Here is a 248,591-nt window from a genome sequence, read left to right as displayed (position 1 = left end):
TAGAACTCCAAATGAAACAAACCATGGACATGTATCATGCAGCTTGCAGAGAAGCTCTCACTGCCAAACAAAATGTATTTTGATGAAAGCTCATTCTTGAGTGCATGGTTAGTACAACCAATCACATGGGACTTGAGTGCATGGTTACAAGAATCACATGAAATGGAAAGATAGAAAATCAACCCAACATAAAGTGACTAAAGTAGCACTCAACGCAGCTAAAACAGCTTATAAGAAAGCCGAGAAAGAGGCACCGAAGAGGATACATGCAGAAATCAAAGCATTTAGATGACTTATTTTTACTTAAATTAGCTTAGCTTAATTATTATGGTTGTCTTTTCGTATTTTTTATTGTTATATATCTTTGTACAGTCCCACACAACGGATGATTGAAGTTCGTTAGATGGCACTAGTGATTTTCATCCCCTTTTTAGCTTTATTAATGCCTAGCAGAATGAGCAATCATTCTGATCAAATGAATGGACAAAGTCAAATGAGATGGGTGGAAACTTGAAGACTTCGATCAAAAGTCAAATTAAACCTCGAAGACTTCTAATATTCGCCTCTCACATCTGTCTAATTCCAGTGCCTTACACTGAAGCTATTCTTTCCTCACAAATAACATAATCAGTCAAATTACCTACTCTCTAATTTGCCGTAACTTGTTCGCAAGGACAGCAACCAAAAAAACTGCGTACTTAATCAACAAACATGGAAGGCAAGTCGCAAAATATACACAAAAGATACAACACTAAAAAATGTGGTAGCATACAAATCTATTCCGCCAAAAAGTTCCATTGAAGTTGGATGTTGATAACTTGATGCTGAATGATCTACAGTTAAACGAAACTTAACCTTGTATCCTAATCAGTTGGGATCATCTACATGAATCCTTTCGGAGTCATAATGTGATCCTTGACATAATTTTGGTTAATGTTCCTACTGCAGCTTGCAACATGTGGTTCTGGTGTTTTTATTGTAGAAATAGAAATCACCTTATGTACAGAACTTTATAATTTCTTGGTGATAATCACTCGTTACTTCAGTATTGTCACATGTGGTTGACCAATCTACTTACACACACATCAATTTCCTTTCAATTATCCTGCAATATGGTGTATGATCGTGTTCAACATGTATTTGGCGCTTCTTGGATAATCACGAAAAGGGACCACTGGCCCAGTTTTACAGTTACTTTTTTTTTTGGGAAACCCACATCTTCTTTGGTTCAATTTCAACAGGATTGTGCGCTTCTTTTTAATAAAGGTGGGCTTAGGGTGTGCATTTCAACTGCATTTAGCAAACACTGGATGGTGTGAACCAGTTAGGTTATGGCCCATGGAAGTGGTTTTTACATTTTTCCAAACTGGCCCTACTTCCCTTCTTAGGCAAGCTTGATCTTGTATAAAGCATCAAGAAGTCAATAGATTTATTTGTGCTATTACTCAAACATCGAAACCTTTTTCCACCTCACAAATGGAATATAGTTATCAAGATTCTACGTTAATTCCTATTTTCCACTCAAAATCCAAATTTCTAACCCAAACACCTTCAAAACCCTATTTCAGGCCTTAAATTCACCAAACTACAACACAAAAGAAATTCCCTCGTTGAAAGCCAAGCCAACTAGCTTCTCCTTTCACTCAAAAAAACTGCAGAAAAAAAAAATATAACCTTTCACTCAAAAAAACCAAAAACACATCTCTGAATTTTTTAGACCGAAGCCCTCTTAGTCTAGGTTCAAGAAAAAACTGCAGAAAATTATATATCTTTTACATGTCCAGACCCATTGAATGGAGAACACAAAATCGTAGGTAAAAGAGAAAACCCACACATGATTGTACTCGAAAATCAACAAAAAATTAATCACACAACAAATCGAGGCTAAAATCAGTTAATAGAACCTCATACCTCAGTTAATCGAGGCTAAAATCAGTTGCACTCACCAAATCGCCACTGCTCTCGAACGAAATCGCAAAAGGTGGGCGGCAGAAATGGAAGCTGGAGGTGAGAGAAGGGGGATATGGAGGGGTGAAATCGTCCAGTTTGAAGGGGGATTAGGGGGGATAACTCATGGACACCTCAAACCCTAGCCGAATTTAAGACCGCCGATGCCCCCTTTCTCAGGTCTTAGTGTGGGCACGCGCCCCCGGAAATTTTATTCGTAAAATCGGGTGCGGCCCTCTTTTGTTGTTGGAAAAGCGCGGCGAAACGCCTCGATTCAGAGTCGCCACTCGGGTTTTAGCGGTAAGAATACCCAAGGAACCGAACTCGAAAACGTTTGCCACGTTTGTTTGAGTTTGAAAAAGGCATGGACCGGTCCGTCGTCACCTTCGATATCTGAGGTTCGGGAGCCAGGTTACGAGAGGGGAAGGGTTTTATGGCACCCCTCTCGCCCAATCTGGAGATCGGTCTCTACTCGGGCATTTTGTAAAAGCGCTTGCATTTTTCTCTCATTTGATCATTCTTTAGCCAGTTAGTGCGGGGGAGCAGTTAATGGGGGGGGGGGGGTTAAAACTTTAACAAGTTGTGATTTATGTGATAAAAATGCTTATGGATGGCTTGATTGCAATGCTAAAATATAGATTGAGAACAAGCACTGAGCAAACTGGACAAATTGCAGGACGCTGCCCCGCAAGGGCGTGAGCAAGTTCTACCAGCATGCACTGACGGAGCCACTGCATGTTGATACGACCTGCGCACGCCACAGGGTTACTGGCGTACTCCACTCATCTGGTTTCACAGTCCTTGTTTGCAACCCTCTGGGCTCTGGAAAAGGACCAGCGCACACCCAGGACAAACCATGCAGTTAAATAAGCAGGATATATACATTTACAGACAGATGAGACGGCTTGAAGCCAAGAACATAGACAAGAAACCCCCTAAACAGAGTGGGGACAGAAAAGAGGCCAAGACTGAACTAAGATACAAGAGCCAGCCACTGGATCCTGGCTTTAACTGCCGTACGCCAGTCATGGACTGCCGTACGCAGGTTTGATCCTGATCCAGTGCTTGACTTTTACATCATCTGGGCTCTGGAACGTGACCAGAAGGATCCCAGAGGCCTTCCAAACAGATATAGAATAAGCAATAACCTTTATATCTAAACAGTTCTAAACATACAGAAAGCAATAAACTGGTTATTTAGCATGCAGGGGTGATTGACAGAAAGATAAAACAACAGGAACGACGATCCATGATCCCCACACCAGTTGTGCTCGTACTGCCATGACTGGCGTACGGCATAGAATTACTGGCGTGCGCCATGTTCCATCTGATACGATTGTTATATTTTTACCAGTTCAAGGCTAGGACTAGTATTGTTTACTAGCCTGGGCCTTGCTGGTTCCCCTCAGGGGCCGAAAACAGAAAGGGATGCAAAGGTGGTATACCTTTTTGAGTGTTGAAGTTTGAAAGTGGTTTAGAATCTAGAGGTTGAAGATGAATGTTGTATGGTGACTGGATATCAGTGGAGGTATATGGAAGTGGGCTTCCTTTCTTTCTCTTTCAATGGAAGAATAAGAAGAGAAGCAAGAAGAAAGGAGAGGGGAGCTTTTTTTTTTGCTTCTTAATGATGCTAACCCCCTGCAAATGAATGCAAGGGGGGTATTTATAGGGAAAAAAGACTGAGATCAGTCTGGGACCAAGGCCTTGTTTGGCTGGTTGGAAGAGGAAGGGAGCCTTCCATGCATTAAATGCATGGGACTTGGCTTGATGGGGGGTGTAGGAGAGAGGGGGAGCGGGCCTGGCCGATATAATCATCAGGGGCCACTGTGGCCGACGTCAGGGTGGCACAAAAGTCCCGCCCAAGTGGCTGAATAAAGTTGATTTGACTGGGTTTGACTGGCGTGCGCCAGTATTAACTGGCGTGCGCCAGTAAAAGATGGGCCACTGGTCGATGACTGACACGTGGCAGATGACTGGCGTACGCCTTTAGGACGCTGGCGTATGCCAATTGGGTTTTGCTGGGGCTGTTTGCCTCTGGTTTGAAGGGTTTGAAAGGGGTTTTGAGGGAGGTTCTGGACGCTCAAAGCTCAACCACACCTTTGTCCTTAAACTGTTTTCGACTAAGATCATCATTGGGGAAATAAACGATCGACAAATAACGTTATCTGGACAGTCCAGAATGGGGTGTCTACAGAAGCCCCCCTTTGACGGCACTTGATGCACCATTGACTGGAGATAAGTAACGTCAAAGTTTTTCTAGACACCCTCTTTCAAGGCTATCCAGAATGCAAGAATTTTGAAGAACCTGTTTGATTCGACGCAGGGGCGGATAGACCGTTGTTTCGCTGTCTTTGACAGCCAGATCACGGAATGTGGACTCCCCTGGGGAATGATCCCTTTTTGCAAAAGCATCGACTCTGCTCGGGAAAGCAGATGGTAGGACGGATAGATCGTCTTTGACTTGAAATTGGACGGATAGATCGCCATTGATTTGAAGTTGGACGAGTGGATCGTCGTTGACTTGAAATTGGACGAGTGGATCGTCGTTGACTTGAATTTGGACGAGTGGATCGTCGTTGATTTGAAATTGGACGGATAGACGGATAGATCGTCGTTGATTTGAATTTGGACGGATAGATCGTCGTTGATTTGAAATTGGACGAGTGGATCGTCGTTGATTTGAAATTGGACGGATAGATCGTCGTTGATTTGAATTTGGACGAGTGGACGGATAGATCGTCGTTGATTTGAAATTGGACGAGTGGATCGTCGTTGATTTGAAATTGGACGGATAGATCGTCGTTGATTTGAATTTGGACGGATAGATCGTCGTTGATTTGAAATTGGACGAGCCTCTGCCTGGGGATGGGTCCAGAGCTTCCCAGAACAAGTCGGGCTTTCACTTGAGGACGAATTTTCAGTATTGGATATGGATTGGGCCTGAGGCCCACAAATCACTGGCGTACGGTACACACAACTGGCGTACGCCATCTATCACAGAGATCCGAGCCCAGACCCGAGTCCAGACCCGGCCCAAACGTCCCATACGTCGTATAAACTTCTGCAGATGGCAAAGAACCGCCATTCCTTCGGTTTTCGAAACTCCAAACACCAAAAGCTCTCTCAAAATCCCAATCTCCCTCAATCTTTCATCCTCCTTGCAAAAACACTTACCCATACTCATCCATGGCAGAAACCGGAGGCGGCAATGGGGGCAATGGCGGTGATAGAGGCGGTGGTGACGAAGTTCGACCAAGGGGCGAGCCCGAGAGCCCTCAAATCGACGATCAAACGCCAGGCGAAGCCCCGTCGGCGACTGGTGCAGGGGTTTCTGGCGGCTCGAGCGGCGGCAACGGCCATGCAGAGGAGGTGGTTGGTGGCGAGGAGGGGCGTACGCCAGGAGGGATAAGGCGTACGCCAAGTTCCGTTGTTATAGTGGGTCCTCAGGTTCGGCGACTGGATCCAAGCAGTGGGGTAGAGGGTGTGGTGATCACGGGTACAGGCTCGGTTGGGGCCGGCAGTAGCAGTAGGGGTAGTGGCGATGATGGTGAGCGGCCGGAGACGCCGGTGAGAGATCCGGCAAGGGGCAAAGGTCCTGTGGTCGAGGAGGGAGTGTCCGGAGAGGTACCCATGGGGGAGGTGGAGTTTAGGCCTGCAGCAGGGTCCTCGGTGCATGTACCCATCACTCGGGGGGACTTTGCCGAGTTTGTGTCCGAGGAAGAACTCGGCCGGTTGCTCCGTCAGAACCCGGGGGTAGTGGCTGCAGTGCTGGCAGCACGAGAGGATAGGGCCCGGCAAGTGGAGAGAGCGCAGGAGGAGGAGCGCCTGAGGGAGGAGGCCGAGAGGGCCAGGGCCGAAGAGGAGGCCTTTGTGAGCGAGACCGGGGCAGCAGAGGAGGCTCAGGGGGAGGTGTGGTCCTTTGAGCGAGCAGTGACGCTTGCAGAGTCTGTACGGCTGGCACCCCGCGCTAGGTTTGACGCGGCCATGTTCGTTCTGCCCGAGCCACACGTGTTTATCCCGTCCGAGGTCGAGAGCCTCGCACCTTTGAGGGAGAGCTACGACGCAGAGCTTGTTTTGAGAGACCCTCAGAGACACCTGTCCGTGAACTGGGCGCAGGTATTCCTTTGAACTTTTCCTTTGATATGCATGTCTTGTCATTTGAATCCAAAGGTAGTTTTGAACTGTCGTAGCTTAGTTCGTAATGCATGTTGACTATAACCCTGAACTGTAACTTGATGGAGAAAGCAGAACCTCGAATAGCGTACCTCGACTTTTAAAACTTAACTTGAATGATAAAACACTTGAAGTAGTTGAATCGACTTGTAGGATGCCCAATAACTTTGAGGAAATGGTTAGTGCCAAACTAGAATCGACCATAAGTGGCTTTGATCAATAAGACTGTCCTTTGAACTTGAATTCGACTAAGTAGATTGCCATGACATGACGGACGCCCGGATGGCGTGCCCAATAGCTTGAATCGACCATATTGATAAACTGAAAACTCGTGCAATCGACTAAGAGATGTACCTTGAGAAAAGAGAGGCCCCGTAGCTCGGAACCTGACTAAGAAATACCTTGGAACTGATTCGACTGATAGCAGAACTGGACAGGCGAATACAATTGCTCGGTAGTTTTGTTCGACCTTGATGATACCTGTTTCGCCTGTAGAGTTACTTTTGAAATTCCGAATTCGACTAACTGTGTGGTTTGCAATTTATTGATGAAATTCTTTCTGCTGTCTGTCTTTGTTGTGCAGAGGGGGGCGGCCAGCACTCGGGGCCACGGAGGTCCGGCGAGTTCGCTTGAGTTGTACAGGAGCTTGCCCGAGCGTGTCAGGGCCTTGGTTGACGCTGCAGGGTTCCGGCCGTTTATCCTCACTCTGACGGCCGTGAAGAGCGACCACGCTCTGCTGACAGCGTTGGCCGAGAGGTGGTGGGATTCGTCAAATACCTTCCACTTGCCGATTGGGGAGATGACAGTGACCCCGTCTGACTTTGCTGCGCTCACAGGCTTGAGGGTAGGTGGAGAGCCTATCCCGTTTGACTTAGAGATTTACAGGGATCCCGAGGCTCTGACGTGGTTTTTGGGGCAGGCGCCGGCGGGTGAGGCGGAGACCGTCCATTATGACCAGTTTAAGCGGTATTTACATGGGAGGGAGCCGGAGTCAAGCTTGGAGGCGGAACAGATGGCGAGGGCCTACTTGCTGTACTTGTTCGGGGCCACTTTGTACCCGAACAAGCGATCCACGGTGCACCTATCCTACCTGCCGGCTCTCTATGACCTGAGCACAGCCTCGAGGTTTGACTGGGGAGGAGCAGCCCTGGGCACCTGCTATGGCTTTATGGGGGCGTTCTCTCGTGGGAAGAAGGCGACAGCCGGCTACTGGAGAGTGTGGGAGGTAAGAAATAAAACCCGTCATTTACTTCCCGCTTTTCCGTTTCTTGCACTCGTATTTGATTTGCATATGAACTGTATTCTGATGCTTTGATTGTTTGACCATTTGCAGCTGTGGGCCTATGAAGTGCTGAAGATGTACCCACCGGAGAACAAGTGCCCGAACCTGAGGATGCTCCCTCGTGCCATGATCTGGGGTCCCATGTACAGCGGCAAGAAGAAGTCGAGAGGGAGCCTCCTAGCCTTCCGGTCGTACCTGGACGAGCTGTCGGGTACTCAGGTACATAACATGCCAAACTGATTATCCTGCCCTTTGGAATTGCTTTAATGCTGTCGCTGATGTTTTGAAATCTGTGCCATTGTCCTGCAGGTGGATTGGAACCCGTGGAGTAGCGCCGAGCCTGAGCCTGAGTACCTAGCACAAAGCAGGGTGGTGACAGCAAGCCGGGTGTTGTTGGAGTCTGCTTTCGGGTGGCGGTGGTACCTGGGTGATCGGGTGACACGGCAGTCACTGGACTCTCTTGAGTATCAGGTGCCCGGGCCACTGCCTCCTCACACTTCTCACACAGACAAGTACACGCTGGCCGAGCTGAGGCGTTTCACTGTTCCGGCCGGGCTCGCTGCCTTTCTGAGGCCTGGGCGTGACTATGCTGTCTATCGGAGGCAGCGCTTGGCTAGGCCGCTTGGAGTGCTGGAGCATGTTGCCGTGCAGAGCGAGGCGCTTGAGGCTGGTGAGGAGAGGCGGAGCCGGGAGAGCAGGACAGCCCAGCCGAGAGAGAGGAGCGACTATGCCACAGCGACGGGGCTGCCTCGGCTTTCTTGGACCCTAGCTGTGCAGGACACGGCAGGAGAGGAGGCTATAGTTCGGTTCGAGCCCGCCAGGACAGACCCAGCAGAGATCACAGGGCCGGTAAGACATTCCTTTGCCCTTTTGTAGTTCCCGTATTTGTTTTCAGTATGTATACTTGGCTTGCATTCTGATTCTGTCCCGAAATCTGTCACAGGCTCCGATAGAATGGGTACGGGAGGCAGCTCGACTGATGAAGACCATGGAGAAAGAGTTCCACAGGATAGCCGGCGGCGCCTCTTTGCAGTTGGAGTACCCACCACCAGTTTCAGCTCCCGTTGAGCAGCCTCAGGTATAACTTTTCCTTTTACTTTTGATCAGGATTGCTTTTGACATTTCCTGCACTCAGCATTTCAATATATACAATATGCATAATGTATGTTAACTGAATTGAATGACTATGCAGGGACATGCTAGGGCGGCTCCTAGGAGGAAAAGCGTGCGGCCTCCCCCAGCAAAGAAAGCAGCTTCGAGCTCTTCCCGGCCAGCGGCAAGGGTGGATCGGGGAGTGCAAATTACTCCGGCCAGCGAGGAGCTCTAGTTCCGTCGGGAGCTGAGGAAGAGGCCTGCAGAGAAAAAGCCTGCCGAGGGACCCTCGCAGAAGAGGAGGAGAGAAGAAGAAGAGGCAGAGGAAGAAGAGGAAGAGGGGACGTCCCTTAGCAGCGGCTCTGACTCAGCGAGCGACCCCAGGTTCCGGATAGACCCTCGGGAGGTAGAGGACAGCGAGGACGACGACGACGAGGAAGACCTTTTTGATGACTGAGGGCTGTCACCGAGCCTTAGTTTGTTTTGCCAGTACTTGCCACTTTTGGATAGATACTTTGATACTTCGACATTTTGGATGGGGCCTGCGTGCCTCTTGATTTTGTGGGCGAGTGTGCCCTGATACATTTAGCTCTGCCTGGGCCGTTGTGCCGTTTGATACTTGATACATTTCCACCGTTAGTTTTGACACAGTAGTATATAACATATGCATTTTCTGTTTTATCGCTTTCCCATTACTTTGGTGAGACTTGGTAAAGGAAAAGAACAAAACATCCGCTAATATCTAACATGCATTGATGAATACTTTGAGTCGACAACAAACACTTGCATACGCACATAACTGACTTTGCTCGAAGAGAAGATGGATAGAAAAGTCCCAGGATACGACACGTATCTCAGACACGCGGGGGATACGGGAGTTTTGGGCGCCGGTAGGCCAAACTCCAAGGTTCTCCCCGGGGAAAGAAACTGACCCTTTTGAAAGGTAGCATAGACATACAATGACTTGCACGAGCCATCAAAGCCGGTGAACTTGCCCCGGTGCAAGAGAAATACTAAGAAAAAGCTAAAAATGTCGCAAAAATGGACATAAGATGCCAAAAATGACTCGATATGGTCCCGGACCGAAACCAACACCCCCACACAGTCACACAAGGCCTATGTAACATGTATGGTATGACAAAACTTGGCAAAAGCCTCAGAAACGAGTTTTGACCATCCGTATCCTTGATTTTAGCTTGATACGGCTTGATACGGGCCACCGGGGGTCCAAAATCTTCATCGGGCGTGGCTTTTAAGATCCGACGCGCTGCCATAGCCTTAAATGATGTTTGTGACCTGTATGAATCCTCAAACGGCAAAAACCAACCCCGGAATCAAAAACGAACATGCGGAGGCAGTAGCTGCTGCAAACTGGTTTCTGGTGAAACCTACTGGCGTACGCCAAGAGTTGAGGGCCGTACGCCAGTAAGTGGGGGACACGGACACACCAGTTATAAACTGGCGTACGCCAGGTTCTTGAACGCCAGATCCACTTGACTGACCCACTGTCCTTTTTCAGGGGCCACCTTGTTTTTACTCCCACACGGTTTGCACACGGTTTCTAGGTTCTCAGGGGGCAGTGTCCTTTGCAGAGGGTAGGTTTGGAAGCTAGCATGAAGCTTTGGTGGCTTATTGGTGATGAAAGGCCAAGGCCAAGGCCTATAAAGCAGAGGCATAAGTATTGTAGTCATCAGGACTGCACTGGCTCCCTTTTTCCCCAGTATACTTCAACATTTGCCATGAATAACCCCCTCCCGACTTTACTTAGGCCCTGGTTAGCGCAATTTCTAAGCGTTGACTGGCTCAATTTTCAATACCACGGCCTCGCCTCGTTCCGCTTTCTTCGACATGTGCCACTCCGCCCAGCGCTCTTGCAGGCTGCTCTCAGATTCTGGGACCCGGACGTCCATGTCTTTCGCTTTGGCGACGACGAGATGTGCCCGACTGTCGAGGAATTTCAGGCGTACCTTCGGACATTCTCGTCCCCTACGCTTGTTGTCCCGCCTTACCAAGCGAGCATGCCTAAACTGTTGGCCAGTTCACTCAACATTTCCCGGGGCTTGGCGAATACTATCCTCGAGGGCGGCCACATGAATACCCTGCGGTTGATCGAAATGTACAGCCCGGATGGCGACTTGGATAATGATGACGCCCAGGCGCGCCGCCGCTTTGCCTTGGTAATTTGCTTGCTGGCCGCCTATTTGCTCGTGCCGGCCGACGGGCAGGTCAGCCCTTCCCTGGTGAGCGTTGCTGCACAGATGGGGGCGCGAAGGAATGTGGTCCCTTTGGTCCTGGCCGAAACTCTCTTGGGTTTGGATTTGGTGTATACGGGTCAGTCCGCCGTTTTCAGCGGCAGCCCGCTTTTGCTTCAGGTAATCTCATTCAGCTCACCTTTTTTCGATTTTTCTCACGTTCTCATTTTACCTCGACGCTCGGCTTAGGCTGCTCCCTAGCTCCTTACTTGTCTTTTCGCTCAGGTTTTATCTGGCTTCTTACTTGTCTTTTCCTCTCATGCAGTTGTGGCTATCGGACAAATTGAATCTACTGCACCCTCCGGTGGCGGGTTGGAATCTCTTTCCGAAGAGGATTCATCAGAGGGAGATGCGCTACCCTGACATGGACACAGAAGGCTGGTACGAGTTCATGCGGCAAATGCAGCCCGACGAGATTGCCTGGAGGTGCCCCTGGTTGGATCTCCCGGACATGGCCATTCGCTCCGATGGGTTCGACAGGGTGGTGATCGCGGGCCTGTCGAGCTTTACTTTCTACATTCCCGGCCGTGTTCTTCGACAGTTGGGCGCTTCTCAAGAGAACCACCGCATCAGCATTGGGGATTTCCGTGTCCCGAACTTTAATGCTCAAACACTCCATGGTTACCAACGGCGCTGGGGCCTTAGAGCCTTTCAGGCTGAGATGCCAGATTTTTCAACAGGGCTAAGGAGCCGCTACAGACAGTGGCTGAGGGCAGATGTGAATGCAAGGGAAAATATTGACTGACTCCGGGCCGCTTTGCTATGCTTAGAATAAACTGCGAGCCGTTAGGCTTCTTAAGCATTTTGTTCTGTTTTTCATGCTTCAACTGTTTTTAAGGCTTTTATGCTCAGCTTATGTATTAGAAGTAGTAATTTGCAATAAAGTTGAAAGACAACGGGTTTCCCCTTTCTGATTCGCTTCAGTGCAGCCTTTGACTTGTGCTCGACCTCCTCAAACTGCGATGTGGACCAAAAATGTCGAACCTGGATCGAAATTTTGATGGAATGTGACCGAATCTCAAGGTGAGATTGCCTACGTATCCCTTTTTCAGGGAATCAGGTCAGAACGTAGTTCAGGCTAAGGTTCACTCGTGTATTTTACCTCTCCTTTTACGCTCTAACTTTTGCCTAGCACCGCCTTTTCAGGTTTTCGGTCTAGCGAGCTTTCGACTTTTGCCTATTTATTTTTGCCTAGAACCGCCTCCTTAGGTTTCCGGTCTAGCAGGCTGCTCTAACTTTTGCTTGGAATCGCCCACCCTTGTGGTTTTCGATCCAACGAGCATCTCTCAGGGAAAATAACGCTTGAGCTGATCCAGGTTGACCAGGGTGTTGAATTCATTGCCATCGAGGTCGATGAGCTTAGCAGCACCCCCGGATAGGATGGTCTTGATGATGTACGGCCCGGATCGCTTCGGCCTGAATTTCCCGCGGGGATCAAACACTGGAGCCCGGATCTCCTTTGTGACCATGTCTCCCTCGACCAAGCCCCTGGACTTCACCTTTTTGTTGAATGCACGGGCAATTCGACGTTGATACCCCTGAACATGATACAAAGCCCGGAGTCTTCTCTCATCAAACAACATCAACTCGATAAATCTTCCGCTTAACCAGTCGGATTCCTCAAGACCGCTTTCGACCATGATTCTCAGCGACGGTACCTCGAGCTCGATGGGAAGTACTGCCTCCATCCCATAGACTAAAGAGAAAGGAGTTGCACCAGTTGAAGTGCAAATAGATGTTCGGTACCCCCAAAGGGCGAGAGGCAGCTGCTCGTGCCAATCCCTGGCAGACTCGGCAGTCTTCTTGATGATCATCTCGACTTTCTTGTTTGAAGCTTCGACCGCTCCATTTGTCTGTGGGCGATAGGTCGTTGAATGGTGGATCTCGATGCCAAATTCCTCGAAGAGCTCCAGAACCCTCCCCTTGAAATGACTTCCGTTATCTGATACGAATGCCTGAGGAACCCCGTACCGGTAAATGATGTTCTTTCGAATGAACTGAGCAACCTGAACCGTTGTCAGTGTCTTGTAAGACTCAGCCTCGACCCATTTGGTAAAATAGTCTATCGCCACTAGTATGAACTTGTGGCCGTTTGAAGCAGACGGTCTGATCATCCCGATTACATCGATGCCCCAAACAGAGAACGGCCATGGAGAAGTCATGCCATATAACTTAGACGGAGGGACATGCTGCAAGTTCGCGTGGATTTGACATTTGTAACAGCGCCGGACATAGTCGATGCACTGCGTCTCCATTGTAGACCAGTAATAACCCTGCCTGAGGATTTTCCTAGCGAGCATGACGCCGCTCATGTGAGGTCCGCAGACTCCTTCGTGGACCTCCTCCATTATCTTTGTTGCCTCGACGCCGTTGACACAGAGCTTGTGCATTCCGCAGTGCGACCTTCGATACAGCTTCCCCCCACAGATGATGTACTGAGAAGCCAACCTCTGCAAAGCAATCCGATCCTTTTTCGTGGCCTCAGTAGGAAACTCCCCACGCTCCACAAAGTTCCAAATGTCATGGTACCATGGTAGGCCATCATCGACATCATCAATGGCGTTGATATACTCGTAAGCGGGCAAGTCCCTCTGTTCAATCACGATTGGCCGCAGTTTAACTCCTATTGGAAGTTCGATCATTGAAGCCAAAGTCGCCAAGGCATCGGCGAACTGATTCTTCAAGCGTGGGACATGGGTAAAAGTCACCTTATTGAAGCGAGGAATCAGTTCTTCCAAATCTTGGTGATAAGGCTTCAGCTTTTCCTCACGAACCTTCCAATCTCCATTGGCTTGGGAAACCACCAAGTTCGAATCGCCAATTACTTCCAACTTCTCGACCCCTAAAGCGATAGCAGCTTCCATTCCGACGATGCAGGCCTCATACTCGGCTTGATTGTTGGTGACATCGAAATTCAGTTTGAAAGCGAGCGAAATGTGAGCACCGGCGGGTGTGACCAACAACACTCCGATCCCGAATCCCCTTTGGTTAGCAGCCCCATCAAAATAGAGCGTCCATACTTCCTCGACCACTGTTAGAACCTCTTCGTCGGGGAATGTGAAATCCACATCTTCCGGGCCGTCGATCGGGTGATCGGCTAGAAACTCGGCCACAGCGCGCCCCTTTACAGATTTCCTCGTGACATGTTGGAGTTCGAACTCAGCCAGCAGAAGCAACCAACGTGCTAGCTTATGGGTGAGTGCAGGCTTCTCGAACAGATACTTGATAGGATCCATCCGAGAAATCAGTCTCACCGAATAGGCTAGCATGTAGTGTCTAAGCTTTCTTGTAGCCCAAACTAACGCCCAACACGTCTTTTCGAGAGGGGTATAGCGCTCCTCAGATCCGACCATCTTCTTGCTCAGATAGTACACAGCCTTCTCGACCCCATTGCTTCCTTCTTGTGCTAGCAGACACCCCATAGCTGTTGAAGAGACGGACAGATAGAGAATCAAAGGCCGACCCGGCGCTGGGGCATCAGCACCGATGGGTTCTGCAAATACCTCTGAATAGACTCGAAAGCGGCCTGGCATTTCTCCGTCCATTCGAATGGGACCCCCTTCTTGAGCAAATGGAATAACGGCCCGCAGGTTAGAGTTAGCTTGGAGATAAATCTGCTGATGAACTGGACCTTCCCTAGAAAACTTCGCACACCTTTTTCAGACTTGGGCGGCTCCATCTCAAGAATTGCTTTGATTTTGGAAGGATCCACTTCAATTCCCCTTGCGGTGATCAGAAACCCCAACATTTTGCCTGACGTGACCCCAAACATGCACTTTTGCGGGTTCAGGCGCACGTTGTACTTGCGGAGCCTTTCGAGAAATTGCCTGAGTGTCGGGAGATAGTCTTTTTCCTCCTTTGCCTTCACAATCATGTCATCGACGTAGATCTCGATGGTCTTATGGATAAAATCGTGAAACAAGGTCGTTTGAGCCCGTTGGAAAGTGCACCCGGCGTTCTTCAGCCCAAACGGCATCTTTACATAGCAGTAAGTCCCCCATTCCGTGACAAATGTTGTTTTCTCTTGGTCCTCGGGTGCCACAGAGATCTGGTTGTATCCGGAGAATCTGTCGACAAAAGAGAGCAAGGCATGCCCCGCCGTGTTGTCCACAAGCACGTCAATGTGTGGCAAGGGAAAACTGTCTTTGGGGCTTGCCTTGTTTAAGTCCCGGAAGTCGACGCAGACTCGGATCTTTCCATCCTTCTTAGGAACGGGCACAATGTTGGCCACCCATTTGGGGTATTCTGTAACCCTTATGAATCCTGCATCAATCTGCTTTGTAACCTCTTCCTTGATCTTCTGAACCCAATCCGGCCTCATCCTGCGGAGCTTCTGTTTGACGGGGACAGCCCCAGGCTCCAACGGGATCCGATGCTGCACTATTTCGGGATCGATGCCGGGCATATCCCTGTGAGACCACGCGAAAACCTCGGGAAATTCCTTGAGGAGCTCGATCGTTCCGGCATGATTTTTCGGGGACAGATTTGCACCGATTTGCATCATGCGGGGGTCACCCTCGTCTTTCAAATTTACAAAAATTACTTCTTCTTTTAGAGGCTGAGCACGCCTTTCGTCTTCCTTTTCGATGAGGGAACACAACTCAGCCGGGATGTCCCCGTCGAAGTCTGTTCCTTCATCGTCAGGGTCGACACAGTTTATATAGAAGCTAGCAAAGTAGTCAGAAGTAGGATCATGCATTTCATAAAACCCCACAGGGTTGCCAAGTACAACAGACTCGAACTCGAAGTAAAAGCTACGACGTGGAGGGCCAAGAGGCACAATCTCCGACTCTGAGCTAGACTTAGACTTGACAGACTCTGTGTCAGACTCAGACTCATCGTCAATGCATGTTAGACGCGGAGTGAAAATGCAGTTATTGAGACTTCCCTGTGCCTTCACGATGAGAGAAGTAGGATCCTCAAAAGCATCTGAGGAGTCGGGCCCGAGCATCAGCACTTCAGCTTCTTCGCCCTTGCCAACCAAACCTACCTGGGAAAACAGCATCTCCAAATCCCCTTGATCAAAAGCCTTCAGCCAGTCAAAATCTCCCTTGGTCTGATCCAGCTGCTTCTTGAACTCCTGTTTGGCCAGTTTGTCTTCGGCCGTCTCCTCATCGGACCAGGTGTCCGTAGCAAATATTTCAAATCCTGGCAGCCAAGTGGAAGTTTCCGGATCCCAAAACGGCTCTATCTGTCCCAAATAAGCAGAGCCTCCTCCCTCTCGCACAAAGTAGCTGTCGGGGTTACCAAAAGGGTTCGAGGTTTTCCCGTGTCTTTCCTCCTTTCGGCGTCTTTGGCCAGTGGAGTGTAACCAAGACCAAAGCGACCGTTGTTGGAAGGAAAGACAGGGAACTCAGCGATCCCTTGTTGGTTGACCCCGAGTCCTAGGCCCGGCATGAATGACATCTTCCTCATCATTTCGAGGACAGTTGAGCTTATGGTGAAGTCGTCATCCATGGCAATGGCGAGGACGGAGCCAGATGTGTCGAAAGAGAAACCCCCGAAGTCTGAGTCTTCCTCCCCGTGCATAATGCCCAAAACAGGTGTGCCGTCATCCGTGAGCGGGCGGATCCCAGAGTCCGCGCAGATTGTTAAGGTTCCGGTAGGAAGCCCCAGCATGACCTTCTGGTGCAGGGTTGAAGGTACAGCCATAATGTCGGCCCTATGAAGCCAAGGCCTGCCCAGCAGCAGGTTAAAGGTGGCGGGGACGTCGACCACGTGGAACTCTACATCCATTTCGAAACCCTCAGCATCCAGTTTCAGCATCAGAGTTCCTTCCACCATGCGGCGAGTGCTGTCGTATGCCTTGACGGCCAGATTGGAGGGCGTTAGGTCACTCTTTGAGAATCCCAAACGGTAGGCAACCCTCATCGGGCAAACGTTGATAGCCGAGCCGTTGTCAATTAGCACGGTTGGCACCCAATGTCCCCGGCACTTGACGGTGATGTGCAGCGGGCGGTTGTGAGCAGTTCCTTCAACGGGCAGATCCCTCTCGGTGAAAGTGACGGAGTGTTTAGAGAGAAGTGGCAGCACGAGAGCAATCATGGCCTCGGGGGTGATGTCGATCGGTACAGTGAGCCGGGCCAACGCGGAGGAGAGCTTCTCACGATGCTCCTTTGATGACGATATCAGACCCCAGATAGAGACGGCGGCAGGAATCCGTTCGAGCTGTTTCAAAATGGCGTCTTCTTCTGGAACCCCATTCGGAAAGAGCGGATCAGTTCTCTGAGCAGCGGGAACAGTGGCTTTCTGACCGGGCGGATTGGACGAGCTCCCAGCCTGGAGGTTGGATGGCTGAAACACTCGGCCGCTCCTAGTGACATTGGCCACGTCCCACCAAGATGATGAGTCAATAGAATCCCACAGATCGGCCGGTACTTCTTCCAGCTTGCGCTTCCCTCTGTCCGTTGATGCCACCGTTGTAGCCGAGTCTGTCCCCAGGGCGGTGTCCCATTCCAAGTCTTCCATCACTAGACCTTCCCAAAAGGCGGGATCCTGTGCAGCCTCTTCTTCAAATGGCGCTCCCGGGTTAGTGACGAATGGAACGTCCCAAAATCCTCCATCAACGAGAGCAGCATTGACGGTCCACACTTCGTTCCCCATGTTTAGGTCGACAATGTTGTCGACGTCCCAAATATCAGCTGGCGGTGAGGTCTTAACGGTTTCTTCCGCGTCCCAGAGGTCGGCCGGAAGCGCATCTAGAACCATGATTGAGCAGTCGTCCCCGGGAGCCGAAACAATAGGGCAAGGCTGTTCCACAGAGACGATGTCGAGGGTAGGATCGAATTCATGGACGCGACGGTCGATCGTGTCAGCAATAACATTTACCAAGGGTAACATGGCGCCTAGTGGGCGACGAACATCGGGCACAACCTCCCCCTCTTGGAACTGGTCCCAGTACTTCTCATCGAAGTCGTTTTGGTCCACATCAGCCTCGAGACCTTGACCCAGTTGCCATCCACCAGGCTGTGGATCCCACACGTATTCCTCGGCTTCCACTTCGACGGGGTTTACTTCGGGCTGGTAAAAGAGCGCGAACAAAGAGAGACCATCCAGAGGATCAGCCTGTGCCGCGTTCCATTCTACCTGCCACTGGTCTAGCCACATTTGATTGACCTGAGGGTGCGCGGGGAATCCCATGTTATATTGTTCAGTCCAATCACTGCAAAGCTCTTCCCATTCCTTGGCTCTGTCTTCCATGGCCCAACAGGCCGCCATCATGTTAATGCTTGGTTCGGAGGGAAAGGGTACAATTGGTCTTGGGTTGAAGGTTGAGGTAATATGGTCGGTGGGGTTGAATATGGTGGAGCTGAGGTTTATCTGGTTTACTTGAGGGTTAGGGTCATGTTTGGGTAAGGAATTGGAGATGACGTTGGGCTTTGTGGGTGGAGTTGGAAGGGTGCCATTGTCCACCAAATCCTGTATCGCATGACGGAGGCGATAGCATGAGTCGGTGTAATGGCCGGGCATTTGGTGATACGCACAGAAAGCGTTGGGGTTATGGCTAGGGGGTGGATTTTGAGGAAGTGGAGTTGGGGCTAGAGGCCTGAGGTGCCCGGTTTTGATTAGCTTTTCCAACACCGAGGAGAGAGGCGCCTCGAAGTTGGCGAAGTTACGGGGTTGATTGCGATTTCGGGGTCTTTGAGGGGTTTGAACTTGGTTAATGTCGGCAATGTGGTTTTGGGCAGAGGGGCTGTTAGCAGAGTTCGCATTGGCGTAACTGTTGCCACCGAACAAAGCAGTGCTGTTCCCGGTGTATGCACGGGGCTTTGATTTTGAGGCTGAGGTGGAGGAGGAATTGTCACTCCTAGGCAGAACGCCGGTTTGAAAGGCTTCTTCGATGGCCAGCCCGGAGTCATAGAAGGTTTCGAAGTTTGCACCCTGAACCAACACGAGGTTTTTGGCGAAGTCGGGCTGCAGATTACGGGAGATGATGCGGATCTGATCCTTCTCGCTTGGGCGATCGGGCATGAGAGCGGCCATGGCTCTCCATCTTTGGATAAAGTCTGCAAAGGACTCCTTTGCAGTCATCTTGGTGGATTCCAACTCCCGAGTGGTCATTTTGAGTTGGGCGTTGTAGCTATACTGAGCATTGAAGGCCGTGCCAATGTCCTCCCATGTCCGCCTCTTGGAGATGTCGAGCGACAAGAACCATTGGAAGGCTGGACCGGCAAGAGTTTGCGGAAATAGCTGAGCCATGGCATCCTCCTCGACGCCATGCAGCTTCATGGCTCCATGATAGGCCAACAAGTGAGTTTTCGGGTCCCCAGTACCATCGAACTTTGCAAAGTCGGGCATTTTGAACCGATCGGGCTGCCGGGCATTCGGAAATGGGCAGAGGCGGTCCATGTCTAGTACTCCCGACCCTTTTCTTTCGGATTTGGCTACGGTTTCTTCCAACTTGGCCATTTTGGCGACCAAAGCGGCCATTTCCGGGCTTGGAGCGGGATTCTCAATCAGTGGTTCCTCTTGGCCAGCGGCTTCCTGTTCACGCCTTTCACCTCCTTCCCCTCCTGCTACCAGGGGAAGTCGCTCCTCGATTAGGGTTTGGAGATTGGCCATAGAGGCGTCAGCCTGGTCGGCTCTCTGTTGCATGATGGCCAGGTTGCGCTGTAGGTCGGCTAGGACGGTTGCAAGATTCGGAGGTGGGATATCCGCCATGACTAGTACTTCTTTTTTAACAAGCTTGGGAGATGCTTGCGGAGATGGAGTAGACGGAGGGGACTCGTACGGAGTAGTCGGTGGCGAGTCCTCTCGTGACACAGTGCAGGCCAGAGCTTCCGTCGCGGTCGACTGAAAGACGAACCCCAAATCAGATCCTCAAACAGACTCGACGGACGGTCCCAAGTAGGTTTGGCTCTTGATTCCGGAATTCTGCTTTGACATCAGCATGACTAGACGGCAAAGTATAAGAGCTCAGTGACAGCCTGCAGGTCATTTTATTTGAATAGAATCGACAAGAATGGAAAAATGATCATGCCAACGTCGTCGGTGTCCTCCTAGACTCTACAACTAGGGGGAGTCTGCTTCACGCCACTAGAACAATTGCCATGGAATCCTCGGACTTTCTTTTCGACGGTGTATCCTTGATTGAATCGAATGTTACTAAGGGATGCCAAGACGGCCTAAGTCTTTGACTTCCTCCCCTCTCGAGGTTTCAAAGTTGGATTTTGGAACACCTCGGCGTAGATGGCATGATACTATAACCGAAATGGCGTAAGCAGCACTGTGCCGGAGCCTGGTGTAAGTGATTAGCACTTTTAACCCGAGTGGTGTAAGCACCATGCCATTCTCTCCGTTGTTCCTAGTTTTCGGTTTGAAACCTCGATGGGGTTTAAGACAAGGACTTAGGAAGTATCGATTTTCCGAAGTCTCATGGATTAAGGATTTGAAAATTCTGGTAACGTGCAACATCGAGATGCACGACTCGTCATCGGTCCAAGGCAAACGCCGAGTGGGCGCAAGACAGACTCGACAAAAGACATCCTAAAAGCCGCCCTAGCATGCTCCTACGCAAAACGATCATGAATGTATGTACAAGCATGCGATAGGGAAAGCAGTAACACATATGGGGTTAGAAACAAGTAATCCTACCCTGCGGGTTCCTGTCTTATGTTGAAAGGTTCTAATGCATTGTACGCGCTGTAGAAGCCGGTTTTGGCTTAAAGGGGTTCCTCTGACTAGAGCCGCGATATACCTCCCATTGCAACGCGTGGAGCAAAGCAACGGTCGAACGGTAGTACGACTCATCATCGTCCAAGGTTGTTGGGCGTTCGAGGACCCCGGGCTCCAGTAAACTGTGCCGGTTACCCAAAACACCTCAACGGGGCTGACCAACCATTGATACGAACGGAGAACGCCGAAGAATGATTAAATGAGAGAGAGATGCAACGCTTTTTGAAAACAAATGCCTTTTGAAGCTTGGCTCACTTTTGTTAATTGATACTTGTAGAAAACTACACAAGAGAACAATAGTAAAAGCCCCAGTTCGGATTGGTCGGATGCTGAGATCCTGTTACGTTACCATTCTGTTCTTCAGTAGCGCGGAGCGTACTGTTTTGACAAGCTTTTTGAGAATTGTTCAATTATGTATTAATCGCCAAATATCAATCAACGCAATAGTTCCCCAGCAGAGTCGCCACTGTGGGCACGCGCCCCCGGAAATTTTATTCGTAAAATCGGGTGCGGCCCCCTTTTGTTGTTGGAAAAGCGCGGCGAAACGCCTCGATTCAGAGTCGCCACTCGGGTTTTAGCGGTAAGAATACCCAAGGAACCGAACTCGAAAACGTTTGCCACGTTTGTTTGAGTTTGAAAAAGGCATGGACCGGTCCGTCGTCACCTTCGATATCTGAGGTTCGGGAGCCAGGTTACGAGAGGGGAAGGGTTTTATGGCACCCCTCTCGCCCAATCCGGAGATCGGTCTCTACTCGGGCATTTTGTAAAAGCGCTTGCATTTTTCTCTCATTTGATCATTCTTTAGCCAGTTAGTGCGGGGGAGCAGTTAATGGGGGGGGGGGGGGGGGTTAAAACTTTAACAAGTTGTGATTTATGTGATAAAAATGCTTATGGATGGCTTGATTGCAATGCTAAAATATAGATTGAGAACAAGCACTGAGCAAACTGGACAAATTGCAGGACGCTACCCCGCAAGGGCGTGAGCAAGTTCTACCAGCATGCACTGACGGAGCCACTGCATGTTGATACGACCTGCGCACGCCACAGGGTTACTGGCGTACTCCACTCATCTGGTTTCACAGTCCTTGTTTGCAACCCTCTGGGCTCTGGAAAAGGACCAGCGCACACCCAGGACAAACCATGCAGTTAAATAAGCAGGATATATACATTTACAGACAGATGAGACGGCTTGAAGCCAAGAACATAGACAAAAAACCCCCTAAACAGAGTGGGGACAGAAAAGAGGCCAAGACTGAACTAAGATACAAGAGCCAGCCACTGGATCCTGGCTTTAACTGCCGTACGCCAGTCATGGACTGCCGTACGCAGGTTTGATCCTGATCCAGTGCTTGACTTTTACATCATCTGGGCTCTGGAACGTGACCAGAAGGATCCCAAAGGCCTTCCAAACAGATATAGAATAAGCAATAACCTTTATATCTAAACAGTTCTAAACATACAGAAAGCAATAAACTGGTTATTTAGCATGCAGGGGTGATTGACAGAAAGATAAAACAACAGGAACGACGATCCATGATCCCCACACCAGTTGTGCTCGTACTGCCATGACTGGCGTACGGCATAGAATTACTGGCGTGCTCCATGTTCCATCTGATACGATTGTTATATTTTTACCAGTTCAAGGCCAGGACTAGTATTGTTTACTAGCCTGGGCCTTGCTGGTTCCCCTCAGGGGCCGAAAACAGAAAGGGATGCAAAGGTGGTATACCTTTTTGAGTGTTAAAGTTTGAAGGTGGTTTAGAACCTAGAGGTTGAAGATGAATGTTGTATGGTGACTGGATATCAGTGGAGGTATATGGAAGTGGGCTTCCTTTCTTTCTCTTTCAATGGAAGAATAAGAAGAGAAGCAAGAAGAAAGGAGAGGGGAGCTTTTTTTTTTGCTTCTTAATGATGCTAACCCCTTGCAAATGAATGCAAGGGGGTATTTATAGGGGAAAAAGACTGAGATCAGTCTGGGACCAAGGCCTTGTTTGGCTGGTTGGAAGAGGAAGGGAGCCTTCCATGCATTAAATGCATGGGACTTGGCTTGATGGGGGGTGTAGGAGAGAGGGGGAGCGGGCCTGGCCGATATAATCATCAGGGGCCACTGTGGCCGACGTCAGGGTGGCACAAAAGTCCCGCCCAAGTGGCTGAATAAAGTTGATTTGACTGGGTTTGACTGGCGTGCGCCAGTATTAACTGGCGTGCGCCAGTAAAAGATGGGCCACTGGTCGATGACTGACACGTGGCAGATGACTGGCGTACGCCTTTAGGACGCTGGCGTATGCCAATTGGGTTTTGCTGGGGCTGTTTGGCTCTGGTTTGAAGGGTTTGAAAGGGGTTTTGAGGGAGGTTCTGGACGCTCAAAGCTCAACCACACCTTTGTCCTTAAACTGTTTTCGACTAAGATCATCATTGGGGAAATAAACGATCGACAAATAACGTTATCTGGACAGTCCAGAATGGGGTGTCTACACTTAGGCAAGAAACGGTGTTGTGGAAGACCCCAAACTTTGTGGCTCCCAAACGGGGGCAACGCGTGGGCCCCCGGTCTTGTAAAGGGGGGAAAAATAATCCCTGGGCCGATAGCAGCATCCAAATGGGCCGTTATGTTCATAAAAACCTTAAGACCTTATGTTCATAAAAATAGGCTTGTTTAGCATCTTCTAATCATGTTTTTATTGCCTAATTGTTTTAGGAAGCTCGGGTGGTTCATAGAGCCGAGGTGAGTGATTTAATACCTAAACACATGGTTTTGAACTTGTTTTCCCTATCGAGCTTAATTGAACATGTTTTATAAATTATGTACTCTATGGATAACAATGAAAGGTGGACCTATTTGTGAAATATTTGCGAATTTATTTAATGGCATTCCCAACGTCCGGTCTTGCTAGGGGACGGCTTAATGGCTAGCAAGGGTGTTTGAGGTTGGTGTGTGTTTTGGGATAATGCATAGACGTCTGGCTTATCCACTACTGGAGACGCCCGGTAGCTTTTAAATTTTGAATAGCGGAATGTGTATTATATTTGGCTTATGGTTTTGAGTTCTTTGTTTTGAAATATTATCAAATTATTTTGCATTATCCATAGAAGGCATGTGAGTTAAGTATTAATCATTCACACGAGCTTTGGCTTATGGATTTTCTTTTGCACCTTTCAGGAAACGAAGTGTAGTGTGGTGGTGTGTTTACTTTTGGGACGTGTTGTATTTTTTGTTGGAAACTTGTAGAAATGAAGTTTTGCTTGTAGACACTTAGCTTTGTATATGGTTTGCTAGCTTTTGGGTTTGTAAGTAAGCACAACTCTGAGAAGTTTACCTTTTGGTTTGTAAAACCTAAGTAAGACTTTGGTTCGTTATCAATAAAAGTCGACTTTTGCTTCTGCTGTTATGTTTAGTCCCTTTTGATTATCGTTTGCTTAGATGATATTTGATTTGTGATTTGGCCTTAGTGAGAAATCACTGGCATTTGTCATGATTAAGATCTCAAGGGGCGGGCCAGGGTCGTGACAGACTGTTACCCACCTTCAGTTTGTTGATGATACAATCATTTTCTGTAATAATGATGTAGGGGAGATGGCCAATAAAAGGATCCCTTCGGTGCTTTCAGCTAATGTCAGGGCTGAAGATTAATTTCTCTAAGAGCTCACTGTGCGGTGTGAAGGTCCCGGATCAGGATGTGGGATCAGGATGTGGAAGCTCTTGCTTAGGTGATGGGGTGTAAGATTGAATTCTTGCCAATCAAGTATTTAGGATTGCCTCTTGGGGCTAATCCAAGAAGAATTAAGACATGGGAGCCTGTTATTGATAGCTTTTAGAGGGCTCTAAGCATTTGGAGAAGGAGATGTATCTCTTCAGGGGGCAGACTCTCATTAATCAATTCCAACACTCGTAACCTTCTTGTTTACTATATGTCTTTTATTCAGAATGCCCATTGGCATTGTCATAAATTAGAGAAACTACAGAGGTAGTTTTTTTGGGGGGATACAGCTGATAATAGGAAGATGCACCTTGTCAAGTGGGATCTTATCTCCAGGAGTAAGGAGGATGGAGGTCTGGGGGTGAAGAAAATGATGCAACAGAACTTGGCTCTGCTGGCCAAGTGGTGGTGGAGGTTTCATGAGGATAAGGACTCTCTGGGTGAATGTTATAAAAGGAAAATACAAATTGGGTCATGGAACTTGGCTACCACAACTACCGGAAACAGGTCATGTAACAAATATTTGGAGGGACATATGTTGTATTGGAAATCTTAATTCTTGTATTGGACCTTTAATCCAGGAGGGTTTCAGAATCCAAGTCCAATCCGGTCAAGACGTTATGTTCTGGAACCACACCTGGCTGGGGGATCAAGCCTTGCGTGAAGCTCACCCTAGACTCTACCTTCTCTCCTCTCAAAAACATGATATGGTCAATGTCGTGAGGGATGGAAATGGTCATGGCAGCTAGGATCTACAATTTAGGAGAACATTACGCCCTCGAGAGGAAGACGAAAGGAAGGAATTAATCCAGAGCCTCCAAAATGTGTCGTTGGACCCTTCAAGACCAGATTATTTGTATTGGAAGTGGAAGGACAGTAGGCGGTTTTCAGTGAAATCCGCTTATGACCAATGGGAACGGCAGTGCTTTTCAAGAGACCCCGTTCTTGGGTCGGTTTGGAGGAGTCTCAGCCCTCCTAAAGTGGAGATATTCTCATGGTTGGCAATTCAAAGTAGGGTGGCTACAAGATCAATGCTTCACAACCGAAATCTGATTTTGGATCCTCGCCTAGTACGCTGTCCTTTCTCCTCTAAGCAAGATGAAACTCCCCAACATTTGTTTCTGTTTTGTAATGTCACTTGGAGTGTATGGTCAATTATTACGGAATGGTGGCATACGAATTGGGTATGCCCGTCTTCTTTGGCAGACCTTGCTGTCTGGTGGTTTGACAACGGGTTTTGTAACTTAGAGAAGCACATTTGGGAAGCTTGTTTCTTTGCTACCATTTGGTCTTTATGGCTAGCAAGGAATAAGTTAGTTTTGAACAATGTTGAGCCAGTGATTAGGGAGGTTGGGGATATTATTAAAACTAAAGTGGCAATGTAGATGATAACCAAATTCAATATCAAGATCTATACAGTAGAGGAATTTAAGGGCTTCTTAGATGGTATTCAAAAGCTGAAATTATAGTCGACTGCTTGAGGAGTGACTTTCCTCCAACTCTCGGTTGGATGTCTTCTATTGTATTTTTCTTTCTTTTGGCAGTATAACATTTTTGTGCTCTTTGCCTCCCCCTCGATGTAACCCGGTCGAGTTTTATAAAAATTTGCTTTGCTGATCAAAAAACAAAAATGGGGAGGAGAGCAAATGAGATTCAAGGTATGTCACCAAATCCGGCCAACTATTTCAATGAAAAAGTGGCCTCCTTTCATCAGAATGGTTACAACCAACCCATTTTGTTTTGGAGTCTCAAACCCATAGGCATGGTCAAGTATAAATTTTATCTATCTATCTATCTAATCTATATCTCTCCACTTATTATTCTCAAAAACCAAACTAAAAAGGGCAGTTTCGCTAACAAGTGTTTTTTAAAGCACCACAACATTTCCAACAAAATGTTTCTGAAACTAGAGAACTTCTGACTACTTAAAAAATGCTACTACGAAGAAAGTTCAAAAACCACATTTACCTTAAAGTTAATACTACAAAAACACGACATGATAATTAACAAGAGGAACATCGGCTGAAACGGTCTCGAGTCAATATTAATTGGATACCATCTAAATGGATACCACAAGAAGTACACTAATTAAGATGATAATACAATGTCCAATAATTAGCGACACGATTCCAGAAATATAATAGGGCAATCATGGTCTTCAAAGATCAGAGGAGCGACGGCGAGATATCCATTGGGAAGGGGTTGCCCAGAACATTCTCCATGTAGTAGTGAGGATGAGCTGAGGCATCCATGACGACAAACTGCATATCTTCCGAAGGCTTCCAGTGTCTTTTCCTTTGGTTGATGAACCAGTTGTTTATTTGCTTTTGATCCAAACCAGTTGATTCAGCAAGCGCCAGTTTCTGCGACTCCTGTTAATCAGGACATCAAGTTGAACCACTTCAAAGCTATGTTACATTCACTCTTTAAACAAAGGGTGAGTTTTGAAACTTGTGCAGGGGATAGGAAAAGGAAGAGAAAGTAGTTAATTGGAGGGAAATTCAGCAAAAATATTTTCTGTATGACTTTGCAAAGATGAAGAAAGTATAAATTAGGAGAAAATTTGTGTTTGAAGAAAAGACATACCGTAGTAGATAATATGCACCGAGAGTAACAGAGAAAACACCATTTCACTCCTCAAGTTAGATGTAACCATCTATCTATATTTAGCATATCTACTTACCCAAAAAAAAAAAATCAAATATGTTCATGATTAAGTGATTTGGACTACAATTTGAGGTTTGATGAGACCAACCTCTTGATAGCAACTACACGTCGTACACCTATCAACCGTACCCCATGTACAGGTCACGCGAGTATCAAGTACCTAAGACCGTCTATTTGGTTTGGAATCGGAGCACACAGAACAAGTGAAGAAAATAAAAACAAGAGGAGATGATTAGAAGGATTTTTCCAAGAAAAGAGGTTTTGAAGTTAAGCTTATATGCAAAATAAATAGAGCTTAATTGTAAAATTGTAGGGTCATACACTAAAGAGTTCTCTTTTTTGGATCATGTATAGGTGAAAGGGAAGGAAAATAGAAAATAAGTTATCCTCAAAATTGCACATCATTTTCTTTTCCTTTAATGGCAATAACTACCAACATATAAACCATCGCGGCGTATGGAACTGGGACTCTCAACGGCTCGCTAATTGCATCCAAATAGAGTAAACTGAAATTAAAAAAAAAAAATTAGTAACTACAATAACAGACAATAAAGTGAAAAAAAAGAGATACCGAGGGGTATGGCCATTTGTAATGTCTACTCCACCAGTCAAGCAACTGCTGCCTGGCTTCTTTCGGCAACTTCCCTTTCTTTCGCTTCTTCATAAACTCCTGTTTCAGACTCCCTAAATATCCACTGTACTTGCGCAACAACTGGCCTTTCAATTCCCTGTCTTCTGCTTGAGGATCTATCAAATTGTTTTGCAAATCAGCCTCTTCTTCAGATGATCCATTTCTCTCCAAACCTTCTCCACTAGCTAAAAACACAACCACATTATAAACACTTCCAGTTAATTCCAGTAGAAGAGTTTTAGTCCGCCACCCCCCAAAAAAAAAAAACAAAACAAAACAAAAAAAGGACAAAATAAATTCCAGCAAAATTAAAGCTCAAACAATTAATTGGAGCCGTCTTGTGATAAAAATAGACCATTACAAAACAGATTAGGATACTAATCCGTCAGACTCGAAAATAAAGCGTTCTACTGTTCTGCGATATTGCCAAAAGAATACCAACAAAATGCACAAAACAAGTGTCACTGTCATTCAAGTTAGCACAGCAAAAGCTAGAATATTCACATCCTTCTGACTTAAGGCGTACTGGGAGATATTTTAGCATATACAACCAGGATAGACATGAATAAGAATTTACCCCTACGCCAATGCAGAAGGTATCTCTCTTGGAAGCCGGTCCATGTAACTACGTATACTAAAACATCTATTTGGGGCCAACTAAACACTGCTATAGTCAAACTAAATTCACAAACATACTACGAAATCATTTTCCAGACAAGAAAATAGCTGTGGTATTTTCTGAAAATCATGGAAACCAACCAAAACTTAACAACAAAAAAGAAGCCTTTAGATAAAAACATAGGCCGTGCTTCAATTCCAACTATGACATTTATTTTTAGCACCCCTCAAATCTTAGAGATGTTACTCGAGACAAATAGTTTGCTTTTCCACTGCGAAGAATTAATTGTTTTTCCCCTAAGATCACCAATGCGGTAATAAAGAAGGCATTACCAGCTCAAATGTACACATAATGCTTCGCAATAGGTACCAATCACAAAATGGAAATCTTGCGGAAGAAGAGATCCTCATGCTTTGAGGCAAGTTCTGTTGACCTTTTTTCAATCATTGTATTCAGAAGAATGCTCAACTGTTTTTAAATTTGAAATCAGTACCAATTACAAAAGAACACGCGTAAGAGGAGTCAATATTTACTTGCCAGTAAAGAAAAGCTAGCAGTTAAAAAAAGGGGGAAAGCTTAGACGTTAGAATATTGCTTTTCTTGATTTAGATGACATGGGGAAAGAGTGCATTATATTAGAGAGAACAAACAAAACAATCCTCAAAATTTAGTGTCATGTAAATGACTTAAAGGAAGGAGCAATACCAAACAACTGAATAAGGTGCCTTTCGAGTTTTCAAAAGAAGTTCCAGTTCAAAAGGCACGATTCATGTCTACTAGAGGGGCTCTTTATAGACCAATAGACTCCCTTTCGCCAAGCCCGACAAGGTAGTAATTATTTTCCGAGAGATATATAGATAAACTTACTTCCCTACAGATGTAGATAAACTGACTGGATCAAACCTTTAAGCCCATTTGAATTTGTATGCATGCATGTCATGCCCTCGTTACTATGTCAAACACCCATATGATCAGCTTATAATATGGTGATAACAGAATTATAGTTTACGATTTCTGACTTTTCGATGAGGAAATCTACCTTGGGATCTGATCATTACTTTCTCAAAGAAAGCCGAAAGCTGGATTATGGAGTTGGGAATAGGAAATTTGGCTTTCTAGTGCCAAAACAATCAACTAAGCAAGGCAAATTAAAGAGAAAACGCATTTCGCAAACAATAAAATTAAATTAAAGCAATGGTGTTCAAGCTGTGCAGTAGTTGACATATCTATTTTATCGACTTACACAAATCGAAATAGTTTCATAGATTGAACAATTTCAGAAACTTTAACACTAACTTATACAGAAATGGAAAAAAACACGAAACAAAAACAGGAAAAAATAACTTACAAGCGTACGCAACAAAAGGACAAGAAAATATATTACCATTTTCAAATTTCCACAATTTGATACTTAAATTATATAAATATTTCTGAACTGCATAAACTGCTTCTTCAACAACATAATTAATTAGCAAACACCTATCATCGCGTCCTGAAAACCTACCAAACACTTACGGATTTGTGGTTATTCTACAATAATATTGGCTTAGTGGTGTGAACAAGACAATATATTGTTCCCTGATCCTCGATGTTCAAGGCATCATAGTCCTCTTATCTTCTTTACTACGGAGGTGAAGGTAACAAACTGTCAAATACAAGAAATGATGTATTATTGATTGTGTTCAAACCATAACCTAGCACGCCTTTATATAGGATACAGGACGCATAACAAGGAAATACGCATAATAAGAAAACCTAGACTAAATAGGAAACATAAATAATAATATGCCTAAACTGGAAACATAATAATAAAGCTTAGAAAATATGGCAACATAATATTAGGAAATATTATGTTGACATCCCCCATCAAACTCAAGTAGTTCTACCAACATGAATTTGAAAAAGCCAAGAGAAACCAGGCGTAGCCATGCCATGTCAAGCCAAGAGAAACCGAAAGAAGCTAGGAAAGACAAACGACCAAGAGAGCCAAAAACAGCCATGAGCGAGAGAAGCCATGACAGTAAAGATTTGAGGTGAAATCCAAGTGAACGAGCTAGTTACATATTACTACGAGTTCCCGGTGAACAGCGACAAAGTTTAGGCTGCCGGCCGATCAAGATCAAAAATTCCCCAGGGCCTAGACCTTGTAGCTCTGATACCATGTTAAATATGAGAAATGATGCATTATTGATTGTGTTCAAACCATAACCTAGCACGCCTTTATATAGGCTACAGGACGCATAACAAGGAAATACGCATAATAAGGAAACCTAGACTAACTAGGAAACATAAATAATAATCTGCCTAAACTGGAAATATAATAATAAAGCTTCGAAAATATGGCAACATAATATTAGGAAATATTATGTTGACACAAACTAACAAATGTTCTAGAACTATTTTTAAGGCTACTCAATTCCTTTTTTATTGGTACATTGGAAACAAAGGATAATCAATTCAAACTTAGAAAACCAAAAAAATCCATTTAAAGGTTACTACATGTGCAAGTCGCAAAAAGAAAAGAGCAAACATCACACGACTGTTAAAGGTGTGAGCATGATGCTAGGTCGAGGGGTCCTTGATAGCTAATCAAAACCGTGAAAATGAAAAGATCATCAAACCCTAAATCTTCCTTTAAAAAAGGGCATGAGTTGAGTCGATATCATTCCAGTCACATTAAGTTAAGACGCACATTAAGTTAAGACGCAGAGATTCTATAGCTTATATCACTTGTTCATTTACTCTAGCTACCCAACTCTCCATCCACTTGACTACACCTCACAATTGATCCATTCCGACTAAAGATGGTGAGTGTACATTCATAGACATGAATATGCTTATACTATCACACGACCGTTACAAGATACATATACCAAAACACATTGCCTGCACTCAAGGTTGTACGTATAATTATCGCATATGGAATATACATATATGTTAATGCATATTTCCCGAATGTACATTTGCATGTTTATTCATATGGAATTATACCGAGCTCTCCAATTGCGACTAAAATTTCCTAGTTCAGAACGGCAAAATGCATTCCTAAGCTGGTCCGGATAATCCAGCATCCTAACCAAAAAAGGGAAAACCTCCGGTCGCTTCATACTGAAAATAAACATCAAAACAAAAAAGATAGGGATGAATAATAAAATCCTTATTTACCTTATAATACAAGAAGTACATGAATGAGGAGAAGAATAATGTCGATTATGGTAATACTATAAATGTTATCAGCTCAGCTCAACTTAAGACCCCACAGGTAGAAGAGAATCAAAACAAAAGAGATCTAGTACGTAGTAGAAGTAGTAGTAGTACATTACTCTACAAACCCTACCCGGCTACCCTCCACCCAAGTCCCATCTACAACCTATCACCGACATACATCCTCGATCTAGTCCATCAAACACAGTTTTGTACATCCAAGAAAATAATAGAGATACATAAAATAAAATAAAATGAAATAAACTAGCACAACTTCACAGCCCTATAAAAAAAAAATTTGAAGAAAGAGAGAGGTTTTCAAGACTTAAAAATAAGCCAGATCCTTCGGGGAAGGACCAGTAGATTGGTTGATAATTGGTTGATAAGTATTTATTTTCCTTAGCAGGACTAGACCTTAATAGAGTATATCTCTCCATCTTCTTCTCGGAAGCATACGCATGCACAACTGGATGTCATAATAAAAAAACTAACTAACTCGGGCATTAAAAAAAAACAAAAACAAAGACCCACAAAGATTTATCTATTACTAAATCAGATGTGGGGAAGAGGATCAAGGGTGATGGATATAAATATATACATATATATATATATATATGTGTGTGTGTGTGTGTGCGTATACCAGAATCAGATGAGGCGAAGGAGAGGGATTTGAACTGGGACTCGATCCTTGAGAGGAAAATCATGGCTTCTTTGAAAGGTTTGGAGAGTTCTTGCTCGTACTTGGTCAGCATCTCACAGTAAGCTTCCATAAACTGATCCAGCCCCGGATCCTCCCCTATGTTCCCCGTTCCGGTTCGCCCGGTTGCCGCCACCGCTGCTGCGCATGCTTCCTCTAGCCTCCCTACCACTTCCGCCGGTGCTCCTATCTGCACATGCATACCATGTGTACATACATTGTACTTATTGGTATTGCCCTCTCATTAGTATATAAACACACAAAGAATTATTCCACTGTATATGATGTAAGGGAAAGAGGAAGGATATCGCAAAGTAAAATCATGGTTATATATTATCACAAGTATGTTATATATAACTAGTATTAGAGGAGGCAAACGAGAGGGATTCGAACTGGAACTCGTTTCTATAGAGGAAAATCATGGCTTCCTCGAAGAGTACAATCCATGATCTTCGTCTCCAGGATTGAGAGTCCCAGTTCAAATCCCTCTAGTTTACCTCCTCGGATTCTGGTACATATATTATACTCATGACCTTTCCTCTTCCCCTGACATCTTATTTAGGCTAATTCTCTGTTTTTATAAAGCCTATCATTTCAGTGGTAAAGGTTTCTAGTTCCCTCTGGCAGAGAGAGAGAGAGAGAGAGAGATTTTTTACAGTTAAGCCAAAAAAAAATTCAGTTGCTCATTTTGTCGGAAATTTCCATCTTTCACTTGGAATAGGGAGAGATTATGGTTCTTTTAGACCTTTTTTCTTAAAAAAAAAATTCTTCCAGACCTTATGGCTTGTATAAATGCAAACACAAGCACCCATGGAGAGAGAGAGAGAGAGAGAGAGAGAGAGAGAGAGAGAGGGAGAGATGGTTTTAGGGCATGTGGGTATGTAACATTGAAGTGAAAAAACAGTAAATATCGGGGGGTTAGTTCTCTTACCTTTTGGCAATTAACGTACGACGCCAGGAGGCGGTGGTAGTGGGGATGAGCCATGATCTTGGCCCTGACAGAAGCAGAAGATGAAGAGGCGCCGCCGCCGCCGTTGCTGGTGTTGTTCTCCATGAAATATAACCCAGTGGTTGTGCCGCTGATGTTGTGATTGTTCGGAGGAGGTGGCGGTGGTTGCGGCAGTGGGAGAAATAGGGTATTGTTGTGGTTATTGTGGTTATGGTTGTGGTCTAAATTAATTGAGTGAGAAGCGTTAGTCATCATCATCATCATTGGACACAGTCCAACTCCTCCATTACTGTGGCCCTCTTCATATCCCCCCATCATACTTGAACCTCCTCCTCCTTCCATTCTCTCTCTCTCTCTCTCTCTCTGAAATGGTCTCCTTAAGTTTTACTACTATAAAACCCTAAACCACACCCATGTAGTATATATCTGAGTTCCTCTTTTTCCCTTTTGGTATGGTAGTGTGTGTGCAGAGGACTCTCCCGGGATTTATGCACTCTTTCTCTGCCTTTTTACAGGAATTCCTAAATTATTGTGGTGTGTGGTAGCAGTCAGTATTCCTACTGTTTATATTTTCGCTTCTTCTTTTCTTAAATTTGGAATTATTTGGGGTGTTTGGATGGGAGGAGTCGAGAAAGCCTGTCCAGATCTTTCAAGCTTGTAATTATCAACAGACAGACCATTAAACTCCTTAAATTTTCACTATAGAGAGAGAGGGAGGGAGGGAGGGAGAGGGAGAGAGGAGAGGGGGATTTTCAGAGCGCACGCGGTAATTGCAGGTAGAGAGAGAGAGAGAGAGAGAGAGAGAGAGATTAGAAGAGGGAAGAGATTGTTGAAAATCTTGGAAGCTAGTTGTTCGTGAAGAGGAGAGGAGAGGAGAGGAAAGCAAAAGGGTTTGCTTTACCTTCCCGATGAAAACTCACTACCCCTTTTCTTGCACTGGCACTGGTGCACTGCCATAACTGGCAAGCTAGAGAGAGAAAAGAGAAAGGAGGAGAGAGAGAAATGAACGATCAAATCGAGGTCCAGTTGGAGTTGTAGTCTAGTACTCCATAGTAGTAGTAGTAGTGATGTGATGATGGAAGGAGGGTAGAAAAAGGGTTAATCTGTGTTTTTGGGGGCACGGATCACAACCTGGATAAAGACCACATTTGCGCAGATTATTACTACATGACTCATTCTCTTTGTATACATCAATTAACTTGATTATGATTACTCCATTAGTTTATAATCTACTACTAATAATATTACGATAATGCATCAAGTCACCTTAAAATGAGTTCAAGTTCTATATGTTCCCTTAAAATTTTTACATGATCCAAGGGGCAAAAAAAACACACCGGAAAGTAGGTATACCGGATTTTCCTAGGGGGTGTTTCCACTATCTTTTTTCTCTACAACTTTTCGCCAAATGTTAGTAAATTGTTTCCACTAAATTAAAATATTTTTAACCTAACCATTTTAAAAAAAATTTAGGAGTGTTTTTCGGTAATGAAAATTTTGTAAATTTTTATTTGTGGTTGAAAAGTTGTTACGTGTTTTCTGTAGTGAATGTTGTTGATAGGTCTATGAATAGAGTTACTGTAACAAAAATAGTTTTTGTTGACAACTTTTTTGATGCTAGAAACGATATGGTAAAATACTAAAACTTTTTTATTAGTAAAAACGAGATGGTAAAATGCGTAAGTTTTTAATGTTTTTTGTTAATGAAAACGAAGCCTAAGGCTTGTTTCTACTATACCATCTTTAACTCAGACAATATTAACTAATAGTTTAGTAAAAATAACTTGACTATACAATATTAACAAATAATTGTTCACAATTTCTAGCTTAGCGGTAACACCACATCAGTAAAGAGAATTTGATGGGCCTTAAAATGTACCAGTTGTACGTTGTACTTGGGGTTAAGTCACCTTAAATTTCTTTCACAGAACTTTTCAATCTCGTTTTTACCTTCTAGTATATATATCTTCCTTCTACTATTAAAAACCTCCTTTCTTGCGAATTACTGTAGTTAGAGATATTTTTGACACAATTTCACGATTGCAATGCTATTTTGCAAAAAAATGCATTATGTATGTTTCCACTAAACTAAATGGATTAAAACACATATTTAATAGATTTTTACACATTTCATTCTCCCCGCATACATCAATGAAAATATCATAAAGCGAAAATAATTTGACTATCGTCGGAACAAAAAATATATAGTAAAAACGCATCTAAAACTGAAAGCACTCTCCTTAGTTATTAGAGAGGGAGATTAATTTTCCACTCATTTATTAATTTCTCATCATTTTCGCTTCTTCTTTCTTCCTCTCAAATTGAAACAATCAATTATGGGACCAACGAGGTAAATTTACTTGTAATTTAAAATTAGAAGGAATTAAATTAATAAAATCAAAAATAATAATTTTCCAAAATTATTAAGCCAAAACAAGCCTAAATACATTTGCTTGTATCATCAGAGGGTTGGATCTTCAAGGGCCAATTTGGCAAATAAGCCAAATGGTTTCTTTTTTATTTATTCAATTTTTTTTTTAAATTTTTTAGGTTTGTGTCAAACTTTTTTGGACAATTAGTTTGTCTTAGAGAGAAAAATCGTAAAATTAAAAAAACATGATCGGAACTCAAATTTTTTAATGTCAAAATTTGATCCGGAACCAATAAATACTCCCCTTTTCTTGGGTTTCAATCTCCTCCCGGGCCCCTGTTGTGAGTTTGGAGGCTTTGTGGTCACGTCAAAAGGCATGTCGCCATGCCTGATCGTCCCCTCCATTCCCTTTTGTCTAAAAAAAAACATATTAGTAGGGGTTGTTTGGGAGCCGAATTTTGCATTTTGATTATCTATTTTTCAAGTTTTTCCGTTTGGGAGCTCAATTGTGAGAATGAATTCTCTCACAATGCATTTTAAGAACTACACTTTAGAGGCACAATTGAGAACCAGCCATTGAGGAGCTTTTCTATTCTCATTTTGGATTATCTTCCCAAATTAGTAATCCATTATGAGCATTATTCTCAAAATATCCATTCATAATTTATTTTGAACATTATCCTCCCAAACACTACTTTTGCAAAATCTATTCTGCATATATCTCTCAAACGCTCTACTAGATTCATAATCTATATTGGTCACAATCCAAAATCAATTACTCATAATCTAAACAACAAAATGCAAAAAAAATTAGGCTCCCAAACAAGCCGTAGTAGTTCGTGGTAGATATGAAAGCTTTGAACGAAAGATCAACCAAACCAGCGAAACAAATTATTTTATAGCTTTAGGCCATGTTTCTACTAACAATTTTTGGTTCACAAGTTATGGCATTTTAGCTTATTGTTCACACTGAGCAACAAGTTTTGTATCTCATCTATAACTTATTGGTTTGTGAAAACAACTTGACGTTTTTCAACAACTTTCTCTAAACAAACTTAAAATTTTCAACAACTTATTGATCAGTGAAATAACTTAACATTTTCAACAACTAACAAATGATCCGTAAGTTCTATTTTCAGTTGTCATTGTTGGATTCTTTGTAACAAATTTTTCTTTTGGGTTTCGAAATTGCGTTTTATGGTAAAATAGGCACAGTCTTGGCTGACCCCTTCTTCTTCTTCTTTTTACATTTTCTTGGCTTTTTTTTTTAAATGTCATAATTTTTCACTTTGATTTCTCTCGTTGATACAGATCAATAACGCATAAAAATTTGATGCAAAACTAACAAAAGTTATATTTTTTTGAATAAAAACAAAATCAAACTTTCTCCTAAATTTTTTAGATTAGTGGAAACATCCCTAAGTAGAGTGATACAGCAATTTGAATCGTAGAGATGTTTATCTTATGGGTAGGGCTGCAAACGAGCCGAGCCGAGCCGAGTTTTAGAGTGTTCGAGCTCGGCTCGTCAAAAATTTAGTTGGCTCGAGCTCGTGACGAGCTGCAGGACTCGAGCTCGAGCTCGGCTCGAGATGTATTTACGGAGCTCGAGCTCGGCTCGTTTATGAAACAAATATATATAAAAATATATATAAATATATATAAATAAGTAAAAATATATGTATAAATATATATAATATAATCAAGCTCGCGAGCCAATTCGAGCCGAGTTTCGACTAGCTCGAGCTCGGCTCGTTTATGAAACGAGCCCAGGACTCGAGCTCGAGCTCGTTCGTTTGTGTCTCGAACCGAGCAGAGCCGAGCCGTTATCGAGCCGAGCTCCGAACCGCTCGCGAGTGGCTCGGATCGTTTGCAGCCCTACTTATGGGTTATCTTATTAGGGACTAAAAAGTTAGAGAAGTTGAGCCTAAGGATATTTGACTGTACCGCAATGGCATCATTCACTTGGACACGATGCAAGTTTACAATTTTTTGTTTGTTCACTTCTCTACAAATTGTCCCAACTGAAACTTCTTTTCAAACGGGAGCGGTTCCCTTTACACAAAAGTTGACACAAATTTTGACACAAATTTTTTATATGACTTATTTTGGAATCCAATGCAAATGATTAAAACCGTTCAATTTGTTTAAAACTTATTTTTAAGGATTTCCGTAAAATATCAACTCATTCAGATATCGGTAAGTACTTAATCGGTTCATTCAATTGATTCTCGTTAAATGTTGCATGATAAAATCGAATGAACTGATGAAGCTCTTATCCATATCGGAATTAGTTAATTGTTAATGAATACTCTTAAAAATCTATTCTAAACGAATTGAACGGTTTTGATCATTTACGTGAAACTCCAGTTAGTTTTGTGTCAAAATTTATGTCAACTTGGAGGACCGGCCCCCTTTTCAAAGATGCCATTTTTGTTGAATTATCTTTTGTTTATGCGTTTATATTTGGAGGATACGAAATTTTTATCGTTTTGGGATATTTTTTACTAGCTAGTACTAGTATTAATTTTAGGATGATACAGGAAATTGAATTATACAATTCCTTTTTTGACATCTACACTCTTTTTTTGGATTTTAGTATTGAAAGTGTATGTAATTTATTTGCTAAAAGACAAAAAAAAGAGTGTAGATATCAAAAAAAATGAGTGTAGAATTTAATTTCCAACACTATTTCGCTTAAAAAATTAGCGGCCTTGTTCGTTTCTAAATTTTACTTTGTTTTAATTTTATTTTTCAATCATTATCCTATATCTTTCTCCAATCATTATCCTATTTCTCCAATTATTAATTTCATTTCTCTCTCTATCTCACCCCAATTATTAACCTATTTCTTTCTCTATTCACTGCCAAAAACTAAAATACTCAACGTTGATTTGAATCAAAGTAGCCCAGCAATTCTTGTATCAGCAGTGCTACAGTCACCGACCGCGTGTGGGGTCCACTCCGGGCCCTACACGAATGATCCGAGCCGCTCAATAATTTAAAAAAAACAAACCGAGTGGGGCCATGTGTGAAATAAGCTCAATCCGATGTATGCACGTGCTCGTTCCAAACTTCATTTTTGAACGGTTCGGATCATCTGATTTTGGAACAGCTCGGATCGAGCACATACACACATCGGATTGAGCTTATTTCACACATGGCCTCACTCGGTTTTTTTTTTAAAATTATTGAGCGGCTCGGATCTTTTGTGTGGGGCCCGGAATGGACCCCACACAGGGTCGGTGACCGTAGTGTTTTCGTTCTTGTATTTACGTGATATTTTTAATTTTTTTTCACAATTTACGTGATCTATTGGAGCCCCATCTACCTGCAGTCACATCTAATCAGTAATATTAGTCTGCGTCAGTTAATAAATACTACTACTACTACTCCAAAGAAAAAGCTGGTAAAGCTAGTGGGACAGTCCGAATGTCTCTTCCCATCTCTCTCTGCATAAATAAAATATGTACTGCTTATATGTCTCTCTATAGCTTTCTTTCACTCTTCTCCCCCCCCTAATCATCCTTTTTGTTTACTACGCCTACCTGGCTCTCATACATACTGCAAGTTTACTCATTGGCTTGCCTTTCGGGAAGAAGAAAAAATGTCGATGTTGTTTTGTAATGGAGTAGTGACCCCGTTGTAATATTGAAGTAGTGAGCTCGTTTGTTTAAGGGTTTTAGATTTTGAATATATTATAGTTATTATCCTATTTTTTTTAATGATTACTCTTATTTATCTCTCTATCTATCTCTAATTATTATTTTTATTTTTAATCATTATTCTATTTCAGTATTTTTCTCTAGATTTATTATCTACAAATTTAAATCTAAAATTCCAAAACGAACGGGGTACTAATGGTAAGTGGAGAGAGAAAGAGAGATAAGAGTCACAAGTGGAGAAACACAAAAGCTGCGCTGGGTTCATTATGGGTTCCAAACAAAAAATTCTAGCCGTCTAGTAATTTAAAAAAAAATTTTAATGGACGTCACAAAAAATCAGATCAATCGATATGTATAGATCCAATCTTTTCATTTTCGCCCACTCGATTTTTTATAAAAACTATTGGACAGCTCAAATTTTTTGTATGGGATTCTCAGTAGCAATACTCATGGAGAAAATACTTATTGAAAACTGTTGTGAGAGAAAATGAATGGTTCAAGGAACCCCAGGTGTAATTAATACTCTCTCCGTCTCATTTTATTAGTCTTTTTTTTAGAATTTTGTCACCTTCTTATATCTAGTTAACTTATAAAATTTATGTGATTTTGAAAATTTTATTTTTTACTGTGAAACTTATTGGAATTTACATCAAAGATCTATATTACTCCCAACGGGTATTATCAATTGAAAGATTTAATTAAATATCTATCCGATTAGAACAAAACGAGAACGAACAGAATGAAATAGGGTGGGTAGACAATTGACAAAATTCAAGACCATCACTTGTATTTTCCTGGAAAAAAATAGCAATGTCAAATTTGACACTAACTTAAATTTTTTCAAAATTTTCACATCTTATAATTTGGTTGACATATATTGAAAGTGTACGAAATTTCGTTCAATATTGTACTAAATAACACTAAATTGGTGCAATTGAATTACTATTTCATGACTCCTGGGCCTAGCTCAAGCGCTTGTGTAGTTTCCCTTTGGAGGTGGGAGGTTACGAGTTCGACTTCTATGGAGAGAAGGTCACCACTTGTAGTAATAATTAACAGCGGAGTAATTAACTACAAACAATGGGTGGTGATGCCTACGGTGTTTTGTGTGGCAACAGTTAGGAAGCGGGTTAGGATTTTGTGGGGTTAGGTCAGTTGGGCGGGTCCCTTTGGGCCTATTTGTTTATTTGGGCATTGTTGTTTATCTGGGTAACGGATATGGTTGATTGTTTTATTTTAGGCTCCCGTTTTAGACTTTTGGGGCTGGGTTTCAACCCATGTGATGTACTGTTTTCAACTTTTTGTTGGATTTTTCTTTTTCCTCCCCCTGTTTTTAATAAATTTTTGCCCATCAAAAAAAAAAAACCTCTACTGATGTATATTATATGACCCAAAAAAAAAAGAATTACTACATGAATTTTGACATTTCAACAAATTGGATAGTGCTAAAGCATCCAACTCAAAATCAATTGACCGACCGCCTAAGCTCATATACTTGTTTTCGAGGTGATAATTAACCGACGTGGAACAAATTCAAACACTCTCTCGCACGTGCGACTCTTGACTTGCACATGTAGAGGTCAACAAAGAACCTGAAATACAGGGATCGATCACAACGAAACAAATTGGAACTATGATACAAAGAAAGGGAAAAAATCTCAAAAAACCTAGCTCTGATACCTTGTTAAAATATCTAACTCAAAACTAATTGACAATAAGTGAAAAGACTGCTCAGGCTTATATGCAAATTTTGAAGGTTATAATTAATTAACATGGGACAAATTCCCCAAATTCCCACAAATAATAGTCACTATAATAGTATAATTTGACACCGACAAGTAAAATTGTTGTGAGCTAGAAGTTGTTATTTGAATGCCCGGAGAAGATAGAAATGTATGGAGAGATCTTCGCTTCGGTTTCGGTATTTGTGTGGTGGATTCCCTTTAAATCAGGTGTAATTCAGGTGGAAAGCCTAGTGCAATTGTCATTGTGTACAGAAAATTAGAGATGGAGAGAGAGAGAGAGAGCGCGCGCGCGCAACAGCGTGAGCAAGATGCATTTACAATATTTTACAACTCAGACATAAAACAAGTGTGAAATTCAGATCTCTAAGTTAGAAATTTCGTGTGAATTCTTTAGCCTCGACGTAGATGACCTGCATTGGCCGGACTGGAGGGAGGAATGATCAAGGTTCGCGTAAACCGACCGGATTATCTTGACCTCGAAAAAAAGAGAGGAGGAATCTTTTATATATGTCACGATAGTGTTTTAACTGTCGGATCGAGCTTTCCTGTAAGTATCGCATTTGTCTTGTCTGCAACTATACTTTCCTGTATACTACATACGTATGTAACTAGTCTTGATGATATACCCACCACGGAACTTCTATCCCATTTCATTCTTTTCATTTTTCATCTCACATGAAAAAAATGTACTAGTCGTGCATGTTTCCAAGGAATACTACACTATATATAGTAGTACTACTATTACGCAAAAATCCAAAGGATATTTCTTCAATTAGGATGCTTCCGAACAAAAAACGAGAAATGTTCGGATCAACTTGCACACAACATTGACTAATTATGGGGAACAATTCACTACGGAATGCCTCAATTAAAATCATAACAAAACTCTGTATTAACAGACCTTAAAGTAGTTTAATAACACCTCAAAAATTTTGAACCAGAAACTTTAAAAAAATATAAATCCTTAAAATCTCCGGACTTAGACCATTAGGCAAACCTCTTTAAATTTTGTGAACTTATCATCTTACAAATAAAAATGTATTGTATTAAACATTGAACATTATTGCCGAAGCTATCGTCGAGATAGAGGTGTCAAACGAGCCGGATCGACACAGGCACAGTTTAGGCCCCATTTCAGTTTTTTAGAAAACGAACTTTTAGAAAATGAATGTAATTTCAAACTTAAAAATCATGTGTTTACACAAATAATTTTCCTACCAATATGGATCTTGTTTGATAGATCTCATTGAGATCTTTTAAACGGTGCAAAAAAAAATTGAAATATTATTTTTAATTTTCGTTATATTTGAATTTGAAATTACCATCTTTTTCAAAAAAAAGGTTTTAAAAAGAAAGCGGAACAGGACCTTAATCCTGCCACGACACATCACTGTCTTAGTGGGCACGCGGCACGGCACGAGTACAGAAGTGAGAGGGAACGACACGGGCATAGCACGAAAGTTGGCTTGGCACGGCACGGGCACGACATAGAAGTGAGATGGGGCACGAGTCACGACTCGGTTCTAACCAGGCACAGCATGGCACGAGCACGGAAGTAGGACGGGCATGGCACGTTACAACACGGTTCTGGTCGGGCACGGCACAGCATAGGCACGACAATCTCACTCAAATTACAACACGATTCTTATCGGGCGCAGCAAGGCACGGCATGAGGCATGGAAAAACAAAAAAAAATGTTATTAAATAAACAAGGGATTTCATATTATACTTTACTTTATTTCTATGTATTTTTTTGATAATCCAATAATTTATTAATCTTTTTCTTTTATTTAACTAAAATAAACTTTTAAAATATTTTATATGATTAAGAAAATTTTAATCAAAATTCAAATATGATAATATACCAATTACCACACATATACTGAGATACATTGCGTTTTTAAAAAAATGCATAGAAAATAAATAAGAAAAAAACTAATTTAAAAAAAAAATCTCCATGTGAAACCCAAGTCCTATAGAACTTGTCACACATTACAAACCACTAAGGCCATTAACCATGTTATGTTTTTACTTGAAACAACTAATAATAAATAAGAAAAAAATTTGATTTTAAAAAAATAGTCTCTTTGTGAATCGAACCAAGTCCTTGAGGACTTGTCACACATCTCAAACCACCAAGGCCAACAATTTTTTTGTGCTTATAATTGGAATAAGTAATATATATTATATAATTCTATTCTATAAAAACGGGGCCTCTTGTACGGTAGCCACACGATTGCAACACAGTTATGACGATCCATACTTTTTCATTTTGTTGTTCTTGGTGTTTTAATCACTCTCGCAAATTTTTGGGTTTTGGAAGCCCTTTCATCGGGACGTATATTTATTAATAAGAAATTTTTTGTTATGTGCGATCAAGTATATAACAATAACCAATTTACTTTATTTTTTGCACGAATGATATAATCACTCCCACATAAAAAGGTTGACGGTTCCAATTTTCAAAAAACAGCTCAGGCGGCCCTCAAGTGGTGCATTATAGGACTTTTAACGCCTTTGGAAGCACCGAATGCGTTTTGATCACGTGGTTTCTGACATTCGATTATCACCTATTTAGAGGAGAATGATAAATTTGATAAGATCTTAAATCGTAACGGTTTAGATCAAATATTCGAAAAAATGAGTCTGCAGCTACCTTTCAAATCTATACATCCAACTTATCTGATTCTAAACCAATGTACGCTAGCCACACGATTGCGACACAATTAGAACGATCCATACCGTTCATTTTGTTGTTCTTGGTGTTTTAATCACTCTTACAAATTTTCGGGTCTATCGAGTGTTCATTTTGACGGCACGCCACAAGCACTATTTAATCCTGACAGGGCACGACACGACACACGATTAAGTAAACGGGCCGGCACAGTACCATTCGAAAAAGCATGGCATGACATGACACGATAAAAAAGGCACGGCACGACACGACAAAAAAAGGCACGGCATTACACGTCATGATTAATTAATCGGCCACGGAACGACACGACACGATTTAAAAAAGACAAGGCCCGACATGGTACGATAAAGTAAAATGGCCCAGCACAGAACGCTTAAAGCACAACACGATGAAGTAAACAGGCACGGCACGGTACGAAGCACGGTTGGCACGGAAGTTGAATGGCATGACAGGCACATTTGACACCTCTACGTCGAGACGTGGACTAGGCTTTAAGTGGGATGGGAATAATTATATACATGCACATTAGGTCTCTTTATTTAGTAGTTTAATCTTATGGATAATAATAATATGCACAGTTTTTTCTATCATATAACCACTTCTTTTTTTTTAACAGCAAAGAAGAATTTTATTAAAACAAGTCAAGTTAAGCTAGGTTATAAGTCGTATTATATTATCACTATGCAATTAAAAAATTAACGACATTTAAGATGCAATGAAGCTTTGTTTATCAATTTAGCAGCTCATAAATTACGTTTATTTGAGCCGATCTAAAGCTCAAGTTTATTTATTCTAACAACACAAGCTTATCGAGTCAAGTCATAGGTTCTTCAAGTTTGATTTGAAACTCGACAATCTCTTGAAAAAAAGTACTTCTTCCGTCCTTAAATAAGTGTTCAGAGCGCAAAACTAGACCTTACAAAATATGCATATTTGTCATTAAAAAATTTAATTTTTTTTCACAATCAAATAGAACTCATTGCTATCTATTGATTTTTAAATTTTTTTTGATTCTTTTAACGAAACAAATGCATCTTTTTGAAGGTTTAAGTTTGCGCGTCGGACATTTATTTAGGAATGGAGGGAGTATTAATTTGTTTTCAGTAACAAATCAATTTGAAACGAGCTTGTAATAAGCCGAACACAAGTTGAGAAGTAGGTTGGTTCAATAGTATTTTTGTTCAAAGGTTTGCACTGAAGGAGACAGTCCATATCTCGACCGTTCAATGACTGTTTGAAAGAATTTTACAACAAATCTCAACTATTCATTACAAAAATAAACGATCAATACATAGACTCTCTCTTGATCCAGTCCAAACCTTTGGACCAGAGAGGATCATTTCCATTTACAACAGCAATTGCACCCCTTAAGTTCTAACTCACACCTCGCGATGGCGGGTCCAAAAAAAGACGTTGAATAATTCGGAAAGAGGTTACATTTCTGAAAAAGGGGTTGGACATTTATCATTGGGCTGGTAAAGAATCCAACATTTAAAAAAAATAAAAAGAAAAAGAATCCGACATCAAAGGTTTGCAGTGGCGGGTCTCGCGAAGTAGTGATGGACAAATATTTTCCCCCCGGCTGGGTCAACTATAACTCAAATCTGGACATTTCAGGGCGAGTGTTTTCTCCTATCGTCACACTCAAGGAGAGTCACTATGGGTCCTCGGGTGTTTTGGATCCCCCTCCCCTCTTCCTCCAACTTGATGTATGTACTCATTATCAAATTTTTCCTAATACTATATTTTGCTGTTTTGAAAAAGAGAAGGAAAGGAAAGTCATTATGCCAATCGCCTCAGCCCACTTTTTCCTCTCCATGCTTATGATGTCGAATGACATGCTTGGGTATCTATCCTAACTTGTTCGCCATTCATAACCAAGACAAAGACGATGGAACCATTTTATAATCGACCAATCTTGCTATCAATCAGCAAAATGAAATTTCCATTTTTTTTTTTTTGGATCGAATGAAAATAACCATATATTAAACTAGAAAAACCGAGTCATAAGAACAGAGTAGCATAGCACAAACAACTCTAAAAGGGAAAACAAGAACCATAACTAGGTTCTAATATGGCCTACACCCATGGCATTTGCTAGGACAAATTTCCTAGCTGCAAATGGAACATTACTACTCGTTACAATCAGCTCCTCCTCTTGTTGGGAACCCAGGCGAGCTAAACAATGAGCTGCTTGGTTAGCTTGGCGAAATATGTGGGTAATGGTTGAGTTGGTCCTGCCCGAAAAAATGAAATTTCACCCGTAAATCTTCCTTATCATTCGTTATCATCTCTAAAAATACAATAAATACATCAAAATTTTAAATATGCTACATTATAATTATTGCCGTGTCATGCCTTGCCTAGCCGGCAACATGCCATTGTCGTGCTATGCCATGCCATTCTTTGCCCAGTGACAAGCAATCAGCTTGCCATGCCATGGTTAGACTGGTCAAAAGAGCATGCCGTTTTTCATCCTTTTTTTGAGCATTACTGACAAGAAGTGAAAGCACGAGCAAGTGAAGGTAAACGACCGAGGAAATCTAATTTTTGCTCGGTAGAGTCATGTTGTGCCTTGCCTTGTCCGGTGACAAGCAATCAGTTGTGTGTGTGGATTTTATTTGGGCGTGTGTGGATTTTATTTGGATGTGTGAGGGTGTTTTGCTGGGAAAGGTTAGTGGTGTTTCTTTTAGAGAGGTGTATAGTGTTCTGGTATTTGTTTTGGTGTTTTTTTGAGGTCTTGGGGTCGGGTCTTTGGTGACTCTTTTTTTGTTGTTTTTGTGAGTCCTGTTCGAGTGGGGGCAGACGAGGTTGTGGGGTGTATTTTTGAGGTTTTGCAGTTCCTTGGTAGTCTTGGGTTTGTTTCATATGGTGTTTTTCAGACTCTGTCCCTCGGGTGTTTCGGGTTTTCGCCATTTTGATGTTCCGTCCAATCAAACAATTAAAACAACATAACTAAGTTTAATATTTTCATTGTATATCAGAACCATTTCATAGAAGAGGATCCTTATTACACTCAACTAAAATTAATACCCATCCCTTGCCTACCGTAGTACTACTGCATGGATCTGTATGATGCTACCTTGCGATCTTTTATGTGAATTGTAATTCTCATCCCTTGTCTTTATCTTAACTAGCATGAATTCGTGCCATGCACAGCAATTTAAAGAAATAAAGGAAATTCAAGAACATAATTTCTTACCGTAATACTATATGTTAATCGAGATAGATAGGTAAATAGGTTTGAGTGCGCTCCCTAACTAATATGGTGTTTTCAAATTTTAAGATGTATTATTATTATTATTTGGACCAATTGGATTTTAACGGAGTTGAAATACAAATGTGTGAAGAGAATTTGAATTGATCACTTGTCACATTCGGAGGGCTTCTCAGGAAAATACCCTGTACAGTACCCCATATTGTACAGATCTTAAGGTCCTGTTTGGTTATTCCATCTTAGTAGTTTAGTTTGAGTTTCGATCTAAGGTTTTCAAATCTAAAGATTTTTAGTTTTATTAATTTTCCCGAGAAAAATTAAAAACAGAAAAGGCTTACTAACCACAAAATCAAATCGCTGACAAAAATTTATTGCAAACTCCTACTTAGCGATGAACACCGTTATGGGTGTCCAAATACCCTCAACATGCGAATGTACCATGAGCAGCGCTACAGCCACTACGCCAAAAATACGGTGGCCGGCCACCGCGTGTCGTGCGGGGCTTATTCCGGGCTCTACACGGATGATTCGAGCCGTTCAATAATTTTTTTTTAAAAAACCAAGTGGCATCGCGAAACATCAGTTCGATCCGATATGTGTAGGTGCTCGGATCAAGCTTCTCATCTTTGGAAAATCGGAAAAAATGGAAAGATTGGTTTTCTGGTGTACAGAAAGATGAGAAGCTTGATCCGAGCACCTACACATATCGGATCGAGCTGATGTTTCACAATATGCACTCGGTTTTTTTTTAATTATTGAATGGCTCGGATCATCCATACAGAATTCAGAGTGGGCCCCACACAGCATGCGGTGCTGTAGACTTTGTGATGTACAATTACCACCCAATAATTGTAATTTTACCCTCAATAGGCTATAACAGTAATTACGACGGGTGGGTTCAAGCTATATTTTCATTTTCAGATGAACACATAAATATCATACGTTTTCACTAAAAATACCAAAAGCAGCATTTAGACAACAAAGTTAAGAGAAAAGGGTGGGTTTATGCTATATTTTTTATTTTCAAATGAACGCCTAAATATCATATATTTTCACTAAAAATACCATTTAGACAACGAAGTTAAGAGAAATGAACTATTTTGAATAATGGATAATTTTGAACTAAAATACCGAAACACCACCTAAAGAAAGTTACCATCAAGCATGAGACTTAGAATAACATCTCATGCTAAGGCATAAGATTTGCTTACGCCTTAGCATGAGACTTTAAAAAACATCTCACGCCTTAGCATGAGGTTTGCTCACGTCTTAGCATGAGACTTTAAACAATATCTCATGCCTTAGTATGAAGTTTGCTCAAGCCTTAGCATGAGACTTAAAATAATATCTCATGCCTTAACATGAGACTTTAAACATCATCTCATGCCTTATTGACTTGCATGCTGGCAGAGCCATGCATGCAAGTTGGCTGCTGCTCGTGTCTTATTCACATCAACGCGCTGTTTTAATGCTCGGAACAGTGTTGGGTTTTATTTCGTTCATTTTTCGAGCATGCCATCCATTCGTATTATCTTTGATCACATGTTGCAAGGTGTTACGATTTTTAATTCCCGATTAATTGTTCCCCACCCTAATTGGCTAAAAATTGATTGATAAAAGAAGAATTGCAAACTTTCCCACAAAATGTTTAAGTAAAGACCAAGCTCCGGATTGGGCAAGAGGGGTACCTTAAAACTCTTCCCCTCTCGTAACCTGGCTCCCGAACCCAGATATGGTTATGACGGACTGGTGCCTTCACCTTCTTCAAATCAAACAGCGCAACGAGCGTTTTCAAGTGCGGTTCTTTGGGTGTCGGACCTTCAAACCCAAGTGGCGACTCTGCATTGAGCGTTTGTTTGCCAAAAAGCGCGTTCATCCATCCGCCTTGCATTTTCTTAGGGCATGCTGCCCACAGTGGCAACTCTGCTAGGAATCGAACCAATATTAACCCATACTTAAAAGTTTAAATACACTTATGAACCATCCCTCAAAAGTCTGCCAAAACGGCGAGTTTCACGCTGCTGAAGGTTGGAATGGTGATTTAACAGGACCTCGTGTCCGGCCAATCCAATCTGGGATTTTTCCGATTGATCATTTGTGTATTTTTCCTTTTAAAATGGACTAAATAAAGTGAGCCAATTCAAGAAGTGAGAACAGCCGGACTACGGTCACCGCATACAATGCGCGGTGACCGTCCACTGCACACCTTTTGAGGCCCATTCCGGGCTCCAAAAAAATACAAAAAAATATTCATAAATTTTAAAATAATATTTCACGGGACCCTGTAGAAAATCAGCTCCAACTGATATCGGTAGGTATGTTTTTCGGAATTCATAGGAACGAAACTGTTTAATTTTATAGTTTCGTCCTACAAATTCAAAAAATATATCTACCAATATCTTTTGAAGCTAATTTTTTATAGAGTCCCGTAAAATATTATTTTAAAATTTATGAATATTTTTCTGTATTTTTTTGAAATCCGAAATGAATCTCAAAAGACGTGCGGTGGACCGGTCACCGCATTCCATGCGGTGACCCTAGACTTTCCGAAGAAGTGATGAGAAGTACTACTCCAGCGCAGTCTAGGATTAACCAGTAGGAAAGGCTGGGGTTAGGGTATCGTAAGAGGGACACAAAGAACTTGGACAGTGTTTATTAGGGGGGTAGGGGGGCTTAGGGTTGGACCTTTTGTAAGGGATCGACAGAAATAAAAAGGGTAGTGGAGGGGGGGCATAGTACGCAGAATCCTTTCGTAACAGCTAGCGTAAGAATATTGAATGCAGAAACAACAACAACAACAACAACATAAAGTTGAGAGACGTCATTGATTCTATTGAAAAAACTGAAGGCATACCTAAGTTCCATAATTTGCGTATGAGTGCGAGGTTAGGTTCCATAATTTGCGTACGAGTGCGCGAGGTTAGGTCTGAAAGTACATTCAAAACACGTTCTGAACTATCGTCGATCAGAAAAAAGAAAAAAACAAACGTTCTGAATTGTTAAAAACCACAAGAACGCTGAATGCGCAAGAGCAATGCAGGAATTGAGAGTACTTGAGAGAGTACATAACATTTTGTAGAATTATCAGATAAAGGGTATGAGGCATACATATCACATGTTTCTAGGGAGAAATTTTTTAGTGCCAAGTGGGTATATACCATGTGGTCCTCGGTTGACACTCCCGAGCCGTCTAATATACTTTTGGACAGTTTAGATTAAAATCTTCTATCTCCTCTCACCCTCCTTTTTCTCTCTCCAAATTTGAGCTGTCCAAAATCGAATAAGACAGTTCGAATGTGCTAAGCGACACCACATGGTACCCATCCGGCATTGAAAAATTTCTCGTTTCTAGGAGTATTATGGACCAATAGTAGTATTTTAAATTAGAAAATTCTACAATCAGTCCAATGGGCTGACAATACTAAGTGTGTAAATGTGTATTAAAGGGAATAAAATGTATAAAAAAAAAATATATTTTTTATCTTCTAATGTGTTTATCGTCAGCCTAATAGACTGACAATACCAAGATTGATTTAATTTTGCATATAGATCCCTAGGGTTATCAGACTAGAAGGAAGCTAGACCCCCTCTCCCCTCCCTCTTTCCCATTCCAAGAAAGCTTTTGTAATTAGCTTTACGTCATGTCCAATGACCAGTAACTTGCCATGATAATTTCAAGTTGGAAGAAAGAAAGAAAGAACCAACACATTGTCAGTGTGGGTTGGGATCAATGCTGTGTTTAGATGAGTTTTTGAAATTTTTTTTAAAAAAGAAATAATTGAAAGTATGAGTAATGAGTGAAAAGAGAGAAATGAGAATAATAATTAGAGATAGAAGTAATGAGTGATGAGTAATAATTGAAAGTAGAAAGTATTTTTTGAAAAAACCTTTTCAAAATGTGAAACAAACAAGGCACGAGGCTTGGAAATGGAATTGAGGTAGCAAGCTCATGGAATGCCAATTTTTTGCCGTAGTGATGTCGTTTATGCTCGTGTTTCCTTTATTCGTTTTATTTATTCCAATATTTAATAAATTTCTTCATTACCTGCGATGTCATTTTCATAAAAAAGAAGAAGAAGAAGGTGTAGTGTTGTTGCTCCATTAGAGCAATTCCGTTTCGAAATGACCACATTTATCTTTACTTAGCAACAATCTGTTTCACACTTCCAACTTTCCAAGTTGATGTGGCAGGTTTGGTGAAACCAAAGTTAAGAGTCAAATTTGAGTACCAAATATGACATTGCCATATTTTTGCAACAAAAGATAGCAATGGATGAACTTGGATTTAGCCGAAAATCTGTTAAACTATAGCTTTAATGTATTGAATGACTCAGGAGTGAAGTTAGTCTAACGAAAGAAAACTTATTAATTGCTCTTGAACGGTGAAAATTTACATTACGAGGGGCACATATTAATTATAATAGCAAAAAAAATTCTCAAAACAATTATAGTATATTTCATTCATATTTTTCTGTTGATGAATGAAACTTACAATAATATATATTGAGGTGACCATATTTCTTATATTTTTAGGAAAAAGAGGGTGAGTAATTTCAGGAGAATAAATCTAATGAATGCCTATCGTCATTTTATGATCATCAGTATTACTCTCTTTGTCCCAATTTAGAAAATGCAACTAAACATAATGATTACACTAAAAAATTCTCACTTGCCAACATTTCCCTTCTACTCTTTTCGAAAGTTACTTTATTTCAAAAAAGAAAGGGCAAAAATGAAATTTGATTTATTACTTTGTTCAAATGGACATATATTTTGGGGCATCAAAAAGTCTAATCGCGGACACATGAATTGTGACAGATGGAGCATAATATAACTATGTAGTTTAGCAAATATAATTTCTAAAATTTGAGTGGGGCCTGTGACCTGCATGCCATTTTCCTCCCCCTGCTCATATAGCCACTCGTCCTAGTGCTCCAAAGCCTTCTCTACCAATATTGGAATGGGCTCTATCACCAAGTGTGTGTCACCCACAACAATGTGTGTGGTGAGGTTCCTGAAATATCATGTAGTTAGCGGTGCTCCAAGAATATTGAATAATTCCTCCTAACAAGACGTATTAAATTAGGCACAAGTCAAAGTAGTTACTGACAATAATTTGATGAGATCGAAGTTTGAAGAGCCATTTTTCACTATTCAAACTTGAAAAGAAAGAGAGCGCTACAACAAATGGCATAACAAGGATTTTTTTTCTTCAGTGAAACGGAGATAATATAAAAACTTAGCAGAGCAAGTTATTGGATATTTAATTCCTACAGTATCATCCTGAAGTTGGCCAACATAAACACAAGGGCATAAACTAAAGTACTTAAGTTCAACCTACTTAAATTGAAATCTTCTTTCGCTAATAGAAGCTGATTTTTTTTTGTATTTTTTCTGAGATATTTTTAAAAATATTTTGTTTAAAGTCATAATTTTTTTTTCTGATTCCTTTCATCAAGACGAACAAATAATTCACAAAACTAACAAATGCGAAGTTTTTTTTTTTTTTTTTTTAAATAAAGACAAAACAAAAGGCCAAGATATTTTTTTTGGGGGACAACTAGGCCTAAATCTGCTACTCTTTCCGTCCACACTTGGCAAATCTCCGGCACATTACATTGGGTCACCAATGTCCTGCAATCACAAATCAAAGCGCTCATTAATTAATGTCAATAATATAACAAGTTTGCTAATTCATGTAGGGTGTCTTTTGTTTTCAAATATATATACCTAGTTTAGGTTTGGTTTTGGTACATCGATCTCTTGGAGATATTATATATAGCACTTCATTAGTTTAAGAAAAAACAATAATACTACCTCCTTTTGGTTTACATGCATCTCTTGGTTCCAATCATATGGCCAGCGTTACATAATTAATTAAAGTAGTACTATATTAAGAAACCAGCTAGCTCCCTTTTCGTCTTTTTTGGTCTCCAAAAACCTGGAAAATTAGATCTCAAATGTCCTAATCATTACATGCATTAAAAGAAGCTTTCTCTGGATCTATGATGATTAGGGTCTTGTCTAAACTCATTTACTGGTAATTAAGTAATGTTTATCAAGCAGGTTAAGCCTCATCCTCTTTTCCAGCTTAAGGTCAACTGATATCGGATTTTGTTTTGTTTTTTTGCCTATTTTTGATTGGCTAACCACCCAATCCCCTGTCCCTTTCTTGCCCAACTTTTATTGGATTATTTTGTTGCTCTTAGCAAAATTTTAAACAGGCAAAAGTGAATGTATGTGGGGCACCTTTTAAAATTTCCCATTTTTTGCTGATATTGTTTTGGATCACATTGCTTATTAATTTGCTTCTTAATTTCTATAAATAAGTGAGAAGTAAGATAAAAATAAACAAGATCGTTTGATGTTGTTTTTTTCCAAAAGTTTTTACACCAATTTAAATATCTCATTGAGAAGAAATAATTGGGGTAATTTTTTTTAAAAATGAAGCTCATAAATACAACATTTTTTGTGTGCAAAATGTACAATTTCCCAACAAGGGCGAGTAATTTGGACGGAGGGAGTAGCATATTATTGAACAAGTAAATGCTTCGCCGACTAAACAAGCTCAAGTGTTTACGTTTAGTTTAGTTTAGTTTAGTTTGCTATGTTTTTGATCTTATAAATTATTTCTAATGAAGAACCTCACTGAAAACATTACTTTATGGAAAAAAATTATGTTGATTGTTTGAATGTTCTTGAAACGCATCTATGTTGCAAAAAATAGATTCCGATTCACTATTTTAGACTTATTTTCTACCATTATTATCAATAAATTCGCGTTTTGTAAATACTAGCTATCACATAATATCCTAATCGGTATATTCATTAAATTAATGAATATAGTAGTAATTAACACTTCCTCTTCTGCACGCGTGCGCACCCGCTGCCCACTGGGAGTGACGACGACCCCATTACAATTGCCCCCATTTAAATATTCAGAAACTCTATCCTACCGCTCTGTTATCTCACTATTTAAAAGTGTTTTAAGCGATCCGAATTTTAAAAGAACTTATACGGGGAAGAATTTGATTCTTCCCTGAAAGAGTTCTTTTAAAATCTGCACCACTGTTTGCCGAGACAGACGATAAAATTGAGCAGTACGGTGGAGCAACGGTAAAACAGCGGTGGGCGTCTATATATTTGAAAGAGATTTTAGCAACCCTCTCATCCATAAAAACATGCAAGGACAAAGGATGAAAGAACTTCGACTCCATGAAAGTGGCGTTCATGAGATAAGATCAGATCAGATCATTACCCTCTCCTGTCATCACTAGAATATCTTCACACTTATTATTAATTCCCAGAAGATACTAAATTATAGAGTAGTACCCAAACATGTCAAGATACTACTGTATATAGAAGAGTATGATGCTTTGTTGACTTGTGGTACGTTGCAGGGGTGGGCATCGTGTCGTGTTCGTGTGTCAATTCATGTTTCATATCTTTTTGGATTCGTGTGAAAACACCTGTTAACATAAACGTGTCAAAATATCTTGACACTAACTCAATCTGCTTAAAATCGTAGTGTTCGGGTCGATACTATTAAGATTCTTTTATTTTTTTTAATATTTACATAGAATTATATACTTTTCAATCTTTTGAACGAACTGCTTATTTGATTCAATAACAAACTGAAGACATTTTCATTACCATCATAATCATAGAAATGATAAAACCGGCCAAATCATGACATTGAAAAATGCCTCAAGTCGCAATTAGACATAGGTCTCAAAATTAAATAGTTTTTTACAGTACGATTTTCAACTAAAATAATAATAAAAACACCAACAATTATAGAACAAGTCTATACAAATTTTAAATTAAAAGAATAGGCCTAAATAATGAAAAATAATAATTCCAATAAACCTAAATAAATTTGGACTCTTTAACATGGAAACTCAAGTGAATAAGTGATTAAGAAATTAGATATTCAATTAGTTTTAATTTAAAAAATCTCTAATGGGTTCTAATAGTATAAATGTCTTATCTTTCCATAATTATATTAATATGTTTCTATACACATTAACCAAGCTTTTGAAAAATCAAATCTCCAACTAATTAGGAAACTCAAAAGAATCAAACCTAATCGTGTCATGTCGTGTTTTAGTTGTGTTATTTCGGGTTAACGCGTCGACACGAAAAATTAAACAGTTATCCGTATCCTTATCGAGTTACGTGAGTCAAATTTGTGTTTGACTCATTTAATTATCGTGTTGGCGGGTTGTGTCATACTTGTGTTCGTGTCAAAAATGGTCTATCCAAACCCTCTAACTTCGTGTCGTGTCCAAAATTCCCACTCCTAATATGTTGTACGTATATTCAAGATTAATACTTGAAGAGAGAAACTTATTCACGGTACAGTCGTCAACAAGTTCTTTATAGCAGCAATCAATCGCGACTCTCCAAAAGTGTTTTGGACAGTTGTAGACACCTCCCCGAAGGGGCATCACCATGCAGATATTTTTGCTACATGCATGTTTCATCCATATGAACCCAAAATCATGAATATTCCCATGGTTAGAAACATCGCCACACGATAATGGTTACCAACAAATAGAGTCGTAACTTAGTTTATTGAAACTAAGAAAACAAGTAAAGATTCCCGGGTACGGAAGCCAAAAATATGATAAGGGGAATGTGTTAGGCACCCTCTTCGTCCGATCGCAAGACCGGCCCATAATCATTCAACACAAGACTAATATTTGCTTTATTTAACTTCACAATTAAACCAATTATTTAAGCCTTTAAACAATCTCTAAGTGATCTAGGACAGCAAGTAAATCGCATGCGTCAAAATAACAGAGAAATGTAGTTTGTCCCATTAGATGGATTTCTCGGCCAACAAATGGATTTTGCGGCTGAAGAATCCCATTGGATTATTATTTTGGCCAGCTAAATGAACTATCGGCCGATGTTCTTCCTCACATCAGAACACAAATCTACAAATTAAAACATGTAAATAATTCGAACTGTAAAGTCTCGCAATTTGGTTGCTAGGGTTTGAGTTTGGATCAAACTGTAATAGAACGTTCCAGAATTCTAGGCAAAACAATCTAGCGGCCGCCCAATGGATGTAGCGGCTGAGGAATTCATCTTGCGGGCGAGGAAATAATCTCTCTGGGAGATTTGAAGTGACAAGATTCCATGGGAGAAAGAAGGAAGTAGCGGTCAGCACATCAATCTGGCGGCCAACAAATCAATTCCACCTAAAAATTGTATTTCTATCTAAAAAGGCTTTTTTGGCTCTGGATTGGGTCATCTAAGAGCATACACAGTGGAATAACCAAAATTATAGAGTTGCTAAAGTTAGCAATGTTTTCTCAAAAAAATGCTCACAGTGACATAACCAAACTTAACAACTTCTTAGTAACTCATCAAATTTTGGCCATTAGATAATCAAAACTAGCAACCTTTTGCCAATAACCAAACCTTCTCTCTCTTACATCTCTCTCTCTCTCTCTCTCTCTCTCTCTCTCTCTCTCTCTCTCTCATTTTTAAAAGAAGTTTATGTTTTTTTTTTGCAAAAACAGTAAAACTATTTTTTGTTAATTTTTTTTAAAACTGTCTTTTTTTTAAAAACTGTTATTTTAATAAAATGTATTTTTTTCCAAAACTTTTTTTTACAACTTTTTCAGAAAATTGTTTAATATGGTGACAATTTTTAGATTTTTATAGGTTGAAAGGTTGATGTGGCAAATTTTGATTATGCCATTGTGAATATCTACATTACTAACCTTAGCAACCTCTTAAATGGATAACCAAAAGATGATGTGGCAACTTTTGATTATTCATTTTTGATTATTCCACTGTGGATGCTCTAAGTGACTAAAAGTACTCACAAGGTCCCTCGGGCTCACTAGAAGTCAATCAAAAATCACTTATTCTATTCATCATCGGAATGGTTCCCAAGGTGGGACCCGAAATACTTGTTTAGTCAAATTGGGGTGTCTACAACTGTCACGATTGGTTCCATAAACAATTATTCACGGCTCCGCCGTTAAAAATATTTTTTCATACTTGAAATGGTGTAGGGAAGCAATAGCTGCAATATTTTTAATTTAAGGTTGACCAACTTGACTATTAGAAATTTACCCGCCGATCAACTAATCATAAGCATGCTAATAAATTGTAGGACAAATTGTGTATAGAAATTTATGATTTAGCAATTGCCTAGTTGAGTTGGTACGTGGAATTATCCTCCTACCCTCCTTCAAAACCGAAATTTATGATTGTGATGAAAGAAGTTTGAATGTATGCGCCGATTGTGGAGGTCTTCTACTCTCTTCGATCTCTTGCTTTTACATTTGCTAAGTTCAAGTGGAAACTAAAAAATCATCGAGCGGGAGAGTAGGGACCTACCCTTTTTTTTTTTGGTAGCCCACAAATTAAGTGCATTTTGTTTGGTAAGTTACTTTTATTTTATTTTTTCTCTTTTTGATAATGTGGAACCGAAACTAGCATTTACTTCAGTGGTAGTGAACGTGTATACTTAAAAAAATGAAAAGACGGACTACATTATGGATATTTATCGACTTTCGAATAAAATCAAGTAACATATTGAGAATTATAATAAATGATATTTTTCATATGTAAGTAGAGTACAAATTAAAAAAGAGTAATTTTAATTTATTCTCTACTAAAGTGAGGTATATCATGAAACATGATTTTTTCAAGTGCTTTTCTTTCTTCGATTTGATGTAAGTGCCATAATTTAAACAAACTTTCGATAAAAGACAAAGTTTGAAGTTTGATTTTTGCTAGTATACTTAATTATGTTCCCGAATATTTCACTTGACCCATTAGATTTGGGTTTGGAATATTTTTTTTGACCTCTTTTATTAAAGAAAAACTAGAGTACTAAACACTCCTCTACAAAAGAATGATTTTTTAGTAGTGGTGGGCCTATATAATTTAGGAAAAAAAAGTTATTTTTAATACGACAATAGCACTTTCGCAAACTATTGGCGTTGCGACAGCCACCACTTGTTTCCATTGACTCCATCCTTGACTATAACCTTACGTAACGTGACCGCACCATAAACTTAAACTTTCTTCCCCATCTGTTTCACACAAACTTTTCACCGTGATAATTGTGGCACATAATGATTCATTTGTCTAATGGAAATCAAACGAGACATTTGATACCTGTAAGACAGGTTTGCTATTTCTTGAATCCATAAGTACTGATTTAGTTCTTGATTTACCACAAAACAGAACTAATCCGATCCAAACTCATCCCTAGTTTGCTAGTGAAGCCAACAAATTCAATTCTTATGAATACAGTTGTGAAGAGATATGCTTTGTGTCATGTCCACAAAATGATTGCTATTATCTGTGGCTATCGCAGGCAGTAGCTACCACCCATTAAATAGCACCCTTCTTCTATTAAAAATATTCATATTTTTTTTTCATCAGGAACCATATGATATGGCCCACACAATGATGTTAAACTTGGGAGAATGGCCATTAGAGGAAGGTCAAAACTAAAATCATGGAGACAACTTCTAAATTCAGCCACTGGGTGTGTATATTTTTGCACTCATGTCTTTAACATTAACAAATTAGCTTTGATTTTGGTGGATTTGTCTGTTCACCGCATAAGAGTAAAATACCTCACATCCACGCAAACCCTAATTTGCAAGTAATTGCTAAGTCAATGGGGGAAGCAAAGTGTAAACTAGAGCGTGCGACGGTCTCCCTAAACTATTAAAAACTCTTTTGGTACTGTAACATTAGTTGTGAATATGTTCTTCAAATTATAAGATTCATGTTTCAAATTAACATAGAAGCTATTTCGTAATTATTGTTAGTCATTGTCGTGTCATGTATATTTGCCACCTCCAACTTAAATTTGAGTCAAATCTTGAAACCCTTCAATAAATTGTTTGAATGATTAAATGCTCACTCGTGAATTGTTGGATCACACTACACCAAATAAAGCGTGGAGGTGGGGTGTGAAATAATTGCTGTTTCTCAAATGGGCTCAATAACAAGAAATTAGCCTCTTTTCACAAGCATGCACAATACGGTAGTTAATGCCATGAGTAGGAAAAAATCACTCTACATGCATCACGTGTCATTTCTCCACGCCCGTTACCTTAATCGCGACGCGCATTTTGCAGACCACGACTCTGTTCTCTGCGTAAGCGTTGGCTCCGGAGGACATTTCTTCGAGTCGCGCGGTGCTCCAAGAACGCCGAATAATACCCGAGTGAGTGGCTGGCTCTTTTGCTTTGATTTTATGGTGACATGACTCCTTGATATATACTCCATTGATATTGAGATTGGGATTGATATTGTTCCTTAAGGTATATATATATATATATCTATAAAGTTGGGTAAAGCCTAAACCCTATATATGTCTCTCTCTCTCTCTCTCTGAGTAGTGATTTGTGTGGTTAACACTAGGTCTAAACTTGTGTATGCTTTGTGGGTTGCACATGAGATGGGATGAGGGGGGAATGACTAATGAGGGACCCTTCATGGGCCGAAGCCTTAGATTGGCAAAAAGTTGTTTGGATTATTGCACAAATTTTGTGCTTTTGGCCGACAAACATCTCCCATCTTTTTTACTTGTCTAATCCAAGCCACTATTACTGGATGTAAACTAACTGTTGAACGGAGTAGTGTCAAGGAACTTGTCCTTATTCTAGCTAGCACCACTAAAGCCCCCTACGTTGCTATCCTTTATTAGAGCATCTAAAATAAATCTATATAACGACTTAGATATATTAATACGAAAATAAAGTACCAACGAAACAAAATACTACTACTATAGCAATTACAAAAAAAATAAAGAAAAATCCCGTGAAATCAGACGCCGGACCTGGACCCAGCAGTCACGCTCGTGAAAGTGGGTGGAGTGGCCAAGCAAGACCCGCACCAACCTAGACTTGCAACCAACTTGAGTTAGACCCGCAACCAACTTGAATTTGTTCTCGGCTGAAGGATTATTACTGAATCCGCTGCCTACAATATAACGGTCGTTATTTGAAACCCTAATAGGAGCACAAAGTAAGCGTTACTGTGCTGCTCGATATTATACAGTGAGAAGCCGTTTTGGCTTTTATCGCTAGATGATAGACTCAAAATATCCGGAGTCAAGAGCAAGATGTTGCGTTGCGCAGATCAACATAACAAATCCCAGGAGCAATATTTTGCGTGTTCAAGTCATCGCCAATATTACAGTTTATTATGAGGGTAATGCTACATACACACGTACAGAGTCTTTACAAAATTTTGAAAAGGAAAGATCTGGCTAGCTATCTGTAAATTACAGAACTCTTCATTTCAAGATGAAAATATCCACCAGTGTGCTTCCTTCTTTGGACTACTTTTGTGCCAAAAGTTTTAGGAGCATAACATTTTCGGATTTTCCTCATATTGTTGTCAAGTGTAGCGCAAATTCTGTTCAGAGACTTGAACTAGAGTTCCTTTTTTCTGAACAGCTCTTGAACTAGAGTTCAACCAACTACCCTGAGTTGATGGATTTGCATAGACGTATCTTTTCCCTCAATAATTTTCTCCTAATGCCGGCCGCCTGTGTTATTTTTTTTGTATGGGAAAATGTTGATGAAAAAAATGAAATGGACAACGAGCCGTGGGTACAGAATTATTCAAATTTGGCTAGCGAATTTGATGAGATTTAAAAATGCGTTTAAATATACATCATTAATCATCAAATCGATCTCCAATAAATTTAACTCTCAGTTAATCGCAAAACAAATTGATTAGAGTAACTTGGTCTTTTTCTGTTGTTTTACAAGCTTATCCAAACGAGGTTTACCCAAAAAAAGGTTATCCGAATGAGTATCTAGTAATTCAATTTTGCTTTAAAACTTAATTGGATATATATCTTCGAGCTTTGACTTATTTAGCATTTGAATCAATCTCAAACAAACTTTTAACGGTCTGAATGTAAAATCAAGCTTTGAGTAGATAATTAGTTTATTTAACAGCTTTATTTGACAAAAGAAAACGAGAAGAAAAAAGTTGACACGTGTGAAAACTATTTTTTGTCGATTATTAGTCGACAAAGAAAATACCAAAATACAACCATTTTTTTTTTCTTTTTTTGTAGATTGTTGGCTTCTAATATATGTTTGGAGGATCTAACAAGAACGATTATAATTGTGCAGTTCTTTCAGGAATCTGATGCATTCAGGAATCTAATTCCAATACGTACCAAACACCTAGAGAATCTCTTCTGGTGTGGAAATGAAGACAACAGTTTCAAACGATCCCTGCCCACTTGTTTTCTGTCAACCAAAATATGGATTTCTCCAATTATATTGTACGTACTTCTACTTTTCACTGCAAATACATTATGGTTTCAACAAATCGAATCAACCATACCAAGTCTTGTGCAACAATCGATTGGGGTAGGCTACATGAAAGAAAAAGCAAAACAAACAGTTCACTATGAAAAATCTTGATATGAAAATTAAGAAACAAAGCAATCGCATACGTTGTGATAATGTAGAGGTCCGGCCTCAAAAGCCAACTTCCACTGGCAAAAAATGGAATCAGTATCCAAAAAAGGAGAAGACAACGAACCCTCTAGATTCAAAATCCCTTGAGCTCCCAAAGAAACCATTTTACATAGAGTACCCCAGAATAACATGGAACGAAAAGACCCACTACAAGTGAACAAGCCGGATATGAGCAAATCACGAACAGATTATTAAGATTAATTGTCTAACTTGAGACACCTATAACAACATATTAAAAGGGCACAAATACGTCCAACAATATGACATTATGGCATTTCTCACTTGTTCTCATGTGAAGAACCATCACCCTCAAAGATCATGTGTCAACCCTGGCTCCCTGGCATATCTTACCTGTCACCCATTTGCCAGTCCAAAGTTGCAAATTATTGAGGAATAAAAACTGGAAGCACATAGCTGTAATTTCGGTAACTTAGCAACACAACAAAAACTGTGAATACAACACATAAAACCAAACAAGGATCAAATCATTCGGGGAAACAGGAAGAACATAAAAGAAATTGTCATCATCAATTGTAATAAGAGAGACAAGAATCAAATCATTTGGGAAAACAGGCAAGCACAAAAAGAATTTGTCTATGATATTTCTCATAGACAATCTTAGCCTTTGTCGTCAACAATAAAACCGCAACCCATCTAAAAGTATCGCATAGCACTTGACCTGCAAGCTCTTGGAGGTATAGACAACAAGCTTCTAAACCCATAACGAGTTGTCAAGGGATACACAAGGTTTAACCCAGAAAAGTAAGTAGATGACAAAAGGACCCCAGAGCGAGTAGCTGGCTTAAAACTTTTGGATAACCACCGAATTCGCAAGACCAGCTTGCTCTATCGTTTGAGATGGATCAGTGAGGGGCTTGGGAGGGAATCCGACAGCCTGCAGCTGATAATTCCTGGTTCCAACAGACCTCGATGCATCAATGAAGGCACGGATATCACCTATCGTATGGTGGTAGTTGAAATTTGTAACCATGCGGGTCCCATCGGCCAACCTGAGTTGAATTGATGTTGATGGCAGAGTTTGATCCACTACTAGGCCCATGGAAGGGGTTGGAGCAGAATTGAGAAGGGTTGGCTCGGGTGCCACTGGTGTTGTGCTTCCACCCAGAGTTCTTCCCACTCCCTGAAACGGAGTCTGATGCTTCTCAGGTTCCTGCGAAAGAATTCAAAAAGAAAAAGAAACTTGTGATTGAAAGAGGCCAATGGACGTAGAAAGACCATATAGGAAGGTAATAGCCAGGGTGACCCACTTAGGCTATGTTCACATAGATGTGGATCTATGCATTTATGACCTCCAGGCTGTTCTAGTTCTCATTTAGTGTTTCTTTTGTTGCTTTGGCAGTTTGGACATGCCATTAGTATTGTGATATACTAGTTTTTTTGCTAGAGTCAAGGGAAGGTTTTTGCTGGAGTCAAGTAAGGGAAGGCTACCAAGACTCGTTTCTGTTTGAACAGATATTAAGGCTCATTGGCTAACATCTTATTAAAGGGCTTGAATTGTCTTATCCCACCATTTTCTCCAACAAATTTCATACAAAGAAAGTACTCAGCCAACTTCTTAATTCCTATTTATATGAAATAATCAATGACTAATAACTGTGTACCCTTTCCAAATTGGATCCATATCTGCATAGCCTCAATTATAGGTTTGACCGGTCTGACCCTGAGATATACATCCATGTGCGTGGGTCCGAACGTAACATAGCTATTAGGAAGCTAATAGTGTCATTTGACACCACCAAAGTTTAAAACCTAAATATGATAATTTTAACTGAAATGGGATATTGAATTAATTTTGATCCTATAATTTGATTAAATATATAAACGAAACAAGGGTTAGGGGCCAAATAAGATATTGTCAACATCTGGTACTGGTAGTATATAAAGTATAAACTTACGAGGGGTAAGGAAGGTGAAACCAAAATAAACAAAAAATACAGTACTACATTCAGCCTTAGTTTCACAAAACATGGTTTAGACTTCTGAAAAAGGAGAAAAAAATTGAATGATTTGAAGTTAATCATTGATTCATTTCCATTAACAATTTCCCTAAATGAAATTGATTTGACACAAGTTAGCCCGCGGAAAAAGAAAAAAGAAAAAGAAAAGAAACATTTTGGATGGCCCATTGATAAAACTTCCAGGTGTTGCCACCCAGTGATAATATGCATTTACAAATTTAGAGTGCAATTTTGTTCACCTTCCTTAAAAGAGGGTGAACATTACCCTCTCTCCCATTGGTTGAAATGGTGTGGACCACACCACAAAGTGATGTTATGCTTATCATGCAATACACTTTTGTGTAAGCATGACATCACTTTATGGTAGGGTCCATATCATTTCAACCAATAGGAATGAGGGTAATGTTCACCCTCTTAAGTGGAGGGTGAACAAAACTCAACTCATTTACAAACCCTTTCCATAAAAAACTACATCAACAAGAAAAGGCTGCCCAAGTAGTTTGTATGGTCCATTTGTTGGATGCCTAGCCCACCTTGCAATTTTGTTTTCAAACAAGGAGCATATTGTATGGCATGACCCAACATCTATAAAATAAGATGTCAGAAACATACGTCCCAATTAAGAAGTTAGAGTAGAAATAAGGACTCACCGGACAATTCTCATCCCTTCTAATAAGATTAACGTGAACTGAGGACCTCTTATCAGCAGGCTCAAGCTCTTTTGGACACTCTGACTTTCTAATGCTCTGCAGTGAAAAAAACACAAACTCATTAACAGAAAAGACCATCAATACTAACACCACAATGAATAATTCAGGCGATGGAAGTTATCAAAACTAAGAACCACAACCGTATATTTTCAAGCAACAGATTCTGATCAAAGCTACAAAGTACAAACGCTGCATTCAGCAAATACGGTGGCTCAACATCCTTATTGAGACTATCCGCAGTGAGTTCATCTCATTATTGAGACTATAATTCTTGGTTTGGCTCTGGAGCACTTCACCCATACATTTTAAGATAGCTACTTTGCCACCATGTGGTTTGACTAAAAGCACAATGCTATGTGAGCACACTGCGAAATGGCCTTACTAATCTCTCTGATTTTGTTTCCATCTTCTACCTTTTCTTCCTCTGTCCACTGATAGACATATCATGCCCTCATTACTGCAGTCATTACTAAGTATGCGAACAAGTGTGCTACATTGCATTATTCTAACGTGTATGCATATACATAATATGATGGATTTACAACACATATAAACACAATTAGTTTGAATTGATTACATACTTGAATGGAACAGCAATCCCAGTGTGTTCGTTTCAAGGATGAAGTGGGACATGTTTCAAACTAGTGCATTCTACTCCCTTCTTCAAAACTCGTAGTCTTAAATGTCTACAAATGAGACCTAAGTCACAAAGCCCAGCAGCCCACTGATATTTTCCCACATCAAGTAGCTATGGGCCTATGGCTTTTCCAGGGAGGTCATTGTGAGCACACTACTGCTGAAGTGTCAGGTTGGCAAGCAAGGGGAAGGGAGGGTGAGACGCAGGGGGCTGGTGTTAGGGTTGTTCGGTTCAGATTGATTAGAGAGAAGAAGTGTTATTATATTTTTGTGTGGGTGGTTACTTAAAGCGTTTTCTTTATTATCTTGCTTACTCTTACCTCCAGGAAAGGTGCATTTTCAGGATCATCCAACCTCCTCAAAGGGCCATCATTTATTGTAAAGCCATTCCTCCAGAAAACTATGTTGTGAATGACAGCCTCAGGCTGCTGTGGAGCAGATGGTACTGATTCCCCTGAGAGTAATCTTCCTGTTCCAGTAAAACTTCTTGAACTTGAAGAGGGATTAAGGTTCTCAAGGGGCCCTTCTACTGCACCGAGCTGTCTTGCTTGATTGAAAATTGCATCCACGTCATTACCCTTTGATGGATCTTGGACAAGCATACCACTGCGAATGTTGCGAAAATAACCATAGAGTAAAATCAATGAATAGTCAGAAACATGCTGTCAACAACTGGAGGCTTTTTGGCAATGATCAAATACACAAGTCCCACAATCCACAGAGAAATGACTACAATTCTTTTTACACCATGCTCATAACATTTCCAAACAAAAGGTTTCCAATTATTGAAGTTCCACAGAAGCAGGAGGAAGACGAAGGACGTGACATCAAGTTTCAGGACAAACTAAATGAAGGCCAATGGCAGCAGGGACTAAAACAGCTGCCAAAAAGATGACCCAATCTGGTCACCATAGCACAAGAAGACTGGTATGAGAGAGAGAGAGAGAGAGAGAGAGAGAGAGAGAGAGAGAGAGAGAGATAGAGATAAACAACCAAATCGAAAAGCGAATTTTGGAAGGCATCAGCAAAAGCGAATTTACTATTTGGGTTGTCTGACTGTTTTCATAAGGGAGCAATTTATTTAAAATTTTTGTATTTAAATGACCACAACTGCCTAACAGGATATCCAAAAATAAACAAATTAAAAAACCCCTTAACATCTCACGAAGCATTGTGCTACTAATGCATCACCCTGTCCGGATACGAGTTTTTCTCAGATATGGAGAAACGATGGAAATAGAAAGAAATTGGACGAAGACCTTGAAGAATCAAAAGTTTTGTTCTACAAGGAATCAAAGTCTTAAATACTGCAGCTTTTCGGTTTTGGCAGCTTTAATTAAGATTTCGCCAGATGAATATCACAACATTAGTACTTTAATGTACTGCATTGCAGGAAGTAGAAGCTGCTTCTACATCTCAACTCACTATCAACCCCAAATACTTTGACCATTTAATGTACTGCATTGCAGGAAGTAGAAGCTGCTTCTACATCTCAACTCACTATCAACCCCAAATACTTTGACCATTAAAAGTACTCCCTCTGTCCCATAAAATTGGTCCCCTACGAAACTACATGCAATTTTCAAACTTAAAAATAATTTATTTATTAAAATTTTGTTTTTTTTTTTGGCACTGTTCAAAAGATCTCATCAAGATATAGATCAAACAAGATCCATATTGCATAAAACATTATTTTTAAGATTAAAAATTGCACGTAGTTTAGTACGGGACCAACTTTATGGGACGGAGGGAATAGAAGCTACCTCAACATCTCACCTCACAACTGATCCCAAATATATTTGACCTTTTCAAGAATAAGATTTAAGTAATGTCAACTCGTCAAGAAAAATATTAAAATGACAATACCCAACACTCAATGCTACAAGTGCCACTGAACACATACTCCTTAAATGGCAGGAAGTTCAAAATTCAAATATTGTGTGGACATAAGAATCCTATTTTGCATGAGATACGGAGCAACAAAATATCCAAGCCCAACCTCAAAATGAAACGTGCTCATGAAATTTTGTAAGGCTTCTAACAGATCAAACGGAGGAAAAACTAAAATACCAGGGGGAAGAATAATCGACCATTAGTAGGATTTTCAACGGAGCTATTTCGTCATTCACTCTTTTTTTGGGGGGGTTAGTAATTTCTTATATAAACAACACCAGACAAAGATGGCTCTGGAAACCCCAAGAACAGACATCACAGAACACAAAAACAACTGAAACCACAAGAAAAAACTACACCATCACAACACAAAACCATAACACCATTAGACCAAGCAAGAGGCTATACAGACCACACCTCCATCACTTTTTTTCCATTCAGGAGTACTTTTAATATTATTCCAGGAACTTAAAACAAGCGCTGATATCCCCTCTTATATTTCTCAGCACAACATGCCTATCCCCCCTCTTAGCTGGGAAAATCCTAGCATTTCCTTCCCCCTTGTTTGGTAAATAGATGCAGAGAAAATCAACTTGATATAGGAGAGTTCAAGAAAGAGTCATTGCTACCCCTCTGGATCATCCATTCCATCACCTGCTCAAAAGCCATAGGCCTCCTTACAAACCCACGTTGCTCCAACAAGTTCTGCCACACCCATCCAGAAAAAGGGCACACGCAAAAAATTCTCATTCATAGTATTCCACGAATTCTTCCATTATCTCCACCAAAACAGCCACAAGCAAGCTCACAACTGGACTTTGTTTTGGCACCTATTAGTCAACTACCCTACTCTCCTCACTCAATCAGGGGGCCCCGAATTCAGGCAGAAACCATGGCATCCAACATTTAAGTTAATAATCGTCTTCACTGCCTCCCTTGATATGTCCACACACACCATCCACCTACAATCATACTTCAAACCACCTTATTATTGGGAAAACTGTCGAACCTCAAAGCCCACGAAGTTTTTTTTTTTTGATAAGTAAATAATTTTATAAAAGAAGACATTAAGGGAATGTCACCACCCATATACAATCAAAGCCACGAAGTTAACTCATCTCCTTTGACAGACAATCCCAAAAACATGGAGATGGATGGTTCCTTCAAGTCTCCCAATCTGCCTAATTCATCTAGCCTTCTTAAATGAGGTTAACTCTTCGTGACCTGTTTAACACTTTCATAAGACAAAGGGCAAGAAATTCTCCACAAGTAGGCTGTGTGACCCGTTTAACACTTTTATAAGACAAAGGGCAAGAACCTCCCCGCAAGTGGGCCATGGGATTGGGCCCCCACGTTAGTCGAGGTGCGTGTAAGCTAGCCCGAACACCTGAGTTATAAAAAAGACAAAAGAAAGAAAGGGCAAGAACCTAGCCTATCTACAAAAAAAAAAAAACCGAAGAGCACACCCAGTTGCCTAATCTAAGAATGACCACGACAGCACATTACAAGATCCAATGCGAATCTTCAAACGCATAAAGATCCAATACACGTTGCTAAACAGAAAACAAACTACAGCATAACGATCACATTTTCCCTCAACAAATCACCTAAACAAGCTCAATTTTCAACTCAAACGCAACCTGTAACACTACAATCCTCATATACAGACAACAATTCTTAGCAGTTAGCAAACAAACAAGGGCAACTAGTCAAATGAGTATTTTAAACTCGCCAAAGGACAAGAATGGACCAAATTGAAAGGAACTAGGGTTAGAGATGTGAACCTTTTCTCACCACCGGTGTAGTACTCTTGAGGGGCATCGTCGTCGCTGTCTGAGTCGTGACCGGAGGGCCGGTTCAAATCGGAGAGGGTCCGGATGCCGCCGGTTCGACTGGTGGAGGGTTTCGCGGGTTTCTTGTCCCGAGATGCCATCTCCGCCCTGCCCAATTGAATTGCTAGAGAGAGAGAGAGAGAGAGAGAGAGAGAGAGAGTGGAGGTTTTACCCAAGAGGAGAGAGAGTACGATCCTTGGCTTCGCGCTATGGCTGTTGGCTATTCCTAACCCTTCTAGTCTAGGCATGTGGGCCAGGAGTTCTAATTGTTTTAGTAATTTCTTTTCAAGTTATTCCTCCAAGCTCCTTTTTTATTCCTTTACTCTGATTAATCAAAATCAACTGATGGAGAAAAAAAAAAGGAAGAAAAAGAATCATATCAGTATGTATGACCCAGCCAATGAGATGTTCTCGACATGACGATTCTATTTTTATATTTACGATAAAAAAAAGCATGAAGTTAGTTTTCACCGTCATTTGCAGAATTCAAAAAAGGTTAAATCTCATGAATAGTTAATCAAATTTTGATCGTGTAGATGTAATATTTAAAATGCTTAATAGCATTAAGGAAATAGATTTTGTGGAATCGACAACAATAAGTAACACTCATAGAATATTATATAACATCATCATCTGTGCACTTAAAAAAATTTAATTCCGATTAATTGTTAGTTGATTCTTGACCGCGTAAATAGAGTGTCTCGACACAAGAAAGGGATATGGCAAATGGGTTCCCAGGAATCCACGATAGTGAATAATGCTACAAAATAGTTCATAGAACACGTTCTTAAAATCTAACTAATATTTAAAGAAAATATAACCAACTTTTAAAGAATAGAGGCGCATGGGGCTCAAGATATCAAAGTAATAATAATGTATTTCATAAAACAATATTGGCAGTATCAATATATTTCGTTTTAGGATCATAACTAATGAATCGAATGAATTTTAAAAATATAGTGATAAAACTTAGATACCATTAATGGAGGTAACTGGCATTTATGATTAAATAGAAATTGAACGAACTCAAATACTTTACAAGGTTATAAGGAAATAAAATATGACAAATATTGTAAAGGCAACCACTGAATGAAATGGACAGCGCTTACAAGCTAATACTACTACACAATATAACTAAACATGCAAATCCATTTTGATAAAAACTAGTAATAAAATATGATCGTGGAGGCGACTAAGGATGGTAGTTTGTTGTAAATCTTATCTTTTCCTCTTAATATTATCAGAAAGTCTACAGCCACCGCACACTGTGTGGGGCCCACTCCGGGCCTTGCACGGATGATCAGAGCCGTTCAATAATTTAAAAAAAAATTGAGTGGACATTGCGGAACATCAGCTCGATCCGATTCCGATATATATAGATGCTCGGATCAAGCTTTTCATCTTTGGAAAATCGGAAAAAATGGAAAGATTAATTTTCTGATGTACAGAAAGATGAGAAGGTTGATCCGAGCACTTACACATATCGGATCGAGCTGATGTTTCTCGATACCCACTTGGTTTTTTTTTTTTAAATTATTAAACGGCATGGATCATCCGTGCGAGGCCCGGAGTGAGCCCCACACGGCGTGCAGTGTCCGGCCACTGCTCTAATATTATACTTAATTATTATAAAGCCACTGATAGAGATGAAAAGGAAACTTACATTTTATAATTCGTTGCGATATTAGTTTAAAAAGTTCTACCAATTGTGTAGGCACCACACTTGTCGTTATCATTATTGTTTTTTTTTGGAAAGTTTAGATCTTATTACCAACCAAAGAAGGAACAACCTTGGACCCAACCAACCAATACAATCAGGAAACTAACCTTCCTATCAACAAGGAAAGAAATAAGGGAACTATACAATCATTCTACAACCACAAACACATTTACATTGGGATCCACACATTCCATCTTCAATGTGTGTGAACCCCACCAAAAGATGTGAGTGTGTGTAAAGTGTGTGCATAAGTGTTTGTTGTTGTATAATTTTTGACAACCATATAGTTCTTAAAGCAAAACTGGAAATTCTCCACACGCCTCCAAATCCTAAGGTTGCTCACTGAAAGCTCCATCATGTTCCAGCCACAAAGACAAAGCTCGAACATTCTCCATAATCTGATCACGGACCACCTGCCAAGACACTCCTTTCTGGTTGAAAATTCTGCAGTTTTTCTTTCACTCCATAAATGGTAGATGGTAGCCGCAAGAATCAGCTTGAAAATTGTACTATCAACAGATTTCTTTCTGTAAAAATGTACAGACCAAGGAATCTCTTCCTTCATCATCAAGGGAGGCCTATCAATAGTTGGCTCCAGATTCCAGCAGCAGGAGGACAACTGAAAAATAAGTGGTCATGGGATTCTTCTCCAATTCCACATAGCACACAACTGGAATCCGATACAACTCTCCAAGCCGCAAGCCTGTCCCTAGTAGCCATCCGCCCTTGAAACGCCAACCATTGGATCAGGGCCCATCTAGGGATGCGGTGTTTAAACCAAACCAGACCATGCCAACCATTGGATCAGGGCCCATCTAGGGATGTAGTGTTTAAACAAAACCAGACCATACCAACTCACCTCCTCCCTAGGAATCCGCAAAGCTTCCCAAGCAGATTTTTAAGTGTAAATTCCATTCTGGGTTAAGGGTCCAAACCACCCTATCAGCTTGATTAGGAGAAGGGGAAAGAAAAGTTCAATGGAGTGTACCAGATGATCTCCTCAATAATGGGATGCCTCTGCCTAGGCCATTTCCAACTGTTATTACAGACAATAGAGCTCACCTCGGCAGCCAGGGATTGCCACATATTGCACACAATATTGTTACCCTATTTGACATAAAGGGGCCCTAAAGGATGCCAATTGTCTAGACACACGAAAGTAGATTCCCCATTTCCCACAATGTGTCAATGAAAGAGAATGCTACAGATCTTAGGCCCAAAAGCTTTCTAGAAGTCCAAGAGCAATCCACGGGAACACCCATATGCCAGAAACATTGATTTTTGATCATATAGATGTGAATCCGTCCGACCCACAAGGTGTCCTCTTTCATACTTGGAGCCCATAAATGCTTGAGCATTGTGGCTCTGTTCCAATCCTTGGGAAGTCTGAAACCAAGACCGCCTTCATATTTAGGACAACAAATATCTTTCCAACTGATTTTGGCCCCTATGGACTTCAACTCAACACCTTTTCAGAAGAAAAAAAAGATCTAAGAACAGACTCAATTCCTTTCAGAAGTTGTTGTGGAAGAGTAAAGGTAGAGCACCAGTAATATTGAATACCATACATAACAGAGCTAATCAGTTGATATCTATCACCAGAGGACAATAATTTGTTAGCCCATGGCAAGATCCTAACCACCAATTTCTCCTTAAGGACCACACAATCACAATATTTCAATCGAGCAGATGTTAGAGGGACTCCCAGGTAATTAACAGGAAGAGATGCCTCAGGAATAGCCAAGATTTCCCTCAACTCTGCCTTCCTAATAGTTGGAACTACAACATAGAAAACAACACTAGTCTATAGATTTGGTTGAAGCCTACAATACTTATAAAATTCAGTTAAAGCCTGGGCCACCAAGCTAAAAGCTTGAGTCTGAGCTCTACACAAAATAAACATCTCTCTGCAAAAATGAGATGAGAAAGGTTCAAGAGATTGCATCTAGGATGGTACATGAATCCTTCAGCTTCTATCTTCCTCTGAAAGAGCATGGAGAATGCTTCCATAACAAATAGAAATTGGTAGGGGGAGAGAGGATCCCCTGCTTAACCCCCTCTTACCTTGAAAAATAGCCCTTGAGCTCCCCATTAATAAGAACAGAACTTGGTAGAAGTAACACAAGTCTTGACCCATTGGATAAACAACTCTGGAAATTCCATTAGTCATGACATCAAAAAGAAAAGCCCACTCAACTGAATCATAGGCTTTCATTAAATCAAGCTTAATAGCACACCTGGGCATCCTAACATCCTTGTGTTATCCCCTGACTAGCTCTTGCATAAGCAAGATATTTTCCTTCCCCTTTACAAAAGCAGACTGATTAGGACTAATAATCAGGGGAAGAATGGATTGAAGTTTATTAGATAGCATTTTTGTGGCATATTTATACACAATGTTACATAATGCAATTGGTTTCTAGTCTTTGATAGAAAAAGGAGCAGCGTTCTTGGGAACTAAAGTGATAGCTGTAGCATTCCAAGAACCTGACATGTGACCACTATAGAAAAATACCTGATAGCTTCCCTTAAATCTGGGCAAACAATGTCCCAGTTCTGCTTGAAGAAAGCTGAATTCAAACCATCAGGCCCCGGGGCCTATCACTCTTGAAAAACTTCAAGGCTGCCACAATTTTAACATTACCAATAGGAGCAACCAGAGCCTCCCTCATATCCAATGGAACTGTTCTGAAATTTGCCAGGCTAAGAACTTTTAGCATCAACTCTAGAAACAAATTCAGCACCCAAAAGCTTGATATAATAACCCAAAATCTCCTGTTGCACCTCTTTAGGATCCTCCAGCCTGACTCCCTCATTTCTTTCCAAACTCAGGATTGTGTTCCTCATTCCATGGGTTATCATTTTTTGATAAAAGAAACTTCATATTTTGATCCCCTAAAGCAAGGCAAGACACCCTTGATTTCTGTTTCTTATAAGATTCCTCAGCCCTAGACAAGTCAAGGAACTGCGTCACTAAGTATTTCTCCAAATCAGAGAGAATTACTGAAAGGATGCTCCAAACAAAGCTTTTGAATCTTAGCCAAGTTCATCCTATCTTGATCAACTTTACCACTCAGGTTAGAATAATGCTCTTTGCTAAAAAGCCTCAGGGCCACCTTCAGTATTTTGAGTTTCAAATTCGGTTTAATCATGGGAGAAGCCATAACAGGCTCATTCCAAGGAGCTCTCACAACAGATTTGAACAGCGTATGCCCCATCCAAAAGTTATAGAATCTGAAAGGCCTATGTCTTATAACACTAGGCAACATAGTAACCAACAAAGGACAGTGGTCTCAGATCCCAGGAGCAAACACCACAGCCTCAGCATCTTTAAAGGTATCCAGCCACTCACCATTGACAAGGAAACGATCTAATTTAATTTTGTTATCCCTTTGACCACCCCTTTTATTGGACCAAGTGAACCAAAGACCTTCAGTAGCCAATTCATCCATACTAATATCACTGAGACACTAATTGAAACCCTGAGCAGCTCTCCAATCACATGCCACAAGCCTCTCATTAGCATTTCTGACCACATTGAAATCCCCCATTAAAAGCCACGGCTGCCCAGTGAGAGAAGAATGCATCAGTAGTCCTGCCACAGTCTCTCTCTATCACAAGCTAAGTTGAAACCATATATGACTCAGGTAAAAAAAGAGAGGTGAGCTGCCATTACTTCAACCTTCAAGGTGATTTCCTAAGGAGAAGAAGACTAGCACATTAACTGAAAGAGCTTGGGGATCCAATCCCACTAAAATTCTAGCCACAGTTTGACTACCCAGATTATGACAAGAGTTCAACCTTTAGGAAAACAATGAGAGATACAATCATCCATGTTCTCTAATCTAGCTTTGGCTTCTACAACACCAAACAAAAAAAAGCTTGTGAAGCAAAGGAGAGGACCTCCTTTTGTTTCAAGGGGTCATTGAGTCCCCTGATATTCCATGCATCAATCTTATTCATTTAGAGGGACCCTGTTTTCCCCTTCCCGCTCCACCCCTTCCCCTACCCTTTCCTTTCTTACCACCAGGAACATGGGGAAACACCTTTCCCATCAGCCAAGGACCCACTCTCAATCATAGAAGCAGTATGCTTAGGAGAGGGAACATCAACATCCAGGTTAGAGCATCCACAATGAGTTTGGTATTTAGTGTATTAATTGTGTGTATTAAGAACTAGCAAATAAAAATGTATTTTTTGTGCCACAATGCTTGTATTAGTTTGTGTGCTAGAGTGTGGTAAATCTCAACAGTGTGCTAGCATGTGTGCCAAGTTTGGCAATAGAGCTAGCAAACAATAGTGGGTCCCATATCTATTAATTCAAACTCCAACCATAAAACATATATGCCAATGTCTTACCACACACTTGTGGGACCCACTTTTTCTCCTAATACACACCTTAACGAACATTTTAACACAAAAATATACCAAACCCATTGAGGTACTCATGTATATACTAAGTTAGCAATGTCTTAGCACAGACTTGTGGGCATAGGTGGAAACACTAATGGACAAGTGGGGTCTAGCGACCCCACTCACTTTGATTTTCCACAATAACATTTGATAGTTTGCAACCAAATTTTGTTATGTTGACCCCACAAACAATCTCTAAATTGCCCCCAACTTATTTTAAATGTATAGAAATCCCCAAGCATTTTCTTCTTTTCGAGAATTGATAGTGCTAGAGATGAGACTATCATGCATTATTTTTCAAATATAACAAGTCTTTTGAGGCCAATTATGAGGCAAAATGGATTATTAGTACATATAGATCTTATAATTAACCTCTTAATTTAGTTATTTTTGGACTTGCGCGTAGAAAAATTGTATTGCATATGAATCTAATTTTTGACCCCACTAACCAAAATTCCTAGGTCCGCCCCTGCTTGTGGGACCCACTTTTTATCCTAATACACATTTTAACAAACATTTTAACACACACACATATACCAAACCCATTGTGGATGCTGTTAGAAGATTGGTTTAGAGAACTACCAACAGGTTCAGCTTCCATCAAAAGGGAAAATTTGTTCGTGCCTAAAGCTGGGCTACCATCCTTGCTTGGAATTGAATTAGAGGGAGGCACAACAACCTCTACATCAGCCATATACTCCACTGTAGGCAAATTAGAATCAAAAGCTGCAACTACTTTATCTATGGTGGCAGAATCACACACATTAATGGTAGACACATCCTTAATTCTAGCAGAAAGCAATTCAGAACCAAGAGGAATATTATGAGGCATCTCAGAAGTGCAGCAATTAAACCTGTGGCAGGCACATACCCATCTCCAGTACCATCTACAGCAGGTTTATCTACAATAGGAACTGCAACAGCAGCTGCAGCTGCAGGAATAGGTTTAGGTAAAGTGGGGCAATGCTCTGTAGAGTGCTGAAACACCTTGCACTGCTTACAGCTCAAAGGGAGCCAAGGGTACTTGACTAAAACAGTGCCCTGGTCCCCATGAACGTAGCAAACATCAACAGAATCAGGAAAAATAGAGTCAAGACTCACCTCCACACAGATTTTTGCAAAGCTTAACTGCTTACCTTCCTCAGTGAGTTTATCAGCATTGAGTGGCTTACCAACACAGCTAGCTATGTAGCTAAGACCTTCATGATCTGATGTCCAAAACTCCAGAGGAACATTATGAAAGTGAACCCAAAGCGGGATAGACTTTAAACTTTCTTTTTGAAGCTTCAGATGAGGCTGCCATCTCTTAAGAACTAGCATCTTGCCACCCAAACACCAAGGACCCGCCTCCAAAAGTTTCTCAAAACCCCATCATGAGAGAAGAGGAAGAAAAAGAAGCCATGATCGTTTGCCATAACATCCTTCAGACAAACTTAGCCCAAATTTTCAAAATTATATTCCTAACAGCAGAAAAGGGTAACTTCTTATCCAGAAAGTAACCCACAAGACAGTTCTTCCACTTCCCACATCGTTATTGTTCTATTCCCTCAAAAAGGAAAGGCGGGAAGAACAAATAGTCTGCTGCTAAGCTATCTTCCCTTCGTTCCAGGAAGAGATGATGGTAGGGCCAACCCTGAATTTCCACCTCCGAGGGAGGACACACCTGAACTCTATCCTCCATGATTGTAGGGGAGAAGATTTGCAAATGCATCCTCCTCTAACCACCTTCCTCCCCAACCACGACATCCTTCCAAGGCAAGCTACTGTCCTTACCCCCACCTGTAGGAGAAGGAACTTTCCCTTCCAATTCAGCATGCAGCTTTGAATTCGCTGCTTGCAAATCCTGAAGTTGCTTAGACAAAGCTTGGCTTTCACAGACTCAGATGATCCTTATTAAGCACAGAAATCTATTCCAAGAGATTGGGCTTTACAAACCAAATTATCAGAAATAGAATCCTTATGCATAGAAGAGGCACCACAAGTACTCGAAACCAATGGAGAAGAAACCCTAACAGCCAAACCACTAGACGTAGAACATGGTAAGAGTGGTGGAAAGTAACCTTAATCCATTATTAGAATACCAGCGAAAGAAACAAAAAACAGCTAAAGTAGAGCGAAAACGAAATCAAGCCGGAGATGCAGAGGTGATACGAGCTATCCCCAAATCGACATCTGGAATTGAGCCTCCAAACACTTTGAATCTCAAAGCATGTGATTAGTGTTTCGCACATGCCCGAGGATAGTTTTGACAAGATCCGTACTATTATGGAGTATATCTTACGGACAAACAAACTGTTTATAATCTTTTAAAATGTAATAATAGTCGTACTTCAAACTTAATCAAGCAAGACACAATTGTAACAATCTTTTTTCAGGTAACACAAACTTGCTATTTTTTGAAAAATTAAACAACGTTAGAATTACGTACTAAAAGTCATCATGAATTGTTGCCTAATCATATCTTATAGCTATAAAAAAGAAAACCATAAATGCCTGTGAACTTATTAAACTGGAGAAGTGCATGAAATATATTAGTACTTAATGAGTATTCATCATAGCGGTTTGTGGCTACATTGTTTTCGTTTAGCAAATCATTGCGTTTAAAACAAGGAAAAAATAAATTTGCAATAAGCTAAATTTTCAAGATCTTGTTTTACTATCTTAGCAAATTGCGAACCAATGAATAGGAAAAAGCCATTAAAAAAATGCAAGACTGTATAAATGAGCACTGATAATGCATTAATTTTTTTTTTTAAAAAGTTAGCCTTTCATCAGAATTCTTTTTAATATTTAATCATGATTATTAGCAAGTTTCTGGGAAAATTAGGACTAGCTCAACTCAGCTAAGGGAACTTTTGTTCGTAATGAGATGAATCCATTTTCACCACTGGAGTCAATCAAGGACCATTATGCCTGTAAAGCAAAAATGCCAGATTAGCCTTGTAGGCAAGAGCATATCTAGCAGCACCAAATCTTCCCATTGTATCCAGCCAAGTTGTGATGCCAAGGCACCTCCTGGATCTGCAGCACCTAAATCTTCATCCAATATCATCTATCACATCTACAATTGCATTATTTACATTACTATACTACTGATTCGAAGAGACCCAACTGAAGTCAATGAAACGTTAATCTGTTGAGCATAATCTCCCCCCCAACCACAAGCATCTCTCCTCTTTCAGACCTTCCAAAAGTACCTATTAACATATAAATCTGCCAATAAAAATGGGGAGAAAAAAAGGAAAAGGTAAGCAGAATTCAGGCACAAAAGACACGGCCTTCTGACGTTTCAATGTGGTGATGATAAGTTATACAACGATCAAAACTTCACCTTGGTATGTTGTTACCATTAGCATGGAAAAGGGCACTTTCGGGAAACATTTCTTAACCACTTGAGAAACATTTCTTAAACACTTAAGAAACATTTCTTAAACACTTGAGAAACATTTCCAAACGTAGCCGGAACCCAATTCAAATATCGGAAGAATACAGGAATGTAAGGAAATGTCCGTCAAAACAACTCAATGTTGTATAATAGCTCCTAGGACTTTGACATGTTTCGGCACGTTTCGGTATGCGTCAGCAGAAACATTGGAATTTCGAGACTCCACTGCTTGCTTTCAGTCTCCTTGGGACATATTGGTTTGATGAAAAAGAAAACGAATTTTGTTCCTTGATGTTATAGCTAATAAACAGTGAAGCAATTCGAGAATACCTTATGCCAAGTCCAGCTGGGGTTTCTTCACCACAGGTTTCCGGTCACTTTGGTCTGAAAGCCCACTAAGTAGAGCTCTCCGCCTGTCCATAGCACTCTCGGTGTATTCCTGGAGAGGTGGAAGTGACCCATTTTCTCCATCTTTATCTGCTTGGCCTCGAATGATCTATCAGTCATTGGGATTTGTTAACAAGATGACAAGAAACAATTATCAGGAGTTCTGTTTACTGTTGTTACCTTAGAAGCCCATCTTCGCTCTGCTTGCTGACAAACATCCCTGATATCCCTTCCAGACATTCTGAATGTAGCAAGTCCAGAAAACAGAGTGAGAAACAACCCACCCACCAAAAAGTTAGAAACAATTACACGGCAAAAAAAGAATCAGATATAAATTGAATAGAAACTAAAACAAAATGCAATATTAATAGTTGGCTGTCGTCAATGACAATACCAGTCGATTGGACATTCCCAAAATGGATACCGATCGTATACATTTTTCATACCAAAAGGTAAAATAAAATGAAAAAAAAAGATAGAAAACCTCAACGGTAGTGCCATTAGAACATGAATCCTGATTATCCAGTATTTCATTTTTAGCCAAGTAATAGCAGAATTGGGTAATACAAATGGAGCAGGGCAAACTTACTCTTCAGTAACTTTAGCAAATTCAGCTAATTCAGATTTTGTCAAGTGCTTCGCATACTGAGCTACTATTTCCTGACGGGTCTGCTGATCAGGTAGGCCAAAGAAGATCATAGAATCAAATCGACTGCCCGAAAATCAAAGGAACATATGTTAGTAAACCATAAATCAGTTCTTCATATTACTGTCACACAAGGAAAGGTTCACCTGTGTACCTAATCAAAGCAGGATCAAGATCTTGCTTTCTATTGGTTGCAGCAATTACCACCACTTTTTTCTCCTGCTCAAATCCATCTATCTGCACCAGAAGAGCATTAATTTACCAAGTCCACCAGGAAAACAGCCTAATTCTGTTACCGTCTATTGAGATTGACTCCTTACAAAGAGTGGGACTCTATGATATGTCATTTCTAAGAAAATCCCGAGCACACAAAAAACAGAGAAATGTGAGCTCATCAAATCAAACCCGAGAATAACATTAAGTGCAAAAAGGGCAGACAGCCGTTTGTTGGTAAGGCCATCAAATCACTGCAGGAGTACAGGTTATTTAACTATTAGGATTTACGAAAAGCCAGAACAGTTTTTAGTGCAAAACTGAACAAGCAGCATGCGATCTTCACGACTGGAGGATTTAAAAGGGAAAAAAACAGCCATCCTGAAAAATTGTGAGTAGTGGGTACTTAGTGCATCAATTTCCTTTCTTTGAATTAACATGAGGATTTAAAAGGGAAAAAAACAGCCATTCTGAAAGATTGTGAGTAATGGGTACTTGGTGCATCAATTTCCTTTCTTTGAATTCAAAAATAATCAATTTGGATGTATCTTATGTTCAGCATACCATACATGCACTCATTTTCCGTTGCATGGAAAGCGATGAGGCTATACCTGCCGCAATAACACTGATAAAATTCTACGTGTAGCTTCATGCATCTCGTTATCACGAGTAACAGCAAAAGAATCAACCTGTAAATCAGAACAAAAGATTAAAAGAACAGATGAAATCTGGAGATATATTTGCAGGTGTACGCATTCGCAAAGAAGTGAAAGACTTATTTGAATCGATTACCTCATCTAGGAAAATAATGGCACCATTAGGGATCTCATTTGCAAGGGAAAAAACTTTTCCCAACAATCGTTCACTTTCACCATAATACTTAGACATTACAACCTCCAATGGCACATAAAGCAATGGAACACCCTGCCCAAAATCAGATGCATGTTATTCTTAACGGATATAAATGATTTAAGCAGTGCCATCCCTATAATTTTGTTGAGTACAAAAATATATACCACACCCAAATGTCCAAGTACTAATTTGACATGTGTGTCAAAGATATCAACAAGAAAGGAGATACCAAAATATTTATCCTGTGTATTAAAAACAATTGCTCCCAGAACCAAAGCTTTTACAGGTAATGACCTTGAAAGCTTAGGCTGGCACAGACATATCAAGCTTAGTTCTTGGAGCAATCGCTTTCTAGTCTCTCCGCACATCCCTTCTCGTAAGTCATATCTATAATCCTTCATGTGTGTTCTATTGTGTTCGTGGTTGCTCTCTAGTCTCTGCCAAAGCTTGATATCGCTTGGCTCATTCCTAATGGCTTCACCTTTATTCCTAATTGTTGGGCAAAGTGCGAGGCATTCGAAGATATGAAGAAACTAGCTGCCCGTCCCAGTACAAATCTGCACTCGCATTATGACAACTCCCCCAACGCGTCAAAATATCATATGAAGAGCACAAAATTGATAATGTTCAAAGAACCAGATTGACATCCAAGATGTAATCTACTGAACGCGTGTTAAGAAGAAGAGAAAGAAAAAACTTCATATTGGAGTATATCCAGCCTTTACATGAAATTTTCAAATTTGAGTAAAAGCTATATTTGGTATGAAGCAATGGGCAAACCCAAATCCTAGCATAAACTTGAGAGAATGGTAATGGCATAGTTGTAAATTTCAGAGGGTATGGCCTCTCAAAAATCTGAGTGAGAATTTGCTTCTCCCTTGATTTGGGTAAAAATTTGAGAAGTACTCAATTTGATAATGAGTTTGAGTCAAAGACTGAAGTGGGTTTTAGCCTTTTAGGAGGTTATACTCAGATTTTGGTTCTGAGTCAAGATAAAGAATAAGGGCTGGAGATGCTCTACCAAATGATTGGCTCTGGTTTTCTTTTTACACCTTTTTACCAACTGGTTCTAGAGTAGCAAATAATATTTCTTCCTAAAACTGCTTTGAGCATACAAAAGGATACTACAAATGACAATTACAGAAAACAAGCTAACTGAAAGTATTCACCATGCATACAAGGCAAGAGACAAATAATGATAGTGAGACTAATTTGACTAGCATACCGCTTGATTAGCTATTACACGAGCACATGATGTCTTCCCAGTACCTGAAATTGAAAATGCATTATGAGGAAGAAAAATAGCGATGAAGAAGTTGTGAGCAGAAACACCAGCTGCACTGGCTGACTTCACATTCTTATGATTTAATTCAAGATAATGCTGGTAATCTCAGACATTGATTAGGTGTCTTAAACCATTTGCTGACAGGTTCAAAGCTAATAAACTAATAAACCTTACTTTGAGCATAATTATAAGGTTTAAACAAGGACTCAGCACCTAAGGTATCTGTCGGAGTTTGTCCCACGTCGATTAATTATCTCCTCCAAAACTAGTATATGAGCCTGGGCTCTCTCCACTCGTTGCCAATTGGTATTGAGTTGGATGCTTTAACATGGTATAAGAGCTAGGTTTTTGGAGGCTTTTCTCCTTTGTTTGTGCCATAGTTGCACTTTATTTCGTTATGATCCGTGAGTTCTGGTTCCTTTGTTGACCCCTCCACGTGCGAGTCGGGGGTCGCACGTGAGGGGGAGTGTTGGGAATTGTCCCACATCAGTTAATTATCTCCTCCAAAACTAGTACATGAGCCTGGGCAGCCTCTCCACTTATAGCCAATTGGTATTGAGTTGGATGCTTTAACATGATATCAGAGCTTGGGTTTCGGAGAATTTATTCCCCCTTATTTGTGCCTTAAGTACACCATTGTTTGTTGTAATCCAAGTGTTATGGATTGTTTGTTTACCTCTCCACGTGTGAGTCGGGGGTCGCACGTGCAGGGGTGCAGGGGAGTGTTAGAGTTTGTCCCACATCGATTAATTATCTCCTCTAAAACTAGTATATGAGCCTGGGTAGCCTCTCCACTCATTGCCAATTGGTATTGAGTTGGATGCTTTAACAATATCAAATGAAACACAAATCCAATACTTATTCAGAAACCATGAACAGATGGCACACAATGTGTACAGTGGCACAGCCTGTCTTGGTTGCTACATACAAGTATATGAAGCCTGGAGACAGAATAGGACAGAACATGGCACAGACACACTTAATGACAAACTCCAGAAAATTAGATCTCATAGATCAAAACATGGAAGCATACTTGTTTGTGTAGCATACAAAAAAACTAAGAACAATTCTGTCAGGATCCTTCAGAGAGAAACTATCATTGTATGCAAATCTTCCAACTGTCCTAAACTTTGAACTAAATCCCCAAATAAAACTTACGAAAAAGTTATATGGACTTGGACCAAATTCGCTGCAATTAAATCTCACTATATCTCCATCCTCATTCTTTACAATGAAATCGAATAATTTCAGAGCTGTATGTTCCACAAAAATTATGCTCTAATTCCGTGCTGAGGATACCGCATTTCAATGTTCAAGGTGCATAGACAATGTTATCAATGAGTCAATACGTTAACATAAAAATGTTTTGGTGAAACAGTAATTCAGTATCTGTATGCCTTCCTCGAACAGGTATTTGGGCCCCAAGATATAATGCCTAGTCATCCATTCCATTAATTCATCTGAATAGGCAATTATCAATTCTGTATGTTTTGCTTTAATTTTCCATTATGCCAAAGCTAAACCGAAAAATACAGGATCGCCAGACCATATTTTTGTCATGTCGTTATGACATTCCATTCTCCTTTCAACATCATGACAAAGAAGCAATAGGTAACATGCGTCTGCAAACTATTTTTTAGAGTCTTGTTCTGAACTGGATGCAAACCTGGTGGGCCTTCAAAAAGCACTGCTCGGGGTCTGTTTGACTCGAACTTAGAACGTGTCCCACGAGCAATGTCATCATACACACCAGGACTTTGAAGAGCCAACAATATTGTGTCTTCAATGTCCCTACACATCAAGCAATAAAAAACAGGCACATGTGAACACTTCCTCAAAAACTAACAGCGTCCTGCGTACTCAAGGATTATCGCAAACAACTTAATTTACTATGAATATAATAAGATCCTAGAGCCATATTGAAGGGTTAACACAAGCCACAAACTGATAAAGCCATGATAAATGCTAGCAAGATGCTAGGACTTCATAAATTTAACCGACAACAAACCAATTATTATATACTTAACAACCAAGATTGTGCATACCGTTTCTGCTGATTATAACCAGCAATATTGTCCCATGATATCTCAGCCTTCGAATCACCAAGATTCGGCTCACTAAGTCCATAAATTCTCACTCCCATGGCCTCTAGACTAGCAACCGACTTTTCTACAGAAGGCTTCAGCGTATTATCACCCCGAGATTTTCTTTCAACAGTTCTATTTTGTCCTGCTAATTGCAACGCAGATGCCAAAGCATCAAGCTCATTGGAGCTAAAGCTACCCCTCTTTATGAACTCAATTTCCTGCACACATTACACCAACGGATCGGGAAATTACTTACAATGTTGTCCTCCAATTCTAAACCTAAAAAAGTGAAAGCCTAAATCCGAAAGAAAATGATGCCATAAGCTGTAAGAAAATAAGAATAACTGGCTTATCAGAGCTGATGAGTGAACGAAACAAGAGAACACATAAATCTCCCTCATCTGGCTGCCCCGGACTCCCACCAGATTCCTTTGGATTTTCTGGACGACTAAGTGTTAGTTGCCAAGCAACTGCACTGAAATAGGACATCAAGCAATTACAACAGTTATTTCAATAGAACATATGGTGAATCCAATGCATGTGTGACATGCTTCGCCAGTGACCAGTATTAAGGCAAAGAAAATTATTAAGGGGCTGTTCAATTAATTTTTTAATATACATTAAGATAAACATCACTCGAGAATGACTAAAAAACAACCTTTAAGTAAGCATATTCAGCATCTAGATTCTAGTGATACAAGTCTCTCTGACTGAAAAATCATTTCAGTTGGTTTCCAGATTTCTAGGTAGGCGATTATGCATTGCCACACAAACCTTATTGTGAAAACCTTATTGTGAAAGCACTTAATGCTACTAGCATTAAGTGCTTTGTTGTGTTATCAATCAGGGCCTAAAAATTACATCTCTGAACGTAAGACCACTGAGACCACTATGAAGCTTCAGACTAACCTATCCCAAGCCCTCAATACCATATCTGATCCAGCACCATGGTCTTCGACCTTGAGTCCAAGACTTGAAACAAGGTTTGCAATCAGGAGCGGAATTTCACAGTTCGGAGGAATTTGGAATTTGATTGTGATCTGTAACATACCATCCCATCAGAATGCAATGACTGTGACAACGGGAGAACATTAAACAGTATTCACCCACAGTTTTCAGCAATTAAATTCAAGAATTGGCCATCCCCAAAACCAACAATGGGGGAATTTATTTCATAGCACCGAAAAATATGATGATCAGATAAAATAAACACGGTGATAAAGAACTTAGCAAACAATGAATCAGGAAAAATATACACATTATTTCCCTATTGTCTTCCGTACTTCTTCATTGTATATAGGCGTAACAACACTTCTCTGTCAGACTTGAATGTATTCTTTGGTAAGAACAGATACGGGCTCATGACATGACAAATCAATGGGGATGCGGCCACGGTGAGTGACATAGCAATAATAAAAACCTATATACGTTTTGATATCTTTAATTCTGATTAGTACAAACATATTCCAATTTACCTTCATTTCATTTTCCATTAAAAGTATGTTTACTTATATTTATAAGGAATTAATATAATAATGAAAAGTTATGAACCTTTAGCTTTGATTTTTCAAAAAAAAAAAAGAATATACTTTTTTGGACATCCTAAAATAGAATATAGGAAAGTGAAACCCCGCCATGTCTCCATACCTGTCTCACTTGAGACAAGTGTGTACCCTGCGTGTCCCAGATGTGTCCCCTGATAAATATATTTTACTATAAACAGGATACGCCACTTGGCAACCACTTGTTGGTGGCCCCAGTGTGCCCAACACAAATTCAGCGTCCACTTAGGTGTGTCAGTCAGTACTTCATAGCTTCTCGGTAACATAAGAAGAATAACATAAAACAGAGGCATCTTGGACAACAGATTTCCATGTGGCAATTTTAATGCCAAGTAAACTACTTGAGGGTAAGCATCATTCGGGAGCGACTAGAAAAACAAACCTTTTGGCCCTTAACAGCAACGGTAAACCGAGGATAAGAACCATATTGCATTCCTTTGGTTTTGAGTAAGCCTTCTAAACGCTGTCGTTCTTTCCTTGCAGCTTCCTCCAAGTCCACATGACTAGAAGGAGATTCAGATGGCAACAGAGTTTTAGGATGGGCCTGCACAAAAGGCAAGTCCACAACCTAATCAAATAATGTGGCTTGAACATAGGAAACATTGACAATTATGAGAAATTAGATTATAGTTCCTTATCTACAGGTGTGATGCCAAAGGAACTGATTATAGATTGAGGACAAAAACAAAACTCAGACCGGAATTTATTGTTTGAAGCAAGCATGACTCCGGAAGAATGTTCACATTTCAGATTGCCAAGTAGACTTCACAAAAACAAAACTAGAAGTCACAAACACAAACCTCATCAGCATCTGCATGAGCTACTTCTAATAGTCCAACCCCAAACAATCCAGCCAAGATAGCTGGAACTGAAAATAGTACCGGAATTCCAGAATCTACTGTCAGACGTTGACCTTCAAGTGCATAAGCATTCTGCTCAAAGGATCCTGAATGCATCAATTTTCAGTATTAATCCCATAAGCAGTTACATAATCACCATGGCACAGATTTGACCCATATAGGTCCCGACGTCTCGTACTCAATCAACAACTAACACTTCTTCACCGTTTTGTTTCCCTAGAACCAACTTCCACGTCATTCACTTACCTTTTTCTCATTAGCAAACTGTTTCTCTTTGGAAGTGTATATACATATATATACATAAAAAACAGACACACGTGTAATTACAGTATAATATATAGTCATATATGCATGTCAACACATGGTGGCCTCAATTCCTAATCACTAATCAAGTGCCCAAACATCACAACATAGATGAAACCAACCGAAGACTATACATGGATTATCGTTGAACGTTGTTTTAGCCATGCGCAGCATAACCAATAAAAGCAAACTGACTGACTATCTCACTTGGTTAGCGTTAAAGGTCCAAGAAATTGACGGGAAGGAGAAAAAGAGTTAATAGTTTGAGGAAGACGTTATTACCGGAGACCAGATGACTAATAAGGCCTTCAATAGAGCCGAATGGCATCAATGAAAGTAAACAACCGACTCCAAAAGACTGAATTAAACCTGAGAACTACTCACTGAACTATGGAACCATTCAAAAATCAATCACTGCACCTATAAGGCAGCTCAAAAGAAGCAAAGCACCAGCTAGGGTTGATGAGATTATTGAGATATAATAACTCGAAATAAGATACTGCGCTTTATGTGCTACAAATTTTTCTGGATCTATAAAAGTTATTGTACTGACAATTGAGGTGCTCCAAAAATATAGATAAAATTTGTCTGTATGTAGCATTTCTATCTTTCTAGTATGCTGCAGAGATTACAGAAAAAGGGTGGTAACAAGTGCGTCCAGGAACCAAACTAGATAGTGGCAAGTAGATTGTGCCTCCCTTTTTCGGTGGGTTAAAGATAAAAGGGTGAAGGAGGAGGCGACCGACGTAGCTTGCTATTGGGGGATCGATGAGTCACATAGACACACACAGAGAGGCAAGAAATATACTTGGTTTGGCTGGAATGCCTGCTCCAAGGAGCAAAATACACTATTTAACTTTCAATGGAAATACCAGAGATTACAACAGGGAATCTCTCACCCTGTCACAACCCTAGTTCTTCACTCTCTCTGTTTGCACTCAAATTTATAGGAGAGTTTGGGGAGGAAATCCTTAAGGTGCATGAGGTTTTCCATGAGAATCATGAGACAAAAGCCTCACCAAACATAAGGCAACCAACCACACTTAATGGTTGTGGGCCCCAACCTTAGTTGCAGGATCCTTCTAAAATGGGTGCGCTCCCTAGACGGGAGCTCGAATCGGCGCTCCTAAGATGGGAGCTTGACAGGAGCTCACTCCTCTCAAGACGGGAGCTCACTCCTAACTAAGATGGGAGCTTATCGGGCCATTAAGGCAATTATTCTCTTACTTTTAAGGGAGTTATGCCATTGTGGAATAAGAATAGGAGGATCATATTAGTCAAGAAGTTTTGCAAATTGAAAATATATAACTTCCAATAATTACACTTTAAGATTGGGAAAATTTCCAGTAAGTATCACTTTTCCTTTAATGGTTAAGTATTTTTTATGCATACTAGTGTTTGCCCGTGCCTACGGCACTACCCACCCCGATTGGAATTGGAATTACCTTTTGAATCTTGATAGTGGCTCAAATTGCTGAAAATTAACTCGGTACAAAGAACTCTGTTATCAAAACCATATTTTTCAATTTCCATGGAGAAGGCATTAACAAAGTACAAAACCACCAAATACAACCAAAGAACTCAGCTTCAATATTCCATATTCTTGACTTCCCCTTCAGCACCCGAATTGCTGAAAATTAACTTGCTACTAACCCGACATTAAACACGATCACACTATTTTCTCCATCACCCTTTAAAATGACCAAAAGAAAATACTAAACAAAAGAAACAAACACGATTGGAGACCAAAACAAACAACAACAAAGCAAGCCTGAGAAGAAGATCGAAATAGATACCGACGCTCGACCTCTTATGTGATCGGGTATTCCTCCAAGAGATAAACACGATTGCAATAGCACAACCCATTTAGGATTTTGATTTGCAAACACGAAAAATAAGACCAAGTCTAACATTGGGTTTCTCCAATGCTTTCTCTATTTTCCAATTTAATTGCATTTCCTGGGCTCGACCCATTTAGGATTTTGATTTCCCCATGCCTTAATCATTACTGGGGAAATGGTCCATAATAGAAACAGAGCGTGTATTGCTTCTACAGAAAAAAATAACAAAATCAATACAAAAACCGATTGAAAATTAACAGGGTATACCTCATTGTCGCCAGTGAAAATTACTAGAGTTCTTCAGAATGCCCTGAGATCGACGGAGAGAGAGTGTGTGAACTGTGTGAGATTGACCGAAGGAGGGAGAGAACAATGTCAAAGTTGTGTGAGATTGACCGAGGGACGGAGAAAGAGAGAGGAGACGGAGTTGGGAAAGTAAGGAGACATGGCAATTGTGTAATTTAGTTGAAAAGTATGGACACTTCAATAGAATTGGAAGAATGCCTCTCAACCCTTAGATCAAATCAATCTCAGCCATTCCAACAACTTGTCCCCACATCATTGTGTTTTATTACATAGATTTTTGCGTAATCTATATACACTCCTTAGGCGCTCCCAACCTTAGGACCTTCTAGGTGCCTCCACTCCCCCGCACCCGCTTCCGCTCTCGCCCCCGCTTCATGCTACTAAGGCCCCAACACTACCTTCCTTGGGTGTGATCTTAAGGACTTCAATCTGATTGCCGGATGAATTGCACCCGTGTTAAATAGCATTCTTGGGTGGATTCATTTGGTCAATCTGATTGATGTACAATGACTTTAGCACATTTCCACATTGTGTATAAAATACAAACTGTCAAGGGAACATCTAAGCAGACCTCAATTTCTGGAGGTTCCTAGGATGAATTTCTTCCTATCCATCGAAACCACGAGAAATTAACAACTGTCAACAAGGGATCAAAAAGAAAAAATAAGAGGCATTTTTAGCATAATGAAGCAAAACTGAATAACATGTTAGCAATCAGCTTCGGGCATCCAGAAATGGCATTCAAGTGTTTATCAAGTTTTATATAGGTGCCACCCCACCAGAAACTAGGATAGCAACTCCAAACCATGGGGACTCCACCTGAGGTAATTCTCGATAAGCTCGAAAGAGGTAACTATTGGTACGAGATTTATAACGATCCTATACTAAAGAAGCTCCACTTGCATTCCTATTAGAGCATGAGGCATCTATACGACCAGATGTGGTTTCTTCAATTTCTTCAAGAAAGGTAATTCACACCGGGAGAGTAAAAATTATTAAGCTAAGCTTATTGCATGGGAATCTATTTGTCATATACTCCATACTATTCAAGTCGAGTGCATTGGGAGTTGAGTATTATTTCTGCTAGACATTATATTAAATACAAACAGCTATATCTGATCAATTTATGGTAGATACTTATGTAGCATTGTGCACTGGCGACACCCTTCGATTTGTTCTAGCATTTTGTCCCGCAAAGTAACTTGAGATTACGCTTTAAGCTGATTTCTCAAAAAAGTAAAACTGGCAAGACAAAACAACATAATACTATCTTCAGATTGACTTTTAAACAAACAAAAAAAATAAGATAAAATCAACTGCCAATGTTGTAGTGAAATCTCGACGGTCCATTCCTAGAATCATTCCACTCCAACAAGAGTTACGTGTGAATTCCTGTGACCAAACACAGTAAACGAAATGGAAATGACCTCTGAAAAATATGAATTCCGATCATCGAAGCCAAACCGTAACTTAGGCAAACGAATAAAAGAGTACGTATTTCATCAGTATACGCGATACCAAATACATACACATATAGGCGGATATATACGTACGATCATGCAGCCGGCGCTGAAACTGGAGAGAAGGAGCATACGAAGGGGTTAGGGTTTTGGAAGCGGCCATCGCACGGCACGTCCTAATTGTTCCACCGAGTCTCCTCATTGCTGCCATGCCCTCTCTCTCTCTCTCTCTCTCTCTCTCTCTCTCTCTAAAAGTTGACTGTAACTATTGCTATTGGCTGTAGTTTGCTTGGCGCGCAAGAGGCAATGAGGAGGAAAATACAGAAAGCATGAGTGCTAGTTGGAGAATTGAATCCGTGTTGTGTTGAGTCGGTCTGGAGAAGATAGTAGTATGGGCTGGACTACCAGTCCAAGTCCACGTCTTTCACTCGAGTATGGGCTCTGCTTATTGAGCTCTCGCCACGCTCCAATTTTCGACCGCCCTGCTATGGGTACACCGCGCTTCGTGGGACCTACTTCAAGATCTTACACAAATGATCGAAGCTACTATTTTTTTTTAAACATATTTTAAGGCTATTTTTTGAAAAAATCAGCTCAGTCGGATATCGATGAGGGCTTGATCGATTCTTTGCTCAATTTCCGTTAGCAAATTGGGTGTAGAATCAATCAACCCTTTACCGATATCTCAATGAGCTGATTTCTCATAGCGATCATTTGAAAAATATTTTAAACAAATAGAGCAGCTTCGATTATTCGTGTGGGATCCCTAAGTGGGTCCCATGAAACGTGTTGTACATTTGGTGTACACCAAATGGTGTACCCATAGTTTTGTTGCCAATTTTAATGGTCAAGTTTTTTTTTTTTTTTTTGGTAATTCAGGGTATCCAAGTGAGTTAATGCGCACCTTAGTTGATTTCTGAAGACGTAATCCGACCATCCACTAGTTTCAGGAATTTTTGTTGGAAATCGTCTATTTCGTACTCCACTTTCGATTATCAAGTAAATGCACCCTACAATTTTTATTTTAGCGTACTTTAAAATTGCCAACAACCAAATTTTAGAGTGTATATATAAAAAAAATGCAGTGAAAAAAAAATCATTTCTCTGTTTTTATTTTGCAAATTTTGATGTGGTGTTCATTTATGAAGAAGAATTCAGTTTGATCAGATAATCCAAGTATTGGCACAGCCCAGTCCAATTTATACCTAGTAGAATTAAAAAAATTAGGCGTCCGTGAAGACGGAATCCCGTTTTCCCCCATCCCATTGACGCCAGATTGGAAAGTGAAACTTGGATTCCCGTGGATTACATGCCGAGCGACATCTCTGCAAAGCGGTCCCGTGGATTCCTGTTTCCCCCATTCACTTTTTGTAATCATCTTGTCTTGAACAATCTCCCAACATGCCACCTAATTATACAACAATCCAAGAAAATATATTATACAAAAATCCGTTAATCGATGTCCACACATGCATAATCCTACAATTTATTGATATCAAATGAACTACGTAATAGTTAATGGTTGCGCATATATATCATACTATATGGGTTGGGTTGGATCCCCATATCAGAACCTACCGAAGTATCCTCCAAAGCCAAGATTTGATGTGACGTAAACATGGACGGAACCAGGATTTCGTAAACGTGGGGCCAAACTATGAACAAGATTTTGAAATTTAAAGGTTTAGAAATCTAATAATTTGTTTGGTTTAGAATTTGAGGGAGGTTTTTTGAGTAGTAATTGGAGAGAGATAAAAGAGGAATGAGATAAATAATTGAAGGAAAAACTTATGGGAAACTGTAGCGTAGAGAGAAAAATTTAAATGTCATCAACCAAAAGAAATCAAGATTATACAACCATAGACCAATAAATTTGAGCTAGGTTAGACATTTTTAATATATATTTGATTCGATATAACCTTCTTCTGGTGATGAAATATCACCTACTGATTATAATTTGCAAAATGAGCCGAGCCCCATGTATAGTAGTACAGTACAATTAGCTTCTTTCTTCTTCTTTTTTGGGTGTAATAGTACAGCACAATAGCTTCATTATTTCCCCATTGTAACTTCATTATTGTTTAGTAATGGACTTCCCTTTTACAACTACCAACCAAAAATTAAACTACTCAACTCAGTTATTATCATTTTGACAAAAACAAAAAACTCAGGTAAACGTACATCAGTATAATGGTTTTGCTAGACTGTAAAAAGTGAGGACCAAGGGCTCGTTTGGAAGGAGAATTGTTAAGGGGTATTTGTAACGACCCACCCCAGCTTACCTGCTAACCATTCACCTAACCACGTGGCTCAAAAGGTTAACCTCAATTATACTGTAACACGTCGCATTTCATTATAAACCACATCAACTTCCACTTCATAGCCGATGTGGGATTGCCAGTCTTGGGGTCTCACAATCTCCCCCACTTGGACCGCAACGTCCTCGTTGCGCCCCAAAGTCCATCACAACCCACCAAGCGATGTAGGACAAGTCCCCGCTTAAGCACGACAAGCACCTCAAGCTCGTCTCATGCTCGACAAGCACTTCGGGCTTATCCTATGTGGGACCCTCCCAAGCACGGCAAACACCTCAAGCTCCTCACTTGCCGGGCCCATCTAAGCACGTCTCCTCGCGGGACCTGCCCTACATTTCCGGTTGGTGCAAGCTCTGATACCAACTATAACGACCCACCCCAGCTAACTTGCTAACCATTTGCCTAACCACGTAGTTCAAAAAGTTAACATCAAGTTATACAGTAGCACGTAGCGTTTCATTATAAACCACATCAACTTCCACTTCACAACCGATGTGGGACTGCCAGTCTTGGGGTCTCACAGTATTTTCCTATGCCGCCTATAAGCATGTGGGGCCAGCCTTTTGCCCTAGTTTGGCAACGCTTTTTGAGAGGGTTTTCCGTTATCCCGTTCTTGTGTAAGACCCACCAATACTCCCTACGGGGGTATTATTTATGGGTGGGTTTTGGGATGTTATTAGTTAATACCCCCGTATAAGGCCGAAATAATACCCTCTCCTCCTTCATTTCAACTATAAAACAATTTTATTCCCCATTTTATCTCTCATCCAAACCATGTACTACTTTATTCCCCCATTTTTAATACCTCATCCAAACCAAATACTATTTAATCCCTCTTCCATAAATATCACATCAATGTGGGGTATCCCTTATTAACCAATACCCCCTACTATTTTATCCCTCTTCATAAATAATACCCCTGATTCTTATCCTGCATCCAAACGAGCTCTAAGGGCGTGTTTGATAGTCAGGTTGGGACTTGGGATAGGATTAATAAGGTGGTCTGGACTTGAAAAAGCATGTTTGGTTTGATTTTTAGGGGATGGATTAGCAATCCCATGGGATTCTCAATCCCCCAAATGGACCGGATTACCCAACCCAAAGGGGGGTGTTATTAGTAATCCCATCCCATGGGATTGGTGATGAATAGACTGATATGCCCTCCTTTTTTACATATATTGACAACATTTCCCTCGTCTTCTCTTCATCTGTTAGCAAGCACAGAACGTCGACCATGGCTATGGAATATCTCACTAATTTTATGAATTGGAATAATTTATCAACTGGAATATCTCACAAATCATGCACTACCAATTTACCTACTGGAATATTTTTCAGTTCTGATAAAAAATTACAAATGGATTGTTTCAAACCCTAAACAAACCAAGTAGCAGGGAAGGGGAGGGCTCACGGGAAGAATGAGAGCGGAGAAGACGACGGAGAGAATGGGGAGTACAGAATCGCAACGACCATGGCCGTACATGCCGCCGCCTCCGCCGCCTCTTATTTTTGATATGCCTCCATCTTGTTCTATTACAGCTTGCTAAACCTCCTCTCAGTCTCAGATCTGTCGCCATCTTCTTCCATGCTTCTGATTCGGAGGTGGGTGAGATGGGGAGGGGAGATGTAGGTTTGCATATGATCGGAGGTGGCTGAGATGGGCAGGGGAGATGTGGGTTTAGTAGTGGCTGGAGGGGGTATAGCAGAGAGAAAGAAGAGACGGTGGAAATGGTGGGTTTGGGAAATGGTTTCATCATTTTTTATTTTTAAACGGGGGAAATGGACAGCTAGCTTGCATAAATTTATTAATCATTTTTATATTTATTTTGCAAAAGGGTAAAAATGGAAATAACATTTTCAATCCAATCCTATCCCATGTAAAATAAACATGTTAAATAATGATCCTATCGTTTAATCTGGTGCAAAACAAACTTGCAAATATCTAGTCCCACCTCATTACTAATCCCTTCTCCTTACCGATCCCTATCCTAATCCTACCTCATTACCAATCCCCTCAAAACAAAATCCGCAATCAAACACGCCCTAAAGGTCTAGTCCAATGCCCCTAACATCTAGTCCCGTCCAGTTTGGATATTGTGGGGCCATTCTAGAGAACCGTTCATTTTGTAAAGCTCGTCAAGTACTTCAACTATGCGAAAAATTATGTTCATTGGATATCAAGTAATCCCTTATTCGAACACATTAATCTTGAAACAAATGCACTCAGTGTGATTGAGACCATTTGTTTCAAGACAAATGTGTTCGGGTAAGGTATTGTTTGTCGGGATCCGATGAACGTGATTTTTTTGCAATGTTCGAACGATTGACACGGTTTCGATCATTGTTGTGAGATGGGCCCGCATCCGAGGTACAGGAAATTAGGGGTACTGGAATTGACCTGAGTCCGTATAAGTGAAACATGGATTCCCTTCAATAATATGCTATAAGTAAGTTTTACTAGTAACGAACCCTTTTTCTAATGATCTTGTCTTGACCAATGCCGCCTAATTATAATACTATCCAACAAATACATATTTTAATCAATGCCCACACATGCACATCCTTTTATTTTATGTCAAATAAATTGTTTTTTTTTTGTTTTTTTGGTTGGATCGGCTAGGTCAAATTAATTGTTAATTGCATATATGGGCTGGATCCTCCTGTACTTCAAAACCAACCAAGATATCCTCCAAAACCAAGAACTGATCGATGCAATGAGATTAGAGGATCGATCACATGCAACCCCCAGACAAATGCCAGAAATTAAACATGGGTAATGGAAGAAGGGTGTAGACAAAGAATCAATACCCAACTCAGAATTTGTGAAGAAAAATTCCTCTCTTTCTTGTTCTTTCAAATATCCCTCCACAATCAGGATCCAAAGTCCAAACACACCCTAAGGAAATTATTGTTGGTATCAATATCACCCAAACGAAATCAGAGGCACTAGACCACAGCACCGCACATGCGGCGACCATTCACCGCACGCCCATTGGGACCTATTGATTTTTTACAGGACCCCATAAAAATATAGTTTTAAAATTTATAGATATTTTTCTGTATTTTTGTAAGACCTGGAGTAGGCCCCAATGAGCATGCAATGGACGGTCACCGCATTCCATACCTAGACTTTCTGAAACGAAATCACTACTATTACACACACAGCCAAAAACCGATAAATTTGAGGTTAAACGTATCTTAGACATTTCAATGTTTGATTTGCTATAATTTTCTGGGTGACGAAATATTTCATTTTTTTTCTCAAAAGTATTGTTACATACTAGTAGGTGGAGATTAGTGCGAGAGCCAAGCTCTAGCTCCAATCTATAGGAGTCGAATTCAAAAGTAGCATTATACATTAGTAGGTGTAAATAATTCAAAGAGCCAATCCCCGATTTAAAAAATAGTGTTATACTAGTTGGTGTAAATTATTGTGAGATAATAGTGTTAGAGAATTTATTTTCACTCTCTTTTTTGATATCCAATTTTTTTTGTTTTTTAGCGTTAAAAATTTATGTATTTTTTTTGCTAAAAACAAGAAAATAAATGTGAATATAAAAAAAGAGAGTGAAAATTAATTCTCTAGTGTTATACTAGTAGGTGAATTATCCATCAAAGTCGAACACTAGCCGTCATCCAAACGGTTCGTGACAACAAGACCACCGGGCTACCTGGAGTAAAATGAGCCCTCATGTGGTACAGTATAACTTTCATCACTTACTGTACACAGTAAACCTATACGACCATACATCGTGAGTTCGAAACTTGACAACTTTTTTGAGCCAAGCCGTAAAAGAGATTTCTCTTGTAAATTTTCTAATCTCGGCATCAATAACTGCCTTTCCCCAAACCGGAAAGTAGAATAATCGAGATCGGCTTAAGCGATCCCAGACACCCCCTATCCGTCCGGAAAAAAAAAAATCATTGTTTTCCCATGGTAACCTCATTATTTAACATGATAGCATGACTACCAAACAAAAATTAGCCAATTGAATACAGTAAATGCACCTCTGGTAAAACAAGAGCTGCGAAATAACGACAGGCGAACAACTTCCCTAACGTGAAAAGTTACCTTCTGGCTAAATCTACTTTACAGTGTGACCAATGAAGTAAAGACAGGACTTTCTGTTCACAATTTATACAAGTAGAGGCTAAATAAAAGAGAAAAAAAATTACTAAGAAAAAAGGTCAATACTAAAACTCAAGTATTGACTACTAATAATACTACGACATATAATAAAAGTGATTTAACCGTAGGAATCAGTGATTTTTAATACACTTTCTTAGTGAAGAAGCTGCGCAGATTAAACAAATTACCGCCACGTCCGCCGTCGGCACCGTGTCCACTTCCGCCACCGCCCCCGGCCGTGACGTTAACCGCACCGCTCCCGTCGCTTCTACAACTCAAATGCTGTCGGTACCCGATACACATCGGAACATTCAAATTCAAAGCCCTCGCCTTACTCCCACCGCCACCGCCATCGGCGGCGGCGGATGTCCTTTTCCGGCCAGTTTCATTCCCGTCTTTCTGACTCCGAACCACCGCCACCGGGTCAAAGCTCCTCCCGCCACCGACCCCTCCCCGCCGGACCTTCCAAACCGGGCTGCTCCGGCCCAAGTGGACCCCAACCCGACTCGGACTCGGAATACTCCTCCTCGTCTTCGACTCACCCGCCGAGTTACTCCGCGAACACGGCGCGCTACTCACCTTCCGAGCCGCCGCCGTCGTCCTTGGCCGGTTCCCGCCGTTCCCAGCCGACCTACTCCTTGAAAAAGGCCACAAATATATGTTCAACTCCGCCCCACTAACCCCACCACCACCCTTACCCTTCCTCTCCTTCTTCTTCTCCTTCTCTTTGCAACTCTCATCCTTCCTATCGCTCTTCTTGAACATATCTATCCATCTCTTGGAAACCCCCAATGCGGCCGCCGCCGGGTCGGGCAGGAGACTCGACAGCTCGGGTCCGGGGCCCGGATCCGAGATGGGTTTGGGTTCGGGGTCTGGGTTTTCGGTTGCGGGTTGTGGGTTGTCGGGCGGGTCGTGGTTGGGGTGGAGGTGGAGGAGGTGGAGGGGGAGGAGGACGCCGTTGACGAAGAGCTCGTCGGCGGAGAGGAGGTCGGGCTGGGGCAAGCTCGGGTTGAGGACCTTCCAGAACTCGAACTCGGGCGAGTTGGCCGAGTCGGTGCTTGTTCTCCTCCGGCTGGTTGACGGTGCGAGTGCGTGCGTCATTCGAGACCAGGGGTTATCCGTACTGGGGTTTTCCATTTTTAGAGAGAGAGAGAGAGGGAATGGGGGTTTTCTTTGGGGGGTGGGAATTGAGGAGGAGAGGGAAGGGGAGAGAGAGAGAGAGTGTGAGGGAAGTTTCGTTTGAGTGGGAAAGCTATTCGGGAGTTGAGAGCAGGTGAGGTTGCAGACTAGCAATAAAGTCGCTGTGAGGAGAGAATGCAAGCTAGTACAAAAAGTAGTGGCCAGAGAAAGGGAGAGATATATATAAAGAAACTCATTTTTGCATTTTACTTTTTACTGATGGCGACTTCATGAACAAGCAGAGCGTTAGTAGTAAAAAATGAAGCGTGAATATCAATTTTCTATGAAGAAAAATGCTCCGGAATGATTTATTTGGATGAGCTTTTGAGAAATTTTAGAATTATGAATGAAGAGAGAAATTAAAGTAATAATTAAAAATAGAAGTAATACGTGGAGAGAGAAAGTGAGATAAATGAGAATAGTAATTAAAGATAGAGATAATAAGTGAAAAATAATAATTAAAAATATGAATAATTAGTATTTTTTGAGTTGAAAAAAAAATCCAAAAAAGGAACCAAGGCAGGCAAATTTTTGTGATTCTATGTTGGTTAATCATTTTCAAACTCTTTTTTATAACCACACTTTACTTTTTGTCATTTTGTGATATGAATTTATAAAATTAATCTTTTATATTTGTATATTCTCACGTATTTGGAATGACATTATCTCGAAACTACCCCGAAAAGATCAACTAGTGGTTGAGATTCACTTTGATGTGTTTGACACAATTATCAAAGTGATTCTCAACCATTGATTGCTGTTTTCGGGATACTTTCGGAGTAAATTTTCTTTGTACCTAGCATTTTCCATTGTAAATTTACATTACAAGAAGACAAAAAATGAAGTGTGATGATAAAAAAGAGAGTGCGAAAATCACTACCTTCTATTTTTTGTTAGGTGTTTTTTTGAATTTTTTTTAGATTCATGGTATTAGTTATTGTTTAATCATTCGTCTCGATGAGTATGAACGGTAAAAAAATATGAGTTAAACAAAAACAAATTCCCTAAAGACGAAAAAAAATGTCGAGCGCCAAGTATTGTTGTCGTTCGTGTCATCTTATATGGACTTTTTTCAAGTTTCATTAACATTCTTATACTCTCTTTTTTTTTTTCTCTTATTGGAACATTAATCGAAAAACTACAATGAAATGATAAACTAAATATTACGAAAAATCAAAAAAAAAAAAAGTAGAATTTTCTTAAGGAAAACGGTTGGCCCTATTCTTCTTAAATGTTTGTTGGGTAGTGATTTTCGTACTCATTTTTTATTAATAACCACACTTTCTTTTTTATCTTTTTGTGATGTGAATTTGTAATGTTGTTCTTTCAAGTGTGAAAGAGTATATAAATAAAAGGTTAATTTTATAAATTAAAATAATAAGAGAATAGAAAAGGGTGTGTGATTATAAAAAAAAATATAAGTGTGAAAATCAATTATTTACCATGTTTGTTATGATATTGGTTTTGTCGTTTTTAATATTTTAGTTGGATTCACGTTTAACTTTTTGAATTGCTAATTCGTTTTGACGAGAGGAGTCTAAATAGTAAGAAAATAAGAGAGAGAGAGAGAGAGAGAGAGAGAGAGAGAGAGAGAGAGAGAGAGTTCACGACAGCTGTTGTTTGTATTTAGTGTCATTCTATATAATTTTTCTCCAACTTTGGTCCAAATTTTTATACTTTTGTGATTCTATCATTGAGCAAATAATTAATTCTAAAAATTACAACAAAAATATATATAAAAAACTGAGAAAAGTACTAGAGCAAAAATTCAAGAATAACATGCAATTACCCCAAAAAAAAAAAAAAAAACGGGAAGAGATGTATGATGTGGCATTTTCATTTGTCAGAGTTCATAAAGGATACATTTAGGGACAGGTTCATTTTGATGATTAAAATTGTTTAATTTTCTGAAATTATCAACATTATAAATTATGTTAAAAAATTGCATTGGTCAAATATGATGAGTATAATATTGAAACAGATTTATCTTCTTTATAAAAAAAAAATGAACGCGGCACTAAAATGTGTTTCACTCGTTGAACGAATTTCATTGGTCGCACATATCAAAATAAATATGTGTTTGGATTCATATTCAACGACATCCAATCGACACAATCTTTAACACGATAGAGTTCTCAACGGAAAATCTTGGAAAATTTAAGCAATTCCATATTATTATCAGGCCACAAACCGTTTGAAGGAGACCGTCGGGTCCATTTGATAGGCTTCGAAAATGATCCAAATCTTTGAATTACTATCTTTTGTGCTAGATTAAATACTACGTACTTGAGTTGAGTCACTTACCAAAAAACAAATACTACTTGAGTAATAGGTAGGATAAATAATGGTCCGTAGAACGAGGAGATGGATAGAGAGGTGAATGCTGCTGGCATTGTTCTTAATTAATTTAAACCACGGAGGGAAATGATCAATGTCTCAACGCTTTTAAGTTAGGTTTAGAGCTAATCCGATCTGGATAGCTATCCCTGTTTTATTTATTACTACTAAAGTACACACTCGTATCACGAACGCATAGGTTATAATAATATATAGTACTAGTAAATTAATTATCGTAACAACAAAGATTTAGACGTGGCACTGGCGCTCTCTCTTGAGGGAAGTGAGGTTCTGAGGTGGTGGTGGTTCTCCTTCCCAATTTTTAAAAATTTTTTATCTGTAAAAGGGTGGGAAAGAATGATCAGTTGAGCAATTCTTTTTATTTTGGACGTGACCATAGGGGTTTTCGATCCGTTGTGAAATATTCGGTTTGAGCCATAGTTACTATCCGTGCCGTCACCACAGTAACAACGTGAAACTCAGACTACAGACAAGGAAGGAGAAGCTTTAATCCACTCACCTTTGCAGCTTTGCCATCTAGGCTACCACCATCGGTGGTGTTCTCCTTCTCAATTGGATCAACAGTTTTCCGATGAAGTTCTTCCTTGGCCATTATTTTATTTTTACTTTTATGGGGGATATTTTATTGAAGAATGATTTTATATACTCCGTGAAAATTACATGCTCTCGGACGCTAATTGGGACGAAGCAACAAACAAATTGGCCAAAAACAAAAAAAACGAGGACTGTCGGAGTACTATTTTTTTTATCAATAAGACAATGTACATTTGAGACATAATTATGTGCTATAGGCCTCTTTTCAAACACTTTTATGATGGAGTTTATAATACTTTTTGTTTTGAATCCAATATAAGTGTGTGATGAAAAAGGAACAATTGACACTTCACTTTGTGTATTGATTATGTGAGAAAACAAAATTAAAAGTAAAGTGCCAAAATCACATCCCGATAAAAAAAGGAGTCGTCATTATGTCCCATGGGGTCTGAATAAAATTTTCCTACATTGTGTCTTCGAAGTTTGTCATTTTTTTTTTTTTATCAATACAAACTATTACTAGCATTTAACAGCCTCGCTTTGCAGAATTCTAAAGTTTATCAATACAAATTATTTGCATTTAACAGACGTGGCACTGGCGGACTTTAGAATTTGCACTTACTTGGAATGAGAAACACATATTTCAACATTGATAATAGAAAGTAGGCTCTACAAGTATATATTGAATTTTTCTTTTTTTGAACAGCAAGTATATATTGATACTTTTTTCTTTGACCCGAGTATATATTGATACTTGCTAGAGTTCGGAATAGACACGATTTTGAGTATTTTTTTCCTCAGCGAAAGTAAGTTAGTAGAGTATTATTATTAGATGGTTAAATTTGCAACTAAGAGGATTTTGTGCATATGTTGCCAGTTAATTTTATTCGCGCAACCAAAAATAATTGATAACTTAAAATTTTATGAGTGTTTTCAAAACATATATATGAATTGAAAAATGAAATAAAAACTATTTAAGGGACTTTTTTTTTGTCAATCTATAGAAGATATCATTTTACATCAGAAATGAAATACAGAGTACAAGCTCGGAAGAGTTAACGAGATAACCAAGCCCAACAACTCAACCAAATAAGTCCATTATAGGGTAGAAATAAAGAAAAAAAAAAGTAAAAGCCCTATAAGAAAAGAATACTTACACGCAGGTGGAGAGATTTGAACTCCTGACCTTCTAATAAGATATTAGAGTCCTGGTGTACGTACGGTCAAAATTATTAATCCTTGACCAGGGGAGGCTGTTTGACCCTCCAATTAACAGCGGACACGCGACAGTAGGTGCCACGCGGGAGAGAGGTTACAGTCAAATCTTGGCCTGAAGAAGGGAAGTTGACCATCCAATCAGGAAGGAACACGTGCACAAAGATGGAAAGAAGCACCCGCGGAAGTTCACCCACTCCGCGGGGAGAAGAAAACGAGCTCTGAAATAGCGTCAGCAGTAAAGGATCGCGGTTGGAGTCCCACGAGTCAACAAAGCCTACCAATCACGAAGGAAAAGCTATATTAAAGCCGCCCCCCCCCCCCCCCCCCCCCCCCCCGCGGGGGGTTTTGTCCGGGCCTTAAGGCAGGGCCCGGAAGGGGCTCCACGGACAGCACATGATCGCTGTGGGTCGTAACCTTGCTCCAGCGGGAATGGGGGAATTTCTTGTGGCTAGGTGGCTTCGGACGAAGGATGCATCGCGGGGATTCGAGTTATCCCGCGAAGAAGTTCCGCAGGAGGGCAAGCTTCCCTAAGACCTAGAGGTACGGGAGGGACACGTGTTGGGGTCTTATAGGAGCACCGTCCTGGGCTTGGCTTAGGCCCAGGTGCCCTATAAATACCCCTGACATTCCCAATGATTAGACAGAGCTGACTTTTTTTGGAAAAAGAGTGTGTGAGCACTGAATTTGAGGAAGGAGAACATTCTTCCCTAGAGAAAATGTGACCTCACTCATTCAATTTGGAAAAAGTCAGACGTTTGCCCCATGGAAAAAAGCAAGGGACACGCTGCCTTTGTCTCTTCTGTACCTGTTGCTCCCCTCCTCACCCCACAAGATTTCTCCTCATTTCTCCTTCGCTAATCATTAACCAGTCGCACCTTTCCAGCTCATGGACATTCACACGTAAGCGATCACCCGCGAAACCCATAACCTCCTACATTTAGGCGACTCTGCTGGGGAGGTATCTTTTGGTTTATGGTTAGCACTCGCTCCAAGGAATATGTCGAACCATCGCATCGAAGAGCAATGACGGTGCCGGACAACGCCATACCAACCCTCGAACAAGTCGGAGAGACCAACAGCGCGGGCGTAGCTGCACAAACATTGCGGGCTCTTCAGGACGGGCAGCGCCAGTTCCTCGAGACGCAGAAGCAGCTGCTCGCGGCCTTTAAAGGCCTTATGGAACTCATTTCGGCGACGCTCCTAAGAGCCGCGACCAGCCAAGGGGACGAGCCCCCGCAGATCCATATTGGGGGCAGCAACAGTCAGACAACACAACCTCCACAAACCTAGATCCTTCTGTCCTCCCTGCATCCCTTACGCGGAATGCTCGTGGAAGGAATCGCTGAGAATCCTGTCGAGGCCCGCGGGAAGGAGACCACCGCCGATGGAACCAGTACACCCTCCACGGGACCCTACATTACCATGATAGAAGTTCAGGCCCTACTTGCCCAACAAAAAGCAAGTGAAGGAAGCAAGAAGGAGCCTGCCGTCGCCGAAGCCGGCACCTCGTCCGCGGGGCAGTTTATCACTTTGGTAGACGTGCAGGCCCTCCTCACTAAAGAAAAGGCCAAGATAGTTCTACCCTCCCTTCCAAGCCCAGACATCCGCCCCCCGTACCCTGTCACGATCCTATCATTGCCCTATCCAAAAGGATACACTCCACCGAAGTTCATAAAATTCGATGGCAAGGAAGGCAGCGCACAAGAGCACGTCGTTTGTTTCATTGAATCCCTTGGGGCCCACGCATCGGACTCCAACTTGCATCTCCGCAAGTTTTCGAAATCTCTTACCTCTCGCGCGTACACACGGTACGTCAACCTGGAGCCTTACTCGATAGCCACTTAGGAAGAAATGGTGAATAGCTTATATGCTAAATTCTTCCAAGTCCGCAAGAAGGTAATAATGATTAGTCTGACGAAGGAAGTTCAGACAAGCGGAGAAGATGTGGTGGATTACATTAAAAGATTTCAAGATCGCGCGGTCGACTGTAATGAGTCAGTCAAGGAGGTTCAGCTTGTTGAAATTTGTATTGGGGGAATGATGGACGAGTTTAAGATGTTTCTTGTAAACTTGAAGTTGGGAACTTTCTCTGCCCTATTAGAGTCCGCGTACAACATCCGCCATGTGGTTAAACTGGCTAGGAAAGATAACTGGAAGGGCAAATCCGCGGTCGCCACCGTGGCCGTCGCGGACGTGCCGCGAGGTCAACAAGCCAGTGGTGGAAGGAAGCGAAGGGAGTGCGAGCCCGGCCCAGCCCCAGATTACCCATGCAGCTTGGATGAAGTCTGGGCCTTAGTAAATGCGTGGGTGGCAGATGGAGAACTGGAGCTCCCACCAGTAAAATACAAGCCGACGCGGGAAGACCGCAAACATCCACAGTACTGCATGTACCACAGACACACCAAGCACCCGACTAGCGTCTACTGGTCGCTGAAGAGATTGTTCAAGAGAAAGCAGAATGCCAATGAGCTATGGATAAGACGGCGAAACATCTGCGTGGAACCTTATCCGGCCCACGGGAACCACAACGGAGAAGTCAACATAGCGGAATGTTACCCATTCATGTATGAAGACGAAAACGATACAGATACTCACTATTATCTAGAAGAAGAAGAGGAAGAAGAGGAAGGATGGGCCTGCATGGTCTCTTGCCACGAAATCAGTGAAGAATTCGGAGAAGGCACGACCCCCACAGTCACACCAGATCCCAACAGCTCCGTTAAGACGCTACAAAATAACACAAAATTCCGCTCGTTCTTTGACGATTTTGGTTTCACGCTAGCAGCGAGATTGGAGATAACCAAGGCGATTGTTAACATTGCGAAAGTCCACCAGGAATTGTGTATGTTCGCGGGAGGATCCGTCCCGCGGATGATCCGCGATGAATCCAACTCTGTCACCTTCTCAAACGCAGATTGAAGAGTACGATACCCTCATAACCATCCGTTGTATGTCACGTCCCGCGTCAATAGGACAGAGCTGAAAAGGACTTTTCTTGACTGAGGGGCCTCCATAAATCTTATGCCCTTTTCAATGTTCAAGCGGTTGGGAATCCAAGAAAATCGGATAGTGGAGTCACCAATCACTATCACGGGGTTTGGAGGAAACAGAAAGTAGTCTCTGGGGTATGTCGTGGTGGACCTAGAAGTGGGGCCAATCCGCTCAGCTACCAAGTTCCATCTTATCAATGCATATCCAAACTACCACATTATCCTCGGATGGAGTTGGATGCACAAGTACGGGGTTGTACCGTTAAGTTACCATCAGTGCCTAAAAGGAGTTTCGGTGGGAAAGTAAGTCACCATCCGCGCATCGAAAAATCCATTCGATACTCATGAGGCACACCTTCTAGACGTTATTTATTTTTCGGAGCTAAGCGAAGTCTCTCAGGCAATTACCGCTAAGCCGCGCGGTGTAAAGATTCCTAAATGGGCAGACACCAGGGATGATAAGTAGGAGACGCGCGAAAGAGACTCATCCGCAATGGAACCCGCAGCCCCCAGGAAAATTACTAAGACGAAAGAGGGGGCCAAAACGGTGTACCACTTATGACGGTCCACCAAGGCAGCGGCTGATCAAGAAACCGCTGGCCTCGGCGAAACATGTGCTGCGATAGAGGAAGAAGTAATCCAGAAGCTAGACCCCGCTCCAGAGTGCATGCAACACCAGCCTAAGCTGCAACAAGAGGCACTGGAAGAAGTCGACCTAAACAGCGGAACGGGCCCGAGGAAACCAGTGTTCATAAGTAAAGAGTTGAGCGGGGAATTCCGCGAAAAGTTAATCGCACTACTACGTGATAACTCAGATGTCTTTGCATGGCACTATGAGGAAATGCCAGGCTTAGACCCAGAACTGGTTACGCATCATTTGGATGTCTTTCCCAATTCCAAGCTAGCAAAGCAGTCCCAGCGAAAATACCACCCCGATTTGGAGGGACAAATTAAGGGAGAAGTCGAAAAGTTACGGAAAGCGAGGTTCATTCGACTCATCCAATATCCTGAATAGCTAGCAAACATCGTTCCCATCAAGAAGAAGAATGGCCAAATTGGAGTATGCGTTGATTTCTGCGACCTTAACAAGGCATGCCCAAAAGACGAATTCCCGCTCCCTCATATTGACACACTGGTGGACGCCACCTCGGGGCACCAGACGTTCTCCTTCATGGATGGGTTCAACGGATACAACCAAATCAAGATGGCTCCGGAAGACGCGGAGAAAACGGCCTTCCGGGCTCCTTTGGGAAATTTCTACTACATCGTGATGCCCTTTGGGCTTAAAAACGCGGGAGCAACGTATCAGAGGGTTATGATAGCAATCTGTAGACACCCTATTTTGGGCTGCCCGGGTCAGTTTCCTTACGATCTTTTGATTCCCCAATGATGATTATGGTCAAGAACCCCCCGAGGCTAGTGGTGTGTTTAAGCTTTGAGCGTCCCGAACCTCACTCAAAACCTTTGACAAGCCCTGCCCAGACAATTCAAGCCAGAACCAAAAGGCCTCAACAAAACCATACTTGCTTACGCTAGTACTTCCCTGGCATACACCGGTCGACTGCCACGTGTCAGTCATCGACTGTTGACTCAGTTAACACCGGCGCGCGCATGTCAATGTTCGGCGTACGCCAGTCAAAGCTGGTCAAATAATCATTATTCAACCACGTGCTCGGGACTTTGGTGGCCACCCTAATGTAGGCTACAGTTCCCCTGATGATTATACTCTGCAGAGACGTTCCCCTCTCTCTCCTACATCCCTCATCACCTAGTCCCATGCATTTAATGCATGGGAGGCTCTCTTCCTAACCTAACCAGCCTTTAACCCCAGCTAATCAACCTTTCTTCAGTCCATTCCTGGGCTATAAATACCCCCCTTGCATTTATATGCAAGGGGTTCACAAGTTTAAGACTCTTAAAAAGGAGTATTCAAGTCTCCTCTCTCCTTCTTGCTCTCTTTTTTCTCCCATCAGTTGAAAGAGAGAACCAACCCTCTCCCATACACTCATCACACCCCCATACCCATCATCCATCCTTTAAATTACAAGTTCAAAGTTCAAACCTTCCATCAAAGGCCAATAAAAAGGTATACCACCTTTTTGTTCTGTGCCCTGTTCTGAACCCTGAGGGGTGCTAGCAGGGTCAAGGTTAGTAATCAATACCAGTCTTGGCCTTAAAACTGGCAAAGATTTAATGATCAGGTGTGATGATAAGTGGCGCACGCCAGTGATTATAAGCCGTACGCCAGTTATGGCTGTGTGTGCACCACTGGCGTGGGGACCACCAATCATCCATTTTCTTGCTTTCATTTTATTTTATCGCCTTTTAAGCATGATAAGAATCAGTTTATTGCTTTCTGTATCTTAGAACTGTGTAGCTCCTTATCTGTATATTTACTTTAAGGCTTCTGGGATCCTTCTGGTCATGTTCCAGAACCCAGATCGTGCAAAGCCAAGCACTGGACAAATGACGTAACTGGCGTACGACCTCTATTGACCGGCGTACGGCAGTTAGATCGAAGTCCAGTGGCTGGTCCTTGCATGGCAGCTAAGCCCTGGCCTCTATTTGTCCTCCCACACTGTTTATGGGGTGTTTTGTCCATTCTTTCGCTTTAAATCATCTCTGCTATCTGTAACTGTATTTTACCCTGCCTTTTGACTGAGTGGTTTGTCCTGGGTGTGCACTGGTCCTTCCAGAGCCCAGAGGGTTGAGAAATAGGAGCTGTGAGTTTAGATATACCGGCGCACGCCAGTACACCGGTGGCGCACGCAAGTCGTCTCTGCATGCAGTGGCCTGGCCAGTGCATACAGCTTCCTCTTGCGTGCCTCATTCCGGGAAAGCGCGTTCCAGTTTGTTTAAAAATCCTCATAGGTGCTTGTTCTCAATCTATTATATCTATCTAGATCAAGCATCCATCTCATCGGCTCATAAATGCAACTTGTTACAGTTTTTAATCCCCCTTTAACTGTTCTCCCGCCCTAACTAGCTAAAAAATGATTAATGAGAGAAAAATGCAAATGTTTTATAAAATGCCCGAGTAGAGACCGATCTTTGGATTGGGCGAGAGGGGTGCCATTAAACCCTTTCTCTCTTGTAACCTGGCTCCCGAACCTCAGATATCGAAGGTGATGACGGACCAATCTATGCCTTTTCAAAATCAAACAACGTAGCAAACGTTTCAAGTTCGGTTCCTTGGGTGGTATTCCGCAAAACCCGAGTGGCGACTCTGAATTGTAGCGTTTCGCCGCGCTTCTCTGCAAAAGGGCACACCCGATCTTTAAGCAAAAATTGAAAATTTTGGGGCATGTGCCCACACAATCTTTCACGATCTAATGCACAAAATAATAGAAGATTATGTGGATGATCTCATGGTCAAATCGAGCACCCCGCGTACGAGCATGACAGCTAAAGCCGTAGGAGGAAGCCTCAGCAGGATGGCCACACTTAAAGAGGCAGCATCTGTTACCACCCACATGCTATGAGGCCCACGCCAGTCAACCCCTCTAGCATCCGCAACGGCCCGGAGTGAAGCGTCCCACGTGCGAATTTCGGACACCTCTGGGACCTCCGCCTCCTCGAGGACAAAAAGAAGAAAGGAATCCAAGTTTCTCCGCCAGAACTAGCGGAACTCTGAAGTATAGCGCCAACAACATCCCTGCAGGGAATGGGTAGATCCCCAAGCTGTGCTAGGACGTCGGAAGTATGAGGCCGCGTGAATCGAAGCTGAGAATCGACAAAGTTAGATACCTGTGGAGTGTACTCGGGTACCCCTTGGTCAAAACTCAACTGCCTCGCAAACCGATCTGACCGGTAGACCAACACCCCGTGGGCCTCATTGTTAAGAAAAGGGAGCCACCCCGGGAGGGCGATGAGAGCAGAGTTAATGACCCCCCAGGCTATCAAGTTGTTCCCACCCGCGGCTGAGAGGGAAGAGCGGGTGGGCAGAAGGCATTGGCCAAGGCCAACTATCCCGGGGGTGACGGAGAAGTAAGGGCGCGGAACAAAATTATCTGCGACGTTGCACACCTCGTACCAGAGGACATCGCTGCTAGTGCTAAACCATCGCTCTGACAGGGACCGGCTGGCAAACACCTGGAAATCCCGCACACCGGAGCAATGGTGGGAAAATGCTCGAAGAAGTAGGCGAGAAGGGTGTGAACCATAGAAAGGTGGTCAAACCTTCCAAGGGACCTCGCAAGGTCAGCGTGAACCAGGCCCAACTGACAGTGAAGTGATTCCAGGAATAAGGGGGCCAGTGCAACGCATTTGCCGCGGGATACGAGCTCGGCGAGCGAAAAGACTGCTAGAGAGGGGCTGTCCGCCGGGTAGTCTGGAAAGACAAAGTTAGAAAGGAAGAAGGCAAAAAACCCAGCCATATGGAGCCACCCCTCGTAATGAGGACCAACAACAAAGTCCCGTGGAACTACCGGAACCGCTATCCTCACGGGCTGAAGATCCTTAAAGAAGAAACGGATCTAGCTCGCAAAAGAAGTCTTCTTGGCGTTCGCCACACTGTCCTTGCGGCAACCCCGAGTAGTGAACATGGGACCGGACTGAGCCAGCTTGCCCAGCCTCCGCAACTCCGAGACGTCTTGTTGGTCCGCGAGAGAAAGATTGTTGAGGTCGAGGAGCATGATCCCGCGGAGGGCAAGGCGGGTGAGAATTACTACGTCCTCCAATGCGAGGCCACTCTCACCCCACGCCCATGCAAAGGAATGTGTATCAATGCTTCAGCGCGAGCATACGTGGTTCAAGTTTCTGATAGCCGCTCCCTGCCTCGGAATGTTCAGACTCCGTAAACAACATCACGACCTCGTAAGTACCATTAGCCATCAGAACCTGCTTAAGAGGGACATTGTCGAGGATCTCGTCAACCCACTCAACCTAATCGAAGGGTGGTGAAGCCTGGGCCCCAAAGCGACATTCTGAATAAGGGAAGTCCCCGCGCTCTAAACGGAGGCACAAGACAGAGGACGAATTGACCAACTCCTTATCCTCCAAGTCAGCAAGAGCCGTGAAAGAAGTAGGGTTGGAAGTGGAAGGCCCTTCAGCGGTGTAAGCCTCCGCCAGCGTCCAAAACGGATCCTTAACAGGTCACAGGTACGGGGCCCTCCTCCATTGGCCCGCGGTGGGTACAGGTTCCTCAATGATCACACCCCGTGCAGCCATTTGGATGAAGCTTTTGAAGAACGGAAGAAAATGTGGAAAAGTTGATGCTTGCAGAAAAAGAAGAGAGAGCGAGAGGGTTTTGACTAAAGTTGAATGGTAGGTGAAAAGGAAATAAAGAACGAAGTGCTTATATAGCAAGTCGGTTCATGAAGCATTTATGGCAGCCGTACACCAAGAGTCGCGCTGGTTCACTAAAATGCGCCGCCAATAGTCAAGAAACCCGCCGCTTCGTGGAACGGATCGAGGACACCCGCAAAAACTTACAAGGGATAAGATACGCACGCGAACGACATGCACCCGTCATACGCTCGCGGGGGGCATATGTAGGTGTGGTCAAAATTATTAATCGTTGACCAGGGGAAGCTGTTTGACCCTCTAATTAGCAGCGGACACGCGGTAGTAGGTGCCACGCGGGAGAGAGGTTACAGTCAAATCTTGGCCTGAAGAAGGGAAGTTGACCATTCAATCGGGAAGGAACACATGCACGAAGATGGAAAGAAGCACCCGCGGATAGTCTCCGCAGGAGAAGTAGTCTCACAGAAGTTCACCCACTCCGCGGGGAGAAGAAAACGAGCTTCGAAATAGCGTCAGCCGTAAAGGATCGCGGTTGGAGTCCCGCGAGTCAACAAAGCCTACCAATCACGAAGGAAAAACTATATGAAAGCCCCCCCCCCCCCCCCCCCGAGGGTTCCGTCCGAGCCTTAAGGCAGGGCTCGGAAGGGGCTCCGCGGACAGCACACTATCGCCGCGGGTCCGGACCTTGCTCCTCCAGCGGGAATGGGGGAATTTCTTGTGGCTTGGTGGCTTGGGACGGAGGATGCGTTGCGGGGATATGAGTTCTCCCGCGGAAGAAGTTCTACGAGAGGGCAAGCTTCCTTAAGATCTAAAGGTACGAGAGAGACACGCGTTGGGGTCTTATAGGAGCACAGTTCTGGGCCTAGCTTAGGCCCAGGTGCCCTATAAATACCCCTGATATGCCCAATGATTAGACAGAGTTGACTTTTTCTGGAAAGAGAGTGTGTGAACACTGAATTTGAGGAAGAAGAACATTCTTCCCCAGAGAAAAGGTGACCTCACTCATTCAATTCGGAAAAAGCCAGACGTTAGCCCCGCAGAAGAAAGCAAGGGACACGCTGCCTTTGTTCCTTCTGTACCTCTCACTCCCTTCCTCACCGCACAAGATTTCTCCTCCTTTCCCCTTCGCTAATCATCGACCAATTGCACCTCACCAGCTCATGGACATTCACACGTAAGCGATCCCCCGCGAAACCCACCTCCTACACCTGGTCAACTGAGCTAGCTTGAGTTGGTACTGTTTAAGGGACTTGCAGGGACCAATCTCATATAATATATTTTTTAAAGTAACCTAAAAACTAGTATAGTTAATAATTATACACAAGTTGTCTTTGTTAATGCTAAAGTTTTTTAGTATGCTAAGAGCATGTTTAACAGATGGGCTAAAATGCCTTTTTGAGCTATTATACCAAAGGAAAACATAAAAACCAAGCAGCAGCAGCCGAGGTAAACCCCAAGGTAAAATGACTTTCGTGAAATGGCTAGGTATTAATACCTAAGCACTGTTCATCAACTGCTCTTTAAACAATTAATTTCTCTCTCCTCTTCTATCATTTAGAGCATTGTTCTCTTCTCTCTCACGCACTCCTTCCCTCTAAAAGTAATAATATTTTAATAAAAAATAGGTTTAATAGATAGTGTTGATGTGGTGTTGAAAGAAATATGAGTAGGTAAAATAAAAAATGTGCACTGTTTATGAGTTTTATTAGCTAATAACTGGTGTACTTACTCTAACAAATGAGTTACTTTGTTTTTTGCGGCAGTAGGTGATTTTTTATTCATCCAAATTCATCATAGATTACGAGTCTCAAGCATCTGTCATCTGGTGAAATATGGTCGTACCTTTTTTTTGGGTAAGGTAATATGGTCGTACCTTTGCTGATTCTGATAAAGTAGTAGTAGTAGTAAACGTTTGCAATGCCAAATTTAGAGGGTGTCTCTTTACCCAAAAAAGGATGTTGAAATTCTTTTCTCCCCGTTCATTTTGCATGGAAATGATGATAAAGAACAGAAAAATTAATTTTCATGTAAATTTTTGTGTGTTCAGTTACCAAAAAAGTTATAGGATCTATAGTTTCAATATAATTGGGATATTGTCTTTGCGTTGTGATGCTTTTTTCTCATGCCTTTCTTGTAATCCGTTTTCATATCAATAAAGTTTTGTTCTTCACCACTCAAAAAAAAAAACTTTCTTATTAGAAAAACACTTTCCTGCAAAATAGGCCTTACCAAAAGAAATGAATTCTTATTTTTTTGCAAGATTTATTGTCAAGAGAACATATACCAAACCAAATTAAACCAAACCGAGCTTTAAGTCCTAATCAATAGGGATCGGCTACATGAATTCTTTTTCTCCGTTGAGCTCTGTCAAGGACTACTTGTTCACTTAAATCTATTAGACTCACATATTTGCGCACAAGAGTATCTAACGTCAATTTAGGTCTTCCTCTCCCCATAGCGTTACTACCCAAAAATATCATATTCGTTCTCTTAATTACTGCATCTCCAGGTCTACAGTAGACATGCCCAAACCACCTTAGCCTATTTTTGCTCAACTTCTCCTATATAGGTGCTACGCCTACCTTCTCACAAATCATTTCATTTTTAATCCCGTCTCGTCTAGTCTTACCATACATCCCTTCAATATTCTTATTTTTGCTACACTTATCTTGCACACCTGTTATTTTTTAATAAGCCAACATTCTATCTTGTAAAATATTGCTGGTCTTATGACAGTTCTTTAGAATTTTTCCTTCAATTTTGTGTGTACCCTCTTGTCACATAGTACACCCGTAGCGCTCCTCCACATGAGTCACCCTATTTGGATCCTATTAGTCACATCATTAGCAATCTTTTCATCTTTACTAATAATTGAGCCTAAATACCTAAAATGGTCACTCTTTGGTATCTCCTGGTCTTGGATCGCCACTCTTACTTCATGCGCACTACTAATACCACTAAACTTGCACACCATATACTCAGTTTTGCTCATACTTCCAAAAATCCTTTGACTCTAATACTTCCCTATAAACTTCTAATTTCGTATTAACACCTCTTGTGGTTTCATCCATGAGGACAATATCATCTGCAAATATCATACACCATGAGATATCTTTCTGAAACTGCCTAGTCAACTCATCCATGACAAAGGTAAAAAGGTATGGGCTCAAGGCTGACCTTTGATGCAATCCTACTGTGATTGAAAATTCACTTATTTCCCCTGCTAGTGATCTAATGGTAGTGATGTCACCTTCATACATGTCTCTAATCATTGGTCACTTCATTTCTCTTAAGAACCCACCATATGTGTCAAGAGAACACATAAAAAAAAAAATCTCATTTTCATTTACTTTACCTCATAATCTGTCCGTCTCTTTTTAAGTGTCCTGCTTCGTAACTCCAACTTATTAAAAACACATCATCATTATACCTTTCATATCAACTTTTTCCTCCACTTCCCTACTTACTCACCATCATTACACTTTTACTCACTAACTTTTCAAAATGAAATATATTTTTAAGGACAAAATAGACAATACACTAGTTTTTACCCACTAACTTTACAAAATGAACACTTATTAAGGGACAGTCTAAAATGAAATACTGAACTCTAAATAAGAGACGAACACTTTTTATGATAATTAATTTCTTACACAACATTCCCGATAGTTGAACAGACACTTATAATTTGCTCCATCTTTAGGAGGACAAAAAAATGTGAAAATGCATGCAAAATAAAAATCAGCCTTTCTTCAACCATAAACACACTCACATCATACACATCACACGTGAGTGTGTTTGTGGTAGTGTTTGTTGAAGTTGAATTTTTGAAATAAAATAGGCTCCGGCCCAAGGGTTAGCTCCCAACTAGTGTCGATAGTATCCAATTTGTTTTGGCCATTTGTAGGCCCTTCTTGGACCCACAATAATAAGCAGAACTATTCATTTCTTAGATCTCATGATTTTTGATGTGGTTAATATTCTTGATAAATTCAAAAAATAAACAATTTTGATTATTATTATGAACCCAAAAATTAAAAGCCCATAAATAGTCAAAACTGGACCAAACTGGACACTATAACACTGGGAGGTGCCCCCGGCCCAAACGAACGCCCTCAACATTAGAAGAGCATCTTCTAGATTCCTTATCATGGAGGAGCCTCACAATTCACATGCCACCACAACCCTCCAATTCCACAACTGCATTAACGTACGGTAAGACTATTATATCAAATCAATGCAAGGTCATCTCGATCGAAGAAAGGAAAGGAAAGGAAAGTGGAAACTGAATCTCTGTATGGAGAGAGAGAGAGAGTAGTCGGAAATTGGAAAGGAACAGAGATAAGTGAGGTCATGTCATGGGACTGTCATGTGCATATGGGCCGGGGGTGGCCGGTGGATAATTAAGATCGCTTCTTTTGGGGGTGGGGGCCTGGGGCGCTCTCCCAACACTCATGGCGCCTCTACATTAGATGGCATGGGCATTATTGTCCCATGTGCGTTGACATCTCCAACCCCCCTATTTGTCCTTTGGTATTTCATGCATACCATTATGTCCTCTAATTTTCTCTAACAAATTCAATGCACAATAATTTGCTCCTTTTTATTTTTTATTTATATACTTTAGGCATTCGGGCGAGCTTACTAGGACCACGATTGATATTTGAGACTCAATCAAATCGTCTACTTGCTGAGAGTGTAATTAAAGTCGAAACAAAACTCCATATATATGAACTGGTCTAAAAGAAATTAATAACGTCTGAAAGATTTCGAAGCTGAGACCGATAACTTATGGTTCCTTTGAAGTTCATTACGAGATCATATTTTCACATTATCACATGATTTGCGTGCACAGTATATGACACAGACACTTTTATGCATGAACCATTTTTTTGACAGTATCAACTTACCAATTGCAATCAGATTACATGTATTCACCGGCCACCTATAACTAAACGAGGTTAAATCATCATAGTGTGTAGAGGATGAAAATCAACCTTCAACTTGTTAAATCTTATAATTGATGCTTGAACCTGTCTATTGTCGCATGGCGATCGATTTTTTGCACAAAAATGACTTAAGTTTTGGATTTATTTCATAGTTTGAATGTGTGTGAGAGAGAAAGAGAGACTGAAAGTGAGATCATTTTCTCGTAGGTCAACTATATCTAAGAAAAAAAAAAAGCGTGAGTAGATAAAAATCCATCTTTAAATGAAAGTCGTATTATAATGCACAATTTATATGTCCTTCCTAAATATCATTCACATCAAAGATTATGACATGCCGACATATACTTCTAAAAACCGTCTTAATCAACTAATGTCCTAGAAATGGAGGTCTGGATTTTATGATATCGCATAGAATCGACTCGAGGCAACTCCCACCACATCATAAAAAATGGCAAGTTGCAATTTTGATAAGCAATGGTACAATTTTGTCTCGAAATGGAGATTTGAGATGCTAAAGGGGTCTGCATCCAAGGCTTCTGGTTAGGATGTTCATTCACTAGTGATTAATTGCATTGTTGTTCACCCCCTACCAAAGAAGAGTACTTCACACGTATTCGATTCAAGTCCCTACCAATAACAATTCCTCTAGCTAATAATCACATTCTAAGTTTCTCTATTCGAATCAATTCAGTTGTCAATTTGAGTTTCTCCAGTTGCGTTGTGATTGATTTCTCAATCATACACCCAAAAAAAAAAGTTATCGTTACCTGAATAATGGGTATTGCGTAGAAAATTAAGAAGTGTTATTAGGATCCGGCTTTCTATAATTCACACTTCTTTTTTTTTGGCCTTTCACCCTCCACGACTGATCAAAGAAGCCTGTACATTAGCATAGATTTCTTTGGGCAGTTCGGTTTTCGGCCCGTTGTGCGCAAACTCTTTCATGTATCTCTTGGTAGAATATCCCTTATCACATTGATAACCTACAGAAAGAGATTATATTGATAACCGGTGAGCCCAAATAATTTGTGCGGTGAGTGTGGAAATTAGATGAATACATATAATGCCAGTTTAAAAAAAAGAAGAGAAAACCTGCCGCCTACGAGAAAATTAAAAATACCGATGAAGGTGGAGTTGTGTGAATCTCCATAATGTGAGTGCGTGTATAAGAATGTAGATTTTTCTGGAGAATAGGCCAGTAGATCTCAGGATGGGCCAGTAAAACCCAAAAAAATAAGCACCATCGGATCCACGGCATTAATTGATCAACAAATGGATCAGACCGTCGAAGACCAACCGAGCGATGACATAAAAGAATGCCAAAATGCTAGAACCATACATACTTGCGCGTACAAATTGCACAAACTCTCTCACAATGTGTGAGGCCACACACATTGTAAGAGCCCACACACATTGTGAGAGAGTTTGTACAATTGTGCGTGCAAGTGCTTATGGTTCTGGTAGAAGGAGTATTTTTGAAGAGAGAATGTTAGCCGACTAATAATGACGGGTTTGTGGGGCTCACTAACGGGATCACGATGCATGAGTGAGTGTGATAGCATGATAGGGCAACGTATTCAACCTGCGTCTCATGGAGCAACGGAATCTGAGAGAGAGAGAGAGAGAGAGAGAGATGGGACTGTTTTTGGTTGGTTTAAAATGGCGTTTGTTCGCAGGCAAAAATGATGAACCAAATGTGCGGGCAAAAAACAGCGTTAAAACCATTAATGCATTTGGGCCACCCCCCCTCCCATACGCCAAACACCCCTGGACCTGTTCTGTTGATAGCAACTCCCACGTGCCATCAATTGAAACCATTTATTCCTTGTGCATTGGCATTGTTTGCTTTTGTTGTCCCAATTTCTGTGTTTTTGTTTTGGACAAGTAAAAATTACTAATAACCGTGGTGTGCAATACAAAATCACAAGCAAATTTATGTGGTCTACAAAGTTGAGATTTTTTTTTATTATTATTAATGATAAGTACAAAATTGTGATTATCTATCGATTGTTTCTTTTTCTTTTTGATAAAAAGTAAGACAACATTTTTTCCCTGTGTGGATGTAGACAATACAAATAATTTGAGTAAAGCAAAATGTTATTAATGTTTTCGGTAAAAAAAAAAAATTTAATGTTTTCAAGAGACCTTGACCTAATTTTACCATCACAAATATGATCTCGTCAGCCTCTTTGGGTGTTTAAATTCCGTCACATTGAACAACTTCACAATGTACGTCGACTCTAAGGATATTACCAAAATAATTAGGTCAATGTCCTATTAACGTGATATGAATTAATTCCGAGAAAATTAACACTATCCCACACGCCAAATAGAGGTACTTATCTATTGTTTTGGACCCCAAAAGTATTGCCCTCTCTCTTGGAGCATGCTCTGCAACTTTATATAATTAGTGGACCCAAAACATAAGCTAGCGATAGAACAAGCTAACATATGAATCAGTCACATTAAAGTTGAAGTACCACGTTAAAGTATCCGCAGGGCATCCAATTACATATTCTAGCTTGTCAAAGCGATAGAACAAGCTAACATATGAATCAGTCACATTAAAGTTAAAGTACCACATTAAAGTATCCAAAGGACACCCAATTACATATTCTAGCTTGTTGACAATCAGAGGGGTTTCAGCGTCTCTGTATAGCCAAGAGGTACAATTAGTTGGACAAAGCACATCTTCAGTATGACTTGTTGACTCACATGTGATTCGTTGACATTGGTTATAACTCCGCTTTGCAATCTTGACATAACATATATCAACATTGAGTAAAAGTCACTTGCCAAAAAAAAACATTGCGTAAAAGTTTTCGATATTTCAAATTAAACCAAGAAAGATATATTCATCTTGACCTACTTATGAGTATGTAGCATGGAAACAATAATAATAACCGGCCCCATAACAAGCATAGGTAGCTCAAGTAGCTCATTTTGCTTCTTGAACTTACGGAGCATGTTTCTAATAACTGCAGCCACTAGCAGGAGAGTAGGGCGCCATGATGACCACATGACATTAAGGGGTTTTAACTATGACATAATCATACGATCGATCTTGTATGATTGTGTGGGATGTTAGAAGTCCTGAAGCACCTCGTTGCCATGACCCACGAGTATTCAATAAATTTTCTTGGTTTGATTTTGTTTTCAATATTCCCTATTCAATAATTCTGATCTCGCATGATTGTGTGGTGGTTAAAAGTCATAAAACGCCACGTAAATTACCAAACATGTCTCATAAATATTCATATATGTTCTGGCAAGATTATGGTTTGCAGTCATTCTGGTTAAATTATTATCAAAGGGGCATTGTTAATTGCCGGAAGAATAAAATTCAAAGCATAAAAGAGCATGAAAAACTCGAAGCTAGGAAGGTCGTTACTCGACATAGCTCAAATGACACAAAAATACAAAGCATAAGACAATCTTCTTTTTCAGAACATTGAATCCACAAGAACTTGTCATTTTCAAGTTTCTTTTTTGGTAGGATTTATTGATTGAGCCCAGCTAACTACACAGTAGTTTTTTTTTTTTTGCAAAGAGTTCATGCACATATTACAATGTGGGACCTGCAGACATTGAATCCACAAGAATTTGTCATTTCCAAGTTTCTTTTTTGGTAGGATTTATTGATTGAGTCCAACTAACTGCGCAAATTTATTGATTGAGTCCAAATTTTTTGTGGAGATTTCGTGCACATATCACAATGTGGAGCCCACTACAGGTCTCAAAAAATTATCTGAATTGTTCATTGAATATAAACATTTGTTCGAGGGCCCTAACAATAAATCTGATAAATCTGATACCTATAGGTTCTTGATCCAATTATATAACTTTTCATTCAAATTATAGGATCCTAAAATCTGAATGAAAAGTTAAATGATTAGATCGAGCACCTATAGGTATTGGATTGAACATTTTTTTTTGCAGGGACCATTGAATAAATATTTTAAATGTAATGAATGGTTTGGATAATTTGTATGGGACAAAGAGTAGGCTCCATACCTTGATCTGTGCAAAATATGTGCCGTTAGACCTTCTTTTTTTTTATCCGGTCGTTGGACTTTCTGTTATTGATATTCTTCAGGAGTCCTGCTACCGGTACAGATTTTTGTGCACAAATTGTCCACAGATTTCGTTGTGGGCCCCACCACGGGTCCCACACAAATCATCCAGCCGTTCATTAAATGTAAAATATTTTTTCAAGGGTCCCCGTAAAAAATAAGCTCAATCCAATACCTATAGGTGCTTCATCCAACCATCTAACTTTTCATTCAGATTTTCGGATAATGAAAAGTTATACGATTGGATCGAGCATCTATAGGTATCGGATTGGGATTATTTTTTACGGGAACCCTTGAAAAAATATTTTACATTTAATGAACGGCTCGGATGATTTTGGTGGGACCCGTGGTGGGCCCCACAATAAAATCTGTGCACAATCTGTGCACAGATTATATGTGTGTGTAGCATTTCTGATTCCTGTAGTGTTACTCATTCTTCAGTATGATCCGATCCACTTAACCTACTACACCTACACCTAGTACAGAGTGAATACAGAAGAGACAGCTGTGAGCCTTTGCACAGCGAAACACTACGGGACCGACGGAAAAGGAAAGATGGGAACCTAATTGTGCAGAAAGTCTACACACAGCAGATCTGTACACAGATTTTATTGTGGAGCCCACTACGGGTCTCACAAAAATTATTCGATCCGTTCATTAAATGTAAAACATCTTTTCAAGGGTCCCCGTAAAACATAAGCTCAATCCAATACCTATAGGTGCTCGATTCAACCATATAACTTTTCATTATCCCTAAAATCTGAATGAAAAGTTAGATGGTTGGATGAAGCACCTATAGGTATCGGATTGAGGTTATTTTTTACGGAGACCCTTGAAAAAATGTTTTACATTTAATGAATGACTCGGATGATTTGTGTGGGATCCGTGGTGGGCCCCACAACGAAATCTGTGCACAATCTGCTGTTTGTATAGCAGGGCTCCTAATTGTGGCTTTGAGGCCTATTTCGGGGGTCCCATTCAAATGATCCAAATCGTTGATTGTTTTTTAATATTTTTTTGAATGACCCTATTCAGGTCAATTGGATAAATGTTAGTACGTTATCCATGTGTCGAATGTTTCATCCATATTTCTTGCTCCTTTTTTTTTTTTTTGGGTAAGTTAACATTTTATAACAAATCATAAGAAAATTTCTATCCCTGGGCCAAACCTTAGGAGAACACAAAAAAACAAAGCAACTAGATACAATCAAACTAGAAGCACAACTCAACTAAGCAAAAAGGAGTTACAATATCCCAATTCCTACATAAAGAAAAAATTTCACTGGAATAAGGAAATTTCCCCCATGAACACACTCTATCTCTAATATGAGCCACCATAATCGAAAGAACATATTCAAAAGTGCAGGATTTTTGAGAGAAGATCCTAGCATTTCAACGTTTCAGCCAAATGTAATAGAGTGTAGCAGCCAAAGATAGCTTGCGAAGGGAGGATTGCAGACTTTTTCCCCGAGACAATGTTGACTGAACCAAACAATCTCGAAGTCCCAGTCACCAGGTGGCCGAACAACCGAACAATTCCTTTTCAAAATTCTTGCTCCTAAACTCTGAAACAAAAAGTTAATGTTGGATCAAACACTTATTTATTCGATCAACCTGAAATTTTACAGGAATAATTGAAAAAAATATAAAAATAATAATCAATTATAAGTATCATTTGCGTGAGACTTGGAGGTAGGCCCTACAATTGATTGGTTTCCATCAGTTCCTTTTCCGTCGGTTCCCGTAGAAGGTCGATCTCCTTTGCATATCTGTATCTAATGATGTGTTAATTATAGGTGTGGTCAGGGTCTTGGGCACCCATAAAAACGACAAGGCTGAATAATTAATTAGGGTTGTTGAAATCATCCATGTTATGCTAGCTCGATCCCATGAATTGAAGACAACATCTGAACGGCAAGGGCACTAGTGAGGAGATTGAACAATAAGTCTCATGGGTGGCCAAAAGTATGAGTCTTACCAGAAGATATTTCAAGAAGTGAAAATTAAGGGCTAAAAACTAGAAAAATAGTGGTGTGAGATAAATTAAGAGCTTTGTTGCAGGGTTGAATAGCGTATTTTTGGGGGGAAAATATAACATTCGTTGTTGAGGGATAAAATAAAGTGAGATCAAATGACCTCACTTGTCTCCGTCCTTGGTAATGCGAAAAAACTTACAATTTGTGGGGCCATATGATATGTATTCATTAATTAGTAACGTTTAACCAGATGGACTCAATCCTCGCATTGTTCAAATTGTTGAATCTCGATGTTGGTAATTGACTCCTTTTTATGTATAACTCTTGTGTTCGAATTAATTTGTGCACATTTTAACTAATCATGAGAGACCAATGACGGTGATCGATTGTTTACACGTGCAGAAGAGATATTACTGGTTAGGTTTTGGTTTGTTTCATTGTTTACAAAAGAGAAAAAGATCTTGCGAAGAAGAAGAAAATAAGAGATTTTTTTTAATCAACTACATATAAACGGGTATATAATATATATATATATATATATATATATATATATATATATATATATACAAAAAATTAAGGAGATTAATAACTTTAATGAGGGGGGTTTCTGTTGTGTGCGCACGGGGGACTATATTTATATTTACGATAGAAGGAGAAGTTTTTTAGTGTCGGGTGGGCATGGGTCACGGGGTGCCGAGCACGATCTCGGTCATCCAAACGTGTTTTGGACAGTCCAAATTTGTTTGGGTAATTTTTTTGTATAAAATTACCAAAACACCTCCTCAAGCCCAAACAAATCTGAGCCGTTCAAAACACGTTTGGACGATCGAGATGTGTGCTCGGCACTATGTGGTCCGTGCCCGCCCGGCACTGAAAATTTTCTCCGATAGAAGGGAACAAGATCGAAAAGAAGGTTGACGATTGATAACCAGAATATCCTCCCACACATTGAAAGGATCTACTAACAAAAAACACAAAAAACTTAACGCATTTTACTATTTCGTTTTTACTAACAAATTTTTTTTAATATTTTACCATCTCATTTTCACGAACAAAATTTTTTTTACCAACAACTTTTTCGCTTACATACCCATTAACAATTTATTCACTACCTGAAACAGCTTAATATTTCTCAACAACTTATTCATTCTTATTCACTATTGGAAACACCGAATAATTTTCCAACAACAAATAAAAATCTATAAATTTTTCACTACCGAAAACACCCCTTAGAACGTTCAAGATCACTATATACGTCATCTCTTAATTGATTAAAGTGCCAAATCTTAAAACGTGAGAGAATGAGGTATCATGACCTCTGTTACATTATCTTTCAAAATGCCTTGCTCTCCCGCTCTGAATTCTCTTACTGTGCTCACGTTATCAATTATCGATCTTGTGGTTTTAGTTTTTTAAGATGTGGTTCGAAAACGTTTATACGGTTGCGCACACGCGTGCACATTACGCGACATGGCCCTATTTGGGAGCCAACTTATCCATTCTCATTTTGCTATTGTAATTGTTTGGGAGCCAAATTATCAAAGTGCATTCTATCCAATGCATTCTCAAAACTACATTTTAGAGATCTAATTTGAGAATCAGCCTTGGAGGAGCTTTTCCTTCCTCATTTTCGATTATCATTTTCTGGGAGAGATGAAATTGCCTAACTATCGCTGCCTTTTATCATAATTTCTAAACTGCCCTCGTCCATTATTCCTTATGAACTTCTTGTTGTGTTTTTTTTTTTTTTTTGAGGTAATTTGTTGTTGTCATTTTTCTTGTTCTTATGGCCCTCAAACTGTTTCACATTGTATTAAATATTGGTTGTTTAAATTTTTTAAGCGACCAAGAATCATGAATGACGTGCAAAAAAAATTTAGAAGACTTTTGTCAAGGTATATTAATTATGAGTATCTAATAATTATTGTCAAACTAAAATGGTTAGTTATCACACTATGATACCATAAAATAACCAAGGCCAACATGGTAAAAAATTGGGCAAAGTCCACTTTCACCTCTGTAGTTATCGTCATAGGCGGATACCTTCTTCATGGTTCAAAATTGACCACATAACTTACTTGTGGTTTTGAAAATGTGCGGATAGACCCTCCGCCGTCATGTTTTTCATCCATATTAACGGACACAACATTCAAAGACCGACGATATACCCTCATCATATCCCTTGATTCTTCTATTTTTTTAAATCTAACCACACCATCTCCTATACCAAAAATTGAATCCAAACCGTTAATATTGTAAATTTTTACGAGTACTACATTTATGCTAAAATTCAAGTCAATCAAAAAATAAAAAGCTAATGGTCGAATCGATTTTGTTATGAAATTAAAATTTCAAATTTGAATTTACTAAAAATTAGATCACTAGGTTGTTGATGCCTGATCGAGATGATTTTTTACAGAGATACTCTATTCTTTATTTAATACATTATGAACGACTCATATTACATTCTAGAGGCGCGTGAGATACACCTCCATTAATATGGATGGAAAACATGACGGCAAGGGGTCTATCCGTACATTTTCAAAACCACAGATAGATTATGTGGTCAATTTTGAACTATGAGGAGAGTATTCGCACATGGCGATAACCACAGGGGGTGAAAGTGGACTTTGCCCTAAAAAATTAATTCATAATCTACTTTTTAGCATTATCCTCTCAAACAATACTCTGTTGCAAATTTTACTATCATAATCTATTCTGGTCATAATTCAAAACCAACTCACAATCTAGAAATGCATAATGCAAATAATAATTGGGCTCTCAAACGGGTCCTATGATCTTGAGCGAGAAACACCGAATAATCTCTTATCCTACGCAACACCTATTGGTACGGACTACACGGATCGAAGCAATGGGTTTTGGTCCAGGCCTTTTAAGGGCTAGACTAAACAGTATCCCGCTACGTCCATTCCAGGTCTTTTTTTGGTTCAAAAGAAGACTAGACTAGACAGTATCCCTACGTCCACTCCTCGGTGTCTTGACTGCGATGCTTCTCTTTTTTCTTTTTCATGTTTTTTTAATGTAGAGTGTTCCGGGTCAGTTTGTGCGCACTTCGGATTAATTTCTATAGCCTCTCCTACAGCTTTTTCACACCCTTAAGCGTGGGGGTGAGGTGAATTCAAAAGTTGTTGGCAAGGAGAATCGAATATGAAACTTTAAGATGGAACAAACACTTAAGTTCGGAACCAAAACCACTTGGCCAACCCGTCCGGGTGGAATTGTGATGCTTCTCTTGTCTTGGAACTTCCAGTCAAAAGAAAAGGAAGTCTTGGAACTTGTATATGTATGGTTGAGATTACGAAAACAGAAAGTATACTGACACAAACTTTTTATACACATATCATGCACAGATCATTATGTGAGGTCCATTATGGGTCCCACATGAATGATCCGAGCGCTCATTAAATTTAAAATATTTTTTCAAGGATCCCCGCAAAAAATCAGCTCAATCCGATACCTATAGGCTCTCGATCCAATCATTTAACTTTTCATTATCATAAAATCTGAATGAAAAGTTTGATAATTGGATCAAGCCTCTATATGTATCCGATTGAGTTGATTTTTCGTGTGGACACTCAAAAAAATGTTTTACATGTAATGAACGGATCGAATTATTTGTGTGAAATCCGTAATGGGCTCCACATTCAAATCTGTGCACGATTTGTGCACAAAAATCTGTGTGGTTAGCACGGCTCGTTAAACCCATAGGAATATATACTGTAAATAAGTTCTCCAAACAAAATGTCTATTTAATTTTTTCTTAAAATCTCCTCGTATTTTCTCTTAACAAATGGAAAAGAACCTTTCTGCACCTTTGAAGTTCTTATTTGGTTGTGTGATGACGTGAGGCTTACCAGCAATTTTAATAACCATGTCGTATGGTTGTGTGATGAGTAAAATTCCGTTCAGAAAGGGTAGTGATTTTGACACTTTCTTTTTCTCTGACGGCACTTTAATTTAAGTGCTCAAATAAATTAAGTGCTTTAATTTTCAATTTGTTTGAACCGGTGCGAAGATCTTTTTTTTTTATTTTATCTTAAATGGTCATAATTAATTTTTATCTTTAGTGTTCTCATAATTAAGCATCTGCTCTTTATTTAGGACTCTATAGAGCAAAAACTTGATCATGAGAGCCTTAGAAACAGAAATTAATTATGATCCTATAGGATAAATGATCAAAAAAATAAGGTTTTCGCACTAGTCCAAACAGATTAAAAATTGGAGCATTTTAATTTTTAGAGTAATTATATATTAAAAAATATACTAGTTAATGTCAGAGAGAGAGAGAGAGAGAGAGAGAGAGAGAGAGAGAGAGAGAGAGTTAATTCAGAAATAGCCCTTACTAATATCGGATTGAGCTAATTTATGGAAAAAATGGGATTATGGTAGGAGACTCGTTAAGAATGATTCTAAGCCAATTGATGGCCTATTAGAAGTCGAAAGAACTCTCGTGGGGCCCTCATCGATAGAAAAAGATTGCAGCCCATTTAATAATGATCAATTGATATTGCTTCATCGGCCCGAACCAAGGAATCCCTTAGATAGGATGCTAAACGGATTTTGTTCTATTCTTGATCACCAATTTGTCTATGAAAGTTATGAATCGGAGGATAGGGAAGTCCTTTGAGGGGAAAGGGGAGTTAGCCAATCACATATTTTTGGCTCCTAGAATAGGGCAACCTTGGAGCTTTCTATTTGATTGGATCGAAAGGTCCAATGAATTGGGATTTTCCTATTGGTTGAGGTCATTTTGGGGCAAGCAGGGCATTTCTGATGAAAAGGATGTGCTTGAAGAGGATGAGATGAAGAGTTGGATTCCTAACAAAAATTAGCTCAAGTCGATATCAGTAAGGGCTGCTTCAGAATTCGTAGGACACCCTACGAATTCTGAAATACCCTACAAATTTTGAAATAGCCCTTGCGATATCGGATTGAACTAATTTTTTTTTAGAAACCCATAAAAAAACATTTTAAGAAAATAACTTGCGGTTTGAATAATCTTTGTTAGACCCGATAGCCCCCGCAAAAATCAAAAAATCAGTCCATTTCTTGCCCACCAAACAGGGCCCTTGCAGCACAAATAATTTCTCCCTTGACAGCCCCAAAGCACAACACCATGTCATTTTGGGGCACATAATCTTCGGGCCAGCACCATATCCGTCTTTTCAAAAGACGCTTTCATGCTCTTGCCACCACTTTCGCTCATGCATGCACCTTATCTAACTTAAGTTCACCGTTCACCTAATCTGATTGTCAATTACAACTTGTTTAAATGACGTTTTCCAGTTTGCACTTTTGTGTAGTGTGTCATTTACCTAAACCTGATTATGACTGCAGATGGAGTCTTCTTTTGGGTAATTATCTTCACAATATAAACTTAACTGAAGTCCAAAAATATTGGTCGCACCGATCATACTGTGAAACCGGGCCTCTCTAGTTTTGAGGTCCACCATTAATACTTTAGGGCTCATCCCAAATTCACTCTGATAGTCAAAATCATCCATTTTATAAATTCGTCGAGAATATAAACCATGTTTCGATATGATTTTTGAGCACATTTATCTTGAAAAAGAAAGGACGCAAACTACAACACTGGATCAAAAATGAAAAACCATTCATTTTGAAACAAAAAAATTTCGATTTAATTTGGAGTAATCGATATCCGTCTAACTTGATTTTTAGAACAGTTGAGCTTTTAAACAAGCTAGCTCTAGAAAATTAAAAATGGACAGTTTTGATCATTAAATTGGATCAGAAATGGGCCTAGAAAGGCAACAACTAGACTGGTCCAATATACTATGAAAACCGAAGATAGTACAATGATCACTTAATTTTACTCACAATTATGCATCAATAACAAAAAAAACTCGCACTGTTGATTATGGAGTATTATAAACTTGGAATGGGATATCCTGTAGAGTGGTGCAAAGCACAATAAACTGACTTTTCAGAAAAAAGAAAAAAAGGAAAACACAAACCTTCATAACTACTGCACTTTCGAGAAGAAAAGGCCACTTCCCAATTATTCATTTTGTACGTGGGGTGTGAGATGGGAAAGGTAGAATCCTTTTCCTTTTGGTTGTATCCAAGGTTTTGTTGTGACAGAGAATCAAAAAATAAAGTGCACAATTTTATACAACTATTGTAAGATGCAATGGATAAAAGCTTTTCTCATTATGGGACCAGGTACTTGCCATAGTGGACCGATAAGGTAGCTCGCAAGTTACTATTCAGTGATCTTAGGCACGTCACGTGATGCCTAATAACCTTTTCTCATCATATTTCTGCAAAGCTTCGTAGTACAAATGTGTGATGGAAAAAAGTGTTGAGGCACTACGTGACTTTTTCACAACAAATTTCAGTGACGTCCATAATACAATCTGGTGGAAAAGGGTGCTTGTTGGGCACTATATGATGGTGCCCCAAGACCCCAATAAGTTTAAGATAGCTTGCAGAAATAAGTTAGCTTGCACAGTTGCACTAATATGTGAAGGAAAATGCTAAAAACAGTTTTAAAGTAGAAAAAATGCATTGAAATGTGTAAAAAAAAAAACATGGAATGCGTGGAAATGTATTAAAACACCACGGATCCAATGAGGGATCCCTTACCAGTCTACCGTGCCGACCTCCCATTTCCCAAGCAAATTTCGATGATCCGAGCCGCTCAAAGTGTGCAGAACGTGATTTTAAGGGTACCCGTGAGAAATCGGCAAAAAAAATGACCGGGAAGGGCTTGATTTGAGCAGTTTAATGAAAACTGCTCCGATCAAGCCCTTTCCGGTCATTTTTTTTGCTAATTTCTAGGGGGTACCTTTAAAATCACGTTCTGATCACTTTGAACGGTTCGGATCATCGAAATTTGATCGGGAAAGCGAGGTCCGCAAGGTAGAACCGTGCAGGATCCCTCATTGGATAAGGACTGTGTATTAAAAAGTACAAAAATTGCATGTTTGAACAGCTCGGGTGTGCTGCGCCAAGTACCACGTCAGCCATACCCTATTTGCACCTAAAAATTTCTCCAGCCCAGGACCCATTTTACAGAACAACCCATGTGATTCAAGTAGCTTTCAGGAAAAATCTATCCATTCATTCCGAAAGCAAAGTACAAAGAACTCGAATTACAATGTGGACTGTGCTTTCATTCTCTTCCACTATATTTCCGTCCTTCACGATTCTTATCCATTTGACCTCAGACAAATTGGGAAAGGACATGCTTAAGGCTCAAGACTCATTGTCTAATTGACGGATACATTTAGATGTGGCTCTTAGCCCATCTAGTAGTACCCCTCAAAGGGAGGTTTGGAGTTTGGGTTTACGGAGAGACGCCAAACCCTCTTTGATTGTTAACCCACTAATCCCCCTTCAACCCCCCATTGAATGTATATGATGTTGGCAAAAAAAATAAAAAATACTGACGGACACATATTGCATGTTACAATGAGAGAGAATTTTCTCTAAATAACAAGAGAGAATTTTCACACTGAATTAAATAAAAATATTCCCAACCGTATGATAATTCACAGACCACAGACCCAAATATAACAGGTCACTTGGCCTCGAATCACCATTTCAGTCACAAAAACTTTTATTTCCTTGAAATAAACAAACTGAATGCATTGAATTGGAAAATCACTAAATCCACTCCCTAGAAGGCCATGTATTATTCTAGTCCCTTCCTTCTATATAGATTAGGACAAAGCAGAATATGAAATTTGTTTTATCAATTAAGGCAGAGCAGGATACGGGTGAGCCGCAACAGAAAAAACGGGCACGTCCACAAACTACTAGAAACATCCAAAATGCAAGTAAACAAAAATAAAATCGAAAAATGAAACCAGCATTATTGGGAATCAAAGATCTCCAAGGAAGCGAGAACTGGGTTGTTGCTGCATCTAAAACAACCTAAGCCTGAGCTCCAAGTTCCAACAGTAGGGTGTGATTAACTCTATCTGCTACTGGGCCAACAAATTGAATGGGACCTGTAATACAAACATTATCAAAATTAAACCCCTGCTTCCTGTAGTTTCTTGGTTTCTGTTTACATTAACCCCAAAACACAGAAGCTTGTTGGTTGATTGTTCTGGAGACTTGTTTTCAAGATCGTTTTGGGGATGAAAGCCAAACATTGAGAAACAACCAAACAGATGTTATCAACTTCTCGAAAAACTCTTCCAAGGAAAATTCTCTCTCGGCTCTACCTTATGAAAGAGCCTTAAAAAATGGTTTACGATGAAAATAATGTGTTTTTGTTCTCAAGAACAACATTCTGAACTGGAAAACTGATTTTGAAACCATATACCAAATTACCAAGTTTCTCACATTTGACCAAGCTATTAAAAGGAGTCAATAGGACATAGGATAAAATGTTTCTTCACTCTTCATTTTCCCGCTGAATTAAATGGAATCCTACTAAACAAGCGTGTAGGCTCAACAGAGCGAAAGGACAAATGGAAATGAAAGTACAGGCATACCAGGACTGATGTAGCGGTTATTAATGGCCCACTCTCCTCTCATGGATGCAAATTTCTTGAATGGCGCACCTGAATCATTGGAATTGCATGTCAAATTATTGGTTGGTGCAAGACTCAAAGAAGTTAAAGCTAGCGATTGTGCAACAATGTGGTTTCACCTTTCAGCAGGATCAAACAACAATATAAACAATGTAATTCCACTAGGTACAAGGGGGATAAAATGAGGAATAAACAACTAAACCTAGAGCAGGGAAAACACAACAGCAACGGAGCATAAAATAAACACTTACCGTCAAGCTCTACCATTGCCTTCTTTATCACAGGCTTAAATTTACCTGCCAACAGTACAGATTTGTGAAAAGAAGTTGAATACTAGAGAGAATAGCAGAATCGAAGTGTATTCAAGCAACATACAAACTCCAATTAAATTTAAATTTCTACAAAATTCTAAGATTTATCAAGCATGACCCTGTTAATCTATTCATCTTTGCATTGGTGAAGTACAAAGTATATTGTACGTTAAGATAGAAGTCTAACCCAACAATCAACACACTATCTATATGAAGACAAAATGCTAAGAGAAAATGAGGGACAATGTCTTCTGACAGTATCATTCACCAAGACGACCTCCACTCCAAGGAGAGGTAGCAAGAAATACAACACAAATGCAAGAAACATAAGAAACACATTGTGCAGCGAGGTGTGTGCATGAACAAGGGAAAAAGGAGGGCTGATAGATTAGATGCCCACATCTCTCTAAGAAGAGATCCATTTGACAGGCTTTTAGGTCCCATCACCTCAGTGGCAGCAAGAACTACGATTTTGAATTAATGAACATCACTTGGAAAAATTCTTCTATTGGTAATTTTAATTGATATTATACATATGACTCGAAAACATTGGAAAATTATGCCTGAGACCCACTAAAGTTTCAAACTTTGCACTTTAGAATTGCAAATCATAACTCTAGGTATTTGACCCAACTGTCCTGTATTAGGGTTAGTGGTGACTATACCATGCCTCCTCTCCACGTCCATTAACGAAGTCAATGCTGTTCCACCAACAGTCCATTCTTCAACCGGAGCAGCCAAATTCCCTACCTGGAGCCACATTTGAAAAGTAGGTTTACAAACATTTATATAATGGTCGAATTGCCAATCAGGCTTAATACATAACAAGAAAAGATTGAATTCTAAAAAAAATGGAAGAACTAACCGATGATATCAACCCAGTTTTTCCAGAGTGAAGGAGAACTCCAGCAGCATAACCCAATGCATAACAATATGTTGAGTCAAAGTTAGACGGCAAACCACACCTCCCCTCATACCTGTATGGTGAAAACATCATAGAAAACACAAGTATCAAATATAAGATTCTTTTTCCCACACATGATTCCTCAGCAAAAATAAGGTACAACATTGGGTACAACCATAACCCTCAAGCCAAATCCAAATATATATTAAGGTCAAAGGCTTTAGTAGATACGGTAGAGATGATGATAGTACCCGAAAAAGTGGGACTGCCCTTTGAACTGGCATTTATATGCACCTCTCTGCTTCCTATGCTCCAACTCAGTTTCAACCATTTGAATAAGCATTTTTTCTGTTTCTATTTTTGCAACCTGGAACATAATTGTCATAACAAAGAATTAAGCGGGCTGAAATATAGCAACCAGAGAATCTTAGACTCAAATAATGGCGCACATATAAGCACCTGGACATTGCCATGCGGATCTCTCTCAAGCATCAACTGTTCCTGAATTGCTGGAGGTAAAAGTTCAAAAAGTTTCAGAGACTGTTGTTCAAGTTTGTTTTTCCAAAGACCGCCTTCATCTACTGTTTCATGGGCCAAAATTTCATTAAGTTCTGCAATAAGCTGCTGCACCTGCAATTACACAGAAATATTACAAAAGTAATATTTTTGTCACAAATGCCATAAAATGTAAGAACACATTGCAGCACATAATCATATTAGCAAAAGACTAACAAATCTCATGATTTAGGATTTTACCTCCGGAATAAAATCAATGAGGCCTTCAGGTATAAGTATCACACCATAGTTGTACCCAAGTTCTGCACGTTTACATATCACATCAGCAATATAGTCTGTCACATTCTTCAAAGTCTCCTTCTTTGCAGCAACCTGCAGCATAAGAATAACCAAACTCAATGAAGGTTATCTAGGTCAACAAACTACCATCAATGGTTTTTTTTAAACAGCAAATTACCATCGATCGTAGGTATTTCAAATATCCTAAAACAAACCCCGTTCAAATTATATGACACCAACAAATATACATGGAGGTACCTCTTCCCCAATAAGAGTAATGTTTGGATGAGTTTGTAAAGCGCACTCCAATGTGATGTGTGAAGCAGCACGCCCCATCAGCCGTACAACTGGAAAAGGATACGACAGTTAAAAACAATTAAGCTTGGGCTTGTATGCACAAGTTGGTGTAATGAAAGTAAAGAAAAAGTTGAAATCAAAATTATTATGGTTCAAAAGATGAAATCGACTGGTCACAACTATTATTCCTAATTACAGACTTAGCTGGAGATACCATTGCACAGAATAGCAGCGAATTTACCGAAGATAAGTAAGCCTCAATAAAAACAAACATGTTCTTTCATGCAATAAACAGTACTCCATGAGGATTTTAAGATGTAGGAGTAGCAATACAAGAAGCCAAAAGGAGAAAAAGAAAAGAAAAAAACTGAAAAGGAAGAAGTACTCCATTAGGACAAGTATGTCGGTCTCTCCATATTTTTGTGAAGCGCATTTGCGACGCATCTTAAATTGGAAAGGGTCACCTGAAACCAAACTCAGTTCCATCTACTTACAATGATAATATTTTCCAGTTGAGCGGGCATCTGTCATAACATTTCCTATCATTTCTGCATATATCTGCAAAATCAGAGGAACGAAAAAGATTAATCATTTCGCTACAGATAACCATAGCTGCATTGAGGCTCTGCCCGCAATGACATTGATGATAAAAATATAGATCTACTCATAATGTTGAACAAATTAAAAAAACCACCCAAGCATGACCACACCAAATATGGAAAAGCAAAAAAGGAAAATATAAATGCACATAAGCTTGACATCTTATGCTAAATAAGAGAAGTTATACAGGTGCTAAATAATCAACCTTTGAATTACCAAACTAAAGCACCCATTCTCAAAGAAGCAATCCAACAACAGAAACTAAAAGCAGTGAAGGATATTATAATATAAATGCCAGTATTCAGGGCGAAGATTAAAAATGATTTGCTAATAAAAGATGAACCTAGAAGACATTCAAATGAAATCCACAGGATAGCAATTTGTTGTTCGTTTGACAGGGTTCATGACACCACGTTGGCGATAGAACTTAAATACCATAGCAAATCGGAGAACATAATCATGTCATGATGTACAAGAAACTAAAACAAACCCAAAAATCAAGTGCATGAACAAGTTATGACAACCTTGAAATGGATCAGATTGAGGCAACTACAGATAAGAGTAATGCATATTAAACTAGAAACATGATTGCTGTATGGCATTGTTGGATTCACCTTGCATGCAGTATCAAATCCAAAACTAGTAGGAACCTCTTTACATTTTAAGTCACCATCAATTGTCTTTGGACATCCAATTACCCGAGTCTTCAAATTTTTACTCCTGAGTAGCACAATAAAATAAGAAAACATCAAAATATACTTAAATAAAACCAAGAAGCATTGGTAAGGAGACGGGACATGGATACTATTACTGTATGTAGTGGGTCGAATATGAAGGTTCGGTCATGGTCACTACGCTCGGCGGAAGGCCGGGGCAGGTCCCTCAATTCTGCCTGGCCAGGTCAGGTGGGTTACTGGACTTCTAGGTACGGCCCAACCTGGTTCGGCCTTCCCACGCTCAGGTACGCAAAAACTATGAGTCAATCCATGTTGGGGATTGATATACCTCTCGAGGTTCGGCTAATGCAGCCCGGCCATGAGGTTCGGCAATCCATACCAGTTCATCCACATGTGATTAACTGCCTTATCCAGAATACGCCGGATGAGACGTCATCCGAAGTGGTTGTCGCACAAGTCAAGCACATGTGCACATGGGTGATAACCGCCTTATCCGCTACATCAGGAGTGACGTCAGTCGAGGCAGTTACCGAAGCGTGCCTGGCACGTGCATGTACATTGAGAGCAAGTCAAGCCACTCTACAAAAAGGAAAGGATACAGCCCTAGAAAGGTACACATTCTTCTGATCTTCTCAACTCTAAACCCTAGTACTTCATCCTCTTCCTGCACTTTTCTCACTAGACCTTTGAAGGGTCATTCCGGTTGAGGACCGGTGTGGCTCTTAGTCGTGCTCTTGTGCAGGCTAGGACCATAAGGCTAGGATCACCCGGACGATGAACCAGAGGCTCAAGAGAGGTTACTCAATCTTGATCGACAACCCAACACTATATGACACCTACATGAAGCCATGGCATTTTTAAATAAAAAAAAATCGGGCACGACAGGGCTGAAACACATCTCATACATGTATGTCTCCCAAGTGCCTGAAGTGCGCCCAGCTCTAACAAATTAAACGAATAACATGGGGACAAGCTTTGAAAAGTGTCTGACATGTGTCACAAACACAAACACCACATTCATGGAAGTGTCGGTACTTTCCAGAGTATTACAAATCAGCAGAACTCCAGAGAAAACTACAAAATATATGAGCCTCCAATGACACAATAGACGTTTGGTCACCGAAAGCAAAAAAAAGGAAGCTGATTACATTTCCTACACACAAGTGGATAGGAGGTCACCTAAAGTTTTCTGCGAGAAGGCAAGCATTTGTGTTTGAGTCATCTCCACCAATAACAACAAGCCCATCCAAATCAAGCTTCAATGCTGTTTCTTCAGCTTGCTTAAACTGGAATCATGTCCACGCAAAGTGAATCAGTCTAAGCTTTGAAAATCACATACAGAACGTAATCTAAGATTATACATCAGTTTCAATGAAAGCTGTAACTATGGGTATGTGCGATTTCTCGAGATTTTTACTAGTGCGTATTACCTGTTCTGGAGTTTCAATCTTGTCTCTGCCACTACAGATCATATCAAACCCACCCTATATAAAAGGAAACAAAATGACAAAACAAAATCAGACATCAACGGTCTCATTGGTTTGGAGGAGGAGCTCACAGCCTCACTGCTTGTAAACTTACTCATCAATAATTGAACATTGTGCTGTAGCTCAAATATTTTTGCTCAAAAGAAATGTAAACTTGCTTAACCTTGCTAAGATGAAAGAGAGAACAACCTAGAATGGTAGGAGTGCCAAGACATTCCCCCAATATTAGAAGCAAACCATATATCCTATATTTGGCTTCAAATTATCCAAGATGTATTTGACTTGTGTATGATGTGGTATTTGACAGCATTGGAATCCTGCCTTGGATTCAGAATTGGAGGTTATTAAGATTTGAAGTTTTGAACAAATTAAAGTGCAAATCTCGAACTAGTTCTGTCTCCAAATCTTTGCACTGCATAGATGTGAGCCACGTCTAAGTTTACACGGAATGCAAAGATTTTTTTTACCCTTTGTAATTATTGCAACTGACTTAGCTGATACATAAAACCTTCCCATGTAAATTGCATGCCTATAGCCTTCGTAAAGGTCTCTGGGTATTGAGCCTAACACTATACTTGAACACACAAATAGGATACATTATGCTAAGTGAATAATTAATCAAGATAGAAAATTCAAAATTACGACTAAAAAAGTTCTCAACTTAGTAAATAACTGTTGACCTGATTTCTGTATGGGTAAATGTACTCTGGGGTCAGCACCACATATTTGCACTTCATGATCCCAGCTGGTCCACCCTTGAACCCGTACAGTGTGCTTCCTTTGCAAGAATTCTGCAAGTAATCTACCAGACACAAACACACACACACAGAGCCAAAAACAAGTTGATTTCATTGATTCTGACAATAATTCGAACTACTAACAGCTATTTGCAAACTCAAAGCACTAACCGAAGATTCCTGAAATCACATTGTGCCCTCCGGGAGCTTGGCCTCCAGACAAAACCACTCCGATTTTCAAGCTCTGACCTGACGGAAACTCACCCAGTTGGCTTGGCACCAACATTGTCGACGGTTGCCCAAAAACGCAGGGGAATAGCTTCGCAATCTCCTCTGAAACACAACCATAAATCAAAACCACAAGACTCCATTAAAATATATGTGCGTTCCAATTGAAGGGATCTAATGTTCAATCTCAACAAGAAAATACAGGAGGATAAGTAACAATTGACTTGTTAAACTAGAGTGGAAGATGGATTTGAAGTGAAAATAATTGTTTCAAATCCCTCACAATAAAGCTCCCAAACTCAATGTCAAAATCTCCAAATTTTGGCAATTCCCAATATTTCCCATCTAATAATAGTGTCAAATTACTTCCTCTGAAATCCATATACCTCCACAAGGATCCTAAACCTCATTTCTTTCTTATCCTCAAGCTCAATTAAATTAAACAAAGTAGTTGTAATTGTACTTGTACAAGGCTACAATTACGAAAGGCCCAAATTTTTAAACCCCAAAAATAGTTCTTTCAATTTACTACTCCGCCTAGTGGTCAAAAAAATTTTTTTTACTATTCTGCCAGCGGAAATGTCATTAGTGTTTCAGAGATCAGACAATGCACTTGTACAAATCAGTCATTCGATCTATCTACTTATACATGACACAAACAGCGTATATACATAACGGTAGATACGAATAAATATACATGAATCGAAACTGATATATCTCCAAACGTATCCTAATCCTCATTCCTTATCTTATCTTGAAGCTCAATTAAATTAAACAAAGTAGTTGCACGATGCTACAACCAGGGGTGGTCCCAAGGGGGTGCAAGGGGGGACCCCGGCCCTGCACAACTCCAAATTATCTCGCGTATCATACTAATTTTTAGGTTAAAAAGGAAAAATTCTATGGGATTAGCCCCTGCAGCCTGCAAGTCCTTTGAGTGAAACTTTTTCCTTAAAATTTCTATGTGTGGGGTAAAAATCCCCAAAATTTCAAGTTATCAATCACATTTTAGGTTGAATGTATAAAATTAAACGGTGGCTGCGCACATACGCATAATATTGTCTCTTCTTCGGACCCCGCAACTAGCAATATACACTTACAAGATATATTTTTCATTACCAATACAAAAAATACACATGATTTGGGCCCCTGCTAGGCACAAATCCTGCATCCGCCCCTGCCTGCCTGCAACTATAAAAAGATCCAAACTTTATAAACCAAAAATAGTTCTTTCTATTCGCTATTCCGCATACGCGCCAACGGATAAATCATTAAGGTTTCGGAGATCGGACAATGCTTTTAACAATCGTTCATTCGATCTGTCCACTTCCACATGACACAAACAGGGAACATATATACACAGGCATTAGATACGAGTAAATGTGGACGAGTATATATAGAGGCGGTGATGACCTGGATGGCCGGCGGCGGAGCTGGGGGGGCCCTCAACGACCTTGAAGGAGCTTTTGAGGACGGAAGGGAGAGGAAGAGCGTGGTCGAGACGGCTGTTCTGGACCTCGCTGTACACGGCGGCGACGCGGCCGGTTGCCAGCGCGGAGAATTTAACGGCCGAGAGGTCGCCGTTGGCTACCATCGCAGACGCCATTGCTCGAAGCAGAAATCTCAGATCTTTCGGAGGATTGTTTTTTGAAGCCCACGTTTTTGGTTTCTTGTCTCTGTCTCACTCTCACTCTAGACACGACACTTAAAAAAAGAGTTGATTGTTAGGTTGTGTTTGGGATGTGTGAAACTCTTTTTCCTTTTTTTATGTTCTGATTTATGTAATCTTATTACTGGCAGATAAAAAAAAATTCTTAGGATGTGTTTTACTAACTAAAATGTATTTTTTTTGAATTAAAGGTGTTGGATTATAAGAGAATAATCAATCTCGTAAACCGAAAATAAATGCTTACAAAATTAGCCTTATTACAACAGTACTTTCATGTGGGTAGAAAAAAATTACTAAAAGAAAAATGAAATTAAATGTTTATGAATACTCACGGAAAAATTTTGACTTTAAATAAACATGATGAAAATCACTATCCTTTTTAAATAATCAGTCTTTAGAGAGAATTGATTTGTGCAGCGCCCTCTTAGGTTAATGCTGTCTCACTTTAAAATCACAAATGATTGAAATTTTTTGTTTTTATTAAAAATATAGAAAAAAAATTGTTCAATTCATCAGATAGCTACGTGATCAAATCGATTTTGTATTACCAAAAGTAACTTTAAAAGCAAGTTTTTTAATTTATTTCAGACAAATGTCGTTAACTGATAGTCTAGTAATATTCGATCGATTTGAACTTTTTCACAAATAATTGTTCCTGTCGTTGGTTAAAAAAGAATTCAATTCTATTCACACAAATGAAAAGAACTAAACTTTTTAGAAAATAGGGGCTTAAATAAATTAAAAAATGAATTCAATTTATTTTATATTTTGTTTCTAACGGAAGAGATGGATTAAAAAAATTCTTCGGACTTAAAACTCTAAATTGTTTTCCTTACTTTTAGCTGTACAATGCCAATGGAAAGAAGTGGATTTGTTCTATCTTCTTCTTTTTAGGGGGAGAGAAAAAAACCACCTGCTTTAGGCAGCCCAAACACTGCCTTAGGTCAAAATCCTCCACAGCCTCGGGGTCACCGCCCATAAGCGAGTATCTGGCCATGACATACAAGGATATTCTTGGAATTCCATTAGCTGTGTATAATGACATACAAGGATATTCTTGGAATTCCATTAGCTGTGTATAATTGACACATGGGTCTTAGTCATGTGTAATCCTTCAAAACGTACTTACGCTTCAGTTTTCAATTCTTATACTATGCTTTCGTTCTCAGTGATTTCACCCTTCCAAATTTTAAACAAAGCTGATTCAGTATATTGAGAGTACGATTTCCTACTTCGTAGGAGTACTTACCTAACTAGTCACCTTCATTTGGTTGGTGGGGGTGTGACATGGTGAATGGAAAGTTGAGGAAAGTATGTTCCGGATATATGATCTTTTATACCTTTATTATTATATTTGATTTGATCAGTTGGTAGAGTGGGGGTGGGTTGCTTGGTACTTATCCATTAGTGGGCCCTAGGTTTAACCACAGGTCCACAGCCCATAGATTTGGACTGGAGGCCCAAAATCCAATGGAAAAAAACAAAGGAAAGAGAGGTGGTTAGTGTCTTCATGGGCCCCCATTCAACTTAAGGGACAGGAATTTGGGCATTATCATGGAAAGTTTAGTTAGCCACTTTGGAAATTATTACTATATTATAGAAATAATTATGACAGTTTATGGTTTTCAAAGAGTGATAAACCAAAAAATTGAATTTTGTAACGAGATAAGTTTTTCATATGAAGTTTGAACGACGTGTTTTAAAACAATTGAGGTTAAATAACCCACTATTTGGTTAACGGGACTTGATTACAACCAGGGATCGAAGCTATATACCATGGTGCCTTACAACTCTTGGATTAAAGGCGAGCCAATGTGCACCTGAATGGATGTTTAAGCCTCAATTTCTTGTCTTTAGCAAATTTGTTTCCTATAAACTAAAATCAAACTATATCATCCTTTTTTTTTATTAAGTAAAATCAATATCATCTTGTCCATAAAGTTTAGTGGAAACACCACCTTAGCACTGAAAATATTGGCTTAGCTACATACCAAAAGAAAAAAATTATTGAGTTTTAGCCTAGTAAGTATTTCCTTTTTAGAGACCCTGCTCGTGTTCGAATTCCCATTGCTGGGTGCTGGACTTTTTCGTTGCCTATTCTCCTATTAGCTACTGATCACAAAAAAAAAAAATTAACGATTCACAAAAAAATGTTGACAATATAAATAACAAAGTTAATACATCGCTCTAATAACTTAAACTCTTTTAGATGGGAGAGTGATTAATAACTGTCTAATATTATGGTATTAAAGCAGATAATAGATCACGTGTTCGAATCTCACCGCTTATCTAAGTAGCTTAAACTTTTAGATGAGTTGATGGCTAACTATCTATCTAATAAAAACCTATCTCATACCCAACTTCTTTGCCATGTAATTTAGCTGGTAAGTTAGTTGAATTCCATCACTTTCTTGCACTCTCTTGGGAGAATTGAAAAAGGTGGAGAAGAACCTATGCCTTTTTTGTAGCCCTCTACATCAATGTCTTTATCCAAAGGATGCAAAGTTCATTAATACTAGTGATCATTTCAGCCACATTTGGTGAACAACTTGGTGCCAAGAAAAATAACACAATAGTACACATCAAAAGAATGAGAATCATGTTTCCTTTACATATTAACTATTGAGCATAAAAAGGTAAGGCCAGGCCAGTTATATATCCATTCTGAAGTACACTAATGATGAATATGACTCCGCAAGCCAAACACCTCGTTCATCAGTAGTCAGGTTTTTTTCCCTTTTCTTTAGATGCACTTGTTGTATATTTAAAGGAAGAATGCGTCATCTTCAAGAAGAAGAAGAAGAAATAATTCATAAAGCAGGGGATTCTCCCAAGCTGTCAAATCTTGCCCTTGATATATAGTCTCCAAGATCGGCATCTCTGTGAACCATAAAAAAAGGTTGTCACAAGAATAAGCTAACCAACCATAAATCTCCAGTATAGGTACTACTGCAAAAGACTGCATTTGATTCTACCTAGAAAAACAAAGAAGAAATTTCATTAAAACCTTTATTTTAACCACATAAAACGTTTATTTTATACTGTCAACAATATATTTTTTTCATTAAATAGGGAAAGGAAAAGTTACGAGCACAAAGAAGAGAAGCGGTTTAGCTGAAGAACAAATAAAAAAATGAAAAGACAAGAAGCAAAGGTGATGGAGGCTTGATTTCCAGTATCTATATGTTTAAAGCTTTAAAATAGAGGCACCCCTTGCAAGGAAGAAAGAAAGAGGGAAACTCAACCCCAGAAGGACGCGATCGATATTCTCAAATTTGTACTCAAATGATTAAAAAAAAACAAGAAAGAGACAAGTCGCGCGACAACACATTTGCATTATTGTTGCCCAAAACCTCAAAAACTCGACTAAAAGGAATTGAGGAGAGCAAGTGTTCCTACAACACATGATACTCTGATGAGGTAGAAGCCTCAACTTTAATCTGCACAAGTGTTCTCCAAATCCAAATTGTAATCATCGATAATTTTATCAGGAAAGACTTACAAGAGAAGTTCTCGCAAAACTGAAGTGACTGCATCTATTTACCAGAGACGTTGGCCTTGTTCATTTGAGGGTCAATAAATTTTCTCTATCTATCTCTGTTCATTCATTATTCTTAAAAATCTTTCTCAAAATCCAAACGAACAGGGTCGTTATGTTTCAATGGTCAAGAAACCTATAGAAATACTCACGGATGAGATGTGTGACTATGTCCCGGGGAATAAGAAAGAAATTTTCTAATTACTTATTCCGTCTCAATTTGTTTGTTCATTTTTCGCTATTTAGGACATCTAAAAAGTTGTCTAAAATTTGCAATTTATAATGTTTTAAATATGCAATATGGATCTTATTTAATAGATTTCAATTTATTATATTACAAGAAGTTTTTAAAATTATATAAAATATTATAATGACAAGATACACATAATTTTTTGAAGAACACGTATGTCGAAATTAGACAAATAAATCGAGACAGGTTGTATTATCCTAGAGACCAACAACCCATCCATGGATCAAAGTGATTATAATCATTTTGCACCTAGATTTCTGTCTTTAAAGAACCTTATTACCTCAGTCTTTACATACTCACTCATATAGCTTGCCTCCTACTCATAGACTCTTAACATGAATGATGTGAGTGGGTTCCCTCTATTTGAGCCTTTTAACTTCCTTTTCTCGAGAAAATTAGCATAAATACACGCCTATGGTGTCAGAAAATTATCCTATGGGAGATTTTTAAGGACTTACAAGAAGCTGGTTGTCAGAAGTCTTGGGAATTGAAATTATCAAATAATCCTAAGGCCATGTGGGTTAGACTGGAATCTTGAAGGACTAAGCGTGTATTCCATCAACACAAAGAAGTACGGTACTTATTTTTTAAATTATAAGTTATCTATTATTATAAGAGAATAATCTGTCTCGTAAAAACAGAATATAAATACTTAAGCAGAATAAATGAAGCCTAATTCCGTATAAAATTGAATTCAGCATCAACATCTCAAAGCTTTCTTTTACGTCTTCATTCTTGAGCTAGTAAATTATTTTTTTATAACTTAAACGAGATGTGTATAAGCTGGTTCGAACACTTAAATTATGGAAAGGCTTAGTGGTCCCCCATTCCTTCCATATTAGCCATTCTCTCAAGCATATGCCAACTAATCCCACCACTAAAGGGTATGAAAGATGTTCTTCCCTTCTCATCATCATAATCACTAGATTAATAAACAAAAGCACACTTGTTCCCCATTAATCTTCCAATCTCCCTCCTCCAACCCCACTCCTGCCTCATCAAATACTTAAAACCTTCCGACACAATCATGATTATCACTACCCACTTTCCATACTCTGCATATATGATTTTTTTTTTTCTACACATCTCCCTTAAGCAATGCAAGGCTCCAGGGTACTGAAGAAGCAAAGGCTTCAAATCAAAGGGTGCAGGGCCTTGTGTTGCAGTTGCAGACTAAGCGTTTCTTCTTCCTCCGAGGAATCCGAGAGCTCCAGCTCCGAAAGGTTCGCTACGATCTCGAGCCTAGCGCATGCCATGGTTCAGGAGAGACTGGACCAGATGATCAGAGAGAGGCACGAGGCGAGACAAGAGGAGAGGAGGCGAGCGAGAGGGGAGAACAGTGGTACCAAGTTCATCGTGATGCTGGCCATGGAGAAGTCCTCTTACGATCCGAGAGAGGATTTCAGGGAGTCCATCGTGGAGATGATAACGGCAAACAAGATTTACGAGCCAAAGGATTTACGCCGCCTCTTGAATTGTTACGTTTCCATGAATTCAGAGGAATATCGAGGGACCATACTCGAGGTATTCCATGAGGTCTGTACTGATCTGTTTTCATATTGTAAATGACATTCTTTTTCTACTAGCTGATTAGTCCTGTTCAGTGAACATGGGAAAAAACATTTATTCTAAGTGCAAGGCTAAAGTTAGTGTTCCAGAGGTCATAGGTTTTCCTGTGGAAATCTTTTTTTTTTTAAATCCATTTTCACTTGAGAACTTCACTGCCATGCATCCTTTGGTTTGATAAATCTATAATGCATAAGAAGGGAACCAACCGTTACATTCCTCCCATTTAAATGTCATGCCTACATTGAACCACAGTGCTACAACAACAAAACTCCCTAACTTTGGACTGAAGGTTGACAACTTCACTGATCATCCAACAGAGAAGGTAGGAGAGAAAGGTTTCTAATTCTAAAGGAATGAGTTCAGCAGTTCAGCTTTATTTTCATTTTTTTTCTAATTCCTAGGGACCATAAACTCAACGTCCACTAGTGCGAGCCCCACTTAAAGCTGGAGCAAATGCTTCGGATGAACCGGCTCCAAAGGAGTTGATTTTGAGAGGTTTAAAACCTGAGACCAGTTCAGCTTTTAGTTTCAAACTCAGCTCATAGACCTTGCCTGTGAGAAAGACATTTCCATCTATTTGAGGTCATTTGATACATCACAGATTCACGAAAGTTCCCCATGCTGAGGGCAAGACTATTCTCTTGCCTGCTGTAGCCGACGGAATTTCTACCAGTCCAAGACTAAGGGCCTGTTTGATAAAACTGAAACTGAATATTGAAAAATTAAGTATTGAAAGCTGAATGCTAAATTTTTTAAGCTGAAAAGCTGTTTGGTAAACATATTAAGTTCTGAATTAAAAAAAGATAAATTAATTTAGTTCCGATTCTCTCTTAATTTACTAATGGTCACAATGTACTTATAATAATGGTGATTGTGGTGGTGGCGGCAGTGGTGGTGATGGAGTGGTGGCGGTGGTGGTGGTGGTGGTTGTGGTGTTAGAGTGCTGGCCATAGTGGTGTAATGGTGGTGGTGGAGTGATGGTGATGTAACGGTGGCAGTGAGTGGTGGTGGTGGTGAAGTGATGGTGTAATGGTGACAGTGAGTGGCGTCGGTGGAGTAATAGTTGTGCAATGGTGACATTGTGGTGGTGGCGGTGGCGACGGTTTGGTAGTGTGGTAATGGTGGTGGAGGAGGAGTGGTGGTGGTGGTGGAGGAGGAGTGGTGGTGGTGGTAGAGTGGTGGCGAGAGTGATGGTGGTGGTGGTGGTGGTGGAGTGGTAGTGATGGTGGCGAAGTGGTGGTGGTGGTGGTGGTGGTGGAGTGGTTGTAGGGGTGGTGGTGGAGTGGTTGTAGGAGTGGTGGTGGTATGATAATTAAATGCAAGTATACAAGAATTCAGTTAGAATTAAGTAACTCAAAACTACTTTTTTTTTCAACATTTTAGCCTACATTTTAAGTAGCACTTAATTTGTTAAGCAATGTATAATATCGTTATCAAATCTACTGAATCACTTATTACTTAATTGATTCAGTTTTAAGTGCTGAATTTAGGTTATCAAACAAGCCCGAATTGTCTAGTTTAATTAGTACATAGTAAGAGAACCAAAAAAGAAAAGTAAGAACTCCAAGCTCAAAAGTTTTCTTAATCTTACAAGTGGAATAAGTGTACTATGGTATTCATAAGATGCGTAACACTTTGGAAAACAAAAATGCGATGTATGATGCACACTATTCAACAAACATAGGATCATCAAGCTGCAAACAAGACAACACAGAGGGGTTTGGTCGGGTGGGCATAAGATAAAACAATAAGTGTTTGTTTTTTGTGAGATAGCATGTTCGAATTCTACGGAAGTCAACCATTCCAAACATTAGGGCCACCAAAGGGTTTTCCTGAGTCGTTAACTTCAGGGCTCCAAAATTAGTCAAAGTGCACGCAAGCTGGTCCGGACATCTATTTATAAGAAAAAAGAAGAAGTTGCAAACAAGGCAAAATTGAGAATGCAAACACATTAAAAGATCAGGTATCTACTGATTCCTGTACAGTCTTCAGCTCAATGGATGCTTATCACAATCCTCACTGCGGATGGATGCACGAAGCATACAGGTTCTTATCATCCCTTTTCAAAAGAGCGTCTCAAGCTGCTTCTTGTCCTTCACCCTGAAATTTTTTGCTGAATTCACCATGAAGAAACTTAAACATCTTTGATTGTGCCAAAAGCAGGCGCACGAAACAACTAGAGCAATATTGTGAACCGTTTCCTCAGCGGCGCCAAGGCAGGTTCATGGATTTCAGTGATTCCCATGTCGGTCTGACTGGTCGTTGTGTCTGGATGGCTTTTCATTAAGCTCCCTGAGTGTGTGTCAAAAAAAGCTCCCTGAGTTATCAAAAAAAGGAAAAGAAAAGATGTATTTGGGTGCTATGGAAACCTTTTGTTGCATGGCGACCTCGTAACAGTTTTGTAGGATTCACGTGCATCAAATTGTAACTAATATTCGGATCTATGGGTGCACATTCATCGGGCAAAAGACCAGACTTGGCTTGGGCCTGTTCAATATTAATTGATTAGTCAATCCTACTTTACCTGCCATGGACTTTCACTATGTTATTTACAAGACTTTCACCCCTTTTGAAAAGACCATTACACTTATATTGATTAATACATTTTACAATAGTACACAACAGTAAACCCCAATAATATTGCTGCTTGCACTTCATAAGTATCTAAAATTACGTGTACCCAATCCCGTCCAACCAACCGTAAATGAGGCAAGGGTTTTGCAAGGTCCAACCGGCATTAGTAGCATGCATGCCCCAACGTTATGGACCGCCAGAGTCTTAGAACAAATGAAAATTACAAAACCCCTCAGTGCACCTGAGAATTTATAACAGTGGCGGTCCTCGATTTTTAAACTATTCAAAATTCACAGTCCGCGCAAACCAAACGGTTGAATTTGTCGCTCAAATCAATCACAAACGTCACAAACACCCAAGTCGTATGTTCGCTTCTGTAAATTTGTGCTTGGAAATGTCATTACTCATTACCCATAATCATTAAGCTCCATAGATATTACAACACAAATGTGGTTAACTGGAACACAAGAACAAGTTCATAAAATACAAACCTGGATTCAAAAATCTGATGCTATGATATTTTTGAAATTATTGTACTGCGTATAAACGACATTAAGGTTCCTGACACGTACAGGTACATACTGAGAGTCTTGTATTCATTCCCTATATAACATTACAACCACACACAGAGAAAAGCAGCACACATGATTGAGAGGGCTTTTCGGACCTGTTCAAGGAGTCAAGAGGGGGCTACCCTCTTTGATAAGCACAAATATACTGCCGGCATCTCCCCTTGAGATCCGAAGGTCTTCATCGAGGTATGTGGTAAGTAACCATGATTCTGTATTCGTGTTGGAGATTGAGAACTTGAGTGGTGGTTGACTGGAGATCGTCTTTGCAACAGATGAAGCTGTGTCTTGTACAGAGGTGATTAAGCCTTTGAAAGGTGTGAAGTCAATCTTTGTTCCTAGAAATTCAACATTTTCCGGTAACACAATGGAGTCTGTCAACCGGGGAGTTCCAATGATGCCTTCCTCAAACTTGATCTACATTAGACCCAAGAAAAAGTAAGAAGAAAATAACTGAAGTTATTAGAATAATAGTTCTAATAAGGTGATCAACAAACAGAATTCTGATCATCAAGGGCGACCCTAAGAATCATTTCAATGTAGAAACCATCATTTAATTGTCATATTTCTTTGCCAATCAAAAGAAAAAAAAAGCTGTCATCTTTCTTTCTTTGTTTTTCGTATTTTTGCCACAGTTACTCTCTCAATCCCAAACTGCTAGTCCATTTTGAAAGTCAATGTGCCAAAATCTGTAAGTTTGAATATCTTCCCTTTGACTTCTTAATTTGAATTTTAGCTAGCACTTAAATTTATAAATGCTCAAGTTTTGCAAAGTTAACATTTAAAAGTGCAATGATTTATGTTCTCTTACATGTTAAATTTCCAAAATGGACAAACAAATTGAGCCGTATGTGGTAGACAACTGCCTGGAGTCGTCCGGCGACTGAAAGAGATTACCATACGTTGAATATCAGGTTAAGAAAAAAGTTTTAATCTACCTTCTGGGTCTTCAAAAGAGACTGCATAAGCCCGATATACCAGATCCCATACAATATACCTCGTGTGTGTGTGTGAGCATGGGAACACAATGGATGATGCCTTTGGCAAAATCTCAATATCGTTATAGTTCAGAAAGGACACGAGTAAACCATGTGGTGATGTGGCATGAGTTTGTTCGTGATCCATTAGTCCAATCACCCAAATTGTAGGCACAAATCATATTCTACTTTTATAAAAGAACATTAAAGAGGGGACGATAAAAAGAAACCTGAACACGCTTGGGACTTCGAACTTCAAATTTGGCATTGGTACTAAGAGAAGTGGTGGCAAGTGGCCCTGAAAACAGGACAGAATTCTGGACTGTAAAGTTCTTCGAGTCAATGGTCTGTGATATCTCCTCCACCTTCACCAGTGCCAGTGTTCGCGACAACAGAGGGAACAAACCCACAAATGATGTGTACCTGCAACATATCACAATAAAATCCCGCGTCAACAATTTCTAACCAGCTCCAACTCAGTGCGGAGAACGAGTTACGTGTGACCTATAATCCAATGCTACATGGATTAGCGTTTCCCTCTTCAGCTGTTTACGATACCATTTTCTCTTGGTCTTCAATGTACTTTCTAATTCTTACACATTTTGTTGACAGGCACTCTTGGTAACCTTTTTCATTCACATTCCAGTGAGAGCATTCTTAGTTGTACCCTCAATAAACCACTAACAAAATAACTGTGAACCCAAATTTAGAAGTTCCTACTATGTTCCTATATCTAGCCATACTGTTATGTCTCTTTACTCTTTCTCATGTTGAAATCCAACACCACGAGAAGGACATCCAGGACTTAGGTTTGATAACAAAAGTCGGTTGAAGATGAACCAAAGAGAAGTTGGATAAATCAGATACTATGGTGACAGGATTTGATCACATCAGTCATAAGAAATGATGCAACACTAAACATGGCTTTTAGAGACAAGAAGGTGAATTCATTGATGTTCAAAGTACAATTCCCAAGTAGGACACTTGCTCCACTTCAAGTTCCCCTTACCTGGACATGGACCAGTACCCAGTGGTACTCCTTGTCTGGTCTTTTCTCGGTAAATAGTAGGAGTACTATGTACTTTTTGTTTTCAAAACAATAACTGTATCAACCACTGAGGACAACTGGTGGTGACAAATCCTATTTAATGTCACAAGTCCTGTGATACTTGGATAACAAAACTGGCAGCCTATAAAATGGGCTGTACTATACATGGCACATGATAGTCCTAGCGCTCATGTGAGACTGAAGAATTAGCTAAAGTGATCTGTGATTTATAACTTTTGTGAATGATCGGAAGCATATATCATTGGCCAACATGGAGTTTACGGGGTCAAGACAAACGGTCATATGGGCTAAGATTAGAAAGAATTACATTGAAATTAGCCAAAGGTCATATAGTCTTCCTTGTTTAGGCAAAACTTCAATCCATAGAGAAGTAATGAAAGTCTCACTTGAAGATGAACCCCGAGAGAAGTTAGATAAATCAGATAGTCAGGTAACAGGATTCAATCATATCAGTAACAAGGCACGATGCAACACTAAACATGGCTTATAGAAACAAGACGGTGCATCCATTGATGATTCAATTTCGTTCAAAGTCCAATCTCACATGGACCAGTGCCCAGTGTTAACTCCACGTCTGATCTTTTCTCAGGACCAAGTACGTACTTCTTGTCAAAGAACAACTATAGTACCCAACCCTGATACAACTGGTAGTGACAAATACTATTAATGACACAAGTCATGACATGCTGAGATAACAAAACTGGCAGCATATAAAATGGACTATACTGCACATAGCACATGATAGTCCTAGTGCTCATGGTGAGATTGAAGAATTAGCTAATGTGGTTTGTGATCTATAACTACTTCTGTGAATAATTGGAAGCATAAATCATTGGCCAACATCGAGTATAAGGGGTAAAGATAAAACGGTCATATGGGCTAAGACTAAAAAGAACTAGAAGTAACATCTTTAAATTAGCTACTGGCGGTATTGCTTTCCCAGTCTAGGCAAAACTTCAATTCCTAGAATTTTGAGTCTGAGATTCCTGAAGAGGCGTTTGTGGAGGCCCGGAGGAAACGAAAAAGAAAGAATTTTTTTAGGCTATATTTTTCCTCCCTTTGCCTTTTCTTTTCCTTCTCAAGTCCTCCATACATCCAAGATAAACACCTAAAGCAATTCAAAACTGATTATCATTCCGAATTCCAATTTCCCTAGAGAGGTTCTATCGCTACGTATCCTCTGATTGAGTAACCCCAAGTACAACACTAATAGCCGCGGAACCCAAACATAATGCAGTTTATACGAGGTTTGTCAAATACTCTTTTGATCATCCAATGTAAGATAAACATAATGTTCTTATGAGTTCAATGCCGAGACTATCTTAATGGTGGCCTAGGAGGGAGTCTATCAGGAAGTCATCACGGTATTTAGGGCATTTCCAGCCCGTACAAAAATCTTGCCTCAAACCTATCTTTCTCCACCCTTCTATACCATCGCGAGCCCTTTCTGTAATCATTTACCTAATTCGATTAAAAAAGTGAGTCAAAGCTTCATTAGACATAAGAGCATGGCAAGTCATAAATTTTTTGAGTGAAAGATACTACCCAATTCGAAACTTAGAGTGCTAACAAGTTTTAGTGAACATGAAACTTAATTTGAATGAAGAAGTAAGTAAACTAGTCTTCATACTAAATTACTAATGGTAGAGGGCTGGGTTGCTAATGCAGGCCCTTAGGATTGCGAGAGTGCAGGGGTGGCTCTCTTCAAAGGTGACAAAACTATATAAAATAATTTTGCATGTAAAATAAAGATATTTACTTTCGCTATATTATCTACTATTTGCTCACAAATTTAACCGAATATATATCTATCTAGACTTCGTACAAGATCAAGTGCACACGATATTAAAGAAACACCAAAGTACACGTAAAAAATATATAAAACTTAGTGCCTTTTTCGAACCTAAAGATTCACTTAAACCCCTCAAACCCTACTAGAGCCGCCCCCGCGAGAGTGACAGAAACGAAAGAGTTGCAATTTCTCATCAAATGTCACCACAGTGATAAGATTTAATACTCCGTATTTGGCAAGTGAAAAAATGGACCAATTTTCTTTGTTTCTCTTCCTTTCTTCTCTTTTCTCCCCCTTCCTCGTGAGTGCGAATTTGCGGGAACAATACCCTCACTCTGATTGGTCGAAAAGTGTGATTCCCACTACAAACTAACGTTATTATTACCTCACTTTTCCACTAATCAGAGCGAGAGTATCGTTCACCCTTACCAAAAGAGGGTAAACAAATTCGAACTCCATTCCTCACCGTCAAAGAGGCCCTTACTCAAATAAATCATCACTTAGAGTGTCCTAATGCCCATGTAATCACGCAAAATATCAACAAAGGGATTCTAGGTTTAGAACTTACGCGAGAATCCACTTGCCATCGAGCAGAGTCAACGCCTCCGTAGGCGCCGGGGTCGGGTTCTTAGCCTCCAACTTCGTGATCAGCTCCACAATCTCCGCCCTCGTCTCGCTCGTCGCCCTCAGCCCGCGATCGGTCCCGTAGAACGAATCCACCAGCTGCTTCTTCAACAGCTCAATCTCCGTCGGTTCCTTCGCCGGCGGCTCCTCCTCCGCCACCGCCACCCCCGTCGCGGCGCCTTCCTCCTTCTCCGGCCCCCACTCGTTGTCAGGCACCGCACGGACAACCTGGAAACCCGGCCCCGAAATCTTCAGCGATGAAATAAGAGGGGTTTTGTTGAAGTTTATCGAATTCGGAGGAGAAAGCGTGGGCTTTGAGTTGAATTGGGAAGGCGGTGAGATCTTGGAGAGGGTTTTGCAGGAGAACTGATGGAGCGAGAATACACCGGCCATTTCTAGTCACTTGGTTGGTTGAAGTTTTTTTCTGACGAGAGAGAAAAAACTGAGGGTTTTTTGTGGTTTGAGAACAGAGCATGCAAATGAGTCTCTGCGTATACAGGGGGTTAAATATACGGGAAATCGAATGCGGTTGTAACCCGAGTAACATGGTATGCGGGCTGGTTCGAGTGTGCAATTGAATGCGGTTCGAATGCGTTTGGAACCTGAGTCACATGATAGGCGGGCAAGTACTCGTGCGCAATCAAATGCGATTTGAAGTAGGGCTGCTCAAAAAATCTGATAAATCGTGAAATCGGTCTGGATCGAACCGATGCGTACTTTTTGGATTTTGTTCGTGGATTAATGGTCCAGATACGGATTGAAAAACTAAAAAATCGTGACTTGCGGTTCGGTCCACGGATTTTCATTACGAAACTGTGAATTAACCGAACCAGACCGTGAGATATTTATTTTATATAAATAATATATATGTGTGTATTTATATAATAAATTGTTAGTAATGTTAACACTTTTTTCCACAAACTTTAGTATTTTATCTTAATAATGGGATATAGTATAGATGTACATAAAATATAATGAGTAAATCATAGTTTTTTCGTATAAATTACGGGTAACCCTAGTTGAGTTTCAGTAGTTCGTTTCTTTTCCGGTTCTTTTATGTTATGTAATGTACTATAATGATACAATCCTACTAGCGTTTTAGATTCTTTTGAATTTGATTTCTAAAATAAGCCTTTGATAGTTTATGTAACAAGTATTTTCTGGTGGTGTTAAACTTAATTCTGAATGTAACTTTCTTCTCTTTTAATGTGGAATATATGCTTGAGCTTTATTTTTGCTAAAATCCGTAGACAAAATCGTAACTGATCCGCAAGTCACGGGTCGAATTGGAACCGGACCATAGGACTTTTGGTCCGGACACATATTTCATTTTGTAAAAACCGTGACTGCGGTTCGGTCCTCTGATTCCTAGAAATCCGAACCGAACAGGACCGCGAGCAGCCCTAGTTTGAATGCATTTGGAACCTGAGTCACATGACATGCGGGCAGGTACGAGTGCGCAACTAATGCGGTTGAAACATGAGTCACATGATATGCGGGCAGGTATGAGTGCGCGACCGTGAGTCGTAAAGTGATATATCTCTCAAACAGTTAAAATTTGTGAGTGTGAGAATTGAGGGTACAAGTGCAGAACAATGATCGAGAGCGAGAGCGAAAATCATTTTGAAGGATTATGTGACGAAGGTTGAAACTTTGAGGTTTTGGAATGACAGTTTTGCCCCTGAAAGGAACGGTTGTCTTCGATTCACATGGTAGGGAAGATCGGGATTTGCGTATCGATTTGTGAAAGTGTGATGGTTTGACACATGTACATCCTTGTTTTATGGGTTGAGGATATGGCAATCTATATAATAGTAATAAAGTTCAGTTTTTGAATCTTATATATAAATTTAAGGGTTCTCATCCTTCAAGTGTGATCCAATGGTCTCAAATCTTTAATAGAAAGAGTTTCCCTATTTCTATTCTCTCTCCCTTCTATTTTCCAACCACGATTCCCTAATTTTCATCACACTTGTCTCTCCCTCTCTCTAACGATGAATATATCCAACAATCGCCATAATCTCACCCGTCTATCACCGACAACAAACACGCTAGACCCAAGTCTCCCTCAAAGCCGACGGCTCAATCGAACTACACTAGCCCTAACTCCCTCAACGCTGAAGACTCAATCGACCAATAAGATTACTCATCGCTCTCTACGTCTCTTCTTCTCCTTTCCTCTCACTCCTCATTATGCAATTTCAATGGATGTTATTCAGATTTTCTGGTAGATCTTTTGAGTTGCCCTTTATTTCAGTTTCTCTTTGTGACAACATGACTTTCAGTGATGAGTTTAATACGTTAAATGGATTCGTAATATGTGTTTTGTCGTAAGTTTAGGTTTTGTGGTTTGAAAATTTATCTTCCAATAAAAATTGGAATATATTACGAAAGTTCCATTATATATTATTTAAAGTTTTAGTCGGTGAATTTTAAAGTTTTTTTGAGATGTGAATGAGACGATATGTTTACAACTAGTCGCATGCTCAATAAATATCGGATTTATGGGCAAGTGAGATAACTCAAACCATTTATGGGTTATAATAGTCGGGAGGATCCATTCTTGCTTTTTCACCCATTTTGTGTATTCCCTTGATCTCCATGTGAAAGAATATATAATGGAACTTTCGTGCTTGGTATTTATTGTGCAGGTTTAAAATTTTAATTGAACCTATTGGTAAGGTATAAGATTTACAAACTTCCTCCTTAGGCAATAATAGGCTGAAGGTTGGGGTGGAGATGTAATAAAAATACTGTCAAAATCGGATGGTATCGTTACACGAAAAAAAGTTTTTCTTTTGAGGGTTGTATTCTTAGGCCATCCACAGTGGTATAATCAAATGTTAATTGTTTTTAAAGTTAACAATGTTTGTGCAAAATATGGCTCACAATGGTATAATCAAACTTAGCAACATCCTTAAAAATAATCAAATTTTAAGTTTTGGATAACCAAAACTAGCAACATTTTTCAATAATCAAAAGCATTTTTAAGCTTTGGATAACCAATTTTAGGCTGTGAACCCCTTATTTTGGTTATGGACTAGAAGCGACCATTGTGAACCTCAACATTGGTAAGCTTAACAACCTTTTAAATGAATAATCAAAAGCTGATGTGTCAACTTTTGGTTATCCATTTTTGATTATACCATTGTGGATGGCCTTAGTCTTTCGATGGAAAAAACTGGTGGGTCGTTCTTTTTGTCACTTTGGGTTTGTTATCGATACAATTTCCCAAAAATATCAATTAATTGCCCTCTTTGGTTGTACTTATCGAATTGGAGGCCTAGTTAGGTACTTAGAGCATTCATAATGCTATAATAAAAAATTGATAATCAAAAGTTGTCAAATCAGTTTTTGATTATTTATTTAAGAGATTGCTAACGGGATTTCTTATGGCTAAACGACAATATGGTAGGTCAAATTTTCGATAAGTGCCTTCGAGGTAGGGACAAATTTGCTAGACAAAAAAGACATGTAACAGAAAAATAAAGGCAACCTCTATTCTAAGGGAACGAAACCATGTCGGTATGACTTTTTATTATTTATTAAAGCTTTTTTTGTACTTAAAAGGGTAATTTGATGGACTAAAAATGGATTTGTCGGGTAGGATTTGCTAGTTGACGCCAATTGAGACGACGATATATATATATATATATATATATATATATATATATATATATATATATATATACACACTCAGAACGTGATTTTAAGGGTACCCACGAGAAATCAGCAAAAAAAATGACCGGGAAGGGCTTGATCCGAAGAGTTTCAAATAGTTTTGTATTGAACGGTTCAAATAAAACTGCTCAAATCAAGCATTTTCCGATCATTTTTTTTGTTAATTTCTAGCGAGCACCCTTGAAATCACATTCTGCACATATTGAACGGTTCGGATCATAAAAATTTGATCGGGAACTATGAGTTTGAGATTTGGGGTATTTTTTTGGGTGTCCCTTGAACCGTTCCGATATATATAAGTTTCTTTTTCTTTTTCGGTCAATCAGAAATTTAATGATATAAGGCTCGTCCATACTTAAACTCGTGCCTGCAGCCATACACGGGCATTCACTAGTCATTTTTATATTTGTGGTTGGTAAGAGATACGCATGAGTCATGCTAACAAAAAAGTTTTAAATTTCAATGGGATGCTCCATTCGCTCACAAAGCTTGATCATGTGAAGAAGACATAATTTTAAAGGAATATTTAAATATTCATCCTCTTTATCCATGTCATGTAAGAATTCATCCCGCCCTTTTTTCATACTTATGTTTTCATCCTTTTAGTGTGTGAATTACCTTTCTTACCCTTTTCACTATGATATACATATATTATGTTATATTGCTTTTCTAATTTAGTGGGATTGGATTTGATTGTTTTCCCAATTTAGTGAGATTGGATTGGATTATTTTCCTAATTCAATGGGATTTGGTAAATTTCAATATGATTGATTACTTATTTTTAGGAATATAACACGATAAGTTGACCACATATTTGCATTCATTCTTCGAGTTGGCCAACCAGATAACAAAAAGTCATATTTTTCATTGATCTTATTACATGGAACATGGCTAAATTACCGTAAAATAATATATAACATGGCATATTCAAACCGTTACATGGTTAAATTACCATGACATTACATGGTTAAATTACCATGACGATTACTACGTGGACACGATTAATATCCCATGATTCGAACAAATATTTCATGGTAAATGGTTCAAATAAACAAAAAACCATTCAATCTGTGTATCGTCATGGAAACCTTTATTAATAATCATGGTAAGAAAATACCCAAACAAGCCATAAATAAAAAAAAATCAATGAACAAGACGAGAAAAAAAACATGAATATTCAATCGCTGATTCATGGTTAATTAACCATGAATACCCAAACCATATAAACAAAAAAAAAACTTCAAATCACTACATCTTGAAGATTTGCTCCGGCGACAACGATAACGCCCACTTCTCCGTTAAACTTCATTGACGATAGAAGATGATTGATTGGCGAAAGGGAGGAGGGAATCGGTCGACAGCAACGGTACCGAAGGAAGATTTCTGTCGGTTTCATTGATGACGATGGAGGATGATTGATCGACGAGAGGGAGGAGGGAAACGGCGGCGATAGAGCGGAAGATGTCGAACGACGAGTGGATCGCCGCCTACCGGAGGACGTGTGAATGGCGGCGGCTGTTTATGGAGGACGAATGGAGGACTTTGGAGAGAGAGAGAGAGAGAGAGAGAGAGAGAGAGAGAGAGAGAGAGAGAGAGAGAGAGATGCTTACTAACATATAATCCCACCCGAATTTTTGGGATCCATAATTTTAGGGATTGAACGGAAATCATGGGACGGGATGGGAAAGATTATGTTTTGGTCTCATTTTCTGGTATGTATGTATATATATATATATATATATATATATATATATATATATATATATATATATACTTTTGGTATATAAAAAAAACAGGGATGAAATTATAACTGTTCAAAAAATAGAGGATGAATACTTAAGTTGGATGAGATTTGAGGATGGATAATTAAGCCTCCCAATTTTAAATCAACAAAATAAAGTATTTTTTGCATAACACTTAATGGTTTAATAGTGTTGAGATTAATGTATTGACTGTTCGACAGTTTGCGAAATCCTACTATATTTTACGAACGTTTAATATGAATAATTGCAACATGGAGTTTTTACATTTAATATGAATAAGGCAAATTCTAAAGGGTGCCCCTGGGGCACACCCTTGGGCATAAGTTTAGATACATTAATTACACTTTGTTATACCCATCTCAAGATTGATCATAACCACATTGAAAATACAAATCATTCCATCAAAAGAAGTTCAAAAGTATTTTGAATGACAAAAATGACCATGACTCTTTATCTTTCTCTATATTTAAAATAAAATTAAAAAAAAGAGGAAAAATGGGAAAGTGGAACCCTCCACTTTTATTTTCTCTGAGACTCAAACCAAGCACTTCATATGCTTGCTCTCAAACTAGACCAAGTCTACCGTTTCACCAACCAAACTAAGGTTCTACATTTCCATACATTTTTTAGAGTTAAAGATTTTTCTCCGTGCTATTTTCACTAGATGAAGATGTTTTTTTTGTATAACTATTTTTAATAGATAACGGTCTTTCAATACGTAGGAGAATGGATGCTAAATATCTTGAGCTTGAGTTAAACCAAAAAGAATAAATAATTTTGATTTGAATGAGCTTCCTCAAGAAGACAATAGTATTGAGTCCGGAGAAAGTGTCAAAACGAGGAACAATTTAGTGGAAAATGACTTTCAACCTTTTCTAGAACAATATTTTCTCAGTGAAAAAGAGGCCTTCAATTTTCAATTTTGGTATCATGTTTTGTATAGTTGTGCTATTGTATTTATTTTATTTTTTTTTGACTTTGAAAGTTGAGACTCATGAGTTAATTTAATTATTTGTTGCAATACTATCCAATTGTTTGATTTTCCACATATATTATGAAAAATTGTTCTGTTTCTTTTCTTCTATTTCGATACACAGAATGACAGAGTGTTAGTAGAGCTAGTGATTGCCCACTAGAATTGAAATTTTTATGTTTCCATAGTGGAAAATAAATTAAAAAACCTTTAAAGTACTAGAAGTCTACGCAGATAATTGAAATACATTTCATTAGGTCTCATCCAACTAATGAGGGTAAGACATTCAATAGGAAAAAGTATTACAAATATTTATGACTAGTATTGGTGAAACATTATGCTTTGTGAATATTCATAAACAGTTAAACACAACTTGTATATCGAAGTACATTTATTGCACCTAATTTTTTGCTCCAAAGGCACCTATTAGGACCGTATGAATAATTGCATAGTCATACACTGGATGGATTTATTGCAACTTAATCATACAATGGCTTGGAAATCTATTGGCTTGTTACTAATGGGGAGGGTGGGAATTGGACCCTACTCTTATGGAAGGGGAGTGTAGGGGTGGCACTCTAGTTGCTATATACTCTTATGGTATTTTTCGATAACCGAATGTCCGCCGACAAATTTGCGTGCACCTCAATTAATTTCGAAACTCAGAAGTTAATAAACGACTAGATAAATTCACTTCAATAGTACTCCGGCCGTATTCTTCTTACATAGCTAGTCCAATTTAGGGTAAATTACGTTAAACCCCCTTAAACTATCATCAATTTACGAGTTGCCCCCTATTATTTAAACTCAGACACTTAACCCCCTTCATCTACTGTCTTACGACAATAAACCCCTACTGTCATCTACCGGCAAGTGTTTTGGATGGAATATACCAGAATCAACAATAGATGCCCTAGTAAATAAGTTTCTTTGACAAAATTACCCCCATGAATTATGTTTGAATGGGTAATCCAAACAAGGCTATTACTAGGTCATGAGTTAAGGCAAATATACACGAGGAATGGAGGAAAGAGGACATATTTACATATGATTTTTGGCCACCAACTCCACACCGGTGATTGACCTCCCTCGCCACCACTCTATCTTATTGACCCGGTCTCCGTTATTGCCACAACCCCACATAACCGCAACACCTCCAAAACCCTCCATCACCACTGCACCGAGAATCCATAACCTCCATTATTTTCGACGGCCGTAGACCCATTTCCATCAAACAAATCTACTACTAACCAAAATTAAGAAGTACGATTTAGAAGGATGTGCAAATTTGTACAACCATTTATTTTTTGTTGGAACAACATTTTTTTTTAAAATCTGAACAGCGGTATAACCATTTTTTCGAGAACACAAAATGACTCATACCTAAAATCCATAAATAAATCTAGATCTAAACTCGTAAGCCTTTTCATCTCCTGATAATCACCGCCATCGTCGTCGCCGGCGACAACGGCTATGATTTCGACGGTCGTGGCCTCTTGAAACCCTAGCGATTTAGCGACAAGAAAGGCTTGAAATTGGGAGAGGAAAGAGCGGGCCCTACCGAGGCCGACGTAGCAAAGGATTGGTGATAGAAATCGGACTTTGGGCGTGCCTCTAATGATCTAAGGGAAGATCTGGAGGAAGACGGGAGCATGAGGATGATGATAGTGATGGTGGTGATGGTGGTGATAGTAGTTCTTTTTATTTTTATTTTTTGCTCACAGGCTCGCAACTTAAGGGAAAGGATAAATGTAATGCCCATATAATGGTTTTTGTATCCGAAAGACTATGTATTACGCTCATTATTCTAGTGAATGCCAGAGTTTGCTTTATTTATTTTTTGTTGCTTTCGTGGTTTTTTGAAGACAATGTTTGGTTTTCTTTGTTGTTTCAAAACTTTAAACTTGAATGTGCTTGATGATTTTATGACTTTGGCTTTGTGAATGGTCATTAGGACGATAAATGCCCGGTGTGGGCTTGTGCGTAACATGTTGTTGTTGTTGTACTGAACGAGACGCGAGACGTTGGGTTAAGATCAAAAATAGGGGAGGTGCTGCCCAAATTTTACTAGAAACTACCTTGTGTCCCCTTTTGCTAGCTCTAGGCATTATCATGAACTTGGCATTGGCACCAACTTTGTCAATCAGCAAACAACTAGCCTCATAGAAACTACAAGATTTGCATGAAATATTTTGTAGCTACACTATTTTGTAGCTATAGTAATGAGCAACTTATGCTGAAAATGTAACAGCAAGCCAAACTGCTTTGACCTATACTTTCCCGCATATGCTAATTACATTTAGACACCTGCGTTGGTGTGTATGTTGTCGAAAAAGAGGGCCAAGAGGTAACAAAAATACTTAAGTGAGTTTGAAATCCTAACTTTTTTATGACGAGGAGAAAAAGGAGCCGTGTCTGACACGTGTCCGATACGGAAATGGACACGAAAGAAGTACATTCCATAAACTTAATTTCTAGCACTCCAGAAACTAAAAGTGAAACTCAATTTCAAATATGGATACGACACAATACATCTTTCAAGATATGATACGGATATGGATACAATACGGATACGGATAAGACACAATACGTTTGACTAATATAAATTGCATTCATCCAATATCCGTATTGTGTAAATTGTATTTATATTAGTCAAACGTATTGTGTTGTATCCATATCCGTATTGTATCTTGAAAGATGTATTGTGTTGTATTCATATCTGTATTTTCTAAAAAATTCGACAGAGTTTCCCTTGTTTTTTAATCTTGCCCGACGTCATAGCGTCTCAGTCAGTAGCAGTAGTAACAGAAAAAAGGGCAATACAGCAGTTCATGGCAAAACAACATTCCCATTGTTTAAAAAATGATCAAGAAGTTGACACCATAGTGATATTTGAATTTCATAATGTACCACTCATTATCTCAAAATGTACCACTCTAAAACCAATACAGCAACAAAAATGGAGTACAAACTTGTATCTTTTTAAACAAGCCATGAAACATTGTCAAATTAGAGCAAAGGCCATGAGCTGAACATCATCGTCGTCGTCTACCCTAAGCTATATTACAAGTAAAATGAAAAAGATAAATCCTAAGTGTAGCTAGCATCTCTTCTTGGCTGGACGCTCCAAACACCAAGCGGAACTGGATTTTGGAGTTGTGGAACTGCTTTGTGCTCTCCCTCCCTCTTGCATAGCTACAATTGCTTGGCTTGCATGCATAGGTAAGCACTATAAGCAGCAAGCCATGTGTGGAAACCCAAGTCATATGCATGCATGTGAGGATGGAATGAGGATTTAACGAAAGAGAAACAAAAAGATGAGCTTGCCTTCTGTAGGTACTTTTCCTGGATCTTCAATGCGTCTCTCAATGCCCTTTTCACATCCAGACTAGCCGTTATTATTTCCCCCACAATTTGTAAAAGTAGGTTCAAATAAGTTATATTTCAGACACATCTAATCGCAAAGGTGAAGACGAGAAACAAGAGGGAAGCGGAATGTAAACCTTGACAACATCGTCTGGACCTTTAGCTTTTTTCAGAAGTCGTTTTTTCTTGGCCTCAATGACACTTGCAACGAGGAAAACTATGAGGGCGCTCTTTTAGTCCCCGTGTCCAGTCTTTATAAGTTTTCTCTCATATTTCCCATATTGCTTCAGCTGCTTAATATCCATTCTGGATACAGCATTTTCATTTGGTGCCACATCTGATCTAGACCTTGAAACCTCATATAATGAAGAGATGTTTGGATTATATTCCATTGCCCACATCACCTGAAAATATGAACCTATCAATAGAAAGGCACAAAGGCTCCCAACATACAACCACATAGGCAAAAAGGCTCCCAACATACAACCACTGAAAATCGTTGGCTTTGATCTCTTGTCAAGGCTCTCAGAACAATGGATCTTCTGTAAATAGATAGAAAAATTGTATTTACTGGACTAATCAAACAAGGAAAGAGATTTTCCTTACCTACCAAAGGTACAGCGCATCTACAATTGACAACTCTCTCCGAAAAAGTATGATCAGCATACGGAGTGCAAACAGATACTGCCCACCATTTAGTTCCTCTGCAAAATCGAAATATCAGAAGTTCGAAAATACAAAGCCATGTTTTTAATGGTCAGGGCACTAGAGCCAAAGCCATAGAATAAATGTATTTCAGAGTACTTATGTTGAGCTAATATTGGCTAATAGTGTATCATTCAATGCCAATAAAAAATTAAAAAAAGAGTGTATCTGATATGAGCTTACTCAAACCCATCCTCTTTTTCCTCTATTTTGGAGAATAAATTTGGTACTTCGAATATAAAGAGTATGGGAAAATCTGATATGAGCTTTCTTAAAGTAATCCTCCTCAGACTGTGGAGGTACAAGTAAAAATAACCATGACAAAATTCAGAGACTTGATTGCATATCACACCCAATAAAAACGAGAGAATAACATCTAACAGGATCAACCCATACGAAGGTGTTCATGAAGCTTTGGATCAATAGCTCTAATTATTCTAGCAAGAGTAGTCAACTGAGATTGCACCCCTAAGGGGTTGCGCTGGACCTGAAATTTTCTCTCTTTTAAACAAAAGCAGGGAAATGAGTTATGAACTAAAGAAAAGTTCAAAAAATGATAAGCATTAGAGATGAGAGGCAAAATAGATATATAGAAGTTAAAGCAACGGAATCAGGTAGCACTGTCTTGGGAAAAAGGTTAGGAGACCAGGGCATACTTCTGTAATCATGCATAATCAAGCTCCATAGGCTTCTTTCTCAAAGAACAGCACGAATCTTCCACATCTGGTAGTTAACGCCCATGTATAAACTACAAACAAGGCATTTTGACTAGACAAGTAAAGAAAAAGGTCGCAGTCAAGTTGTTGGAGAATTTTACTCAAGGAAACCTTACTCCTACAAATTAAACAAAGCAGGTAATCATGCCGCATTATCAGTGAGAAGTATGCGCATCCAATTAAAATCACTGAATGCTCAAACCTAACAAACTCACGAATTGTTGATTGTGAGGTGAGAATGTAGGTGGGTTGCGGTATTTTGCTCCATTTAACCTCAGTCTTTCAGTAAAATTGGAACCCTATTTTTTTGTGCAAAAATCCCCAATATTTACGAATTGAAATTGGAACCCTAGTTCAATTGATACTAGTGTTCGAGAGAGAGAGAGAGAGATACCTTCGTTGGCGTATGGCAGCGGCGGTAGTGGTTGAGACCTTCTTGAGCGTTCGAAATCGATATCAGTGATTGTGGTTCGAAGCTCGTAGGCGTACGTTGGTGGTGGTGGTCGGCGATCGTGGAGGCGTCTTCTTCATTGGTTTCTTCAGCGGTGGTGGTCGGCGGTGGTTTGGGGTAGCTGTGGTGTCCCCCTCCTCCTCTTTCTCTTCCTCTTCTTCTTCTATTCTCTCTCTCATAGTCGTAGGCCGACTGGTTTGAGGAAAATTTGGGTTTTTTTTTTTTTTGTTTGAAACGCTCAAAACGACGTCGTTTTGAGATGATGTCATCTATCCTGGGTTGGGACATGGGCTGGTTTCCTGGTGTGTAGACTTATTGTTGCCCAAAATATCTGTCTGCCCAATTTGTGGTGGGAAAATTAATATCGTCCTTCATATGTTGCCAAAAAACATTTAATGCCACTAAACATTGATTATCTTTTGTCTGTACCTGAAAATAGTTAAACATAATTTAAATCTCACAATCAATTTTATTCTTTTTTTTGGGTCCTCTTTTTAAGATCAAAAATATCCGTACAGTTTGATTGTAACACCATTCATATGAGTTAACGCACATTTGAATCAATAAATCTAAACCACTGATCATCTTCGAGCTACTGAATTGTAACTTGAATATTCTTAACGAACTTTTCTCTCAAAATTCCTCAGAGACATCAGCATTTTTTGTCACAAACCAGAACAAAAAAACCAATAATCGGTCATTAGATTTCAAATGCCTAATGTTAGAGGCCCTGGTTATAGGTATGAAGGGATTGGTAATAAGGTGAGATTAGAACTGGAATTGATAATAATAAGAGATTGGTAATTAGCTGTGATTACTAACTTGCATGTTTGTTTTGCATCTGATTATAGAAGATAAGATAGTCATCGAACAAGTTTGCTTTACATGATAAAAAATAGGATTTAATTGAAAATATTCATTTCCATTTTTACCCTCACAAAATTGATATAAAACTGGTACATGAAAATGACGCATATATAACAGCAATAATACTACTTTTTCAAACCATGGCTCGTTCGGTGCATAACTGATACAGCCATAATTACTATTCTATGTTTTTTTGTTTTTTTGTTTTGGTTTTGGAAAACGGAAGGAAATGAATTTGAGTTGTTTTGGCAAAAATAAACCAGGTGGCTTATACTTTATTCAAAATTTTCCACATCGTTAGTTTTGTGTCTATTTTTTGTGAATTTTTGATTCATCTCATTGAGAGAAATTGAAAAAGTAAAAAATTATTATCAAAGCTCATAATTTTTTAATGAATACAAAAAAAAAGAGAAAAAAGACGAGACATTTTTTGGCTTATTTTTGTCTTCATTCAATAAAATTTGAGTTCGGATCATCTTCTTACTTTTTCGATTCTTGACATTGAGTCTAATCAATAATTCACCCAAATTTGACACAAAACTAACAAATGTGATTTTTTTTTATTATAAACAAAACATCTTATATAGACAAAACACGTCGTGTTCAGAAAACAATCAGTCCAATCCGAGACTCAAACCTATGATTGGCAATAAACCAATCCAAAACATCCAAATGAAACAAAGTCCAAACATTCTACATATGGGTCTTAAAAACCCAGATCAATACAGATTTAGCACAAGAAGGTCTTAAACCAAGTGTCTAAATCATACAATAACACTCAACAGTGGGCTAAGCCCACTCTAAATGGAACCAAACTTGGCCCAAACTCCAAACCTAACCCTAACCAAAACACAGCCACTTAGAATCAATTATACATCATTAATTATTAACTCTTCTACCTGTTGGGCTTTTGCACTATACCAATCTGATCACATGTACGTACCAATCTTTTGGTGAGTCAAGAAACTTGGTATTCTACCATGGGTCACTCTAGAAATTCCGTTCAATGGTGACAAAAACGTACTATAATTACAATAATATAAAAAATTAATGAAAAGTACTCGAACTCGATGACATCCTTTTTTCTTTTCTAATAAAACTCTAACTTTGCTACATACATTAGGTTGTAAGACCTTTTGTTTTGATTTTTTTGGTTTCTCGGTTTTATTCAGCTATATGATTAGTTACAGCTAGCCAAATTAATTGGACTTTGATTTACATTATCTCCGTACGAGTAACTCAATACTGGCAATACTAGAAAAATAAAATTATTGCTCGTTAATTTATATTTTGTAGTATTTTGTAAACTCAAGGAATTCGTTTGAGCCCCGGCCTCAATTACTACGAGCCACACCTATATTCTTTCATTTCCCTTTCCTTTTTTTTAGATTGTCGCTTTAGACCTTCAAATATCTTGAGCCGGCCGTGGTTTTTGTCTACTAATTTTAGCTTTCACATTGTTTGAAATTAAAATTGGTGCTAGAATTAGATGGACAGGTTTGACTTATGCGTTTTTAAGGATTTCATATCATCATCTCATCATATAAATTTCAATACTTAATGTTGAAACGATGTGATAATTGTTAATCTAGATTTGAACTATTCTACTTGCATGATTAAAGGAGATATTCTTAATTTCATTCTGAAAAGGTAACCTATATGTTCATACATAACTACAGATCTAGGCCGGATTAGCAAGTCCACCGGATTAATTTGCAAAACTGTTCATAGACGACTTTCCGACTTGTTTTTCCCTCCACCCTTAAAGTAATCTGGAGTTATCTGTTATCGATTCTGTTACTTTTTATTTCTCGGTAAAGTAAAATATTGGTAGGCTGAATTGAATTAGCGTAGCGACCTCTTGATCATCTAGAGAACCCATCTGACTTAGAATGTATGGACTTAAGCCCTAACTGACTCGATCGGGAAGAAAATATTGATCTGTCACTATGTCGTGGGCTTCGTCATGAGACCCCACTAAAATGCAAGTTAATTTTGAAACTCATCTCCCAACCATATGATCTTAAGTATCAACTCGATACCGGTGGGAAAAGAGTTAACCTTATGTTCGCCGCTCCAACCACTTGAGCTACAACTTTGGCAGGGCCAGTCCTGAGCTAAGGTCCAAGAGGTCCTCGCCTTAAGCCCCCAAAATGCGTAAATACTAGGAACCCTTGTTGTTTTTAGGGTAAATTTCATTGATCTTTCCGGAGGTTTCTAACAAATGTAAGAATCTTCCCTGAGATTCTGATAATTACACTAACCTCCCTTACTTTACAAATTATTATTTAGATTCCTCTATTCCGTTAAATCCACACTAAACACCGTTAGTTTTGTTACTAATTGACTGAAATGCCCTTGAATATTATACTAAACAAAACAATCAAGACCTTTTTTTTATTTTACTTTAATTGAAGTTTCAAATATTAAAAGTAAAATTAGACTGGTTATAGTAGATAAATTTTATATAGTTACCGGAATTTTTCATATTTTCATTACATCCTTTTATTGCCGTGCTAATATAATCAAAATCTCTACACCTCACACTCTTCATATCAATAAGAGCAATTTGAAAATTTTAAAAATTATAGATTGCAATTAAGAAAAATTCATATAGGACGACCAAAAAGATTCGGAAAGACTGTCTTTTTGGTATATATTTTTAAATTTTATTGATTCCTCTTATTTAGAGGAACAATGTTATGCAAAAATTTGATCAAAAAATGTAATAAAAGTTTGAAAAAATCAAGTTAGGCATCCTACAAAGCTAAGTCACATAATGATTGTGCGGGATAGCGCAAGTGCGAGCGTGAAAATGTTTTTAAAAAGTCTTTCAAACAACTAAAATTCATGAGTGCGAGCAATGCCAAGCATTGAGAGCGCAAACGCAAAGCAAGAATTGAAAACGAAGGCGAAGACTATCTTGAAGGAGTACTTTATGACTAAGAAGCCGTTCCACTTTTCAAAAAAAAGAATTTTAAGAAAAAGAAGGCAATTTTTAAGGTCAAAAATCATGTGTTTACGCAAATAATTTTCCTATCAATATAGATCTTGTTTGATAGATCTCATTAAGATAATTAATACGGTGCAAAAAAAATTACAAAAATATTTTTCATTTTCGTTATATTTGAATTTGAAATTACCTTCTTTTTGAAAAAGAAAGTTTTAGAATAAAGCGGAACAGGGCCTAAGCCACAAAATACTACTCCATCTCCCTCTATCTCTAAATAAATGTTCGGCGAGCAAACCTATATCCTTAAAAAGTGCATTTTTCGGTAAAAAGAATCAAATTTTTTTCACAAATTAATAGATATGCACGAGTTCTTTGAAGCTGTAAAAAAAAATTCCATTTTTAATAAAATAATGCATATTTTTAAAGTCTTAAATTTGCGCTTTCTTTATGGACGAAAAGGTTACTAGATTTTTTTTGAAAAAAAGGAGTATACTAGATAACGAATCCTGAAATTACACTCGCCTTATTCGTTTAGCACATTTGGGTATTTTAATTTTGATAGTGGGTAGAAAGAAAAATAGGACAATAATTGAAAAGAAATAAAGAGAGAAATAAAATTAATAATTAAAAAAATAAGATAATAATTAAAAATATATATAAAATAATAATTAAAAAACAAAATTAAAACAAAATAACTACGCTAAACGAACAAGGCCACTACTACTGTCATCAGCTTGTAATGGTAGCAAGTACCACATGGTCATTAGGATAACATAGATTCCAGCGCCTGCTTCAATGGCTTTTGACCAAGGGATATGAAAAAAACACTGTTCTATTTTTTTTTATTGGCTTTTCATTTTTTTTTATTCACAAAAAAATACTCATTTGCCCTTCAAGTAGAAATGGTGAAACAAAAATTAAGGATAATTTTAATAATTTTACACAAGTAGAGACAAAACAGAAAGTATCAATAAATAAAAGAGGAGTGTTAAAATCACTTCCCTTTGAGTTATATACTACTATTAGTAGTTATTGCGGCCACAACATTCATAGCAAAACCAAGGAAAAACATATGACAGTGCAAATTTTTTTGAAAACGTAATGGAAATCAATAGTACTCCGCATAAGGTGCCGTTCCGTTTTTTTTAATCTTGTTTTTAAAAAAAAAGGTAATTTCAAGCTCAATATAATGAAAATGAAAAATATTTTTTAATTTTTTGTGTACCATTTAAAAGATCTCAATGAGATCTATCAAACAAGATTCATATTGGTAAAAAAATTATTTGCATAATCACATAATTTTTGAGCTTAAATTTTATTTTATTTTTTCTAAAAATTTTGTTTTTTTAAAAACCGGAACGGGCCCTGATACTACTGTTCCACTTACATAAGCAACCCGATTATTAAACTCTGTTTGTTCGATGCAACAAGAATGCCCAAAAACGATTTTCAAGAATACTCTCTCTATAAAAGACTCGTAAATCTCTTTTCCTCTCGTTCTCATTCTCTTGTTCTCTTGTTGTTTATTATTCTTCCATTTTGTCTTTGTTCGTTTCTTCGAAACCCCTCCACTCCACATTCATCATTTCTTCAATGCACCTCTCTTGTTCGAGACGGACCTCTCGATAAAACCATTCACAAACCCCCTCAAAAACCCACTTGTTATTGACTTCCAAATTGTCCCCATTCTCTCTCTCTCTCTCTCTCTCTCTCTCTCTCTCTCTCTCTCTCTCATTTATTCTCTGTTTCCCCCTGATCTGTCCAGTTACTTTGATTTTCACTGAATTAAATCACCTGGTGGTGGTTTTGGACGGTGTTTTATTTCTCATTCTTGAAGAAAATCACGTGATTTCAATGGTTTAACATTTCATCAACCCACAATTGTAAGAACCCACATGGCCCACATCTCTTCCACCTCTTTTACTTACCAATTAGGAAGTAGTATTTACATATATATTTACTACCATGTATATGGGTTGAACGCAAATTAGATTTGTTTTCTTTGGTTTTTGCTTTCGTGGGTGTATTTGTGAACATGAGTCAAATTGGTGAAATCTTGGGTTTTGTCATGCAGGGAGGAAGAAGTGTAGAGAGAGAGACCAGAGGATCGAGCAGGGCCCTCGTGGAATTCTTGAGGGAGAAGATGAACGGTCTCGATCGAGCGGGGAGGAGGCGGAAGAGTCTAAAAGAACGGCTGGGATTGAAAGGGTTGGGCTGCTGTGGGTCCACCTGGGGGTTTTTTAGGCCATCCACTATTACCGTCCAAGACGACCAGGCCGAAGAAGTGGGCCCACGAGAGGACCCACCAGCGTTGACAGAAACCCAGCTTTCCAGTAATCGGAATTGTGTGGGCCGTGCTCCGGCGACGCCGTCGATGAACTTGGCAGCGGCGCTGGCGGCCGAGCGGCACTACAGGGCGGCCCAAGATACGGATGGCGGGGGCGGAGGCCCGCCCAGCAGCGTGACTGGAGGAATCGCACCGGGGACACCGTTGAGGGTGTCGTTGATGAGACTGCTGGAGGAGGAAACAAGGGACGGCGGGGATGTAGAGAGAGAGACGAATGAGGAGAGAGGGGGAGGACGGGTAGGGGGGAGTGATTCGGTGTGCTGCGTGTGCATGGGGAGGAAAAAGGGCGCGGCGTTCGTGCCATGTGGGCACACCTTTTGCAGGGTGTGCTCCAGGGAGTTGTGGTTGAACCGAGGGTCTTGTCCCCTCTGCAACGCCCCGATCAGCCAGATTTTAGACATATTTTAAACGGAGATTGAAATGGTCCAGGATTTGCTTGGGATGCGCATTGCGTCGTTCATCAGTCCGGATCAAATCTGTACACGTAATTCTGTATCTCAAAACAAATATATGTTGAATCGTGCGATGCGTATGAATCTTATGAAATAATGAGAATCTACATATATCAGACGATTGCATACACAAATGTCTAAGAATTGCACTTTTTTCACCCTTTGAATTCATTTTTCTCATTTTGGCATTAATTTGTTGTATTCATTTTCATTCTTACCTTTACGGTGATATAAAGAGAGAATACTGGTTTGCTGATTTTTAATTTTCTTATTTCAAAAGAAATCTTGCTTGCACGTATGTTCTCATTTTTCTCTTAATCTTTTGTTGTGACAGTAAATGAAGAAGATAGGTAGAAACTTTTGTTGTATTTGAATTTTGGCAACACCCAAAACAAGAATTCAAACGTAGACATGGCACCGTGAAATTTCAACCACCATTTTGGGTTGATGGTTTCAGAGTTGGTAATCCACAGTAAGGCAAAACAAAAATGAAACAATACTTAACCACATCCAGGGCTCATTGAAGTTCTTAGGCTTAAATACTTCAATGGTCCTTATAAAATAGAGTCGGTTTCATTTTTTTCTTTGTAAAATTTTTTGTGTTAATTTCATCATTCCAGTTTGTGACTCAGTTCAATGTTACCCTTCCCGTCAACCAGTGGATGGAATTCGCCTACGTGGATAACGGAAGCCTTATTTGGGACCTGACCCACGTCTCTTCCCCCCAATATTACCCACATCGCTTTCTCCCAAAAACAATACGCACAAGATCTTCGCTAGGGTTTCCCCCAAACCCTTAACAATACGTTTCTCATCAAAAGAGGGATTGGGCGAGGTCTCATTAAGATCTTCGATAGGGTTTGCTGGCGTGGTCTTTACAATATCGGAGAAGATCATCAACGCGAGGATGTCGTTGGTGGATGCTAAGGTAAGTCAATTGTTACCCACGTTTTTAATGCAAATAGTTTAGGGTTTTCCGCCCAAAAGATGTTGTTTACTACAGGAACATCATTAGTTTATACTAATTTGAATAATTAGTTTATACACTAATTTTTTTTAGCAGGGGACAAATTTAAAGTGTGCGTGGTTTTCTATACCTTTCACCTAACTTGGGCAAGGAAAATCCGAATTAAGTCATTCTTTTGGGAGAAGTCTTAGAATTTTCTCTGTTTCTAGTTTTGCTATTATTCCAAATTTTTTCATTTTTGGTAATTTCCGTTATTAATTGATTCATGTCCGTTTTGAGGCGAATCAATTAGAGTTAGGGTTTTTCTACCTATTTAACAAGTTGTAAGCCTTCGGGGCAAGATAGTGATTGATTATTATTGAATGAAAAGAGTCTAGAGAGCATTTTCTCTAAACCTATATCGTTTGTGATTTTTTTGTCGCACGTTCTTAATGTAATTAAATGGCAGATTGATCTTGTGTGCCTTTTTTTGGTAGAAAACGATGTGGGTAATATTGAGGGGAAGAGACGTGGGCCAGGTAGCTTTCGTTATCCAATTAGGCGAATTCTGTCCACTGATTGACAGCAAGGGTGACATTGAACTAAGTCACAAACTGGAAGGACGAAATTGACACAAAATTTTTTACAAGGACGAAAATGAAACCGACTCTATTTTGTAAGGACCATTTAAGTATTTAAGCCAAGTTCTTAGATTGGTCGAAAGAGAGAAAATTGAGGATAATCAAAAAATAAAATAAAATGAGGCAGAAATAACACGAAAAATCTATCTTGGGCCAGCCTAAAACAAGAATGGGTCAGACAATTAGCCACAGAAAAAGGGCCCATTTGGTTTGGGCTTTACCGACAACACTACAGAAATAGAGTAAAGCCCATTTAAAATACGAAAATGGTAAGGGTACCGAATGTAGGGGTAGGACCCAAGTATTGGTACCGAAAAATGTATATACAGCATCTACTATTTGGTTTTACAAAAAAAATTCGAATCGTTCATTAATTTAAAAATATTTTTCTGAGTGAAATTGCTCAATTGAATATGTGGAAGTCTTTGATATAATTTTGAAACTTTTCATTCATAATTCAGGATCTTAAATTCTGAATAAAACTTGAAAGATCGAGTTATTTACTTTCACGTGAATAATCCAAACCGTTTCTGAGTCTCTGACTTGTGTGCCAGTACCGAAACTGTTTAGGCTGGCTAAAATCACAGAAAACTAAACTCAAATTGCATGAGAGAGGAGCTGGGTTGGGTTTCTAATATCCTATGTTTCACTCCCACACTTCCTAATACGGAGTAGGCAAACAGTACGTTGAATGAGACCCATCTAGGGCTCATTTTGGTTAAAGCTGTCGAAAAAATCCGGTGAGCCGTGAAGTTGGTTTGAACATAATTAATTCGTACATTTTGGATTGGATCCATGGATTAATGGTTTGGATATGGATTCAAAATTTAAAAAATCATGAGGTATGGTTCGGTCCATGAATTTTCATTATGAAGCCGTCAATTATCCGAATCAAACCGTAAAATATTTAAAAATAATAAATTAACATTATATATATTATGTGTGTGTGTGTTTACTATTTAGTAAATAACCATAATTTTACCTATTGTTATAAAACACAAATTAACAAATTTACCTTAATGTGATATATTGTAATAACAGTTGAATTGGTAAATTATAGTTAACCACCTCTAACTACTACCCGGGGACACTTAACCCCTCTAACTATAAAATTGGACATGTTACCCCTCCAACTATTGGAAATCCATTCCCAGCTTATTTTCGTAACGGAGATGACATAGTGGCCATTTTAACATCTCGAAACACTTAATCCCCTCTAACTATTGGAAATCTATTCTCAGCTCATTTCCGTTAGCATTATGTTAGGATTTGAATAGAAATGAGCACATGCAAGTCACATGCTCACTTATGTTAAGAATAGAGACATTATTGCCCTTTTCCCTTCTCTCACCCACTTTTCCCTTCTCTCTTTCCTCGATTAAAAAAAACAAAACCTACAAAGTAGTACCACCGTGTTCATAACGCGGGCTATCTCCTCCAATACCACATCCTCACTCTTCAGGCTCTATTTGGAACTCAAAGAAAAGAAGGGAAAATTAATTTTTTTTTCTCTTCTATTGTTTGGTTTAAGGGAAAATTTTTAAAAAGCCCCATTAACTTTCAGGGACTTTACAAAAAAAACACCTGAACTTTAACTAATGATAAAAAGATATCTGGACTTACTATCCTATTAACAATAAAGCCCACACCATCCAATATCGTCTATTTATAACTGATGGAGTTAACGGAAGGCGTTAACCTTCTTCTTTTTCTAACTTTTTATTTCAAAATATTATTTTTAACTCTTTGTTAAGTAATAAATAACTATGCAATAAAGTTTTTTTAAATTAAAATTTATTAAAAATTACTTTAATCCCATTTTTTTACTTTCAAAATTTACCTCCCCTAGCCCCCCTTTGTCTCTCTTTTATTTTTTTTAAAATTTGACCTCACACCACTAATCAACACGACAACCAACCTTCAAAACTCCAGCCCCAATTTTAAAATTACTTTTAACCTTTTTTTTTTTTATACTTTTTACTTTCAAAAATTACTTTAAACTCTTTTTAGTAGTAAATAAATATGTAATAAATTTTTTTACTTACTATTTATTAAAAATTACTTTAACCCCCTGTTTTTACTATTTAGAAATATAACTTTAACCCCCATTTTTCCATTAATATTGTCTAATTCTCTCTCTCTCTCTCTCTCTCTCTCTCTCCCTCTCCCTCTCTCTCTCTCTCTCACACACACGCACGCACAACTGAAACTCTCTCTTTGTCTACATAATTTTGGGAAAATCTGAAATTTCCTTTTCGGTTGGTTGTGGGGTTGATTGGTAGTGTGTAGTCAAATTTAAAAGAAAAGAGGGAGAGAGAGGAAAAGGTAAATTTGAAAGTGTAAAAAAAATAGGGGGTGTGTGTGTGTTATAGTAGTTTTCGTAAATAGTTTAAAAAATGGGGGTGAAAGTTGGTTTTGAAAAATAGTAAGAAAAAAAGAACTTTATTGCATATTCAGTTATTACTAAAATAAAGAGTTAAAAGTAATTTTTGGAAGTAAAAAGTAAAAAATAAATTGAAGGTTAAAAAAAGGGAGGTTAAAAGTAATTTTGAAATTTTGAAGTTGGGGGTAGGGCTTTAGCGGTTGGTTGTGGGGTTGATTGGTGTGAGGTTGAATTTTAAAAAGAAAAGGGAGAAAGAGGGGGAAAGATAATATTTGAAAGTAAATAGTAAAAAATGAGGTTAAAGTAATTTTGATAAATAGTAATAAAAAAGAACTTTATTTTCTATTTATTTACTACTAAAAAAAGAGTTAAAAATAATTTTTAATATTAATTAAAGTCCAAGTATTTTTTTTGTAAAATTCCCGAAAATTCAGGGGATTTTTAGTTCCTTAAATTCCAAGTAATTTTGTTAATTTGTTATTTTCCTTTTTTTTTTCCCCCCCTTTTCCTTGAGTTCCAAAGGAGCCTTCAATATTTTCGAATACACAGTCACACACCATGACACCAACGTCTCTCTCTCTCTCTCTCTCTCTCTCTCTCTCTCTCATATGGAGGACGAACAGAGCAACACATCACCATCCCTAAAAAACAAGCTGAAACAAACCCTAGGCGTGTTACGGCGTTCCCGCCGCTGAAGACGGTGGCCAAGGCCGAAATCACGTGTGTGTACGTTACTGATTTCAATTTGGGGGTGGGTTTGTTCGAGCTTGAGGAAAAGGTAGGCGTTTTCGTCAACGAAGACGGTGCGGCCCTGATGGTTGAGGGCGTTCCAGAGGAGTTCGTGGGTTGGCCCAAGAGGAGGAAGTTACAGTTGGGGCAGCGGCGGAGGACGGCGGCGATGGATTTGAGCTCGGCGGCGAATGGGCAGTTGTCGTTCGTGGAGTTTGATATTGAGGCGTAGCGGAGGAGGGCGTCGAAGATGGGTTTGGGTAAGGGGGTGTCGTCGGCGACGGCGGTCGTGGTGGCGGTGGCGGTTTTTGTTTATTGGAACTCTGATTTGGTTTCTGTTTCTGGGTTGTGTTAATGGCGCGGATTTGTAAAGAGCAATAACGAGTTAATAAGGGTTCTTTTTCCATTCCATCACTCTCATCTTGTTGAATTTTTGATCTGAGAGAAAATCAGAGATGGGTTTTGTGAGTACTGTGATGGGTTTTTCGGATTTGGAGTGGGTATCTCAATTGGACTTGAAAATTGGGTATTATCTATTCATCTTCTTCCAACCGAGTGACGACAATGGTGTCCGAGAAGGTGGTTTGGGTTGTGTGGATTGAAAAGAAGATTGAACGCTCCATTCCTGTTTCTTGGGCAAGCTTGGGGATTCTCACTCGGTATCTCTTTCTATTTCTACTTGGTGTTTTGCAGTTTCGTAGGGTTTTGAATTTAGTTTCTAGTTTGGTTTCATATATACAATTTTAACGCTGGTAATTTAGTTTCTAGTCTGGTTCTTGGGAATTTAGTTTCTAGTTTATTTCTTGTTTGAATTCTGTTGCCTTTGCGTTATGGCTGGCGATTCTTTATCGGTAGAAGTTTTGGGTTCAATCGATCTTCTTGTTTGCGACGGTCCGAATACGAATAGTCGAATACTAATTCGGGTTCCTTTATCATTCGAATTTTTTGATTTTTTGGGGGTTTCCCTTGCTATTACCTGACAACTTGTGCTTCGTTTGATGGATATGTAGCATATGCTGATGGAGTACTTTCAGATTCTTTCTTTCAAATTGCTTGTTTATTGGCTTGAAAAATTTGTGTACTTCCTATGATTCCTAGTTAGGGGTGATTACTAGAACCCAATTTTTTTGAACTTAAAATGAGGCTATTACGTGAGGATATAATTAACCCTACTATTCTTTTGGAATGAGAGATTATTGCACGGCTCAATAATCTCGCGGGATTGTTTGTCTCAATGATGTGCAATTGTTTGTCTCAATGATGTGCTATTGTTCTTACAATTCTATGCTTGCTCGTTCGAGTCATGTATTAGTATTGGTTCTAGCTGGGAGTGATACTGGCTTGTCATGGTTTGCTTTATGGTTTTTCCCCGTTGCATTTGGTTTGCCTGATATGAAGTCTCATCTATTTTTTTTTTCAAGTTTCAAGTATATGATTGTTAAGCTCATTGCTATTGTGTTGTCGGGTATGGTGCTGTGCTTCTTCCTTTTTTGTCACATCTCCTATTGTAATCTATTTATACAGTATTATCTGTAGATTGTCGTGCGGTGTCAAATCTTTTTATTGTTCTTCTTCCTTTTTTTTTTTTGTAACACTACTGTTTGTTGTATCCAAGGATGATACCATTTTCGTTGGGTGTTCATGTATCAGATTATGTTACCTAACAATGATCCGCTTTTAATTTATTCCGTCTTACTTCCCATTGCTTAGGATTCTATTGGAGTCCACCTGTTCTTTGCTCAGTTTTCATAAGTCCAAGATTTGGTGTTTTCAGGGTATTCTTATTTCATATCTATGATTTTGAAAATACCTGGAAGACTTTGCAGAGATGTTTTGCGGTGATCTTCATTCCCAGTTTTTTTAGTTGGTTCTAGATTCTTTCTTTTGTTTGATTGTGTGGCGGTGTCAGATTTGAAAAGAGCTTGTATGAGTATCTTGTTAATTGTAGTTTTCCTAACTTGTGAATCATGTGCTTTCTTGGTTTCTTTCGCATTGATTGATATGCTCTCTTATTGCTTTAAATTCCCCTTGTGGTAACTGATTTAACCTTATATGGACGAAACACTAATTATAATCGGCGAAACAGAGCACAACTTGAGGCTTTAAAATGTTGAGGCTTGACTTTTTTAATTTTTTTGATGTCCTTTTATTTGTTCATTGAGGGGATTTAAATTCTTTGTTTCGCTAGTTATGGATGCTAACTATGTACTTACAATGGCCTAAGGGGAACAGATTACATGTGTTGCTTAGCAGAGGGCAGCAATCGATGCCTATTGGCACGGCTGAGATTCTGGTGGGGGGAATCCATGTGGACTCTATTCTCACTGAGTCAGCTTAACTTTGAAGTACGTAGCTTACTCCCATTGCTTTCGTACGGAAGCTGGTGCTGCTGGCACAGCAACAAGGTAAATCACCTACAAGTAATTCTCAAGGAAGCTAATTCAAACTCATCAGTCCAGTTTATGTGGTTTCCTATATGATCTGGGCACTGTAAACAATATCAAAGTATCATTTTTTAGGCTAATGTTAAAGCCACAACAGTGTTTTTTAATGCCACGACATTGTACCATTAGTGACCACACCCTTGCCTCAGTCAAATGGATTTGGTACAACCTCTCACCTCTGCATTGTTTACACTCATATATGTCAATATCTATATGGCTGGTGGAAGTTTTGAATAAGTGAAAAACTCAATCTTCAACTATTTAAATGGAGAATACGCTGCTCTGGATTCCGCCCTGCAACTAAAAAAAGAAAAAAAAAAGATTCTTAACTATATATTAGGCGTGACCTGGTCATGGTTGTGCAGGTCAGCAGGTCAAAGTTCTACTGCCTGACGAATGAAGCAGTTTTACTAGAGATGGCCCTTATAAATTGGACAATCACGGAAGTCATGAGGAGGGGCTTTACACCTCTTATAACCCTGGAAATAGTGAGATCTTCTGTTGTTGAAAAATGTGGATTCCAACCTCGCGGGGAAATTACACAGGTTTGTAGATATGTTCCTGAGAGCAATAACTGCATCTTCCTATATACTCATGTAGCATTGGTGATCACAACCAGATAATAACTTGCCATTTGAACCTTAGTCACCATAAATTATGCAATTCACCGAGTCAGTCTCAGCTCTATCCTGTATTAGGCTTCAAAATTTTAAGAAATAGTTAGGTACTTGGGTTCTTAATTGAACTACTGTGATCAGTAGATGAACTGACTTATTTTTGTTTTCGATATTTTTGAATATCCGTTCGTTGTTAAGGAGTTTGCTGGTAAAAACACCTTTTTTTGATTGGCTTGCTGGTAAAAACACTTGCACTCCACTTGTTCCCTTTGCTGGTCTAGCCTTCCATTTGAGTCTTAGCATGGATATATCTAGTTATGAACCCAGAAGAATGAAGAATGACCTCGATCCTTTGTTGATTTTACATTCATTATTTTTCCCGCTTTTTCAATCCTGAATGCTTGTTTTTGGTGAATGTCTGCTATTGAGGATATTCTCTCCATTTTATCGAGTTTTTGTTCCTATGAAAGACCCAACAATTAAACTCTCTTGTGAGGCTTCCTTTGTTTTATTGGTTGAGGTGGGGGATTGGCTGTCATTAATGGTTTATCTCAAGACATTTGACATGTAAGAGCTGTGGTCACTTTAGTTGATTGCATATGACTTAGCTGTTTTGTTGATATTTTTGCCCACTAATGCAGGTTTATTCTAACGAATTGTATCCATTTGGTAATTCAAATGCTTTTATAGATTTAGCTTTTACCATGGGAGACTTTTATTTGCGACCAAGATCCAATTCCAAAGCACGTAAGAAAGACATAAACCTCTCACAACCATGGAACTAGAATAGTGTCTTCAGTCACATCAATCGGGAAACTTCGGGAAACGAAAGAGGATCAATTTATGTTTCTTTGTTTGTATACATTTTCTTGGTGGAAATACGTGAAGATGTTGGTTAGAAGATTTAGGCTTCTGGATTCGGTGATGGTTTTAGGCCTTGGGTTTTGTTTCGAATTTATTTTCCATTGATGTTTTGGGCAATTTTATCTTATAAGCAAAGATGGAATTGTTTAGGTATGGGCACCATTGTGATGGCTTCCGCAAAACTTGATGTGTTGTGGAAATGAGAAAAAATATATTTTTTGTATTGCTTTGCTATTCTATTTTCTTTTTCTTTCATTGCAAGTGTTAGTTATTTTTTATGATTATTTAATATTTATGAACTAATGACTTGAAAATTACAAAGAGAATCTTTTGCAGAATGAGTTTAGAATTTATAGGGTTGCGTGATATGCATGAATTTAACAATGACATCTCATTGTTCTACTCCATTGATTACGGGTGCTGCAATATATTCCTTTGTAAGTACTTTAACTTTTTACTTGAGCAAAATGAATTGAAATCGCTCTATTTTGCTTAAGCGCAATTCAAGTGGGGTCACACAGTTCATTTTAGTATTTTAACTTTTCCAGCACTCTTTTTAGGATCTCTGGCACCAAAAACTTCCTTTGGATATTGAACATTTGAATCTATTTTCTTCTGATATTTGAGGTTTTAGATCCTTGAAAATTACGATAATGTACTTATATTCGAATTGACTTGTTGCTTTAGTGGTATTCAAATTGACTCTTGCTTTTGATTGTCTTGTAGGATTTCAGTAAACAAATTCATGCAGATGCGTATAAATATAGTTGTATGTTTGTGTGATTCCCTTTTAAGCTTGGCAGAGATGTATCGTACTAAAGTATTTACCAACAAAGGTAGAAATTAGTCAAGCCCTCAAGTTTTGAAAAATATTTTAGTTTGTCTTGATTAAGCTTTCAAGGGTTACTCCCTCTGTCCCATAGTCTTGGTCCAGTATTCCATTAGAACGAAAGGGCGAGATTGGTTGTCCACAGGTTTAAATTTGTAGAGCCACGTGTATGTGCTTTTTTGAGTACATTAAAGGTGTCTTTTGAGTTCTATGCCATTTGTCCTATCTGAAGTTGAGATATTCTTAATTGTATGATTTCCACAGAATGATCTTATGAAGTATTTCAGAGAGGATTTGCATCGAAGGCTTCTGAGCACAGACTTCAAGATGTAGGTTGATGGAATCGAGATGCTACATAAGGTGATTTTTCAGCTACCACTTAGGGTTACTTGGATTTACTCTCAAGTCTGATTATGCAATTGGCATGTTTAACGTAAACTTATGTTGACTTTCCGGGCACTCCCATAAATTGGAAAGGAAATGATTGAAGTTCTTGATATACTTCTGAGGTGGTTTGTTCTACGTTTCTGTGAATCTAACACGTCATGCCTACTCAAGGTATAGAATTGATTAGTTTTTTTTTTTGTTTTACTTGTCCATTCGTATTCTATTCTAGTGATGCATTTGGTATAAAGTTCGGTTATTGTGTTTCCGGGAAAAATGATCAGGTACTCGAATTTCTTCCCAAACTTTTTGACATGTTGCAGATTGAGGGGTACACTTTGACTGAGTCAGAAACTGCCATTTTTCTTCCTTGTTTGGTTGAGAAGGTAATTGCAACTTTACCTGCGGCTAACTTGCTTCCAGTTTTGCTTGTTGATGCTAAGTTGGTAATATAAAGTATTGTTCTTATTGCTGTGTTTTAGTTTTCATTGAGCTTGGCATTTTTCTGAGCTTTTAGTTTTTCTTTTGCTACAGTCTGGACACAATATTGAGAAAGTATGAGAAAAAATGTGAGGATTAGCAAAATAAGTAATTTATATAACCTTCTAAGGGAGGAATCTAAAAGATGCCAAAAGAATATTCGTGTTCTTTCAATCTCAACCCTCCAATTCTACCCATCCAAGGGTCCAAAAATGTCTCTCACACAAACAAATTTTAATGGCAGTTTTGGTAAATAAATGGGGATTTTTAATGGAAAAAATAAAGGATGGCAAGAATTCAGCATACGGTCATATGGTCTTCAGTACACAAAGCAAGAATTCAAAATCAAATACAAATTCAAAAACATCTCCTCTCTCTCCTCTTCTCTTCTGCATCAATTCTCCTCTCCACTCTCTCCAATGCCCACCACAAACAAAAATGCCATGGCCGCTATGGCCACACCTACTAGCAAAACCCCTTCCACCAAAACCAAATCGATACTGACTTGATTCGACACCTTTTACTTCCTCCAGGCGGTTGCCTTTGCATTCGGCGAGAACCTCCCCATACTGGAGATGATTCGCAAGAGCTCGCTCCTCGAAGCCCTCCTCGGGTTTTGGTTCAACGTCCGAGAAGTTGATATGAGCACCCGACGGCCTCTCATCCTCCAAATGGTCCACGACACCATCGCATTAGAGTTCAGATTATTCTTATCTACACTATTGGTTTTAGGGTTGTTCAAATGTTTATGGGTTTTTCAATTCCTGTGCTTTTGCTAATCATGGGTTTGAATTCTCACTGAATTTGGGGTTTGGTTTGTCAATCTAGGGTTTCAACTCTCAGTGAACCACCGGAGGTGGTTGCCAAGATGGCAACTGGTGTGGGCATCCAACCGTTGTATCCAATCGTAAGCGTGCACACTCTCTCTCTCTTTCTCTCTCTCTCGATTTTAGGTATTGATTTTCTTGCCAATTTGTCAATCTATGCGTTTGTGTTTTTATTTTCTATGTGATTGCAGTCGATGAGCCACTCAAGATTACCTTCAAGGTACCCAACTCCTCTCTCTTTCTATAGTTTGCTGACTGAACAACAAAATCTTTGGTGAATTCACACTTGATTTTGGGTCTGATCTGTTCTATCAATCTTTGATTATGTTTTGAACCGGGTCTCTCAATTTTGTTAAGAACACCCAAAAATTTGCATGGGGCTTCCTGCTTTTTTTCATTTGAGATGTGGGTCTCTTGATTTTTTTTCTTGATCATGATTCGTCAATAACTTTGGCGCCTTGTTCTTTGCTTGGCTTGGTTTGCAACAAATTAGGGATGTGCTGTATGCGAAAATCTACTCCACGGTCAAGTTTTGTAGACGTAAGATCTCTAATTTTCCCCTTTTATTGTTTTTTGGTTATTTATTTCGAGTTCATATGGTTTAATTTGGTGATATATCGACTGCTGTAATAACAGTATATTTGAATTTGCTAGAAGCAAAAGTAAAATCAACACGGACACATAGTTGGCCATTTTTCAAGATTGGGAGGACACGACACAACACTTTGGCACAAGTTAAGTAGTATTGCCCTATCAAATACGACATGATTTTGTGGGCTACAAATTGGATGTTTCATCTATTATTTGCATAGCATTCAGTTTATAGTTTGAATCTTTTAGATGATTTAGCTCTGATTGGAAATTACAAACAATGACTTAGGTTCTCTTTTCTTTCCTTTTCCTTTTCCCCTTCTCTGATGAGTGGTACTAAACTAATGAGGCTTCTAATAGGCCATTTGTTTCCATGTTCACAATATGAAATTGGTTGAGTTTCATGGGCCATATTGCAGTTTCACAAAGCAAATTTTTACTAAGCAAATTTTAGTTTCAGCTTGTATTTTGGTGAGCAAATTTTCATGAGCCATATCTAATTTTTATGAAGAATATTTTATCTTTTGTTCATCGGTGAACTGTTGCTTGTTTGTAGATTCCTGGTTTCATAAATCCTAATTTGTCCATCAATGAACTGTTACTTTAGACTCTCAATCCTAATTTTCATGAATCTTTTCTTTTTGGCTGAAACAAGTTTGTTTTTTGTTTTGGGTTTGTAGAGGGGTTTATGTAGAAAAGAATGGAAATTTAATTTTTAGATCTAGAAGGCCATAATAGCCTCAATTAGTTTTCAATTAATAGTTTCTGTTTCATAGTTAATTGGGAAAGACTTAGCTGTGGTTTGTCGTAATTTGAACCTGTGGTGCCCTTTTTTCTGAAAAACACAATCAATTGGGGTCGGCTGCATTTTTTTCAAGATGTATTGTAGTAACAGCTCTACAAAAAAACAAAAAAAAAAAGTTCCGTGAGAGGGCAACAAAATGACTGAATTTCATTCATCTTTCTCTGCCAATCTCAACCCCCCCATCAGCTATCAGGTATACAAATTGTTCTTTTTCCATTATGTTTCCTTGCACTCAAGTAGTGTGAAATTGGAAAGTAGTGTAGGGATTTTCTGTGTGTAGCTGATTTTTGTTTCGTTGCTCAGTAACAAACACTCTGGTTGATCAGGTAAGACTATGGTAGCTCAAATCCTTGAAAGATTACTCTTTATGGTGAGAATTTTACAAAGAACTGATTTGGTTGGGGAATTTGTTGGACATACAGGACCAAAGATGCCCTTTTGTGATTCTCAAACTGTATCTGATGGTGGAACACCACTTCAATGTGCTGCTGCTCATGGAAGGAAAGAGGCCCTGCAAATGCTGTTAGATAGGAAAGCTAATGTAAGTAGTGAAAATTACTTTGTTTAGTTGATTGTTGGAGTGTTGGTGCTTCCTTTCTTTAGTAATTGTTGGATCTTAAAATTAATTTTTGTTTATTGTTTCTTTGTTTAGTTGATACAGTGTTTTATTTAATAGCTCACATTAGCACTCCTAATGATGATTATCAACGAAGGATATTTTTTAGACTGAAATCAAAATATATTGCGCCGTCCGTTCAGGCACTGACAATTATTCCCTAGGGGTCAATAGGAGCAATGTGTAGTTCATCCAGATTTATTTTACGTTATCTTGTGTGCCATGCCTTTTTTTTTTTGCACAGTTTATATATCAACGGGAGTAGGGGAGTTAGTGAGTTAGTAGGTTAGTCCACAGGGGGTCCTCTGGGTCTAGAGGCTGTCTGTAATTCTGAACCCCAAATCCGTCCATCGCGCGGCTCAAACCGCTGCCCCCATTAAGAGAGGGGGTGAACTTTACCACCTCATTCGGCAGTCCATATAATAATCTAAGGGTTTTTTTTTTCCTTCAAATTGTCTACTCACAAACTAACTTTTAGTGGCATTTTAGTAAATATTCAGGATTTTAAATGGCAAAAATCGAGATTGTTTCCTTTTGAAATCGTAAGGGGCCATGTTTGGTAAACTGAATTCAAAAGCCCTAAATTTTAGATTCAAAATTCAAATCTATCTCTCTCTCTCTTTCTAATCTGGTAGGTTCACGACACACCCCAACACCCACCCACCAATGTCACCCTTTGTTTCTCCTATCTAACCCACCGAAGTTGGACCCCACGAACCAATCGCCGCGACTGACCTCGGCAGGTAATTGGGTTCTTGATTTCCAACCCATCTAATCTTCGATTTTCTTACCCTGTGTATGATTTCGAACACATCTAATTTGTGTATGATTGTATTTTGTATGCTCTTCAGGTGTATCATAACAGAAGACTAGAAGGTATTTATTTCCTTTGGTATTTTGTGCAGTCGATTTTAGTTATACATCAATTTTTCTTGAGTAAATAATTTTGTTCATTGTTTGGCAACCCTTAACCAGTATAACGAAAGGCCAAACGACCACTATAGCTTACAAAAGGGCAACAAAACAACAAAAGAAAAGGGCAGAAACATATTATCCTAGCTAAGAATCATTGAGTCCCATTGCCATACAACAAGTTTGGTTCTCAGTAGGCAAAGGCATATTCCTCCAAGAACTCACATAGCTACCCACAAAATGAAAGACCCCAATCTGTTTTTTCGTTTGTTCATTATTGGGCAAACCATGTAGATTGCTTGATCGCTTTGCGAGAAAATCGTCGGCGCGAGCCACCTATTGCAGCAAACACCTCTCTTTCAATTGTATTCTTCCCCCAAAGCCTCGATTATTCTTGGTTTGGGCTTATTGGTATTTTTACTTCTTTATGTATATGCCAACTTGAATTGTGGTTTTAATCCAAAGGTCAGATTGGGTCCCGTTCGATCAAAGAATTTTAGTGAATCTCATCAGACTCATTGATATGAGAGTTACCCAATCTGAAGTGTCTTATTCAATTGATTTGAGTTCGTATCCTTTTGACTTGACTTATTGTGACCAATAGCTTCATAGTTTTCTTTTTCTTTTTCTCGGAGTAATAAGGTTTCCAATTTTGTAATTTGCGGGTAGATTTACTTGTCTATGCACAGCCAAATCTATGTAGTCCCCCTATGGCAATATTTATGTGCTTTGACAGGTCAACAATGCAAATACCAGCTGCATGGAGTTGCAATGCGACTGCATATTTAATGCTAAGGTCAATTCAATTATGAGAAGTGTTTGAGCAAATTTGCGATCTTTGAATGTTAGTCACTCTTCAAGTGGTGTTTTTTTCCATTGTTTGTTTTTCAAACATTGGGATGCTGAATTTAGCTTTTGTTAAGAATATATGCATAATTGCTTGCTACTTGGTGGTCTTATGTTGTGCTGAAACTTCTTTGGTCATAGATGATTTTCCTCCAACTCTCCAAACAAATGGTTTATGATACTGGCTCTAACGCTATTCTTATAAGAAACTGGGACTATTAAGGTAGTTCGTGTTATGTGAAAAAGGGTTTTTGTGGCCAAGCGGTATGACGGATTCAATCGCCTACAATTGGTCTCGACCCGCCATGAAAACCAGCGTCAAACGCATCCATGCTAGGTATCGCTCTTAACTTTTTTGTCAGTTGTACAAAATGATGGGTTTTGCATATAATTCCTTTTGGTATTCAATTAGTGTTGTTTCATTGATGTTTTGGTGTCAATTTTCAGTTTTTATTTTTACTTTCTCAAGGAAACTGAATTGGGTAAACTACCTGTTTTTTTCAAAGCATTCCAAGTGTTTGATTAAATGCATGTACCAATTTGTAGCCAATTTCTGAAAACCGTTTTCACCGTGACTAATTTGGAAGACCGTTTCCGAAAAAAACTGTCATTCAAAGGCTTTCAATTGAGAGTTTGAAAAGCCTAATTCTACACTGAAGTCTTCACCAAATTGTGGGTCCCCTGCTGAAGTCTTTACCAATTAGGCTTCATCCAATGATAAAAGTGTTTTTAAATGGTCTAATGGCATATGGATTTGTAGAGACAAATTCAACAAATCAACTGAAATGTGTCACATATGTGTTCATCAATTATTTTACAGTCATCAATTTGGATCCACTAGCTGCTCAAAGATGTTCATTTAGGAGAGCCGTGAATTTTGATAAACTCAAGTTCTTACTCATTTTTTGGGGAATTAATGAGGCCTTGTGTCTTTCCTTCTGTTCCTCATTGCCGGTGGATATCACCTGCTATAACAGCCCCAACATGGTTGTTACATTCAGCTTATTTATGAGTCTTCTAAGTGTCTGAATTCGTTTTGCAGCTGTAAGAATTTGGAAATTGCAAGAGAGTTGGATCTCAAATCTCTCTCCCGGCCCCATAATGCTATGTGAGACTCTCCGTTCCACAACCAATATGTATGTTTTTTACTCTTGCATTGAGAAAAAAAACTGAATGACTGAATGTATATTTTTTATCCAAAGGTTTGTTAGAGAGTATCTGGATGTGGAATTATCCACAAGAGGGCTGTGATGTAGCTTTCCATTTGCTCAATCTGAATTGATTTTTTTATTAAACCAAAAGGATTATGAATTAGTTGGATATCAGTCACATGCTTCTTTGCTAAATTACTGCCATTTGGTAAAGGATGTCTCCTGATTAGTTCAATAAGATTACTAGGTTGTCGTGCATTCTCCTCAATGGAGGTACTCCATTCCTATTGATACATGGACATTTGAAAAAGTAATGAGGAACAAGTTTGAAGGGGGTAAAGAATGGTGGTGGTATTGAACAAATTAAGGTATTGGAAGCCATGGCAATATAGCATTGGGGCCGTTAGATTTGTTATTTCCTGACCGTTGGATCTTAGAAGAATAGGAGGAAGAAGCTTCCTTTGCACACCCCAAACCAAACGTTAGATCCCTCTCTCTCTCTCCCCTGCAATCTCCTCCTCCTCCTCTCTTTTCGTGCTAAAAAATTTGAAATGTTGAGTAAGCACTGCTCTCTCTCTCTCTTTCCCTCCTTCGTCTTCTCTATCAGAAACCCATTGTCCATCGACAGAATGGAGAAACCCATCGTCCATCGACAGAACGGACTCATACAAACACGAATGTAGATCTATCCGTGGGGTAAAAAGTCTCTTCTTCTTTGGCTCCGGCTGATGTGGATTTCTATTTCTTCTTCACAAACGATCCTGTGATTTCTATTTCTTCTTCAGGTGCATTTGGTGAAGGAAAGGTCTAGGCGACTGTATGGTTTGGACTGCAATTTTTGCCATTGTTATATATATTTTGATTTCTCCATCTCTCTATCTCTCTCTGCCCCACTACCATGATTTCTATTTCTTCTTGTCCAGATTTTATTGCATTCCATGTGTTTGTAAAAATATCTCATACAAATGGAATTGAATGATTAAGGCTCTTTAGGTCGGTTTTATACTCTATCTTTTGTGGGCTACTTCAAATACATGCCTTTCATTTTTATTTGGTTATGCTTCATGATTGTTGATGTGTTAATGCGCTCCAACTCATGCTTATTCTTGGATGCTCAATTAGGTGACTGCTGTTCATTCTGGTATATGGGCTCTGTCATTTTTTGAAATGTGTTCAGATTGTTAATTACTTAGCTGGTTGAGTGATTGAGGGGAAAAAAAAACTTATTTTTGTATTTGGTTATTTGATCCATTGCAATATGTTGGTGCTAGCAAGTGTATTGATTTTGTTGCATCGCTATTCTGAGTCTCAGTGTATTCATCTGTTGCCTTCATCGGGTTGAAAGTGGAAACCCAATGAAAATATATACGTGCATGTATTTCCGGATTGGTGACCCATTTAAATAGGGAACATTACGGTCATTATGCTTTATTAGATGAAAATAAGATAGAGAACCTTAAGCTTTCATGATCTTTTAATTGTGCTTCTCACAAAGATGAGGCTTACTTCTTTAGGTTTTAGTTTTCCATTCTAGTCAATTGACTGTGTTTCTCACAAAGATGAGGCTTACTTCTTTAGTTTTCACCTCCAAAATTTGTTGGGGCTCTGTTGGAGAAGGTGAACTTTTCTTTTTGAGGGCTTATCACAAGTTTCAATTTATTGATATGTATATGTCACAAGTCACTGATGGAACAATATTTTAGTAGAAATTTTATTTGAAGTGGTATCAAAGATTGAAGATTTTGTTCCTTTGTTTTGTTTTCTCAATCTCCTTTCCTACGTTGTTAGGCCTGAGAGATGGACAAAAGAATTGAGGGAAAGCCTAGAGAAGCAAGGGCTATATTAAGGCGTTCTGTTAGGGAAAGTGGGTGTGTCTCTCAGCTTTTCTTCTAAGCACCTTGCTTACTATTTTCCCCATTGTGTCTCAATCAATTGCTGCTTTCTTGTCTAGCCTTATTTATTGTGCTTTGACACTTAATGTTTTTAGTGTATTGTTTGGTTGCCCAGATGGAGGGGATATAGAGAAATACAAGAAGTTTCTGCTACAGAAACTCTTTGGCTATGCATTGTGGATGCCTATTTTAAGACATGAGAAGCACATAAGAAGTTGGCGTCTTTGTGTCAGATAGATCACACATGGATACTCTTCCGACACTTATCCAAACTCATTTATTATTTTATTATTTCTGTTATAACCGGAGAAGTATCAGAAACTTATGGGACAAGTGTGACTCCCATCTCTTAGACATACACCACATTACATGTTTGGAAAAGCCGTCAGACCCAATGATAAAATGAAACTGATAAATACTCACTATGGTTAATCTCTTCTTTTGTTGTGGAATTTTGAAAATCTTAGGTCTCAAAACATTATTGTGAAAGAAATGTGTATAATAGGTGTCAAGCTTGGAGGGGATGGTATGAAATGTTTGGCTAATTTGATATACTTGAACATTACCTAGCTGAAAGAGATGAAAAACTAGACTGTTTATATTTTCTGATATTAAAACTTTAAGCGCTCATAATCTTGACTATTATTTCTCTTGGGGTCAAAACAAATTATGTATTTGAGCAAGAAAGCTGTTTTTAGCTGTGAAGAATCACAAAAGTTAGGTTAGTTATTTCAGGTTTCATTAGGAGCTTGGCTCAATGCTATCACAGTATTTTTCTCTTGAGAAAACCAACTATTATTTTATTTTTACTTCTAAAAGTGAAGCACCTTCATTTTTATTTTTTTGTTTTATCTAATTGGACTGTTTGTTTTGAGTTTTGGCAATGGAACCACTCCTGTGGATGTGCTACGTATGCTCTTGCATCATGCTTTTCTTCACCTCAACTGTATACATCGTGGCTTAGAAAACTCACCATTTGGTGTCATGAGTTGTGTGAGGTTTTAATGAATTGAACTAGGAGTAATATCTTTGATTTACAGTCATTGCACGACCCCTAGTAGTAGGCTTATGGCAAATGAGAATCAGACCATTGCGCTTATCAAAAAAAGAAAGAAGCATAAAAGTAGTACAATTCCTCGAGTTTTAGTTTCTTTTTGGTGCTGTCATGTTTCTTTTCCAGTTATTATGGGTACTCTTGACTTGGTGTGGCTCTCTTTTCTTCTTCTCTTTTTTGATCTTTTTTCCTCTGCTTCATCAACTATTTTATTTATTTATCTAGATATTTATTTTTTTGTGTCTATATTTTAATGTCTTCCAATCAATTTCTATTTGTGTCCCATAAGAAAACTGATTCTTGCTCCTCTATCTTTTTCGAGTAATAATCTGGGAATCTCTATTGCTTTGTTTGAAGAGTGATGTGTGGTTGCTTTTAACCTCATTCATGTATGTGTCTCTCTCTTATTATTGCTTTCTTACTTTCTTCGCATGCTACAGATATTATAGACTAAATTGTCCTAAGTTAGTTATGCTCAAACAATGATTTGCTTTCTTGGATTTTGATCTACAATTTTTTGTCTTGTTGTATACTCATAATCAATTTTAGTGTTGACGTTTCAACATATTTGTTGCATCATTTTTAGGTCTATGGTAGCAGAACAAAGTGGTGATATGTCTCAGTCTGTATCTGGATCAATTTTTACTAGGTACTGCGGGTTTCCTGCATTTTGGTTGTTCAATTGTTGTGCTCTTTGTTTTGGTTGTTTCCATAGCTGTTATTCATCTTGATCTGTTATCCATTTTGGATGCCAACATGTATGTCTATCTAATGTGGGGACCATAATTTTGAGCTTCAGATGGGGAGGCCTTCCATTCCCCGAGCAATTGCGACGGCAGATGGCCCCATGGACTAGAATAAAACTTTTTGATATCATTCAACATGGCTCCCAGAGCAGGTCTATATTTTAGCTCACCCCTCACATCTATGTTGCTTTATTGGATGACTTTATTGAGCTTCACTTTTCATATCATTGATGTTTTCCTGATTCCTTTTGTTAGGAATATGTGGATCTTAAGAGGGTGGCGTTGTTGCTTTATTAGATGTCTTTACTGAGCTCTGGTTTTCATTCCCTGAGCAATTTCTTTTTCTAATCCTTTAATTACGGTATTCTTTGGTCTGAACACACACCATTATACAAAACTCTATGATGAATTCTTGGAGGATCTCCTTATCGTTTATGTTATCAATCATGCATTGACTGTGCCCTTGATCGGATATTGAGTTCTTGGCAGTTGTTTGTTTGACTCGGATTTCATTGTGACTCATCTTTCAAAGCATTTTTTTCTCTTAAAGTTTTGTTTCTTGTTTTCTCTCAACCCCAAGTTTTTTTGTGTTGGATTATTATGCAGCCTATTGAAGTTATGAAATTTATCTGCAATGTGCTGGTTGCAATGTTGAAGACTGTACGATGGATGACATTGTGAAAAATGCTGATAGATTGGTTTCATGCTTAGCTAATAAGGTGATAATTGTTCAATGTTCCTAGTTATGCCATTTCTTATTTGATATCAACTCGGTTGGCTTCTTTATGTTGCATCTTTCAAAGTCAAAATTGCATTATACTACATGATATCTTCTGCAGGTTGCCAAGACATTTGACTTTAGTATCGGAGGAGCCTCTTCAAGGTCTTGTAAATATGTTCTGAACACATTAATGCATGTAATTTATCGTCGTATATCTGCATATTCTTCTATTTAGTTCATTTGATTGCGGATAAGATGGAGAGAAATTAGGATTAAAGAGTTGTCATGGGTGCTGTATTTTGTCGGAGTTCATGACTCCTGTACTGTTATGCACTTGTTGCAGACATTTCAAAGTAAATGCAAATGCTGTGAAGGAGAGTTCCCTTAATAGTCTCGTCATTGAGCTTTTGCTTTGGCTTTTGGATGAAAGGGTTCTCCGCATGGATGATGGTGGCCAACTTCTCAAAGCATTGAATGTTTTGATGTTGAAAATCCTGGTAAATATTGCTTCGTGAATCTTCTTTGTGGCATAATGTTCATTGCGGTCTGTTCAATCATAAGATTGATCACACTTTTCCAATGCAGGACAATGCAGAACGGACACCATTTGTTGTCCTGATTAATCTGTTACGCCGTTGGACCCCTCGAGGTGGCCATCATCGGAGACAAAAGAGTCCTTGGCTTATAGAAATACCAAGTTCTTGGATTTGGTTGTCAAATGTCTTATTAAACTCATGAAAGTAAGTTTCTTGTTTGATTATTATTTTTGGCCTTCCGTCATTATATTAATTTAAGCATTTGTATCTAAGCACTTTATCAGTTTCTTATGGCGGAGCTTTAGTTATGTAGATGGTCCGCAGACTTTAGTACGAGTGTGTGTCGAAGTGTTAGATTTTTTACTAATTCCTATGTGTAAGGACATGGGGACAGAATCTGATACATTTATGGATGCCCTCAGGAGTGCTGCTAGTTATTAGAATATAGGGTCAGCTGAACACATCAAATTGGATTATATTCGATTCACTATTGAAAATAATGGGTTGAATTTCATGCGTGACCCCGTCAAGACGAACAAAAAGTACGTAAAATAGTCCTAGATTCAATCTTGTCCTTTCTTATCATTTGAGGTAAATCTAACCTTATGGTTTAGTGCTTTATTTTAGTAAGCAAACAAAAATTATGGAGGTTCAAGGTTTAGTTTAGTTTAGTTTTTTTATTTTTATAGATTTGGGAGAAGTTGAATTGAGTGGTGTTAAGTTATGGGTTTATATGTAATTAGTTGTAATTTACATTTAGTCTCTTATGTAAGTAGATTAGGAGATAAGGGTCTAATGTGTAATTAATGTTTATATTTGTATAAGTATAACGTAATGAGAAATAAACCCTAACTTTTTGGGTCTCAATTTCGGTGTCCACGTTTTACATGGTATCAGAGCTTTTCGATCCAACCCATCCGGTCGCTTCATCATCCAGCTTCGTTGGTGAACCTAGATGACTGGTTGAACCACCGACTGGTCATCATCCAGCCTCATTTTCTCTTCCGACGAAGTTGACCCACCTTTCGTAACCTCTGACAGGTCCTGGACGAGGTTAACCCAAACTGTTTTGCACTTGTGGATCTCTTGTCGGACTTGCCGGACACCTACTGTCCTCTGACAGCCCTCTTCTGCTCTCGCTGGACACTGATTGTCCTCCGACAGCACTTTTCCGACACCGACAACTTGAGTTTTTTACGTCGTTGTTGCTGACCCATACTTTTTCAATTATTTCGGCACTAGATAGTGCTTGATTTGCTATTTTCTACTCGTTTCAGACAAGACCCGGTTTGTTCCAGCCCTGTTGGAGCTCTTGGTTGCTGTTTCGGCACCATCTCGGCAGTCACAAATAGTTTGTAAGAGCTTCAATCTGTTTTTGGGTACTCCGTTTTTTTTAGGGCTGATATCAGCTGGGTTACATTTGTTTGACTGGGTATTGTGCATTTGGAGTTTCTGTTCTACTGTTGAAATGTCGGAGGATAAACAACAAAATTTCGCTAGTGTCAAGGATGAGTTGAGTCATGTAGGGACTTTGGATAACTCTCCTCTAGATATTTATCATATTAAATTGGATGGTACCAATTATTTGGTTTGGTCTTGCACTTTTACTTTAGCCATCGAGGCCAAAGGGATGTCAGAGTTCATCGAAGGCCCAGTTACTCCACCTGTTGAGACTGTTGAACTTAAGAAGTTTAAATCTCAGAAATCGTTGGTCATGACCTGGTTGTTTAACTCCACGAGAGCTGATATTTGCCATACTTTCTTGCTTCTTGATACCCCGCATCAGATTTGGACTATTGCAGCCAACCTATTCGCAACAAGGTAATGATGCACAGTGTTTTGAGTTGAGGAAAAGACTCCGTACATTGGAACAAAACCATCGCTCCGTTGCTGTATACTTTGCTGACCTGAGTGGAGCTTGGGGGAAATTTGATTATTATCAGGGCTTTCAGGCTGTGTATGCTGTGGATGCTGCTAATTGGCTAAAAATGATGGAGAAAGAGCGTGTTTATGATTTTCTTGCTGGTCTTGATCTGGAACTTGATCCAATTAGAGTGCAGGTGTTGGGTCGTGTTCCGTTTCCATCCTTGGGAGAGGCCTATTCTATTGTTCAGCAAGAGGAGAGTAGGAGGGGTGCTATGTTGCACACTCCTATTTCTGATCGTTCTGCCATGGTTGCTACTCCTCAGGGTCATTTTGGTTCTGATAGTGGGCCTATTTTCTAGGGTGGCAAGTCTCAGTCTGGTACTAGCAGCGGGCCTCTTGATCGTGCGTCACTCCAGTGTGATTATTGCCACAGCATTGGTCATACCAGAGATTTTTGTTGGAAGCTTCAGCGCAAGCCCTCTCGTGGACGCGGTGGCCATGGTCGTGGTTCGGTGCGTTCTCGGTCCCGGGCCCATGTTTCGGAGTCTACAGTTGGCACCTTGCCTGATTTTGGGTTCAGTTCTGGGATTCAGGCATCATCTGATCAAGTCGGTGGTTTCTCTCCGGGGGAGATACAAACTCTCAGGTGCCTTATGGCTCGGGCTAATTCTCCTTCTACTATAGCTTCCTCTTTCACAACAGCTCTTACTTCATCCTATTTTGCTCACACAAGTATCCCGGCTAGTGCATTTACTGTCTGCCTCTTCTGCTATTCCTTGGATTATAGATTCTGGTGCCTCAGATCATATGACTGGGTGTTCCTCTGTGTTTGATTCTTACTTTACTTGTTCTGGTAAGAACAAGGTCCGAATAGCAAATGGGTCATTCTCTGCTATCTCAGGGAAGGGTTCTGTTCGCTATTCTCCCTCTATTTCTCTCTCTTCAGTTTTACATATTCCCAACTTTGCTACTAATCTTATGTCTGTTAGTAGTCTTACTCGTTCTGCAAATTGTTCCATGACCTTTTTTCCTACTCATTGTGTCTTTCAGGAACTGAATACAGGGAAGATGATTGTCAGTGGTCTATGAAGCACGGATACTCTGAAACTAGTCACGTACATGTATCGGATACTTCTCGGATACGGATACGCGCCCGATACGCCCCCCGATACGCCCCGATACGTATCGGATAAGGCAAATAAGTATCCTGTAATTAAATTAAATGTTTTTATTTTCGGATATGTTTCGGATACGCGAGCGATACGTTTCGGGATACGGCCAGATACGTTTCGGGATACGGCGGGGTCAAAAATGAATTTTTTTAAAGATTTAAGTAGAAAAAAATAGAACTATAAGGAGAAAAGTGTAATAAAATTATAAATTAGAAGGGGAAAGTGTAATAGAACTATAAGGAGTATAAAATACTTACGTCTGTTGGCAGACATACGTCACATACTCGACAATCGACATCCAAGCCCTAGAACTCGATCGATTCCTTCTCTCCCTTGATCGATTGAAGGCAGGTACACACACTCTCTCTCTCTCGTTCTCTCTCTCTCTCCTGATTGTATCATACTTACCCGATGGTCATATATATATATATATATATTGTTAAGGTTGGTTTTTCTTTTATTGCCAGGTTAACTTTGCTTTTTATACAGAAAATACAACAGGTCAAACTAGTTACTAGTTGTAACCTGCTCTTGCAAAAGACAAAATACGGCAAACTAGTGACTTTTGGCATGTATTGGATGTTGGATGCTTCGTATTAGTTTTTGTTAGGTTCTCTTTTGTTTGGACATGTGCTTAATGCTTGATATTGGCAATTTAACTACTTTTTGACTTCTTGTGCCTAGTATGAGACTAATAATTATAAAAATATATAATTTGCACAGCCGTATCCCCGACGTATCCGTATCCTAGTTTTTTAGGTTTTGCCGTATTGCCGTATCCGTATCGTGTCGTATCCGTATCCCTATCCCGTATCTGTATCCGTGCTTCATAGGCAGTGGTAAATCACATGGTGGCATCTATTTTTTGGAGTTTGCACCTCGTTCACCCATGTCATGTGGTCTTGCTTTGCAAGCAGATACAAGTTCAACTCTTACTATGTTACATCAGTGGCACCGTAAATTGGGTCATCCCTCCTTTGGAATTTTAGACAAACTTTTTCCTACTTTAATAAAGCATTATCCTAGGAGTCAGTTTTTTTGTGAAGCTTGTGAGCTTGAAAAACATAAACATTCATCTTATGCACCTATTAATAAACGGAGTGCGTCTCCTTTTACAGTTATCCATTTTGATGTTTGGGGTCTTTCCCCTGTTACTTCTCTTAAAGGTTTTCGGTGGTTTGTCACTTTTATTGACTGTTATTCTCGTGTTACTTGGGTATATCTGCTTAAGTCAAAGAGTGACGTCTTTTCTTGTTTTAAATCTTTTTATGCCATGGTACACACTTAATTTGATACGAATATTAAAATTCTCCGTAGTGACAATGGGACTGAGTATATAGATAGGAATTTTAGGGCATTCCTAGAAGAAAATGGCATTCTTTATCAAACGACTTGTGTTGACACTCCACACAACAAAATGGAGTTGCTAAACGCAAGAATCGTCATCTTGTTGAGGTAGCTCGTTCTCTTTTATTCACCATGAATGTTTCCAATTTTTTTTGGGGGATGGCGATTTTGACTGCTACTTATTTTATCAACTGTCTGCCATCTAGTGTTCTCCAGTTTAAAACTCCTATTGAGTGTCTTCCTCACAGTTCTCGTGTCACTACTCTCCCACCGCGGGTGTTTGGTTGTGTGTGTTTTGTTCATGCCCCTCATCCCTCTGGGGGCAAGTTAGGTCCTAAAGCCCATAAGTGTGTCTTTATTGGGTATTCTCCTGTCCAGAAGGGCTATAAATGTTATGATCCTCACTCTAGAAAGTTTTATGTCTTTATAGATGTTACTTTTTGGGAAACAGTATCCTTTTACTCTCCTTCCACTCCATCTCTTCAGGGGGAGTATCGGCAGGAAGAGATGAGGGAGGAAGAGATGTTTGCCTCTTTCTATAATCATGGTGAAGGGGAGAGGAAACAATTTAGAGAAGAACCAATATCTGCTGAAAGAGCAACTCATGACATTGGTGACAATATTGAGGAACTACCACAAGTGCTGAAAGGGTCTAACTTAAAGACCTACATTAGACAGAAGAAAGGAAAGTCCTCATGTGTAATACCACCTTGTCAATTTCAATTCCCTGCTCCAGTTCCTGATTCCTCAGCTGACTTATCTGGTAATGAATCTTCTTTTATTGAACCTCCCTTTATTGAGTCTGATAATCTTTCTATTGCTCTTCGGAAAGGTGTTAGGTCATGTACTCAACATCCTATCTCTCAATTTGTCTCTTATGATCGTTTATCTCCTTCGTACCATGCCTTTGTTTCGTCTCTTTCTTCTATATATATTCCACAGAATTGGCAGGATGCATTCATAATACCTAAGTGGAAATGAGCTATGGTAGAAGAGATGACAACTTTGAAAAAGAATGGCACTTGGGAGCTAGTATCACTTCCAGGAGGAACAAAATCAGTAGGATGCAAGTGGGTTTTCACTGTTACGCAGAATGCTGATGGTACCATTGAGAGATACAAAGCGAGACTTGTTGCCAAGGGTTTTACTCAAACCTATGGTATTGACTATGAAGAGACGTTTGCACCAGTAGCAAAGATGAACACTGTGCGGGCTCTGCTTTCTTGTGCTGCCAATTTGAATTGGCCCCTTCATCAGTTTGATGTGAAAAATGCATTCCTCCTCGGTGAGTTAGAAGAGGAGGTGTATATGGATATACCACCAGGTTTCTCTTCCTCTGAGGCTGAAGGGAAGCTGTGTAGATTGAAGAAGGCCTTATATGGGCTGAAGCAATCACCTAAAGCGTGGTTTGACAGATTTTCCAAGGTTATGTTGGGGTTTTGATACAAACAGAGCCATGCAGATCATACTATGTTCATCAAGGGAGGCGCTGGTAAGATTGCTGTCCTTATTGTGTATGTTGATGATATAATAATGACAGGCAATGATGTGAATGAAATTCTTAATCTCAAATCTAGTCTGGCTCAAGAATTCGAGATTAAGGTTTTGGGATCACTAAGATATTTTCTTGGCATGGAAGTGGCAAGGTCTGATAGAGGTATTTTTATCTTCCAACGGAAGTATATACTTGATCTTTTGGAAGAAACAGGTATGTTGGGCTGTAGACCTACAAATTCTCCTATTGAGGCAAATCATCATCTTAGTGGCAATGTGGGGGAGTGCACTGACAAGGAGAGATATCAGCGACTTGTGGGTTGACTGATATACTTAGCTCACACTCGACCAGATGTTACTTATGCAGTGAGCGTTGTTAGTCAGTTTATGCATGATCCTCGTGCTTCGCATCTGGATGCAGTTTATCGTATCTTGAGGTACCTCAAATCAGCTTTAGGGAAGGGAATTTTGTTCTCTAATCATGGTCACCTGCGATTGGCGACACTTACTGATGCTGATTGGGTTGGTTCTGTGGATGATAGACGCTCTACTTCTGGCTATTGTACTTTTCATTGGGGGAAATTTGGTTACTTGGCAAAGTAAGTGGTCGCCAGGTCTAGTGCAGAAGCTGAGTACAGAGCTATGGCTCATGGCGTTTGTGAGCTCTTGTGGCTCCAAGCCGTGTTACGTGATTTGGGAATTTCTGATAATGGTCCTATGAAACTCTACTATGACAATAAAGCTGCCATCAACATTGCTCATAATCCTGTTCAACATGACAGAACAAAGCATATAGAGATTGACAGGCACTTCATCAAGGAGAAACTGAGTGCGGGTTTGATATGTATGCCTTTTGTGAGATCTCAAAATCAACTGGCTGACATATTCACAAAAGGGCTTGGTAGCAAGAGTTTCCACCCCATCATGTTCAAGTTGGGCTTGATTGATATCTTCGCACCAACTTGAGGGGGAGTGTTAAGTTATAGGTTTATATGTAATTAGTTGTAATTTACATTTAATCTCTTATGTAAGTAGATTAGGAGATAAGGGTCTAATGTGTAATTAATGCTTATATTTGTATAAGTATAACATAATGAGAAATAAACCCTAACTTTTTGGGTCTCAATTTCGGTGTCCACGTTTTACAGGTGGAAAGTTACTAGTTTTGATTTATAAGAAGTTTACAAGAAGGGGTTGGTGTAGTGCAATTCAACATGATTGAAAAGTGAACATTTAAAAAAAAAGTAATTTACAAGAAGGGGTTCGTGTAATGCAATTCAACTTGGTCTACTGTAAAAATGAGATGAACCCATTGGACAAAAGTCTTGGAGCAGCCACGGGGTGCCTCGGGGCATTTAATGCATAATTATATTATGGTTTCTTGTTTCATAAATTATTATAGAGCAAACAAGAATTACCAGATGATGAATGGCGAGATAAGAAAAATGAAGGATAAAAGCGGAACATAAAATACAAGCGAAAGCCAACCTGAGGATTTCCTTTTTGTATAGAGTAGTTATGAAATAATCGAAGGGAAAAGAGGGTCTTTTAGGGCTTATGATGCTGTGTATAGATGTAATAAGGCCATGCTGCCATTGTCCTATTTGTATACTCATTCATCCTCTGCACTGTTACATCTACACACAGCATCACAAGCCCTGAAGAACCCTCTTTCCCTTCGATTATTTCATAACTACCCTGTATGAAAAGAAAATCCTCTGGTTGTTTTCATATGTATTTTATGTTCCAAGTTGTGTATAACTTTGTACTACAGTAGTTATATGTCATGTTTTGTGATTGTATAATAATAATTGGGTAAAGAACACTTGTGTTAGGCGAGATGGAGAATTCTCAACCATAATAGCTGTAATTTGGAGGATCTGATTCTCAAAGAAGGACCAGAGACGGTAATAAAAAGTAATCTTACCTTGCATATAAAGGGTCTCTGGCTTGCTATCTAGAGCCACATTCTCAATGTGTTCTTGTCTTCATCTCCTTCTTTTTGCATGTTATGGTTCTGATTATCATCATTTGCAATTTATTGGATATACGTGTATTGGTGAGATTCCTACAGTGCCTGGTTCGCTTCAACCAGGATTCTTGGAAACTGATTAAGGCCCATTGGTGTGGGTGGTAACTACAACTGTTGTTTGCAGCTTGGTTTTTGGAAATGATATGGTCAATTTTTGACAAGTAATCTCTTTATTTTCTCATCATCCTTGTCCTCCCATGAGTAGAGAAGCTTGTATTGTTGTATAGTGTGATAGGGATCACGATATACTTGGTGTGGAAAGTCATAATATTATTTGCGAGAAATATGTTGAGATGAAGCAGAGGTTGTGAAAATCCTTTGATTACTGATGGAGCCTAATGCAGCCTATTTCGTGTGAAGAAAGGGATGCCTTTGTAATGTTTTTGGTTTTGGCCTTGTCGAAGATTGTTATTAACTCCGTAGTTTAGCTGTTTGAGACTATTAGTGCAAGACATATAGCTATCATCAGTACAAATACACACACTCAAACACACACACACACACACACACACAGACGTGCAGTTCTAAAACTGTTGGAGCCTAATTTTGCCATATATCAGTCTATTGTGTGTCAAGAAAGGGATGCCCTTGTAAAGTTTTTGGTTTGGCCTTGTTGAAGATTGTTATTAACTCTGTAGTTTAGCTATTTAAGAGTATTGGTGCAAGACATGTAGCTGTGATCCGGTAACAACGCCGCCCGCCCCCCCCCCCCCCCCCCCCCCCCCCCACACACACACGCGCGCGCAGTTCTGCCTATAAATTGGGAGTCAGCTACATAATCAGAAAGTATTTTTTTTTTCTATTGGATTACGGACATAATCAGAGCATCTTTAGAGGTAGCTTTAGAACTAGGATGTTTTAGCAAGACTAAATATTGCTTATGGCAACTATAGATGGCTGGAACGTTACCTTGCCATTGGTGTGATTTTGTGGTCTTTAGTGAACCACGATGGACTTCTCTGGCCTTTAGTCATGCATGTTGCTTGTTTGAAATTCTTTTGCCCTTTTTTTTTTTCTTTTTCTGTGTAAGTTTTAAAAGTTAAACAATTCTACCCTGAATATGTTAAGAAAGGAAGTCTTCTTGGCTAGATTCTTTTTGTTGGAATTTGAGTTAAAAAATTTCCTTTAATTTGTCTCTGATATACAAGTTGTGTATTACTTTTTCTTTCTTGGTGGTGGCACTAGGGACTCCTCTAGTACCTGGGCCTGATGTAAGAGTCAACAATGTATTGGAAGTGGTTCACACCAGGTTATGAATAGATTATGCCATGGCTTGTTACTATAGTTTAGTTTTGCTTTTGCTTCCTTTAAATTTTTCTCAGTTGCTCTGCGCATGATAAATATTTTCTAGATCATTCTCCTATTATCCAGTTGATCAGTTGTTTTCTTTAAATTTTGCTTGCTTTTATCTGAGACAGTATGGACAATGCTTTCTCAGTACGTTGTTGCTCTTGTTACCTGTGTTGGCTATTTTCTTTTCACGGTATATTAATGTTAAAAATATTTAAGTTGCTGTAGATTTTATAGGGACTCTTCTTATATTTTACTACATTTCATATGCCATTCGATAGAAAACAAACTTATGCTTAACACTATCATGATGACTTACATTACAAGTGCATTTGAAAGAGATATGGTGCCCCTTGTATGAATTTATTGTGGCATTGTGTGTGTGGTAGGCTGATAGCAATTAGTAAGGCTGAATTACGTTTGAACATAATGATAAGATAAGGATGTGTAGTTTTAATGAGTTGGCACAACTTATCCTTATAAACAAAGGACTACAAGAGTTGTCTGTGTTACATGGATAGTCTTTAACTACGTGTGTCCTTTTTGCAAGAATTTCAGTATTTTCTGTTGGCCCTTTACAGTCCTACCAGATGACCAACATATAGTAACTTGCTGAATGGTCAATCCACGTGGGCCCTAATAGATGGCAATACACCCACACCCACCTACTTTGAGTTGTGGACTGAGATAAACTACTGCTAGAAAGCATCTCATTTGGACAGTCTTTCAATGAAAGCACAACAATACATCAATACCCGGAGATAATAAATAATCCAAGTGATACCACCCCTAGGATAGGTAAAATAATAGCTAGAATATGAATAGAACTTCAACAAAAACTCTTTTGCATTTTGGTGCTCACATCACAACTCCCTTGAAAGACTCACACCTCCCTCTCAAGTTTTCACTCAGAAGCAAAAGAGCTGGGTTCCTCGACTCCCTCCGCTTTATCTCACATGATTCCCCCACTAAATATTACCTCCACTCCAAAAGAAAATCTGGGGATCAAACACGCTACTCACAGGAAGCACACAATATGTGGGGCGCACACACACACTTGATGATCAACCTGCATACAGAGATAAATTTGGATTGTCCCTTTACCTACACACTCAAGTAGATTAAGGTAGTTACCACCATACATAGGAGTAATTAGAGGGACACACCCAGTAAGCAATTGAGGTCTGCAGCACCTTCCTTTCTATTGTACAAACCAACAAACAACTACAATCAAAATGTTAATCCCACCACCACTGTGAAATAGAATGAGGTCCTTTTGGGGCTTTAGAAAATGAGAAGAGTCTATTTCTTACCCCGTCGATTATTTTATTAGCAACCACATGTGGTGGATTTTTAATGCTCACATTTTCCCTTCATATGGATGTGAAAGTTGAAAAACGCCTACGAGTTTGGAGTGTAGTCATCTGTGTACTGCTTGTGGTTCTGTTAAGTTTGTCCTTTTTGATGCATTATATGTTATGTTGGTGCAAGGTTTTTCACCAAATAAAGTGGGCTGGAAATCTTCCACCTATTTTCCCAACAAAAATTTGGATTTCTTTTTCTAGGCATGATTTGAAGTTGTAGAGTCTTGACATCTTTTGTGATGATTATCTTGCTCTCTCTTTCTCTTGTTCTTTTTTGAATATGATGTTGGGCCAAGTGCCAAACATAAAGTGGATAGGTGTGGAGACAACTGATTGGGTGGTGGTGTGATATTTGAAAAGATATTCTTTTTATCACGAAATTTGATTTGACTAGTAATTGCTTATATGACTTGTATAATTTTTCTAGAAACTTTGTTTTCTTTCTGACCATTGCATATTAGCAGAGCCTTTTCATATTTATTTTTGTGTACAGGTTGTTTATTTTGGGTATGCCATGACATGGAGTGAGAGCTGGGATGTAGTTAAATGTATTTGAGAGCTCCCCCTTTTCCAAATTGACGTTTATTACAATACACTCATTGCCACTTGTCAAACCATCCTCTTTCCTTGTTACAGGTCTATCAAGTAGATCCAAATTGTGTTTCTTTTTTAGTTTTTTCCATCTGTCTTACTCTTAACAATGTGCACAAGATATGGGCATGACTTATGGTGCGAAGCACCTGAAATAGCACTTGTAAACGTTATGACATTATCCTATTTGTCTCAAATTTTCTAGTCAAAATTTCCTCCCATTCTCATAATTAGTATCTTCTCCCTCTGTGCTCTTCCTATCTTCCTCCTCTCTCAGTTTCTAATTTCACTTCGAGCCTCAGAGTCTCGTTAGTATATTCTTTAGCGGATGATCCCCCTGTCTCTCTCTAAGTGTACTTATCTAGATCTACTTGTCGATGTGTATGTTCTATATATGCATGTATTTCCATTATCCTAGTCTTTTGATGTGTCGGTTGCATAAATTCTGTCCGATTGACTTCCATTAATTTCAAATTCTTGGCAAACAGAGATAGGCTATATCTAGAAAGATGAAAGCGACAACGCTTGAAAGTTTTCTTTCTATGAAGTGAACGTTTAATTTTTGCTTAATTTTCCTTTACAGAACTCCCAATTAATTCTCCAGTTTTTTGACTTTATGTGTTTACGTTTGCTCGTGGTCTGTTTGGTTGCATAGAAACCAAGGCAAGAGAAAAATAGAATTCCCAAAAGAAAAGGAAAAGCAATGTGGCATACTGTTCTTTGCTTCTGCAATCGAGTTTGATTTGAGTTTAGTTCCATAATCAAGTAGTTTATTCGTTTAATATTTGTAGCTTCTTTTAGTAGCCAAACAGATCCTTCTTAACTAATCCTTGATCCTTACGTTTGAACTGATTCAAAATTTTCTAACCAAGCACAATGTTATCAACTTTGGTTCTTGTTGCATGATAACCAAGAAAATAAAGCCGACCATATGAATTTTGCTCGATTTCAAAACAAACCTAGATGTTCAGGATCCTTATTTTTTCTTTCCTTGAATTGACTTTTGGTTGGTGAGCAACTCGCTATAAAGGGAATCCAATGTAATTCAAATGTCACTCTACCTACTCGGATTGAAATGTACCCGGGAAGAAGAGGATTCACAAAAGTTTATCATTCCAATAATTCCAAACTTTTTGTGGTGATTGTTGATAGTCACATTTTGTGGTGATTTTGTATATTATAAATTGCATACTTTTTTGTGATATCTTTCAGGTGATCCTCGGCAATGAAAGTCAGGTAATGAGATTGCTAAACCGGATATCAGAGATTGGAACAACTGGAGTAATGGAAACAGTTACCTTAAGGTTCCTCCATATCTTACACACAAACTTGTGGATATTTGTTGAATCTTGTCCAAAACTTACCTACCTTTATTTCTTAGATTGTCAACGAGAGTATAATTATTTACTCTCAAAGTGGGAGCCTTTAACTTCAGAGGAACTTCAGGTATAATTTATCCTATTGTCGTCTTTCGTCAATGCTGTATCAGAGCAACTCTTCTGTCCATTCACTTTTTTTTCTTTAGGAGTAGTCCTCCTTTTGTCTGAATGAGGCGAGAAATGCTCTTCCGCCCCTTGTTGTACCAAACTTGGACTTAGATGATTGTAGGGTTTGGACTCGTTCATCTAATGGAGAGTTCACCATCTCTTCGCTCTGGAACAAGCTGCGTCCTTGTTGCCCTAAGGTCAACTGGAGCCATCTTGTATGGTTTCCGGCTCATATCCCACACTGCAGTATGATTTCCTGGCTGGCTATTCTTGGTAGGCTTTCTACTGAAGATCGGCTTGTTCTCTTTGGTATTAAGCCTACTTCCTGTTGTAGTTTATGCAATGGTAGTGAAAGCCATGATCACTTGTTCTTTAATTGTCCCTTCTCTTGTCAAGTATGGAATTCCATATCTGCTACCCTGAATGTCTCTCGGGCTCCTCAGTCTTGGTCCAACTGGATTCTTATTTTTTCTTCTTTTAGAGGCAATTCACTTTGGGTAACTACCATTAAGTTGGCATTCACAGTCACAATTTACCAATTATTGAAGGAGAGGAACTTGAGGAAGTTCCAGAAACACTTGTTGCTCTCCCTCTGTTATTATTACTCACAAAATTTGCGTAGAGGTTAGGCTTAGACTTTTGTCTTTAGCAAACTCCCTCAAGGAGCCCAGGCTAGCTGGTTTGTTGACAAATGGAGTCTGAATACTACTTAGATGCAGCTAGCTGTGGTCCAGCTGTGGTTTTGATTGTATCCTAACTAAATATCATATCCAATTGCAGATCATTCTCTTGCATTCTGTGTTGTAGTGCTCAAGTGGTGCAAATGCCGATTATGGAGTAGATTAGTTGTGTCCCAATTGGAGGCTCAGTGCTTGGATCTACTAATACTTCTAAAATGGATGGTAGTTATCTTATTCTTTGACTCAAGTACTTAGTTGGATTGACTGGATACTTTTGTTGGTTACTATGTACGTGATCTGTGTGTGCCAGTAGATGTGTGTTCCCATGTGAGTTGTGTGTGATTGAACCTCATACTTTTTTGTGAGAGGAGGTAATATGTAGTGGGGGGCATCATGTGAGCATTAGCAGAGGGAGAGGGGTGGAGCCATTTCCCCTATTGCCATCTATTGAAAAGAAGAGTGGGAGTTGAGGTTTTCAAGGGAGACTGGTGTAAGCACCATAAGCAAAGGGGTTTCTTGTTTCTTGTTCTTGTTTCACTTAGCTAATCAACTTGAAAATCGGAGTTCATTGCCATTTGGTACAGTTTTTAAGGCTGAAAATCTGCATTCATGGTTGTTTGTCCCTCAGTTTGTATTTTGATGTGCTGAAAATGCAGGTTTTTATGCTCTGAACCATAATTGGCTTAATGTTTCGGAGGCTGTGTTGTAAATTTTTGGAAACAATTAATGTTGGAAGTCGTGTTTTCTAGGTGTAATTCAGTGGCTGTTGTTGTTGATCCACTTCATTTGCTTCATTTGGGTTCCACTGATATACATTTTGTGCCCATAATGGTTGTGCTCCATTGCTTCATTTGTTTGCTTCTTTTAAGTACCACTGCTTCATTCGGGCACTGATTTTGTTACGAGTTTGTGCTCTATTTGGCATGCGTGTCTGTCTTCACCTGGTGTGTCCTATTGTTTGGGTTTTGACTTATCCATATGGGGTTGTCCAATGGAAATGTCAGAATTTCTGTATTAGTCCTATCCATAGGGGTCCATGGAATTTATTGTTTTTTTGTCGGCGATGTGGTGGCTCCTTGTTTGCTTTCAGTCTTAGTTTTGCTTTCACCGTTGTTGGGAAACTGATTATGTGCGCACAAGTTCGAGTTTATCTTCAGCCTCAAGTACTCTGCATAATACCAGTCTCCCACAGTCCCAAGTTATCCTCTTCCAAGATGGATTTGAAACTCTTGTTTACGTCCCTTTAGCTCTATGTAGCCACTTGGCTTGGGCCTTATTTATTTTTTATTTGTTTTCTTTTCTTTTGTTCCTTTTGGGTTATGCCCCTTGTAGGTTGTATATTCGGTTAGTCTTTTTTTTTCTTTTTTTCTTTCTATTTCAAACTAATTTACCCCCCAAAAGAAAATTCTTTTTGTTCACAAAATTTTCTTTAAATTTTTTTTTTTTTGGCTCTTAACAGGTTACCCAGTATTTTTCTTTGGTAAATAGGTTACCCCAACGTTGGATTCCCATATATCAACCTTCACAAGTGAGCCATAGGCCATTCTTATAAACTAGAGCAATGCTGATTTCGAAGTTATATTTTTTGCACACGATATATAATCAGTTTTGAGAGATTTTGATTTCCCGAACTTTATTTTAGAGTGTCAAAGTCATGTGTTATTGTCGTCAAAGATGTTGATGGTGCTAATAGTTGGACTACATTGCAAAAATAGTTTCTATGGGGACCAAATTGGAATAATGTTTCCTTAAGGAGGAGAGTGAAATTGGATCATACGTTAGGGGCATTGCATAATCTAACATATATGAACTTAGAGTTATTATTCCCCCTTCTTAATTTAGCGTATGTATCCTTGACCTTGTCAATAACCATTGTACATACGCATAAGCCACGTCTAGAAATTGTTCGTATGCATCAGATTCACCTAATTTCTTACATGAACAATTTAAGGAGACAACTTGATATTCACAATTAAGCTATTCTCTTTGTTTTCTAGGATAAATTGACTTGTTTTATGCAACGCAAGCACTAAACACTTCACTCATGTTAGTACATTTGTAGTTACTCTGGATAAATGTGCATGTTGTGTATATCAACGAATTTGTTGATATATTTACGAGATTTGTTGATATATTTACGAGATTTGTTGACTTTGCATTTTTACTGCAAAGCCATGCATGCAACTTGCAATTTAGTTGATGTGTGTGCACCTGAAGTAATGTATTCGGGAAAACTTATCAGCCATTCTTTTGTAATTATACCACGATAAGCATGATTGTAACTGGATTTTAGTTTTCTTTTGGCAAGAAGAAGCTCTTTTCTCAATGGCACACAGACTGCCTTTCAAAGGGGATGAAGATGGAAAATACTACAAGCATGGATGCCGTAATTTGCTGAACAAGCATCCGCCTTGAAGCACAGACGATGACCTTTGAAAAAGGGATGAGAATAGAAAAGCCACGTGTTGAGATGATTTGCTTAATAAAGCATTGAACGCCATAATTTGCTGAACAAGCGTCCGCTTTGGAAGACAAGCGATAATCTCTGGAAAGGGGATGATGAGACAGCTGCGGACACGATAACTTCGCTGAACAAGCATCTGCTCCCGAAATAGCAAGGAGCGATATCAATCCTTCGAGCGAGGAAGGTGAAGAACGACCCCTTGGGTACGGAATCGAGGTACCCACACTAGTACTAGATAATTCAAATGATATTGTGAGAGCCGAGAGAGTTCTAGAGCTTAAGAGAGAGTTTAGGTGTTAAGCCCCCCATCCTCCCCCCCCACCCTTTAATTTCTAGTGATTCTCTTCCTTCTTCGTCCTCCTTCAATTTTCCCTACTTTTCTAGACTCTCTCTCTTCTCCCACCTCCATAATGTTATAGGTGGGACCCGATGGCTCGAGTTTTATGTAAGAGCTAACCATTGTGGTTAATCGATCTCATTCTTTTTCCATGTCATATAGATGAATGATTGTGATGACGATATCACCCGACGCATGAGCATTAGGATGATAACAGTGTCTCCGAATCCAGTCCTTGGCAGCAAAGACAAGGCATTGGCATGGTTTAGAAGCTAGCATGTGTCCCGAAAAGCCCAGTAAATAGGACTAGCCGATGTTAGGGTTTGTGTGAGGACATAGAGTGTTGCAATCAAGTATACTAGCTTGAACTTATGTGGCTTCCACATTGCATGCATTATCTCCCTGTATCCAAAAATTCCACTCACGAACAAAGTTATTTCTCCATGTAAAAGTTATAAACACACATATAGGCGTGAAAGTATTGACTTGGTTTTTCACTACGTTCATCGTGGTGGAGTGTGGCCCACCCTTGTACCTTGAATGCAGTGTTGTCAACATAACATTCGAAGGGCACATTTGATAACTGTTACTTCCTCCGTCCCTTTTTAAGTGTCCTGCTTCGTAACTCCAACTTATTAAAAAGACATTATCATTATACCTTTCACATCAATTTTTTCCTTCACTTTCCCTACTTATCCATCATTATTACACTTTTACTCACTAACTTTTTAAAATAAAATCTACTTTTAGGGACAAAATAGACAATACACTAACTTTTACCCCCCTAACTTTACAAAATGGACACTTATTAAAGGACAGCCAAAATGAAATACTGGACACAAAAAAAGGGATGGAGGGAGTAGTTTTAAGGGAATTGATAATGAGAATTAGTAATTAAGGGACATTGAACTCCAAGATGCAGATTTATTTTCCTCCAACTTCCTCCTAGCCACATCCATGAGCGGATACATTTTTTTTGTTGCTAAAAAAATATGAATGATTGTACATACGCATTATACGAAATCAAAGGAGCAAATCTGATTTTATGTCTAGTTGACTAGCTCAATCCTTTTGATACATCTCCATCACTCTATGGCCAAACCCACAAGAGAACTTTGTACCTATTATTAAAGTAAGACAAGAACTGGCGCGCCATGAGCTTGAATTGGAAGGAATTATCAAGAATCTATGGACACTGTTGATTTAGGAATGTGCTCTTTTCCACTTGTGAGAAAGGACAATGCCTTTGCTTTGTTGCATCTATTAGTAGCATTTTTGGCCAAGTTATATCCGAAGGGACGAGAAAGGCCAATATAGAAGGCTCTAAATAATTGGTACCATCCAAGAACCTATCAAGAGACAACACCTACCAACAACTAATAATGCTAGATCCACGATATTTGGATACATATATTTACTAGAACATGTGACAACTTGCAATGCTTGAAATGTATTTTATTGGAGTGCTTCTGATAAGACGGTGACGTTAGCTAAAAATTTAAGCATGGGTGTGCAAATATAATCACCATAATCTTACCAACGAGGTACCTATGTATAATGCACTCTCAAATGCATGCACTAAATAGTCGTGAGTGCACATCATTTTCTTCCACCCATGGTCCATCATGATGATCTAAAATGCTCTTTTTACAAGATCCGTTGAGCATATCATACGGCAAATTTTAGTAGATTTCGTGGAGCATGATTGACGGCCTTATGATTGAAATATTTATCTTACGCTTCATTCTTTGATGCGTACACTTTTAAAATTTTTTTTTTTTAACCGTATGTGGTGCTACTGAAATGTTAACTCAACAAGATTTTCTTGCATTCATGATCAGTAAAAAGATCCCAGAAAAATAAGAAGCCAAAATTGGAATTACAGTGATGGGCTCTGGGTGAATTGAATCCCCACCAAGGTGCACTGCACTAAAACCTGCATTGTAGGGGCCATTGCACAAGATTCTACTTATTAAGTGGATATGTTAACTCCAAGTCACTTGCCGTGCTAGAATTAGATAGAGATACACACGAATCAATTATTCTTTCACTTTCAAACATATGTATATACATAGATGCACATTAAAAAATCTAGAGCTATTCAACACAACAACTATATACTACTACAAATACTGGGTTTACAAGTCACGTGCTGGGTTCTATGGAGAAGGATTTGGTAGATGAGATATGGGAATTCATGTACCTGTCAACTTTTTGACCTGCCAGAAGACAAGGCATGTGCACTGTGTACCATTACCATTTGTTGGTGGGGTACAGTATTTTCCAAGAAATTGGGTCTTTCCCTTTTTTATCGGCAACCCAAACACCATAGCCTTCTGTCAGACTACTCAAGCAATCCAGCTATTCACTCACCAGTCACCAGTTTGTCTCATCCAAAAGATTCTCCTATTCATACCTTAAATGTACGCTCGAGGAAAGAAACAAAAACATGTCCAAAATAAATAATAATAATAAAAATAAAAATAAAAACCTACATATCAATGCCTATGCCTAAGTGAGTTTGGTAGGTGAAATTAATCTCTTGCTCTCCCTCAAAAAAAAAAAAATGAAGATCACATAGGGCGTTTCCACTAATGTTTTGGTGAACAATTGTGCCAAAATTGCATAACAAGTTTTGGCATTTTAGCATGTTCATGTTTTTTTTTTTTTGATAGGCAACAAGATTTTATTAAAGCTCGACAAAGGATATATCGAGGTGACCTGACTCTATATTCAAGTTAGAAAATTGAAACATAGAGCAGGTCAAAAGAAATAGAAAAAGGAAAATGATACATCCAACAAGAGATTGAATGAATCCACAAGCAGAGGTGAATTCATCCAATCGCTGAGAAAAAACAAAATGCTAGCCCAATGGCTGGCTCTAGAATATAACTATCACAAGAAACATTGATCACTAAGGCCCGGGATATTAGATAGAACACAAAACAGCATCAGGTTGCACCCAAGATCTTCCAGAAAAGATAACCTATAAGAGGCATCAAAATGCAACCAGCAACTTCAGCACCAGAGTGTAGGTAATGACCGCAGCATGGACTCGAACATGGTTCCAGTAGATAATCAGCATTGAAGAACCCTCTCGGAACAATTTAAACAACACAGCATCATCCACAGCTAAACTCAGTTTGGAAATAGCAGTTTCAATATAAATAGAACTCCGCAGCATGCTGAATCAATCAATTCTAATAGCATGTTGTTCACACTAATCAACAAGTTTTGGCATTTTAGCAACTTGTTCCCATTAATCAACAACTTATTCACACTATGTCAATAACAATCAACAACCAAAATTTGCATCTTATTCACACTAATCAACAAGTTGTTGATTAGTGTGAACAACTAACAACTTGTAATCAACAATTTATTCACACGAACTTATTCATTAGAAGAAACACTTCCTATAGATTGTGAAGAACCAATAAAACTATGGGTACTTCATTTGATTTATACCAAATGTAAACCACGTTGTGGAGGACCCATCTCGGAATCCCACACAAATAATCGGAGCCACTCAATATGTTTAAAATATCTTTTTAAGAATTTTGATCCGTCAAAAAATCAGCTCAACCGAATATTGGTTACAAGAATACTTTGAAAAATATTTTAAGCATATTGAGTGGCTCCGATCATTTGTGTGAAATCATGAGATGTGTCCCTCACAACGCGGTATGCAAATCGTGTACACCAAGTGGTGTATCCATAGCAGGGACCACAAAAAAGAAAATTCAGAGAATCTACCAAGACTGAACGCAGTGACACGTGTAGGATCCGTATTGGCAGAAAGAGGTTCAGACCCATTTATTCTTCCTTTTTATCATAATTCGGACCCATGTTCTGAGTTGTGGGGATCTTCCAGCAAAGAGGACCCATTTTGGCATTAATTAGGTCTCCTTTTAGACAAAACATATACTGTAGTTCGCATTTAAATAAAGAAGCCCACATAAAGTAGCAAGAAACAAAACTAAAAGGTTACAGTTCGCATTTAAATAAAGAAACCCACATAAAGTAGCAAGAAACAAAACTAAAAGGCACAATCATACTTGTTATAGCAAATCAAATTTTTTTTTTTTGGCAAATTTTTTTTATTACTCTTTGCCCAACCTTCGGAAACATTTAACATGGGTAAAGAGTTTGAGCAAAACACGCCTAGGCCTAGGGTTTTTTTTTTTAATTTATTTTTTTATGGAACTTTCTTAGGCGCAAGTTTAGAATAGAACAAAGTAGTTCGTAAATAGCCAAGAATCCTTTGGTCAAGCAGCATTAGGGGTGCACTTAGGCACAATCATACTTATATTTTTGTACTCTTTAATTAATAGCTTATGTTTGTTAAATCTACATCATTGTGTGATTAAACTTCTCAATACTGTGAACATTTGTTAATATCCATAATCTTCCATTCCATCCTCAAGATCTAATCTGTGTTTGAATTTTTATTATCTATGCTCCATTCCATCTTGAATTCATGATATCGAGCTACTAAAATAATATTCGAGCTTGATTTCGTCTAATAGTTAGCAAGACGAGCTAGAACACTTAAAGGCCTCGTTTGATGCGTGCTATATGTTAAAGGGGATTGGTATTGAGATTGATAGTGAAGCTGGTTGTTTGGTTAGAGGTAGAGAGAGCTAGTTCAACGGATTGGACTATGAAGCCTCCCCTGCCTTTTCTAATTTCCCCATTTTTGGGATTCAGAGTCTGGTTGTACCAATAAATCTAGGAACACTTCTACCAATTACTCTCCAACCACCTCTCTCACATATGTGTGGGGTTCAGCTCACAATTAAATGTGTGGGGCGCACACATATGTGAGAGAGGTTTAGACCATTTGGTTAGAGAGTAGTTGGTAGGAGGGAAATCCAAAACCTGCCTACTAATACAAACGCATCCCCATTATATATATAGAGGATCCTGAAATGCAAATGAAAATGAAATTCAAATTACAAAATACACTCAAATTTATCTGGAATTAGCCGCCAATGGGTCCTTTCTCCTTTTTAGAGGACAATTGTTCGGCAATAATTTGGGTCATACTATCCCAATAATCACCTAAAGTAGGGTCATTCCTGTCATCTTCGTAGGGGTCTTGAGATTTCCCTACTAAGCATGAAAAAGGATTATTGTCGGTGTCGGTATCTTCTGCGCTCCTCGCTGAAGTCATTGATTCGTCATCTGGAGCCTTAACGATGGTGGTGGCCGTTGAAAGTGTGGCGCATTGGCAGTGATGGTTGCAGCAAAGGTGGTGGGTAATACACAAGTTGGTTTTCAAATGAACTACAAGTTGCAAGCTACAACAAAATGTTCCACCTTTTTGCAACTGGTAAAACTCCTATTTCTAACGGTCTTGTTGAGATTTTATCTTCTTCTTTTTTAAACGGTGAAATATTTTTGTTAATCGTAAAAGGTCAAGAGATGAAAACAATACAATAGAAGAAGATACACATTGGGAGAGTCTCAAATAGTACATATTCTTCTACAACCGCTACTCGCATAAACTAAACCTACGTCCAATCCACCCGATTAATGAATATATCAACATATGACCAAATAAATACAAGAACGAACGTTCTATCTTTTTGCAAACTAGTCAAACACCTATTTCATAGGATTAATTCTCAAGTCCTTTCTAGATCGAACACGCAGACCAATCCCAAATGGACAATGAATCAACATATGACCGAATAAATAAAAGCCTAGGGCAGCTTAGGCAGTTTGAAGTTTACATCAAAAAGAAAGAAAACCATTAATGTCTCTCAAAGATCCCACCGGCTACTAAAGTCTACTACTCAAGATTGTGTTTGATACAATTGTTTTATTCCTGTAATGTTATGCAACGTATCCCGGGTCAGCCTGTGCGCACCTCGATTAATCCCTACAACCCATCCTACAGCCTTTTTGCATACTTACGCGTGGGGTTGAGGTGGTCTCAAGAATTACTGGTTGGCAATAAGAATCGAACCTAAGACCTTATAAGGAAAACAAACTCTTAAATCTCCCCTTTAGTGTTCGATAACCTTTTTTTTTCTTTTTCTCAAACCTATTCAAGTAGGCATTCTTTTTCAACCAGAGTTTTATGAATTAGGACAATGGAAGGATCCATTCAAAGCTTGCAAAACAGTAGTATATTGAGAGAGTAGTCGACGACTAATACTTTCGTTAAGTGCACGTTAGTGAAACCTAATTTACACAAGGTTTGGTTATAAGGTCATTTTATAATTGGTTGAGATCACATGCCCCTTCAAAATCAATCTTTCCCCTAAAGAGTAGGTTAGTAAATGAAGAGTGTAACCATAAGCCTACAGGCTACAGAACCCATTGTCATGAGTAAAAAGCAAGTCTCCAGTGTTTTTTTGATAGGTAAAAAATTTTCATTAATCTTAAAATTGTCACAAGATCAAGGGAAATACTACAATACACACCCCCTTAATAGGACTCAAGATACTTTTGACTATTTAAAAAAACTATTTTTTAGACATATTTCAAAACCCTTTTCATAGATGCTCAAGTACTTTAATTCCTCACATCTATCAAGACTAATGGCGATGACTTGAACTGTTATTAGCATTCGTATAGTAAACATCAAAAGAAGAAAAAAAAAACAACCGGGTTGGCTTGGTTGTCTTTCTGGAACTTTTTGTTTTGCTCCCTCCTAATGTCTCAAATCCGATTCTTCTTTTTTTTTTTTTGGCGAAAAAAAATAATTAATCTTTGAAATTCGATTCTTCTTGTCAGCAAGTCTTGGGGTCACCCCACGCGTAAGCTAAAATGGTTGTAGGGATTAGTCCGTGGTGTGCACAAGTTCGTCTAACACACCCTATATTACCAAAAAAAATAGAGGACAATCTTACTAGCATTACCCTTCATTAGTCCAGCTTAGCAAAAAAAAAAAACCCTGCATTAGTCCAATATGACATCGATCCCCTTTTGGCCCTTTAAAACCAGCACTATGGGTGCCTCATGAAATTTCTTTAAGCTCACTTGATCGAGATTTTTGCGAACTTCTTTCTTTGTTTGGATCTCCAATTTGTTATGCGACCTTGAAACTCATGATCTGTTTTCTTGCTTTTCCTTTATAAATCTTCGCATAAATCTACAATTCAAACACAATCTCGCTAGCGTTCTATCGAATGTGTTCTATAAGACTTATTAGCACCGTTCCTTTTTGTTTTAGTTGCCGGATGCTCCTTTGATGTGCCCAGCTTGCTTTGGTGCACCAACGTAATTTAACTACCTTAAAGTAGGTCTGTCAATGGATCGGATTCAATCCAATCTAAAAAAAAAATCCGAATTTGATAACTCCAATCCAATGATCCGATTAAAAGATGAGCTACTTAGCGATCATTTTAGGCTTCTAGCTAATAATGTTGTTCTCCTTTGTTTTCCAAATGCTTTATAACCAATAACACACGGTGCAAAAACAGATGACATCTTACCCAAAAATAACAAAGTCCCTAAGATTTTACATTTCCAAAAAGGGACAAAAAGGGACATTAATTTATGTCATCGCTAATCTAACGAGGGATACTCTTATATCCCCGAATTTGCTCTACCTTCTTGCGTAACGTATCATTTGTCTTGATTGTTATGCATATAATTTTCTCCGACTATGGAACTAATGATAAGTACCCAATTAAGCATTAGGCAGCGACATATAACAGCGACAAAGCATTTCCCGTCCCCTTATTAATACACTTGTAATAAAAGAACCTAGCATGGTAAGCCAAGGCATTGTGTGAAATTACATTATTGCCTTGCAAACTTTTCCTTTTCATTTTGCCCTTGCAAGTGTTGGTGTTTGGGTAGTTTTGGTATTTGATGTTATCAATCCATCGACTAGCTCACGCCAAGGATCTAATTCCTTCCCTTGACTCTAGTTATAGGTTTTTTTCTCAGGTATTCATCCTTTTGTCGCTCCTCTCTTTCCCTCGAAAGTAGGACTCTTCTTCCGTATCTGCTTTCAAATCCCTGAGTCAAGAGCATCCGCAAGTGGTTTCTGCTCAAAGGATCGTTGTAAGCCGGGTACGTATAACGTGGTTGCCCTTTCCCTCGCCTTTTCTTCATCTGCCTGCGGTTCTAGATCAAGTAAGGAGAGCGGAAGATAACGAAAGGGAGACAAAATCCTAACTAAATCATAAGACAAGAACCTCCGTCTATATCATAACACAAGCTACCCATTCCATCGTCGAGTCGATCCGCTTCGTTCTTATCTATGGATAAGGCAAGAGAGAACTTATGACCTCGCGGATGGAGAGGGATTCGAACCCCCGGTATTCCTATCAATACTTCGGTTTTCAAGACCAACTCTTTCAACCGCTCAGACATCCATCCCCTTCGCGTATACACTTGTAATAAAAGAATGTTGGATGGCAAACCAAGCCACTTGGTGAAATGACCGATTTGCCCTTGTAGTTTGTTAGGAGAGTGGTTACACCAAACATAGCCATAATGTGATTTGACATAAATGCTCTCCTTTATTTATGATATAAAAGAGGTATTTTTGTAGTTTGGTATTTTGTTGGAGGGCAAAAGAGGGAATTGTGTTTGGCATAGCCACATCATAAAAAGGCGAATTTGCCCTTGTAGTTTTTAAAGGGGATCATATTGGAATTTTCAGAGTACTTTGGACTTATCCTGTTAGAAAATTTGAGTGACTATCCTTATTTTATATTTTCCCCCTTTTATAGCTTACTTTTGACTTTTAAAGTACTTCCTTCACTTTTTTTCCTTAATTTAGGGCTTACTTTTAACTTTTGAAGTACTTTCATCACTTTTTATTCCCTTAATTTATGACAAATGTTGTTTTGTCAAGAAGAAAATGAGGTACATTGTGAAAAGATGAATTTGCCCTTTTAATTTGGCAAGGATGAATTCAAGAGGTTGAGGTATTTTATGTAGTTTGGTATTGGGTTTAAGGGCAAAAGGGAGAAGAGTGGCAAGTATAGCCATTTCATGAATATACGAAATTACCTTTGTAGTTTGGCAATAGTAGATTTAATATGTGGGGTATTTTAGGTATTTTTGTTTTCCTTTGCTTAGTCAAGAAAAAAATGCTTTTCGGTGGTATTTTAGATATTTTAAGTCCTCCTTTTCTTCGTCAAGAAGAAAAGACTTTTCGAGGGTATTTTAGGTATTTTAAGTTCTCCTTTTCATAGTCAAGAAGAAAAGGCTTTTCCATAATTTAAGGGTTTTGAATCTATATAAAAACCTCTCTCCTTCTCCCCCCCCCCCTCGCTCTCTCTCTCTCTCTCTCTCTCTCTCTCTCTCTCTCTCTCTCTCTCTCTCACATCTTGCTCACTCACATTGTTCTCAGTTGCAGATTCGTCTCCATCGTTGTTTAGAAGGTCCCAATCTCTTTTTTAGTTCATATGTTGTTTAATTTAGTATTGCATAAATTTGTTGGCATTAAATTGCCGTATTCATATTTTTGAATGTTCACATGCGGTTGGAGCTGCACGAGGATTGGAAGCTATTACAACCATAAAAGCAATCAACACTAGCTGGTTGCATCCAACCATTAACCAATGTGTACTACATCGATCGAGAGCCCATTCCTCTAATTATGCTAAAATTTTCTCAGTTATTCAATTTTATGATGCATTTCATATTCTTATGGTTCTCTAATTTTGCAAAACTTGGAGTCTGATGTCACAGTCGAATTGTTCCAAACGTGAAGAGCATGAAGTCCATGTTGGTAAGTATTTTGTCCATCTTTTCGGAAATTATGAAACTGCAGAAGCATAATGCTTAATCCATACATGCGGTTTATTGGTTAACAACCAAGGGCCTTTAAGTACATTTGTTACATGTTTTTGCTTTGTTGGCAATGAAGATAATATATCTTTCGCAACCTTTATAATAATTAAACATTTGAACATTTTGTTATCCAAATTCCTCATATTCCAACATTGCTTAGCAAATAAATAATATTTCAACATTCACTAATCAAATTTGCCTATTTTGTGCAGGTATCTCCAACTCATTTGGCTTTGGTGGGCATAATGTGGTGGTTGTTTTCGCTCCATTCAAGCCCTAGATGAAGGTTAATCGAAGTAGCCTCTCTCTTCGCCTTTTTCCTTTTGGAAAGATTTGATTTTGTATCATTTTAATTGTCCAAAGCATAACTACAAAATATTCTAGTATCTCACGGTTTCGTCATTTTATGATATTTGAGCGATGGCTGTTGAAGTTGAACCGCTGAACGTACTCGAAAAGTATATAGTTGGTGGTATGAACAAAAATATCATATGTATATTAACTTTCCGACTATCAATTAAATCAATGAGCACGCAGAAACTAGAATACACATTTCAGCCGTAAATCGTATCGGTTTTCTATTGGAAGCCGTCTTCTTCTGCCGCAACTTAAAAAAGTTATGTCGGCCGGGATTAGCAACTAATTCAGTTCATTATTTAGTAATAACTGGATACGGCCGACTTGTGATCCTTCAAATCCAATGTGCAACATATAAAAACACATGTACCAAAAAAGTATCTAAAATCTCTTTAAAAGAGAAACCCTTCCTAGTGAAGTTGGTTTTCTCACCTTCCCTCTTCAATGGAGGCAGAGGTTTGAGTTCCATGGGAGGCGAATTTGGGGTTTAGGGCTATGGACAGTCTTTGGACCCTCTGTTGATTAACATATTAACACCCCGCTAACTCCCGCTAATATGCAGTCTCTGAACCCCTGTTGACTAACATACTAATACCCTGTTAACTTCTGCCGATGTATACAATATTGGAAAAAAAAAAAATCTCTTTTGAAAAAGCTACATGAGCCATGTCTAAAAAGAAATCTTCAACAAATGGTTCCCAGGCCACAATTCCATAGAATGTCAAATCAGGAAACCAAAGCAAATGCACAAAGAAAAATAACGCGTGCGTACTGCGTATATATGTTAGGAGAAAGTAGCAAACAAACTAAGGTAAAAAAGCCCCAAAGAAAGGAAAGGAAAAGGGCAAACCATTAACCCAGGTCCCCCCACCCCCACTAGCCAAAGAGATGGCGACAGACCCCATGGCTGTTCAGGCACAGCAAGTGATGATGGGTGGGGGTCCATAAGGATATGTAGTCACATGCATGGTCCACAAGTGCTTGTTTCTTTCTTTGGATTTGGTGCTTTTAACTAGGCCTTTTTCTTCTTATAACTAGGCCTCTCACGGATATACCGATTAATCTTGAAAATCAATCCCACTATCCACTATCAAGTTCAATTAAAGAAAGGCATACTCTTGTATAAACTAATCCAACTAATGACGAAACCACTTGTGGGCTATGGAGGACCAAGGCCCCCACGTAATTTCATTTTTTTTTTTTTTAAATTTTAATATGAATATTTCAAGTTCACATGATCAATTGGGAAGTATTTTCAGGGATTGGGAAGTTCAAACAACATTTTCAAGAATAGAGCTTAATCATTTTGAGCGTAATGTCGTTCGACATCCTGAATTCAATTGGAAAGTATTTCCGGGTTATGTCAATGGTTGATTGAGACTAGAAGACCAGCAACCTACTTACTTGTCTACAAAGTGGTGGTACATGTGCTTGCTCTTCATTGTTCACCCCCGTTTACAAAATCCAAATTTAAATCCTGATTTCATCCCTAAACCCAACGTAGAAATCGGTAGTTTGTTGGTGAGACTCGAACCCTGTCTAAAGAGTTTTCAGTAGTGCCAACTTCGAAGAGTATTCACACGTAGGCTTGTTTGGCTATAGCTTTGAAAATCAATTTTCGAGAATGCTTTTCAAAAAACTCGTTGAGTTGGCAGACTTCGATAACTTGTGTTTGAGCCTTTGAGGAATTTCTTGAAAGAAAAGAATCATATTTAAGGAAAATAAACCAAAAAAATGTTTTCGCATTTCGGAAAACGTTTTGCTATAAAAGTAACACAATATCGAAATGATATATGAGCCATCAGTGTCTCTTTTCTCAAAAAAACAAAAAACCAAAAAAAAAAAAAAGAAATCTTTTTAAGTGTTTAGGATTCCAAATTGACCACTCACTCTTGTCTTTTCCTTCAGTCTTATCTTTTTCCTACTTTCCGACTTCTAAGAGCATCTTCAACCTCGATCCATTTTAGGACTCAAATTTAAAATTTGGCCAAAACCCACAAAAAATCCTCTCCAATTTTTTACCCAAACCTTTTCCCATTCAGGATTTTACCCATTTCTTTTCCCAAATTTGAGACAACCCAAGTCTCTTCCCATTTTTTTCCCAATATTCTAATAGCTCTTTTATCTTTTCAACGGCTCCTTCCATGCCATTTTGGGAGCATGGCGTCGGTTTTCTCAAGTTTGGATGCCTGCAACTCTCCCTCTCTCACATGGCCACTGCCGCCAGAACGAGTTCCTATGGATGGAAAAGAAAGGAGGATATATAGATAAGGGTAATTTTGGGTCAAGGCTAGAGATGCTTTAAGAGGCCTATAAATTGCACCCCAAAGCCCTCCCTCAAACATAGGAATTAAGATTTCACACCACACAGAGAGAGAGAGAGAGAGAGAGAGAGAGAGAGAGAGAGAGAGAGAGATGGAGGCATTCCCAGTCATTGACATGGAGAAACTGAATGGTGAAGAAAGAGCAACAACAATGGATATGATCAAGGATGCCTGTGAGAACTGGGGCTTCTTTGAGGTAGTAATCACTCCCTATGCAATTGTATAATACTATATTTGAAGCTGTAGTAATCCAACAAGGATTTTCCTGATTTTCGTTCTTTTTTGTTGGGTGAATTTTGAAGTTGATGAATCATGGTATATCCGTTGAGCTGATGGACACTGTGGAGAGACTAACAAAGGAGCATTACAAGAAGTGCATGGAAGAAAGGTTCAAGGAAATGGTTGCAAGCAAGGGTCTTGAGGCTGTTCAGTCCGAAATCGACGACCTGGACTGGGAATCCACCTTCCACTTGCGTCACCTTCCCGTTTCGAACATGTCCGAAATCCCCGATCTCGAAGAAGATTACAGGTTCATAATGTCGTAATTCATAAGTTTGGTCTCAAATGCTATGCTATATGATCGGTCGCGAAAGAGGTCTGTCCTGGATTACCATTATGCTTACATACTCTTATTTTGTGAGCGCCAACAGGAAGGCAATGAAGGAATTTGCTGGAAAACTAGAAAAGCTAGCTGAGCAGCTCCTGGACTTACTATGTGAGAATCTTGGGATAGAGAAAGGGTACCTCAAGAAGGCTTTCTATGGCTCCACGGGTCCCACCTTTGGCACCAAGGTCAGCAACTACCCTCCATGTCCCCGGCCGGAGCTGATCAAGGGCCTCCGGGCCCACACTGACGCCGGTGGCCTCATCCTGCTCTTCCAAGACGACAAGGTCAGCGGACTCCAGCTGCTCAAGGACGGCGAATGGGTCGATGTCCCGCCACTCAAACACTCCATTGTGATCAACATAGGTGACCAACTTGAGGTACAATTTCAAAAATTCGAAACAATTTATCGGTCATTTCCTCGGTACTAAGAAGCATGGACATGGAAACGCAGATACGCAAATTGTAAAAGATTCCAGGACACGGCAAGCTGAGACATGCAAATAGTATATGTTAGCAAATGTTTTTTTTTATGTCACGTGAGTACATATTCATAGGTAATCAAAAAAATGCTGCACAATACAACTTTCAAAAATAGCATAATATACTGCATATCTTAAACGTATACGCTTTCATGCAGTAATTACAATTTACCAAAACCAATAGAGCAAGTTATAGACATTTGGGGCCGATCAAAAAATAATAATTATAGACATGCATTTGGGGAGAAAAGCCCCTCAATAAATACACCATAGATGAGAAATCATTGATCTTGACATTCCAAAAGTTGCTAGAAATCCAAAAAACAAGATCAATAGATACAAATGTACACTATTCTCATTGTACATTCTTTTCCAACTTTTGTATTTGTTTTCATCTAACTGATGTTCCCCAAGTGTCGTGAGAGTCTCCTGAGTGCTGGTGTTTGACACCGCACCTGAGCTTCATAGCCTCGGTAAAACTGTGATTCTAACAGAGTAATTGTTTCCGGATCAAAAAAAGAAACGAAAAAAAAGAAGTAATTGTTTCTCATGGTGTTTATGTAGGTAATCACAAATGGAAAGTACAAGAGTGTGATGCACCGTGTCATTGCTCAGCCGGATGGCAACAGAATGTCAGTAGCCTCATTCTACAATCCGGGCGGTGATGCCGTCATCTATCCATCACCTGCACTAGTGGAGAAAGAAGAAGAGAAAAAGCAAGTGTATCCGAAATTCGTGTTTGAGGACTACATGAAGCTATATGCTGGTCTCAAGTTCCAGGCCAAGGAGCCAAGGTTTGAAGCCATGAAGGCCGTGGAAGGTACCGTTAACTTGGATCCGATTGTAACAGTTTGAGTTCGTTTAAAAGAAGTCAACCGTGTTTGTCTGTGTTTATGTGTTCGTAAGGCTAATAAGGTAATTACTCAAACCTAAATTGTTAGTTTAGCCTAGTTCTTTCGGTTATCGGATGCGTTGATCAGAGGGTTGGGTTGGCTTGTCTTGGAGTTTATAAATAAGTATAGAGCTTGTCTTGGATTTGAAGGTGTTGATGTCTGGCTGTGGGGGTATATGTATTGTGTTATATACAGTAACAAGATTTGCCTTTTTAATGTGAAATGTTTGGTGAAAACTGAAAAGCATCTTTATTTGTCTTGGAGTAGTTCTATAGTTTAAAAATAAAAAGTGAAAGACATTAAGGAGTATGATTCATGTAGAGAGTTCAGTATTGAGTTCCAAATTGCTCTAAATTTGTGCCAAGGGAAACAACAATAAGTATTATTATACCTCCACCAGAATCACCTCCGGCTCCTTCGGTAGAAGGATATAGAAGCCGGATATGGGCAATGACCAGATATAAATATCCGGGTGGTGTATATCCTTTGTTTGTTTTCATCTCAACACCCGAATAAGTTTTGGCCTGGATATTTATATCCCTTTGGAGGGGGATTAAGGGGTGTCCAATTCTTAACCGGCTTCCATTTTTACTAAAACACCCCTCTGGCCCCATTAGTTGTTTAACAACCAAGGGCAAAATAAGAAATTCACTCAATTATATGTTATCCACCCCCTCGTATCTCCCTTCTAAAAGAACTAAACAAAACAACTTTTTTTTTTTTTGGGTAAGTTAAACCAAGTAACTTTTAAACCCTGCTTCTACAATAATCCCTCCACCAATCATATCCACCTCTTTATCCCATCTTATTTATCCCCCTTCTCCCCTCCAAAACATATCCCGCTAAGGTGGAAGTTTTCAATCGAAGCAACAGCTCAAATATTTGGTCCTTGGGTTTCAACTAAGAGAGAGATTTTCATCAAAGCTTAAAGAAGTTATAGCCACACAAATGCAAAATGCACATCAGAAAACCCAGGAAGAGAAATGGGATAGCCAGTCTAATTATGAAACAACCCTCACAGCAGAAGAGGTTCACATTTACTTATTTACACTAATGTATTTCTCTTTTCAAGTTGTTTTTCTACACATGTTTAGTGTTGCTCCGTATATAAACACCTGAAAGAGTGATACTCAGACAAGAGTTTGGAACAAGGGTGGGTCCAATGTGGCCCTGCCATGGGGTGGTTCCTACGTCACTAAAAAAAAAAAGAGTTAGGAACAAAAACAAAAGCATTTCAGAAAAAGAAAAAGAAAAAAAAAACTGCTCAGCGTATGAAGGAAATTCCACATAAATTAGCCTATTGATTCCATGTTAAAGGCATGCTAACTTAGGTCTAATATGCTTTTAGTGGGCATACTCCACGAGGAAGGACATTGTAGAAGTGGAGCACATATAAAGCTGGGCAAGGACCTTTTATAGATATGACCCAAGGACCATTACCAAGTGACGTTAAATCTAGACATATTGGAAACACATGTATGGTATAGGACTTCCACACCTATATGGAAAATAAGTGACTCGTAAACAAATGCATGACGGTAAATTCGATAATATATAGTTGTGCAGAAAAAAATGACTATAAAGTACTACCATATAAAAGAATCGGGTGCATGGTAAGGACTAAGGAAACAACAAAAACCAAATGTCCTGTAAGAACAATTCTTCAACTCAAATTTTGTCAACAGAAGAGAAATCACATAAAAGCACAAGTTTCCTACCAAATTTACAAAACAACTTGTGTTATTGAGAAGTCGTGATCCGAGTTTTCATGTCGACGGATAAATAAACACTTCCAAAACACAACTAGTACCTCGAACTAAGTCCAAGACGAACGGATTTCCATCTAGAAAAGCTAAATCTAGCTGGTTATTTTGACGATTCACAATCTTCTGGATAGAAAACCCAACAAATAAACACAACAATTGAGTACAAAATATGCAAGCAAGATAACTGAGTCCATTTTATTATTACGCATAGGGTTTCTTACCTCATGATTGATGTAAGATGGTGAAAGCAGGGTAACACTGCTGTTCAAGCCAGTAAGCCTTCCATACATGAAAGTTCTCCAGGATCGTGTAATAAATAGACACATAAGCCTTAAAACACATCATTGAGGTGAAACCGCATCAGATTGAGATTTACAATGCAGATGAGGAATATTCATAAAAATCCAACTTCAACAGAAAGAAAGACAATATGTTGAGTTCCATCACAAATCTGCATCCGGTAGTATGAGTAGCGTCCAAGTGGCCTTGTAAGTTGTAGTAGAGGATGGGAAGTTCAAGGCCGGCGCGAAAGAGTTACCTTTTCTTTCAGAAATAATTCGTGCTTACTGAAGTTCTTAAAAAGTTAACAACAAACGGATAAAGATACCATTAATGTCCTCAGTTTCTCCACATCAGACCACCATCAAGGCTTGTTTACGAAAATGTAGAGAATACCATAGCAGTCAAATCGTGAATTGAATGGAGAACCGAAAAGGCCCAGTTGCAAATCGTGGATATTGAAATGCATAAAAAATGTAGATTTCAAGTCCCAATCAATAAAAGGATTGTTTCAATAGATGAATACATTGTCATGTGGTCTAAATAGGCAAGACATGCTTTTATTGCAAGAGATGTGGGTCTGAATCCCACCGTAATCTATAGTTCTACATAAAATGGCAATAAAAATTCAAGTACCAAAAGAGAAAATTCACACCCTCTTCCATTTTTTTTACCAGCAGAGAATATTTCATTTCTACAACTACCATTTAACAAAATAACACCAAACAATACGCTAAATCATTTTCATCTGAAAAAGAATTAAGAGATGTACTTTACTTCATAAATACCAGTTCAACACAAGATGAAAGACAACTCAATGAATAGCAGTCCTTTTCTTCCTCAATGAATAATTTCAGACCCTAGGAAACTATCTATATATACCTTACCTATGTTAATGCTTATCACTTACTTGGCAAAAGTAATCTGTATCCTGAAAGAATACCATCCCAAAAGGTAACTAAATTAACCTCGCACTTCTGCTGCGAAGGTAGTTTAATGAGGTGGTGGAGATTGGACCTTTTTAATGACATTACTGACCTTTACTATGGTAATTGCAGCACTAAATAAAAAAGGACTCCTTGGCTAAATGAAATGAAAGTATTTATCGTCTTTTTTTGGTCAAACGGAAAAGTGAAAGTATTTATCATCTGGCCATGCCATAACAGCAATTCCTAACGACAAACACTACCTTAACTGATTTATGGTTTTAAAACCGCAATTTCTAACGACAACACTACCTTTAACTGATTTATAACTGGAACATCGCCGTGTTTCAAGGACCTCTAATTTCTTTAATAGGTCGTAATGTACTCTTTGGGGGAAGATATATGCCTGGCATCTTTGAGTCAACAACACTTAATCTACTGCAAACCCAGCCACAAAAAAATGCAGCAGAACTAGCACAGGAAAAGTCATGAGAATGTTCTGTTGCTCTGATATGACGCTGACTGGCAGTATATGAGTACATTTGTCAAAGGAATCCATCACCAAATCTACTTCAGAGGAGTAAAATACAGACATGGTTTGACCAATGTTGAGAGTCAGTTTCCACAGATTCGAATCCTGCGTAATAATTTAATGACTTGTCACTCCAAGAAAAAAGACGGACCAAACACAAAAATTATCAACGAAGTCAAGAATGCAAAAGCCAACCCTCAATTAGAATAGAAAGTTAAGCCAAAATGCTTGTCCCAACACCCAAGCACTTAATATTTCTCTTAAAAAACTCATAAATACTGCAAAACTAATGTTCTTTGACCAGGTAAAATTCAAGCTCGTACTTTCTGGGTGAGTACACAGTTTCTGGGTGAGTACACAGCAGGGTGGCGCTGCCACCTGGCTTTCTATTTTTAAAGGGGAAAAAAATCCAATAGCCTGGCCTTACGTTGAAAGAAAAAGCACCGCCTCTCTCCAATCAAAACTCAAAAATCAGGAGAAAATGCACAGCCAACTAACTGAAGGCGCCAAGCACATTAACGAACTTCACTCTACCACTACTTCACTTGCGTCAGCATTTTTATCTGCCTTATCAGCCACGTCATCACTTAGTTTCACAACTTTCTTGTCATCCCCTTGAACTGCATCATCATTACAGCAATGGTTTTTCAAAACGGTTGCAATGTCGACATCAGAAGCCCCAGCAAGCTTGAATCGCTCAACAGCATCATCCATGTTCTTTTTCCAAACATCCAACCCCAGTTTAAATTCAACTTGAGAACGCTCAAAAAGCATGTTACCCCAAAACAGATGTATCTGTGATCTCATCATCGCTGCCTGTTCTGCTGCTTCAACAGCTGAAATCTCTCCTCGACCACTGTTCCCAGAGGACTCACCTTCGTTACCACTTCCTTGTTTCTTTCTTTTCACTTCTTCCCTCTTGTTTGCACTTGGATCTTTTAGCTCAATAGCTCTCTGCTCCTCCACCTTCTCCCACATCTCAGTAGCAGCTTTCATTTTCTCCTCTGCACTGTCATAAAGTCCAATAGTTTCACTAGGATCCCATTTTGAGAGATCATCTTTCTTAGCCACTACATAGGACCAATGAAGTTTTGCCATTTCAAATTGTTGCTGGCCCAAAGCAAGTAACCCCTCATAAAAATCAGGTTTAATCTTCATTGCTTCCTCGTACTTCTCTTTGGCCAGAGAGTATTTTTCTCTCACCCATTCATAAGCTGCCTGAAGCTGTGTTGCCACCAACTCTTTTTCAGCGGAGTCATCAATGGGAATCCGTTTCCTTGCGGCACACATATGTACATTGCCCCAATTGAAGAAAGCCAATGCCCCCACCTCCTGGAATTTTGAGGCAGCCTTATCAAAAAGGCTTTGGGCCTCTTCACTGGTTATTGTATCTTCAAGGGCTTCTGAACACAGCTCCATCCCAAGTTCATGCAAATCAATATGGGCGTCTGGGTCAATACCCACATGGCTCCGGAATAACTGAGCAAATTCAACCAACCAGTCGTCCATCTCCACTTCTTTGCACTCAGGGTCCTCTAAAGCTCCAGACTTTTCCTTGGGAGGTTCCTTTGCTGGCTTATCTATTTCGGTATCCACACTTTCCATGGTAGAATCACCCAGAGAAGAATGTGAACCACTCTCATCTCCTTTTATCTCCTCAGTAGTTAGAGACTTCTCCTCCTCCTCCTCTTCCAGTATAGGTGGCTCCTGCTCCGGACCCACATCAACAATGTGCAATCTCAACATCCCAACTGAGTCGACTTTGTCTGTCTCAGGATCTTCTACAATAACACCATCAACAGACGACTCTGCCAACTTGAGTTCTTTAGTACATGTTATAGTTACTAAATCACCATCACTATCCTTGTACTTGATCAAAACTGACTTTGAAGGTGGGAAGCGCTTGCTTACAATCTCCCTTAACCCTCTAAAGCTGCAATTCACAGGCATTTCGGCTAGCCTTATGTCATGATCATAAACAAGCTTCAGTGGCCTCAACTTAACTGCAGTCTCCAATGCCAGGGACACGGATGAAGTTGCCTGTTCCTTTTGGTTACCCTTAGTCGCATTGGATTTTGTAGAACCATTTGAAGGCTTCAAAGCAAGCTTTGGTAAGTGGTTGTTGACCTTAGGGCCACTTTCAGCAAGCGGAACCAGTTGTGGCTTATCCGGCTTATTATCACTTGGCAATACAACTGGCCCAAGTGCCGAAGCTGCTGCCTTCTTTGGCATGGGCCTTGCTGGTAAACATGGTCCAATACCAGAAACCGGTGCTCCACGTACCACAGAAGCCCCTAGAGCCGCCGGAGAAGGGCGGCTTTGGAGGTCCAGCTGGGCCTCGTGATGGGGCCCGAGAGCTGTCCTCAATCGCCGTCCAATCTCCAAAGCATCCCTGTGGTTTGGTTCAGCACCCAATAGAGCCTGCACATCTAGCATCGCCATTTCATATTTTCCAATAGCCTCAAATGCCTTAGCCCTACGAAGTAAGGCCCGGGCAAATTTGGGCTCAACCTGAAGCGCCATAGAACACTCAGAAATCACAGTTTCATAGTCTACGGGCTTCATTTGCATCAAACAAGCCGCTCTGTTGCTATGAAACACAGCTCGGTCCTGGTGTGTCTTGGGGGTAAGTTTAAGGGCATTATCATATTGTTCAAGAGCACCCACATAATCTTTGGCTTGAAATCTCCTGTTTCCTTCCTCTTTGAGCTCATGGGCTCTTTTCAATAAAATTGAAGAGTTCAAATCAACACCACCATTAGCATATGGTATAGGGTTATTAGCTCCTGAAACCTGGTTTTGGTTAACACCACCTTTCTTTTTCCTACCCCCAGATTTCCCCATGAAACTCTCCCACCCCAAACAAATACTATATGTTCTTCAATTCAATCAAGATTTTAAAAAAATAGCAATCTCGAATTGGGTAACGACACTTTTTGTTGTATGAAGAGAATCTGATGACAAAATCAATGGAAAACAAGAAGGAAATAGAAAAAGAAAGAGCTTACTACTTACAAATGAAAAATTAACACCTTTTTTGTGCAGATGTTTAAGTTTTGTAATTGGAATGTGAAGACCCGAAAGCTGTATTGCAGAGAAGATGCATGGGTTGAGGTGGTTTTGCTTCAGGTGCTGGGGAACAGAGTCTAGAGAGGGAGATTGAAGCGAAAAACTCTCCCTTTTCTCTCTCTACATTTTGAAGCCCTAGAAGGTAGGTTCTGAATATCCGTGATGGACCCTACACTTAATTATATTTACACCATCAGCCTCTGCAATTTACAAAGTTTCAGTAGCCACCCGTAACAAACTTATCCCATTATTTATTTATTTATGTTGAACAGAAAAAGAAAAAATGGTTCCTATTCATCTTAGATAAGTGTAAATTTTTTTTTTTTTTGGTCAAAGTTTAGAGGTGCTTTCATTGATAAGAAAACAATACATCAAGAAAAGCAACCACAAATAAGGCCTAAACTCACAAACAAATATTCAGGACCTCACTCAGATAAGACTCGTCTCCGATCACAAAAAGTCATCAAGACGATTTCTAATATTAGGTAGGTGAAATGCTTGCATTACATTATTGCAAAATATACATAAATAATTTTTTCTTGCATTAGGTCCTACGGTTTCTTATATTACAAGAAGGCTTGTTCTCATTTGAAAAAGGTTCCAATTTTTGAAAATCTTTACTTTTTATTTGTAAAGGTTTCTTTTTGAAATGTTTTTCTTTAGAATTCTGAAGGTACTATGACCCTACCATATTATCATAGTCTTACGTTATTTGAGAAATATCACAAAAACAATCTAAACATAAACCATCAAGTTAAGTTTACATATTAATAAATAAATAAATAAATTCAGTTAAGCTCACTATCAAAAACTCATGCGCCATTCGCACTTTAAGTACTTCTTTTCACGTGTTATAATGGGTCTTGGCATCTTTTTTAATTTTAGATGTATGTGTAGCGCTTACTATGGAATTACATGAGAAATGTAAAAAGATAATAATGAAATATATGAAGTCACCAATAACAATTTATCTATTAAATTAGACGAGAAATATAAAAGATAACAATGAAATACATGAAGTCACAAAGAGAAATTTAAATAAAAAATCACAAATAGCATTTTTTTTTTTAGGATTCTAATTAAACTGATATGCATGTAACTGTCAAATCTTTCCTCTTTTGTTCAATAATCTTGTACTTTTTGAGAGATTTTAATTTCTTAAAAAGATATGCAGTAATTGCATTCGAACTACAACACAGTTTCACCCCCAAAAAATACAACACATAATTTCTAATATTGTTCCTCAATTTTTAGAACCTAAAAGATGAAAAGATAGACCAATATTTAGGGAAAGAGTATAAAATAAAGTTTTATCAAACATTTCATGACGAGGGTAATGTGGTAACTCTACATCATGTAAGCAAAGGTATCTAGGGTTTGGATATGGAGGCATAAGGGAAGTCAAGGAAAAAAGGTCAGCCACCCTATAAATAAACTCTAGCCTGCATTTCCAAACATACCTCTAAGCCGATGGACGCTTCATCTTCATCCCCTCTTTAGCCAGGGTTTCTTCCTGGTTTCCAAAAAGCTGCTGCTGTAAACCGGAAGATCTACATCTTTGTATACGTGTGTGTGTGTGTAAATATATATATATGCTTGTGTAATCGCTACTCTTTCTTCTCGTTCGTTAATTTCCGACAATTCAATTTTTTTTTTGTGGTAAATAACAATCCTCTGTTTGTAATTGAGAAATTGAAGAACAGAACACACCCTCTGTTTCTTCAAACACAGCAGGAGGTACAGAAATGATTACGGCGAGATATCGTTTCAGTCGTCACTCTCGGAATTGACGATTCGATTGTTGCTCGTCCACATTCCCCTCATAATTTCCCCTCTTTTTTTTCTTTTAAAAAATTTCCTTCTCATATTTAACGTATTTCGAGAGTGCAAGTGATGATAGTACCGAATTATTTCTTCACTTTGAACTAATTGGATAACTTGTTTTATCCATGAGGATTCGTACGCAAACTGATGCACTCGTTTTGATTCATGTCAACCAGACCCTGCAGTGTACCAGGAAGTGCGGCATCCGACTGCCTGTTTCCGTAATCAATGGTTCAAATTTATTAAAACACTCACCTGAGTTAACAACAAACGTATCTGCACAATTGATTGTCGAAATGGACAGTTCCGATGCCGCACTATTGGCTGCATTGAAGAGGGTCTGAACCCCTGTTTCCCCAATTTTTGTCAAGCGTGATGCTAAATTTTTGTACCTGCAATACTACATGATTTATAAAGAGAATAGTGAAACTGCAATACTGTGAAATTTTTGTAACTGCAATACTGAAACTGTGAAAGGAAATTCGGTTTTGCCGATTCAGGTTTTCTGGTGAAAGTTGTGACCTGGGTTAATTTAGTTTTAAAGGGAATTCATTTGTCCACCGTCTCTCAGTTTTACTATGTCTTTTGTTCCTCGGCTGAAACCCAATGGAAATTGTACACGAGATTCTGAGTTACCCAGCTTTCCTGCTAGTTTTTGGATGTTCTGCTTTGGGGCTGGGTGGTTTAATAACCTCAAAGGAAATAGTTACTAAGAGCATCCGCATCAGCCTTTCTACATTTTGGACCAATTTACATTTTAAAAAGTCACTTTATTACTTTAGCTATTCATTTTTAAAATATCTACTGTATCAAACTCTCTATTATAACTAGGTCTTACAAATATAATATTTTCTTTGCCTATTTGTACATTCTTTATTAGTATTGCAAATTCTTTATTAGTATTGCAACCAAGAAGTCGTTTGTTTGGATTAGCAGTGCTACTCTTACCGCATATTTTTACCATGCGTGTAGAGCTCACTCTGTGTTTCACAAAAATACAAAAAAAATATTCACAATTTTTAAAATAATTTTTTATGGAGCTCTGTAATAAATCAGCTCTAATGAATATCGGTAAGTATTTTTTCTGGATTAATAGGGGCGAAACTAAGCAGTTTGACAATTTTCACCCAACGAATTTAGAAAAATACTTATCGATATCCGTTGGAGCTGATTTTTTATTGGGGTCCAATAAAAAATTATTTTAAGATTTATGAACATTTTTATGTATTTTTATAAGATCCGGAGTTGGCCCAACACGCGTGCCGTTGAAATCAACGATTAGTTTAGACTTTCTGTTGTTTGGATTGGGACGTGGAACAAGATATGGGGTGGAACAAGATATGGGATGAAGACAAAATTCAATCTGAGGCGAAAATATTAAAATACTGCTAATGGAGTGAATAGTGACTCGCTTGAAGAAGCAAGCATCTGTAGCAAATGTTAATTTGCTGGATTCCCAAACGAGACTGATGCAGTCCTCTTTTCACATATTTCCTCGCTATTTTAGTTTTCAAAGGGGAGTAGAGAGTGAGATGTGGATGCCCTAAACAACATGGAAGAAAAAGGATCCTTTGTAAGCTAGGGGCTTATCATCCTCGTACTGTTTTTGTACGAACGAGAAAATGCAATTAATATATAAGAAAATATTACAACAAAAGCGGACACTATCGGTTCGAAAATATAGAGAAAACGAAAACAAAATACAACCAAAAAACAAACTAAAAGCTGTCTAGAGCCAAGACGACGGAGTCGGATCCGTCAATCACACTCATAAAGAGGGTTGGAGTGGTCAAGACTGGAGTGGACAGGTATGGACATAGAGCAGACTTTCCTGGATGGACCACTGCACCAACTTAAGCTCACCAACTTAAAGCTCATTCCTATTGCAGTAGACTGAAAGCTGAAGCCGGCCGCTGCAGATGCCGTTGCCATCACCGTTGAACTAATTCCAAAAAACTAAATCTAGAACTTTAGATCTGGCTAAAGAGAGTGGGATGTCTCATCTTCTTAAGGAGAGAGTCTCAACCACCTCACAATCATGGACCTAGAAAGAAAATAGGAGAGGAGAAGGCTAGAGATGGGGAATTGAGAGGAGAAGAGGAAGGAAGATAGCGGGGGAGGGGAAAAAAAGGAGGGGGCAGCGGGGCGGAGGGGGTGGTGGGGAACCCACCCAGAGCTTCTCTCTCTAGCTGAACAGTGCAAAAAAAGAATTAGGGTTGGAAGTCCGGTGTATCCGGTTGTTGAGGTTTGTCTCGTACATATAAAAACTTGATATTTATCAAAAATTACGATCCAAATGAACAAAGTATTTCTTTTCAGAAATTTATTCTTACAACCGTAATCGTTAGTGTTGATATCGATGTGTGATCAATTTCATTTTTTCAAAGACCAGCAAATTCGATAAAACATACGTATGGATTATATTTATGGGACACAGATAGGCTTTCCCAGAAAAGCATAGTACTACCATATTATGTTCGTTGCTCGCAGCAGTGACAAGGTCCTCATTGTAAATGAAATTTATGTCCGATGTGTGTACCACCAAGATTAATGGGACAGAGCAATTTTTGGCCTAATTTTGAAATGGTTGTACTCCCTCCGTCCCTTTTTAAGTGTCCTGCTTCGTAACTCCAACTTATTAAAAAGACATCATCATTATACCTTTCACATCAATTTTTTCCTCCACTTTCCCTACTTACCCATCATCATTACTCTTTTACCCACTAACTTTTCAAAATGAAATTTACTTTTAGGGACAAAATAGACAATGCACCAACTTTTACCCACTAACTTTACAAAATGGACACTTATTAAGGGACAGCTCAAAATGAAATACTGGACAATAAATAAGGGACGGAGGGAGTAACATTTTTGGGGTGGGGGCCCACCTTTTAATCCAACTCAGCTATTACTTCAGCTCGTGCGTTTGGTGTGCAATTGTGGAGTACCCATAGCATTTTTTGATTCTGTATTGAGTTAGATTTATTTGTTAGTCCTAAACTTAAAAGTTTGGATGGAAAAAGTAGTCTTGTACTTCTTTTTTTGTTTTTTTGGGTGAATTGGATTTATGGGTTGGATTATGCAACCAAATGGATCTGTTCGATTTCGGAAATGGCACCGGTGGTGTTTGTTAAGTAATTTTGCATTGAGAGTTTTAAAATATGAACAATATAGCTACACAAATTTATGTGCACAGATTCGGATACTGTGTATGAAATCATTTGATACACGTGAGATTTCCTTAATTATTTTAATATTCACATGCATCGGATAGTTTCATGTATACCTGTATCCAATGTGTGTACATATTTATGCACAGATAATTTCCTTTGAACGTATCAACATGTGGATGGTCAGTACAATAAGTGGACGTTTTATGTACTTTTCACTAGCTATAGTTCATATGGATTGAGAGCACATAATGTGCGTGCGTGACCATGTGCATGATTTCAAGAGTGAAAATATATTTTGAAACATGTCGAGTTACAAAGCTTCAGGAGAGCAAGAATTGAGGGTTAAAAAAGATCTACTAGAGGAATATATGACTGACACTAAGCATATGTTTTAAAGAGTCTATAGTTGCTCTAAAAAGTTTGCCCTAAAATCAGATCTTCTGAGATTTTCTCTGTTCTAAGATGTTTAGCAATGGAAGTTATGAATACTTTTGCACATAGGTTTCAAATTGTTTTCACTTTCTATGAAAAACTAACAGAAACGTGTTTTTTTTTGGGGGGGTTTTTTTCATGAACAAGATTAAAATCACAATGTTCATAGCTCTGTCGGTTCGAGTTGGTCGACAATAGACATCAAATGGTATATATATTGTCCTCATTCTTGAGAAGTTTCAAATTAGGTCATCTCTCCACACAGTACCAATGGCTAAGGGAAAAAATACGTGAATTTTTCGCAGAAAAACCTATTATACACTCCTGAGCCACTTTCACGTGATGTATCATCCTCCTCCATAAGTGGAAATTTATGTGGAGTTCAAACTGTCTCTGAAACCCGAGCTGTTTTGAATAAAGTAAGCACAAAATTAATTACCAAAGAGACATCAGACTTAAAAAAATACTGCCGGATATAACTCTTACTGTTCTTTAATAATAATAATAAAAAAAACTTCTCAAAGCAATGTTAAATACTTTCCATTCCAAGTTTAAGCATTCAAGCAGCAAGTACAAGCACTTTAATTGTTCCTCGGCTATTTGCAGTTAACATCGTTGGGCTATCACTTTTCCAACAAACAGCACTAATGAAATACGATCCAGCATCGTCTTCAGCTTCCTCCGAGTCCGAAGAAGCAAACCTATGCCAAGCTGCTGGTTTAGAGATGGCCTGCAAGTGGACGGCGAAATTGAATTACGATATGATTTAATGCGAAGATATATACCAGCTCTATCTAGTATATAGTAAATATTTACCTTCTGATAGACAAAAACTTCATTTGTTTCACTGCCACAAGCGATGTATTCACTGTTTACCGTGAGACCGACAAAATTCTTCTCATTCGAATGGCCTCTAAATGTGCGAAGCTGAGAGGTGGAAAAACAAGAAAAGGGGGACAGATTAGTTGGATTCTAGAACTTTGGGATTTTTCAATAAAAGAAGTGTTCTAATCAAGGTCAGTCCACAGTAGAGATCAGACAATCTCACAAGGTAAGTTGGTTTTCTTGAAAAAATATCGGTAGGTTCATGACCTAACCACACTCGTCATGGAGTAAATTAATGGTTTCACCTCCCTGTTTTCAAAGACAAGTGTGATTCAGTCAAACTGGCTCCTCCATTTAAGTGATATTTTCCTGTGGCTGATCAACACGTCTGAAGTCTGGACAGAGAGAAGGAACAGCTTGGATCATTCAAATGGAATCCATGATGGGCCTCACAGACACAATTCAGTCCAGAATTGGACTGCAGAGGAGCTCCATTCCTCCAAAAATTACGTTCTTTTCTTCACAATGCATACATTCCAGTGTAGCACATCCTGCCCTCCCCTCCAGAGACACTCATCACACCAACACCGACTAAATATGTTAACATTACTATTTCCTGAATAATCACCCTCAAATATATATTAATCGGTGAACTATTGTAGAAAGACGGCTTTTTATATAACTAAAGGAGCTGAATACTAGGAATTGCTCAACTACCAAGCTGTAACTTACTGGAAGATTTTCTTTGACATCCCATAATCGCAATGTGCTGTCAGTAGACGCTGAAGCAAGTTCATTGTTGGACAGAAATTTTACATATGAAACAGCTTTCCTGTGTCCACTGAAAACATGCAGTGGTTGGCTGACATTTCTCAAGTCATAATAATGAATGTTGTGATCCGCAGAACCTACCTGCAAAAACATAAGTCGTTAACTTGTCACTACCCATCTAAAAAAAAAAAAAAAACTCTCACACTAGATACCGCTCCCTCTGTCCCACTTTATTAGTCCATTTCTCACAATTCAGGACAAAATTGTATATATTTTTCATTTTCTTCTTTTCTAGACGATTTTAAAAACTGTAACAACTACGTGGATCTTTTAGATGATGGAAACAATGATTTTTTTCACTCTACTGTTGACCCGATTAAAGGGCACATTTGCTGAAATTGACAAACAAATGGTAAAGAGGGAGCAGATGGTAAATCATACCCATATTCACTGACCGGAGAAGACAGGATTTGAGAGGGACATACCGCGACGTGAATGCTAGATCCCGGATTATACTTGACAGAACATATATTGGCTTTCATGTCAATATTCAGAACACTAGCCTCCTGTTTTATGCACCAAATTTTTACCTGTTGCAAACAAAGAGCAGACATTCAGTGCAACTGATACGGGACCAAGTGAAAATCACCCAATTCCTTTCCAAGAGATGATCACTACATATCCATTAAACTTCCTCCAAATTGGATCGACCTTAGTTCTAAATAGAGCGCTAAAATAGCAACTCTAAATAAGGAGCGAAGGAAATGCTGGCATATGGAGAAAATAAATAACCTCTGACCTAAACGACCTCAGCTGAATTTTTACCTATTACTACCTCTATCACACAAACCAAAAATGCTCATTGAACTATTTGGGTAAAAGCTTTACAGCTAAATATTCTCAAAAAAAGATCGAATATCTTCCTCCAATACTTGAGTCAACAACAACAAATGTTATCATCTGACTTCCTTCCAAAAGCTATCATCTGATTTCACATACTTACTGTAATAAATACTTCCAGAAGGACCAAATGTTACACGGAGATAAGTCTCTTCTACCTCATTTTTTAGAAGCTATGCCTGTCAATATGAATTCGTTGTTGTGAACTAAGATGCAGTTTTCAGGGGGAGGAAAACTAGGCTTTCATGTGTAACAAGTACCTTGCAGTCATCACTGCCGGATACCAGCATTGAAGGTTCAGTGCGCGAAAAATCTACGCTCCATGCTCGTTTTTCATGTTCTTCGTACTCCATCACACTCTGAAAATAAAAGATTGGGTTAATAAAGGTCAAGAGTGTTTGCATATCTCTTCAAATTCATCTCCTATTTACTACTCGTTTGGTATATCAACAAAAGCCAACTCTTTTTAATATTTTCTTGGCTTTCTGCTATCAAAGATGCGCGAAAAAAGCTGAAGTTGTTTGGAATGCTGTCTGGCTATTTTCATGTTGGGGATGCAAGTGCGGGAGCTAAAAAACTGCCAACTTATTTAGAGATGTCAAATGACGCAAAACAAAGCCAACTTATATAGAGATGCCAGAGGAGCCAAAGCTTTAAAGGAACAAGGAAAATAGAGAACTCAGTGGAAGCCAAATTACCTGACGAGTAGTTACATCCCACACAGTTACTATCCCCTCATAATCGCTACTGGCAATATGGTTCTTTGTATACTTATTCCAGCTTAGGCAACTAAGTTTAGACCGCGTGGACATTTCCACAACTGGACATTGCACATCTGCTGACTCATTTACCACCTAGAAAGCAAGAAATGGACAATAATTACCTAGTGAGAAAACAAAAGTATTTGCCTTGTATGAAAAAATTTATTTCAAAGATTGAACACAATGAGTTTCATATTAATAGGTCTCTTTTATGTTGAAAAAGAGTATTCCTGTGATTAAAATTGAAGTATGAAACTGGCGTGGTCATTCAGCTATGTTGGCCAAAGCTCTAGAAGTACCTTAAACAGGACATGTAAAATGCCATATGAAATATTGGATTTTGGAGGAATTAACAAAATCGTCATTACCAAGAAACCATACAATGTTCTTTTATTGTAAGATATACCACAAATAGATTTTTCACTAATTGTTGCTGAATGTATGCCCATGTTTTCCATTAGAACATCTACACAGTGTAGGCTGACATGTAGTCCCTTGGCAGAAACACTAAAAATTCTTTCACAGAAACCATATTCGTCAGCTGAGGTCCCAGTATCTGCCCTAACCAGTATAGAAATCAATATCAAGCCTACAGAGAAAGATAATGCTGCTCAGACCAGAACAAGTGTCCAACACATACCGAAGCAAATTCAAAGACCTTGATGCGCCTCGAAACTCCGGCAGTAGCAAACAATTCATCATCTCGATCAAATTCTATGCTGGAACAAACAAGAAGGAAATAAAGCCATGGTTGACCTGAATAATACAGAGAACAAAGACACACACAGAGAGAGAGAGAGAGAGAGAGAGAGAGAGAGAGAGAGAGAGAGAGAGAGAGAGAGCAATGAAGAATGGATTTCAATTCAGATACAAATATAATGCGTCTATTGTAACACCCCGTCCCACATCGGAAGTCTACATGGATGATCTTGGATATATAACAAACAATGTAGGCTACTACTAGTAGTACCTTGGGCTTAAGCATTTTGGGCCATGTGGTATGGCTTGTGGATCAAGATCAAGGTACTGGGCAGTGGTCTGCTTAGGAAGTTATAGGTGGTATCAGAACAATCCGTGTACACAACTATGTGGGCCCTAGACTTTGGAATTGGTTGGCTTGATTTGGTTTGGTTTTGTTTGGTGATTTTAGTGCTTAACCCCTCGCGAGGGGGGAGGTATCAAGGTGGGGAGATTATAACACCCCGTCCCACATCGGAAGTCTACATGGATGATCTTGGGTATATAACAAAGTAACAAACCATGTGAGCTACCACTAGTACCTTGGGCTTAAGCATTTTGAGCCATGTGGTGTGGCTTGTGAATCAAAATCAAGGTACTGGGCCAGTGGTCTACTTGGGGAGTTACATCTACCATTGATATCAGCTTAGGAGAAAGGTTTGCATTTTTTGTAGCTTACTTATGCATAACCAGGCATACAACGCCTGTTCGCCTAATCAAATACACCATTGTATGTCCTAATTCAGTAGTCAAATAATAATAGGTATTATTTGTCCAAGAACAACAAAAAGGTTGAGAACAAAATTTGACCCATGTGTAATTGAACTGACTTATGTAAGTGCAAGTAGTCGTTTATATTTTGAGTGCATATGTAAGCGGAACAACTCAACTCACCTTGATACAATGTTGGCCGAGTGGAAAAGATCTCCATGCCTAACCTCAGCAATGACTCTCAATCGGCTACCAATAGAAAAGATGCAAATAGGCTTACATCAACACAAAAAACTTAAGCAAAGCATAAGGAGGCAAGTGGCTACTTCAAGTGAAACCAATATTCCTAACGAAGTAAAGGAACCTGTATCGTGTAAAGGTCGAAAGGACAGACTGGAAATCTTCAAGTCCTGCATGATAACCTTCTCGATTCATGGCATTCACATCCCTTGCTTCTGGTTTGTAAGACTGTCTAGCCCCATGTCGTCGCTTTTGCAAGTAACACTCTTGAAGGTCATTGAACTGTTGGGATATAACTTATTAAAGAACAAAGGTCACAAAATTTTAAGTAAATGACACAAAGCTAGGTCAATTGACAGTCTGTGAGACTGGGCAGACATCCTTAAGGGTTAAGGCCCTTACCCTATTCAGTAAAATAGGGGTTAAGGCCCTTACCCTATTCAGTAAAATAGGGGTAGTCTTCTATAAATTGGAAAGTTAGAATGACAATTTACCAAGCAATGTATGTTCAACAAAACATAGTTTTTGTTTTCCAAGTTAAGGATGTAAAAAACATTTCTACGCAATTTATCTTGCTTAAGGTCTCTGTATCTAGAGTTTGGTATACTACATTCATTTTTTCTTCTACGGAAACTGTCAAGAAAAAGTACTGACCTGTGCAAGGACCCTCTTTTTTCTTGCTAGTGCAAGGCCCGATTGAGTAACATGTTGTGAATTGGACCCACCATGCGCATCCTTTCTTTGGTTCGTATGAGAGCTTACAAGAGTATTTACATCAGCTTTCCTACTCTGTGAATTGCCAGGATTCATTTGGCATTGGTCCTGTACACTGGGTAGACCAGAGATTGTGCCACAGCTGCGTCTATCAATCAAAGAAGGACATGCGTTCGTTGCAGAAGGGTCATTCATAAGCATCCTCAATTTCACTGTATATCTCTCTTTTGCTCGATATAAGTCCATTCTATGCCTCTCTACTGAATTTATATCTTCCTTAATATATTGCAGATCATTTTGTATCTAGAAAACAAGAAAGAGACCATTAAATTCTGTTTTAAATCTTTTGCCATAAGAACCCTGAGGTTGAGGGCATGATGTTGCCATCTAACATCTAAGAATATGAATCCAAAAAATGCATGGAACAAGACAGGAGTCATGAGACACTAAATGGGTCTCATTCTTGAGATGTCTACTAAAAGATAATAGTTCAGCAATCAAAATTTTGCAATACAGTTCTGGAGATATTTATGGATGTATTTGTAGGTTCCATATGGGAACTTATTCATGTTCATATAATTATGTTCGTTATCAACTGCTGTATTCCATAAGGGTAGTTTACACGGTGTTGTCAATCCTATACCGTACCTGTAGGTAGACAGTAGGTAGACAGAACAAGTTGCTTGGTGATCTGCACCGGCCAAAATACCGGGCATTTGAGGCATGTTCCGGAATCTCGGCCAGTACAATAATATTAGTGTGGCTTTTCCCTTGAAAAAAGAGACGCTTGGATGTTAAGATAATTAGACAAAACGAGGAGTCCAAAATAAGTTGATCGTGTTAACCTTTCATTAGAACTTATTTTAAGGTATATCGAAGTATTACAATTAGTTTTATTTCTCTACTTCAAGTTCTACAAGGAGACATAAATATAATGAATATATGTAATATATGTTGTGGTAAATCTGAAGTGGTACCAAGATACACGCCGGTACCGGCACACTCCATACCAAGAGAGAAAACGTTACGTGGCCGGTACAGGATTGACAACTTTGGTTTACACTCCATGTAACCAAGCTAGTAGTTAGTGATGTATTGTTTTCTTTATCCTTCTCCATAAACTAATCACAAGATCCATTCTTGACTTCTCTCTTTGATATCATGGTATCAAAGCTTTGGTTGATAAAGGTCTCAGTTCAAGTCTTCTCCATATGCATTTATCACACGTTTGCATTTTGTTTCATTCTACATGTGGTTGTTTGCATCTCTACATGCAAGACAAGGTTGCGTTGGATGTTGGATAGCTTAATATGTCATGCCCATTTCTTAATTTTACATGGTATCCGAGCTCAGGTTGGGAGAGGTATTGAGTTCAAGTTCTCTCCGTAAGCATCTATCCCCTGTTTGCATTATGTTTCACTGTGTGCGATTGTATGTAAGATGGGGTAGCACGTGGGGGATGACATTGGACAGAATGATATCCATTGGTGGCCCACTTCCCTACAACTGAAGCTTGTGGACAATAGGTAACTTAGCAATCTACTCCACTCCCTGTTAACTACCAAAAAATTTATACAAGTACTCTGAAAAGTGTGACTCAATTGCAGAGTAACAGAAGTCTGACATCTAGTAACAGAATTCCTACACTAAGGCAGGAATTCCTACACAAGGACTGCAATGGTTGTGTCCATAGCTTCTTGGAAACTTGTTCGTTGAGTAAGGTTAAGAAAAGAATGAAGCTCATAGTAAGCTCTTGTTTGCAGGCTTATCTAATCAACTCTTTCAACTAGTCAGTGACCTCGAACTTCACCACAGCCTTTAAGACTATCCGACCCACTACACAGTTAGCAATGTACCAAATGGCCTTTTTGTTGCTCATTAATAATCTGTTACAGGGAACTGCATTACAATGGATGAGCAGACACAGCAAACTAAGTCTAATATTTGGCGTGTCATTTTTTATCCAAAGGCAACAATCAAATTACTCTACCAGCAAAAGTTAACCCTTCTAGCCCGTGTGGCTGTACCTTCCCTACCTTTTATCTTACATATACCTTCCACAATAATACAGTTAAAGTAAAAGATATGATGCGCGGTGGAGAAAAAATAGAGCAAGTAGGGTAAATTAACCCACAAGCACTTGCGTAATGTCACTTGGTTCAATAGTTTAGCAAATAATTCTACAACAGTTCCCACCCAAATTACCAAATTTCACAAACAGATGACCGAAAACTTCAGTTTTACCCACATGATATTTAAGGTCCCCTTTTGGCTAAATTTACGGTTATTTACAGCATGATTTACAACATGTTTACAGCATGATTAACGCATTTGAATTTCCTACTCTCTATCACAAAACATGAAAAGTGCTGTTCTTTTGTAAATCAGCTGTATATCTCATGATTAACTACATACGATTTTGTGTTTATTACCATTTGTAAACATATCTTACTGACTGTTGCAAAAGAGGAATCTATCTAGATAAGATTTTCACCCTGTTAAACAAGAATCTAGACCCCAATGCTGATAATATGTATGTAGTATTGTACCTGACTAAGCTCTTCAAGCTTTTGCTTCCTTAGGCAATGCAAAAAATCGTGTAGAATCTGCATATTTGTCTCAGCTTCTTCTTGCTCCATTTTTCTCTTCTTCTCTATAAGCACAGACAAGAGGCTATCTAGCTCCTTAACTGACACCTCACAACCCTGTCTAACGATCATACAAGAGTCACATTCTCATGAAAGAAAGCAATCAAGTGGGGACAGTATAACATTAGCTGTATCTATCCACCATTAGAATTTGTTGTATTCTTAATAACTGGAGAAGTAACTAAAGTTGACCAATGTAGGACCCAGCTCGCAAAGAGATTTCCACAGGGAACATCTATTGATAGCGTGGTCGTGCATAACGATCAGTGAGAGTTACTTAAGCAAAAAGGCTACAATCCATGCTTTACACTTAACAGTGATTGTATTACTTTCTTAGCCAGACAAGGATAGATTGAGGCACCATACGAAGGCTTCTGCATTCTGGCCAAGCAACAAATGCCATATGTCATCCTTAAACAACAACAGTCAACTATGAACAGGAGACGCCTGATTAAACCAAAAGGAAAGAAATTGCAAACCTTTTTCCATTAGATTATTACAGTTTAATCCCTAGAGGGAGAAGGTAAGACTAGGGGTGTTATTCGGTCGGTTTAGTTCGGTTCGGGGTGGATTTGCCGGAAACCGATCGGGTTCGGGGTATATAATTCCGGGACCGATCCCGACCGGTATTAATTTCGGTTCGGTTCGGTTCGGTTCAGGGTGGATTCGGTCTAGTCTGAGAATTCGGTCTGACCGAATTGGGCCTAGTTGGGCCAAAGATAAAAAATTAAAAATGGGCCAATTTAAAAAAAACCCATTCCACCTGTTTTTTTATAAAAGTGTTTCTTGATAGTGGGCCAATTTCACCTATTTTATTTATTATATATAGATTTATAATAAATATATATAATATATATGGTTCGGTCCTACATCGGTTCGGTCGGTTCGGTCCGCATTCGGTTCGGTTCGGTCCGTATAGATTTCCAGAAAACCGAGACCAAACCGACCTAGGTCGGTTCGGTTCGGTTCGGTCCACCCCGAACCACCAAAAAATGCCCCTGGACCGACCGAACCGATCAGTCGGTTTTTTCGGTCTTTTTCGGTCCGGTCAAGTTTGTAACAGCCCTAGGTAAGACTAGTAACTTCCTATTAAGCCAAGAGAGTCCCTCCATCTAGCCTCTAAATATGAACAACTTGAGATGCTAGAATGAGAAGGATTCATTGCAATCTTGCCTAGAGTATCTTAAGAAGTCTACAGAAATATTTCAACCAGAAAATCACCAAATCTTATATCGAAGATTCGAAATACAATGAAACAAAAACAAGCAACACAAGAAAAGGGTGCAAGATATTCGCATCTTGTTCATAGTGCAATGCACTTCATATTACTCGTATTCGGTTATGTTGATGAATTTTAAATGGACTAAGGGACAAAATAATGTTTGAACAAAGGACTATTGGAGAATGAACCTAAGCTATATGCCGGGTCAAAAAGAAAAAGACAATTCTGTTTTAACAGCAGGAATACTCACTTATGGACTTTATTGAGCTGTGCCAATCAAATCTCAACAGAACCAAAGAGAACAAGGGCACTCTAAATAGCATGATAAAGCTCAGAATTTAATGTTCAAAATATTCCAAAGTGCAAACAACTGACCTCTCGCAATGCCTGACGAAGCTGTTCAAAAGGAGTTCCATGTCTTGCTATTTGACGAGCAGAAGTCTTCTTCAATAGCTACAGAATTAGATGTAGATGTTAGTATAACAAATTAGCAACGAAGATATAATATCCACTGGACAATCTACAGGTTTAGTAAGGCAAGCGGCTGAGTCAGACTAGGGCATTTGTCTCATTGTGCATAAGTGTAGTGAGTCTTTGAGGAGATATCATTCATTTTAGGTGAAGCTAAGAGAGAGAGAGACAGAGAGTAAAAAAAAGTTTGTTCTAAGCCTAGAGGCTTGGACTCAGGGTGAACAAGGGCTCAATTATGTATCCATTCGTCTTATGTTTTAAGCTCTTTTATAGCAGCGGATTATAGCTCTTTCCCTTGAACATAAGCCGTGTCGCCCAATAGGGATACATATCATGTATTGTTTTTTCATTTATCCATGAAATGTATCAGGAATTCAGGACACATACGTTAAACAAGGTCTGATTATTCTTTAACAAGTAATCGTAGGACTACGTATCGAATTGGGATACACAAGCACCACAGGATGCCTCATCATATCATGGTATTGCTATACAAAAAATATAAGGGGTGGAATATGTTACGATCCTAATGTCCCACATCGGCTGCTAAGTATGGGCTTGGCCATGTACATAAAAGCTCTCAGGCACCCTCCCCTTGTAAGCCAGTTTTCAAGGGTGAGTTTTACCCAAGGGTTTGTATCAGGATACCTATATGAACACACATTATTAACAAAATTATTGCGAGCATGCGGTGCGTAGAATGAGTTTGGTTGCTTCCCCTACCATTCCATATTTGCATTAGATGGTGTGGAAATCTCAAATTTACTATTGACTCATTCCCTACCCGAGCAAACCATCCTTCTTTATAGCGCTCTTCCTTCAGTCACTTAAGTGCGCTATTGCTTAGCTTGCTTCGAAAGCTTTGTTATCCCATATACCTTGAACTGAACTTCCCTTCCGTCCTTCCCCACCTTTAGTTGGGATCTATGTCAAAATTGCCGGAGACTTGTAATTGAATTCAATCAGAATTTCGGTCCAAATCAGAGTCATAGTCATAGACAAACTCAATAAACAAATAAATTACAAACGAGTCCAACAAACAAGGGAAACAAGGCATTAAAAAACAAAATATCTCACCTTATTGAGAAGGAAATTGGGGAAAATGTGCTTGGGGGTGAGATAATGGGCGCAACAAGGGCAATCGCGCTTGTTCTGAAGATGAGTCGCGATGCACATGTAGCAAAAGCTGTGTCCACAAGCCGTCAGAAACGCGTCCTTAATGACCTGCATGCAGATAGGGCACAGGAAATCCCTGTCCAGCTCACTCTCCTCCGCTGCCGCCTCCTCGTGCGGCGGAGAGGGCAGCGCCGCCGCGACGGCATCGGACGGCGTCGGTTCGGACTTCACCGAGGGCACCAGGGGCCCCACCGAGCTCTCTCCTCCTCCCATACACGAGTGCACGGACTTTCTCTACATGGAATATAGTGATGAGTTGTGTGTTGCGTTGTGAGGAGGATGTTGGGGTTCGGACGCGAGTGGAGAAGGGTGAGGGAGGGGGGAGGGAGTGAATTTTGTAGGCACAGTGGATCCATGTGGTTTGATTTTAGAGAGAGAGAGGGAGGGGGTTTGTTGTGAGGGTGGAAACTGACCACGTTAGGCGGGCGTTTCTCATTCGATTCGTTTTTTTGTAATCTGTGGAGAGAGAGAGAGAGAGAGAGAGAGAGAGAGAGAGGGGAAAAGCGGTTTTGAATTCATTGTCGTTTTATCGATCGAGCCCATCGCGGGAATTCAACGCAGTCGTTGCATGTAAATAATGTCAGTTAGTGTAATAACCAGGCGACGTCCGTGCACTCGTGTTTTACACATTACCCCCTCATGTTTGGGAAATACAAAATATTCCTGTCTCATAACAAATTAATGCACTATCGTGATGTAACTGCTAGGAAATTCGATTGAATTTGTTTAATGTCATCAAATTCTAATTACAATGGATCAATTTCTCTTTTTCTAGCTCGTGAAATGCTACTTTCACATTTGCAACCTTTCACAAGCTATAAAAATGTAATACTCCTCCTGTCCCAAATTGTTACTCTTATTTCACTATTTAGGATCTCTCCAAAAATTGTTTATATCTTTTAAATTATAATATTTTTTACATTTAATATGGATCTTGTTTAATAAATTTTGTTAAACAAAAATTTCGGAATCATAAAAAATATTAGTATGGATTGTGAAATATAGATAATTGTTTGAGTGGCGTGACTACCCAAAAAAGAACAATAATTTGGGACAGAGGGAGTATGATTTAATATAATTAGGATTTGATGATGTCAGATGGATTCCGTTGAATTTTCTAACAGCTACATCATGACAAGAGAGTAAGTTGTCATGAGATGGGGGGGTATTTTGTAATTTCTCACACATGAGGGGACAGTCAAAATTTTCAGAAACTTTGGGGGTAATTATGGTAATTTGGCCTTAATTTTTCAATGGGTCTCCCACCTTTACCGTTACACATTCAAAAAAAAAAAAGTACTTACAAAATAAGTCCTGCTACTGGTACCGATGGGTACCAAACCGAAAATGTACCGATAGTCGCGTCGAGCCTTCTGGTGGCCGGATGATCCAAGCCATCCAAAAATTCTATAAAAAAAGGAAGGAGTGGGCCTAGGCGGAAATCAACGGCATCCGACGTGTGTAGGTGCTCAATCCAGACACCCAATTTTTTCGTATATACATGTATATACATATATACACGAAAAATAGGGTATTTAGATCAAGTACCTACACACATCGGATGCCGATGATTCCCGCGAAGGCCCCCTCATTTTTATTTTTTTTTGAAAAATTTTGGACGGCTAGGATCGGCCGTCTAGTGGCCAAAGACGGAGCGGCGCAGCCGTCGGTACAGTTTCCCTATGGAAACCGTTGGTACCTATAGGATTTCTAATGATCGATTTTCAAGCTTAAAAATAACGAATTTACAAAAATAATTTTTTTTTCCAGGATTTGATAGATGTCGATGAAATCTATCAAATAAGATCTATATTATATATTTTTTTATTTCAGTAAACTTGTTATTTTTAAACTTAAAAATTACAAATAAATACTTATTTTTTAAGGGAGTAAACCGGAACACTACCTAATCTTAGAACACGTTTGGTTTGATTTGTTTATTTTTGCATTGATGAGGAATAAGCAAGGCAAGAGTTTATGCATTTCGTACATTGCTCTGTTTATAAAAATGCAATTAAACAACTCAGACTCGCTTAACAAGCTTATTTGATTGTTGCTTATTTATACCATATACTAAACGAATGTAATTACCTAAAATAAAATAAAGCTCTCTCCTTAACTCTCTCTCTCTCTCTCTCCTTTGTGAAATTTTCTCAAATTTTCATCCTTTCATTCATGATTTTTGCACTTTTTACGAAATAAAAATGTTTGCTTAAAAATGAAACTAATTTCAATAGCAAATATCTTTACCAAAAACATTAACATAACAAGTATATATTTTATTTTTCAAGAAACCTATCTTATTCCTTTCTGTCTTTGTTTTTTTTTTTTGTTGTGGAAATTTTCTTATTTTGTGTGAGAAAATGGAGTACATTAAGAGTCAATACATATAGGCCAATTGATGCACAGGAAAAAAGTTTTCATTCATTTTTTTCCCGACCCCATGTATCGAACAAGACGCTAGTGGGTAGTTGTGCAAATGAAACCAACTCTTTTTTTACCAACCAGCAAATGTAGATATTATATATGAGGAAATAGTACAATAAAAGTGGACACTACCGGTTCGAAAATACAGAAACAACAAATCAAAAAAGAAAAGCTGCCTAGAAGCACGACGTTGGAGCCGAACCCGTCAAACACACTCATGAAGAGGGATTAGAGAGATCGAAGTTGAGAGGCCAGATATTAAACAATATTTGGCCTCTTAGTTTAATTAAAGTTGATGACTGCTATCCACAACCACTCCACTGCGCAGTGGTTAAGTTCAAAACCGAGTTTGGAAATTTTAAACAATATATGTGTGGTAAGAAATTGTTTGGGGAAATTTTTTTACTAATTATTTGAACCTTTTCCATTGACTGGTGGGGAATCTTAATCATGACCTAAGTTTCGTGTGGAATTGCAATAGGTTTCCAAATGTGTCCGAGATAATTCTGTTTTATTTCTGAATAACATACTATGATCTAATTTTAATTAGATTAATCTATTCCACCTTGTGTGGTGCTAATAGCATATTTTTAAGTTTATGACTTTCTCTTATCAAAATGTATTTTTTTTCCTCGGTTACAAAATGAAAGTGCATGTATGGTACCCGTCATCTCCGCTAGAGAGTATTACCCCAACACACTCTATACTATTATCTGTAGAAGACTCCACAGTAGCTACGTCAAGACCGAAACTAAAGTTCCATTAGTCATTTTTCACATTACTAAACAAAATTAGCGGGGAATATGGTTGGAGGGTTGCATTCAGTGACTGTATTTGTTTGATATGAGCCGTGCTACAAATCCCAACCTTCGGGATCCCGACGGCACGTCGGGCCCACTCCGGCCACCGGATGGCTGATCGGAGCCAACCAAAAATTTTATAAAAAAAAAACCGAGTGGGTTTTGCTAGAATTAACAGCATCCGATGTGTGTAGGAGGCCGATACAAACACTCCATTTTTTTGTATGCAATAGATCAGCCGTCCGGTGGCCGGAGTGGGCCCGGCGTGCCGTCGGTATCCTTAGACTTTCGGGTTTGATATATGGCATACAGAGCAAAAGGTGTAGGTGGCATTAATGTGAAATTAGGTTGACAAAACTCTAGAGTTTCGTAATGCCAACCTTATCATGATTGTTTTGTTTCATTCTTGATATGTTACTGGTTTTTTGATATTTCATGTTACCATCAAATAGACTTGGAACTAGCCCACAGCCAGCTCAGATTATTACTTTCTTCTTTTTTTTGATGAGAGGAAATGATTCTCATTGCCTAGCAGCACTTGTGAAGGATTTCATTTGAAATACAAATACAATGATAAAATCTAGAAAAAAAAACCTAACAAGCCCATGATAAACAACAAATCACTATAAATAAGAGAAATATCTCTTCTATAGAGACATAAGCTTCATGCTCTCTAACACATATTGTAAAGCAGACCTAAACCAAATGGCAATAGTGTGGGTCAAAAATAAGAGACAATAAGCTCTCTTTAGGATCAAATGGTGGGGCCATACATGGGAAAACTGTTACTACGTGGTTTAGAACTATTGATTTCGAAATCCTTCGAAACATTAAGTGTATGAGTCTCACGTATTGACAAGAATTGTTTGTTTAAACACATGATTTTTGAGCTTGAAATTGCCTTCTTAAAAAATAAGTATTTATTTGGGTTTTTGGAACGGGTAAACACATGATTTTTAAGTTTGAAATTGTCTTATTAAAAAACAAGTACTTATTTGTGTTTCTGAAACGGAAAATCATGTGTTTACGCAAATAATTTTCTACAAATAATTTTCCTGTCAATATGAATCTTGTAAATATTTTAAGGGTCTTGCTACATAATGCCCAAAGGGCATCACTATCTTTTATATTTTAGGGAGAATTTTCAATAAGTCCATTATAGCACTTTCTAAACCCATCTAGCCTACTTCTAAGTTTTATAACCCACTAAGTTCACTAATAATTTTAATGACAAAAATACCCCACCTAAGAAACAAGGGTATTGTTTGACTAACATGAAAATATATATATTTCATTTTTTTTTTGTTTTTGTTGCAATCAAGCCGCCGCCGCCACCATCACCACTACTGCCGCTGCCGCCGCGGCCACCACCACCGTCGCCGCTGCATCACGCAACATATAACGTTATATGTGTAATAAAAAACGTATTTTTTTTCATTTTTCTCGATTTTTTTATTGAACCGGCTACACTTAACATTTAACCTTATATATGTGACAAATTTCTCTTTTTTTTTTTCCCTATTTTTCTTGTATTGATTTTTTAACGTTATATGAGTGATAAAAATTTCCTAACATACAACATTATATGTGTGGCAAAAATTTTCTAACATGCAACATTTCTTTTTGATTTTTCTTGTTTTTAGTCTTTAACGTTATATGTTGATCCATACAAAATATATAATATTATATATGAGTTTTTGAATATCTAAATATAGCAACAAAAAAAAAACCCAGAACATATAACATTATATTTGAACTTCTGCAACTCTGAATCTCACAAAAAAATAGAACAAAACATATAACATTATATGTGAGCTTTTGTAATTCTAAATCTTTCAAAAAAATAGAATATATAACATTATATCTGAGCTTCTGTAGCTCTAAGTCTCACAAAACATACATATAAAATTATATGTTCTCAAAACAACATCATATCTTTCTATCAATATTATATATCTCAAAAAATAACATTATATGTTCACATATCATGCCACCATTATCCTTGTTTTCAGTCGCGCCTTGAATCTCAAGTTGAATATTGATGAGGCCACAGGGGGTCGAGCTTCATTTTTTCACCGTTTCTTCATCAAAACCTTCAAAATTTGTGATTTTCTGCCTTCGAATAGCATTCCCATAACCTCTATATCTACATATATACATATTCAAAACAACATAAACAACATTAATATATCTCAAAAATGAGATATAATATTATATGTCTAACCCTAGGAAAAACTCATATTACACATGACAGAAGTTCACATATAACGTTATATGCTCCGTTGTCCATCACTTATTGAATTGGTCCGCGCAAAGGCCTCTTCGACTTGCTTCTGATAATATATGGATATATCCATATGTGCTTTTGAGAGGCCATTGCGTGGACCTATTCAATAAGAGAACATATAACGTTATTAGTTCTTCTATTTTTTTTTTTTTTTGAATTTTACAGGACAAAATCTCATATACAACGTTATATGTTCTCTATGCAAATTGAAATATTTTTTTTATGTTAATACAAGCTCATATATATATATATATATATATATATATATATATATGTATGTACATATGGTCACAAATATTTTTATATAACCATATATAATCATATATGGACATATTCATATGTACTTTTGAGAGGCCATTGCGCGGACCTATTCAATAAGAGAACATATAACGTTATTAGTTCCTCTCTTCTTCTTTTTTGAGTTTTACAGGACAAAATATCATATACAACGTTAT

General features: G+C 39.2%; 13 protein-coding genes, 1 long non-coding RNA gene and 2 other non-coding genes across 39 annotated transcripts; 6 read left to right on the top strand and 10 right to left on the bottom strand.

The window, feature by feature from the left end:
- Positions 1-24,423: 24,423 nt before the first annotated feature.
- LOC131313991 (uncharacterized) lies at positions 24,424-25,504 on the top strand. Its single transcript, XM_058342485.1, has 2 exons — positions 24,424-24,626; positions 24,883-25,504. The coding sequence occupies exons 1-2, from the start codon at positions 24,424-24,426 to the stop codon at positions 25,502-25,504; spliced, it is 825 nt and encodes a 274-aa protein (XP_058198468.1).
- Positions 25,505-26,137: 633 nt separating this feature from the next.
- LOC131315239 (homeobox protein SBH1) lies at positions 26,138-34,031 on the bottom strand. The gene is made up of 4 exons (XM_058344381.1): positions 32,869-34,031; positions 31,881-32,127; positions 27,358-27,602; positions 26,138-26,491 (listed from the first exon to the last, which is right to left on the bottom strand). Exons 1-4 carry the CDS (start codon positions 33,226-33,228, stop codon positions 26,285-26,287), a joined length of 1,059 nt encoding a protein of 352 aa, XP_058200364.1. The 5' UTR covers positions 33,229-34,031; the 3' UTR covers positions 26,138-26,284.
- A 27,549-nt stretch (positions 34,032-61,580) lies between these two features.
- LOC131315235 (plant UBX domain-containing protein 4-like) lies at positions 61,581-68,401 on the bottom strand. Its single transcript, XM_058344375.1, has 4 exons — positions 68,074-68,401; positions 64,717-65,002; positions 63,701-63,796; positions 61,581-62,242 (listed from the first exon to the last, which is right to left on the bottom strand). The coding sequence occupies exons 1-4, from the start codon at positions 68,367-68,369 to the stop codon at positions 61,874-61,876; spliced, it is 1,047 nt and encodes a 348-aa protein (XP_058200358.1). The 5' UTR covers positions 68,370-68,401; the 3' UTR covers positions 61,581-61,873.
- An 8,706-nt stretch (positions 68,402-77,107) lies between these two features.
- LOC131315232 (cell division cycle protein 48 homolog) lies at positions 77,108-89,855 on the bottom strand. Of its 4 annotated transcripts, none has more exons than XM_058344373.1 (15): positions 89,535-89,855; positions 85,472-85,617; positions 85,054-85,215; positions 84,019-84,149; positions 83,455-83,584; positions 83,068-83,327; positions 82,689-82,813; positions 80,963-81,006; positions 79,678-79,809; positions 79,497-79,574; positions 78,827-78,909; positions 78,616-78,738; positions 78,207-78,267; positions 77,970-78,135; positions 77,108-77,451 (listed from the first exon to the last, which is right to left on the bottom strand). In XM_058344373.1, exons 1-14 carry the CDS (start codon positions 89,650-89,652, stop codon positions 77,971-77,973), a joined length of 1,758 nt encoding a protein of 585 aa, XP_058200356.1. In that variant the 5' UTR covers positions 89,653-89,855; the 3' UTR covers positions 77,108-77,451; position 77,970. The 4 variants fall into 4 exon arrangements, with proteins under 4 accessions (XP_058200356.1, XP_058200353.1, XP_058200355.1 ...); XM_058344370.1 differs by having other exon boundaries at positions 77,108-77,480; positions 89,535-89,836; XM_058344372.1 differs by having other exon boundaries at positions 77,108-77,467; positions 89,535-89,836.
- Positions 89,856-95,724: 5,869 nt separating this feature from the next.
- LOC131315236 (uncharacterized) lies at positions 95,725-97,217 on the bottom strand. Its single transcript, XM_058344377.1, has one exon. The coding sequence runs from the start codon at positions 97,020-97,022 to the stop codon at positions 96,027-96,029; it is 996 nt and encodes a 331-aa protein (XP_058200360.1). The 5' UTR covers positions 97,023-97,217; the 3' UTR covers positions 95,725-96,026.
- Positions 97,218-128,131: 30,914 nt separating this feature from the next.
- Positions 128,132-136,714, bottom strand: LOC131315234 (pyrophosphate--fructose 6-phosphate 1-phosphotransferase subunit beta). Its single transcript, XM_058344374.1, has 16 exons — positions 136,387-136,714; positions 134,917-135,078; positions 134,689-134,810; positions 133,952-134,005; positions 133,701-133,807; positions 132,459-132,564; positions 131,739-131,802; positions 131,206-131,294; positions 130,909-131,040; positions 130,612-130,782; positions 130,404-130,519; positions 130,114-130,225; positions 129,914-129,998; positions 129,189-129,233; positions 128,899-128,967; positions 128,132-128,406 (listed from the first exon to the last, which is right to left on the bottom strand). Exons 1-16 carry the CDS (start codon positions 136,577-136,579, stop codon positions 128,330-128,332), a joined length of 1,704 nt encoding a protein of 567 aa, XP_058200357.1. The 5' UTR covers positions 136,580-136,714; the 3' UTR covers positions 128,132-128,329.
- A 4,676-nt stretch (positions 136,715-141,390) lies between these two features.
- On the top strand, positions 141,391-142,087 carry LOC131315238 (probable transcription repressor OFP9). The gene has a single exon (XM_058344379.1). It carries the CDS (start codon positions 141,529-141,531, stop codon positions 141,997-141,999), a length of 471 nt encoding a protein of 156 aa, XP_058200362.1. The 5' UTR covers positions 141,391-141,528; the 3' UTR covers positions 142,000-142,087.
- A 2,893-nt stretch (positions 142,088-144,980) lies between these two features.
- Positions 144,981-150,134, bottom strand: LOC131315237 (plastid-lipid-associated protein, chloroplastic-like). Its single transcript, XM_058344378.1, has 3 exons — positions 149,549-150,134; positions 146,350-146,542; positions 144,981-145,559 (listed from the first exon to the last, which is right to left on the bottom strand). The coding sequence occupies exons 1-3, from the start codon at positions 149,995-149,997 to the stop codon at positions 145,245-145,247; spliced, it is 957 nt and encodes a 318-aa protein (XP_058200361.1). The 5' UTR covers positions 149,998-150,134; the 3' UTR covers positions 144,981-145,244.
- An 8,762-nt stretch (positions 150,135-158,896) lies between these two features.
- Positions 158,897-161,446, bottom strand: LOC131315231 (uncharacterized). Its single transcript, XR_009196649.1, has 3 exons — positions 161,203-161,446; positions 159,994-160,091; positions 158,897-159,791 (listed from the first exon to the last, which is right to left on the bottom strand). It is a non-coding gene; the product is annotated as an uncharacterized LOC131315231 (long non-coding RNA).
- Positions 161,447-166,581: 5,135 nt separating this feature from the next.
- LOC131315230 (uncharacterized) lies at positions 166,582-168,006 on the top strand. 2 transcript variants are annotated; one of them, XM_058344369.1, is made up of 2 exons: positions 166,582-166,962; positions 167,154-168,006. In XM_058344369.1, exon 2 carries the CDS (start codon positions 167,223-167,225, stop codon positions 167,832-167,834), a length of 612 nt encoding a protein of 203 aa, XP_058200352.1. In that variant the 5' UTR covers positions 166,582-166,962; positions 167,154-167,222; the 3' UTR covers positions 167,835-168,006. The 2 variants fall into 2 exon arrangements, with proteins under 2 accessions (XP_058200352.1, XP_058200351.1); XM_058344368.1 differs by lacking the exon at positions 166,582-166,962 and having other exon boundaries at positions 167,001-168,006.
- A 4,352-nt stretch (positions 168,007-172,358) lies between these two features.
- LOC131315229 (uncharacterized) lies at positions 172,359-203,009 on the top strand. Of its 11 annotated transcripts, none has more exons than XR_009196641.1 (11): positions 179,254-180,959; positions 181,886-181,910; positions 183,835-183,928; positions 187,476-187,538; positions 187,689-187,787; positions 188,242-188,354; positions 188,475-188,518; positions 188,700-188,853; positions 188,942-189,096; positions 197,989-198,052; positions 201,261-203,009. XR_009196641.1 is itself a non-coding variant. In XM_058344367.1 (7 exons), the coding sequence occupies exons 2-7, from the start codon at positions 180,753-180,755 to the stop codon at positions 187,943-187,945; spliced, it is 543 nt and encodes a 180-aa protein (XP_058200350.1). In that variant the 5' UTR covers positions 179,254-179,562; positions 179,677-180,752; the 3' UTR covers positions 187,946-188,274. The 11 variants fall into 11 exon arrangements, 1 of the variants encoding a protein (XP_058200350.1); XR_009196644.1 differs by having other exon boundaries at positions 188,475-188,853; positions 201,261-201,352; positions 202,316-203,009; XR_009196642.1 differs by having other exon boundaries at positions 188,475-188,853; positions 201,261-201,352; positions 201,430-203,009.
- Positions 203,010-213,272: 10,263 nt separating this feature from the next.
- On the bottom strand, positions 213,273-213,359 carry TRNAS-UGA (transfer RNA serine (anticodon UGA)). Its single transcript has one exon. It is a non-coding gene; the product is annotated as a tRNA-Ser (tRNA).
- Positions 213,360-217,290: 3,931 nt separating this feature from the next.
- LOC131315228 (1-aminocyclopropane-1-carboxylate oxidase) lies at positions 217,291-219,687 on the top strand. Its single transcript, XM_058344366.1, has 4 exons — positions 217,291-217,661; positions 217,768-217,994; positions 218,116-218,449; positions 219,116-219,687. Exons 1-4 carry the CDS (start codon positions 217,557-217,559, stop codon positions 219,404-219,406), a joined length of 957 nt encoding a protein of 318 aa, XP_058200349.1. The 5' UTR covers positions 217,291-217,556; the 3' UTR covers positions 219,407-219,687.
- A 3,442-nt stretch (positions 219,688-223,129) lies between these two features.
- Positions 223,130-226,173, bottom strand: LOC131315227 (protein CLMP1-like). Its single transcript, XM_058344364.1, has 2 exons — positions 223,326-226,173; positions 223,130-223,292 (listed from the first exon to the last, which is right to left on the bottom strand). The coding sequence occupies exon 1, from the start codon at positions 225,789-225,791 to the stop codon at positions 223,473-223,475; it is 2,319 nt and encodes a 772-aa protein (XP_058200347.1). The 5' UTR covers positions 225,792-226,173; the 3' UTR covers positions 223,130-223,292; positions 223,326-223,472.
- Positions 226,174-227,704: 1,531 nt separating this feature from the next.
- Positions 227,705-227,831, top strand: LOC131315419 (small nucleolar RNA snoR111). Its single transcript, XR_009196748.1, has one exon. It is a non-coding gene; the product is annotated as a small nucleolar RNA snoR111 (small nucleolar RNA).
- Positions 227,832-231,900: 4,069 nt separating this feature from the next.
- On the bottom strand, positions 231,901-242,988 carry LOC131315226 (E3 ubiquitin-protein ligase COP1-like). Of its 10 annotated transcripts, none has more exons than XM_058344363.1 (14): positions 242,524-242,654; positions 242,231-242,391; positions 241,351-241,428; positions 239,655-239,814; positions 237,046-237,408; positions 236,516-236,673; positions 236,335-236,400; positions 235,343-235,421; positions 234,640-234,795; positions 234,202-234,300; positions 233,527-233,631; positions 233,003-233,182; positions 232,262-232,372; positions 231,901-232,175 (listed from the first exon to the last, which is right to left on the bottom strand). In XM_058344363.1, exons 3-14 carry the CDS (start codon positions 241,389-241,391, stop codon positions 232,005-232,007), a joined length of 1,689 nt encoding a protein of 562 aa, XP_058200346.1. In that variant the 5' UTR covers positions 241,392-241,428; positions 242,231-242,391; positions 242,524-242,654; the 3' UTR covers positions 231,901-232,004. The 10 variants fall into 10 exon arrangements, 5 of the variants coding, with proteins under 5 accessions (XP_058200346.1, XP_058200342.1, XP_058200345.1 ...); XR_009196636.1 differs by lacking the exon at positions 242,231-242,391 and adding an exon at positions 232,576-232,665 and having other exon boundaries at positions 232,157-232,175; positions 239,655-239,810; positions 242,524-242,982; XM_058344359.1 differs by lacking the exon at positions 242,231-242,391 and having other exon boundaries at positions 239,655-239,810; positions 242,524-242,988.
- Positions 242,989-248,591: the final 5,603 nt, after the last annotated feature.

The sequence above is a fragment of the Rhododendron vialii genome, chromosome 13a, assembly GCF_030253575.1.
Source record: "Rhododendron vialii isolate Sample 1 chromosome 13a, ASM3025357v1".
Lineage (NCBI taxonomy): Eukaryota > Viridiplantae > Streptophyta > Magnoliopsida > Ericales > Ericaceae > Rhododendron > Rhododendron vialii.
This window is presented reverse-complemented; position numbering and strand designations above follow the sequence as displayed.

Bases quoted from the DNA above. Each gene is read 5' to 3' on its own strand.
- LOC131315226 (XM_058344359.1), bottom strand. From the start codon at position 242,835: ATGGGAGGAGGAGAGAGCTCGGTGGGGCCCCTGGTGCCCTCGGTGAAG. The intron at 241,429-242,523 runs GTGAGATATTTT...CTAATTCTGTAG, and splicing joins CCAATTTCCTTCTCAATAAG to CTATTGAAGAAGACTTCTGC. The intron at 237,409-239,654 runs GTACAATACTAC...CTTGTTTTCTAG, and splicing joins AGCTTGAAGAGCTTAGTCAG to ATACAAAATGATCTGCAATA.
- LOC131313991 (XM_058342485.1), top strand. From the start codon at position 24,424: ATGCACCTTGTCAAGTGGGATCTTATCTCCAGGAGTAAGGAGGATGGA. The intron at 24,627-24,882 runs GTCATGTAACAA...TCTACAATTTAG, and splicing joins ACCACAACTACCGGAAACAG to GAGAACATTACGCCCTCGAG.
- LOC131315239 (XM_058344381.1), bottom strand. From the start codon at position 33,228: ATGGAAGGAGGAGGAGGTTCAAGTATGATGGGGGGATATGAAGAGGGC. The intron at 27,603-31,880 runs GTATACGCACAC...TTGTGTTTTTAG, and splicing joins CTTCGCCTCATCTGATTCTG to CTAGTGGAGAAGGTTTGGAG. The intron at 26,492-27,357 runs GTATCTCTTTTT...CCTGATTAACAG, and splicing joins ACAAATGGCCATACCCCTCG to GAGTCGCAGAAACTGGCGCT.
- LOC131315235 (XM_058344375.1), bottom strand. From the start codon at position 68,369: ATGCCTAGACTAGAAGGGTTAGGAATAGCCAACAGCCATAGCGCGAAG. The intron at 65,003-68,073 runs GTTCACATCTCT...CAACATTCGCAG, and splicing joins TACACCGGTGGTGAGAAAAG to TGGTATGCTTGTCCAAGATC. The intron at 62,243-63,700 runs GTGAGTCCTTAT...ATTCTTTCGCAG, and splicing joins GAAGGGATGAGAATTGTCCG to GAACCTGAGAAGCATCAGAC.
- LOC131315230 (XM_058344368.1), top strand. From the start codon at position 167,115: ATGAGTCAAATTGGTGAAATCTTGGGTTTTGTCATGCAGGGAGGAAGA.
- LOC131315234 (XM_058344374.1), bottom strand. From the start codon at position 136,579: ATGGCGTCTGCGATGGTAGCCAACGGCGACCTCTCGGCCGTTAAATTC. The intron at 131,295-131,738 runs GTAAGTAGATGG...ATCCTTTTCCAG, and splicing joins AACTGGAAAATATTATCATT to TTGTACGGCTGATGGGGCGT. The intron at 131,041-131,205 runs GTACCTCCATGT...CTTATGCTGCAG, and splicing joins TTACTCTTATTGGGGAAGAG to GTTGCTGCAAAGAAGGAGAC.
- LOC131315236 (XM_058344377.1), bottom strand. From the start codon at position 97,022: ATGGAAAACCCCAGTACGGATAACCCCTGGTCTCGAATGACGCACGCA.
- LOC131315238 (XM_058344379.1), top strand. From the start codon at position 141,529: ATGCAAGGCTCCAGGGTACTGAAGAAGCAAAGGCTTCAAATCAAAGGG.
- LOC131315237 (XM_058344378.1), bottom strand. From the start codon at position 149,997: ATGGCCGGTGTATTCTCGCTCCATCAGTTCTCCTGCAAAACCCTCTCC. The intron at 146,543-149,548 runs GTAAGTTCTAAA...GATATGTTGCAG, and splicing joins GATGGCAAGTGGATTCTCGC to GTACACATCATTTGTGGGTT. The intron at 145,560-146,349 runs GTTTCTTTTTAT...GGTCTAATGTAG, and splicing joins GAAGTCCCAAGCGTGTTCAG to ATCAAGTTTGAGGAAGGCAT.
- LOC131315232 (XM_058344373.1), bottom strand. From the start codon at position 89,652: ATGGCAGCAATGAGGAGACTCGGTGGAACAATTAGGACGTGCCGTGCG. The intron at 85,618-89,534 runs GTACGTATATAT...TGATGCATTCAG, and splicing joins TCAGCGCCGGCTGCATGATC to GATCCTTTGAGCAGAATGCT. The intron at 83,585-84,018 runs GTTAGTCTGAAG...GTCCTATTTCAG, and splicing joins GTATTGAGGGCTTGGGATAG to TGCAGTTGCTTGGCAACTAA.
- LOC131315228 (XM_058344366.1), top strand. From the start codon at position 217,557: ATGGAGGCATTCCCAGTCATTGACATGGAGAAACTGAATGGTGAAGAA. The intron at 217,995-218,115 runs GTTCATAATGTC...GAGCGCCAACAG, and splicing joins GATCTCGAAGAAGATTACAG to GAAGGCAATGAAGGAATTTG. The intron at 218,450-219,115 runs GTACAATTTCAA...GTGTTTATGTAG, and splicing joins ACATAGGTGACCAACTTGAG to GTAATCACAAATGGAAAGTA.
- LOC131315229 (XM_058344367.1), top strand. From the start codon at position 180,753: ATGGTAGCTCAAATCCTTGAAAGATTACTCTTTATGGTGAGAATTTTA. The intron at 181,911-183,834 runs GTATTTATTTCC...TTCGTTTTGCAG, and splicing joins TCATAACAGAAGACTAGAAG to CTGTAAGAATTTGGAAATTG. The intron at 187,539-187,688 runs GTACTGCGGGTT...TTTGAGCTTCAG, and splicing joins TCTGGATCAATTTTTACTAG to ATGGGGAGGCCTTCCATTCC.
- LOC131315227 (XM_058344364.1), bottom strand. From the start codon at position 225,791: ATGGGGAAATCTGGGGGTAGGAAAAAGAAAGGTGGTGTTAACCAAAAC.